Source organism: Rhamphochromis sp. 'chilingali' (genome assembly GCF_963969265.1).
Source record: "Rhamphochromis sp. 'chilingali' genome assembly, chromosome: 4".
Taxonomy (NCBI): Eukaryota; Metazoa; Chordata; class Actinopteri; order Cichliformes; family Cichlidae; genus Rhamphochromis; species Rhamphochromis sp. 'chilingali'.
The window spans coordinates 34473383-34761740 of record NC_137948.1 but is presented as its reverse complement, the minus strand read 5'-3'; the positions used below and the strand labels follow the sequence as shown (position 1 = coordinate 34761740).

The 288358-nt window shown below is 38.4% G+C and overlaps 6 protein-coding genes, 1 long non-coding RNA gene and 4 pseudogenes across 11 annotated transcripts in view; 5 read left to right on the top strand and 6 right to left on the bottom strand.

Annotated features, from left to right (window-relative positions):
* The window catches only part of LOC308395915 (F-BAR and double SH3 domains protein 2-like), a 52298-nt pseudogene extending 48058 nt beyond the window's left edge, over positions 1 to 4240 (top strand). Inside the window, exons 4-9 of the transcript in view lie at positions 113 to 211; positions 507 to 659; positions 756 to 877; positions 2157 to 2240; positions 3733 to 3916; positions 4001 to 4240. The product of the transcript in view is annotated as an F-BAR and double SH3 domains protein 2-like (transcript). The remainder of the gene's footprint in view (positions 1 to 112; positions 212 to 506; positions 660 to 755; positions 878 to 2156; positions 2241 to 3732; positions 3917 to 4000) is intronic.
* A 752-nt stretch (positions 4241 to 4992) lies between these two features.
* Positions 4993 to 7053, bottom strand: LOC308395783. The gene is made up of 3 exons (XR_013971460.1): positions 6995 to 7053; positions 6579 to 6897; positions 4993 to 5183 (listed from the first exon to the last, which is right to left on the bottom strand). It is a non-coding gene; the product is annotated as an uncharacterized lncRNA (long non-coding RNA).
* A 5964-nt stretch (positions 7054 to 13017) lies between these two features.
* LOC308395914 (serine protease 1-like) lies at positions 13018 to 14965 on the top strand (the record flags this gene model as incomplete). Its single annotated transcript, XM_080880965.1, has 6 exons — positions 13018 to 13057; positions 13311 to 13506; positions 13602 to 13775; positions 14225 to 14286; positions 14584 to 14726; positions 14807 to 14965. 6 exons carry the CDS (start codon positions 13018 to 13020, stop codon positions 14963 to 14965), a joined length of 774 nt encoding a protein of 257 aa, XP_080737091.1.
* An 18420-nt stretch (positions 14966 to 33385) lies between these two features.
* Positions 33386 to 38909, bottom strand: LOC308395322 (kallikrein-8-like; annotated as a pseudogene). Its single transcript has 6 exons — positions 38861 to 38909; positions 37502 to 37678; positions 37163 to 37341; positions 34065 to 34117; positions 33641 to 33798; positions 33386 to 33541 (listed from the first exon to the last, which is right to left on the bottom strand). The product of its transcript is annotated as a kallikrein-8-like (transcript).
* Positions 38910 to 40740: 1831 nt separating this feature from the next.
* LOC308395330 (uncharacterized protein) lies at positions 40741 to 43804 on the top strand. The gene is made up of 5 exons (XM_080880124.1): positions 40741 to 41435; positions 42485 to 42602; positions 42744 to 42806; positions 43205 to 43364; positions 43671 to 43804. Exons 1-2 carry the CDS (start codon positions 41065 to 41067, stop codon positions 42591 to 42593), a joined length of 480 nt encoding a protein of 159 aa, XP_080736250.1. The 5' UTR covers positions 40741 to 41064; the 3' UTR covers positions 42594 to 42602; positions 42744 to 42806; positions 43205 to 43364; positions 43671 to 43804.
* A 20369-nt stretch (positions 43805 to 64173) lies between these two features.
* LOC308395321 (kallikrein-8-like) lies at positions 64174 to 181853 on the bottom strand (annotated as a pseudogene). The gene is made up of 6 exons: positions 181807 to 181853; positions 180450 to 180626; positions 180111 to 180289; positions 64851 to 64903; positions 64429 to 64586; positions 64174 to 64329 (listed from the first exon to the last, which is right to left on the bottom strand). The product of its transcript is annotated as a kallikrein-8-like (transcript).
* LOC308395913 (lysosomal alpha-mannosidase-like) lies at positions 67022 to 70165 on the bottom strand (the record flags this gene model as incomplete). The annotated part of the gene is made up of 5 exons (XM_080880964.1): positions 67022 to 67230; positions 67336 to 67468; positions 67905 to 68098; positions 68175 to 68348; positions 70087 to 70165. 5 exons carry the CDS (start codon positions 70163 to 70165, stop codon positions 67022 to 67024), a joined length of 789 nt encoding a protein of 262 aa, XP_080737090.1.
* Positions 156026 to 157972, top strand: LOC308395912 (serine protease 1-like; the record flags this gene model as incomplete). Its single annotated transcript, XM_080880963.1, has 6 exons — positions 156026 to 156065; positions 156319 to 156514; positions 156609 to 156782; positions 157232 to 157293; positions 157591 to 157733; positions 157814 to 157972. 6 exons carry the CDS (start codon positions 156026 to 156028, stop codon positions 157970 to 157972), a joined length of 774 nt encoding a protein of 257 aa, XP_080737089.1.
* A 3270-nt stretch (positions 181854 to 185123) lies between the features above and the next one.
* LOC308395520 (ras-related C3 botulinum toxin substrate 2-like) lies at positions 185124 to 187557 on the top strand (annotated as a pseudogene). Its single transcript has 5 exons — positions 185124 to 185521; positions 185653 to 185715; positions 186114 to 186273; positions 186580 to 186713; positions 187367 to 187557. The product of its transcript is annotated as a ras-related C3 botulinum toxin substrate 2-like (transcript).
* A 5674-nt stretch (positions 187558 to 193231) lies between these two features.
* LOC308395974 (serine protease 1-like) lies at positions 193232 to 195132 on the bottom strand (the record flags this gene model as incomplete). The annotated part of the gene is made up of 6 exons (XM_080881035.1): positions 193232 to 193387; positions 193469 to 193611; positions 193876 to 193937; positions 194256 to 194432; positions 194565 to 194757; positions 195084 to 195132. The coding sequence occupies 6 exons, from the start codon at positions 195130 to 195132 to the stop codon at positions 193232 to 193234; spliced, it is 780 nt and encodes a 259-aa protein (XP_080737161.1).
* A 20785-nt stretch (positions 195133 to 215917) lies between these two features.
* LOC308396041 (beta-fibrinogenase brevinase-like) lies at positions 215918 to 226802 on the bottom strand (the record flags this gene model as incomplete). Its single annotated transcript, XM_080881101.1, has 6 exons — positions 215918 to 216109; positions 216203 to 216342; positions 216635 to 216696; positions 225950 to 226150; positions 226268 to 226460; positions 226766 to 226802. The coding sequence occupies 6 exons, from the start codon at positions 226800 to 226802 to the stop codon at positions 215951 to 215953; spliced, it is 792 nt and encodes a 263-aa protein (XP_080737227.1). The 3' UTR covers positions 215918 to 215950.
* Between the last annotated feature and the right edge of the window lie 61556 nt (positions 226803 to 288358).

Genomic DNA, 288358 nt, shown 5'->3' with positions numbered 1-288358 from the left:
GTTTCCAGATGTCCCTGGTTATGTTGATCGCTTTATTGTTGGACCGTTTCCATCTATTCCATGTGTTCCTTTGTATACGTCACCACAATAGTTGTAATTGTTTTGTTTTCAGGCCCTGGAGGAGTACGGGACCCAGGAAGCTTCGGAGCCAAGCAACAGCGAGCTGGAGATCAAGATGGAGGTGGCCAGGCAGAGTCTCCGGAGGGCAGAGGTAACCTTTGAACTTCTAGATCAGCGATTTCTCCATCTTCTGAATCAGTTTCTCCTTATTTAAAGTTGCCCCAGTGCGGCACCTGCTGGTTTGAAAGGGGAAGTGACAGATTTAAAGGATTAATGTTCTGTTAGAAGAGAGCAGAGGTGTTTAAAACACATTAAGTATTTATTTTATTTTCATACTAATCTCATTGTGTTTTCTTTATTCTTTGGGGGGTGGGGGGCTTGTCAGTGGGTTGTGAAAGTCTGGTGGTCTTTAACTCACCTTTATTTTTTATTTTTTTTGCTGCTAGACGGTGAAAGCGAAAGCCGAGGCCCAGCTGGACCTGCTAAGGGAGGCGGGAGTCCCGGTTGAAACGTGGCTGAAGAGTGCGATGAACCAGGTGATGGAGGAGCTGGAGAACGAGCGCTGGAACAACCTCAGTACCCACGATCCTTCACTCTCCGTAAGACGAAAACTCCAATTCCACAGTGCTGTAGTTTTGAAGTATATGCGCTGTAGATTTGTGCCCTAAACGCAGATGTCGGTCTAACATCCGTAGGTAACAGCAGATTTGGAGCGAGAAGATGAAGAGGAGATGGAGTGTTGGATGACAGCAGCTCCAGCCCCTCCAGCACCTTGAAAAACTATCCACTCACCTGCAAAGTGCTCTACTCCTACAAGGTAACGACACACGCTTAAGCAGGGTCGTAGCCGATGAGTCGGTCAGCGCCCAGAGAAATGGTGACATCTACAAAGCCTCATGTGTTTGCAGCGAGTCGAGTCTGAGTTTAGTCTTCTAAACAATCAGTGTCGCTGCTCTGGAAAAAAACACTGTTTGATTGCTGTTGCAGCATCTCTGCGCTTTCTGTATTCACAACTCTTTAAAATACGTGTAGAGGCCGGCCTTGCCTCGAGCTCGAGGCACGGGGAGTGCGTGTTGGGAGTTACAGAAGCAGTCATTATTAGAAAATGCAGGAAGCTGGTGTAGCTGGATATTGATGGATGAAGATTCAGGAGCCACAAAAAATGTGTTTTTAGAAGAACAGTGACTTGCAGAGTTACACTTTCTGTCCTCCGTAAACCTCATTTTCATGCAGAATACATAAAACAGCTGGAAGTGAAAGGAAAAGTATTTTTAAGATTCTGTAGGTTTAACCATATTTTCTGGTAATTATATGATTAATATTTAAATCTTTTTAAGTGTCTTGTCATGCTCTCCTGTGCCTCTGTGGTTCTCTCCAGGTTCCTCCTTCATTAAAAGACAAACTTGTTAGATTAAAGCTTCTGTTACTGACGCAGACAGCTGGAGACTCATTCCTGTTATATTTTCTGAAAGTGTGGTTGAAGTCTGCCGTCTGTGTGGTGCATTATAATGTGGATGCTCTCTGTGTTAGCCTACAAAGCTGGCTGGGATTTCCTCCATCCCTGCTGGATGGATGTCGTCATAAAATCTATTAAGATGTAAATACGGTTAACCTCTCCACACATGATTTAAATATTTGGATTGGACGTGGATCTTTAACATGTCACCAATTATAATTCTGACTTTGAAGTGAAGCCACTTTTTGTTTTGGCTGTTTTTAATCAGTTCCAGTCGTGTTTAACCCCCATTTAGATTTACTTTCCCAAACTTTGTGGCACTAATGATTCTGTGTCCAGGTTTAAAACACCTGCTCTTTGAATTTGTACAGAAATTCTAGTGTAAGTCTGAGTTTTGTGCTGCTTTGGAGTATTAGTTGTTTTATATTACCTGAGTCCTGAGTAAAGTGTGGTATAAATGCAGGCATGGTCTCAGTGTTTTCTTCAGTGTTCTGGCTGATGTTATTGAAGCCACAGTGAGCATTTTTGTCCGTTCACCAGTGTGGCGGTATTTGAAAAATATACATCACGGGTGAAATGAAGATGGTTAAACTGTTACATCGCAGCTTTAATTTGAATGAACGTGTTTGTCTGTCTGCAGGCTTCTCAGCCAGACGAGCTGACCATCGAGGAGCAGGAAATCTTGGAGGGCATCGATGATGGCGACATGGAGGACTGGGTCAAGGTACAAAAATAACACAAACACAGTTATGTAGCAGATGCACTCTCATGTTTGAGGGTTGGTTGTTTTGTGTATTAGTTCACTCTCTGGCTCTTAGACTGTTTGACAAACATTTAGTTTCAGTTTTTATAAGACCTCGCACCGGTACAGACTATCTACTGGACGTTTTAGTGTTTCTCTGGGATCAGTTGAACTGATGTGGCTTCAGGAATTAGAATAATTCAACTAAAATGCGTGCGGTGCATTGAGGCAGGTCAGGTTGGCCTGGGTGGTAGAAGCTCTGCTGAACATAAAGACAAATCAAAAAATGTACAAATACACAGTTCTCTGCTTCGTTTTTTTGGCCCCGCAGCCGTAAAGGGCTGATGGGAGATTCTCGTCACGCAGCCGGGCAGGCAGGTGGGCGGGCATGGCACCCAAGTTTGTGAATGCAATAATTCATGAATGAGGCAGTTTTTAAATTCATACCTTAAGTGCAGCTACTGAAAATCTGGACCAAATCCTGATTGATGGTGATCCAATCCTGCCTCAGCAGCGCTCCGGTTTGATCACAGTTTGTCAGCTTCTGCTTTTTAACAGCGGTTCGTGGACTCTTGATCAGTTTGAGATCTGCGGAGTGACCTGGTCATGGATATAAAATGTTAATTTGATGATCTCCCAGCTACTTAGTTATCATTTTCACTTTGTTTGTCACAGACTGTTACAAAGTTGCTCCTGGACCTTTGGGAGAAAATTTGAGAAGTCTTTGAGGACATTTTTCGGGTGGTCAGTGGTGTCTACTTAAATGTAGAAATGTCAGCTGTGAATGCTCCCATCATTGTGTGAAGTCATTCTTTTATAAACGCCTCTGCAGAGCTGCTGGTGTGTAGTCATTGTGTACTTTGTGTGTGGTTGTTTTCAGATCATTTCCCTGAAGGAACATTGTGCATTGTTGCTGTTTTACTTTTGTTTATTGTGTAAGTCTGGCTTTCCTGTGAGCCATTGTGCAAATGTTCCACGTGTTGAGCCAATATTTTATGTGTATTTACTTAGGTGATTATCTTTTCATATACAGATATAGTGTTTTAATGGGGTATTTATTTTAATGAATATAATCATACATAAAAATGTGAGCAATATCATTTATATAGATCTGTTTTAGTGCTGTGATTCCCCACAGCATGCCCCAACAGAGATCCCAATACCTCTGAGTGTTTTCAATCTGAATGAAAATAAGTAAGCAGCGGAAGGGGAGGCCACCGGTGTTCATGAAATCAAGCTTCATGAATTCAGCAGAGGCTTGTTTAGGATTTTAGATTTCTCGTTAATTCAGGAAGAGCGAACAAAAGCTCTCCTATTATTCTCTTTGTGGCTGTTATTAAATTCTGGCGACAATGCAGTGATATTGTTACAGCCCTACTCTTTACATCTGACTTTATTTTTTCTCATTAGGAGTTTTCCTGTTGAAACATTTTTGGCTGTTGTCATCGTCTGTGTGCATTGTCTGTGTTTCCAGGCCAGAAACCGTAGCGGACAGGTGGGCTACGTCCCGGAGAAATACCTGCAGCTGCCCTCCTCCAACAGCCTGCTGAGCATGCTGCAGTCGCTGGCCGCGCTGGACGCCCGATCCCATTCCTCCAGCAACTCCACCGAACCTGAAACCGAACCCCCAACCGGCTCCGTCAACGGAGACTCGAGGAGTGAGATCCGCCTCCACCAGATAATATCGGAGTTTTGATTTCCTGCTTTGTTTAATACCCTCGTTGCCACTGTCTGTGTTGCAGTTTCATTCGCAAAGGCTTTGTACGACTACGCGGGACAAACGGAAGATGAGCTGTCGTTCCCAGAAGGCGCCATCATCCCCATCCTGAGCAGAGAGACCCACGAGGACGATGGCTTCTGGGAGGGCGAGTTTAACGGCGTTGTTGGTGTAAGAGTTCAAATAATAGTTTGCAAAAGCTTGTGACTGCAAAATTGTGTCTGCCTAAGGGACAGTTTGTTCCAGGAGATAAGCGAGAGTTAGAAGATTAATAGGAAGCACCTGGCCTCCAGACGGAGAAGATGTCCTTTTAAATGTGTCCAAAGTCGTCAACAGAACATTTGTGGTTTTGAAACTTATGCCTGTGTTGTATCTGCTTGACGCATGAGGGTGCGTCATAAAAGTAAACCCTGATGGTATAAAACAACTGCTTGTGTATCATTGGGCGGAGATCGATGCTGTCTGTGGGCAGTGTTCATCTCCCCACGCGCGTGTTCATTAAAAACATTGTTTGACCGAAGCTCTTCTGGACCATTATTGTTTTGTGCTCACCCTCAATATTTGAACTCGTAACAAACAGCAATAACGGCAAAACATGTAATGGACGTGCTGGTCCACTAGACAACATCATGTTGATGTAAAGCTTTGGGTCTCTTATGCAAAGTAAAGAGGCTGAAATAAGGTGTCCATGAGTATCAGTTTTCAACATTCAGTATTAAGAGACAAAGACTGTACGGGTTGGGCCAGTCGTCAAGTCCTGGAGCAAAGTGAGCCTGCAAATCAATAAGATGCAAATCAGTTTATACCTTTCATATAATGTTTGAATTTGTTTATTCTGAGTTTTATTGTTCAGTTAGTTTCCACAGTTCATATATCATGTGTAATTTTTCATTAGTTTCAGTGTTTGTTTGTATTTTATTCTATTCATGATGGTTGTGTTGACAGATTTGTCCAAATTTAAAGCTATAGATGTGAACTTTTGGTTCCTTTATTATTACCTGTATAATTAGTTTCAGTCTTTGTGAAGTGGGGAAGGAGGACCCAAAAGCAGGACTCGTGCGATGGAGAGTGCTCTTTATTTACAGTGGAGTAAATAAGACAACACAATAATCTCTTGAGCTCCCTCGACTCCTGTGTCATGTCTTCACCCAAAACTCCGTGCTCTCTGCTCCGTGGCTGCTGTCCACCTGTGCTCCACTCTCCTCCTCCTGGGAAAAAAAACAACAGAGGCAGCCGTCAGGACACCATGCCGCCTAATCAACAAAAAACAGTCCCAGTCTAAATAATCTAAAAGACCAACCACGGCTCCAGTGATGGCAACACACAGTTCTAGTGACCAACCCAGTGGGCAGCACTCGAGACGAAGCAGTTCAGGTGGCCTGCATACATTTAGTATCAGGCTTTACAAAAAAAAGTATCAACTATGTTAGGATCCATGTTCATCATGTGTGATGTGTGTTTACATTTGAAGGTGTTTGTGGATTTGTCACCTCTCTTCAAGGTGTGGTTTGTGTTTGATGCTGAAAGAGATAAAGACTGCTGATTGGCTGAAGTAGGGTTCAATAAAAATTGTTTGGTTGTTGGTTTGGGCACTGCTCAGGTCCACATTAAATAAACTGCTGCTCATGTGTGTTTGTAGGTTCTCAGTCATCCAGGTCATGGTTGTCTAAGGAGCCTGGAAAGAAAGCGACTTTACTTCTTTAAGGTTCTGGATGATGTTTAACTTCTGATCCAAGAAGCTTCTTCAGTTGATGTGCTTCCTTTGCTCATTTTCCACCTCTGCACAGTTTCGTTTGATGACAATGCAGTGCAGTTCTCCCAAACATACAACAGAGGGCGCTATGCACATTCACTGAAGTGCAGAAAAATACAAGTGGAGGAGGAAACAAACAGCAGCATCAAGAGAGAAAACTGAAGTGTTCAAAGCGAGTTACTTTAGTCTCTTATTGTAATATTAATCGACATCTAAACATCACGTTGATGCTTCATGTTTGACTTCCGTGTCCTTTTACTGCTCAGTTGGAAAATATTGATGCAATTTAAAAGAAGAGGAGAAGAGTAATTTCTCTGTACTACTTCAAAAGTAATTTGAAAGCACTGCCTCATATGGAAAATGAATCATGATGAAATCCTGAAACAAATAGTGTTTGTGAATATGAAGAGTTTAGTTTTCAGTTTGGTCTTAGAAGTATAAAAATGCAGGACTGAAGACAAGATGGAAATGATGTGTTATGAGAAATAAAACACATATGTCGCTATGTACTATAATTTTATTTTGTTTATTTTTTGTTCTTGTAGGTTTTTTGCTTTAGTGTAAATTTTGAAAGCACTGCTTTTAGTTTGAAAATTGGATTCAGTGTTCAGAGTTCGGACAAAACAATGGACGGTTTCAAGAAATGTATTTTATCAACAAAACTTATTTTCATGGTTACTGTATTTATTTTAATGCCCTCAGTGCAGTGATTGAAAAAAAGTTCATCTGACACCAATGAGCCAACAGCCTCCACGTAAACATTTCTTTTTTTCTTTCTTTTTTTTTAAACAGGGTTTAATCAGCGCTGACATACAGACATTTATGCGCTGGGTATAACAGACATGCTTACCGTGTGAAAGGACCGCGGATGTCTTGGAGCAGAGAAACATGCTGTATTGTTGTTTTTCTTTATTGCATAAGCAGCGCCCGACTGTCAGAAACGCTCTGTGCGGGTAGCAAAGTCGGCTCCAACGCACCTGCAGGCATCCATTTGAAAGAAAGGTGTCGCTGCGGCTAGGCTCTCGGGATAATCAGACTTTTATTTATATTTGCGGCATTCTGGTGCGTTAAAACTAGCAGCCTCTGTGTCCCGCTTGGATCACCATTCTGAAAATTCAGATATTTAAATAAAATGATGAATCGGCGAGTGATGAGGAGCCACGTAGATCCTGAAATGAGGTTTGATTAAATTAAACTCTTATGAACAGTGATGACGCGTTCCAAACAAACGATGCTTTCTACATGGCCAAATTGTGTGCTAACTACCTCACAGCGCTGTGTCCGGGGTCCGAAAAAAAAAGTTAAAACGATATACCTTGCGAAAGTTGTGAAGTGCTGAGGAAAATACTGTGTGTCTGATGGGGTGTTTTTATATAGGTGGACTTGGTTTCAGTTGACCTCTGACATGGAGAGATGAAAAGAGCAGTTTGTAAAGAAAAAAGGTGGAAACTATGGAACTACAGTTGGGATGTGTGTGCTGGGATGCTCTTGATAAGTATGCAGCTTTTATTGTTTTATGACTTGTTTTGCTGACTGTTGGGGCCCTACCTGTAACCCCCTCTGTCTAATCATCAAGTCTTACTGTTGCAGTGCGTTTGTGTGGCTACTAGACAATTATAGGTTGTATTAAAGCAGGGGTGTCAAACTCAAATACACAGTGGGCCAAAATTCAAAACTGGAACAAAGTCGTGGGCTAACATTAATATTTATTGAAAAAAAAATCTTCCTCCAGATATAAGAATGAATATTTTCTTATGGACTCAAATAAGTTTTGCTGGAAACCTGAATATGGAACAAGCAAAGCTTAATACTAAACAATATATATATTAGCTGTATAATACCAGTAGGCCAGCTCTAATAGTAATTTGGTATGGCTTCGCGGGCCAAATGTAATTAGGCTGCGGGCCAGAGTTTGACACCTGTGTATTAAAGGAACATTGGGGGGTCGATACAGTGCTATTGTGGCTAGTTAAGAATGTGGTTTTTAGAAGTATCACAAGAAAAGTTTATTTCTAAAGGGATACATGTTGTTTGTGGTACTCTGTTTTAAAAACTATTAGCCTCTGTGTCTTTCAGAGCACAAAAGAAAAGTGAAATGCTCCTAAACTAGTTATATTACTACTGAGGTTGAGGCAGTAACAAAGTTCTTTAAATCATCAGGCAAGAAAATCCAGAAACCTTGGGTTAGCCGTGGCTATCCGGGTCATCTGAGCCCGAATAGCCTCCTTCTCCTCCTCCTGCACAGGAAATAATCCAAAGTCCGTTAAATTCAAAAGAGTCACTGAAATAAATGTCTGCTGGGTAAAACACGGTCAGGTTAAAAGCGAGCCGTTTAATGTGGCTGATAAACGAGTACAAAAACAAAAGGCAGATGCACACAAGAAAGAACCTAACTAGAAGTAAACTGGGAAAACTAAATGCAAAGAACAAAACCTTGAACGTTGCAAAAACATAAACATGGACACTCCTGGAGACATGGAACAACAGACAACCTGACAAAGAATGAACAGAAACACACAGAATAAATACACACAAGGGTGATTAGGGGGAAGTGGAAACACATGGGGAAACAGCTGACACTACTCTGACATAAGGAGACAAAGGAAGCAAAGCTGACTACACTGAAATAGGACACAGACCTTCAAAATAAAACAGGAAACATGAGAAGCAGACAAGACAATATAAACTTGATAACATAAGAGGGCAAAGGGAGACTAAAACACAGGGGTAGAAGACACAAGAGGAATCTAAATAAACAAATGAGCTTAGATAACCTGATGAACTTAAAAATAAACCATAAACATCAAAAATAAACTAAAGCTTAAAACGCTGGGTCAAAAGACCCAGGATCGTGACAGTGGGAGGTTGAAGCTGCCACAGGGCAAAAGCAGGACAGGCTGCCAGTTTATCACAGGGCTAACACAATATATGTGATAGAAAATCAACTGAAATGTTTGATATTTATTTATAATAATAAGAAAATAGATACTATTTATAATAATATTATAGTTGTTATTATAAATATGTGTATATTTTTTATAACACCCAACATAAAAGGCTTCTTTCCAAACCTGAGCTGTTTCAGACGCTTCTTGAAATTCTGACTTCTCTGAACTCAAATTCAAATACAAATACAAATTCAAAATACAAATACAAATTCAAATTTTATTTGTCACGTACACAGTCATACACAGTACGATATGTAGTGAAATGCTTGGACAACTGCTCGTGACCTAAAGAAAACAAAAAAAGGAAAAGGCTATGAATAAGATAGGAAATAAATATGAAAAATTAAAAAGGGTAAATTTAACTAGGAAGGAATAGAATATAAATTAAGGTTAAAAATGAAATAACTGTACAACACAAATTAGAATGAAGGGTAAATTTAACTGGGAAGAATAAGATAAAGATAAATATATAAATTAAAGTTGAAAATAAAATAACTGTACAACAAAATACACAATACACAATATAGAACTATATAAGAATGTATGAAGAAATCTAAATATAAATAAATATATACACAATAACAGCAGCTGTACAAGTATTAACCGGAAATGAAGAATATAGTGACCAGTGTTGTGCAAAACCAAAGTCCAGAAAGTCCAGTGTGTGTGTAAGAACTGTATGTGTGGGTCAGTACTGTGTGGTGGTGTGATTGAGAGACCGTATCGCCTGCGGGAAGAAGCTCCTCCTCAGTCTCTCTGTGTTGGTCTTCAGGGAGCGGAATCGCTTTCCTGACCTCAACAGAGAGAACAGTCTGTTGTTGGGATGGCTGAGGTCCTTCACGATCTTCCTGGCCTTGGTCCAGCACCGAACTCAGTGTAAGGTGTCTGCTCCCTCACTGTGGCTGTGCCTGGAAGTACTTCTGCTTCTTGTCTTCCCCTAATGCAGCTTTAAAGTATTAAGTATGAAGCAACAGTGCTTCTCTTTGCGCCTCTGAAATCTGTGTTCTCTCTACTGATAAACAAAAGAAACAATGTAAAATGTATTAATAAATCAGTAACAAAAATATAGCGTAGAAGGTAAGTAGAGATTTTCATACCATCTTCAAGCCTAATGCTTTTAAGTCCCACACTCAATGCAGCCTGACTCAAAACCTGATTCTAAATGGTTCAGCACAGACACAGACTCGCTGACTTTTTATAGTCACTCTATAAATGCTGTCCATTTAAATCATCTCACTTGTAAACACTGCCGTATCCACCGGAGATCAGTGAGAATGGATTCTGGAGTCTTCCCATCCTCCTGTTAGTGATCCTCCATCTGAATGGATGATAACAACCTTCTGAACTGACTAGCAGGTGTAGAAAGCCCGACTAGCCCATATCTATGGGACTGATCACTGCTGATAAACCCACTAAATGGATGGATAAGAGCTCTGGTCACATTTGGAGTTGGGCCACAGCTCTGCACAGTGGCTGCCAAATGGTCGTCTTCTATTGTGAAATTCAGCACAGCAGAGAAGAAATAGCACATTATGACACAGTATGATGGAAAGGCAAATAAGAAAAGTGTGTAAATTAATAGATTCAACTCATGTTTTACTTTACATTTTGACAGCATGACTGCTCTTCCCTTCCATCAAGTACATTTTTCCACTTCTAGAATCCCTAGAAGCCAGAAACACAAAACAAGGCTACGTCCACACGTACACGGGTGTTTTTGAAAACGGAGATTTTCCGTTTTCGTTTTTTTTAAAAATCCCGTCCACACGTAAAAGCCAAAGACGAAGGAAAACGCTGCTAGGAACATGCCAAAGCAGCAGATGGCGCTATATTCCTATCCGTGTAGAAATGTTGGCCAATCAGAAGTCAGCCTGGGTGGGAAAGAGTAAACAAAGATGGCGCATAGAAGCAGAACTGAGTCCTATGTGTGGAGGGACAGTAACTGTGTAAGCATTTAAACACTGCAGAGAGTAAAATGAACAGTAATGGTATTTTGTGTAAGTCCGCCATTGTAGAAATTCATTTCACCGAAACAATAACCTGGCGCACAGTGTGACGTCAAAAAATGCGCACACCTTTGACGCTGCGTTTTCTCCATTTTTCTCGTCCACACGTAAACGCAAAAACTGAGTTTTCAAAAATATCCACCCTGGCTGGAGTTTTTAAAAATCTCCGTTTTCAGTGACCGAAAACGCCGTTTACGTGTGGACGAAAGGTGCAAACGCATAGAAAAATCTGCGTTTTCAAAAGTACCCGGGTACGTGTGGACGTAGCCCAAGATACTGCTGTTATTATTAAATAGTTTCAATTTGTTTCTTAGTTTATTTGTGATTTAAATTTTCACCTTTCATCTTTATGCTTAGTTTGTTCTGGTTACTTTGAATTTTGTAGCCTCGAGCTTATTTCTCAGACTATCTCCTTTTGTAATTTGTAAAAATAGTTCAGTGAGTTTATTTTCCTCCATTGTCCTGCGTTCTGTGTCACGTCTGTGTTTCTGTTCTTGCACACCAAGTTACTTATTGTGTTAGTCTGTTGTCTCTTGTGGTTTTTATTTAGTTTTACGTCGCTTGTCTCGTTTTCTTATTTAGGTTCAGCTGCCCTCCCAGGTGTCTCCTGTTTGTCCTGAGCTCCTTGTGTATTTACTCCCTCAGTTTGTCTTAATTGGTTGCTGTGTCCTCCCTCTCTGTATTGTTTCCTTCCTCAGTGTTTCCCTGGTTTTGCTAGTATCCAGTTTCCCTGCTGCTGCCCTGCCACTGTGTTTTTGTATTTTTTGCTACTGCATTGAAGCTGATCTTTGAGTTCATCCTTTGTCTCCTGAGTTCTGCATTTGGGTCCATATTTGAAATATATTCGAAAAACTAACTCTGTAGGTGCTCACACGCCACTGCACGCTCATGCATGTGTGGGAAAGAAAGAGAAAGAGAGAAATACTGCTACAAGCTAGTTCAGAAATCAGAAATCAGAAAGGGTTTTATTGCCAAATGTTGAGCAGGTTTACAACATTAGGAAATTGCTGCGGTGCTTCAGTGCAAACATACTGTTATAAATTACGTTTAAATAGACATGAAAATAAAAATAAGAGTAAGAATTAAAAGTGCTAAGTAGATAGATATATACATGATATATACATGAGTGCAGGTGGTGATCAGTGCCAAACATGGAATGATGCAGTGAACACAGCGTAGGGTCATGTGTTAGTGGTGGGAACAGTCATACGGTTATTGTTCATGTGTCCGACAGCAGAGGGGAAGAAACTGTTCTTATGGCGAGAGGTTTTGGTGCGAATGGACCGGAGCCTCCTGCCTGAGGGGAGCAGGTCAAACAGACTGTGTCCAGGGTGAGAAGGGTCAGCTGTGATCCGAGCTGCACGCCCCAGTGTCCTGGAGGTGTACAGGTCCTGCAGAGATGGGAGTCTGCAGCCAATCACCTTCTCAGCAGAGCGCACAACACGCTGCAGTCTCTGTTTGTCCCTGATAGTGGCTCCAGCGTACCACACAGTGATGGAGGAGGTGAGGATGGACTCGATGATTGCAGTGTAGAATTGCGTCATCGTCCGTGTTGGCAGGTTGAATTTCTTCAGCTGCCTCAGGAAGTACATCCTCTGCTGGGCTTTCTTAATGACGGAGGTGATGGTGGGCTCCCACTTCAGGTCCTGGGTGATGGTGGTGGTAGTTGTGATAAATGGTAGTTTAAATTGTGTCCAGGTAATGAACCATTAAATCTCCTCTTGCACCATCTGAATCTCTCTGCAATCACATCACATAGTATGCATATTTTAATTTATACAGCCAAATATCACAAATCTGACCTTAAGGTCTTTGCCACCTGGACACACACACACCAACCGCTCTGAAGAAGCTTAGAGTGGATTTGGAAATAGACACCTGAGGTGAAAGAATTCAATTGATTAAAGTTGTGCTATTATTAAAAAGGTAACAATATCAAGATATGATTCAGGAGGATGTGAAACAACTTCTTAGGTTATGTACTTATTGATTATCAATAATTAACAATGAATATGTTTATTTTACAACCATGCAAACATGACTGATTAACCTGCATGGGGAAAAACTGAATATTGAGTATTAACAACTAAGAGTGCAATAAGTGACCACTGAAAGAGGCCCACACAAAAAGTTTTAAGGCTGTAAGACAGCTGTATGTCACAGAACAATGAACTTCATTTTGAGCTTACTCATAATCAAATAGCATTTCATATCTTTGTTCACTAAGGCAGGAAAACAGCCTCAAGGTTTTGTACTGAGTGAATGAGACATTGTGGATTCGTTTCTGTCAAACATCAGTGTTCAATGTTGTCACTTATGGAAGTGCAATAACGATATGTACAAGACAAATAAAAGAAAAGAAATTGTTATATCAAGTGAGCCAATATCACATTAACTGAACAACTGATGTTTCATGCTTTTTTTATACTGCTTTTATAAAAAGTTTGAGACAGACCCTAATGAGCTACTGAAGCAAATAAATAACTGTCACTGAGCTTTGCATCTATATCACTGAAAAAGGCAAAGAGTTTGTGAAACAGAACAATTGGGACTGCGAGTATAGTTGCTGCACAATATGTTGTTCAGGTGGTAAGCCAACCATCTGTAAGTATATTACTCTTCTCTCAGGTTTCACGGTGTGCACAGAGGTGGATTTGCACAAGAGAATCTTTCACGACCATAGCTGTGAGAAAAATGATCGTCTGTATCACGTGCACATAACTCTGACCCATGGAACACATTACCATCATCTATGTGGCGGCTCTCTGATCCACAGCCAGTGGGTTCTAACTGCAGCTCACTGCTGGAAAGATCAACCTGGATGGTGAGAAATGACTGTTTCACATATTTAAAAAAAAACCAGTCCAGAGACAAAAATCATTACTGGTATTTTGTTCTTTTACCATTTCCATTGTTTAGGACTATGTCTGCATATGTAGGAATTCATCCAGGTCCAGGAAGAATGGTGACAATTATTGATCACAAAATCTTTGAGGACCAAACAGGAAAACATGACATCATGCTTCTGAAAATCGACCCACCAGAGAATAAGATTAAGCCTGTTGTCTTCCCTAAATGTACACGTCGCAAAAAGTGAGTTTTGAGTAACCTTTTAAGTGTAAAGTTTGAATTCTGGAATATGTTGACATAATATGTATTTTTCTTGTTTAGTTGGTTGGTTTTTTAAACTTCCAGGAAGAGCAAAAAAATGTAGCAACATCTGTAGTCTATGAACAAAATGACATCATGCTTTTGAAGTTACAAACCCCCATTAGTGACTGCAGAGCTTCTTTATTAACAATAATGTAACTGAGACTTGAATATTGAGCAGAGGGTTCTGGTTTTGATTTTAGGTACCTGCTTAGGAGCTACATCCATGATCTATAATAACTGACAATAAAACACGAGCATGAGGAAATGGAAGGAAATGTAATGTTTTAATAAAATGTTTGAATCTGAAAAGATTAGCTGACTTAGAGTGAACTGGAAATACTCAGCCTGCAGACATGGAGATGGAATTTTATTTATTTTTTAATTTGTAGGATGGATGTCATTCAGATTGCAGGCCATGGTGGCTATACGGTTGATGTAAACTACAACAAACGTAAGACCAGTATTGTTTTGATTATTTCACAATTTTTTAGTTTATATTATACTTTGATTTTGTCTTGTGTGCCTGTTATAGTTACTTTTTCATTTTATTTGAAAACTGTGATGACATAAAGTATTTATTTCATTTTTTTGTGGATATACTGTCAATTTCCCTCCTTTTTAAATGCTGCTCAGCTTCTTTTAAAGAACACATTTTGTTCCAGAAATGAGGCAAATCATGTTTCTTTCAATATCTGATTTCCTTGCATGAAACATGCAGTAGCATTTGTTATTTTCCTTTTTTCTCTAGTCCCTGATGAACCGCCTCATCTCCAGTGTGCAAAGATGCATGTTGTTGAGTGTGAGCTTAACCTCCATCCATGTAATTCAGCATTCTTATGGCCAAATGGAAACACGATGTGTTACAAAGAACCTCGAGTGGACATATGTAAGGTGAGTTACCATGCTGCCAACATTTTATCTGTATCATTATCAGATGTTTTGGTACAAAATATTTATGTTTTCTCTCTCAGGGTGATTCTGGTGGTGGAGTGATGGCCAAAAACAACAAGATTCATGGTGTGCATGTTGGTGGTTGTGAACCTGCCTGTACCGGACCAACTATTTCTCTGAAGGTCTGCTCTTACATTGGTTGGATAAATCAAGTCATTACACGGAGTAATGGAAAATAATAAAATTAAAATAACATTCAAAATAAACAGTCCGCTCTGCAAGAAGCTGCTTCGGTGTGAATTGTTTCTACATGTGAACTTTCGATTGTTAAAATATAAATATGTCATGTGTGTTTTCAATGTAGTTTCAGGCATCAAGTAGATCATTCAGTTGTTCAGAAACTGTGAAGTTTGCATGAAGGTTGTTGGGTCCTTTTTGCCAGATGATATTAAGTACAATTACTACAGTAAAGTACAAATGTAAGGAATTTGTACTTTATTTTATTTTATTTGGTCTTTCCATCACATTTGTGGCTTCTTCTCCGCTGCTTCTAAGTGGAAATTGGTACATTTAACTTCACTACAAATATCTGACATCTTTAGTTGTTATTTTACAGATGAAGATTTGTGCTCATGAAACACATGAAGTACAATTTTGTTTCTGTAGTTGATCAATCAGTTATTTGACTTGCATGAATTTAGCAACTATTATTATATGTTTAATCTTTAAAAGTACTTACTGTTGATATTATTTACTGTAAATTGTTCAAAATCATAAATGTGTGAGAAGCACTCAATCAGGGGCGACTCCAGCATCAAACCTTTAGGAGGGCTCAGCTCAGTCTTAATGTCATGCTTTTAGTGTTGCCTTCAAAAGAAATGTAATTTTTGGATGACCTACAGCAGTGTCTAAGAATAACAGATTTTAATATAATACATCAGCTTTACGGTGGTCACTTTAGTTTAAAACCCGATGCAATGGCACAGTCATGTTGACCAGTAAATTTCAAAAACAGTTTAAGAAAAAGCAGATCAGAGGAGAAACCTGCACGGCATTGTTTCAGTCTCTTAACCACATAGAGGCCAGTCCACCAAATCATCAAGTATTTAAAGTACCATTATACAATACAGACAGTTCAAAATCCCCCTGCGACTCCACCTGCACAAGAAGCAAACTGGTAATAGAGCTGGTTTTAAATGACAGCTTTTGAATTCATGCAAACCCAAACACTTTGTTGAGCAGACTCAGCACAGAGACTCGTGTACACCAATTCAGAGAGTGGAGAACAGATTTGTAGTCTGTCACATCAGTATAGTAGCATTCATCCTGTTCAAGTTTACAGTGATGTGAATGCTGCTAAATGCTATTATTCACATTAATAGCAGAGTGCTACTGAAAAGCACACAACGCATCCATTTAATGCATGTAGATTGTGTGAAAAATCCACCTGATCTCTGTTAGTTCCAGTCTCTCTGTCCGCGCTTCCTCTTTGTACTGACAATCACACACAAACATTTTATATTCAACTAAAACAATAACGAAAAATATATTCTTGTAATAATTATTTTAAAGGCGTCGTTTGATAAGAGCATAGCACCCTGCTTAGTTATGAGCGATCACCATAGATGAATGTGGGCAAAGCAGAAGTGACATATATGTAGCCAGGTGGAAGGTCTTTATTATCGGACATGTCCCTGACTTTGACTTCATGTCCACTCTTACCTGTTTCTTATATGTGCTGAGTTCCTCCATCTGTCTCCCTCTCTGTCATCCCCTCTCAGTCTTTGTGCAGTCACCCAAAGGTTAATTATAAAAGTATATCAGAGTTTACAACCGAATAAAAGGCATAAACTGGTCCATATCAGTTTGCTGCTGCTGGCGAGGGTGTTGCTAGGATCTTGAAGCATACAGGGCTTACAACAGCCCTGAAGTCTTTTGAGTTGAAAAGAGTTTGCCTCTATAATTTCTGGATCTACTGATTTGTTTCTGATGTATCGCTTCTTTTATTTAGCCTGTATTTGTATAGCGCTTTACTAGTCCCTAAGGTCCCCAAAGCGCTTTACACAACCAGTCATCCACCCATTCACACACTGGTGATGGCAAGCTACATTGTAGCCACAGCCACCCAGGGGCGCACTGACAGAGGCGAGGCTGCCGGACACTGGCGCCACCAGTAGGCAACGGGGGAAGTGTCTTGCCCAAGGACACAACGACCGAGACTGTACAAGCCGGGGCTCGAACCAGCAACTTTCCAGTTACAAGGCGAACTCCCAACTCTTGAGCCACAATCGCCCCATTATGTACAGAAAGATGATGAAATCCTCTTTATTTGAGAAAGTGTCCTTAAACTATTTTTCCTCCTTCTTACTGAGTTTCCGAGCTACCTCTTTGTTAAGTGAATAAACTATTTGAACAAGAAAGATATCATGGCATTTATGATGATACTCTGTGTGTGTGTGTGTGTGTGTGTGTGTGTGTGCGCGTGCGTGCGTGCGTGCGTGTGTGTGTGTGTGTGTGTGTGTGTGCGTGCGTGCGTGTGTACACGCTCGGCAGAGGGGAGGTCAAGACAGGAGCTCGCTGAGTTGACCTGGTACATCAAGTTTGGATTTGCCCAGTTGTTGATAAACAAAAAAGATTTAAAACTTAAAAGATTTTGAGTTCATGCACACTGGAAAAAAATTCTCTTCATCACAATCATTTGTTTAAAAATATGGCTGTTTTACTGATCTATGGTTATTATTAAAGAGGAAGGAAAGAAGAAGAGGAAGCCTGAGCCCAGGTTCTGTCCATTTTCATAACAAGTGACAGCACAGACATCTGAGCTTTTTCGTCATAAAGATTGTGATGTGAAGCATCAGCAGGTAAAGTGTCGTTAAAGTGTCACTTCAATAATGCTGCTGGCAGAAAGAAGTGTTGACACATACTAGCTTTGAATAAAAGGCTTAAAACACAAACAGTCTAATCCTGGGTGTTGCTTTTAAGCTTAAAGAATATAATAAGTTCTAAGACAATTCAGTTTACTTCTTACTGTCCATGTTGTGTTGTGGTATTTACTTTATCATGAATGTACGCTACTTTGTTCGAGCGACTGTAAAAAATAATTGTATTCATGAAATAAACTAGACTTTCACAGTCTGCATCTTCCACAGTTTTTATGCTTTTGTTCACTCCAAGTTTGACACAAACCCACAGACAACCAGAGTTAACTATGTGAAGCAATCACAGACACTGTAATGGCTGATTTTTCTAATAAACACAATCAGGTTAACATTAAGGTTTAACATTGAAGGAGATTTGTTCCATAGTCACAGTTATACTTGTATTTCCTTTACTTACATCCAACACTACTATGTTCTGTTTCAGTCCAGGTGCTGGCAGTTTATCCTTTGTTGTTTGGACAAATAAGCTTAAAGCTAAACCTTCATGTTTTTGATGGGAAAGTTTGTTAAACCATTGCTCAACTTATGTCTGCACAGAGCAGATAATTATGATGTACTTGTAAAAAGACTTGATAAGCAGGTCACAGCTGAATCAAGGGGTAATAAAAGTAAGACCACGCGGTCTCAGCACGACTACACATGCAGTGGGTTATCGCACACATTTGAAAGACTCATTGTGTAACTCAGGATGTGACCCCTTATAAAGGAGACAGAGAAGTTCTGTTGTTCAGTCAAGTAAAACCTGGTGAAAGCGCAATTCTAAGACTCTGGTCGTTGCTTAAGTGTATAGATAAAAAATCTTTTTTTCATGCATTATTTTCTTACTATATTAGTATAATCACCAAATCGATTATTTCGTATTTATCCCCTGAAACGATCTACATTAACTTTTCTATCCCTAGAAATGTGTTTCCAGAGTCCCAGGTTTAGTGACTTCCTGTCCACCATCACATTAGCTGAGTAGTTGTCAAATTTGAGGGGAGCAGAGAAGATCAGACACCAGTCAGCAGGTCAGAGGCCATCTCTCATTTTACAAATCAATCGCTTGATTTATAAATGGAACAAACACCCCATCAGACCAGGTAATGACCCATTATGAGACAACAGCCGTCTGAGAGGAGATGTTCTGTATCACAAAACATGGGAAACAAACAAACTCTAGGCATTCTGAAATAAATAAAGCTCAACAAAAAAACAAAACCATATCAGATCCTGATGTAATTCATTTTGTTGTTGTCTTTATTAGTCATTTAAAAAGGTCTAGAAAAAGTGTCCAGGAAGAGATTCTACTATTTATGCAGCACTGCCCCCGTGTGGCCACAAAGACACACAACAGCTTCATTTCTCAGCCTGTTGCCTTCTTTTTCCTTCATGATGTAAACAGTGAATGAACTGAAAGAAGTCAACCCATAAACTGTTAAACTGATACAACAGTCATGATGATTATGTAACAAGTTGTAGTTGACTTTCTGGTGGTGGTTTTGGTATACAATTTAAAAGCCATTTTCTTTTATAAATACACCATACACTTTGTTCTTGACCATTTCTTTTCCTCATATCCTTAATGGACAGTGGAGGAACACTACATCTAGCTTCTGTTTAACATTTATCCAGGCGCCCCCACACTGTACCTCTACAGAAACCAAGGGAGAGAGACAGACACACAAAGATTTCCACTTGAATCTTGATCTCAAAATAGAAAAAGTTTTATCACAAAATAATTACAAGAGCTCAGCCAGGTGAGATATAGCAGAACCATCAATTCAGAGTCTGACAGTAAGGGTGAAGACGAGCCTGACTGTTGGTCTGCTCCAAAACGAGCCCATAAGCAAGCTTTGAAATAATATGTTACAAAATTGTGAAACTGCGACATGAAATTTGATTTGAAAATGAAATTCATCCTGATCAGGAGCTGTTATGATCTAAATGGTGTTCTAGATCCAGTAAGCATTCATTCAACTTGTATGCAGCAAAATTAAAAATAAGTTACCACAAGTTGTTTTTTAATTTGGTAAATAATTGATAAAGTGTTAAAAGTACTGTTTGTGTTTGACCTCATCACCAGGATGAGTTGGAAATACTTCAAATTCCCTCAGGTGGCCTTTTGCTGGTTGGATTGCCACTACAGTCTGTAAACTGTGGAGGTAATTTTGTGAGCTCATTGGATGAGCAGTTTCTGAAATACTCAGACCAGCCCATCTGGCACCAACAACCACGCAATCTCTTTCCCCCATTCTGATACTTGCTTTGACCTTCAGCAGGTCATCATGAACATGTCTGTATGCTTAAATACTTTAATTTGCTGACGTCTGATTGGTTCACTAGACATTTGTGTTTAACGAGCAGGTGAACAGGTGTACCTGGCAAAGTGTGTGTAACCCTCAGTGTTACTGACATGTTCCACACTGATGCACAACAATACTCTGTGCCCCACACAGTTTTATTAAGTATGTCTAATCACTGTGGACATTACATGTACCTTCTTAGAGGAGAGGTCAAAGGTCAGTTACCTTTATAGGTTCCTGCTATATGTTGTGACATATACACAGCACAGTTGTAGGAATGATAGTTTCTAAGTTCTAAAGCTTTTTGTCAATTTTCAACCAATAAATCATAAAGTTGACCTTGAAGACCACAAGTTTGAATGGATTGTTAACATGACCCCACTCTACAGCACTGCAACATTTTAACATGAGTTATTTAAGACTTTCCAGGTATCCTGGTTACAGAAAAAGATTGATGAGCAGAAAAAAAGAAACAAACTTTAATTGTTTCTGATTAGAAGCTGTACAATCCGGACTGACTTTAACAAATGTGCTATAGGCTCAGCTGGAAAATAGTGAGCTTTACAAGACTGATTTTGTTCCAAAGGCTTTCACAGACCTCAACCAATCCTAAGGCTAATTAGCACGGCTAGAATTTTAAAAACATTTGTTAAATGTTGTCATTGCTAACATATACCTGTTTTAGAGCATGGTGAGTAGCGAGAATGCAAAGTTATTGTTACCTCTAAAAAAAAATGTGAAGATGTGATATTAGCATGTACGGAGCCCCTCTGATGACATGGTCCAAAAAATAAATAAATTGTGGCCACAAAATACTACTTCGTGGCCACGAAATGGGTATAACGTGCGCACGAAATGCTTATTTGTGAGCACGAAACACTTGACCAATAACCGTGATCCTTCCCAGGCCCTTGCAGTTGGTTGACAATAGAATCTATCCCAACGTCCGGGTCGTACTTACGTCTGCAATGCAACTGGGCTCTTAATATCCTGTTTAACTGTCTCTCCATAATAATGGTTCCTTTCAGTGCCAGGCTTTTCAAAATGCATGTGTAGCTCATTCCCAGCCTAAAATTGTCAGGGATCTGGGTCTGAGGGACCTAGACCTATTATTGTGTATTGTTTACTCCACTGTAAATAAACGCATTTTGGGTCCTCCTTCCCCACACACCCAAGGTCTGCCACGCAGACCATGACAAAAATAAAACTCAATCATACTGTCTCTGGCCATGTTGTACAGGTTTAGCCTACTCTTATGCTTATGTCTCTACACAGCTGTCCAATGTATCAATATGATGTGCGCACGTCATCTATTTGTTGCCACAAATGCGTAATTCGTTGCCACGTTATACCCAATTCGTGCCCACAAATTAGCATTTCGTGCGCACGTTATTTCGTGCCCTCGAAATAGTATTTTGTGGCCACAAATAAGTATTTCGTGGGCACTTATACTATTTCGAGGGCAGGAAGTAGTATTTTGTCACCACAATCTATTAATTTTTTGGAGGATGTCATCAGAGGGGCTCCGTAAGCATGAGCTATATAGTATCTCCAAGAGAAAAGCGATCAGCTGATCATTGATCAGTTTCATGATTTAAGTAGCAACAGGAGAGAGAGGGAGAGAGAATGGGAGAAGAAGAGGCAGCTGGCCACGTAAAGACACAGAAGAACTCCAGCTTTGTGTATTTGTTTTTCATTCAAGCTGAAGTCCGGGACAAATCGGGTTCCTTTTCAATACGAGACGCGGCCGGTCCGCGGGTCTCTCCTCCTCCTTCCTCCCCTTTCCCTCATCCACCTGCTGTACTCAAAATTTGTACTCAAGTACAAGTACTGTTACACTGGTTAAATTGTACTCAATTACAAGTAAAAGTACTGGTGTTAAAAAAATACTTGAGTAAAAGTACAAAGTACTCTTCTCAAAAACTACTCAGAGTATTAATTACTTTTTAACAGACTGATGTTTTATTCTGTCGTCAATAGCAGGCATTCAACTCGATTCACCAGTATAAATATTTATGTTCAAAGCACATTTCTCAGATGAACAAGGTATAGAAAGGTAACTTGTTTTGTAAATAAATGTAGATATAAAAGAAGGAATTTTGTTTGTTAAAACAATGACAAATATGTTTCTGAACATGCGTAGAACCGTTTAAACTTTTCCCCATACAATGAACAACAGGCAGGTGAGTGTCTTAAACTCTTAGCATTTCTGTCACACTTGAACCTTTTGTTCAGTTTCAGCAAGAGCTGGTTTTCTAAATTAACAGAGGCAATCCGACTTGGTTTGGCTGTGAAGAGTAGACCAGCACAGCTAAAAAGTCGTTCACACACAGCAGAAGCAGGCAGAGCTGTGTTCAGTTTAAGAGAGAGGTTTTTGATACCTGAGAAGGAGTGCAGCAGCTCCATGGTGTCTGTGGCACAAGCAAGGTAACCATCAAGCTCAACTGCACTTTGCAGCCTTCTGGAGATTGGTCTGGAGAAGAATTCATCTTCATCAGATGACTCTCTTTGCTGATCCTCACTCTCATGCTCTGTCGTTTCAAGATGTTGTTTGATGTATGTCAAGGCTGTAATTGCAAGTAGATAACACAATTTTGTTATTTACATTTCAGTGATTATTCCTGAACACAAATTTAAAAACGGCAAATTCTCAAAAAGGATTGTTTAGTATTCAGGACAGACCATCAATAGCTTACAATGTATTAGGTGAAATACTCACTTAAGCATGTGTTCAAATGTAAAAATACACAAAAATGGGATCACATGAATCCTTACCAGCCTCTGTTACATCTGCTCTGTCAGTCCAGGAAGTCTTGAACTTGGGTAAGAGGACTGCAGCTGCAGCCAACTCTGGATCCTCCATCATCGCTCCAAAACGCTTTTGAAGGCCATTTTGCAGGGCTCTGATAAGATAAGATAAGATAAGATAAGATAAGATAAGATAAGATAAGATAACCTTTATTAGTCCCACATGTGGGAAATTTGTTTTGTCACAGCAGGAAGTGGACAGTGCAAAAGTTATGAAGCAAAAATTAGAATACAATAAGAATAAATACAGTACACAACTGTACAGAATAGAATAAAATAATATACTATATACAGTAGAATAAAATAGAATAAAAATATACAATAAGATAAAAATAGAATACGAATGCTATATACAACTGAGTAAAATACAACGATGCCAGAAAAGATTATTGCACTTAGTGTTATTGCACATGTGTGGATGTGTGTGTTTGTTCAGTTAAAGTCTTTGTTGTGGAGTCTGACAGCAGTGGGGAGGAAAGACCTGCGAAATCTCTCCGTCCCACACCGTGGGTGCCGCAGTCTCCCACTGAAGGAGCTGCTCAGTGCTGTCACAGTCTGCTGCATGGGGTGGGAGACGTTGTCCAACAGGGATGACAGCTTAGCCGCCATTCTCCTGTCACTCACCACCTCCACTGGGTCCAGAGGGCATCCTAGAACAGAGCTGGCCCTTCGGATCACCCTGATGAGTGGCACACATGTCTTGCTTGATGTCTCCAGCCTGCTAAGTTTGGACAGTAGTTGTTGGATTACTGGCAGGAGCCATCCCATAAAGGAAGTGGACTCAGACTGAAGAATGTTTGAAGCTTTCACCAGTGGCTTCATGGTGGTACAGTACTCCCTAAGGAATGCAACTTCTGCAGGACTCAACCTGTAAGACACAACAACAAAACCCACCATGACTATAATAGGGATCTTCTGATTTAATATTAAGAGTCTGCTCACGTTTTTAACCATCCATTAAGGAAAATTCACAAAATTTGCAACCATATTGGTAGGTGTCCAATTTTACTCACATTTTCACCTTGAACTCCTCACAAATGCTCCTGATGGCATTTTCCCCCTTCTCATCAATGATGCGTATTATCCTTTCAATGGCAAGGTAGGTTGAATTCCATTGTGTTGCATTGGGACGAATGATCTGTAGTTCACACTTGTCCTCTACCACTTCATTAGCCAAATGAGTTTTGTTCCAAATGGCCTGGCATTTTGCAAAGCTTGCACGGGAGAGCCTCTTGTAGGTTTCATTCATGCTCTCTGCTAGGGCAGCATCAGATGTTGCCACAAGGTTTAGCAGGTGACATGCACATCGCTGATGAGGCGGGAGTTGATACTCCAAACCAGAGTCTTCATCAAGAATTGCACTTGCCTCATGGTAGTCAATATGGTCAGTCAGGTCAATAGTTTCTGGGTCTGCTTCATCTTCAGCTTCATCTGCATCATTTTGTGCCCCAAACATGTGGAAGGCCTTGACAAAGTTGGATCCACTATCAGTTGTGGTTCTTACAACTTTGCCTCTAATCTTGTATTGGCAATGGATATCATCAAGCGCACCAGCAAGCATGTCAAATGTGTGAGACCCTCTCAATCTTTTGCATGCTGGTGCTGCAGATCTTCTTTCCAGGGACTCTTCCTCCAATGGCATGTGACTCCAAGGTAATTTTTCTGATGAGCTGACCAACAATCAGTAGTGGTAGCAACCAATTTGACTTTATCCAATGCTGCAACCAAAGTCATCTTCATGTGATCAGCAGCTTCACAGATTCTGGCACGGACAGTGGGTCTGGAGATGACTTTGGCTTGAGGTTGTAATGTGGTAACCAATTCTTTGAAAGATGGCTGTTCTACCACTGCAAATGGCTGTAGACCCTCACATGTGAAATTGATGACAAGCATGTCAACAGTTGCTTGTGGAACATGTTTGTTTGCAGCTCTCAACATCAGGTCTGGTAACTTGGCTTGTGTATTTGCTGAGAGCTTGTTTGGTGTGGCTGTGGTCTTTCGCTGACGAGATGTTGATGCCACAGTGATATTGTACTGCTCAATCTTCGATGGATGTTTCCTCTGTAGAGATAAATATTATCATACGTCAGGTTCATACATTACTTCATAACATCACTGTGATTAACACTACAGGAAAACACATTTTTAAAACATCATTCAACTAGACATGAGCTAATCTTTGATTGTTTAGCATAGTATAAAAGAGTGGTGAATTTGGTCAAATCTTGCAGATATATTGCTGTATTTATTTACAAATGTAAACCAATTTTGAACGATCATTGCAAAAAACATGAATTTCTGTATACATTCTAAGTTCTGTAATCTGTATACTATCTGTAAAAAGAGTATCGACCAATGTATCAGTATCTAAATTTTTAACTCCTTTTTATCAGTATCACCCTAAAGTTTTCAGTATTAGTCAGGTTCTAAAAATACTAAGAGAGCAAAATATGTGTATATAGCAAATGTAATTTAAGAAAAGGGATCACATACACAAAAATGCTGCCCATACAGCTAACAAATAAAAACAATCCACATTATGTTCTTTAAAAAAAAAAATCATATTGGGAAACATATAACCCTACCGATTAAGAGCCATGTCACTATGATAGACCTATATCAGGCCAATGATCCTGATCAACTGATCCATCGGGCTCTGATACATGTCAGCTGAGAGCTGGAAGATTAATTTGAGATGCAGCTCAGCACTGTGTTCAAATTTTGTTTTTGTTTTTTATATAGGCCAGCTGATTGTAGGCCCGTGAGTTTTAAATGACTACAAATTTAATTTATTGTAATGACGGTGGTTATCCAAATAATAAGCTAAAACATTCCTACGAATTTAGCTCAATTATGCACACACGCACATTAGCTAGCTCAGTCTTATTTTAATATCAGGCTAACCAATGGCGGTGACAATATCTTAGCCAAACTAATAACCTTAACACACATGAAAAATAAGAAGGCAATATTGTACACGTATAGTTGTAAAACCTCTTACCTCAATGTGTTTTTTTAAGATTAGACGCTGAAGTCTTGTAAGCTGAAATGACTGTAGAGGTCAAACAAAGTTTGCACTGCATCTGGACGCTGTCTCCTTTTCTCCCTCTGCACATGAAAAATTCCTCCAGGTATGGCCACGGGCACGCGTCCTCCGTCTTTTCTACGTCGTTTTCATGGTTGACAGTGTTGTCCTCTGTCTCCATTTTGGCTTCTTTGTCTCCAAATCTTCCGTCTATAAAGTAGTTTGTACTCCACCATGTAGCACCTCCAGACACCTGTGCCTGCTGCTGCAGCAGAGTTTATCTTTGCTTATGTCTTAAATTGGCCGGTCGGGATTGCACGGCCTTATTGGCTGCAAAAATGCAGACGAAAGGTTTGAATATTAATTCAAATTGTGGGCGTACTCAGTAGTACTCAGTAGATTACATGGTGTAAGTTGTACTCAAGTATGAGTAAAATTACACACTTGAAAAATTACTCATAAAAGTACAAGTACCCAAAAAAATCTACGTAATTACAGTAACGTGAGTATTTGTAATTCATTACTTCCACCCTGACAGTAAATGACCATAAATTAACTGTAATTACACTGTGGTGAGCTCCATTCCTATAGTTCTATCACGTGCACCTGTACACGTTGACAACCGTAACCATGGCCGCCGAGGGTATATAAATGCTTCACAAGGTTCCAAACGTCCGTTTACACTTGCTCGTGGACTTGTTTCGACCTGCTCCAACCTCAGCCTGTGGAAAGCTAAGTTTTGCAAACCATTTTACTAAAAGCGGATATAACTTGAACGCATAACAAGTACTTCATCTGTGGATCGTTTGTACTTGTTTTTGTTTTTCAAGTTTGAAGATGGCTCGCCGTGGACCCGGACTCCCCGACTGTCACCTGGACTTCGCTGCAGGTACGTTTGAAAATTTCTTTAAATGTAAATTACTGTAATAATTTAACAAGTTCCAGTGTGAATATCAAGTTTTAACGTGATCAAATATGTGTATTCAAGATTGTTTCCCGTAAATTGTTTGTATGTTTTAAATTTTCCGGGAGAGGTGTAGAAATTATTAACGACTGGTGTATGAATATGAAAAAAAGGTGTTACTTTGATTTGAAGGCTTCAAATTTGACACTTTTCTTTAAAATGAAATGGTTAAAAATAGCTTAATGGACTAAAATTTGTAAAATGCCCAAAAATCAGTTTCTGTGGTAACGGCATCTTCAAGATGTCATGGCCTCAGAACACGCAGGCGTAAACACACAGATCCAGGTCCCCTCCTGACATCATTCTCTTCTCCGGATCAAAGACTTTATTGACATAAACTATATTTTTTCTCTGCTGCAAAACACAAAGATAAAAAAAATACAAATAAAATAATATCAAAAGAATATGAAAACAGTAGTAATAATGGCATTAAGACCTATCTTCTGTTACGGTAATGCTTTTAACCTTATTAGATAGCAGAGAGAGATATTGTACACAGGGATATTTACACAGGGATAGCATGTTTACCACAGATTAGATGTATCTGTCCTTATGGCAGATACAGTCCTTGTGCACATTTCTAAAAATGTGGATTCTGAGTTAAGAGTTTCTGTTTGTTTGTTTGTTTGTTTGCTTGTTTGTTTGTTTGTTTTTCACTTGACCATCATTTTCAGACATACCTGCAGAGCTTTGTGTGTGCAATTCTTGCCAACTCTTGCCAAGAAGGTTGTGTTTTTATTTAAAATATATATATATATATATATATATATATATATATATATATATATATATATATATATATATATATATATATATATATATATTTAGGACATGCAATTGGTACATGTGGTCTAAATGTTACATTATGGTTTGCATCCACATATTTAACCTATGAGCTTTTTTCAAAATGTGTGACATCGTGAATTGTAAATAAAACAGGAGAATGAGCTGCATGGTTAGTTATAAATGTACTGTAGTATATTTATATAATAAGTTACTCATGTCCGGCTATTTACAAATCAATACCTATTATCCATTACCTATTCCAACATAGTGTTTGCATAAAGGCTTACAAGGAACAAATAAAACAAATTGAATGTACACAAAATACAGTGTCATATATAGTGTCAATATAGTGTCACCTTAAAAGTACACAGAGTGAGCTGCCTTGGTGGAGGTTTGGTGGTCTTCTATTAAAAAACTTGACTTAAAGATTGAACAAGTAGAAGTGTCATTCAGTCTGACATAAAATGCTTTTCTCTCATCCTCTGCTCAAACTAACAGATGTAGGTCTGTTGCTTTAACACTGGGTGTCTATTACATTCCTAATGTTATTTTAAAAATTGTTTCCTCACAGGGCGTCTTGACTATGTGGTTGAACGCCCTGCAGAAGAAGGCCTTCCTGAAGTCATCAGGATCCTGGATGACAGTCTCCAGAGCACCACCTCTTCTGGTGAAGCTCAGGACACTGATACCCAGCGTATCAGCGAAGGTGAGTATGGTGAGTATTTTATCCCTCTCTCACCCTCACCCTCTTCTGATGAAGCACCAGATGCTGATGACGGTGAACAGCAAGGTGAGTATGGTAGGTATTTTATCCCTCTCTCACCCTCACCCTCTTCTGATGAAGCACCAGATGCTGATGTCGGTGAACAGCAAGGTGAGTATGGTGAGTACCCCCCCTACCTACCTGTAGACGATGAAGAGTTTAGTGAACAGACTGACAATTCATCTGACTGGAACGACTCAGAAGAGTGGGGGGATTGGCTTAGCGATGACTCTGGGTATGACACCATGGATGAGAGAGATGATTCCCCTCTCATCCGGGAGCACCCTCCAGAGCCGTTTTGGCACGATTGGCAACGTCCTATCGCTCCAGGTGCTGCCCCCATCGCCATGCCGCCTTTCGGCCAGGCCAATGCCCCATTCTTCCCTCGAGTTGTTGCCCCAGTTGGTGATCCGCCAGCTGCTCCTCCCTCAGCTGCTCCCTCAGCTGCTCCCTCTGCTGCTCCCTCTGCTGCTCCCTCTGCTGCTCCTCCCTCAGCTGCTCCCTCTGCTGCTCCTTCCTCAGCTGCTCCCTCTGCTGCTTCTTCCTCAGCTGCTCCTTCCTCAGTTGCTCTCTCTGCTGCTCCCTCTGCTGCTCCTTCCTCAGCTGCTCCCTCTGCTGCTCCTTCTTCAGCTGCTCCCTCTGCTGCTCCTTCCTCAGCTGCTCCCTCTGCTGCTCCTTCTTCAGCTGCTCCCTCTGCTGCTTCTTCCTCAGCTGCTCCCTCTGCTGCTTCTTCCTCAGCTGCTCTCTCTGCTGCTTCTTCCTCAGCTGCTCCTCCCTTAGCTGCTCCCTCTGCTGCTTCTTCCTCAGCTGATCTCTCTGCTGCTCCTTCCTCAGAAAAGAGAAGCAGAGAAGACATCTGCACCGAAGAGGTAAGTGCAAAGAGGTGCAAGGTGAGTGACCAGTTTGATGCCCCTTCAACATCCTCAGGTAGTTTTGGAGTCAGACGTTTCTGGGAGAGGCCTTTTAGCCTTTCCATGGATGACAGTGACTCTGATTAGTTTATGTTAGAATGTGTTTTTAAACTTTGTTTTTACAGATATAAGAACATGTGACTCGCACATGTGAAATGTATTGCTTTTTTTGTTGATATGTGACATTAATATTAATATTACATTGTGAATTAAAGGTAGTTTTTTAGTTGTTATTACTTCCAGTTACGTCCAAGATGGAGCAAACACCCCACCCAGAAGACAGCCTTACCCCAACCAACCCGATGAGAAGGATGGATGACCAAGTGAAAAACGGGAGAGTGGTGCTGTGTTCCAACTATGTAAGTTATCACCTCACATTGACAACAAACTGTATTGAAGACAAAATTCTTCCAATAGTTGGTATAAATCATCATCCTATGTCAGCAGCACTGTAGGTTTAGCTTTATTTATATTTTTCATGTGTATACGTTGGGTTTAAAATTGCTTTTTAACAACATACTGCAGCTACCAACAATGAAAATGCTGTTTTGTGTTAAAATGACGTCTTTCTTGTGTTATTACTTTGCAGGGCAGCTGAGAGTGGACAGAGCTGCACAGAGGACCAAAGATCCACTCTCAGCACTTCATACCTGACTGGCCACAGCACCAACCCTCCTCACCCTAGGTGAGGAGGGTCCTGACCCCGCCTGCACAGAGGGAGTTGTGAACATGCACTTCTGTGTTGGTGGGTTTAGGATCCTCCTCACACTCACACTGATGAAGACTGTCACTGGAAGATGTCTCCATTGCATCAGCAGGACGTAAGCATTTGTAAAATATTACAGTTTGTGATGTTTTATACATATTTTTATTGCATCATTTAAAACTATGAGATATAAAATAAACCAATTTTCATAACATTTTCTGTGTATTTAGTTGTTTTCTTAATAGGTTCTTTGGAACATCATTGCAACCTGTCAGCTTTTTATTGAGGATTTAGAAAGTTGCTGGTGGCCCGAGTGTGTAGAGTGGGGTGTTGTTTTTGTCACATGGTGAAAGTGACCTCATGGGGAGCAAAGAGAACAACTGAACAATTTGGGGATTCACAGACTTTCGTAATCGCTAAAAACAATTAATAAAAATTGTTCTGTGTGAACTAAAAGCTCAAATATAAACCATCCTGACACACTGACACAAATGATCTGCTGTTTATAAGCAGGACAGTGTTTTCATGAGCCTGGATGAAGCTAATTTGCATGAGTTTAACCTGCTGGTCAAAAACTTGCATGACTCTGATATCACTCCAACTTTCTTCTGTTTATTTATTCATTTTTGCTAATTGTAGTAGATTAATATGTTCACCAACTGATTGTTGGCCTGAATGTTTGAATGTTTGCAGTTTCAGGTCCTACTGATCAGTTTTAAGTACTGTAGAAAGTGAGCAGCAATTTAATCAAGTCCTGGGATGAAATGGGACAAAAGGGTAATGTGACAGCCACATTAGTTCCCTTCCCTCGTTTAACAATGTGTAAGCAGACTGCTTTAACCTGCAATTTACTGCATGTTGTTAGGCTGCATGGTACAACCACAGTCTGCTAACCACCCGTGGTGATCGAAGGTTTTGAGGTCTTGCTTGAGCTACTGATGAAGTTTTATCAAAGCTTGTTAAGTTTCCCAACCACATTTTATCCTGATGGTCCAAGGCTTACATCTTTATGCTCACAGACGTACTTCTGTAATTAATCAGTGACCGATTTATTACTTTAAGTTACAGTGTGATGGGCATTAATGAACATAAATCAGATTTAACTGGATTATGTGTTTAGGTCAAGAGACACAGACCTTCATCTTTAAGAGGCTCTTCTTGAATATCTAATCACGATGTTTGCCATGCAAGTACACTGGGCGGTTGTTTTTAACACAATCATTTGAAGATTCTGATGAAATGAAGTATTGTTTCAATGAGTTGTGGCACCATTCTTGCTTTAGCAGTGAAAGGAGTCAGGTAGGGCTCCATCAGGAAGAGGGCCCCAGAGGTCCTATCCCCCCGCCCACTTCCCTGGGGCTTGAACATCAGTGGATTTCCACTTAAGCAAAGCCTCATCAAGTTCCTGCAAACAGCACCACACACACACTATCATGTACAGAGTGTGGATGCTGTGTCTAAGACCACGATCAATGTGTTTCCACCATCTGGTGCAAGCTTCATCTGTCTCACTGTGTTCTCCTAAAGGCCAAGACAGCAGGACAGTGAAATCAATCTCACTTATAGGTGCCAGAAATCAGAGGATGTGAGATGGTGGTAATCAGGTTATGCATTTGTTGTCTTCTCAGCAGGTGGGAAACATCTCTCTTTATTTGTTTATGTACATGTGTATCAGAAATCTATTTTCCTGTACAGCTCAGGATTAAGGAACAATGTTGATCTAATCTAATGAAGATCAGTGAAAATACTGACATTAGTGACGTTAACCCTTGACTAAGAGTTTCTTAGTCAATTGTTAATGGGAAACACATTTCCACACCACCATCTTCTAAGCTGTGATGCTACATGTGCAGCAGCAAACGTCCAATTAGTACCGATCAGAAGGTTGGAGGTTCGATCGCAGCCTGATCTGATCTGTATCTCAAAGTATCCTTGGACACGATACTGAACCCCAAACTGCTCTTTCATGTGTCCATCAGAGTATGAATGTTAGATAGAAAGAACTTAGGTACAGAAAAGTGCTTGTATGAATGGGTGAATGAGGTGTATAAAGTACTTTGAGTGCTTGAGTAGAAAAGTGCTATTTAAGAACAAGGATGTGCAAGAATTTGCTAGACACGCTCTTCTTTTTCCAAAACTAAAAATGTTATTTCAAATTTGGCAGCCTGTGTGTCAAAGAGACTGAAGAGTAACTAAAGGGCAAAGTCCAGGAATACAGCCAAACTCAGGAGACCAGTTAGGAGCACAACTGAGCAAAGGTGATTCAAAAAAATGGAGAGAAACTCTGCCATGCAGTGCCATGCTGAGCAGACTGGTTTACAGCCACAAGAGAGACTCAGCGTTCACAGATCATAAAATCTTCAGGGAGCAAAGCTCTCAGAGAAGCTATAATGCAATCCACAGATAGAATACAGTCAATAAGCTCCAAGTGAAATGTTAAACAGTGCATGGATAGCTTTTTGTTCAGCTTTTTCTTCGTATCCTTTTTCCCCCTTTCTAAAGTCTCTTCAGAGGCTTTGCAGTTTGTCAAACAGCAGCTGGTAAAAAGGCTTTTGCAGTGAGGCAGGGAGCCTGTTCAAACCAGATTATGCTTGATTTGATGACTGCAGAGAACTTGGGGCTGACAGCTCAGATTAGGATCGGTTCTCCCTTGAAAAGGCATTAGTGTGTTCTGTCATGGCAGGATTTCTGTTCAATGTGCAGGTAGATTGAAATCAAAGGGCACCAAAGACACCCAAACCTGAGGGATCATTACGTGACACCCAAAGCATCTGAGCAGTCTTATTCCTTCATCTGTACCAAATTACTCAGATTCACAGACGTCGTGCACAGCAGACCTGCAATACAACAATGAATAACAGGAGTTACGCCTGCGTTTGACAGGTCAAAATGTCACAGGGAGCAGTTCAGTTAAGTTTCATTCCCCTCCAGAAATCACTTCATGCATGATTATCAGGAACCTTTGAGTAATGACAGCACTTAAATGAGTGTTTCCTTACCATATTCCACTTTGTCACCAAGTTTTAGGATGAGAATGTTTTTTTTCTACTTTATTTTTTTTTATATCGTTGTTATTATTTCTGTTGTAATTTGTGTTTGTTTTTTGTTTGTTTGTTCAGTTTTTCAGCCCTGTTGCATTTTTTTCTATTTCCGTTGTGTTTTATTCAACTTCTGTTACATTTTGCAGGATTTTGCAGCTTTTTCTATTGACGGGTGTTTTCTTCAGGGCCACCATATTATCATTATCTTTAAAACTGCATTTGAAACTTAATGCTGAGTTTTTACTTTCTGCAGTTGAAGTTATCTAAAGAAACTGTGTGTGGGTGCAGCTGAAAAAACGTCTTTTGGCAAATAACACAGAAATTCTGAAATCCTCTACTGCTTATATCAAAGAGAATAAAAGAAACCAAAGCTAAACTCTAAAAGATTATTTATTTCAGCTTGTTTACAGTTATCCACACCTCACAGCTTTTTATGGGTTGATAGTTTTCCTGATCCAATCTGCATACTCAGGATCACAGAGGTCCATGAAGGCAGCCGGTGCTCTGCATACAAAGTCTGGATCTCCCACAAAAGAAGAGACCCCATAAATCCTGCCATTATGAACCACTCCTCCACCAGAGTCTCCCTGCAAGACAGAAATACAGTTTCCCAGTTTTATAAAATCTTTCTGTATTTTGAATGTTTAATAAATGCAGCTGTGAGCTGAGGGATCATGCAAACTCACTCGACATATATCTTTCCCAGGACTTTGTCCACAGAACCAGTGCTGATAGCTCCTGACTCGGTGGACCTCGGGGAATTATTTCTGTAAAATATCATTGAGCTCTGTACAGCTGACAACCTCAGTCTCTGCACAGTGAAGAGAGGGTGATTCACCAGGTTCTAGAAATAAAGGGACAATTAGTTCAGCTTAAAGCACTTTTTTAGAAAATGATGCAGATTTGTATTTTATGCAGAAATGCAGCAGAAAGAAATAAAATGGTCTGAGCTCACAGGAAAAGCTTGTTTTTGCTTTGAACACATTAGAAATGAAGAAAAATACAATTTCAGTACAAATATCTGCAACATCTCTTTACTAATAAAGTAACAGTTTGGATGGTTTGTTTTCTTTTTTCTTAATACAACAAATTTGTTAAAAATCATCTTCCTTCTTTTCTCATTAGCTAGTCCAGTGGTGGCACCATAACCTGCGACCTCAACTCTGGAATGACACAAGAAGTGTTTGGACGCTTTTCTCTCCTTTTTTTTGTCAGTTACATACAAATACATATATTGATTGTTTTGCACGTTAACTTTGAAATGTTGCCCTGAGGCCTGTACTATGAAGCAGGATCTCATCTCTCCAGGTAACTTCAGAGTTCTATATGAAGGATTTTGACTTCTTACCAGAGAAAATTGTAAGAGTAACCCTGACCTGCTGTTATATTAGTTATGTCCTTTATAGAGTTTTAGTCACCACTTTATCATCACGCACCACACCTGGCTAGCATGCTTGCACTGTGCTTGCTCAGCGCATTGGGACACCATTCAAGCTCACTGCAGCACATGCTACTTCCTGTTTTAAAGGGCCTTGTAGCAGCCCTTGTTACATGCGTGGGCACGGAGCGTGAAGCAGAAAGCACAGCTTAAAAGAGAAGTTGATATACCCGGCGGCGTGACACTGACTGGTGTTTTACGTTTTCTCAAGCCAGCTAACGCAAAGTAAGCCAAGCCTTGTTGAATTTTCTTTGTACTATATCCCTCTGGTTAAGTTCAAGCTTAGAGATCATTTGTCCAGAAAAGCAGCATCACCATTCCTGGAAGATCCCTTGAAACTTTCAACTTTAGACCCTCCTACTGTACTACATGGACAGTGGGAGGGGCTAAAATTCTTCAATAGCATTTTTTCGTAGACATTTTTCAGTTTGCAGCCTATGTTTAAATTCTGTTGTTATATTAAGTTTTATTTTCTCTTAAACTAATAAACAGCAGAAAGTTTGCAGCTGACAGAATAAAAGCTGAAACTGTCTTTCAAACATTAATTAAATGAAATACTTGATTAATGATCCATCAGATTCTCCTGTGTAATGATAGGTCGTGATGTCAGTCAGGATTTTTGCTGTCTTTTTTTTTTTTCTGCCTGTCCCATTTGGTTCTTTAGCCATCAGAATTGTTGTCTGAAGACCAACAAGGATACCCAATGGATTTACTTTGCCAAATGGATCATCGTGGCATTGCCGTATTGGTCCATTTGGTCGATCTTTGTTTTTATTATTTATTATATTTTATTTTCAGTTTTTACAGACGGGACAGACATGAGTGAGGGATAGGAAAGGAAGAAAGAAAGAGGAAGGAAAGGAGAAACAGAAGGGGAGAGGGACAGTGAGAAAGGGGGGGGAGAAAAAAAATCTCCTGGATCACCTGTTGAGAGAAAAATAGAAAACAAGCAAAAAAAACAAAGCAACATACTAAACACAACACCATCGCATTAATCTAGCTAAGTGTAAACAGCAGTAAATACTAAATATTCAATGTTGTTGTGCAGCACGCAGGACAGATGTGCTTCGAAGTAGCGGCCAAGAAAGGTGTAATTTGGGTCTACGAGCAGTGAACACCCGTGTGCATACCTGTGTGGATCAGCGCGCTTGTATTCCAAAGGTTTCTCCATGTAACGATCTGCTAGGGAGTGTGTGGGGGGGCCACAGCCCCGTCCTCCAGGGTGTGAAGCGGGTATGGAGGAGGTCAAAACTCCAGACATCCAGAGGCCCCCAGAACACAAGAGACCATGGAAGACCAACAGAGGGGCAGCCGCGCCACTGTTCCAGTAAGAGCTGAGGAGAGTCCCAGATGAGGGTTCACTCAGCAGCCGCGGAGCAGAAGCCAGGGGGAGTTGCAGTGACGCGCCCATGAGCTCCGCCGGCCCCCAGCTGCGCCTGAGTGACCGAGCCCCAGGCCGAGAGGCCGGGGGCACCCCACCTCCGAAGGGGCCCGAGCGAGCCCCAGGCTCCAGGCCCCGATAAGCGGCCACCAAGGAGTGAGCCGGTGTGTACCTGGACACCCACCCCCAGACACAAAGAACCACCAACGCACCGACACCTGAGGGAGTCCGCCACCGGCAGGGGAAGTGGTGGTGGGTGGAGATAGGCCTCCAAATCTTGGAGGGCCTGAGGTGTCCCCAGAGAGGTGGCGTCTGATACCCAACCTGACATATAGACACAGACATACAGGCACACACAGACACAAACATCCATTCCCACCCTCATGCTCTCATGTGCACTTACTCCACACTCAACCAACGTGGAGACAGACATAAAGAGACGCTGTACACACGATCACACTCCCCAAGCGTACTCTACAAACCGGGTCTAGGTACCCTTGCCCCTGGAGGGGGGAATTGCACCCAGACCCAGGTGGTGTTACCCTTTTCCCTGCGGTGGGGAGAGGCAGACCACCCCGACTCCGTAGCAGCAGGGAGGCCCCACACCCCAGACCGCAGTCGGACGGCCAACTTCTCCTAGCCCTCCCGCTCCAGCAGGCCGCAGAGAACGGGGGTGGGAGAAGACTCCAAACCTCCCTCCACCCGCTCATTGTAGTGTTGATGCATGTGTGTTCTAAGGTGCAATTAAAACCCAGGAGGGCATGGAGCTACCTGCCAAGGATAAGCAGGTAAGCGCATAGTCCCTCCTGATAGTCTTATTGAACAAAGCATCTGAAGTTCTTGCACATTCATATAGTGCTTTTACTACTAAGCAATTTTCCACTCACACACACACACACACACACACACACACACACACACACACACACACACACACACACACACACACACACACACACAACACTGGTTTTTCTGCAGCAGCTGTTACTTTCAGTCTGTATTATGCATTTAAACCCTTCATATTTTTCTAATATTACAGTTTTATCTTCCTTTTTAAAACCTGCATTGCCAGTATAGTTTATCCACATCCATTAGGATTGAAAGCCCTGGTTAACTTGATAACCAGGGCTTTCAATTGATAAGCAGCTTCCTGTGAGTACTTATCCTGATTCCCACTGTTGGGATAAGATAAAGGAAATATATTCTACATATGCTGAACTCACTTCACAGCACAGAGCTCAGGTCAAGAAGAAACTTTAAGAAAAAAAACTTCAAAGCAAGAAACTTTGAGCCACAGGAACATAAATGTATCATTTGAATCTAAAACTGAAGTTAGCACGACGTATCAGTATCTGTCAGAACACATGAACCTGAAGCAGAAACATCCACAACTCACAGTCAGGTAGTTTTATAGGATGGACATCAGAGCTGCTAGTAGCTGCAGCAGCATGATGTCATGAACTCTGCCTGTGCTGGTGTCTTTGTCTGTATAGATCTCAGCTTCTGCTGTTATCTGCACTTCTTGTTCCGGACCCCCTTGATGCACACTTAGATTTGCAAACATGGTCCTGCATGTGCACAGCAAACATAAAACATGATTACTGATGGTCACCATATTTTATTTCTCATCTTGTCTGAATGTATTTTACTTTTTACTGAATAGCAAAAACACGGCTACTAGACATTCCTTGGGTTAACAAGTTTTAGTTGCTGCTCTGGTCTCCTCACCCTCCTGGCTTCAGACGGTGAGCTGCAGAATCCAGCGGTCGCTGATCAAAGAGCCTCCACACAAGCTGGAAGGTCCATGTGGATAAACTGCTCTGAGCTGTACATGATACTGTCGCTCACATTCATCACCTCCAATGACTCTCTTTTGCAGAGCGACCTCTGTGTTCGCCGTCACACCTGAAAGAGGAATCCCCCGCCCACCAGGTCACTGCCAGTTTTTCTTTGTACCTGTAAAATATCTGCTCTCAGAAGTAAGGCAGAAACACACAGTGAGGACCAGAGCCATTAAATATAGATACTGTAGCTGAACACTCGCTGATACACAGAGAAAAGAGAAGAGGCACCACACATAGTGTTGCTGCCATTCACTCTCTAATGACTGCATTTCAGTTTGAATATTGGACACTGCATAGTCACATAGTGTCATTATGAAGCTTTATGAACTGCAAAGCTGCAAAGCTCCACACATTTATGCAAAGTTACTTATCGTCTCTTTTTGCTTTTGGCTTTCATAAAGTTACAGAAGGGAAATGAAGGTAAAATATTTCTATAGAGAAAGTGCTTCACAATAATAATCAATAAAAATAAATACAAACATTAAAAGACAATAATAATATCCACTACCTAAAATTAAGCCTGTACAAATAAGTAGAGCTGCTCTTTCAAATGTTCAGACCGCAGAGATCAAATGTAATATTAGTGCATTCCATAGATTATCAGCCAACAGCCTTGAAGACACACTTAGTCTCTTTTGGTTTTCAGCCTAGAACGAGGAACCACCAGCAGGTTTCTGTCAGAAGACCTCAGTGACCTGCACCTTATAGATGGAAGCAAATGAAGTTTGATCTCAGCTTCATGCTCTTGTTCTGCTCGTGCTCTGATTTGAATTACATGTTCTACACGCTTCACTGTATCTCACTGTCAGTTTGTCAATTTGTGACATTAATTCAGAGGAATATGGTGTAAACCAATGATTTATAAACCTAAAACAGCTCATGATCACTAACCAATGCTAACTTTGAGAAGCAATGCAGAACATATTGTGCCCTCTGTGTGGCTAATGGAGCTCTTAAGAGTAGAAGAGCAAAACAAAAGAAAAAAAAAACCTCGCTCACGAGTCTGCGACTGCGTGCTGACAGAGAGCGAGTGGGTTACCTCTGTGTGACTTCAAGCTGCAGAGGGTAAGGCTCTGACTGTGGTCTGCATATATGTGCCGAGCAGCAATTCAGAATACCCACCGTGCACAGTTTCTGTGAGGTTTGGCATAACTCGATGCATTGAATCATTTTCATATTATACAGACAGAATTATGCAGTAAGAACCAGCAGTTAAATATAGAAACTGTTGTTGAATACTCACTGATACACAGAGGCAAGAGAAGAGGCAGCAGACACAGTGTTCCTGCCATTCACCCTCTAACAACTGCCTTTCAGTTGAGCAAACACTTTGGCGACAGTGGGAAGGAAAAACTCCCTTTTAACAGGAAGAAACCTCCAGCAGAACCAGGCTCAGGGAGGGGCGGGGCCATCTGCTGGGACCGGTTGGGGTGAGAGAAGGAAGACAGGATAAAGACATGCTGTGGAAGAGAGACAGATTAATAACAAGTATGATTCAGTGCAGAGAGGTCTATTAACACATAGTGAGTGAGAAAGGTGACTGAAGAAGAAATACTCAGTGCATCATGGGAATCCCCCAGCAGCCCACCGCATTGCAGCATAACTAAGGAAGGATTCAGGGTCACCTGGTCCAGCCCTAATTATATATTTTGGAAAGTTTTAAGCCTAATCTTAAAAGTAGAGATAGTGTCTGTCCAAACAGGAAGCTGGTTCCACAGAAGAGGGGCCTGAAAATTGAAGGCTGTCCCTCGTATTCTACTTCTAAATACTCTAGGAACAACAAGTAAGCCTGCAGTGTGAGAGTGAAGTGCTCTAATAGGGTGATATGGTACTACAAGGCTTTTCAGGGAGTTTTTAGGACATCCTGATAATAATGAATTACAGTAGTCCAACCTGGAAGTAATAACTGCAGCTTCACTCTGAGACAGGATATTTCTAATTTTAGAGATGTTGCTCAAATCGAGGAAAGCAGTCTTACATAGTTGTTTAATATGTGCATTGAAGGACATGTCCTCGTCAAAAATCACTCCAAGGTTCCTCACAGTGTTACTGGAGGCCAAGGTAACGCCATCCAGAGTAAGAATCTGGTTAGATGCCATATTTCTAAGATTTTAAGGGCCGAGTACAATAACCTCAGTTTTATCTGAATTTAAAAGCAGAAATTAGAGGTCATCCAGGTCTTTATGGCTTTGAGACATTCATGTAGTTTAACTAATTGGTCTGTGTTATTTGGCTTAGCTAAGCTAAGGTAGCAAATTCCTAAAAATACAGGGAGTGAATACAAGAGAGTGTGCTTCGGATGAAGCAAGTGAAGATTAAACTATGAAATAAGAAGTTATCTATAAGTTTTTAGTTATTTTGGCTATCCAGATAAGCTACACAAAAACACAACCATGTGTTGGAACAGGAAGTGATAGGAGGTGAGAAAAATAACCTTAGGACAGGTGAGATTGGTCAATGGTAGAGCTATTTTTCTGAAATTACACACGTTAGTAACGTGTGTAATTTCAGAAAAATAAAATAAAAATAAAAATAAATAAAATAAAAATAAAAAATAAATAAAAATAGGAAGAGACAGTGCTGGTTCAACAAGACAAAGTGGACAAGTTTACAACACCATTCAACGCAACACCACACAAAGTTGTAAGCAGAACTGGAAACCAAGTCATTATTGAATCACCAACAGGAGCTCGCTATCACCGGAATACCACACATGTGAAGAAATACGAGACAAATGAGACCAGAGAAGGACACTATGACACAATACCTGAAAGGGAGGAAGGTGAAACACCCACAAAGACTGACACCTTCACTCCAACACCACAAGAGGGCTCCCAGGGGCCAGAGAGACCAAGTAGATCACAGAGGGCTAAAAAGATACCCGAGAGGTTTCGTGATTTTGTGGTGAAATGAACTATAATATGTTAAGGTGAAGAGGTAACTTACATTTGGCAAGTTTCAAGTTCATATGTGTATTTCGACATGTATATATTGAAAAAAGAAAGGTACATGTGTGGTGAGACATTTAGATTATATAATTGTTAGAAAGTAAGACAAGAAGAATGTTCAATGTTGGGGGAAAAAAAGACATCAAAGTTATTACAACTAAAGTTTGAATCTAAGGAAAAGGGGGGTGTCATGTATTGATATGGCTATGTCTTAATGTGATGACCTTTGAACCGGATGTGGTTGTCCGAAGGAAGCCCCGTTAAGTGGCTAGTTGTAAGATGGACAGTGTTCAATAAAGCAACATAAAGACCGTGCTTTATGTCCTGATTCAATTCAGAGTGCTCTGCCTAATTTAGTAATAAGGTGGGCACACAACAAGTGGGCTTGACTTTTGCGCCTATTGGCTGATCGTTTACTATCGACTAGTTTTCCTGGATACCTGCTCCGCGGACGGCTGCCACAGGTAGCAAAAACGTGCTAGGTCAAAGGTCAGGGAGGATGGCGGACTGGTGTGAACTTCAGTCAATTCTGCTCATTTTAGCAGATCAGATAGAGAGGGATCATTTACCTGTAGATACTGTTTTGAGTCGTTTAGATGATGTTTCTGAAATGCTTGGGATGATAATTGCTCTTCAAGATGTTAGCATCGATGACAGCATTGTCGAAAGTTTAAGATCAATTCAGCACCGTGTTCGTTTGGAATACGCCGAGGAAGAACAGTCTTCAAATGTTGGTCGTCCACGTCTTGAAATCCCGGCTGCAGCACTCAGGACTTTAGTGCTGTCCTGGATAACCATCGGGGTAATTGCCGATATGTTTTCTGTGTCTCCGAGCACAATTAGGAGGAGAATGACGGAGGAAGGTCTAAGGTAAGTTTATGCTGTAATTTAACACCTGTGTGAGTCTGTACACAGCATTATTTAGATGTTGACCTTAATTATGACGTTTGATATTGAAATATTATCGCTTACTTTTTTATTGTGAATGTCTAAAATAAGCGGGGCAGCTACGGCTAGTATAATAACTATACTAACTATATTATATATGTCAAAAAATACACTCTGTTAATATCACTAATGGCACAGGAGGATGAGTGTACTTAAGTAGTATTTGCACAGACCTAATGGAAAAGCAGAGTGTGCCATGGTTAGCAGGTGTTTCTACATTTTGGGAGAAAAACAGCAATCAGACTGCGTGAATGTTGTTCTTCCAGCAATCTGAACTCTTAACTCTATAAATATGTTTAAACAACAAACAGAATCACGTATATCCTCCCTAACCACCAGCAGGATCTCAGATAGTGTTGACTGTTTGTCATAGTTGTTCTATGTTTGACAGTTAACGTTATTTCAGTGACTTTTCTATTTCAGGAAATCCATCCATCTTTTTAACTACTGGGTCATTAAGGAGGCTGAAGCCCATCCCAGCTGTCATTAGGCAAAGGGCGGGGTAGACCTCGGACAGGCCATAAAACAGGATTAATCTGGTACACTAGTCTCTTTCTTTCTGTAAAAAAAAACATCTGTGTCTGCAAACATTTGTGTTATCAGTTTCATTTGAGCCTGAATACATTTGAATATGAATATGAAATTTCTCAAGTTTTTAAAAATGAGAAATTAAACTGTTATTCTACTATGAGACCACACGGGGGCAGCCCTGCCTTATTATGTATTATTCTCTCTTACTAGACATGGTTAGGATGGCTTTTGTGTCAAACTAACCAAAGTAATGTTGTTGGTTAATGTTTTTGTGAACAGTGGTATTTCAAGTATGGTCCTGTTTTTTTCTCCATTACAGGAGTTTCACTGGTTAAACAATCAGTGAATTGAAAGATTGTTGAATGAATGAATAACCAATGAAATGAAAGGTTGCCTATGACTTGTTGGCTGATCGCTGACCTTCTCTACTCTCCCCACAGATTCGACAAATATTCAGCTAATGTGATGGTGGACAGCAAGCCGGTCAACCTGGGCCTCTGGGATACAGCTGGACAGGAAGATTATGACAGGCTCCGCCCACTGTCCTAGCCACAGACGGTACAGAATCACACATACTCACACAGGCACACACAGTAACTAATGGACATAAAGTTACACAGACAGAACTTATATAACATGTCAGCTAATTAAAACTGCAGCAGCTATTCTAATTCTTTGTCTCCTTGTCTCTCCATCCAGGATGTTTTCCTAATCTGCTTCTCCCTGGTTAGCCCGGCATCCTATGAGAACGTCAGAGCTAAGGTGAGTTTTGGCTGTTTTTTATGAGGCCTGTCTCTCAGCTGCCGAGGAACAAAATGTAAAAAAGAACAAACGGAACAAAAGCAGTAATTTATTATAGAGAAAAAAAATAGGTACTTGGATTACAAAATGGAGAAAAAGCCTAAACAGGTCTAATAATTGATGTGAATGAATGATTGATGCTGTGGGTGAAAGTTGGATGATGTATTTCTCTCATCTTTAATAGCTACAGCATATCATTTGTTTTTCATGCCTTCATCCACCTTTCTGTAACACCTGGCATCAGAGCTTCATCTCCCTCCACCTTTGATTCTGTTTTTTGCCTCTAACACGTTCCTTGATTTTGCGTGTTCCCCTTTCTTGCCTCTTATTTAGTTTTCCTTTACTCTGTATTCTGCCAGTGGTACCCTGAGGTCCGTCACCACTGCCCCTCCACGCCCATCATCCTGGTTGGCACTAAGCTGGATCTGAGGGATGAAAAGGATACCATTGAGAAACTGAAGGACAAGAAGCTGGCGCCTATCACCTATCCACAGGGCCTAGCTCTGGCTAAGGAGATAGGTCAGTCACTCTTACTTTATTTGCTTGAAAAGCACTTTAAGATTTGAAGCTCTCCTCACCAGTGAAGATATGAAACTAGCAGATGAAGATGCTAGAGAACTTTGTAGCCTGACTGCCTCTGCAAATTTTTGTTATTCCCCTCATTTCCTGGCATCACAGTAAAAGTATAGTAGCTGTAGTTGACTATAGTGTTCTTTGAAAGTTGAACTTATTCTTCTCCACTACCAGCAAACCTTTCTTCTCTTACTTTGTCTTTGTAGTTCTTTCTCTTCTTTTATTAACATATATGTGTCTTCGCATGTATAGATGCAGTCAAATACCTGGAGTGCTCAGCCTTGACCCAGCGTGGTCTGAAGACTGTGTTTGATGAGGCCATTCGTGCCGTCCTCTGCCCTCAGCCCGCCAAGGTCAAGAAGAAGCCCTGCTCGCTGCTGTAAACGGTACGACTGAATAAAACACAGAGGAAGAGGAGGAAGAGAGATTAGACGTTTGAGAGAAGAGAGAAACAAAGTGAACTCGCTCATTAAATCAACACATAAAGTAGAGTAGAGGTTTGAGGGCTTCTTTTCTTTTCTTTGAACATAAGTCTGAAGCTATTCAATCAAGCCTTTTATTTGTCACATGCAATGTTTACATCTGCAGTGAAATTGGACCCCCCGAACATACATACGTATCAGCTCCAGCCTTGAGACCACAGCTGACACCGATATGGTAGCTGCATGAAATGATGGTGGTTTTCCTTTAGTGCGAACAACTGCATGTCAATTTCACAGTTGGTCTAACAGTCCGTCACTGGTCTCTCAGTCTCCCATTGGAGAGCTTCTCTGAGATGTTATCAATCTTGTGCTCAGAGAGCAGAGACTGCCGTGAGCTTCTCCAAGATCTTATCCGTGCTGCGTTCAATGAGCCCATTTTGAGAAGTCACGACCCGTCCCATCATTTCCATCACAGCGGGCAGCCTTGTGGGGTTTTGGAAAGCCAATTCCGCCTTCCTTGATAAGCCAGGGCCAAGCCAACTCCGAACAGCAAGAACCCTGTTATCATGGTTCCGAAAAGGTAGATGTCTACAATGTCCTCGATTGACAGTCCCGCCAGGCACACGACCCTCCAGTTCCTCCACCCGTCCATTGTGTATCCAGAGGGGAACGTCCCTCTAGGACACTCGGACTTACTCAAGCCCAGGCTTCTCGTTGAGAAGAGCGTGTCAATTGCATTCAGGGACCAGTTGTTCAAATCCATAATTCCTCTTTTAGGTTGTAACAGACCGTGAGAGTCATCCAGGGCAAAAGTAGAAAAGTAGACGAGACTAGACAAGGACATTGAGAAGCCAAGCAGGAAAGAGAAGGAAGAGGGAGAGGAGAAAAGTGCGACTGCCTTCGTCCAGAGCCAAACGAGAAAGGAAACTGTAGACACTTATCACTAAGAGGTGATTCAGAAGTTTGTTCTTGCACATATAATGGACAGAAACATTAAAGAGAAAAGAAAAGACATAAATGAACACAACACAAGACAGAAAAGTTTCACATGCTTTGTACTCAATTTCATTTTTTTGCAGAGGAAAAATAAATTTGTCCTGAATATTGTTGGAGTAATTTTGTCCCACAGGCATCAATTTAACCCCATGATTTATGTGACCTTTGTTTTAGATTCTCACAGGAGCACAGAAGAAGAGAAAAGGACTGCAGACCCTGAAGAATATATGCAAATCTGCCATGTCTCTAATGTATATCTACAACTTTAAACAAAACAAAAAACCAAACAATGTATGGTGTGCAGGTTTGCTATTGTTTTAGAAATGCCAACGAGCTCTTCAGTCCAAATCCAGACGCTGCCCAGACAGGATTTCTTTGTAAAATATATCAGTTTAGAGATTATAGACCCTTTGAGTTTAAGTGTAAGTCTGAGAGCAGCATGCTGCCTTCATCTAAAGTACTGCCAACAATATATATGTGTTTCATGAAACCTAAAATAAAAATAACTTTTGTAACTGAAATAAACACAGTGTTTCAGTATGATTTGTTCACTGTGCTGTTTTCAGGGTGATGAATGTAAGGAGCAGAAATGGTCGTTTGTGAGGAAGCAAGCAACAAGCAAACTTGTGTCTGAATAAGATTTATTAACAAATGTATTATTTGTTGTGCTATTAAAATAAAAATAAAACATTTGATTGCACAAAAGATTCACATTATTTCTCCACAACATGTGACCTTTTGGATTGAATGCCTATACTCAACTATGGGGGATATAAAATTCTCATTTTGATCCAGCTGCTGATATCGCCTATACTCTATCCTTATTTACATATTGTGGAGAACAGCATCTTTTTCTGGTGGTGAGTTGAAAATGTTCAGACTCAAACAGCACTTTCAGTTTTGCAGTTTAATGTTTGACCAGCTTTTTTTGCCAAAACACCTTCATGTCTGTGAAGGTTCTCAGTCATCCAGGTCATTGTAGTCAAAGGAGCTTGCAAAGAAAAGCGTCTGGACTTCTTTACAGTTTTTTACAGACGCTAGGACACATGTCTCAATACTTAGGTCACTTTTGCAAAACTCTTCACACAATTCTCCTAACTGACCCTCAGCGTGGCAAAGCAGTTCATTTCACATTCAAAATGCACTACAACTACCAAAACACTTCATTCAGGTCTCAAATAAACTCATTCTTCCAGAACACTAGCAAAGGTTGACAGCCGACAAACACACTTTGTCACCCACAAAACAATGACCTAAAAAACACTAACAACATGTAGCATTACACAGTGTTTTCCTGTGTAAAACAAGGAAACATCTCTGTTTATAATTTCAATATATGTTACTGGAATGAATCAGACATCATGCAGAATTCATTAATATTTGTTTATGTATTTTTATTTTTCTGCACTAAGTAATCCCAAAATACAAGAATTTGTATACACACCATCCACTGATACTCATACAATAGTAATGCTAATCTACTCGGTCTTCTCCATTTGGCCACAGGTTCTCATCCACATCACATCTTATGTCATCTAGGGCAATACACCTAGGAAAGAATCTTCTGGCTGCCAGAATTGAAGGAGTTGAAAAATTGAAGGAGTAACACCTGTGTAGATGTTCATCTACAATGAGAATAAGCTGTGGCTGGTTAAACTGCATTTTTAGATTTAAAATATGTGTCAATAAAATATTGCTGTTGAATTTTGCTGTCTTTTCAAGTTTTGCATTGTGTTATTGTTTTGGCCATAAGTTTAACAGTTTTGAAAACAGTATGTAAGCACATGCAAAATGTCCTGCACGTACAAAGGTTTTTGGCAGTTGTTGTGTCTGAGTGAGAAGATAATTCATGAAATTTGAGAGATGTAGTCATTGAATGCATTTTGTGCCAAAACAATGATAACTGGTCCTCAGTTTAGCCCACATAGACTTCTGTTGTGCTCACTGTGTGAGGAGTTATTCAAATGTGACCTAAGTATTGAGAAATGTGTCCTAGGTCTGTAAAAAACTGTAAGTTACTTGAAGACGTTTCACCTCTCATCCGAGAAGCTTCTTCAGTTCTAAGGTCAAATGGTGGAGAGTCCCAGATATAAACCTAGTGGGAGTAACCCCCCACAGAGGGACAAAAGGACCCCCTGATGATCCTCTAATCGCCTGAGCCAAGGTGTGAAACTGGGTGTGGGTCCCAATCAGCCAGAGTTTCGGGTGAGTTCATTGTGAAACCTGGCCCCACCTTATCATGCGAATTCCTGAGATCAGATGGCCCAGGATGTGAGTGGGCGTTAAGGCGTCTGGGGAGGGAACTCGAAACTGGATTATAGATGGCAGAGAGTTGGTGTCGTAAACCCCCGCCTCTGTTCAAAGATTGTCGCTCACAGTGGACATAGATGGCTTCTTTCACTCCTCTTTCAAACCATCTGTCCTCTCTGTCCAAAATGTGAACATTGGCATCCTCGAAAGAGTGTCCTTTATCCTTAAGATGCAGATGGACTGCTGAGTCTTGTCCTGTGGAGGTGGCTCTTCTGTGTTGTGAAGTGGCTGTTTGGTCTCTCCAATGTAGAGGTCTGGGCATTCCTCGCTGCACTGTACAGCATACACCACATTGTTAAGTCTGTGTTTTGGCGTTTTATCTTTCGGGTGAACCAGTTTCACTGGGGGACAGAAACGCGTCTTACAGAAGACGTTACAGGTCTGTGAGAGCCAGAGATTTTCCATGTTTGAGGTGACCAAATACTTATTTTCCACCCTGATTTACGAATAAATTCTTTACAAATCCTACCATGTGAATTCATGGATTTTTTTTTCACATTCTGTCTCTCACAGTTGAAGTGTACCTCTGGTGCAAATTACTGACCTCTGTCATCATTTTAGGTGGGGGAACTTGCACAATCGGTGGCTGACTAAATACTTTTTTGCCCCACTGTATGTAGCCAGGTGGAAGGTCTTTATTATCGGACATGTCGCTGACTTTGACTTCATGTCCACTCTTACCTGTTTCTTATGTGTGCTGTGTTCCTCCATCTTTCTCCCTTTTCCTCCCCAGCCCTGAAGTCTTTTGAATTTTCACTCAATAACAGCACCTTTTAAAGTTATTTGTTTTTATTTATTTAAACATATAGTAAAATTAATATAAAGTGGTAAATGTTATGCACTACCTAAAGTGTGAAGTCACAGAATGATACTATTTAGTGCAGTTTTTAATCATTACCAGTCTTCATCTTAGAGCTTGTGCTCTTATTGTGCCATAATGTCTCCTTTTAAACTGTGTGGATGTTCACCTCTTCTTCATCCTTCCTGTTCCTTTCACCAAACTGCTCACTCTTGTTCTCCTCTGATCTCACTTCCTGTTCTGGTTATAAGAAGAATGCAGTCAGCATGTGTCAAAGACACTCCCTCCAAATATATGATTTTTGATATGATGATTAGATATTTAACATTTTATTTATCAACTATTTTATGCACTAAATCAATTATTAAACAAATATCATATTGTAGAAAAGCAAATAATAATGCACTAAGCAGTTTCATGCCACAAGAGCTAAATGGTCACGTCACTGTATTTATTTCCCACAAACTACTATACCTAGGATCTTCAGGTTTCCACTATATTTCATTAATCTGCAGCGACTGTAGAACATAAAGTATATTGACCTCTATTGTTTTCTTTATGACTTGGCCTGAATACACACACATACACATCTTTGAATAGCACAACAAATGAGGTAATTTTCCATGTGTTTTAATAGGTTTTAGTGATTTATGGGTTTTATGTATGTGTGTGTATTTTGGTCTTCAGTGTAAATTTATACAAACTGTAATTATTTCAGATGAAAGATCCGTTATTTAATGTTGCTTTATGTTGTGTGTGTGTGTGTGTGTGTGTGTGTGTGTGTGTGTGTGTGTGTGTGTGTGTGTGTGTGTGTGTGTGTGTGTACGCTCAGCAGAGGGGAGGTCAAGGCAGGAGCTGAGTTGACCTGGTACATCAAGTTTGGATTTGCCCAGTTGTTGGTAAACAAAAAAGATTTAAACTCAAAAGATTTTGAGTTCATGCACACTGGAAAAAAAATTCTCTTCATCACAATCATTTGTTTAAAAATATGGCTGTTTTACTGATCTATGGTTATTATTAAAGAGGAAGGAAAGAAGAAGAGGAAGCCTGAGCCCAGGTTCTGTCCATTTTCATAACAAGTGACAGCACAGACATCTGAGCTTTTTCGTCATAAAGATTGTGATGTGAAGCATCAGCAGGTAAAGTGTCGTTAAAGTGTCACTTCAATAATGCTGCTGGCAGAAAGAAGTGTTGACACATACTAGCTTTGAATAAAAGGCTTAAAACACAAACAGTCTAATACTGGGTGTTGCTTTTAAGCTTAAAGAATATAATAAGTTCTAAGACAATTCAGTTTACTTCTTACTGTCCATGTTGTGTTGTGGTATTTACTTTATCATGAATGTACGCTACTTTGTTCTAGCGACTGTAAAAAATAATTGTATTCATGAAATAAACTAGACTTTCACAGTCTGCATCTTCCACAGTTTTCATACTTTTGTTCACTCCAAGTTTGACACAAACCCACAGACAACCAGAGTTAACTATGTGAAGCAATCACAGACACTGTAATGGCTGATTTTTCTAATAAACACAATCAGGTTAACATTAAGGTTTAACATTGAAGGAGATTTGTTCCATAGTCACAGTTATACTTGTATTTCCTTTACTTACATCCAACACTACTATGTTCTGTTTCAGTCCAGGTGCTGGCAGTTTATCCTTTGTTGTTTGGACAAATAAGCTTAAAGCTAAACCTTCATGTTTTTGATGGGAAAGTTTGTTAAACCATTGCTCAACTTATGTCTGCACAGAGCAGATAATTATGATGTACTTGTAAAAAGACTTGATAAGCAGGTCACAGCTGAATCAAGGGGTAATAAAAGTAAGACCACGCGGTCTCAGCACGACTACACATGCAGTGGGTTATCGCACACATTTGAAAGACTCATTGTGTAACTCAGGATGTGACCCCTTATAAAGGAGACAGAGAAGTTCTGTTGTTCAGTCAAGTAAAACCTGGTGAAAGTGCAATTCTAAGACTCTGGTCGTTGCTTAAGTGTATAGATAAAAAATCTTTTTTTCATGCATTATTTTCTTACTATATTAGTATAATCACCAAATCGATCATTTCATATTTATCTCCTGAAACGATCTACATTAACTTTTTATCCCTAGAAATGTGTTTCCAGAGTCCCAGGTTTAGTGACTTCCTGTCCACCATCACATTAGCTGAGTAGTTGTCAAATTTGAGGGGAGCAGAGAAGATCAGACACCAGTCAGCAGGTCAGAGGCCATCTCTCATTTCACAAATCAATCACTTGATTTATAAATGGAACAAACACCCCATCAGACCAGGTAATGACCCATTATGAGACAACAGCCGTCTGAGAGGAGATGTTCTGTATCACAAAACATGGGAAACAAACAAACTCTAGGCATTCTGAAATATATAAAGCTCAACAAAAAAACAAAACCATATCAGATCCTGATGTAATTCATTTTGTTGTTGTCTTTATTAGTCATTTAAAAAGAGGTCTAGAAAAAGTGTCCAGGAAGAGATTCTACTATTTATGCAGCACTGCCCCCGTGTGGCCACAAAGACACACAACAGCTTCATTTCTCAGCCTGTTGCCTTCTTTTTCCTTCATGATGTAAACAGTGAATGAACTGAAAGAAGTCAACCCATAAACTGTTAAACTGATACAACAGTCATGATGATTATGTAACAAGTTGTAGTTGACTTTCTGGTGGTGGTTTTGGTATACAATTTAAAAGCCATTTTCTTTTATAAATACACCATACACTTTGTTCTTGACCATTTCTTTTCCTCATATCCTTAATGGACAGTGGAGGAACACTACATCTAGCTTCTGTTTAACATTTATCCAGGCGCCCCCACACTGTACCTCTACAGAAACCAAGGGAGAGAGACAGACACACAAAGATTTCCACTTGAATCTTCATCTCAAAATAGAAAAAGTTTTATCACAAAATAATTACAAGAGCACAAATAAAAACCAAAGACAAATGAAATAAAAGGCAAGGCCCTGCGACTGAACACAGCACATCTTGCACCTTTAAAATTCACAAATTTCACTTTTCTTTGTCAGTCTGTGGTATTAAAAAAATCTCAACATGATGACCAATGTTTGACCTTTCACCTCTAGCATGGTTTTCTCTGGATTTCAATCTGGCCACTCCTGAAATGACATTTATCAGTGTATGTACAGCATCCATTTTTGGTTTAGACAGTCTGACACAGACCGTCTCCATGGCAACCTCCAAGACTCTTCTTTTCCTAAAAAAAAAAAAAAAAGTCTCTATATGACCACCAACAAACCTGTTACACCATATTTTTTTCACCAGCTCACCTTTGCTGAAGGTTCTCATACAAATCTAAACATCTTTTGAGAAAGTCCACATCACTCTGATCTGTAATGAAAACAGAAAAACAATGACAACACCAGCAGAGGCCTCCGACATAAACCTGGCAACATAAATCCAGATAACTTTGCTTATTTATCTCTTAAAACATTCAACAAAGATTACATTTCTAACAAATATACCAATATCAATATATATTCCAGAAACAGGACATTCCAGTTAGATCCTCTCCAAACTTACACTGGGCAGCTCAGCCCATCATCCACTTTTACAAAACAGAAAGCCGCCTGATACAACAGCCCCAAAAGTGACAAAAATCCACCTCCAAAAAGCAAAACTTCTCATAATGGAAAAACAAAAAAGATTGTCAATCCTATCAAACACTTTCTCTTAATCTAAAGAAATTATTCCAACATCAAACTGTACAATTTACAAATAACTACCAAGTCTCTCATGAGAAAACTCTTGTTCACATTAGAGCTGTGTGGTACACAGTACGACTGATCTCTGTGAGTGATTCATTTCACAAAGTGTTTCGGCCTGGTGGCCAGTACCTTTGAAGGAAGTTAGTAATCTGTGCATAACAGAGCCACGTCTCCAGTTCTAAGCAGAGACAAATCTCTGTTTTTTAGGGAGAAGAGAGAGCCCCACATGATGACTCGATGCCAGTAACAGTCTTTTACAGAAGTCTGCAGGCAGCCCACCCTGTGCAGGAGCCAGCTGACCAGCAGCAGCACTAATCTCCTCCAAAGAAAAGTTAGCATCCAGGACAGCTCTGTCCTCAGAGCTCAGCTGAGGAAGCCCCTGCAGCAGCTTCTCCACGCAAGCTTTGTTACTTTACTCCATCCCTAACATGGTGGTGTAAAAGTCCACGGCATACTGACCTGCTCTGCATCCAGGAAAAACCACTAACGCCACATAAACTACACTAACAACACCATACACAATTACACTAACTCATCATCAGCCTCACAACACGCCACACATAAAAAAAACACAACTTTCAGCCAGACAAACCACACAGTCCACCAAACTTCCATCATTCACCAGAGAGAGGGAGAGATATAAAACGAGAGAGTTTAGTGGATGTGTGTTTGTGTGTGTGATACACACAATTTATGAATGTACTCTCCAATAAAGGTTATGTAGTTGATGAAAAGTGGGTTAGATTAAATGTTTACATTTCTTGTGCATGAAGTAAACTATAATATTTATATGTAAAATTCCACACCTACACCTGTGCGCCCTCACACTGCAGCACATTTTACTCCCCTGGTTGCAGAAACCGTTCTATATTTTGTCACAGCTGCAAAAGAAGCTCCACTCAAAGAAACTCAAAGATGATGGAGAGGAAGAGATTTCAGAACATGAGGCAGGAAGGTGGGGAGAGAGTGAGGCGGTATGGCACACAGGAAACGGTCGAGGGCAGACTCAAACCCAAGCTCCTGCAGTGGGAACTCTAACCTTTAGTACATGTGTCCCCACTCAGCCAGGTGAGATATAGCAGAACCATCAATTCAGAGTCTGACAGTAAGGGTGAAGACGAGCCTGACTGTTGGTCTGCTCCAAAACAAGCCCATAAGCAAGCTTTGAAATAATATGTTACAAAATTGTGAAACTGCGACATGAAATTTGATTTGAAAATGAAATTCATCCTGATCAGGAGCTGTTATGATCTAAATGGTGTTCTAGATCCAGTAAGCATTCATTCAACTTGTCTGCAGCAAAATTAAAAAATAAGTTACCACAAGTTGTTTTTTAATTTGGTAAATAATTGATAAAGTGTTAAAAGTACTGTTTGTGTTTGACCTCATCACCAGGATGAGTTGGAAATACTTCAAATTCCCTCAGGTGGCCTTTTGCTGGTTGGATTGCCACTACAGTCTGTAAACTGTAGAGGTAATTTTGTGAGCTCATTGGATGAGCAGTTTCTGAAATACTCAGACCAGCCCATCTGGCACCAACAACCACGCAATCTCTTTCCCCCATTCTGATACTTGCTTTGACCTTCAGCAGGTCATCATGAACATGTCTGTATGCTAAAATACTTTAATTTGCTGACGTCTGATTGGTTCACTAGACATTTGTGTTTAACGAGCAGGTGAACAGGTGTACCTGGCAAAGTGTGTGTAACCCTCAGTGTTACTGACATGTTCCACACTGATGCACAACAATACTCTGTGCCCCACACTGTTTTATTAAGTATGTCTAATCACTGTGGACATTACATGTACCTTCTTAAAGGAGAGGTCAAAGGTCAGTTACCTTTATAGGTTCCTGCTATATGTTGTGACATATACACAGCACAGTTGTAGGAATGATAGTTTCTAAGTTCTAAAGCTTTTTGTCAATTTTCAACCAATAAATCTTAAAGTTGACCTCGAAGACCACAAGTTTGAATGGATTGTTAACATGACCCCACTCTACAGCACTGCAACATTTTAACATGAGTTATTTAAGACTTTCCAGGTATCCTGTTTACAGAAAAAGATTGATGAGCAGAAAAAAAAGAAACAAACTTTAATTGTTTCTGATTAGAAGCTGTACAATCCGGACTGACTTTAACAAATGTGCTATAGGCTCAGCTGGAAAATAGTGAGCTTTACAAGACTGATTTTGTTCCAAAGGCTTTCACAGACCTCAACCAATCCTAAGGCTAATTAGCACGGCTAGAATTTTAAAAACATCTGTTAAATGTTGTCATTGCTAACATATACCTGTTTTAGAGCATGGTGAGTAGCGAGAATGCAAAGTTATTGTTACCTCTAAAAAGAAAAATGTGAAGATGTGATGTTAGCATGAGCTATATAGTATCTCCAAAAGTTGATTCTGTTCATCTGGACTTTACGTTTTGTGGGAAAAACGTTTCGTCACTCATCCAATTGACTTCTTCAGTCTCAGCTGACTGCAGGTTTCCCCAATCTTACAGGGAGTGCAGAATTATTAGGCAAATGAGTATTTTGTCCACATCATCCTCTTCATGCATGTTGTCTTACTCCAAGCTGTATAGGCTCGAAAGCCTACTACCAATTAAGCATATTAGGTGATGTGAATCTCTGTAATGAGAAGGGGTGTGGTCTAATGACATCAACACCCTATATCAGGTGTGCATAATTATTAGGCAACGTCCCTTCCTTTGGCAAAATGGGTCAAAAGAAGGACTTGACAGGCTCAGAAAAGTCAAAAATAGTGAGATATCTTGCAGAGGGATGCAGCAGTCTCAAAATTGCAAAGCTTCTGAAGCGTGATCATCGAACAATCAAGCATTTCATTCAAAATAGTCAACAGGGTCGCAAGAAGCGTGTGGAAAAACCAAGGCGCAAAATAACTGCCCATGAACTGAGAAAAGTCAAGCGTGCAGCTGCCAAGATGCCACTTGCCACCAGTTTGGCCATATTTCAGAGCTGCAACATCACTGGAGTGCCCAAAAGCACAAGGTGTGCAATACTCAGAGACATGGCCAAGGTAAGAAAGGCTGAAAGACGACCACCACTGAACAAGACACACAAGCTGAAACGTCAAGACTGGGCCAAGAAATATCTCAAGACTGATTTTTCTAAGGTTTTATGGACTGATGAAATGAGAGTGAGTCTTGATGGGCCAGATGGATGGGCCCGTGGCTGGATTGGTAAAGGGCAGAGAGCTCCAGTCCGACTCAAACGCCAGCAAGGTGGAGGTGGAGTACTGGTTTGGGCTGGTATCATCAAAGATGAGCTTGTGGGGCCTTTTCGGGTTGAGGATGGAGTCAAGCTCAACTCCCAGTCCTACTGCCAGTTTCTGGAAGACACCTTCTTCAAGCAGTGGTACAGGAAGAAGTCTGCATCCTTCAAGAAAAACATGATTTTCATGCAGGACAATGCTCCATCACACGCGTCCAAGTACTCCGCAGCGTGGCTGGCAAGAAAGGGTATAAAAGAAGAAAAACTAATGACATGGCCACCTTGTTCACCTGATCTGAACCCCATTGAGAACCTGTGGTCCATCATCAAATGTGAGATTTACAAGGAGGGAAAACAGTACACCTCTCTGAACAGTGTCTGGGAGGCTGTGGTTGCTGCTGCACGCAATGTTGATGGTGAACAGATCAAAACACTGACAGAATCCATGGATGGCAGGCTTTTGAGTGTCCTTGCAAAGAAAGGTGGCTATATTGGTCGCTGATTTGTTTTTGTTTTTGAATGTCAGAAATGTATATTTGTGAATGTGGAAATGTTATATTGGTGTCACTGGTAAAAATAAATAATTGAAATGGGTATATATTTGTTTTTTGTTAAGTTGCCTAATAATTATGCACAGTAATAGTCACCTGCACACACAGATATCCCCCTAAAATAGCTAAAACTAAAAACTACTTCCAAAAACATTCAGCTTTGATATTAATGAGTTTTTTGGGTTCATTGAGAACATGGTTGTTGTTCAATAATAAAATTATTCCTCAAAAATACAACTTGCCTAATAATTCTGCACTCCCTGTATGAACAGTGCATGTATATGGTTACCTGTCCCCTTGCAAAACTTTGCTAGACCCGTCCCTGCACAGTTACCAGCTGTCAGTAGAAAAGGATCCTGATGTTATTTGTCTCTTAGAAACAGTTCATAACTTCCCTTCAACTCATCCATGTCACCTAAAAGGTAAACCTGTTTCTCCATCACCTGTTCAGCTCTGATGATTCAGTAAGGACATCTGCTGGTTTCATCTTCACGTTTCCCTCTCACCACATATCCAAACCGATATCAATGACCAGCAGCTGTTACAGCTGTGGCTCCAGCCAACATCAGCTGATACTAGAAAGCAATATTAAATTAATTCTAACAGCAGCTGATCAAGCTTTAACCTGCTGTTGTTGTTTAGAGCGACCACCGCTGGTTTCCTCTTTCTGGCTCGAAATGTGTGATAAACAAACAAGAGAGAAGCAGGCAGAGCTGTGTTCAGTTTAAGAGAGAGGTTTTTGATACCTGAGAAGGAGTGCAGCAGCTCCATGGTGTCTGTGGCACAAGCAAGGTAACCATCAAGCTCAACTGCACTTTGGAGCCTTCTGGAGATTGGTCTGGAGAAGAATTCATCTTCATCAGATGACTCTCTTTGCTGATCCTCACTCTCATGCTCTGTCGTTTCAAGATGTTGTTTGATGTATGTCAAGGCTGTAATTGCAAGTAGATAACACAATTTTGTTATTTACATTTCAGTGATTATTCCTGAACACAAATTTAAAAACCAAAGTCATCTTCATGTGATCAGCAGCTTCACAGATTCTGGCACGGACAGTGGGTCTGGAGATGACTTTGGCTTGAGGTTGTAATGTGGTAACCAATTCTTTGAAAGATGGCTGTTCTACCACTGCAAATGGCTGTAGACCCTCACATATGAAATTGATGACAAGCATGTCAACAGTTGCTTGTGGAACATGTTTGTTTGCAGCTCTCAACATCAGGTCTGGTAACTTGGCTTGTGTATTTGCTGAGAGCTTGTTTGGTGTGGCTGTGGTCTTTCGCTGACGAGATGTTGATGCCACAGTGATATTGTACTGCTCAATCTTCGATGGATGTTTCCTCTGTAGAGATAAATATTATCATACGTCAGGTTCATACATTACTTCATAACATCACTGTGATTAACACTACAGGAAAACACATTTTTAAAACATCATTCAACTAGACATGAGCTAATCTTTGATTGTTTAGGATAGTATAAAAGAGTGGTGAATTTGGTCAAATCTTGCAGATATATTGCTGTATTTATTTACAAATGTAAACCAATTTTGAACGATCATTGCAAAAAACATGAATTTCTGTATACATTCTAAGTTCTGTAATCTGTATACTATTTATAAAAAGAGTATCGACCAATGTATCAGTATCTAAATTTTTAACTCCTTTTTATCAGTATCACCCTAAAGTTTTCAGTATTAGTCAGGTTCTAAAAATACTAAGAGAGCAAAATATGTGTATATAGCAAATGTAATTTAAGAAAAGGGATCACATACACAAAAATGCTGCCCATACAGCTAACAAATAAAAACAATCCACATTATGTTCTTTAAAAAAATATATCATATCGGGAAATATATAACCCTACTGATTAAGAGCCACGTCACTATGATAGACCTATATCAGGCCAATGATCCTGATCAACTGATCCATCAATCGGGCTCTGATACATGTCAGCTGAGAGCTGGAAGATTAATTTGAGATGCAGCTCAGCACTGTGTTCAAATTTTGTTTTTGTTTTTTATATAGGCCAGCTGATTGTAGGCCTGTGAGTTTTAAATGACTACAAATTTAATTTATTGTAATGACGGTGGTTATCCAAATAATAAGCTAAAACATTCCTACGAATTTAGCTGTTCAGTGGTGACGCACGAATCCTACTTCCGGGTCTAAAGTAGTCTGCGTTTAATATGGCTTTTGTATTGTTAACATGTTTAATGTTATGTATTTTCTTCTATTTGATCTCAAAAAGCTCCTAAAACAGTCAGTGATCACTGTTGACCTCCCTCGGCTTTTATTACCGCTAATCATTTATTTAAGCTCAGTTTTTAAAACCTTAGTATGTAACTACAGCCCAGCCCATGCAGCAGTATATGAATGACTAACCTCGTATTGTGGATGGATTATCTCAGCATCCTGCCATGCGATTACATTTGTTCCTGATCACCGAGAACACTCACATTAACGTTTATGGAGTGGAAAAAAGTTAGCTTGTTTATATTATGCTAACATAGCTGTGTCGCTAGCGGTCACGTAGCACATCATTATATACCAGCTAGCCAAACTTCAGTAACCCTACAAACGTCACTGCTGTTTAGTTTTCTGTCTTCATTTATGCTGGAAGTGATAGCAGAGCTGTACGTTTGAATTTGTTTCCAAAACCCTGCAGTCAGGACATGCTATATTGTATTTAGATAGAAGCTAGCGAGCTAACGCCCTGCTAACTTCTAACTCTGTTAAATGTCATAAATTCCGTTTTCATGGATGCCTGGATGTTAAACTCAATTGTTACACCTGGTAGAGCAGAACGCTGATCATTTTATTAAAAATGAAAGACTTTAGACAGTTTTTCAACTCTCAGTAATGCCATAGTGATCGTTTGATATATGGACCTGCAGCGGAGTTTAGACCCAGACACGGCTAGTGAGGTCAGACTGAACAACCGGATAGTTCTATCACGTGCACGTGTACACGTTGACAACCGTAACCATGGCCGCCGAGGGTATATAAATGCTTCACAAGGTTCCAAACGTCTGTTTACACTTGCTCGTGGACTTGTTTCGACCTGCTCCAACCTCAGCCTGTGGAAAGCTAAGTTTTGCAAAACATTTTACTGGAAGCGGATATAACTTGAACGCATAACAAGTACTTCATCTGTCGATCGTTTGTACTTGTTTTTGTTTTTCAAGTTTGAAGATGGCTCGCCGTGGACCCGGACTCCCCGACTGTCACCTGGACTTCGCTGCAGGTACGTTTGAAAATTTCTTTAAATGTAAATTACTGTAATAATTTAACAAGTTCCAGTGTGAATATCAAGTTTTAACGTGATCAAATATGTGTATTCAAGATTGTTTCCCGTAAATTGTTTGTATGTTTTAAATTTTCCGGGAGAGGTGTAGAAATTATTAACGACTGATGTATGAATATGAAAAAAAGGTGTTACTTTGACTTGAAGGCTTCAAATTTGACACTTTTCTTTAAAATGAAATGGTTAAAAATAGCTTAATGGACTAAAATTTGTAAAATGCCCAAAAATCAGTTTCTGTGGTAACGGCATCTTCAAGATGTCACGGGTCAGAACACGCAGGCGTAAACACACAGATCCAGGTCCCCTCCTGACATCCTTTTCTTCTCCGGATCAAAGGCTTTATTGACATAAACTATATTTTTTCTCTGCTGCAAAACACAAAGATAAAAAAATACAAATAAAATAATATCAAAAGAATATGAAAACAGTAGTAATAATGGCATTAAGACCCATCTTCTGTTACGGTAATGCTTTTAACCTTATTAGATAGCAGAGAGAGATATTGTACACGGGGATATTTACACAGGGATAGCATGTTTACCACAGATTAGATGTATCTGTCCTCACGGCACATTTCTAAATATGTGGATTCTGAGTTAAGAGTTTCTGTTTGTTTGTTTGTTTGTTTGTTTGTTTGTTTGTTTGTTTTTGACTTGACCATCATTTTCAGACATACCTGCAGAGCTTTGTGTGTGCAATTCTTACTCTTGCCAAGGAGGTTGTGTTTTTATTTTAAAAAATAAATAAATAAATAAATAAATAAATAAATAAATAAATATATATATATATATATATATATATATATATATATATATATTATAGCTTATGTATATATATATATATATATATGTGTGTGTGTATATATATATGTGTGTATATATATATTACATTCCTAATGTTATTTTAAAATTGTTTCCTCACAGGGCGTCTTGACTATGTGGTTGAACGCCCTGCAGAAGCTCAGGACACTGATACCCAGCGTATCAGCGAAGGTGAGTATGGTGAGTATTTTATCCCTCTCTCACCCTCACCTTCTTCTCATGAAGCATCAGATGCAGATGTCGGTGAACAGCAAGGTGAGTATGGTGAGTACCGCCCCTACTTACCTGTAGATGATGAAGAGGTGAGTGAACAGACTGACAGTTCATCTGACTGGAACGACTCAGAAGAGTGGGGGGATTGGCTTAGCGATGACTCTGGGTATGACACCATGGATGAGAGAGATGATTCCCCTCTCATCCGGGAGCACCCTCCAGAGCCGTTTTGGCACGATTGGCAACGTCCTATTGCTCCAGGTGCTGCCCCCATCGCCATGCCGCCTTTCGGCCAGGCCAATGCCCCACTCTTCCCTCGAGTTGTTGCCCCAGTTGGTGATCCGCCAGCTGCTCCTCCCTCAGCTGCTCCCTCTGCTGCTCCCTCTGCTGCTCCCTCTGCTGCTTCTTCCTCAGCTGCTCTCTCTGCTGCTCTCTCTGCTGCTCCCTCTGCTGCTTCTTCCTCTTCTGCTCCCTCTGCTGCTCCTTCCTCTTCTGCTCCCTCTGCTGCTTCTTCCTCAGCTGCTCCCTCTGCTGCTCCTTCCTCTTCTGCTCCCTCTGCTGCTCCTTCCTCAGAAAAGAGAAGCAGAGAAGACATCTGCACCGAAGAGGTAAGTGCAAAGAGGTGCAAGGTGAGTGACCAGTTTGATGCCCCTTCAACATCCTCAGGTAGTTTTGGAGTCAGATGTTTCTGGGAGAGGCTTTTTAACCTTTCCCTTGATGACAGTGACTCTGATTAGTTTATGTTAGAATGTGTTTTTAAACTTTGCCTTTGTGTTTTTACAGATATAAGAACATCTGACTTGCACATGTGAAATGTATTGTTTTTTTCTTGAATAATATATGTTTTTCCCAAGCCCTAATTCACCATGCAGGACAAAGGTAAGTCTGTACTTAATCTCAACACAAATAAGTAGAAAAGGTTTAAAAATGATGCAGTGAACTGACTGTAGTCTCTTGTTTTTACATAAGATATAGCCTGTGGCTAAGAATTCAACACTTCAGACACTCAACATCCAAGATGGAGCAAACACCCCACCCAGAAGACAGCCTTACCCCGACCAACCCGATGAGAAGGATGGATGACCAAGTGAAAAACGGGAGAGTGGTGCTGTGTTCCAACTATGTAAGTTATCACCTCACATTGACAACAAACTGTATTGAAGACAAAATTCTTCCAATAGTTGGTATAAATCATCATCCTATGTCAGCAGCACTGTAGGTTTAGCTTTATTTATATTTTTCATGTGTATACGTTGGGTTTAAAATTGCTTTTTAACAACATACTGCAGCTACCAACAATGAAAATGCTGTTTTGTGTTAAAATGACGTCTTTCTCGTGTTATTACTTTGCAGGGCAGCTGAGAGTGGACAGAGCTGCACAGAGGACCAAAGATCCACTCTCAGCACTTCATACCTGACTGGCCACAGCACCAACCCTCCTCACCCTGGGTGAGGAGGGTCCTGACCCCGCCTGCACAGAGGGAGTTGTGAACATGCACTTCTGTGTCGGTGGGTTTAGGATCCTCCTCACACTCACACTGATGAAGACTGTCACTGGAAGATGTCTCCATTGCATCAGCAGGACGTAAGCATTTGTAAAATATTACAGTTTGTGATGTTTTATACATATTTTTATTGCATCATTTAAAACTATGAGATATAAAATAAACCAAGTTTCATAACATTTTCTGTGTATTTAGTGGTTTTCTTAATAGGTTATTTGGAACATCATTGCAACCTGTCAGCTTTTTATTGAGGATTTAGAAAGTTGCTGGTGGCCCGAGTGTGTAGAGTGGGGTGTTGTTTTTGTCACATGGTGAAAGTGACCTCATGGGGAGCAAAGAGAACAACTGAACAATTTGGGGATTCACAGACTTTCGTAATCGCTAAAAACAATTAATAAAAATTGTTCTGTGTGAACTAAAAGCTCAAATATAAACCATCCTGACACTGACACAAATGATCTGCTGTTTATAAGCAGGACAGTGTTTTCATGAGCCTGGATGAAGCTAATTTGCATGAGTTTAACCTGCTGGTCAAAAACTTGCATGACTCTGATATCACTCTAACTTTCTTCTGTTTATTTATTCATTTTTGCTAATTGTAGTAGATTAATATGTTCACCAACTGATTGTTGGCCTGAATGTTTGAATGTTTGCAGTTTCAGGTCCTACTGATCAGTTTTAAGTACTGTAGAAAGTGAGCAGCAATTGAATCAAGTCCTGGGATGAAATGGGACAAAAGGGTAATGTGACAGCCACATTAGTTCCCTTCCCTCGTTTAACAATGTGTAAGCAGACTGCTTTAACCTGCAATTTACTGCATGTTGTTAGGCTGCATGGTACAACCACAGTCTGCTAACCACCCGTGGTGATCGAAGGTTTTGAGGTCTTGCTTGAGCTACTGATGAAGTTTTATCAAAGCTTGTTAAGTTTCCCAACCACATTTTATCCTGATGGTCCAAGGCTTAAATCTTTATGCTCACAGACGTACTTCTGTAATTAATCAGTGACCGATTTATTACTTTAAGTTACAGTGTGAGGGGCATTAATGAACATAAATCAGATTTAACTCAACTTTTGCCTCTGTCAGTGCGCCCCAGGGCAGCTGTGGCTACAATGTAGCTTGCCATCACCAGTGTGTGAATGGGTGAATGACTGAATGTAGTGTGAAGCGCTTTGGGGTCCTTAGGGACTGATCTGATCTGTATCTCAAAGTATCCTTGGACACGATACTGAACCCCAAACTGCTCTTTCATGTGTCCATCAGAGTATGAATGTTAGATAGAAAGAACTTAGGTACAGAAAAGTGCTTGTATGAATGGGTGAATAAGGTGTATAAAGTACTTTGAGTGCTTGAGTAGAAAAGTGCTATTTAAGAACAAGGATGTGCAAGAATTTGCTAGACACGCTCTTCTTTTTCCAAAACTAAAAATGTTATTTCAAATTTGGCAGCCTGTGTGTCAAAGAGACTGAAGAGTAACTAAAGGGCAAAGTCCAGGAATACAGCCAAACTCAGGAGATCAGTTAGGAGCACAACTGAGCAAAGGTGATTCAAAAAAATGGAGAGAAACTCTGCCATGCAGTGCCATGCTGAGCAGACTGGTTTACAGCCACAAGAGAGACTCAGTGTTCGCAGATCATAAAATCTTCAGGGAGCAAAGCTCTCAGAGAAGCTATAATGCAATCCACAGATAGAATACAGTCAATAAGCTCCAAGTGAAATGTTAAACAGTGCATGGATAGCTTTTTGTTCAGCTTTTTCTTCGTATCCTTTTTCCCCCTTTCTAAAGTCTCAGAATCAGAATCAGAATACTTTATTGATCCCTGGGGGAAATTATTTTTTGTTACAGTGCTCCATTTTAAACCAACAACCAACCTCTTCAGAGGCTTTGCAATTTGTCAAACAGCAGCTGGTAAAAAGGCTTTTGCAGTGAGGCAGGGAGCCTGTTCAAACCAGATTATGCTTGATTTGATGACTGCAGAGAACTTGGGGCTGACAGCTCCGATTCGGATCGGTTCTCCCTTGAAAAGGCATTAGTGTGTTCTGTCATGGCAGGATTTCTGTTCAATGTGCAGGTAGATTGAAATCAAAGGGCACCAAAGACACCCAAACCTGAGGGATCATTACGTGACACCCAAAGCATCTGAGCAGTCTTATTCCTTCATCTGTACCAAATTACTCAGATTCACAGACGTCGTGCACAGCAGACCTGCAATACAACGATGAATAACAGGAGTTACGCCTGTGTTTGACAGGTCAAAATGTCACAGGGAGCAGTTCAGTTAAGTTTCATTCCCCTCCAGAAATCACTTCATGCATGATTATCAGGAACCTTTGAGTAATGACAGCACTTAAATGAGTGTTTCCTTACCATATTCCACTTTGTCACCAAGTTTTAGGATGAGAACGTTTTTTTTCTACTTTATTTTTTTTTATATCGTTGTTATTATTTCTGTTGTAATTTGTGTTTGTTTTTTGTTTGTTTGTTCAGTTTTTCAGCCTTGTTGCATTTATTTTTTTCTATTTCCGTTGTGTTTTATTCAACTTCTGTTACATTTTGCAGGATTTTGCAGCTTTTTCTATTGACGGGTGTTTTCTTCAGGGCCACCATATTATCATTATCTTTAAAACTGCATTTGAAACTTAATGCTGAGTTTTTACTTTCTGCAGTTGAAGTTATCTAAAGAAACTGTGTGTGGGTGCAGCTGAAAAAACGTCTTTTGGCAAATAACACAGAAATTCTGAAATCCTCTACTGCTTATATCAAACAGAATAAAAGAAACCAAAGCTAAACTCTAAAAGATTATTTATTTCAGCTTGTTTACAGTTATCCACACCTCACAGCTTTTTATGGGTTGATAGTTTTCCTGATCCAATCTGCATACTCAGGATCACAGAGGTCCATGAAGGCAGCCGGTGCTCTGCATACAAAGTCCAGATCTCCCACAAAAGAAGAGACCCCATAAATCCTGCCATTATGAACCACTCCTCCACCAGAGTCTCCCTGCAAGACAGAAATACAGTTTCCCAGGTTTATAAAATCTTTCTGTATTTTGAATGTTTAATAAATGCAGCTGTGAGCTGAGGGATCATGCAAACTCACTCGACATATATCTTTCCCAGGACTTTGTCCACAGAACCAGTGCTGATAGCTCCTGACTCGGTGGACCTCGGGGAATTATTTCTGTAAAATATCATTGAGCTCTGTACAGCTGACAACCTCAGTCTCTGCACAGTGAAGAGAGGGTGATTCACCAGGTTCTAGAAAAAAGGGACAATTAGTTCAGCTTAAAGCACTTTTTAAAAAATGATGCAGATTTGTATTTTATGCAGAAATGCAGCAGAAAGAAATAAAATGGTCTGAGCTCACAGGAAAAGCTTGTTTTTACTTTGAACACATTAGAAATGAAGCAAAATACAATTTCAGTACAAATATCTGCAACATCTCTTTACTAATAAAGTAACAGTTTGGATGGTTTGTTTTCTTTTTTCTTAATACAACAAATTTGTTAAAAATCATCTTCCTTCTTTTCTCATTAGCTAGTCCAGTGGTGGCACCATAACCTGCGACCTCAACTCTGGAATGACACAAGAAGTGTTTGGACACTTTTCTCTCCTTTTTTTGTCAGTTACATACAAATACATATATTGATTGTTTTGCACGTTAACTTTGAAATGTTGCCCTGAGGCCTGTACTATGAAGCAGGATCTCATCTCTCCAGGTAACTTCAGAGTTCTATATGAAGGATTTTGACTTCTTACCAGAGAAAATTGTAAGAGTAACCCTGACCTGCTGTTATATTAGTTATGTCCTTTATAGAGTTTTAGTCACCACTTTATCATCACGCACCACACCTGGCTAGCATGCTTGCACTGTGCTTGCTCAGCGCATTGGGACACCATTCAAGCTCACTGCAGCACATGCTACTTCCTGTTTTAAAGGGCTTTGTAGCAGCCCTTGTTACATGCGTGGGCACGGAGCATGAAGCAGAAAGCACAGCTTAAAAGAGAAGTTGATATACCCGGCGGCGTGACACTGACTGGTGTTTTACACCCTTTTTGGCTCCTACCTCAAAGCACACTGTGCGCTGTCGATCTTATGTGCTGCACAGTAATGTTTAATATTTAGTATTTACAGTTATATTCCCATATATCATTGTGATGTTGTTTATTCTATTGCTCTCGTTTTCTTCTGCTTGTTTTCTTTTTTCATTCTCAGCAGGTGAAATTAAAAAAGTATCTATTGTTAGCTAGTTTATTGTTTATTGTTTATTTATTGTGTCATTCTTTCTCCCTGTCCTATCCCCCAGTCATGTCTGTCCCGTCTTTAAAAAACAAAAATAAAATAAATACATAATTATAATAAAGGTCAATCAAATGGACCAATATGGCAAGGCCATGATGATCCACTTGGTAAAGTAAATCCACTTGGCATCTTTCTTGGCCTTCAGACAACAATTCTGATTGCTAAAGATCCAAACCGGACAACAAAAAAACAAACAAAAACAAAACAAAACATTTCTATGAAAAAAAACAAAACAAAAAAACACAGAAAACCGTACATTTGCACTCAATGCTTGAACTTAACGCTGCTACTGTATTTGTTTTTGTCCCTGTTAGCCTTTATGAGCAGTGGCTCAGGAGGCACAGACCATCTCCACGTGTTGAGCCAATATTTTATGTGTATTTACTTAGGTGATTATCTTTTCATATACAGATATAGTGTTTTAATGGGGTATTTATTTTAATGAATATAATCATACATAAAAATGTGAGCAATATCATTTATATAGATCTGTTTTAGTGCTGTGATTCCCCACAGCATGCCCCAACAGAGATCCCAATACCTCTGAGTGTTTTCAATCTGAATGAAAATAAGTAAGCAGCGGAAGGGGAGGCCACCGGTGTTCATGAAATCAAGCTTCATGAATTCAGCAGAGGCTTGTTTAGGATTTTAGATTTCTCGTTAATTCAGGAAGAGAGAACAAAAGCTCTCCTATTATTCTCTTTGTGGCTGTTATTAAATTCTGGCGACGATGCAGTGATATTGTTACAGCCCTACTCTTTACATCTGATTTTATTTTTTCTCATTAGGAGTTTTCCTGTTGAAACATTTTTGGCTGTTGTCATCGTCTGTGTGCATTGTCTGTGTTTCCAGGCCAGAAACCGTAGCGGACAGGTGGGCTACGTCCCGGAGAAATACCTGCAGCTGCCCTCCTCCAACAGCCTGCTGAGCATGCTGCAGTCGCTGGCCGCGCTGGACGCCCGATCCCAGTCCTCCAGCAACTCCACCGAACCTGAAACCGAACTCCCAACCGGCTCCGTCACCTCACACTATTCAAAGCACATTTATATGATGGCTAAAGTGGTGAATGTGGATTATTAAAGGAGGACATTGCATTACACTATCTGTAGATGTCTTTATTATTGTGATCATGACAGGTTCATAAAATAAAACCAGACAGGTTGAGAAAAAAATTATGGGGACCTGCATGAAGATATGCTGACATTACTTGAAACAAGAGGTTCCTACTGAAATTTTACATGTCATGTTAGCTAGTCACAGCTGTATATGGGCTGGGATAAAAAGCACAGCATCCCTTCTGCTTCCTCTTTTTCTAAATCAGAAAGCGTTGTTTGATGTCTTTTGATTTAACATGAGCATTTTTTTCGTAGTGTTAGTTAAACATGCGGTGTTAAGAACACCACGTGACTGATAAATCAGTGTCTCTGTGCGCCAGTGTGGAGTTGTGTCCAACCTGACTGTTGGCGATGACGAGGAAGCGTCCCACCACATCATCAACATTATAGTCTTCAAGATCAGGATCGTCTCTGATAGGTGGGTCACTGCAGAGCTGGTCCCAGCAGAAGCCCTCAGGAGGGTTGTAGCCATTAGGAAGGATCCCTGTTGGTTAACGGGGGCAAGCGGTTAAAAAATAATGTGACACCGTCCTGTTGCTGAGTCCAGAAGTCATTAACATAAAGGGATGAAGAAAGAAACTTTGCATACCAGTAAAGAGGTCAGCCATTGGAGGAGTGAGGCTGTCGGAGGCTCTCCATAGAAGCTCCTGCTCCTTATTCCTCATCCTGCGAGCCCGGTCTTGATAGTCTAGACGACCAAAGAAGAAGCCATCGAATCCCATCTGCAGCAAAAGACAGACAGTTAATGGTTAAAGGAAAGTCAAATGGAAAGCCAGTGAACTAAATTGTGCCTTCATGTAATAATGCAGCATTCTGGAAATAAGCCCATTTGATTCATTGCAGAGCAGCAAATCTGATAATGACGATACAGCCAAAAATTTGTAATGAGAAAACGGAGAGTCTTTCTCGACGTGAGTGCTACCTTCTAACTCTAATTAGCCTCAACTCTCTTCTTTAACTGATAAATTCTCCCATTTTAAGTCTCACTAGAAATCAGGCCTTCCTTAAGGTGACCAATTATGCTCATCCTTCTATTCTGCCCTATACTGCTGATATTAAACATGGCCAACGTTTGAAAGTGTGACAGTGAATGAGCTGAGCAATTCTGAAGCGTGACTCGTGCAAAACTCGAAGAATAAACATAAAGAGCTATGCTACCTGTGCAAACATGGAGGCGTGTTCCCGGGCGTGGCCAAAGGGGTCGATGTGCCAGGCGACGCGGGGACGGCCACAGGCTCCAAAAGTCTCATTAAGGAACCTCAGACCAATGGTCATCTGGTCTATGACGGCGCTGTAGTGTGTGGCAGCCTCGTCGCTCATACACCAACCACCATTCACAAATTCCAGACGGCCTGCGGGAGGAGCAGCTTTTGGTAAGGATGCACTGAAACACTTAACGCAGCTGTATAGTACTGAATGGGTATTTACCTTCATTAACCAGCTGTTTGACTGTCTGCTGCATGCTGGAGCTCTGACTCTTCCACCAGTGGTAGAAAAAGGCCGTCTCCACATAGATGAACCTCCTATCTGGATTCTTCCACAACTGATCCACAACTGAGTCCAGGATGTACTGAACACCAGCGTGCTGGATGTCATTACGATCTACGCGCACAAATGTGCACAGATTTAGGACAAAAGAGACGTTATTTTGTCAATGCTTCAAGAAGTGGTCAGAATTTAGTTGCTGTGTGTCACAGTTTGAAAAATATTTATTTACACTAACGTATCTTAACAGCAAGAAAGTATATGTGCTCATCTGCATTCATGCATATGCCCAAACAAACCACCCTCATTGCAGATGAGTTCTGCTTACATATTAACCCAGACTGGAAATCAATATCAGATGACGGTCACCTGCACAACACCTGGCCTTACAACTTACTATAAACAACATGTGACATTAAAATATGCAAGCTCGACAATCAATTGCACTAAAAGCATAAAACTCTAAAGCAATGAAGAAGTAAACTGTTGCAGTAAACAGTACATTATGAGGCAGCGTGAAATACACGACAGAGTATAAAATTAAACGAAGGTGTTTTAATATCGTCTTCTGGTACATTTCGACAGTGGCTCGGGCCACTTCGGGGGTGGGGTGCCCTCGGCCTCTCGGCCTGGGGCTTGGTCACTCTGGCGCAGCTGGCTGCCGGCGGAGCTCACGGGCAGGTCACTGCAAACCCCCCTGGCTTCTGCTCCACAGCTGCTGAGTGACCCCTCATCTGGGGCTCTCCTCAGCTCTTTCTGGGACAGTGGCACAGCTGCCCCTCTGTTGGTCTTCCTTGGTCTCTTGTGCTCTGAGGGCCTCTGGATGTCTGGAGTCTTGATCTCCTCCATACCTGCTTCATGCCCTGGAGGAGGGGGCTGTGGCTCCCCACACCCTCTAGCAGATCATTACATGAAGGAACCTTTTAAAAACAAGCGCGCTCATGCTCACAGGTGTACACACGAGTGCTCACACACACAAACTACACCCTTTTTGGCTCCTACCTTAAAGCACACTGTGTGCTGTCGATCTTACGTGCTGCACAAAAATTGTTTAACATTTAGTATTTACTGTTATATTCCCATAGATCATCGTGATGTTGTTTATTCTATTGTTCTAGTCTTCTTCTGCTTGTTTTCTTTTTTCTTTCTCAACAGGTGATCCAGGAAAAGAAAAAGAGAAAAAAAAGGTGATGAAGCAGATTTTCATTGTCTTTTCTCTCTATCTCTTTTCTCCTTTTTCTTTCCCTCTCCTTCTGTTAACTTTCTTCTGAACTTTTCTTCTTGTTTTTCTTTCCCATCCCCGAGTCCAGTCTGGCCTGATTACAATATCTTAGAATAAAAATAACTAATAAAGATCAAATAAACTATGACAATCAAGTGGGCCAGTATAGCAAAAGGCCCACTTGGGAAAGTAAATCTGTTGGGCATTTTTCTTGGCCTTCAGACAATAATTCTGATTGCTACAGTGCCAGACAGGACACAAAAAAAAAAGAAAAAAAAAAGATACATTTCCACATTTCGCACAGCCCCAACAACAGACAGTAGTTCGAACATGAGTGATGGCTGTCACTCCAGTTCACATTCAAATCAAATCCAGAGATCATGTGAATGAACCACCATTAAAACACATCATAGGGCTTTAAAGCAGGAGGATAACGCTGCTGGTCACAAGACCCACAATCACTTGTAGCAGCAATCAGGAAGATATTTAGTACCAGTCAATAGAGCAGATTAACTTGCATCAGCAGAACTACTAGAGTAAATAGAAACATATGCAAACATTTGACAGAGTAAACACAGAGCAGGAGGTTGGCTAATAGCTTCACAGTGTTTTTTCTGTATGTGTCACACTGACCTCCATAGAAGTACTGGTCCACAGTCTTGAGCCAGCCAACGTCATCATGTGTGTGCGGGACCAGGTGGACATTCAACATGCCCGGCTTGGTGGCATGACATGACTGCACACAGACACACACTCTATGAATACAGCTGTACTGCTCTGTCGGAAGAGTCATAATGTCGACAAATATTCACTCCAAAAAGTGATCGTCTGCCAAAAATATTTTCTTTCTTTCTTTCTTTTTAAATTATAAATATGTATTTATTTGATTTGATTTTCGGTTGTTACAGACGGGACAGACATGACTGGGGGATAAGACAGGGAGAAAGAATGAAAGAAAGAGAGGGGGAGAAAGAAAAATAGAGGGGAGAAGAGATGGTGAGAAAGGTACGCAAGATCGACAGCGCACAATGTGCTTTGAGGTAGCAGCCAAGAAAGGTGTAGTTTGTGTCTGTGAAAACCCGTGTGTCCGCCTGTGTGCACACCTGTGTGCACACCTGTGTGGATCAGCATGCTTGTATTCAGTTCAGTTCAGTTCAGTTCATTTTTATTTCAAACATTTCAAACATGTGCCTTCACAATCATTACAAAATATCATTCCATTATTTGTTTGAAAAGGAGTAGGCTGAAGTATTTACTTATTTGTCCCTACCCCCTCAAGTTTTACCTGTCATTCATTTAATTTTTTTTTTGTCTTAAATTAAACAAACAACATATGAAACATATAAACATATGAAGTAAAACAAAACATAACATACATAAATCAAAAACAAGAAATTAGCAAGCCCCACCACAGTATAGTTTCTTTCATATGAAAAATACAGAATGTGTATATTTGCAGATACACAAGTTATGGAAAAACAACAAACCAAAACAAAACAAAAAAACAAAAAAACAACCAAAAAAGAACCGCAACACCATTACCAGCAACATTACCATCCTGGGTTAACCCCGTTTTCTTCATTCTTATACTTATTTAAAATTAGGTTTTTATATTTTACTTTAAACTGTTTTATGTTTTGACTGTCTTTTATTTCTTCTGTTAGACTGTTCCATAATTTAACTCCTGAAATTGAGATTGACATAGTTCTTAAAGTTGTTCTAGCACTTTGTATTTTTAAATTCCATTTCCCTCTTAAGTTATACCCACCTTCTCTTTCTATGAACAATTTACAGATTTCTTTGGGAAGCAATTTATTTCTGACTTTATACATTATTTGCGCTGTTTTAAGCTTCACCAAGTCTTGGAATTTAATAGCTTGCATTTTGACAAAGAGTGCATTTGTATGGTCCCTGTACCCTACATTATTTATTAATCTAATGGCCCTTTTCTGTATTATAGTTATTGTTTGTGTGTTACTTTTGTATGTGTTTCCCCAGACCTCTACACAGTAGCTCATATATGGCAGTAGTAAAGCACAGTATAAAATGTGCAGTGCTTTCTGATCCAACATATGCTTTGCTTTTCCCAGGACGGCAATGCCCCGTGCCAATTTCCCCCGAACATAAGTAATGTGTGGCTTCCAACAGAGCTTGTGGTCAATGATCACCCCAAGAAATTTTATTTCATTTACTCTTTCTAAATATACATTGTCAACACATATTTCTACTTCGATGTTTTTCTTTTGGTTTCCAAACAACATAAATTTGGTTTTATCGAGATTCAATGATAATTTATTTATATCAAACCACTTCTTTAATATCGTTAATTCCTGTGTGATCATTTCCAAAACCTGTGGCAATTCCCCACCTGCACACAGTATATTTGTGTCATCTGCAAATATTACAAACTTTAAAATCTCCGATACTCTGCAGATATCATTTAAGTACATAATAAACATTTTTGGACCCAGTACTGAACCTTGCGGTACTCCACAAGCTATATCCATCAAATTAGATTTATATTCATTTATTTGTACATATTGTTGCCTATTCCCTACATAGCTTTTTAACCATTCCAAAACCACTCCCCTAAACTTTTCCAGTTTTTTTAATAGAATTTCATGATTAACAGTATCAAACGCCTTCTTTAGATCTAAGAAAACTCCGAGCGCATACCTCTTATTATCCATACATTCCGTTATCTTTTCCATTAGATCTATCAGTGCCAAAGCTGTTGATCTGTTGTTTCTGAACCCATACTGACTATCTGTCATTAATTCATATTTTTCCACAAAACTGTCAAATCTTTTTATGAAGAGTTTTTCCAGTATCTTAGAGAACTGGGAGAGTATTGACACTGGTCTATAGTTTGTAAAATGATGTCTTTCACCGGTTTTGTAAATGGGAATAACTTTAGCAACTTTCATTTTTTGTGGAAAAACTCCTTTTTGAAACGACAAGTTGAATATATATTTTAATGGTTTTACGATACCATCAATAACTGTCTTTACCGTTACCATATCAATATCATTCCAGTCTGTACTGGTTTTGTTCTTAAGTCCTCTAACCATGTCATAAATCTCTTTCTCTTCCACTGCTCTTAAAAACATTGAGCTACTATTCCTTTCAATATTTTCACCAGTGTCCCTTTCTATTCCATCAACCTTTATTTCTTCTGCCAGTTTTGGCCCTATGTTTACGAAGAATTCATTAAAGCCATTTACTATCTCCTCCATGTTATTAATACTTCTTGTCCCTTCTATAAAGTACCCAGGGTAATCATTATTCCTTGTTTCATTTTTGATTATTCTGTTTAATACATTCCATATATCTCTTGTGTTATCTTTATTGTGTTCTAACCTTTTAATGTAATACTCTCTTTTACAGGATCTCATTATATTAGTTAATTTATTTTTGTAAGTTTTATACTTCATTTCAGTTTCTATTGTTCTCTTTTTTATGAATTCTCGATATAAGGTATTCTTTTTTTTGCTGGCATTTTGTAGTCCTTTTGTCATCCATGGTCTTCCTGCATAGTTGTGTTTCCTATTGATTTCAATTACTGGGCAGTTTTTATCAAGTAATGTGTTAAATGTTCTTAAAAATCCTTCGTAAGCTTTATTAACTTCTGTTTGTTCATATACAATATTCCAATCTTGCTTTAAAAGTTCATTTCTAAGACAATTTAAGGTCTTCTCTGTTCTTATTCTTTTGTAAATAATCTTATGTCCATCGTTGTTCACTTTATAATGGCAATTATACGATGCAAAGACTGGTAAATGGTCACTTATATCATTGATTAACAGCCCACTTGTTATCTTTCCTTCTATTATATTTGTAAATATATTATCTAATAGAGTTGCACAATGAGATGTTATTCTGGTCGGTCTTGTTATCAGTGGAAATAAACCGATGCTGTACATGGAATCAATAAATTCTTCTGTACTCTTATTATGATTTGGATTCAATAAGTCAATATTAAAGTCCCCACAAATAAACATTCTTTTCTGATTTATATTTGTAAATAAGTCCTCCATATTATCCTTAAATATCTCAATCTTAGATCCTGGTGTTCTATATATACAACTGACAATTAGGTTTTTCCTTTTTTCTATAATTATTTCCACTGATAAACATTCCATCACTCCATCAATAACAGTTGTCATTCTTCCCATTCTTTTGTACTTTAGGTTTTTATCAATGTAAAGTGCCACCCCACCTCCTTTCTTGTTGATCCTGTCTACATGAAGGAATTCATATCCATTTATTTTAAAGTCTTCTTCTTTTCCAGGAGTTATCCAGGTCTCCGATATGGCTATCACATTGAATGGCTGTTCAAACTGTGTTATGTAGTCTTTGATGGATTGAAATTTTGCATATAAGCTTCGACTATTAAAGTGAACCATTGTTATACCCTGTTCTACCTTGAATTCCTTTTTAAGTTGCTCATTTGTATAATAATTGCATTCATTTGTCTTATTGTTAAAGAAATTACAATCAGGATCTATGTTGCTGTCATACATCAATGTCTTATTTTCAATATCTATATGAGTTGTTAGTTGAAAATTGTCAGACATCTGCGTTGGTTGTGCACTTGGACGGTCACATCATATTTAGCACTGCTTTGCATTTATCAGTTATATTTTTCTAGTTCAGTCATCTCTTTGATGACTAGAACCTTAGCCTGCTCTGGTGTTCCATTTAACTTAATGAATATTTTACAGTCTATTCAAAAGGTTTCTCCATGTAACGATCTGCTAGGGAGTGTGGGGAGCCCCCAGACATTCAGAGGCCCCAGAATACGAGGACCCAAGGAGGACCACCAGGGGTGCAACCGTGCCACCCTCCTGGGAAGAGCTGAGGAGAGCCCTAAACGAGAGGTCACCCAGCAGCCACAGAGCAGAGGCCAGAGGGAGTTGCAGTGGCGTGCCCGCGGGATCTGCCGGCAGCCAGCTGTGCCAGAGAGAATTGGGCCTCAGGCCCAGAGGCTAGAGGCCTGAGTGCACCCCACCTCCCGGAAGGGGCCCAGCCGGGCCACGGGCACCAGGCCCTGCCAGTTGGCCACCAGGAGTGAGTCGGCACATACATGAGCGCTCAGCCCCAGACACCAAGAACCACCAACACACCAACGTCTGAGGGCATCAGCCACTGGCAGGGAGTGCAGTGAGGGGAGATAGGCCTCCAAACCTCGGAGAGCCTGAGATGTTCCCAGAGAGGTGGAGTCTAAGACCCAAGCTGACATATAAACACAGACGGTGCATTCCCACCCCCATATACACAAACTCACCCGACGTGGAGACAGACACAAAGAGTCTAACTCTATATCTCAGGTCCAGGTACCCCCGCCCTCAGAGGGGCAAACCGGACCCGGACCCAGGAGATGTAACCCTTCTCTCTGGGGTGGAGGAAAGCAAACCGCCTCCTTATCTGCAGCAGCAGGGAGGCCCCGCATCCCAGACCCCAATCTGACGGCCAGCACCTCCTCCCAGTCCCCCTGCCCAGACGGTTAACAGAACGGGGGTGAGTGAAGACCCCAAACCTCCCTCCACCCGCTCATATGTAGTGTTGCTGCGTCCTGTTCTTAAGTGCATTTAATTATTACTGTCTGTAATTTTAAAAAGCAAAGTTTTCAAGAAATCAACATCCAGGTTTGCAGTTAAAGCCACAAACTCAATCTTCTACCAGTTAATTGTATAACAAACAACCTCACCAGATCTAATAGTACAGGAACAGATCGCTCAGGATTTGACAGGACCAAAACAACATCATCTGCATATATATTCCACAATCACATAGGGATGGGGGTGGGGGGTGGGGCTCGTGTTTAGAATTAGAATTAGAATTAGAATTCAACTTTATTGTCATTGCACATGCACAGGTACAGGGCAACGAAATGCAGTTTGCATCCATCCAGAAGTGCTTTAGTGATATAGATATATTACAATATATAATAGCAATAATATAGATATGTGGCTACAATGTAGCTTGCCATCACCAGTGTGTGAATGTGTGTGTGAATGGGTAAAAAAAAAAAAGAGGCAGCACGGTGGCACGGTGGTTAGCACTGTTGCCGTACAGCAAGAAGGTCCTGAGTTCAATTCCAACATCAGGCTGGGGTCTTTCTGTGTGGAGTTTGCATGTTCTCCCCGTGTTTGCGTGGGTTCTCTCCGGGTACTCCGGCTTCCTCCCACTGTCCAAAGACATGCAGCTTGTGGGGATAGGTTAATTGGATAATTCAAATTGCCACTAGGTGTGAATGGTTGTCTGTCCCTGTGTGTTGGCCCTGCGACAGACTGGCGACCTGTCCAGGTTGTACCCCGCCTTTCGCCCTATGACAACTGGGATAGGCTCCAGCGCCTCCCGCGACCCTGAAAAGGATAAGCGAATGGATGGATGGATGGATAGATATGTAAGTATATTACAGAAATGGGTCTATTATGGTATGTTATAATGTACACGGTATGAAGTATGTTGTGAATATTCTATAACTATAAGTATGTACAGGCTGTAGTGAGTACAAGCTATGAACAGGATATAAATATGAAAAACTATACAGAATATGAAATAATGATACTGATGTTTGTTGCATTTGAAATTATCTGACAGTTAAAATGTTTTATTATTTGTATTGCTCAAAATGACAGCGTGTAATCTGTTATCAGACTCAACTGGCTTCTCTCAAAAAGTAAAATAAGCCCCCCCACCACTTTAATCACACTCTAGATCTTGTTTTAACATACGACATAGAAACGGAACATTTAACAGATAACTCGTAAGCTGGAGATGAAATGGTGTGCAAAAATGTAGTAGATCATCATTTAGCCTGCTTTATTAAAAAAGCCCTCCATAAAGCTAGAACATCTTACTATTCATTACTGATTGAAGAAAATAAGAACAGCTTCTTCCCATGTGCTGTCAGAACTCTTAATGCAAACTAAAAGTATGAACTGACTTCCCCAGTTCATCCACTGTGATGCTGCTATTGATTAGCTATGTGCAATATCTCAGTCTTTCCATGTTTTGTGCAATATTTTAGGCTCATGTGCCATATCTCTAGTGTGTGCAATATTTATGGTCCTGTGCAATATTTTGGTCTCAGTGGTATCTCAGTGGTATTACCACCCTAAACAACCATAGCCCCTCCATCCAGCCAGCGATCGTGGCTCAAGAGTTGGGAGGTCGCCTTGTAATCGGAAGGTTGCCGGTTCGAGACCTGGCTTAGACAGGCTCGGTCGTCGTGTCCTTGGGCAAGACACTTCACCTGTTGCCTACTGGTGGTGGTCAGAAGGCCCGGTGGCGCCAGTGTCCGGCAGCCTCGCCTCTGTCAGTGCGTCCCAGGGTGGCTGTGGCTACAATGTAGCTTGCCATCACCAGTGTGTGAATGGGTGGATGACTGGATGTACAGTGTTTTGGGGTCCTTAGGGACTAGAAAAGCGCTATACAAATACAGACCATTTACCATTTCACCCCTATTTATTTTATTATATAACTGCCCTTGTATACACCCACAATGTTTCTGTTTCAATGTTTCTTACGCATACACCATGTATATAGTTGGTTATTTTTTTCCCTCGTTGTACATTGTTTTCTCTTCTTTACTTTCATTGCATCTCCAGCCCAGTACAGCTTAAGGGAAGTTGGGACAATGTAAAAGACTTTCTTTAGGCAATTGCATTTGAATTACCTAAATTCATGACAGGCATTCAAGCAGTAATGCCTGGACTGAGAAACAAACACACCAAGCTTCTGTGTTGTTTGAGCCAGAGACTGCACTTGTGGATGAACAATACAAACATTTTATGTTTATTATGTCAGTAATGTAACTTGCAATAAAAAGTTATGGGAAGCTTAGACTTAGTTTCAGAATAATTACATCTGATACTTTGTTTTATTGAAAAGGTTATTAAAGTTTTAAATTGTATGACAAATAAAATAATAAATTACTAAAAAACACCAGCTACAATATTCGTAATATGTGTGTTGTTCAGCAGAACAGTGTCCAGTATGTTAGTTGATATACTTTATTTACATTTGAAAACAAAAGTTGGCATTACAAGGAGCGTTTTTAATTCTTAATTTTTAAATAAACATACAGTGTTTATATTAAGTGTTGAATTAGAAAAAGATTCAAGGATATTATGTCAGACAATGGCAGTAAGAAACATAGTGTTAAAATAGCTGTATATAGCATTATCTCTTTGACCTGAAGATTAATCTTGAGAAGAGGTCAAAGGTCAGTTATCGTTATGGGGTCTTGCTATATGCTATGACACAAACATAGCAGAGTTGTAAGTATCATAGTTTCTAGGCTCTAAGGCTTTTTGTCAGTTTAATAGTGAGCTTTACAAGATTGATGTTCGTGCTCAAGGTTGGCACAGGCCTAAGTTCGCTTATGACCACTAGAGCTGAAAACAAGACCTCAAGCAATCCTAAGGCTAATTAGCGCGGCTAGCATTTTAATATCTGTTAAATGTTGTCATTGCTAACATATACCTGTTTTACAGCATGGTGAGTAGCGAGAACGCTAAGTTATTGTTAGCTTCGATAAGAAAAATGTGAAGATGTAATATTACCATGAGCTATATGCTAATGTTATTCACTCAAGCAAACATCTCAGTTACGGATTTGCTGCTTTCTAATATCTATGTTTATTTCTGGATATACCTATACCTACGTGCTTATATTACATCCCACATAAAGGGTGAAAAGGCAGTAACTATAAATGACCATAAATTAACTGTAAATTACATTGCAGTGAGCTCCATTCTTATAGTTTTATTACGTGCACAGGCAGTTGGCAACCGTAACCAAGGCGAGTGTTTAAATGCACTTCCACAACGTTCCATTCGTTCTTTTGTGCTGGCTCGTGAACTTGTCTTGACCTGCTCCAAACTCAGCTTGTGGAAAGATAACTTTTGGAGAATATTTCTACAGAAAGCGGAATTTACTAGAAAGCGACAGTACAAACGACTTCTGAGTCGTTTGTACTTGTGTTTCGTCATAACAGCAAAGCTGGCTGGCTCATCATGGATCCGGACTCATTGAAAGTCACCTGGCTGGTACGTTTCAAAGATTCTTCAATTATTTTAAGAGTCACTAGACAACTATAATAATTTAACAAGTTCCAGTGTGAATATCAAATTTTTAATGTGATCAAAATATGTGTATTCCAAGATTTTTCCCGGTAAATAGTTTGTATGCTTTAAATTTTGCGGGACAGCTGTAGAATTTATTACCGACTGGCCTATGAATGTGAAAAAAGGTGTTACTTTGATTGAAGGCTTCAAATTTGACACTGCCCCCCAATAAAATGGTTAAACTAGCTTAATGGACAAAGATTAGTAAAATACTCCCCAAAAAAAGAATAAAAATAAAATCAGTTTCTATGGTAACAGCATTTTGTCACAATGATAGAACATGCAGGTGAACACACCAGATCCCCTGTAGCTCCTGACATCATTTTCTTCTCTGGATCAAAAGCTTCATTAGGTAAACTATAACGTTTTTTCCCAGCTACATAACGCAGTGATAAAAAAAATAATCAAAACAAAATAATATAAAAATAATATTGAAAACATTAAGCATAGTCAAAATAATCATGAAGTCAAACCTTTATGTGTGTGTTTTATTTTGTGTTTTATTTTAAAAAATATGTGCTTGGAGTTCCACTGCCTTTGTTTGTATTGGGAACATTTAGGACATGAAATTGGTACATTAAACCTCTGATGCTGTTTCAAAATGTGTTACATTGTTAATGAAAGAATCGTAATAAATAAATAAATAAATAAGAGAATGAGCTACCTAGTTAGTTATACATTTCCTGTAGTATATTTATGTAACAAGCTATTTATGTCCAGTTATTTACAAATGAGTACCTATTATCCATTACCTACTCCAACGTAGTGTTTGCATAAAGGTTTAAAAAGGACAAATAAAAAGAAATGAATGTATACAAAATAAAATAGTGTTACCATAAAAGTGTAGTGTGCACAGAGTGAGCTGCCTTGGTGGAGGTTTGGTGCTCTTCTATTAAAAATGGATGCTTCACTTAATGATGTGAACTTAGTTGACATCTTTTGATCTCACATGAAAAAGTCGAAGTGTCACTCAGTCTGACATAAATGTAGCCTAAAATGCTCTTCTGTCATCATCTGCTCAAACTAATAAATGTAGGTCTGTTGCTTTAGCACTGGCTGTTTATTACATTCCTAATGTTATTTTAAACTTGTTTCCTTACAGACTGTCTTGACTATGTGGTTGAGCGTCCTGCAGAAGAAGGCCTTCCTCAAGTCATCAGGATCCTGGATGACAGTCTCCCGAACGCCATCTCTTCTGATGAAGCACAGGAAACTGATGCCCAGCGTGTCGGTGACGGTGAGTATATCCCTCCCTCAGTCTTCCCCTTTTCTCATAAAGAACTGGATGCTGATGCGTGTCAGCGAAGTGCAAGATGAAAAAACCCTCCCTGAAAATGAGGAATCAATGCTGGAAAGTCATTTTATTGCTTTGAGGTCTGTTTATTGCAAATATCTTTGACTTGTTTTTATGCCTTGTAATGTTTATGTGTGTATTTATGTCTTATAATGTTTATATGTGTATTTATGTCTTGTACTGCTGGTAAGTAACTTTCTTGCACTGAGGTCTGTTTATTGCAAGTATCTTTGACTTGTTTTTATGTCTTATAATGTTTATATGTGTATTTATGTCTTGTATTGCTGTTAAATGTGTATGTATGTCTTCAATTGCTGGTAAGTAACTTTCTTGTACTGAGGTCTGTTTGTGGCAAATATCTTTGACTTGTTTTTATGTCTTGTAATGTTTATGTGTGTATTTATGTCTTGTATTGCTGGTAAGTAACTTTCTTGCACTGAGGTCTGTTTGTTGCAAATATCTTTGACTTGTTTTTATGTCTTGTAATGTTTATATGTGTATTTATGTCTTGTATTGCTGTTAAATGTGTATGTATGTCTTCAATTGCTGGTAAGTAACTTTCTTGTACTGAGGTCTGTTTGTGGCAAATATCTTTGACTTGTTTTTATGTCTTGTAATGTTTATGTCTGTATGTATGTCTTCAATTGCTGTTAAGTAACTTTCTTGCACTGAGGTCTGTTTGTTGCAAATATCTTTGACTTGTTTTTATGTCTTGTAATGTTTATGTGTGTATTTATGTCTTCAATTGCTGGTAAGTAACTTTCTTGCACTGAGGTCTGTTTGTTGCAAATATCTTTGACTTGTTTTTATGTCTTGTAATGTTTATGTGTGTATTTATGTCTTCAATTGCTGGTAAGTAACTTTCTTGCACTGAGGTCTGTTTGTCGCAAATATCTTTGCCTTGTTTTTATGTCTTATAATGTTTATGTCTGTATGTATTTCTTCAATTGCTGTTAAGTAACTTTGTTGCACTGAGGTCTGTTTGTTGCAAATATCTTTGACCTGTTTTTATGTCTTATAATGTTTATATTTGTACTTATGTGTTGCATTGCTCGTGAGTAACTTTCTTGCACTGAGGTCTGTTTATTGCAAATATCTTTGACCCTTTTTTTATGTCTTATAATGTTTATATTTGTACTTATGTCTTGTATTGCTGGTAAGTAACTTTCTTGCACTTAGGTCTGTTTATTGCAAATATCTTTGACCTGTTTTTATGTCTTATAATGTTTATATTTGTACTTATATCTTGTATTGCTGGTAAGTAACTTTCTTGCACTGAGGTCTGTTTGTTGCAAATATCTTTGACTTGTTTTTATGTCTTTTAATGTTTATGTGTGTATGTATGTCTTCAATTGCTCTTAAGTAACTTTCTTGCACTGAGGTCTGCTTGTTGCAAATATCTTTGACTTGTTTTTATGTCTTCTAATGTTTATGTGTGTATTTATGTCTTGTAATGATTATGTGTGTATGTATGTCTTGGATTGCTGGTAAGTAACTTTCTTGCACTGAGGTCTGTGTATTGCAAATATCTTTGACCTGTTTTTATGTCTTATAATGTTTATATTTGTACTTATGTCTTGTATTGCTGGTAAGTAACTTTCTTGCGCTGAGGTCTGTTTGTTGGAAATATCTTTGACTTGCTTTTATGTCTTATAATGTTTATGTGTGTATTTATGTCTTTTATTGCTGGTAAGTAACTTTCTTGCACTGAGGTCTGTTTATTGCGTATATCTTTGACTTGTTTTTATGTCTTTCAATGTTTATGTGTGTATGTATGTCTTCAATTGCTCTTAAGTAACTTTGTTGCACTGAGGTCTGTTTGTTGCAAATATCTTTGACTTGTTTTTATGTCTTATAATGTTTATATTTGTGTTTATGTCTTGTATTGCTGGTAAGTAACTTTCTTGCACTGAGGTCTGTTTATTGCAAATATCTTTGACCTGTTTTTATGTCTTATAATGTTTATATTTGTACTTTTGTCTTGTATTGCTGGTAAGTAACTTTCTTGCACTGAGGTCTGTTTGTTGCAAATATCTTTGACTTGTTTTTATGTCTTGTAATGTTTATATGTGTTTTTATGTCTTGTATTGCTGTTAAATGTGTATGTATGTCTTCAATTGCTGGTAAGTAACTTTCTTGTACTGAGGTCTGTTTGTGGCAAATATCTTTGACTTGTTTTTATGTCTTGTAATGTTTATGTCTGTATGTATGTCTTCAATTGCTGTTAAGTAACTTTCTTGCACTGAGGTCTGTTTGTTGCAAATATCTTTGACCTTTTTTTATGTCTTCTAATGTTTATTTGTGTATTTATGTCTTCTAATGATTATGTGTGTATTTATGTCTTGGATTGCTGGTAAGTAACTTTCTTGCACTGAGGTCTGTTTATTGCAAATATCTTTGACTTGTGTTTATGTCTTATAATGTTTATGTCTGTATGTATGTCTTCAATTGCTGTTAACTAACTTTCTTGCACTGAGGTCTGTTTGTTGCAAATATCTTTGACTTGTTTTTATGTTTTATAATGTTTATGTGTGTATTTATGTCTTGTATTGTTGGTAAGTAACTTTCTTGCACTGAGGTCTGTTTGTTGCAAATATCTTTGACCTTTTTTTTATGTCTTATAATGTTTATATTTGTACTTATGTCTTGTATTGCTGGTAAGTAACTTTCTTGCACTAAGGTCTGTTTATTGCAAATATCTTTGACCTGTTTTTATGTCTTATAATGTTTATGTCTGTATGTATGTCTTCAATTGCTGTTAAGTAACTTTCTTGCACTGAGGTCTGTTTGTTGCAAATATCTTTGACTTGCTTTTATGTCTTATAATGTTTATGTGTGTATTTATGTCTGGTATTGCTGTTAAATGTGTATTTATGTCTTGTATTGCTGTTAAGTAACTTTCTTGCACTGAGGTCTGTTTCTTGCAAATATCTTTGACCTGTTTTTATGTCTTATAATGTTTATATTTGTACTTATTTGTTGTATTGCTGGTAAGTAACTTTCTTGCACTGAGGTCTGTTTGTTGCAAATATCTTTGACTTGTTTTTATGTCTTATAATGTTTATGTCTGTATGTATGTCTTCAATTGCTGTTAAGTAACTTTCTTGCACTGAGGTCTGTTTCTTGCAAATATCTTTGACCTGTTTTTATGTCTTATAATGTTTATATTTGTACTTATGTGTTGTATTGCTGGTAAGTAACTTTCTTGCACTGAGGTCTGTTTGTTGCAAATATCTTTGACTTGTTTTTATGTCTTATAATGTTTATGTCTGTATGTATGTCTTCAATTGCTGTTAAGTAACTTTCTTGCACTGAGGTCTGTTTGTTGCAAATATCTTTGACTTGTTTTTATCTCTTATAATGTTTATGTCTGTATGTATGTCTTCAATTGCTGTTAAGTAACTTTCTTGCACTGAGGTCTGTTTGTTGCAAATATCTTTGACCTGTTTTTATGTCTTATAATGTTTATATTTGTACTTATGTGTTGTATTGCTGGTAAGTAACTTTCTTGCACTGAGGTCTGTTTGTTGCAAATATCTTTGACTTGTTTTTATGTCTTATAATGTTTATGTCTGTATGTATGTCTTCAATTGCTGTTAAGTAACTTTCTTGCACTGAAGTCTGTTTGTTGCAAATATCTTTGACTTGCTTTTATGTCTTATAATGTTTATGTGTGTATTTATGTCTGGTATTGCTGTTAAGTAACTTTCTTGCACTGAGGTCTGTTTGTTGCAAATATAATTGACCTGTTTTTATGTCTTATAATGTTTATATTTGTACTTATGTGTTGTATTGCTGGTAAGTAACTTTCTTGCACTGAGGTCTGTTTGTTGCAAATATCTTTGACTTGTTTTTATGTCTTATAATGTTTATGTCTGTATGTATGTCTTCAATTGCTGTTAAGTAACTTTCTTGCACTGAGGTCTGTTTGTTGCAAATATCTTTGACTTGTTTTTATGTCTTATAATGTTTATGTCTGTATGTATGTCTTCAATTGCTGATAAGTAACTTTCTTGCACTGAGGTCTGTTTGTTGCAAATATCTTTGACTTGTTTTTATGTCTTATAATGTTTATGTCTGTATGTATGTCTTCAATTGCTGTTAAGTAACTTTCTTGCACTGAGGTCTGTTTGTTGCAAATATCTTTGACTTGCTTTTATGTCTTATAATGTTTATGTCTGTATGTATGTCTTCAATTGCTGTTAAGTAACTTTCTTGCACTGAGGTCTGTTTGTTGCAAATATCTTTGACTTGTTTTTATGTCTTATAATGTTTATGTCTGTATGTATGTCTTCAATTGCTGTTAAGTAACTTTCTTGCACTGAAGTCTGTTTGTTGCAAATATCTTTGACTTGCTTTTATGTCTTATAATGTTTATGTGTGTATTTATGTCTGGTATTGCTGTTAAACGTGTATTTATGTCTTGTATTGCTGGTAAGTAACTTTCTTGCACTGAGGTCTGTTTATTGCGAATATCTTTGACTTGTTTTTATGTCTTTTAATGTTTATGTGTGTGTGTATGTATGTCTTCAATTGCTGTTAAGTAACTTTCTTGCACTGAGGTCTGTTTGTTGCAAATATCTTTGACCTGTTTTTATGTCTTATAATGTTTATATTTGTACTTATGTGTTGCATTGCTGGTAAGTAACTTTCTTGCACTGAGGTCTGTTTATTGCAAATATCTTTGACTTGCTTTTATGTCTTATAATGTTTATGTGTGTATTTATGTCTGGTATTGCTGTTAAATGTGTATTTATGTCTTGTATTGCTGGTAAGTAACTTTCTTGCACTGAGGTCTGTTTGTCGCAAATATCTTTGCCTTGTTTTTATGTCTTATAATGTTTATGTCTGTATGTATTTCTTCAATTGCTGTTAAGTAACTTTCTTGCACTGAGGTCTGTTTGTTGCAAATATCTTTGACTTGTTTTTATGTCTTTCAATGTTTATGTGTGTATGTATGTCTTCAATTGCTCTTAAGTAACTTTGTTGCACTGAGGTCTGTTTGTTGCAAATATCTTTGACTTGTTTTTATGTCTTATAATGTTTATATTTGTACTTATGTCTTGTATTGCTGGTAAGTAACTTTCTTGTACTTAGGTCTGTTTATTGCAAATATCTTTGACCTGTTTTTATGTCTTATAATGTTTATATTTGTACTTATGTCTTGTATTGCTGGTAAGTAACTTTCTTGCACTGAGGTCTGTTTGTTGCAAATATCTTTGACCTTTTTTTATGTCTTCTAATGTTTATGTGTGTATTTATGTCTTCTAATGATTATGTGTGTATTTATGTCTTGGATTGCTGGTAAGTAACTTTCTTGCACTGAGGTCTGTTTATTGCAAATATCTTTGACTTGTGTTTATGTCTTATAATGTTTATGTCTGTATGTATGTCTTCAATTGCTGTTAACTAACTTTCTTGCACTGAGGTCTGTTTGTTGCAAATATCTTTGACTTGTTTTTATGTTTTATAATGTTTATGTGTGTATTTATGTCTTGTATTGCTGGTAAGTAACTTTCTTGCACTGAGGTCTGTTTGTTGCAAATATCTTTGACCTGTTTTTATGTCTTATAATGTTTATATTTGTACTTATGTCTTGTATTGCTGGTAAGTAACTTTCTTGCACTAAGGTCTGTTTATTGCAAATATCTTTGACCTGTTTTTATGTCTTATAATGTTTATGTCTGTATGTATGTCTTCAATTGCTGTTAAGTAACTTTCTTGCACTGAGGTCTGTTTGTTGCAAACATCTTTGACTTGCTTTTATGTCTTATAATGTTTATGTGTGTATTTATGTCTGGTATTGCTGTTAAATGTGTACTTATGTCTTGTATTGCTGGTAAGTAACTTTCTTGCACTGAGGTCTGTTTGTTGCAAATATCTTTGACCTGTTTTTATGTCTTATAATGTTTATGTCTGTATGTATGTCTTCAATTGCTGTTAAGTAACTTTCTTGCACTGAGGTCTGTTTGTTGCAAACATCTTTGACTTGCTTTTATGTCTTATAATGTTTATGTGTGTATTTATGTCTGGTATTGCTGTTAAATGTGTACTTATGTCTTGTATTGCTGTTAAGTAACTTTCTTGCACTGAGGTCTGTTTGTTGCAAATATCTTTGACTTGCTTTTATGTCTTCTAATGTTTATGTGTCTATTTATGTCTTATAATGTTTATGTGTGTATGTATGTCTTGTATTGCTGGTAAGTAACTTTCTTGCACTGAGGTCTGTTTATTGCAAATATCTTTGACCTGTTTTTATGTCTTATAATGTTTATATTTGTACTTATGTGTTGTATTGCTGGTAAGTAACTTTCTTGCACTTAGGTCTGTTTATTGCAAATATCTTTGACCTGTTTTTATGTCTTATAATGTTTATGTGTGTATTTATGTCTTCAATTGCTGGTAAGTAACTTTCTTGCACTGAGGTCTGTTTGTCGCAAATATCTTTGCCTTGTTTTTATGTCTTATAATGTTTATGTCTGTATGTATTTCTTCAATTGCTGGTAAGTAACTTTCTTGCACTGAGGTCTGTTTGTTGCAAATATCTTTGACTTGCTTTTATGTCTTATAATGTTTATATTTGTACTTATGTGTTGCATTGCTCGTGAGTAACTTTCTTGCACTGAGGTCTGTTTATTGCAAATATCTTTGACCCTTTTTTTATGTCTTATAATGTTTATATTTGTACTTATGTCTTGTATTGCTGTTAAGTAACTTTCTTGCACTGAGGTCTGTTTATTGCAAATATCTTTGACCTGTTTTTATGTCTTATAATGTTTATATTTGTACTTATGTCTTCAATTGCTGTTAAGTAACTTTCTTGCACTGAGGTCTGTTTGTTGCAAATATCTTTGCCTTGCTTTTATGTCTTATAATGTTTATGTGTGTATTTATGTCTGGTATTGCTGTTAAATGTGTATTTATGTCTTGTATTGCTGGTAAGTAACTTTCTTGCACTGAGGTCTGTTTATTGCGAATATCTTTGACTTGTTTTTATGTCTTTCAATGTTTATGTGTGTATGTATGTCTTCAATTGCTGTTAAGTAACTTTCTTGCACTGAGGTCTGTTTATTGCAAATATCTTTGACCTGTTTTTATGTCTTATAATGTTTATATTTGTACTTATGTCTTCAATTGCTGTTAAGTAACTTTCTTGCACTGAGGTCTGTTTGTTGCAAATATCTTTGACTTGCTTTTATGTCTTATAATGTTTATGTGTGTATTTATGTCTGGTATTGCTGTTAAATGTGTATTTATGTCTTGTATTGCTGGTAAGTAACTTTCTTGCACTGAGGTCTGTTTATTGCAAATATCTTTGACTTGTTTTTATGTCTTTTAATGTTTATGTGTGTATGTATGTCTTCAATTGCTCTTAAGTAACTTTCTTGCACTTAGGTCTGTTTGTTGCAAATATCTTTGACCTGTTTTTATGTCTTATAATGTTTATATTTGTACTTATGTCTTGTATTGCTGGTAAGTAACTTTCTTGCACTGAGGTCTGTTTATTGCAAATATCTTTGACCTGTTTTTATGTCTTATAATGTTTATATTTGTACTTATGTCTTCAATTGCTGTTAAGTAACTTTCTTGCACTGAGGTCTGTTTGTTGCAAATATCTTTGACTTGCTTTTATGTCTTATAATGTTTATGTGTGTATTTATGTCTGGTATTGCTGTTAAATGTGTATTTATGTCTTGTATTGCTGGTAAGTAACTTTTTTGCACTTAGGTCTGTTTATTGCAAATATCTTTGACCTGTTTTTATGTCTTATAATGTTTATATTTGTACTTATATCTTGTATTGCTGGTAAGTAACTTTCTTGCACTGAGGTCTGTTTGTTGCAAATATCTTTGACTTGTTTTTATGTCTTTTAATGTTTATGTGTGTATGTATGTCTTCAATTGCTCTTAAGTAACTTTCTTGCATTGAGGTCTGCTTGTTGCAAATATCTTTGACTTGTTTTTATGTCTTCTAATGTTTATGTGTGTATTTATGTCTTGTAATGATTATGTGTGTATGTATGTCTTGGATTGCTGGTAAGTAACTTTCTTGCACTGAGGTCTGTGTATTGCAAATATCTTTGACCTGTTTTTATGTCTTATAATGTTTATGTGTGTATTTATGTCTTGTAATGATTATGTGTGTATGTATGTCTTGGATTGCTGGTAAGTAACTTTCTTGCGCTGAGGTCTGTTTGTTGGAAATATCTTTGACTTGCTTTTATGTCTTATAATGTTTATGTGTGTATTTATGTCTTTTATTGCTGGTAAGTAACTTTCTTGCACTGAGGTCTGTTTATTGCGTATATCTTTGACTTGTTTTTATGTCTTTCAATGTTTATGTGTGTATGTATGTCTTCAATTGCTCTTAAGTAACTTTGTTGCACTGAGGTCTGTTTGTTGCAAATATCTTTGACTTGTTTTTATGTCTTATAATGTTTATATTTGTACTTATGTCTTGTATTGCTGGTAAGTAACTTTCTTGCACTGAGGTCTGTTTATTGCAAATATCTTTGACCTGTTTTTATGTCTTATAATGTTTATATTTGTACTTTTGTCTTGTATTGCTGGTAAGTAACTTTCTTGCACTGAGGTCTGTTTATTGCAAATATCTTTGACCTGTTTTTATGTCTTATAATGTTTATATTTGTACTTATGTCTTGTATTGCTGGTAAGTAACTTTCTTTCACTGAGGTCTGTTTATTGCAAATATCTTTGACTTGTTTTTATGTCTTATAATGTTTATGTGTGTATTTATGTCTGGTATTGCTGTTAAATGTGTATTTATGTCTTGTATTGCTGGTAAGTAACTTTCTTGCACTGAGGTCTGTTTATTGCAAATATCTTTGACTTGTTTTTATGTCTTATAATGTTTATGTCTGTATGTATGTCTTCAATTGCTGTTAAGTAACTTTCTTGCACTGAGGTCTGTTTGTTGCAAATATCTTTGACTTGTTTTTATGTCTTATAATGTTTATGTCTGTATGTATGTCTTCAATTGCTGTTAAGTAACTTTCTTGCACTGAGGTCTGTCTGTTGCAAATATCTTTGACCTGTTTTTATGTCTTATAATGTTTATATTTGTACTTATGTGTTGCATTGCTGGTAAGTAACTTTCTTGCACTGAGGTCTGTTTGTTGCAAATATCTTTGACTTGCTTTTATGTCTTATAATGTTTATGTGTATTTATGTCTGGTATTGCTGTTAAATGTGTATTTATGTCTTGTATTGCTGGTAAGTAACTTTCTTGCACTGAGGTCTGTTCATTGCGAATATCTTTGACTTGTTTTTATGTCTTTTAATGTTTATGTGTGTATGTATGTCTTCAATTGCTGTTAAGTAACTTTCTTGCACTGAGGTCTGTTTGTTGCAAATATCTTTGACTTGTTTTTATGTCTTATAATGTTTATGTGTGTATTTATGTCTTGTATTGCTGGTAAGTAACTTTCTTGCACTGAGGTCTGTTTGTCGCAAATATCTTTGCCTTGTTTTTATGTCTTATAATGTTTATGTCTGTATGTATTTCTTCAATTGCTGTTAAGTAACTTTGTTGCACTGAGGTCTGTTTGTTGCAAATATCTTTGACTTGTTTTTATGTCTTTCAATGTTTATGTGTGTATGTATGTCTTCAATTGCTCTTAAGTAACTTTGTTGCACTGAGGTCTGTTTGTTGCAAATATCTTTGACTTGTTTTTATGTCTTATAATGTTTATATTTGTACTTATGTCTTGTATTGCTGGTAAGTAACTTTCTTGCACTTAGGTCTGTTTATTGCAAATATCTTTGACCTGTTTTTATGTCTTATAATGTTTATATTTGTACTTATGTCTTGTATTGCTGGTAAGTAACTTTCTTGCACTGAGGTCTGTTTGTTGCAAATATCTTTGACCTTTTTTTATGTCTTCTAATGTTTATGTGTGTATTTATGTCTTCAATTGCTGTTAACTAACTTTCTTGCACTGAGGTCTGTTTGTTGCAAATATCTTTGACTTGTTTTTATGTTTTATAATGTTTATGTGTGTATTTATGTCTTGTATTGCTGGTAAGTAACTTTCTTGCACTGAGGTCTGTTTGTTGCAAATATCTTTGACCTGTTTTTATGTCTTATAATGTTTATATTTGTACTTATGTGTTGCATTGCTGGTAAGTAACTTTCTTGCACTGAGGTCTGTTTGTTGCAAATATCTTTGACTTGTTTTTATGTTTTATAATGTTTATGTGTGTATTTATGTCTTGTATTGCTGGTAAGTAACTTTCTTGCACTGAGGTCTGTTTGTTGCAAATATCTTTGACCTGTTTTTATGTCTTATAATGTTTATATTTGTACTTATGTCTTGTATTGCTGGTAAGTAACTTTCTTGCACTAAGGTCTGTTTATTGCAAATATCTTTGACCTGTTTTTATGTCTTATAATGTTTATGTCTGTATGTATGTCTTCAATTGCTGTTAAGTAACTTTCTTGCACTGAGGTCTGTTTGTTGCAAACATCTTTGACTTGCTTTTATGTCTTATAATGTTTATATTTGTACTTATGTCTTCAATTGCTGTTAAGTAACTTTCTTGCACTGAGGTCTGTTTGTTGCAAATATCTTTGACTTGCTTTTATGTCTTATAATGTTTATGTGTGTATTTATGTCTGGTATTGCTGTTAAATGTGTATTTATGTCTTGTATTGCTGGTAAGTAACTTTCTTGCACTTAGGTCTGTTTATTGCAAATATCTTTGACCTGTTTTTATGTCTTATAATGTTTATATTTGTACTTATATCTTGTATTGCTGGTAAGTAACTTTCTTGCACTGAGGTCTGTTTGTTGCAAATATCTTTGACTTGTTTTTATGTCTTTTAATGTTTATGTGTGTATGTATGTCTTCAATTGCTCTTAAGTAACTTTCTTGCATTGAGGTCTGCTTGTTGCAAATATCTTTGACTTGTTTTTATGTCTTCTAATGTTTATGTGTGTATTTATGTCTTGTAATGATTATGTGTGTATGTATGTCTTGGATTGCTGGTAAGTAACTTTCTTGCACTGAGGTCTGTGTATTGCAAATATCTTTGACCTGTTTTTATGTCTTATAATGTTTATATTTGTACTTATGTCTTGTATTGCTGGTAAGTAACTTTCTTGCGCTGAGGTCTGTTTGTTGGAAATATCTTTGACTTGCTTTTATGTCTTATAATGTTTATGTGTGTATTTATGTCTTTTATTGCTGGTAAGTAACTTTCTTGCACTGAGGTCTGTTTATTGCGTATATCTTTGACTTGTTTTTATGTCTTTCAATGTTTATGTGTGTATGTATGTCTTCAATTGCTCTTAAGTAACTTTGTTGCACTGAGGTCTGTTTGTTGCAAATATCTTTGACTTGTTTTTATGTCTTATAATGTTTATATTTGTACTTATGTCTTGTATTGCTGGTAAGTAACTTTCTTGCACTGAGGTCTGTTTATTGCAAATATCTTTGACCTGTTTTTATGTCTTATAATGTTTATATTTGTACTTTTGTCTTGTATTGCTGGTAAGTAACTTTCTTGCACTGAGGTCTGTTTATTGCAAATATCTTTGACCTGTTTTTATGTCTTATAATGTTTATATTTGTACTTATGTCTTGTATTGCTGGTAAGTAACTTTCTTGCACTGAGGTCTGTTTATTGCAAATATCTTTGACCTGTTTTTATGTCTTATAATGTTTATATTTGTACTTTTGTCTTGTATTGCTGGTAAGTAACTTTCTTGCACTGAGGTCTGTTTATTGCAAATATCTTTGACCTGTTTTTATGTCTTATAATGTTTATGTCTGTATGTATGTCTTCAATTGCTGTTAACTAACTTTCTTGCACTGAGGTCTGTTTGTTGCAAATATCTTTGACCTTTTTTTATGTCTTCTAATGTTTATATTTGTACTTATGTCTTGTATTGCTGGTAAGTAACTTTCTTGCACTAAGGTCTGTTTATTGCAAATATCTTTGACCTGTTTTTATGTCTTATAATGTTTATGTCTGTATGTATGTCTTCAATTGCTGTTAAGTAACTTTCTTGCACTGAGGTCTGTTTGTTGCAAATATCTTTGACCTGTTTTTATGTCTTATAATGTTTATGTCTGTATGTATGTCTTCAATTGCTGTTAAGTAACTTTCTTGCACTGAGGTCTGTTTGTTGCAAATATCTTTGACCTGTTTTTATGTCTTATAATGTTTATATTTGTACTTATGTGTTGTATTGCTGGTAAGTAACTTTCTTGCACTGAGGTCTGTTTGTTGCAAATATCTTTGACTTGTTTTTATGTCTTATAATGTTTATGTCTGTATGTATGTCTTCAATTGCTGTTAAGTAACTTTCTTGCACTGAAGTCTGTTTGTTGCAAATATCTTTGACTTGTTTTTATGTCTTGTAATGTTTATGTGTGTATTTATGTCTTGTATTGCTGGTAAGTAACTTTCTTGTACTGAGGTCTGTTTGTTGCAAATATCTTTGACTTGTTTTTATGTCTTATAATGTTTATGTCTGTATGTATGTCTTCAATTGCTGTTAAGTAACTTTCTTGCACTGAGGTCTGTTTGTTGCAAATATCTTTGACCTGTTTTTATGTCTTATAATGTTTATATTTGTACTTATGTGTTGCATTGCTGGTAAGTAACTTTCTTTCACTGAGGTCTGTTTATTGCAAATATCTTTGACTTGTTTTTATGTCTTATAATGTTTATGTGTGTATTTATGTCTGGTATTGCTGTTAAATGTGTATTTATGTCTTGTATTGCTGGTAAGTAACTTTCTTGCACTGAGGTCTGTTTATTGCAAATATCTTTGACTTGTTTTTATGTCTTATAATGTTTATGTCTGTATGTATGTCTTCAATTGCTGTTAAGTAACTTTCTTGCACTGAGGTCTGTTTGTTGCAAATATCTTTGACTTGTTTTTATGTCTTATAATGTTTATGTCTGTATGTATGTCTTCAATTGCTGTTAAGTAACTTTCTTGCACTGAGGTCTGTCTGTTGCAAATATCTTTGACCTGTTTTTATGTCTTATAATGTTTATATTTGTACTTATGTGTTGCATTGCTGGTAAGTAACTTTCTTGCACTGAGGTCTGTTTGTTGCAAATATCTTTGACTTGCTTTTATGTCTTATAATGTTTATGTGTATTTATGTCTGGTATTGCTGTTAAATGTGTATTTATGTCTTGTATTGCTGGTAAGTAACTTTCTTGCACTGAGGTCTGTTCATTGCGAATATCTTTGACTTGTTTTTATGTCTTTTAATGTTTATGTGTGTATGTATGTCTTCAATTGCTGTTAAGTAACTTTCTTGCACTGAGGTCTGTTTGTTGCAAATATCTTTGACTTGTTTTTATGTCTTATAATGTTTATGTGTGTATTTATGTCTTGTATTGCTGGTAAGTAACTTTCTTGCACTGAGGTCTGTTTGTCGCAAATATCTTTGCCTTGTTTTTATGTCTTATAATGTTTATGTCTGTATGTATTTCTTCAATTGCTGTTAAGTAACTTTCTTGCACTGAGGTCTGTTTGTTGCAAATATCTTTGACTTGTTTTTATGTCTTATAATGTTTATATTTGTACTTATGTCTTGTATTGCTGGTAAGTAACTTTCTTGCACTTAGGTCTGTTTATTGCAAATATCTTTGACCTGTTTTTATGTCTTATAATGTTTATATTTGTACTTATGTCTTGTATTGCTGGTAAGTAACTTTCTTGCACTGAGGTCTGTTTGTTGCAAATATCTTTGACCTTTTTTTATGTCTTCTAATGTTTATGTGTGTATTTATGTCTTCTAATGATTATGTGTGTATTTATGTCTTGTATTGCTGGTAAGTAACTTTCTTGCACTGAGGTCTGTTTATTGCAAATATCTTTGACTTGTGTTTATGTCTTATAATGTTTATGTCTGTATGTATGTCTTCAATTGCTGTTAACTAACTTTCTTGCACTGAGGTCTGTTTGTTGCAAATATCTTTGACTTGTTTTTATGTTTTATAATGTTTATGTGTGTATTTATGTCTTGTATTGCTGGTAAGTAACTTTCTTGCACTGAGGTCTGTTTGTTGCAAATATCTTTGACCTGTTTTTATGTCTTATAATGTTTATATTTGTACTTATGTGTTGCATTGCTGGTAAGTAACTTTCTTGCACTGAGGTCTGTTTGTTGCAAATATCTTTGACTTGTTTTTATGTTTTATAATGTTTATGTGTGTATTTATGTCTTGTATTGCTGGTAAGTAACTTTCTTGCACTGAGGTCTGTTTGTTGCAAATATCTTTGACCTGTTTTTATGTCTTATAATGTTTATATTTGTACTTATGTCTTGTATTGCTGGTAAGTAACTTTCTTGCACTAAGGTCTGTTTATTGCAAATATCTTTGACCTGTTTTTATGTCTTATAATGTTTATGTCTGTATGTATGTCTTCAATTGCTGTTAAGTAACTTTCTTGCACTGAGGTCTGTTTGTTGCAAACATCTTTGACTTGCTTTTATGTCTTATAATGTTTATGTGTGTATTTATGTCTGGTATTGCTGTTAAATGTGTACTTATGTCTTGTATTGCTGGTAAGTAACTTTCTTGCACTGAGGTCTGTTTGTTGCAAATATCTTTGACCTGTTTTTATGTCTTATAATGTTTATGTCTGTATGTATGTCTTCAATTGCTGTTAAGTAACTTTCTTGCACTGAGGTCTGTTTGTTGCAAACATCTTTGACTTGCTTTTATGTCTTATAATGTTTATGTGTGTATTTATGTCTGGTATTGCTGTTAAATGTGTACTTATGTCTTGTATTGCTGGTAAGTAACTCTCTTGCACTGAGGTCTGTTTGTTGCAAATATCTTTGACTTGCTTTTATGTCTTCTAATGTTTATGTGTCTATTTATGTCTTATAATGTTTATGTGTGTATGTATGTCTTGTATTGCTGGTAAATAACTTTCTTGCACTGAGGTCTGTTTATTGCAAATATCTTTGACCTGTTTTTATGTCTTATAATGTTTATATTTGTACTTATGTGTTGTATTGCTGGTAAGTAACTTTCTTGCACTTAGGTCTGTTTATTGCAAATATCTTTGACCTGTTTTTATGTCTTATAATGTTTATATTTGTACTTATGTCTTCAATTGCTGTTAAGTAACTTTCTTGCACTGAGGTCTGTTTGTTGTAAATATCTTTGACTTGCTTTTATGTCTTATAATGTTTATGTGTGTATTTATGTCTGGTATTGCTGTTAAATGTGTATTTATGTCTTGTATTACTGGTAAGTAACTTTCTTTCACTGAGGTCTGTTTATTGCAAATATCTTTGACTTGTTTTTATGTCTTATAATGTTTATGTCTGTATTTATGTCTGGTATTGCTGTTAAATGTGTATTTATGTCTTGTATTGCTGGTAAGTAACTTTCTTGCACTGAGGTCTGTTTATTGCGAATATCTTTGACTTGTTTTTATGTCTTTCAATGTTTATGTGTGTATGTATGTCTTCAATTGCTGTTAAGTAACTTTCTTGCACTGAGGTCTGTTTGTTGCAAATATCTTTGACCTGTTTTTATGTCTTATAATGTTTATATTTGTACTTATGTCTTGTATTGCTGGTAAGTAACTTTCTTGCACTTAGGTCTGTTTATTGCAAATATCTTTGACCTGTTTTTATGTCTTATAATGTTTATATTTGTACTTATATCTTGTATTGCTGGTAAGTAACTTTCTTGCACTGAGGTCTGTTTGTTGCAAATATCTTTGACTTGTTTTTATGTCTTCTAATGTTTATGTGTGTATTTATGTCTTGTAATGATTATGTGTGTATGTATGTCTTGGATTGCTGGTAAGTAACTTTCTTGCACTGAGGTCTGTGTATTGCAAATATCTTTGACCTGTTTTTATGTCTTATAATGTTTATATTTGTACTTATGTCTTGTATTGCTGGTAAGTAACTTTCTTGCACTGAGGTCTGTTTGTTGGAAATATCTTTGACTTGCTTTTATGTCTTATAATGTTTATGTGTGTATGTATGTCTTTTATTGCTGGTAAGTAACTTTCTTGCACTGAGGTCTGTTTATTGCAAATATCTTTGACCTGTTTTTATGTCTTGTAATGTTTATGTGTGTATTTATGTCTTGTATTGCTGGTAAGTAACTTTCTTGCACTGAGGTCTGTTTATTGCGTATATCTTTGACTTGTTTTTATGTCTTTCAATGTTTATGTGTGTATGTATGTCTTCAATTGCTCTCAAGTAACTTTCTTGCACTGAGGTCTGTTTGTTGCAAATATCTTTGACTTGTTTTTATGTCTTATAATGTTTATATTTGTACTTATGTCTTGTATTGCTGGTAAGTAACTTTCTTGCACTTAGGTCTGTTTATTGCAAATATCTTTGACTTGCTTTTATGTCTTATAATGTTTATATTTGTACTTATATCTTGTATTGCTGGTAAGTAACTTTCTTGCACTGAGGTCTGTTTATTGCAAATATCTTTGACTTGTGTTTATGTCTTATAATGTTTATGTGTGTATTTATGTCTTCAATTGCTGTTAACTAACTTTCTTGCCCTGAGGTCTGTTTGTTGCAAACATCTTTGACTTGCTTTTATGTCTTATAATGTTTATATTTGTACTTATGTCTTCAATTGCTGTTAAGTAACTTTCTTGCACTGAGGTCTGTTTGTTGCAAATATCTTTGACTTGCTTTTATGTCTTATAATGTTTATGTGTGTATTTATGTCTGGTATTGCTGTTAAATGTGTATTTATGTCTTGTATTGCTGGTAAGTAACTTTCTTGCACTGAGGTCTGTTTATTGCAAATATCTTTGACTTGTTTTTATGTCTTATAATGTTTATGTCTGTATGTATGTCTTCAATTGCTGTTAAGTAACTTTCTTGCACTGAGGTCTGTTTGTTGCAAATATCTTTGACTTGTTTTTATGTCTTATAATGTTTATGTCTGTATGTATGTCTTCAATTGCTGTTAAGTAACTTTCTTGCACTGAGGTCTGTCTGTTGCAAATATCTTTGACCTGTTTTTATGTCTTATAATGTTTATATTTGTACTTATGTGTTGCATTGCTGGTAAGTAACTTTCTTGCACTGAGGTCTGTTTGTTGCAAATATCTTTGACTTGCTTTTATGTCTTATAATGTTTATGTGTATTTATGTCTGGTATTGCTGTTAAATGTGTATTTATGTCTTGTATTGCTGGTAAGTAACTTTCTTGCACTGAGGTCTGTTCATTGCGAATATCTTTGACTTGTTTTTATGTCTTTTAATGTTTATGTGTGTATGTATGTCTTCAATTGCTGTTAAGTAACTTTCTTGCACTGAGGTCTGTTTGTTGCAAATATCTTTGACTTGTTTTTATGTCTTATAATGTTTATGTGTGTATTTATGTCTTGTATTGCTGGTAAGTAACTTTCTTGCACTGAGGTCTGTTTGTCGCAAATATCTTTGCCTTGTTTTTATGTCTTATAATGTTTATGTCTGTATGTATTTCTTCAATTGCTGTTAAGTAACTTTCTTGCACTGAGGTCTGTTTGTTGCAAATATCTTTGACTTGTTTTTATGTCTTATAATGTTTATATTTGTACTTATGTCTTGTATTGCTGGTAAGTAACTTTCTTGCACTTAGGTCTGTTTATTGCAAATATCTTTGACCTGTTTTTATGTCTTATAATGTTTATATTTGTACTTATGTCTTGTATTGCTGGTAAGTAACTTTCTTGCACTGAGGTCTGTTTGTTGCAAATATCTTTGACCTTTTTTTATGTCTTCTAATGTTTATGTGTGTATTTATGTCTTCTAATGATTATGTGTGTATTTATGTCTTGTATTGCTGGTAAGTAACTTTCTTGCACTGAGGTCTGTTTATTGCAAATATCTTTGACTTGTGTTTATGTCTTATAATGTTTATGTCTGTATGTATGTCTTCAATTGCTGTTAACTAACTTTCTTGCACTGAGGTCTGTTTGTTGCAAATATCTTTGACTTGTTTTTATGTTTTATAATGTTTATGTGTGTATTTATGTCTTGTATTGCTGGTAAGTAACTTTCTTGCACTGAGGTCTGTTTGTTGCAAATATCTTTGACCTGTTTTTATGTCTTATAATGTTTATATTTGTACTTATGTGTTGCATTGCTGGTAAGTAACTTTCTTGCACTGAGGTCTGTTTGTTGCAAATATCTTTGACTTGTTTTTATGTTTTATAATGTTTATGTGTGTATTTATGTCTTGTATTGCTGGTAAGTAACTTTCTTGCACTGAGGTCTGTTTGTTGCAAATATCTTTGACCTGTTTTTATGTCTTATAATGTTTATATTTGTACTTATGTCTTGTATTGCTGGTAAGTAACTTTCTTGCACTAAGGTCTGTTTATTGCAAATATCTTTGACCTGTTTTTATGTCTTATAATGTTTATGTCTGTATGTATGTCTTCAATTGCTGTTAAGTAACTTTCTTGCACTGAGGTCTGTTTGTTGCAAACATCTTTGACTTGCTTTTATGTCTTATAATGTTTATGTGTGTATTTATGTCTGGTATTGCTGTTAAATGTGTACTTATGTCTTGTATTGCTGGTAAGTAACTTTCTTGCACTGAGGTCTGTTTGTTGCAAATATCTTTGACCTGTTTTTATGTCTTATAATGTTTATGTCTGTATGTATGTCTTCAATTGCTGTTAAGTAACTTTCTTGCACTGAGGTCTGTTTGTTGCAAACATCTTTGACTTGCTTTTATGTCTTATAATGTTTATGTGTGTATTTATGTCTGGTATTGCTGTTAAATGTGTACTTATGTCTTGTATTGCTGGTAAGTAACTCTCTTGCACTGAGGTCTGTTTGTTGCAAATATCTTTGACTTGCTTTTATGTCTTCTAATGTTTATGTGTCTATTTATGTCTTATAATGTTTATGTGTGTATGTATGTCTTGTATTGCTGGTAAATAACTTTCTTGCACTGAGGTCTGTTTATTGCAAATATCTTTGACCTGTTTTTATGTCTTATAATGTTTATATTTGTACTTATGTGTTGTATTGCTGGTAAGTAACTTTCTTGCACTTAGGTCTGTTTATTGCAAATATCTTTGACCTGTTTTTATGTCTTATAATGTTTATATTTGTACTTATGTCTTCAATTGCTGTTAAGTAACTTTCTTGCACTGAGGTCTGTTTGTTGTAAATATCTTTGACTTGCTTTTATGTCTTATAATGTTTATGTGTGTATTTATGTCTGGTATTGCTGTTAAATGTGTATTTATGTCTTGTATTACTGGTAAGTAACTTTCTTTCACTGAGGTCTGTTTATTGCAAATATCTTTGACTTGTTTTTATGTCTTATAATGTTTATGTCTGTATTTATGTCTGGTATTGCTGTTAAATGTGTATTTATGTCTTGTATTGCTGGTAAGTAACTTTCTTGCACTGAGGTCTGTTTATTGCGAATATCTTTGACTTGTTTTTATGTCTTTCAATGTTTATGTGTGTATGTATGTCTTCAATTGCTGTTAAGTAACTTTCTTGCACTGAGGTCTGTTTGTTGCAAATATCTTTGACCTGTTTTTATGTCTTATAATGTTTATATTTGTACTTATGTCTTGTATTGCTGGTAAGTAACTTTCTTGCACTTAGGTCTGTTTATTGCAAATATCTTTGACCTGTTTTTATGTCTTATAATGTTTATATTTGTACTTATATCTTGTATTGCTGGTAAGTAACTTTCTTGCACTGAGGTCTGTTTGTTGCAAATATCTTTGACTTGTTTTTATGTCTTCTAATGTTTATGTGTGTATTTATGTCTTGTAATGATTATGTGTGTATGTATGTCTTGGATTGCTGGTAAGTAACTTTCTTGCACTGAGGTCTGTGTATTGCAAATATCTTTGACCTGTTTTTATGTCTTATAATGTTTATATTTGTACTTATGTCTTGTATTGCTGGTAAGTAACTTTCTTGCACTGAGGTCTGTTTGTTGGAAATATCTTTGACTTGCTTTTATGTCTTATAATGTTTATGTGTGTATGTATGTCTTTTATTGCTGGTAAGTAACTTTCTTGCACTGAGGTCTGTTTATTGCAAATATCTTTGACCTGTTTTTATGTCTTGTAATGTTTATGTGTGTATTTATGTCTTGTATTGCTGGTAAGTAACTTTCTTGCACTGAGGTCTGTTTATTGCGTATATCTTTGACTTGTTTTTATGTCTTTCAATGTTTATGTGTGTATGTATGTCTTCAATTGCTCTCAAGTAACTTTCTTGCACTGAGGTCTGTTTGTTGCAAATATCTTTGACTTGTTTTTATGTCTTATAATGTTTATATTTGTACTTATGTCTTGTATTGCTGGTAAGTAACTTTCTTGCACTTAGGTCTGTTTATTGCAAATATCTTTGACTTGCTTTTATGTCTTATAATGTTTATATTTGTACTTATATCTTGTATTGCTGGTAAGTAACTTTCTTGCACTGAGGTCTGTTTATTGCAAATATCTTTGACTTGTGTTTATGTCTTATAATGTTTATGTGTGTATTTATGTCTTCAATTGCTGTTAACTAACTTTCTTGCCCTGAGGTCTGTTTGTTGCAAATATCTTTGACCTGTTTTTATGTCTTATAATGTTTATATTTGTACTTATGTGTTGCATTGCTGGTAAGTAACTTTCTTGCACTGAGGTCTGTTTGTTGCAAATATCTTTGACTTGTTTTTATGTTTTATAATGTTTATGTGTGTATTTATGTCTTGTATTGTTGGTAAGTAACTTTCTTGCACTGAGGTCTGTTTGTTGCAAATATCTTTGACCTGTTTTTATGTCTTATAATGTTTATGTCTGTATGTATGTCTTCAATTGCTGTTAAGTAACTTTCTTGCACTGAGGTCTGTTTGTTGCAAATATCTTTGACTTGCTTTTATGTCTTATAATGTTTATGTGTGTATTTATGTCTGGTATTGCTGTTAAATGTGTATTTATGTCTTGTATTGCTGTTAAGTAACTTTCTTGCACTGAGGTCTGTTTGTTGCAAATATCTTTGACCTGTTTTTATGTCTTATAATGTTTATATTTGTACTTATGTGTTGTATTGCTGGTAAGTAACTTTCTTGCACTGAGGTCTGTTTGTTGCAAATATCTTTGACTTGTTTTTATGTCTTATAATGTTTATGTCTGTATGTATGTCTTCAATTGCTGTTAAGTAACTTTCTTGCACTGAGGTCTGTTTGTTGCAAATATCTTTGACTTGTTTTTATCTCTTATAATGTTTATGTCTGTATGTATGTCTTCAATTGCTGTTAAATAACTTTCTTGCACTGAGGTCTGTTTGTTGCAAATATCTTTGACCTGTTTTTATGTCTTATAATGTTTATATTTGTACTTATGTGTTGTATTGCTGGTAAGTAACTTTCTTGCACTGAGGTCTGTTTGTTGCAAATATCTTTGACTTGTTTTTATGTCTTATAATGTTTATGTCTGTATGTATGTCTTCAATTGCTGTTAAGTAACTTTCTTGCACTGAGGTCTGTTTATTGCAAATATCTTTGACCTGTTTTTATGTCTTATAATGTTTATGTGTGTATTTATGTCTGGTATTGCTGTTAAATGTGTATTTATGTCTTGTATTGCTGGTAAGTAACTTTCTTGCACTGAGGTCTGTTTATTGCAAATATCTTTGACCTGTTTTTATGTCTTATAATGTTTATGTGTGTATTTATGTCTGGTATTGCTGTTAAATGTGTATTTATGTCTTGTATTGCTGGTAAGTAACTTTCTTGCACTGAGGTCTGTTTATTGCGAATATCTTTGACTTGTTTTTATGTCTTTCAATGTTTATGTGTGTATGTATGTCTTCAATTGCTGTTAAGTAACTTTCTTGCACTGAGGTCTGTTTGTTGCAAATATCTTTGACCTGTTTTTATGTCTTATAATGTTTATGTGTGTATTTATGTCTTCAATTGCTGTTAAGTAACTTTCTTGCACTGAGGTCTGTTTATTGCAAATATCTTTGACCTGTTTTTATGTCTTATAATGTTTATGTGTGTATTTATGTCTGGTATTGCTGTTAAATGTGTATTTATGTCTTGTATTGCTGGTAAGTAACTTTCTTGCACTGAGGTCTGTTTATTGCAAATATCTTTGACCTGTTTTTATGTCTTATAATGTTTATGTGTGTATTTATGTCTGGTATTGCTGTTAAATGTGTATTTATGTCTCGTATTGCTGGTAAGTAACTTTCTTGCACTGAGGTCTGTTTATTGCAAATATCTTTGACCTGTTTTTATGTCTTTCAATGTTTATGTGTGTATGTATGTCTTCAATTGCTGTTAAGTAACTTTCTTGCACTGAGGTCTGTTTGTTGCAAATATCTTTGACCTGTTTTTATGTCTTATAATGTTTATATTTGTACTTATGTGTTGTATTGCTGTTAAGTAACTTTCTTGCACTGAGGTCTGTTTATTGCAAATATCTTTGACTTGCTTTTATGTCTTATAATGTTTATGTGTGTATTTATGTCTGGTATTGCTGTTAAATGTGTATTTATGTCTTGTAATGATTATGTGTGTATGTATGTCTTGTATTGCTGGTAAGTAACTTTCTTGCACTGAGGTCTGTTTGTTGCAAATATCTTTGACCTGTTTTTATGTCTTATAATGTTTATATTTGTACTTATGTCTTCAATTGCTGTTAAGTAACTTTCTTGCACTGAGGTCTGTTTGTTGCAAATATCTTTGACTTGCTTTTATGTCTTATAATGTTTATGTGTGTATTTATGTCTGGTATTGCTGTTAAATGTGTATTTATGTCTTGTATTGCTGGTAAGTAACTTTCTTGCACTGAGGTCTGTTTATTGCGAATATCTTTGACTTGTTTTTATGTCTTTCAATGTTTATGTGTGTATGTATGTCTTCAATTGCTGTTAAGTAACTTTCTTGCACTGAGGTCTGTTTGTTGCAAATATCTTTGACCTGTTTTTATGTCTTATAATGTTTATATTTGTACTTATGTGTTGCATTGCTGGTAAGTAACTTTCTTTCACTGAGGTCTGTTTATTGCAAATATCTTTGACTTGTTTTTATGTCTTATAATGTTTATGTGTGTATTTATGTCTGGTATTGCTGTTAAATGTGTATTTATGTCTTGTATTGCTGGTAAGTAACTTTCTTGCACTGAGGTCTGTTTATTGCAAATATCTTTGACTTGTTTTTATGTCTTATAATGTTTATGTCTGTATGTATGTCTTCAATTGCTGTTAAGTAACTTTCTTGCACTGAGGTCTGTTTGTTGCAAATATCTTTGACTTGTTTTTATGTCTTATAATGTTTATGTCTGTATGTATGTCTTCAATTGCTGTTAAGTAACTTTCTTGCACTGAGGTCTGTCTGTTGCAAATATCTTTGACCTGTTTTTATGTCTTATAATGTTTATATTTGTACTTATGTGTTGCATTGCTGGTAAGTAACTTTCTTGCACTGAGGTCTGTTTGTTGCAAATATCTTTGACTTGCTTTTATGTCTTATAATGTTTATGTGTATTTATGTCTGGTATTGCTGTTAAATGTGTATTTATGTCTTGTATTGCTGGTAAGTAACTTTCTTGCACTGAGGTCTGTTCATTGCGAATATCTTTGACTTGTTTTTATGTCTTTTAATGTTTATGTGTGTATGTATGTCTTCAATTGCTGTTAAGTAACTTTCTTGCACTGAGGTCTGTTTGTTGCAAATATCTTTGACTTGTTTTTATGTCTTATAATGTTTATGTGTGTATTTATGTCTTGTATTGCTGGTAAGTAACTTTCTTGCACTGAGGTCTGTTTGTCGCAAATATCTTTGCCTTGTTTTTATGTCTTATAATGTTTATGTCTGTATGTATTTCTTCAATTGCTGTTAAGTAACTTTCTTGCACTGAGGTCTGTTTGTTGCAAATATCTTTGACTTGTTTTTATGTCTTATAATGTTTATATTTGTACTTATGTCTTGTATTGCTGGTAAGTAACTTTCTTGCACTTAGGTCTGTTTATTGCAAATATCTTTGACCTGTTTTTATGTCTTATAATGTTTATATTTGTACTTATGTCTTGTATTGCTGGTAAGTAACTTTCTTGCACTGAGGTCTGTTTGTTGCAAATATCTTTGACCTTTTTTTATGTCTTCTAATGTTTATGTGTGTATTTATGTCTTCTAATGATTATGTGTGTATTTATGTCTTGTATTGCTGGTAAGTAACTTTCTTGCACTGAGGTCTGTTTATTGCAAATATCTTTGACTTGTGTTTATGTCTTATAATGTTTATGTCTGTATGTATGTCTTCAATTGCTGTTAACTAACTTTCTTGCACTGAGGTCTGTTTGTTGCAAATATCTTTGACTTGTTTTTATGTTTTATAATGTTTATGTGTGTATTTATGTCTTGTATTGCTGGTAAGTAACTTTCTTGCACTGAGGTCTGTTTGTTGCAAATATCTTTGACCTGTTTTTATGTCTTATAATGTTTATATTTGTACTTATGTGTTGCATTGCTGGTAAGTAACTTTCTTGCACTGAGGTCTGTTTGTTGCAAATATCTTTGACTTGTTTTTATGTTTTATAATGTTTATGTGTGTATTTATGTCTTGTATTGCTGGTAAGTAACTTTCTTGCACTGAGGTCTGTTTGTTGCAAATATCTTTGACCTGTTTTTATGTCTTATAATGTTTATATTTGTACTTATGTCTTGTATTGCTGGTAAGTAACTTTCTTGCACTAAGGTCTGTTTATTGCAAATATCTTTGACCTGTTTTTATGTCTTATAATGTTTATGTCTGTATGTATGTCTTCAATTGCTGTTAAGTAACTTTCTTGCACTGAGGTCTGTTTGTTGCAAACATCTTTGACTTGCTTTTATGTCTTATAATGTTTATGTGTGTATTTATGTCTGGTATTGCTGTTAAATGTGTACTTATGTCTTGTATTGCTGGTAAGTAACTTTCTTGCACTGAGGTCTGTTTGTTGCAAATATCTTTGACCTGTTTTTATGTCTTATAATGTTTATGTCTGTATGTATGTCTTCAATTGCTGTTAAGTAACTTTCTTGCACTGAGGTCTGTTTGTTGCAAACATCTTTGACTTGCTTTTATGTCTTATAATGTTTATGTGTGTATTTATGTCTGGTATTGCTGTTAAATGTGTACTTATGTCTTGTATTGCTGGTAAGTAACTCTCTTGCACTGAGGTCTGTTTGTTGCAAATATCTTTGACTTGCTTTTATGTCTTCTAATGTTTATGTGTCTATTTATGTCTTATAATGTTTATGTGTGTATGTATGTCTTGTATTGCTGGTAAATAACTTTCTTGCACTGAGGTCTGTTTATTGCAAATATCTTTGACCTGTTTTTATGTCTTATAATGTTTATATTTGTACTTATGTGTTGTATTGCTGGTAAGTAACTTTCTTGCACTTAGGTCTGTTTATTGCAAATATCTTTGACCTGTTTTTATGTCTTATAATGTTTATATTTGTACTTATGTCTTCAATTGCTGTTAAGTAACTTTCTTGCACTGAGGTCTGTTTGTTGTAAATATCTTTGACTTGCTTTTATGTCTTATAATGTTTATGTGTGTATTTATGTCTGGTATTGCTGTTAAATGTGTATTTATGTCTTGTATTACTGGTAAGTAACTTTCTTTCACTGAGGTCTGTTTATTGCAAATATCTTTGACTTGTTTTTATGTCTTATAATGTTTATGTCTGTATTTATGTCTGGTATTGCTGTTAAATGTGTATTTATGTCTTGTATTGCTGGTAAGTAACTTTCTTGCACTGAGGTCTGTTTATTGCGAATATCTTTGACTTGTTTTTATGTCTTTCAATGTTTATGTGTGTATGTATGTCTTCAATTGCTGTTAAGTAACTTTCTTGCACTGAGGTCTGTTTGTTGCAAATATCTTTGACCTGTTTTTATGTCTTATAATGTTTATATTTGTACTTATGTCTTGTATTGCTGGTAAGTAACTTTCTTGCACTTAGGTCTGTTTATTGCAAATATCTTTGACCTGTTTTTATGTCTTATAATGTTTATATTTGTACTTATATCTTGTATTGCTGGTAAGTAACTTTCTTGCACTGAGGTCTGTTTGTTGCAAATATCTTTGACTTGTTTTTATGTCTTCTAATGTTTATGTGTGTATTTATGTCTTGTAATGATTATGTGTGTATGTATGTCTTGGATTGCTGGTAAGTAACTTTCTTGCACTGAGGTCTGTGTATTGCAAATATCTTTGACCTGTTTTTATGTCTTATAATGTTTATATTTGTACTTATGTCTTGTATTGCTGGTAAGTAACTTTCTTGCACTGAGGTCTGTTTGTTGGAAATATCTTTGACTTGCTTTTATGTCTTATAATGTTTATGTGTGTATGTATGTCTTTTATTGCTGGTAAGTAACTTTCTTGCACTGAGGTCTGTTTATTGCAAATATCTTTGACCTGTTTTTATGTCTTGTAATGTTTATGTGTGTATTTATGTCTTGTATTGCTGGTAAGTAACTTTCTTGCACTGAGGTCTGTTTATTGCGTATATCTTTGACTTGTTTTTATGTCTTTCAATGTTTATGTGTGTATGTATGTCTTCAATTGCTCTCAAGTAACTTTCTTGCACTGAGGTCTGTTTGTTGCAAATATCTTTGACTTGTTTTTATGTCTTATAATGTTTATATTTGTACTTATGTCTTGTATTGCTGGTAAGTAACTTTCTTGCACTTAGGTCTGTTTATTGCAAATATCTTTGACTTGCTTTTATGTCTTATAATGTTTATATTTGTACTTATATCTTGTATTGCTGGTAAGTAACTTTCTTGCACTGAGGTCTGTTTATTGCAAATATCTTTGACTTGTGTTTATGTCTTATAATGTTTATGTGTGTATTTATGTCTTCAATTGCTGTTAACTAACTTTCTTGCCCTGAGGTCTGTTTGTTGCAAATATCTTTGACCTGTTTTTATGTCTTATAATGTTTATATTTGTACTTATGTGTTGCATTGCTGGTAAGTAACTTTCTTGCACTGAGGTCTGTTTGTTGCAAATATCTTTGACTTGTTTTTATGTTTTATAATGTTTATGTGTGTATTTATGTCTTGTATTGTTGGTAAGTAACTTTCTTGCACTGAGGTCTGTTTGTTGCAAATATCTTTGACCTGTTTTTATGTCTTATAATGTTTATGTCTGTATGTATGTCTTCAATTGCTGTTAAGTAACTTTCTTGCACTGAGGTCTGTTTGTTGCAAATATCTTTGACTTGCTTTTATGTCTTATAATGTTTATGTGTGTATTTATGTCTGGTATTGCTGTTAAATGTGTATTTATGTCTTGTATTGCTGTTAAGTAACTTTCTTGCACTGAGGTCTGTTTGTTGCAAATATCTTTGACCTGTTTTTATGTCTTATAATGTTTATATTTGTACTTATGTGTTGTATTGCTGGTAAGTAACTTTCTTGCACTGAGGTCTGTTTGTTGCAAATATCTTTGACTTGTTTTTATGTCTTATAATGTTTATGTCTGTATGTATGTCTTCAATTGCTGTTAAGTAACTTTCTTGCACTGAGGTCTGTTTGTTGCAAATATCTTTGACTTGTTTTTATCTCTTATAATGTTTATGTCTGTATGTATGTCTTCAATTGCTGTTAAATAACTTTCTTGCACTGAGGTCTGTTTGTTGCAAATATCTTTGACCTGTTTTTATGTCTTATAATGTTTATATTTGTACTTATGTGTTGTATTGCTGGTAAGTAACTTTCTTGCACTGAGGTCTGTTTGTTGCAAATATCTTTGACTTGTTTTTATGTCTTATAATGTTTATGTCTGTATGTATGTCTTCAATTGCTGTTAAGTAACTTTCTTGCACTGAGGTCTGTTTATTGCAAATATCTTTGACCTGTTTTTATGTCTTATAATGTTTATGTGTGTATTTATGTCTGGTATTGCTGTTAAATGTGTATTTATGTCTTGTATTGCTGGTAAGTAACTTTCTTGCACTGAGGTCTGTTTATTGCAAATATCTTTGACCTGTTTTTATGTCTTATAATGTTTATGTGTGTATTTATGTCTGGTATTGCTGTTAAATGTGTATTTATGTCTTGTATTGCTGGTAAGTAACTTTCTTGCACTGAGGTCTGTTTATTGCGAATATCTTTGACTTGTTTTTATGTCTTTCAATGTTTATGTGTGTATGTATGTCTTCAATTGCTGTTAAGTAACTTTCTTGCACTGAGGTCTGTTTGTTGCAAATATCTTTGACCTGTTTTTATGTCTTATAATGTTTATGTGTGTATTTATGTCTTCAATTGCTGTTAAGTAACTTTCTTGCACTGAGGTCTGTTTATTGCAAATATCTTTGACCTGTTTTTATGTCTTATAATGTTTATGTGTGTATTTATGTCTGGTATTGCTGTTAAATGTGTATTTATGTCTTGTATTGCTGGTAAGTAACTTTCTTGCACTGAGGTCTGTTTATTGCAAATATCTTTGACCTGTTTTTATGTCTTATAATGTTTATGTGTGTATTTATGTCTGGTATTGCTGTTAAATGTGTATTTATGTCTCGTATTGCTGGTAAGTAACTTTCTTGCACTGAGGTCTGTTTATTGCAAATATCTTTGACCTGTTTTTATGTCTTTCAATGTTTATGTGTGTATGTATGTCTTCAATTGCTGTTAAGTAACTTTCTTGCACTGAGGTCTGTTTGTTGCAAATATCTTTGACCTGTTTTTATGTCTTATAATGTTTATATTTGTACTTATGTGTTGTATTGCTGTTAAGTAACTTTCTTGCACTGAGGTCTGTTTATTGCAAATATCTTTGACTTGCTTTTATGTCTTATAATGTTTATGTGTGTATTTATGTCTGGTATTGCTGTTAAATGTGTATTTATGTCTTGTAATGATTATGTGTGTATGTATGTCTTGTATTGCTGGTAAGTAACTTTCTTGCACTGAGGTCTGTTTGTTGCAAATATCTTTGACCTGTTTTTATGTCTTATAATGTTTATATTTGTACTTATGTCTTCAATTGCTGTTAAGTAACTTTCTTGCACTGAGGTCTGTTTGTTGCAAATATCTTTGACTTGCTTTTATGTCTTATAATGTTTATGTGTGTATTTATGTCTGGTATTGCTGTTAAATGTGTATTTATGTCTTGTATTGCTGGTAAGTAACTTTCTTGCACTGAGGTCTGTTTATTGCGAATATCTTTGACTTGTTTTTATGTCTTTCAATGTTTATGTGTGTATGTATGTCTTCAATTGCTGTTAAGTAACTTTCTTGCACTGAGGTCTGTTTGTTGCAAATATCTTTGACTTCTTTTTATGTCTTCTAATGTTTATGTGTGTATTTATGTCTTGTAATGATTATGTGTGTATGTATGTCTTGTATTGCTGGTAAGTAACTTTCTTGCACTGAGGTCTGTTTGTTGCAAATATCTTTGACCTGTTTTTATGTCTTATAATGTTTATATTTGTACTTATGTGTTCAATTGCTGTTAAGTAACTTTCTTGCACTGAGGTCTGTTTGTTGCAAATATCTTTGACTTGCTTTTATGTCTTATAATGTTTATGTGTGTATTTATGTCTAGTAATGATTATGTGTGTATGTATGTCTTGTATTGCTGGTAAGTAACTTTCTTGCACTGAGGTCTGTTTATTGCAAATATCTTTGACTTGTTTTTATGTCTTTTAATGTTTATGTGTGTATGTATGTCTTCAATTGCTCTTAAGTAACTTTCTTGCACTGAGGTCTGTTTGTTGCAAATATCTTTGACCTGTTTTTATGTCTTATAATGTTTATATTTGTACTTATGTCTTGTATTGCTGGTAAGTAACTTTCTTGCACTGAGGTCTGTTTATTGCAAATATCTTTGACTTGTTTTTATGTCTTTTAATGTTTATGTGTGTATGTATGTCTTCAATTGCTCTTAAGTAACTTTCTTGCACTGAGGTCTGTTTGTTGCAAATATCTTTGACCTGTTTTTATGTCTTATAATGTTTATATTTGTACTTATGTCTTCAATTGCTGTTAAGTAACTTTCTTGCACTGAGGTCTGTTTATTGCAAATATCTTTGACCTGTTTTTATGTCTTATAATGTTTATATTTGTACTTATGTCTTCAATTGCTGTTAAGTAACTTTCTTGCACTGAGGTCTGTTTGTTGCAAATATCTTTGACTTGCTTTTATGTCTTATAATGTTTATGTGTGTATTTATGTCTGGTATTGCTGTTAAATGTGTATTTATGTCTTGTATTGCTGGTAAGTAACTTTCTTGCACTGAGGTCTGTTTATTGCGAATATCTTTGACTTGTTTTTATGTCTTTCAATGTTTATGTGTGTATGTATGTCTTCAATTGCTCTTAAGTAACTTTCTTGCACTGAGGTCTGTTTGTTGCAAATATCTTTGACTTGTTTTTATGTCTTATAATGTTTATGTCTGTATGTATGTCTTCAATTGCTGTTAAGTAACTTTCTTGCACTGAGGTCTGTTTGTTGCAAATATCTTTGACCTGTTTTTATGTCTTATAATGTTTATATTTGTACTTATGTCTTGTATTGCTGGTAAGTAACTTTCTTGCACTTAGGTCTGTTTATTGCAAATATCTTTGACCTGTTTTTATGTCTTATAATGTTTATATTTGTACTTATATCTTGTATTGCTGGTAAGTAACTTTCTTGCACTGAGGTCTGTTTGTTGCAAATATCTTTGACTTGTTTTTATGTCTTTTAATGTTTATGTGTGTATGTATGTCTTCAATTGCTCTTAAGTAACTTTCTTGCACTGAGGTCTGCTTGTTGCAAATATCTTTGACTTGTTTTTATGTCTTCTAATGTTTATGTGTGTATTTATGTCTTGTAATGATTATGTGTGTATGTATGTCTTGGATTGCTGGTAAGTAACTTTCTTGCACTGAGGTCTGTGTATTGCAAATATCTTTGACCTGTTTTTATGTCTTATAATGTTTATATTTGTACTTATGTCTTGTATTGCTGGTAAGTAACTTTCTTGCGCTGAGGTCTGTTTGTTGGAAATATCTTTGACTTGCTTTTATGTCTTATAATGTTTATGTGTGTATTTATGTCTTTTATTGCTGGTAAGTAACTTTCTTGCACTGAGGTCTGTTTATTGCGTATATCTTTGACTTGTTTTTATGTCTTTCAATGTTTATGTGTGTATGTATGTCTTCAATTGCTCTTAAGTAACTTTCTTGCACTGAGGTCTGTTTATTGCGTATATCTTTGACTTGTTTTTATGTCTTTCAATGTTTATGTGTGTATGTATGTCTTCAATTGCTCTTAAGTAACTTTCTTGCACTGAGGTCTGTTTATTGCAAATATCTTTGACCTGTTTTTATGTCTTATAATTTTTATATTTGTACTTTTGTCTTGTATTGCTGTCAAGTAACTTTCTTGCACTGAGGTCTGTTTATTGCAAATATCTTTGACCTTTTTTTATGTCTTCTAATGTTTATTTGTGTATTTATGTCTTCTAATGATTATGTGTGTATTTATGTCTTGGATTGCTGGTAAGTAACTTTCTTGCACTGAGGTCTGTTTATTGCAAATATCTTTGACTTGTTTTTATGTTTTATAATGTTTATGTGTGTATTTATGTCTTGTATTGTTGGTAAGTAACTTTCTTGCACTGAGGTCTGTTTGTTGCAAATATCTTTGACCTTTTTTTATGTCTTATAATGTTTATATTTGTACTTATGTCTTGTATTGCTGGTAAGTAACTTTCTTGCACTAAGGTCTGTTTATTGCAAATATCTTTGACCTGTTTTTATGTCTTATAATGTTTATGTCTGTATGTATGTCTTCAATTGCTGTTAAGTAACTTTCTTGCACTGAGGTCTGTTTGTTGCAAATATCTTTGACTTGCTTTTATGTCTTATAATGTTTATGTGTGTATTTATGTCTGGTATTGCTGTTAAATGTGTATTTATGTCTTGTATTGCTGTTAAGTAACTTTCTTGCACTGAGGTCTGTTTGTTGCAAATATCTTTGACCTGTTTTTATGTCTTATAATGTTTATATTTGTACTTATGTGTTGTATTGCTGGTAAGTAACTTTCTTGCACTGAGGTCTGTTTGTTGCAAATATCTTTGACTTGTTTTTATGTCTTATAATGTTTATGTCTGTATGTATGTCTTCAATTGCTGTTAAGTAACTTTCTTGCACTGAGGTCTGTTTGTTGCAAATATCTTTGACTTGTTTTTATCTCTTATAATGTTTATGTCTGTATGTATGTCTTCAATTGCTGTTAAGTAACTTTCTTGCACTGAGGTCTGTTTGTTGCAAATATCTTTGACCTGTTTTTATGTCTTATAATGTTTATATTTGTACTTATGTGTTGTATTGCTGGTAAGTAACTTTCTTGCACTGAGGTCTGTTTGTTGCAAATATCTTTGACTTGTTTTTATGTCTTATAATGTTTATGTCTGTATGTATGTCTTCAATTGCTGTTAAGTAACTTTCTTGCACTGAAGTCTGTTTGTTGCAAATATCTTTGACTTGCTTTTATGTCTTATAATGTTTATGTCTGTTTGTATGTCTTCAATTGCTGTTAAGTAACTTTCTTGCACTGAGGTCTGTTTGTTGCAAATATCTTTGACCTGTTTTTATGTCTTATAATGTTTATATTTGTACTTATGTGTTGTATTGCTGGTAAGTAACTTTCTTGCACTGAGGTCTGTTTATTGCAAATATAATTGACCTGTTTTTATGTCTTATAATGTTTATATTTGTACTTATGTGTTGTATTGCTGGTAAGTAACTTTCTTGCACTGAGGTCTGTTTGTTGCAAATATCTTTGACTTGTTTTTATGTCTTATAATGTTTATGTCTGTATGTATGTCTTCAATTGCTGTTAAGTAACTTTCTTGCACTGAGGTCTGTTTGTTGCAAATATCTTTGACTTGTTTTTATGTCTTATAATGTTTATGTGTGTATTTATGTCTGGTATTGCTCTTAAACGTGTATTTATGTCTTGTATTGCTGGTAAGTAACTTTCTTGCACTGAGGTCTGTTTATTGCGAATATCTTTGACTTGTTTTTATGTCTTTCAATGTTTATGTGTGTATGTATGTCTTCAATTGCTCTTAAGTAACTTTCTTGCACTGAGGTCTGTTTGTTGCAAATATCTTTGACTTGTTTTTATGTCTTATAATGTTTATGTCTGTATGTATGTCTTCAATTGCTGTTAAGTAACTTTCTTGCACTGAGGTCTGTTTGTTGCAAATATCTTTGACCTGTTTTTATGTCTTATAATGTTTATATTTGTACTTATGTCTTGTATTGCTGGTAAGTAACTTTCTTGCACTTAGGTCTGTTTATTGCAAATATCTTTGACCTGTTTTTATGTCTTATAATGTTTATATTTGTACTTATATCTTGTATTGCTGGTAAGTAACTTTCTTGCACTGAGGTCTGTTTGTTGCAAATATCTTTGACTTGTTTTTATCTCTTATAATGTTTATGTCTGTATGTATGTCTTCAATTGCTGTTAAGTAACTTTCTTGCACTGAGGTCTGTTTGTTGCAAATATCTTTGACCTGTTTTTATGTCTTATAATGTTTATATTTGTACTTATGTGTTGTATTGCTGGTAAGTAACTTTCTTGCACTGAGGTCTGTTTGTTGCAAATATCTTTGACTTGTTTTTATGTCTTATAATGTTTATGTCTGTATGTATGTCTTCAATTGCTGTTAACTAACTTTCTTGCACTGAAGTCTGTTTGTTGCAAATATCTTTGACTTGCTTTTATGTCTTATAATGTTTATGTGTGTATTTATGTCTGGTATTGCTGTTAAGTAACTTTCTTGCACTGAGGTCTGTTTGTTGCAAATATCTTTGACCTGTTTTTATGTCTTATAATGTTTATATTTGTACTTATGTGTTGTATTGCTGGTAAGTAACTTTCTTGCACTGAGGTCTGTTTATTGCAAATATAATTGACCTGTTTTTATGTCTTATAATGTTTATATTTGTACTTATGTGTTGTATTGCTGGTAAGTAACTTTCTTGCACTGAGGTCTGTTTGTTGCAAATATCTTTGACTTGTTTTTATGTCTTATAATGTTTATGTCTGTATGTATGTCTTCAATTGCTGTTAAGTAACTTTCTTGCACTGAGGTCTGTTTGTTGCAAATATCTTTGACTTGTTTTTATGTCTTATAATGTTTATGTCTGTATGTATGTCTTCAATTGCTGTTAAGTAACTTTCTTGCACTGAGGTCTGTTTGTTGCAAATATCTTTGACTTGCTTTTATGTCTTATAATGTTTATGTCTGTATGTATGTCTTCAATTGCTGTTAAGTAACTTTCTTGCACTGAGGTCTGTTTGTTGCAAATATCTTTGACTTGTTTTTATGTCTTATAATGTTTATGTCTGTATGTATGTCTTCAATTGCTGTTGAGTAACTTTCTTGCACTGAAGTCTGTTTGTTGCAAATATCTTTGACTTGCTTTTATGTCTTATAATGTTTATGTGTGTATTTATGTCTGGTATTGCTGTTAAACGTGTATTTATGTCTTGTATTGCTGGTAAGTAACTTTCTTGCACTGAGGTCTGTTTATTGCGAATATCTTTGACTTGTTTTTATGTCTTTCAATGTTTATGTGTGTATGTATGTCTTCAATTGCTCTTAAGTAACTTTCTTGCACTGAGGTCTGTTTGTTGCAAATATCTTTGACTTGTTTTTATGTCTTATAATGTTTATGTCTGTATGTATGTCTTCAATTGCTGTTAAGTAACTTTCTTGCACTGAGGTCTGTTTATTGCAAATATCTTTGACCTGTTTTTATGTCTTATAATGTTTATATTTGTACTTATATCTTGTATTGCTGGTAAGTAACTTTCTTGCACTGAGGTCTGTTTGTTGCAAATATCTTTGACTTGTTTTTATGTCTTTTAATGTTTATGTGTGTATGTATGTCTTCAATTGCTCTTAAGTAACTTTCTTGCACTGAGGTCTGCTTGTTGCAAATATCTTTGACTTGTTTTTATGTCTTCTAATGTTTATGTGTGTATTTATGTCTTGTAATGATTATGTGTGTATGTATGTCTTGGATTGCTGGTAAGTAACTTTCTTGCACTGAGGTCTGTGTATTGCAAATATCTTTGACCTGTTTTTATGTCTTATAATGTTTATATTTCTACTTATGTCTTGTATTGCTGGTAAGTAACTTTCTTGCGCTGAGGTCTGTTTGTTGGAAATATCTTTGACTTGCTTTTATGTCTTATAATGTTTATGTGTGTATTTATGTCTTTTATTGCTGGTAAGTAACTTTCTTGCACTGAGGTCTGTTTATTGCGTATATCTTTGACTTGTTTTTATGTCTTTCAATGTTTATGTGTGTATGTATGTCTTCAATTGCTCTTAAGTAACTTTCTTGCACTGAGGTCTGTTTATTGCGTATATCTTTGACTTGTTTTTATGTCTTTCAATGTTTATGTGTGTATGTATGTCTTCAATTGCTCTTAAGTAACTTTGTTGCACTGAGGTCTGTTTATTGCAAATATCTTTGACCTGTTTTTATGTCTTATAATGTTTATATTTGTACTTTTGTCTTGTATTGCTGGTAAGTAACTTTCTTGCACTGAGGTCTGTTTATTGCAAATATCTTTGACCTGTTTTTATGTCTTATAATGTTTATATTTGTACTTATGTCTTGTATTGCTGGTAAGTAACTTTCTTGCACTGAGGTCTGTTTGTTGCAAATATCTTTGACCTTTTTTTATGTCTTCTAATGTTTATTTGTGTATTTATGTCTTCTAATGATTATGTGTGTATTTATGTCTTGGATTGCTGGTAAGTAACTTTCTTGCACTGAGGTCTGTTTATTGCAAATATCTTTGACTTGTTTTTATGTTTTATAATGTTTATGTGTGTATTTATGTCTTGTATTGTTGGTAAGTAACTTTCTTGCACTGAGGTCTGTTTGTTGCAAATATCTTTGACCTTTTTTTATGTCTTATAATGTTTATATTTGTACTTATGTGTTGTATTGCTGGTAAGTAACTTTCTTGCACTAAGGTCTGTTTATTGCAAATATCTTTGACCTGTTTTTATGTCTTATAATGTTTATGTCTGTATGTATGTCTTCAATTGCTGTTAAGTAACTTTCTTGCACTGAGGTCTGTTTGTTGCAAATATCTTTGACTTGCTTTTATGTCTTATAATGTTTATGTGTGTATTTATGTCTGGTATTGCTGTTAAATGTGTATTTATGTCTTGTATTGCTGTTAAGTAACTTTCTTGCACTGAGGTCTGTTTGTTGCAAATATCTTTGACCTGTTTTTATGTCTTATAATGTTTATATTTGTACTTATGTGTTGTATTGCTGGTAAGTAACTTTCTTGCACTGAGGTCTGTTTGTTGCAAATATCTTTGACTTGTTTTTATGTCTTATAATGTTTATGTCTGTATGTATGTCTTCAATTGCTGTTAAGTAACTTTCTTGCACTGAGGTCTGTTTGTTGCAAATATCTTTGACTTGTTTTTATGTCTTATAATGTTTATGTCTGTATGTATGTCTTCAATTGCTGTTAAGTAACTTTCTTGCACTGAAGTCTGTTTGTTGCAAATATCTTTGACTTGCTTTTATGTCTTATAATGTTTATGTGTGTATTTATGTCTGGTATTGCTGTTAAGTAACTTTCTTGCACTGAGGTCTGTTTGTTGCAAATATCTTTGACTTGCTTTTATGTCTTATAATGTTTATGTCTGTATGTATGTCTTCAATTGCTGTTAAGTAACTTTCTTGCACTGAAGTCTGTTTGTTGCAAATATCTTTGACTTGCTTTTATGTCTTATAATGTTTATGTGTGTATTTATGTCTGGTATTGCTGTTAAACGTGTATTTATGTCTTGTATTGCTGGTAAGTAACTTTCTTGCACTGAGGTCTGTTTATTGCGAATATCTTTGACTTGTTTTTATGTCTTTTAATGTTTTAGTGTGTGTGTATGTATGTCTTCAATTGCTGTTAAGTAACTTTCTTGCACTGAGGTCTGTTTGTTGCAAATATCTTTGACCTGTTTTTATGTCTTATAATGTTTATATTTGTACTTATGTCTTGTATTGCTGGTAAGTAACTTTCTTGCACTGAGGTCTGTTTGTTGCAAATATCTTTGACTTGTTTTTATGTCTTTTAATGTTTATGTGTGTATGTATGTCTTCAATTGCTGTTAAGTAACTTTCTTGCACTGAGGTCTGTTTGTTGCAAATATCTTTGACTTGTTTTTATGTCTTGTAATGTTTATGTGTGTATTTATGTCTTGTATTGCTGGTAAGTAACTTTCTTGCACTGAGGTCTGTTTGTTGCAAATATCTTTGACTTGTTTTTATGTCTTATAATGTTTATGTCTGTATGTATGTCTTCAATTGCTGTTAAGTAACTTTCTTGCACTGAGGTCTGTTTGTTGCAAATATCTTTGACCTGTTTTTATGTCTTATAATGTTTATATTTGTACTTATGTGTTGCATTGCTGGTAAGTAACTTTCTTTCACTGAGGTCTGTTTATTGCAAATATCTTTGACTTGTTTTTATGTCTTATAATGTTTATGTGTGTATTTATGTCTGGTATTGCTGTTAAATGTGTATTTATGTCTTGTATTGCTGGTAAGTAACTTTCTTGCACTGAGGTCTGTTTGTTGCAAATATCTTTGACTTGTTTTTATGTCTTATAATGTTTATGTCTGTATGTATGTCTTCAATTGCTGTTAAGTAACTTTCTTGCACTGAGGTCTGTCTGTTGCAAATATCTGTGACCTGTTTTTATGTCTTATAATGTTTATATTTGTACTTATGTGTTGCATTGCTGGTAAGTAACTTTCTTGCACTGAGGTCTGTTTGTTGCAAATATCTTTGACTTGCTTTTATGTCTTATAATGTTTATGTGTATTTATGTCTGGTATTGCTGTTAAATGTGTATTTATGTCTTGTATTGCTGGTAAGTAACTTTCTTGCACTGAGGTCTGTTCATTGCGAATATCTTTGACTTGTTTTTATGTCTTTTAATGTTTATGTGTGTATGTATGTCTTCAATTGCTGTTAAGTAACTTTCTTGCACTGAGGTCTGTTTGTTGCAAATATCTTTGACTTGTTTTTATGTCTTATAATGTTTATGTGTGTATTTATGTCTTGTATTGCTGGTAAGTAACTTTCTTGCACTGAGGTCTGTTTGTTGCAAATATCTTTGACTTGTTTTTATGTCTTTCAATGTTTATGTGTGTATGTATGTCTTCAATTGCTCTTAAGTAACTTTGTTGCACTGAGGTCTGTTTGTTGCAAATATCTTTGACTTGTTTTTATGTCTTATAATGTTTATGTGTGTATTTATGTCTTGTATTGCTGGTAAGTAACTTTCTTGCACTGAGGTCTGTTTGTTGCAAATATCTTTGACCTTTTTTTATGTCTTGTAATGTTTATGTGTGTATTTATGTCTTGTATTGCTGGTAAGTAACTTTCTTGCACTGAGGTCTGTTTGTTGCAAATATCTTTGACCTTTTTTTATGTCTTGTAATGTTTATGTGTGTATTTATGTCTTGTATTGCTGGTAAGTAACTTTCTTGCACTGAGGTCTGTTTGTTGCAAATATCTTTGACTTGTTTTTATGTTTTATAATGTTTATGTGTGTATTTATGTCTTGTATTGCTGGTAAGTAACTTTCTTGCACTGAGGTCTGTTTGTTGCAAATATCTTTGACCTGTTTTTATGTTTTATAATGTTTATGTGTGTATTTATGTCTTGTATTGCTGGTAAGTAACTTTCTTGCACTGAGGTCTGTTTGTTGCAAATATCTTTGACCTGTTTTTATGTCTTATAATGTTTATATTTGTACTTATGTGTTGCATTGCTGGTAAGTAACTTTCTTGCACTGAGGTCTGTTTGTTGCAAATATCTTTGACTTGTTTTTATGTTTTATAATGTTTATGTGTGTATTTATGTCTTGTATTGCTGGTAAGTAACTTTCTTGCACTGAGGTCTGTTTGTTGCAAATATCTTTGACCTGTTTTTATGTCTTATAATGTTTATATTTGTACTTATGTCTTGTATTGCTGGTAAGTAACTTTCTTGCACTAAGGTCTGTTTATTGCAAATATCTTTGACCTGTTTTTATGTCTTATAATGTTTATGTCTGTATGTATGTCTTCAATTGCTGTTAAGTAACTTTCTTGCACTGAGGTCTGTTTGTTGCAAACATCTTTGACTTGCTTTTATGTCTTATAATGTTTATGTGTGTATTTATGTCTGGTATTGCTGTTAAATGTGTACTTATGTCTTGTATTGCTGGTAAGTAACTTTCTTGCACTGAGGTCTGTTTGTTGCAAATATCTTTGACCTGTTTTTATGTCTTATAATGTTTATGTCTGTATGTATGTCTTCAATTGCTGTTAAGTAACTGTCTTGCACTGAGGTCTGTTTGTTGCAAATATCTTTGACTTGCTTTTATGTCTTCTAATGTTTATGTGTCTATTTATGTCTTATAATGTTTATGTGTGTATGTATGTCTTGTATTGCTGGTAAGTAACTTTCTTGCACTGAGGTCTGTTTATTGCAAATATCTTTGACCTGTTTTTATGTCTTATAATGTTTATATTTGTACTTATGTGTTGTATTGCTGGTAAGTAACTTTCTTGCACTTAGGTCTGTTTATTGCAAATATCTTTGACCTGTTTTTATGTCTTATAATGTTTATATTTGTACTTATGTCTTCAATTGCTGTTAAGTAACTTTCTTGCACTGAGGTCTGTTTGTTGCAAATATCTTTGACTTGCTTTTATGTCTTATAATGTTTATGTGTGTATTTATGTCTGGTATTGCTGTTAAATGTGTATTTATGTCTTGTATTACTGGTAAGTAACTTTCTTTCACTGAGGTCTGTTTATTGCAAATATCTTTGACTTGTTTTTATGTCTTATAATGTTTATGTGTGTATTTATGTCTTGTATTGCTGGTAAGTAACTTTCTTTCACTGAGGTCTGTTTATTGCAAATATCTTTGACCTGTTTTTATGTCTTATAATGTTTATGTGTGTATTTATGTCTTGTAATGATTATGTGTGTATGTATGTCTTGGATTGCTGGTAAGTAACTTTCTTGCACTGAGGTCTGTTTGTTGGAAATATCTTTGACTTGCTTTTATGTCTTATAATGTTTATGTGTGTATGTATGTCTTTTATTGCTGGTAAGTAACTTTCTTGCACTGAGGTCTGTTTATTGCAAATATCTTTGACCTGTTTTTATGTCTTATAATGTTTATGTGTGTATGTATGTCTTTTATTGCTGGTAAGTAACTTTCTTGCACTGAGGTCTGTTTATTGCAAATATCTTTGACTTGTTTTTATGTCTTTCAATGTTTATGTGTGTATGTATGTCTTCAATTGCTCTCAAGTAACTTTCTTGCACTGAGGTCTGTTTGTTGCAAATATCTTTGACTTGTTTTTATGTCTTATAATGTTTATATTTGTACTTATGTCTTGTATTGCTGGTAAGTAACTTTCTTGCACTTAGGTCTGTTTATTGCAAATATCTTTGACTTGCTTTTATGTCTTATAATGTTTATATTTGTACTTATGTGTTGCATTGCTGGTAAGTAACTTTCTTGCACTGAGGTCTGTTTGTTGCAAATATCTTTGACTTGTTTTTATGTTTTATAATGTTTATGTGTGTATTTATGTCTTGTATTGTTGGTAAGTAACTTTCTTGCACTGAGGTCTGTTTGTTGCAAATATCTTTGACCTGTTTTTATGTCTTATAATGTTTATATTTGTACTTATGTCTTGTATTGCTGGTAAGTAACTTTCTTGCACTAAGGTCTGTTTATTGCAAATATCTTTGACCTGTTTTTATGTCTTATAATGTTTATGTCTGTATGTATGTCTTCAATTGCTGTTAAGTAACTTTCTTGCACTGAGGTCTGTTTGTTGCAAATATCTTTGACCTGTTTTTATGTCTTATAATGTTTATATTTGTACTTATGTGTTGTATTGCTGGTAAGTAACTTTCTTGCACTGAGGTCTGTTTGTTGCAAATACCTTTGACTTGTTTTTATGTCTTATAATGTTTATATTTGTACTTATGTCTTGTATTGCTGGTAAGTAACTTTCTTGCACTAAGGTCTGTTTATTGCAAATATCTTTGACCTGTTTTTATGTCTTATAATGTTTATGTCTGTATGTATGTCTTCAATTGCTGTTAAGTAACTTTCTTGCACTGAGGTCTGTTTGTTGCAAATATCTTTGACTTGCTTTTATGTCTTATAATGTTTATGTGTGTATTTATGTCTGGCATTGCTGTTAAATGTGTATTTATGTCTTGTATTGCTGTTAAGTAACTTTCTTGCACTGAGGTCTGTTTGTTGCAAATATCTTTGACTTGTTTTTATCTCTTATAATGTTTATGTCTGTATGTATGTCTTCAATTGCTGTTAAGTAACTTTCTTGCACTGAGGTCTGTTTGTTGCAAATATCTTTGACCTGTTTTTATGTCTTATAATGTTTATATTTGTACTTATGTGTTGTATTGCTGGTAAGTAACTTTCTTGCACTGAGGTCTGTTTGTTGCAAATATCTTTGACTTGTTTTTATGTCTTATAATGTTTATGTCTGTATGTATGTATTCAATTGCTGTTAAGTAACTTTCTTGCACTGAAGTCTGTTTGTTGCAAATATCTTTGACTTGCTTTTATGTCTTATAATGTTTATGTGTGTATTTATGTCTGGTATTGCTGTTAAGTAACTTTCTTGCACTGAGGTCTGTTTATTGCAAATATAATTGACCTGTTTTTATGTCTTATAATGTTTATATTTGTACTTATATCTTGTATTGCTGGTAAGTAACTTTCTTGCACTGAGGTCTGTTTATTGCAAATATCTTTGACTTGTGTTTATGTCTTATAATGTTTATGTGTGTATTTATGTCTTCAATTGCTGTTAACTAACTTTCTTGCCCTGAGGTCTGTTTGTTGCAAATATCTTTGACCTGTTTTTATGTCTTATAATGTTTATATTTGTACTTATGTGTTGCATTGCTGGTAAGTAACTTTCTTGCACTGAGGTCTGTTTGTTGCAAATATCTTTGACTTGTTTTTATGTTTTATAATGTTTATGTGTGTATTTATGTCTTGTATTGTTGGTAAGTAACTTTCTTGCACTGAGGTCTGTTTGTTGCAAATATCTTTGACCTGTTTTTATGTCTTATAATGTTTATATTTGTACTTATGTCTTGTATTGCTGGTAAGTAACTTTCTTGCACTAAGGTCTGTTTATTGCAAATATCTTTGACCTGTATTTATGTCTTATAATGTTTATGTCTGTATGTATGTCTTCAATTGCTGTTAAGTAACTTTCTTGCACTGAGGTCTGTTTGTTGCAAATATCTTTGACTTGCTTTTATGTCTTATAATGTTTATGTGTGTATTTATGTCTGGTATTGCTGTTAAATGTGTATTTATGTCTTGTATTGCTGTTAAGTAACTTTCTTGCACTGAGGTCTGTTTGTTGCAAATATCTTTGACCTGTTTTTATGTCTTATAATGTTTATATTTGTACTTATGTGTTGTATTGCTGGTAAGTAACTTTCTTGCACTGAGGTCTGTTTGTTGCAAATATCTTTGACTTGTTTTTATCTCTTATAATGTTTATGTCTGTATGTATGTCTTCAATTGCTGTTAAGTAACTTTCTTGCACTGAGGTCTGTTTGTTGCAAATATCTTTGACCTGTTTTTATGTCTTATAATGTTTATATTTGTACTTATGTGTTGTATTGCTGGTAAGTAACTTTCTTGCACTGAGGTCTGTTTGTTGCAAATATCTTTGACTTGTTTTTATGTCTTATAATGTTTATGTCTGTATGTATGTCTTCAATTGCTGTTAAGTAACTTTCTTGCACTGAAGTCTGTTTGTTGCAAATATCTTTGACTTGCTTTTATGTCTTATAATGTTTATGTGTGTATTTATGTCTGGTATTGCTGTTAAGTAACTTTCTTGCACTGAGGTCTGTTTATTGCAAATATAATTGACCTGTTTTTATGTCTTATAATGTTTATATTTGTACTTATGTGTTGTATTGCTGGTAAGTAACTTTCTTGCACTGAGGTCTGTTTGTTGCAAATATCTTTGACTTGTTTTTATGTCTTATAATGTTTATGTCTGTATGTATGTCTTCAATTGCTGTTAAGTAACTTTCTTGCACTGAGGTCTGTTTGTTGCAAATATCTTTGACCTGTTTTTATATCTTATAATGTTTATATTTGTACTTATGTCTTGTATTGCTGGTAAGTAACTTTCTTGCACTGAGGTCTGTTTGTTGCAAATATCTTTGACCTGTTTTTATATCTTATAATGTTTATATTTGTACTTATGTCTTGTATTGCTGGTAAGTAACTTTCTTGCACTGAGGTCTGTTTGTTGCAAATATCTTTGACTTGTTTTTATGTCTTGTAATGTTTATGTGTGTATTTATGTCTTGTATTGCTGGTAAGTAACTTTCTTGCACTGAGGTCTGTTTGTTGCAAATATCTTTGACTTGTTTTTATGTCTTGTAATGTTTATGTGTGTATTTATGTCTTGTATTGCTGGTAAGTAACTTTCTTGCACTGAGGTCTGTTTGTTGCAAATATCTTTGACCTGTTTTTATGTCTTATAATGTTTATATTTGTACTTATGTGTTGCATTGCTGGTAAGTAACTTTCTTGCACTGAGGTCTGTTTGTTGCAAATATCTTTGACTTGTTTTTATGTCTTATAATGTTTATGTCTGTATGTATGTCTTCAATTGCTGTTAAGTAACTTTCTTGCACTGAGGTCTGTCTGTTGCAAATATCTTTGACCTGTTTTTATGTCTTATAATGTTTATATTTGTACTTATGTGTTGCATTGCTGGTAAGTAACTTTCTTGCACTGAGGTCTGTTTGTTGCAAATATCTTTGATTTGCTTTTATGTCTTATAATGTTTATGTGTGTATTTATGTCTGGTATTGCTGTTAAATGTGTATTTATGTCTTGTATTGCTGGTAAGTAACTTTCTTGCACTGAGGTCTGTTTATTGCAAATATCTTTGACTTGTTTTTATGTCTTATAATGTTTATGTGTGTATTTATGTCTTGTATTGCTGGTAAGTAACTTTCTTGCACTGAGGTCTGTTTGTCGCAAATATCTTTGCCTTGTTTTTATGTCTTATAATGTTTATGTCTGTATGTATTTCTTCAATTGCTGTTAAGTAACTTTCTTGCACTGAGGTCTGTTTGTTGCAAATATCTTTGACCTGTTTTTATGTCTTATAATGTTTATATTTGTACTTATGTGTTGCATTGCTGGTAAGTAACTTTCTTGCACTTAGGTCTGTTTATTGCAAATATAATTGAGCTGTTTTTATGTCTTATAATGTTTATATTTGTACTTATGTGTTGTATTGCTGGTAAGTAACTTTCTTGCACTGAGGTCTGTTTGTTGCAAATATCTTTGACTTGTTTTTATGTCTTATAATGTTTATGTCTGTATGTATGTCTTCAATTGCTGTTAAGTAACTTTCTTGCACTGAGGTCTGTTTGTTGCAAATATCTTTGACTTGTTTTTATGTCTTATAATGTTTATGTCTGTATGTATGTCTTCAATTGCTGTTAAGTAACTTTCTTGCACTGAGGTCTGTTTGTTGCAAATATCTTTGACCTGTTTTTATATCTTATAATGTTTATGTGTGTATTTATGTCTTGTATTGCTGGTAAGTAACTTTCTTGCACTGAGGTCTGTTTGTTGCAAATATCTTTGACTTGTTTTTATGTCTTGTAATGTTTATGTGTGTATTTATGTCTTGTATTGCTGGTAAGTAACTTTCTTGCACTGAGGTCTGTTTGTTGCAAATATCTTTGACTTGTTTTTATGTCTTGTAATGTTTATGTGTGTATTTATGTCTTGTATTGCTGGTAAGTAACTTTCTTGCACTTAGGTCTGTTTGTTGCAAATATCTTTGACCTGTTTTTATGTCTTATAATGTTTATATTTGTACTTATGTGTTGCATTGCTGGTAAGTAACTTTCTTGCACTGAGGTCTGTTTATTGCAAATATCTTTGACTTGTTTTTATGTCTTATAATGTTTATGTGTGTATTTATGTCTGGTATTGCTGTTAAATGTGTATTTATGTCTTGTATTGCTGGTAAGTAACTTTCTTGCACTGAGGTCTGTTTATTGCAAATATCTTTGACTTGTTTTTATGTCTTATAATGTTTATATTTGTACTTATGTGTTGCATTGCTGGTAAGTAACTTTCTTGCACTTAGGTCTGTTTATTGCAAATATCTTTGACCTGTTTTTATGTCTTATAATGTTTATATTTGTACTTATGTGTTGTATTGCTGGTAAGTAACTTTCTTGCACTGAGGTCTGTTTGTTGCAAATATCTTTGACTTGTTTTCATGTCTTATAATGTTTATGTCTGTATGTATGTCTTGTATTGCTGGTAAGTAACTTTCTTGCACTTAGGTCTGTTTGTTGCAAATATCTTTGACTTGTTTTTATGTCTTATAATGTTTATATTTGTACTTATGTGTTGCATTGCTGGTAAGTAACTTTCTTGCACTTAGGTCTGTTTATTGCAAATATCTTTGACCTGTTTTTATGTCTTATAATGTTTATATTTGTACTTATGTGTTGTATTGCTGGTAAGTAACTTTCTTGCACTGAGGTCTGTTTGTTGCAAATATCTTTGACTTGTTTTCATGTCTTATAATGTTTATGTCTGTATGTATGTCTTCAATTGCTGTTAACTAACTTTCTTGCACTGAGGTCTGTTTGTTGCAAATATCTTTGACTTGTTTTTATGTCTTATAATGTTTATGTCTGTATGTATGTCTTCAATTGCTGTTAACTAACTTTCTTGCACTGAGGTCTGTTTGTTGCAAATATCTTTGACTTGTTTTTATCTCTTATAATGTTTATGTCTGTATGTATGTCTTCAATTGCTGTTAAGTAACTTTCTTGCACTGAGGTCTGTTTGTTGCAAATATCTTTGACCTGTTTTTATGTCTTATAATGTTTATATTTGTACTTATGTGTTGTATTGCTGGTAAGTAACTTTCTTGCACTGAGGTCTGTTTGTTGCAAATATCTTTGACTTGTTTTTATGTCTTATATTGTTTATGTCTGTATGTATGTCTTGTATTGCTGGTAAGTAACTCTCTTGCACTGAGGTCTGTTTGTTGCAAATATCTTTGACTTGTTTTTATGTCTTATAATGTTTATATTTGTACTTATGTGTTGTATTGCTGGTAAGTAACTTTCTTGCACTGAGGTCTGTTTGTTGCAAATATCTTTGACTTGTTTTTATGTCTTATATTGTTTATGTCTGTATGTATGTCTTGTATTGCTGGTAAGTAACTCTCTTGCACTGAGGTCTGTTTGTTGCAAATATCTTTGACTTGTTTTTATGTCTTATAATGTTTATATTTGTACTTATGTGTTGCATTGCTGGTAAGTAACTTTCTTGCACTGAGGTCTGTTTGTTGCAAATATCTTTGACTTGTTTTTATGTCTTATAATGTTTATGTCTGTATGTATGTCTTCAATTGCTGTTAAGTAACTTTCTTGCACTGAGGTCTGTTTGTTGCAAATATCTTTGACCTGTTTTTATATCTTATAATGTTTATATTTGTACTTATGTCTTGTATTGCTGGTAAGTAACTTTCTTGCACTGAGGTCTGTTTGTTGCAAATATCTTTGACTTGTTTTTATGTCTTATAATGTTTATGTCTGTATGTATGTCTTCAATTGCTGTTAAGTAACTTTCTTGCACTGAGGTCTGTTTGTTGCAAATATCTTTGACCTGTTTTTATATCTTATAATGTTTATATTTGTACTTATGTCTTGTATTGCTGGTAAGTAACTTTCTTGCACTGAGGTCTGTTTGTTGCAAATATCTTTGACCTGTTTTTATGTCTTATAATGTTTATATTTGTACTTATGTCTTGTATTGCTGGTAAGTAACTTTCTTGCACTGAGGTCTGTTTGTTGCAAATATCTTTGACCTGTTTTTATATCTTATAATGTTTATATTTGTACTTATGTGTTGCATTGCTGGTAAGTAACTTTCTTGCACTGAGGTCTGTTTATTGCAAATATCTTTGACCTGTTTTTATGTCTTATAATGTTTATATTTGTACTTATGTGTTGTATTGCTGGTAAGTAACTTTCTTGCACTGAGGTCTGTTTGTTGCAAATATCTTTGACTATTTTTATGTCTCATAATGTTTATGTCTGTATGTATGTCTTGTATTGCTGGTAAGTAACTTTCTTGCACTTAGGTCTGTTTGTTGCAAATATCTTTGCCTCTTTTTTATGTCTTATAATGTTTATGTCTGTATGTATGTCTTCAATTGCTGTTAAGTAACTTTCTTGCACTGAGGTCTGTTTGTTGCAAATATCTTTGACTTGTTTTTATGTCTTATAATGTTTATGTCTGTATGTATGTCTTCAATTGCTGTTAACTAACTTTCTTGCACTGAGGTCTGTTTGTTGCAAATATCTTTGACTTGTTTTTATCTCTTATAATGTTTATGTCTGTATGTATGTCTTCAATTGCTGTTAAGTAACTTTCTTGCACTGAGGTCTGTTTGTTGCAAATATCTTTGACTTGTTTTTATGTCTTATAATGTTTATGTGTGTATGTATGTCTTCAATTGCTGTTAAGTAACTTTCTTGCACTGAGGTCTGTTTGTTGCAAATATCTTTGACTTGTTTTTATGTCTTATAATGTTTATGTATGTATGTATGTCTTCAATTGCTGTTAAGTAACTTTCTTGCACTGAGGTCTGTTTATTGCAAATATCTTTGACTTGTTTTTATGTCTTATAATGTTTATGTCTGTATGTATGTCTTCAATTGCTGTTAAGTAACTTTCTTGCACTGAGGTCTGTTTGTTGCAAATATCTTTGACTTGTTTTTATGTCTTATAATGTTTATGTGTGTATGTATGTCTTCAATTGCTGTTAAGTAACTTTCTTGCACTGAGGTCTGTTTATTGCAAATATCTTTGACTTGTTTTTATGTCTTATAATGTTTATGTCTGTATGTATGTCTTCAATTGCTGTTAAGTAACTTTCTTGCACTGAGGTCTGTTTGTTGCAAATATCTTTGACTTGTTTTTATGTCTTATAATGTTTATGTCTGTATGTATGTCTTCAATTGCTGTTAAGTAACTTTCTTGCACTGAGGTCTGTTTGTTGCAAATATCTTTGACTTGTTTTTATGTCTTATAATGTTTATGTGTGTATGTATGTCTTCAATTGCTGTTAAGTAACTTTCTTGCACTGAGGTCTGTTTGTTGCAAATATCTTTGACTTGTTTTTATGTCTTATAATGTTTATGTATGTATGTATGTCTTCAATTGCTGTTAAGTAACTTTCTTGCACTGAGGTCTGTTTGTTGCAAATATCTTTGACTTGTTTTTATGTCTTATAATGTTTATGTCTGTATGTATGTCTTCAATTGCTGGTAAGTAACTTTCTTGCACTTAGGTCTGTTTATTGCAAATATCTTTGACTTGTTTTTATGTCTTATAATGTTTATGTCTGTATGTATGTCTTCAATTGCTGGTAAGTAACTTTCTTGCACTGAGGTCTTTTTATTGCAAATATCTTTGACCTGTTTTTATGTCTTATAATGTTTATATTTGTACTTATGTGTTGCATTGCTGGTAAGTAACTTTCTTGCACTTAGGTCTGTTTATTGCAAATATCTTTGACTTGTTTTTATGTCTTATAATGTTTATGTCTGTATGTATGTCTTCAATTGCTGTTAAGTAACTTTCTTGCACTGAGGTCTGTTTGTTGCAAATATCTTTGACCTGTTTTTATGTCTTATAATGTTTATATTTGTACTTATGTGTTGTATTGCTGGTAAGTAACTTTCTTGCACTGAGGTCTGTTTATTGCAAATATAATTGACCTGTTTTTATGTCTTATAATGTTTATATTTGTACTTATGTGTTGTATTGCTGGTAAGTAACTTTCTTGCACTGAGGTCTGTTTGTTGCAAATATCTTTGACTTGTTTTTATGTCTTATAATGTTTATGTCTGTATGTATGTCTTCAATTGCTGTTAAGTAACTTTCTTGCACTGAGGTCTGTTTGTTGCAAATATCTTTGACTTGCTTTTATGTCTTATAATGTTTATGTCTGTATGTATGTCTTCAATTGCTGTTAAGTAACTTTCTTGCACTGAGGTCTGTTTGTTGCAAATATCTTTGACTTGTTTTTATGTCTTATAATGTTTATGTCTGTATGTATGTCTTCAATTGCTGTTAAGTAACTTTCTTGCACTGAAGTCTGTTTGTTGCAAATATCTTTGACTTGTTTTTATGTCTTATAATGTTTATGTCTGTATGTATGTCTTCAATTGCTGTTAAGTAACTTTCTTGCACTGAGGTCTGTTTGTTGCAAATATCTTTGACCTGTTTTTATGTCTTATAATGTTTATATTTGTACTTATGTCTTGTATTGCTGGTAAGTAACTTTCTTGCACTGAGGTCTGTTTGTTGCAAATATCTTTGACTTGTTTTTATGTCTTATAATGTTTATGTCTGTATGTATGTCTTCAATTGCTGTTAAGTAACTTTCTTGCACTGAGGTCTGTTTGTTGCAAATATCTTTGACCTGTTTTTATGTCTTATAATGTTTATATTTGTACTTATGTGTTGCATTGCTGGTAAGTAACTTTCTTTCACTGAGGTCTGTTTATTGCAAATATCTTTGACTTGTTTTTATGTCTTATAATGTTTATGTGTGTATTTATGTCTGGTATTGCTGTTAAATGTGTATTTATGTCTTGTATTGCTGGTAAGTAACTTTCTTGCACTGAGGTCTGTTTATTGCAAATATCTTTGACTTGTTTTTATGTCTTATAATGTTTATGTCTGTATGTATGTCTTCAATTGCTGTTAAGTAACTTTCTTGCACTGAGGTCTGTCTGTTGCAAATATCTTTGACCTGTTTTTATGTCTTATAATGTTTATATTTGTACTTATGTGTTGCATTGCTGGTAAGTAACTTTCTTGCACTGAGGTCTGTTTGTTGCAAATATCTTTGACTTGCTTTTATGTCTTATAATGTTTATGTGTATTTATGTCTGGTATTGCTGTTAAATGTGTATTTATGTCTTGTATTGCTGGTAAGTAACTTTCTTGCACTGAGGTCTGTTCATTGCGAATATCTTTGACTTGTTTTTATGTCTTTTAATGTTTATTTGTGTATGTATGTCTTCAATTGCTGTTAAGTAACTTTCTTGCACTGAGGTCTGTTTGTTGCAAATATCTTTGACTTGTTTTTATGTCTTATAATGTTTATGTGTGTATTTATGTCTTGTATTGCTGGTAAGTAACTTTCTTGCACTGAGGTCTGTTTGTCGCAAATATCTTTGCCTTGTTTTTATGTCTTATAATGTTTATGTCTGTATGTATTTCTTCAATTGCTGTTAAGTAACTTTCTTGCACTGAGGTCTGTTTGTTGCAAATATCTTTGACTTGTTTTTATGTCTTTCAATGTTTATGTGTGTATGTATGTCTTCAATTGCTCTTAAGTAACTTTGTTGCACTGAGGTCTGTTTGTTGCAAATATCTTTGACTTGTTTTTATGTCTTATAATGTTTATATTTGTACTTATGTCTTGTATTGCTGGTAAGTAACTTTCTTGCACTGAGGTCTGTTTGTTGCAAATATCTTTGACCTTTTTTTATGTCTTGTAATGTTTATGTGTGTATTTATGTCTTCTAATGATTATGTGTGTATTTATGTCTTCAATTGCTGTTAACTAACTTTCTTGCACTGAGGTCTGTTTGTTGCAAATATCTTTGACTTGTTTTTATGTTTTATAATGTTTATGTGTGTATTTATGTCTTGTATTGCTGGTAAGTAACTTTCTTGCACTGAGGTCTGTTTGTTGCAAATATCTTTGACCTGTTTTTATGTCTTATAATGTTTATATTTGTACTTATGTGTTGCATTGCTGGTAAGTAACTTTCTTGCACTGAGGTCTGTTTGTTGCAAATATCTTTGACTTGTTTTTATGTTTTATAATGTTTATGTGTGTATTTATGTCTTGTATTGCTGGTAAGTAACTTTCTTGCACTGAGGTCTGTTTGTTGCAAATATCTTTGACCTGTTTTTATGTCTTATAATGTTTATATTTGTACTTATGTCTTGTATTGCTAGTAAGTAACTTTCTTGCACTAAGGTCTGTTTATTGCAAATATCTTTGACCTGTTTTTATGTCTTATAATGTTTATGTCTGTATGTATGTCTTCAATTGCTGTTAAGTAACTTTCTTGCACTGAGGTCTGTTTGTTGCAAACATCTTTGACTTGCTTTTATGTCTTATAATGTTTATGTGTGTATTTATGTCTGGTATTGCTGTTAAATGTGTACTTATGTCTTGTATTGCTGGTAAGTAACTTTCTTGCACTGAGGTCTGTTTGTTGCAAATATCTTTGACCTGTTTTTATGTCTTATAATGTTTATATTTGTACTTATGTCTTCAATTGCTGTTAAGTAACTTTCTTGCACTGAGGTCTGTTTGTTGCAAATATCTTTGACTTGCTTTTATGTCTTATAATGTTTATGTGTGTATTTATGTCTGGTATTGCTGTTAAATGTGTATTTATGTCTTGTATTACTGGTAAGTAACTTTCTTTCACTGAGGTCTGTTTATTGCGAATATCTTTGACTTGTTTTTATGTCTTATAATGTTTATGTGTGTATTTATGTCTTGTATTGCTGGTAAGTAACTTTCTTGCACTGAGGTCTGTTTATTGCGAATATCTTTGACTTGTTTTTATGTCTTTCAATGTTTATGTGTGTATGTATGTCTTCAATTGCTGTTAAGTAACTTTCTTGCACTGAGGTCTGTTTATTGCAAATATCTTTGACCTGTTTTTATGTCTTATAATGTTTATATTTGTACTTATATCTTGTATTGCTGGTAAGTAACTTTCTTGCACTGAGGTCTGTTTGTTGCAAATATCTTTGACTTGTTTTTATGTCTTCTAATGTTTATGTGTGTATTTATGTCTTGTAATGATTATGTGTGTATGTATGTCTTGGATTGCTGGTAAGTAACTTTCTTGCACTGAGGTCTGTTTGTTGCAAATATCTTTGACTTGCTTTTATGTCTTATAATGTTTATGTGTGTATGTATGTCTTTTATTGCTGGTAAGTAACTTTCTTGCACTGAGGTCTGTTTATTGCAAATATCTTTGACCTGTTTTTATGTCTTGTAATGTTTATGTGTGTATTTATGTCTTGTATTGCTGGTAAGTAACTTTCTTGCACTGAGGTCTGTTTATTGCGTATATCTTTGACTTGTTTTTATGTCTTTCAATGTTTATGTGTGTATGTATGTCTTCAATTGCTCTCAAGTAACTTTCTTGCACTGAGGTCTGTTTGTTGCAAATATCTTTGACTTGTTTTTATGTCTTATAATGTTTATATTTGTACTTATGTCTTGTATTGCTGGTAAGTAACTTTCTTGCACTTAGGTCTGTTTATTGCAAATATCTTTGACTTGCTTTTATGTCTTATAATGTTTATATTTGTACTTATATCTTGTATTGCTGGTAAGTAACTTTCTTGCACTGAGGTCTGTTTGTTGCAAATATCTTTGACCTGTTTTTATGTCTTATAATGTTTATATTTGTACTTATGTGTTGCATTGCTGGTAAGTAACTTTCTTGCACTGAGGTCTGTTTGTTGCAAATATCTTTGACTTGTTTTTATGTTTTATAATGTTTATGTGTGTATTTATGTCTTGTATTGTTGGTAAGTAACTTTCTTGCACTGAGGTCTGTTTGTTGCAAATATCTTTGACCTGTTTTTATGTCTTATAATGTTTATATTTGTACTTATGTCTTGTATTGCTGGTAAGTAACTTTCTTGCACTAAGGTCTGTTTATTGCAAATATCTTTGACCTGTTTTTATGTCTTATAATGTTTATGTCTGTATGTATGTCTTCAATTGCTGTTAAGTAACTTTCTTGCACTGAGGTCTGTTTGTTGCAAATATCTTTGACTTGCTTTTATGTCTTATAATGTTTATGTGTGTATTTATGTCTGGTATTGCTGTTAAATGTGTATTTATGTCTTGTATTGCTGTTAAGTAACTTTCTTGCACTGAGGTCTGTTTGTTGCAAATATCTTTGACCTGTTTTTATGTCTTATAATGTTTATATTTGTACTTATGTGTTGTATTGCTGGTAAGTAACTTTCTTGCACTGAGGTCTGTTTGTTGCAAATATCTTTGACTTGTTTTTATCTCTTATAATGTTTATGTCTGTATGTATGTCTTCAATTGCTGTTAAGTAACTTTCTTGCACTGAGGTCTGTTTGTTGCAAATATCTTTGACCTGTTTTTATGTCTTATAATGTTTATATTTGTACTTATGTGTTGTATTGCTGGTAAGTAACTTTCTTGCACTGAGGTCTGTTTGTTGCAAATATCTTTGACTTGTTTTTATGTCTTATAATGTTTATGTCTGTATGTATGTCTTCAATTGCTGTTAAGTAACTTTCTTGCACTGAAGTCTGTTTGTTGCAAATATCTTTGACTTGCTTTTATGTCTTATAATGTTTATGTGTGTATTTATGTCTGGTATTGCTGTTAAGTAACTTTCTTGCACTGAGGTCTGTTTATTGCAAATATAATTGACCTGTTTTTATGTCTTATAATGTTTATATTTGTACTTATGTGTTGTATTGCTGGTAAGTAACTTTCTTGCACTGAGGTCTGTTTGTTGCAAATATCTTTGACTTGTTTTTATGTCTTATAATGTTTATGTCTGTATGTATGTCTTCAATTGCTGTTAAGTAACTTTCTTGCACTGAGGTCTGTTTGTTGCAAATATCTTTGACCTGTTTTTATGTCTTATAATGTTTATATTTGTACTTATGTCTTGTATTGCTGGTAAGTAACTTTCTTGCACTGAGGTCTGTTTGTTGCAAATATCTTTGACTTGTTTTTATGTCTTGTAATGTTTATGTGTGTATTTATGTCTTGTATTGCTGTTAAGTAACTTTCTTGCACTGAGGTCTGTTTGTTGCAAATATCTTTGACTTGTTTTTATGTCTTATAATGTTTATATTTGTACTTATGTCTTGTATTGCTGGTAAGTAACTTTCTTGCACTGAGGTCTGTTTGTTGCAAATATCTTTGACTTGTTTTTATGTCTTGTAATGTTTATGTGTGTATTTATGTCTTGTATTGCTGGTAAGTAACTTTCTTGCACTGAGGTCTGTTTGTTGCAAATATCTTTGACTTGTTTTTATGTCTTGTAATGTTTATGTGTGTATTTATGTCTTGTATTGCTGGTAAGTAACTTTCTTGCACTGAGGTCTGTTTGTTGCAAATATCTTTGACCTGTTTTTATGTCTTATAATGTTTATATTTGTACTTATGTGTTGCATTGCTGGTAAGTAACTTTCTTGCACTGAGGTCTGTTTGTTGCAAATATCTTTGACTTGTTTTTATGTCTTTTAATGTTTATGTGTGTATGTATGTCTTCAATTGCTGTTAAGTAACTTTCTTGCACTGAGGTCTGTCTGTTGCAAATATCTTTGACCTGTTTTTATGTCTTATAATGTTTATATTTGTACTTATGTGTTGCATTGCTGGTAAGTAACTTTCTTGCACTGAGGTCTGTTTATTGCAAATATCTTTGACTTGTTTTTATGTCTTATAATGTTTATGTGTGTATTTATGTCTTGTATTGCTGGTAAGTAACTTTCTTGCACTGAGGTCTGTTTGTCGCAAATATCTTTGCCTTGTTTTTATGTCTTATAATGTTTATGTGTGTATTTATGTCTTGTATTGCTGGTAAGTAACTTTCTTGCACTGAGGTCTGTTTGTTGCAAATATCTTTGACCTGTTTTTATGTCTTATAATGTTTATATTTGTACTTATGTGTTGCATTGCTGGTAAGTAACTTTCTTGCACTGAGGTCTGTTTGTTGCAAATATAATTGAGCTGTTTTTATGTCTTATAATGTTTATATTTGTACTTATGTGTTGTATTGCTGGTAAGTAACTTTCTTGCACTGAGGTCTGTTTGTTGCAAATATCTTTGACTTGTTTTTATGTCTTATAATGTTTATGTCTGTATGTATGTCTTCAATTGCTGTTAAGTAACTTTCTTGCACTGAGGTCTGTTTGTTGCAAATATCTTTGACTTGTTTTTATGTCTTATAATGTTTATGTCTGTATGTATGTCTTCAATTGCTGTTAAGTAACTTTCTTGCACTGAGGTCTGTTTGTTGCAAATATCTTTGACTTGTTTTTATGTCTTTCAATGTTTATGTCTGTATGTATGTCTTCAATTGCTGTTAAGTAACTTTCTTGCACTGAGGTCTGTTTGTTGCAAATATCTTTGACCTGTTTTTATATCTTATAATGTTTATGTGTGTATTTATGTCTTGTATTGCTGGTAAGTAACTTTCTTGCACTGAGGTCTGTTTGTTGCAAATATCTTTGACTTGTTTTTATGTCTTGTAATGTTTATGTGTGTATTTATGTCTTGTATTGCTGGTAAGTAACTTTCTTGCACTGAGGTCTGTTTGTTGCAAATATCTTTGACTTGTTTTTATGTCTTGTAATGTTTATGTGTGTATTTATGTGTTGCATTGCTGGTAAGTAACTTTCTTGCACTGAGGTCTGTTTATTGCAAATATCTTTGACTTGTTTTTATGTCTTATAATGTTTATGTGTGTATTTATGTCTGGTATTGCTGTTAAATGTGTATTTATGTCTTGTATTGCTGGTAAGTAACTTTCTTGCACTGAGGTCTGTTTATTGCAAATATCTTTGACTTGTTTTTATGTCTTATAATGTTTATATTTGTACTTATGTGTTGCATTGCTGGTAAGTAACTTTCTTGCACTGAGGTCTGTTCATTGCGAATATCTTTGACTTGTTTTTATGTCTTTTAATGTTTATGTCTGTATGTATGTCTTCAATTGCTGTTAAGTAACTTTCTTGCACTGAGGTCTGTCTGTTGCAAATATCTTTGACTTGTTTTTATGTCTTATAATGTTTATATTTGTACTTATGTGTTGCATTGCTGGTAAGTAACTTTCTTGCACTTAGGTCTGTTTATTGCAAATATCTTTGACCTGTTTTTATGTCTTATAATGTTTATATTTGTATTTATGTCTTGTATTGCTGGTAAGTAACTTTCTTGCACTGAGGTCTGTTTGTTGCAAATATCTTTGACTTGTTTTTATGTCTTATATTGTTTATGTCTGTATGTATGTCTTGTATTGCTGGTAAGTAACTCTCTTGCACTGAGGTCTGTTTGTTGCAAATATCTTTGACTTGTTTTTATGTCTTATAATGTTTATATTTGTACTTATGTGTTGTATTGCTGGTAAGTAACTTTCTTGCACTGAGGTCTGTCTGTTGCAAATATCTTTGACTTGTTTTTATGTCTTATAATGTTTATATTTGTACTTATGTCTTGTATTGCTGGTAAGTAACTCTCTTGCACTGAGGTCTGTTTGTTGCAAATATCTTTGACTTGTTTTTATGTCTTATAATGTTTATATTTGTACTTATGTGTTGCATTGCTGGTAAGTAACTTTCTTGCACTGAGGTCTGTTTGTTGCAAATATCTTTGACTTGTTTTTATGTCTTATAATGTTTATGTGTGTATGTATGTCTTCAATTGCTGTTAAGTAACTTTCTTGCACTGAGGTCTGTTTGTTGCAAATATCTTTGACTTGTTTTTATGTCTTATAATGTTTATGTCTGTATGTATGTCTTCAATTGCTGGTAAGTAACTTTCTTGCACTTAGGTCTGTTTATTGCAAATATCTTTGACTTGTTTTTATGTCTTATAATGTTTATGTCTGTATGTATGTCTTCAATTGCTGGTAAGTAACTTTCTTGCACTTAGGTCTTTTTATTGCAAATATCTTTGACCTGTTTTTATGTCTTATAATGTTTATATTTGTACTTATGTGTTGCATTGCTGGTAAGTAACTCTCTTGCACTAAGGTCTGTTTGTTGCAAATATCTTTGACTTGTTTTTATGTCTTATAATGTTTATGTCTGTATGTATGTCTTCAATTGCTGTTAAGTAACTTTCTTGCACTGAGGTCTGTTTGTTGCAAATATCTTTGACCTGTTTTTATGTCTTATAATGTTTATATTTGTACTTATGTGTTGTATTGCTGGTAAGTAACTTTCTTGCACTGAGGTCTGTTTGTTGCAAATATCTTTGACTATTTTTATGTCTTATAATGTTTATGTCTGTATGTATGTCTTGTATTGCTGGTAAGTAACTTTCTTGCACTGAGGTCTGTTTGTTGCAAATATCTTTGACCTGTTTTTATGTCTTATAATGTTTATGTCTGTATGTATGTCTTCAATTGCTGGTAAGTAACTCTCTTGCACTGAGGTCTGTTTGTTGCAAATATCTTTGACTTGCTTTTATGTCTTATAATGTTTATGTGTGTATTTATGTCTGGTATTGCTGTTAAATGTGTATTTATGTCTTGTATTGCTGTTAAGTAACTTTCTTGCACTGAGGTCTGTTTGTTGCAAATATCTTTGACTATTTTTATGTCTTATAATGTTTATGTCTGTATGTATGTCTTGTATTGCTGGTAAGTAACTTTCTTGCACTGAGGTCTGTTTGTTGCAAATATCTTTGACCTGTTTTTATGTCTTATAATGTTTATGTCTGTATGTATGTCTTCAATTGCTGGTAAGTAACTCTCTTGCACTGAGGTCTGTTTGTTGCAAATATCTTTGACTTGCTTTTATGTCTTATAATGTTTATGTGTGTATTTATGTCTGGTATTGCTGTTAAATGTGTATTTATGTCTTGTATTGCTGTTAAGTAACTTTCTTGCACTGAGGTCTGTTTTTTGCAAATATCTTTGACTTGCTTTTATGTCTTATAATGTTTATGTGTGTATTTATGTCTGGTATTGCTGTTAAATGTGTATTTATGTCTTGTATTGCTGTTAAGTAACTTTCTTGCACTGAGGTCTGTTTGTTGCAAATATCTTTCACTTGTTTTTTTGTCTTGTAATGTTTATGTGTGTATGTATGTCTTGTATTGCTAATTGTTAGGAACCCTAACTTTATTTATTTTTTTAATAGTAAGATGTATGTATGTATGTGTGTGTGTGTGTGTGTGTGTGTGTGTGTGTGTGTGTGTATGTATGTATGTGTGTGTGTGTGTATATGTCTGTCTGTGTGTGTGTGTGTGTGTGTGTGTGTGTATATATGTGTGTCTGTCTGTGTGTGTGTGTGTGTGTGTGTGTGTCTGTTTATTGTCCACAGATCAGGTTTGAAGTGTCTGTGTGGTGCAGCTGGTCTGGTCTGTCTCTGTACAGTCGAGGCTGCACCCACCCATAAAACGGTGGAGGCTCACCAGGACATGCACACCTCACAAGTTCCCGGCTCTCTCGGCTCGGTTGAAGACGGGTTTCTTGGAGAAGGGGAGGGCAGTGAGGCACAGTCCCCCGTCCCCCGACGCCCCTCGCGATGCCCCTCCTTCTTCGACTAACCCTCTGCAGAGGAGCCGTGAGAGCCAGGAACTTGTGAGTTTTGTATGTCCACTCAGGCATCCTTCATACCTGGTCTGTAGGAAGTTCCTGTCAGAAGGAGGATGGACAGTGAACATTTTAAGCCCACTCGGCAGCGACAGATGGCCACCCCTTCCTGAGCCTGGTTCTGTCGGAGGTTTCTCCCTGTTAAAAGGGAGTTTTTCCTCCCCACCGTCGCCAAGTGCTTGCTCATAGGGGATTTTTTGGGCTTTTTTTCTTAAAACCAACCGCTGATAAGTTCACTGGCATCAAGTTTAGGACTCTGCAAATATTTAAATGGATAATTCGTCATCAAGTGAGGAATGATCCATTTAAATCATATTTGAGAGTCACATATATTTGTATATAAATATGATTTGTTGGACAATAAGGCAAATCACAGACTAATTTGGACAATTGGGAAAAATTAAATAAATAAAAAAAATTGGATAAAATGCATGTGTCATTGTTTCATATTGATTTCAAATAACATACCATTTGATTTCAACATATTTTTGTTACACTTGCAGTGGTGTTATTTTGTTATGATCCTGTTCCTTTTAAATATAAATATAAATCATCTAAATAGAAATGGAAAACTAGAAAGATTAAAAATATAGCTTTACTAATCTGAAAGTTATTTGTCATTGGATCCATCATTCCCACAGTGGAAACACATTATTTCATATTATGTTCAATTCAGTAGTTAAAAGCATAAAATTTAATAATGTCTATTTTTAGTTTACTTTGTTAATAAACACATTTTTTAGTATTTTAGAAACACTAACATCATACATATCCAAATATGAAGCAATGTTTTAACTCCCATTTACATACAGACCTGTGGCCAACTTTACAAACCATTTTGAATTTTTCCAGCTGAGGCGTTCAAAATAGATATACTTTTGATTGTCACAGTGTTATTTGGGCAGCTGCCTGCCTAATATAACATAACATCACCACAATATTTTACATTAAATGAGGAAATGTATCTTTGTTTCCTCAGCTAAGACTGCTTGGCTGCTGTAGCTTGTGTTTATGTTGAGAGTGACATCTGATTTAAAAGCAAGAAGCAAAAGCCACTGAGCACCATCAGTCAGCACAGAGGCAATGCTACAAATTTAAGGAACGAAGGTCAATTCTTTGTGTGTGTACATGCACAGAGCACATGTGCACACGGTTGTGCAGATTAACTCACAGATGTATATGACAACTCACGTTTGTGGCATTAACATTGTTTTCCAATCTTAAATGTAATACATACATTTCCGTCATTGGCCATAATTCTTGCAAGGAAGGGACTCAAAGGTCACAAGTTATTAAATAAAATTAATTAAACACACCATTAAAAGAAGTTCACTATTCACTCCTTAAACGTCATAGCTAGCAGCAGTTATTTATATCTATGAAAGAGAGAGCTTAATTGTTTGATTAAGCTTGATTGGAATGTCAGCTCCACACTGTGGCTGGTTGATTAAATAAGTTGGGGGAGCAAAAGTAAAATGAGCTACTTGTGGGATACTATTTAACTTGGCTTGGCTTGGGTAAGCTGCTCATTTTATGCTCATTTTACTTTTCAGATGGTGTCAAGCCTGGCAGTTTGGTGTAATTGTTAGCCTAGTAATTCATAGTAATATATTTCTCACACACAACCTCAACCTCTGCCTCTCCATGTGAGCAGAGACGCAGCAGCATCTTGTTTCTACAGGAAGCCTGATTAAAATGTTAGGCATTTATACGGTGTACAAGATTAAAGAATATAAAACTGATATTACTAAACCTGACTTCCTTCCATCTATTTTCTGCTGCTTATCTGAGTCCGGTCATGATGCCCAGACGTCCCCCTCCCCAGCCACCTACTCCTGCTCTTCCTGGAGAACAGTGAGCCGCCACTCTGGTGCCTTTCGGTGTAAACGAGTAGCTTTCCAAATAACTCAGCTCTTCATCGTGTTTCTAAGGCAGAGGTCAGACATCCTTCAGAAGATGCTCATTTGTGTCAGATTTTAGTCATAGGTAAAGGTATGACTGTAGACTGACGGGTAAATCAACAGGGATCAATACCCTGCTCCTCTTTTTTCCAATACAAGTTCCTCTATCAAATCATTTTTTGACACTTGAGTCAGCAGTCCAAGCAGAGATGTCCAGAAGTTCCTTTTCCCACTTAAGTGGTATTTATGGTCACACAAATGCGTCTGACAACAGACAGGCAGCGAATACTGGGATACCACGGCGAGCCGGCCGAGATACATAATGTGTCCAGTGTGTGTTTGGTCTGCCCTTACCAGCTCGTCTAGGAGACATTCTGGAGGCCTCCTATTTCAGATGCCAGTCAAACCACCTACACTGGCTCCTTTCCTTTCTGTGAATGATCGCAGTTGAGGAGGAGAAGCTATGCTGTCCCCTGGTATGGTCTCCCCAAGGCAACTGGTTCTTGATGAGGGGCCAAACTTAAGTACAATTCAAAAGACCAAAGTTACTAGCCTGGGACCAGTACTGGGGAGGTTTCTTTGTTTTCCAGAACAGCTAATAGCTGTGCCCCATGAGTTCAGCTTAAAATATCCACACAGGTACTTCGTCCTCCCTCGGGTGGGCAGAGAGCTTTGTGGTCCAGGTTGTGGTCCAGTCCCCGGCTGCTTTAGCTGGCTTTAGAAAAAACCTGAAATTAGAATTAAAACTGTTTGTACCTTCACCTGTGTTACTTACAGTGATATGTTATGTAATTTGTTAACTGTCTCTTTAAGCTTTCAGCAGCTGGAGAGTTAAAAATAGTCTGTGTGAAAATAGGCAGGCGGTGAACTCGAGCCTGTGATACGTTTTTAATGTCAGGCTGTGACCACAAACACCAGCGTGGTCATCAGCATTCAGATCAGCTGATAGTAACCAGAAACGGCTTTATGGTCATTCTCTTAATTGTTATTGGCGTTTTCTTTTATTTGACTTGTTTAAAATAATAAAAAGCTGATTTGGGTTCATTTTATAAGCAAATCACATAACTTAATACAACAGAAATAAACTGACAGAGTAATGGAAAATAAAAAATTATAAATGTGGCCCAAAGCTACACGGATCACTGGCCACAATTCATTCAGCTGGAGGTCTTTTTTTTTTTCAAAGTTAATTTTAAATAGAAATAAATGTGGGCAAGAAATTTAAACTAAATAGGGAGCAAGCCTGAACCCTAAAGGCTTTACTAAGTGTTAATTATGCAGGTTTAGACATGGGCTGATTTGTAAGCTTGTGATAAACCTTAAATAAGTATATATGTATATTTTTGTCTGTTCCCTTGAAACGCATGCAGGTTCTGCAGGAGTTTCAACAGCAGCTGTTTGTGCAGAAGAACATGGCGTTCCAGCAAGCACCAGACTTCATGTTCCAGCCTGTCGACTCAGATACGGTAAATACTGATGTTTTTCTCTTTTTATTCATTATTAAATGCATAAAATATCACATGCGATTGCTTTTAGTGATTATTGGGGAAAATAAACTCGTATTTATTATGCATGGAATGAAATCCCCAACCTTAAAAATTTTGAACTTAACATGATTTCTCTAAAATGTTCAAGTAAAACTTGAAGAATAATTTTTGAAACTATTAAAATCCAAATCTCAAAGTGTTTGGGTTGCTTTTAATACAAATTTTGTAGCATAAAATAAGGTTCGTGTTTGACTAATTTAGTTGGCAGGAGGTGTTAATCAGTTTACCGGAAAATCAATTTCTACAGAAAAGTGAAGTGAAATGTGGATCCTTCAGGTTTGAACTGCACAGGTTGGAAACCACAGGTAAAATGCTGTAATGAACACAGATCAGAGGAGATTGTTGAGAAGTGGAACAAAGCTCAACAGATGACAGATTAATTTGTTTAGACAACAATCAATACAAAATCAGACGAGTGGAACAAGCAGCTCACGGGCATCCTGAAAGCTGAGCTGGCCGTGGCCACAAAAGCCCGGACTGGACTCGGCTCAGGACCTTGATGCTCAAAGCGGCTTTAGGCAGAGCAGATCCACCTTTTTGGTCCAGAGTTAAACATCTCAACAATACCAGATGCAGAAAAGATTTTTTTTTTTTTAGACATTCATGATCACTGGAGTATGAAGCTTGAGAAGCTGGGTGATGACCTTTCCTCTAAATTGATACACAAGCAGGAAAAAATGTTCTAATTTTCTAAAAAATTGTAAGTAACAGACAAAGTAGCTCCATTGTTTGAGTGTCAATAATCTGTCTGCACTGAAATAAACAACTAATTTAAATAGATTTTAATCACAAAAGTGCTGCACACACATTATGGAACAGTCTGGGTAAGAAGTCAAAGCAGGAAACATAATAAGTCCTGCGTGATTGGTCTTTATCTTTGTTAGTCTGAACTATGAGCCTGAAGGCAGAACAGTGAACTTTGTACTGTACTCCTTTCCCTGCACAGGAACTTAGATTATTTCCCATTTTTAGTTTTTATTTACAGATGTGTCGTCCTGCTTCAAGTCCTCCACCATAATCCCTGTCCCCAAGAAACCTAGGATCACTGGACTAAATGACTACAGACCCGTGGCTCTGACATCTGTGGTCATGAAGTCATTTGAGCACCTAGTTCTCTCCCATCTCAAGACCCTCACGGCCCCCCTCCTGGACCCCCTGCAGTTTGCATACAGAGCCAACAGGTCTGTAGACGACGCCATCAACATGGCCCTACACTTCATCCTGCAGCATCTGGACTCCCCAGGAACCTACGCCAGGATCCTGTTTGTGGACTTCAGCTCTGCCTTCAACACCATCCTTCCAGACCATCTCCGAGACAAGCTTTCCCAGATGAATGTGCCTGATCCCATCTGCCGGTGGATCACTGACTTCCTGACGGACAGGAAGCAGCATGTGAGGCTGGGAAAGAATGTCTCGGACTCCCGGACCATCAGCACCGGCTCCCCTCAGGGCTGTGTTCTTTCTCCTCTGCTCTTCTCCCTGTACACCAACTGCTGCACCTCCACCCACCAATCTGTCAAGCTAATCAAGTTTGCAGATGACACCACCGTTATCGGACTCATCTCGGACGGGGATGAGTCTGCCTACAGGAGGGAGGTTGAACGTCTGGTGTCCTGGTGCAGCCACAACAACCTGGTGCTGAATGCCCAGAAGACAGTGGAGATTATTGTGGACTTCAGGAAGCACACAGCTCCACTCCCCCCCATCATCCTGACTGACACCCCCATCACCTCTGTGGACTCGTTCCGCTTCCTGGGTACCACCATCACCCAGGACCTGAAGTGGGAGCCCACCATCACTTCCGTCATTAAGAAAGCCCAGCAGAGGATGTACTTCCTGAGGCAGCTGAAGAAATTCAACCTGCCAACACGGACGATGATGCAATTCTACACTGCAATCATCGAGTCCATCCTCACCTCCTCCATCACCGTGTGGTACGCTGGAGCCACTATCAGGGACAAACAGAGACTGCAGCGTGTTGTGCGCTCTGCTGAGAAGGTGATTGGCTGCAGACTCCCATCTCTGCAGGACCTGTACACCTCCAGGACACTGCGGCGTGCAGCTCGGATCTCAGCTGACCCTTCTCACCCTGGACACAGTCTGTTTGACCTGCTCCCCTCAGGCAGGAGGCTCCGGTCCATTCGCACCAAAACCTCTCGCCATAAGAACAGTTTCTTCCCCTCTGCTGTCGGACACATGAACAATAACCGTATGACTGTTCCCACCACTAACACATGACCCTACGCTGTGTTCACTGCATCATTCCATGTTTGGCACTGATCACCACCTGCACTCATGTATATATCATGTATATATCTATCCACTTAGCACTTTTAATTCTTATTCTTATTTTTATATTTTTATGACAGTATGTTTGCACTGAAGCACCGCAGCAATTTCCTAATGTTGTAAACCTGCTCAACATTTGGCAATAAAACCCTTTCTGATTCTGATTCTGATTCTGATTCTCATTTCCTCACCGTGGGACTATTTCCAGCTCGTGTTTGTTCCGACTTTATCAGACTGTTTATCTTCCTAAATAAATGCACAACCTCCACTTTTAATTAAATATTTGGATTGGACGTGGATCTTTAACATGTCACCAGGTGAAGGACTGGTGACATCCTTCAGAAGATGCTCATTTGTGTCAGATTTTAGTCATAGGTAAAGTTATGACTGTAGACTGACGGGTAAATCAACAGGGATCAATACCCTGCTCCTCTTTTTTCCAATACAAGTTCCTCTATCAAATCATTTTTTGACACTTGAGTCAGCAGTCCAAGCAGAGATGACCAGAAGTTCCTTTTCCCACTTAAGTGGTATTTATGGTCACACAAATGCGTCTGACAACAGACAGGCAGCGAATACTGGGATACCAGTTATAATTCTGACTTTGAAGTGAAGCCACTTTTTGTTTTGGCTGTTTTTAATCAGTTCCAGTCGTGTTTAACCCCCATTTAGATTTACTTTCCCAAACTTTGTGGCACTAATGATTCTGTGTCCAGGTTTAAAACACCTGCTCTTTGAATTTGTACAGAAATTCTAGTTTAAGTCTGAGTTTTGTGCTGCTTTGGAGTATTAGTTGTTTTATATTACCTGAGTCCTGAGTAAAGTGTGGTATAAATGCAGGCATGGTCTCAGTGTTTTCTTCAGTGTTCTGGCTGATGTTATTGAAGCCACAGTGAGCATTTTTGTCCGTTCACCAGTGTGGCGGTATTTGAAAAATATACATCACGGGTGAAATGAAGATGGTTAAACTGTTACATCGCAGCTTTAATTTGAATGAACGTGTTTGTCTGTCTGCAGGCTTCTCAGCCAGACGAGCTGACCATCGAGGAGCAGGAAATCTTGGAGGTCATCGATGATGGCGACATGGAGGACTGGGTCAAGGTACAAAAATAACACAAACACAGTTATGTAGCAGATGCACTCTCATGTTTGAGGGTTGGTTGTTTTGTGTATTAGTTCACTCTCTGGCTCTTAGACTGTTTGACAAACATTTAGTTTCAGTTTTTATAAGACCTCGCACCGGTACAGACTATCTACTGGACGTTTTAGTGTTTCTCTGGGATCAGTTGAACTGATGTGGCTTCAGGAATTAGAATAATTCAACTAAAATGCGTGCGGTGCATTGAGGCAGGTCAGGTTGGCCTGGGTGGTAGAAGCTCTGCTGAACATAAAGACAAATCAAAAAATGTACAAATACACAGTTCTCTGCTTCGTTTTTTTGGCCCCGCAGCCGTAAAGGGCTGATGGGAGATTCTCATCACGCAGCCGGGCAGGCAGGTGGGCGGGCATGGCACCCAAGTTTGTGAATGCAATAATTCATGAATGAGGCAGTTTTTAAATTCATACCTTAAGTGCAGCTACTGAAAATCTGGACCAAATCCTGATTGATGGTGATCCAATCCTGCCTCAGCAGCGCTCCGGTTTGATCACAGTTTGTCAGCTTCTGCTTTTTAACAGCGGTTCGTGGACTCTTGATCAGTTTGAGATCTGCGGAGTGACCTGGTCATGGATATAAAATGTTAATTTGATGATCTCCCAGCTACTTAGTTGTCATTTTCACTTTGTTTGTCACAGACTGTTACAAAGTTGCTCCTGGACCTTTGGGAGAAAATTTGAGAAGTCTTTGAGGACATTTTTCGGGTGGTCAGTGGTGTCTACTTAAATGTAGAAATGTCAGCTGTGGATGCTCCCATCATTGTGTGAAGTCATTCTTTTATAAACGCCTCTGCAGAGCTGCTGGTGTGTAGTCATTGTGTACTTTGTGTGTGGTTGTTTTCAGATCATTTCCCTGAAGGAACATTGTGCATTGTTGCTGTTTTACTTTTGTTTATTGTGTAAGTCTGGCTTTCCTGTGAGCCATTGTGCAAATGTTCCACGTGTTGAGCCAATATTTTATGTGTATTTACTTAGGTGATTATCTTTTCATATACAGATATAGTGTTTTAATGGGGTATTTATTTTAATGAATATAATCATACATAAAAATGTGAGCAATATCATTTATATAGATCTGTTTTAGTGCTGTGATTCCCCACAGCATGCCCCAACAGAGATCCCAATACCTCTGAGTGTTTTCAATCTGAATGAAAATAAGTAAGCAGCGGAAGGGGAGGCCACCGGTGTTCATGAAATCAAGCTTCATGAATTCAGCAGAGGCTTGTTTAGGATTTTAGATTTCTCGTTAATTCAGGAAGAGCGAACAAAAGCTCTCCTATTATTCTCTTTGTGGCTGTTATTAAATTCTGGCGACGATGCAGTGATATTGTTACAGCCCTACTCTTTACATCTGACTTTATTTTTTCTCATTAGGAGTTTTCCTGTTGAAACATTTTTGGCTGTTGTCATCGTCTGTGTGCATTGTCTGTGTTTCCAGGCCAGAAACTGTAGCGGACAGGTGGGCTACGTCCCGGAGAAATACCTGCAGCTGCCCTCCTTCAATAGCCTGCTGAGCATGCTGCAGTCGCTGGCCGCGCTGGACGCCCGATCCCATTCCTCCAGCAACTCCACCGAACCTGAAACCGAACTCCCAACCGGCTCCGTCAACGGAGACTCGAGGAGTGAGATCCGCCTCCACCAGATAATATCGGAGTTTTGATTTCCTGCTTTGTTTAATACCCTCGTTGCCACTGTCTGTGTTGCAGTTTCATTCGCAAAGGCTTTGTACGACTACGCGGGACAAACGGAAGATGAGCTGTCGTTCCCAGAAGGCGCCATCATCCCCATCCTGAGCAGAGAGACCCACGAGGACGATGGCTTCTGGGAGGGCGAGTTTAACGGCGTTGTTGGTGTAAGAGTTCAAATAATAGTTTGCAAAAGCTTGTGACTGCAAAATTGTGTCTGCCTAAGGGACAGTTTGTTCCAGGAGATAAGCGAGAGTTAGAAGATTAATAGGAAGCACCTGGCCTCCAGACGGAGAAGATGTCCTTTTAAATGTGTCCAAAGTCGTCAACAGAACATTTGTGGTTTTGAAACTTATGCCTGTGTTGTATCTGCTTGACGCATGAGGGGGCGTCATAAAAGTAAACCCTGATGGTATAAAACAACTGCTTGTGTATCATTGGGCGGAGATCGATGCTGTCTGTGGGCAGTGTTCATCTCCCCACGCACGTGTTTATTAAAATCATTGTTTGACCGAAGCTCTTCTGGACCATTATTGTTTTGTGCTCACCCTCAATATTTGAACTCGTAACAAACAGCAATAACGGCAAAACATGTAATGGACGTGCTGGTCCACTAGACAACATCATGTTGATGTAAAGCTTTGGGTCTCTTATGCAAAGTAAAGAGGCTGAAATAAGGTGTCCATGAGTATCAGTTTTCAACATTCAGTATTAAGAGACAAAGACTGTACGGGTTGGGCCAGTCGTCAAGTCCTGGAGCAAAGTGAGCCTGCAAATCAATAAGATGCAAATCAGTTTATACCTTTCATATAATGTTTGAATTTGTTTATTCTGAGTTTTATTGTTCAGTTAGTTTCCACAGTTCATATATCATGTGTAATTTTTCATTAGTTTCAGTGTTTGTTTGTATTTTATTCTATTCTTGATGGTTGTGTTGACAGATTTGTCCAAATTTAAAGCTATAGATGTGAACTTTTGGTTCCTTTATTATTACCTGTATAATTAGTTTCAGTCTTTGTGAAGTGGGGAAGGAGGACCCAAAAGCAGGACTCGTGCGATGGAGAGTGCTCTTTATTTACAGTGGAGTAAATAAGACAACACAATAATCTCTTGAGCTCCCTCGACTCCTGTGTCATGTCTTCACCCAAAACTCTGTGCTCTCTGCTCCGTGGCTGCTGTCCACCTGTGCTCCACTCTCCTCCTCCTGGGAAAAAAAACAACAGAGGCAGCCGTCAGGACACCATGCCGCCTAATCAACAAAAAACAGTCCCAGTCTAAATAATCTAAAAGACCAACCACGGCTCCAGTGATGGCAACACACAGTTCTAGTGACCAACCCAGTGGGCGGCACTCGAGACAAAGCAGTTCAGGTGGCCTGCATACATTTAGTATCAGGCTTTACAAAAAAAAGTATCAACTATGTTAGGATCCATGTTCATCATGTGTGATGTGTGTTTACATTTGAAGGTGTTTGTGGATTTGTCACCTCTCTTCAAGGTGTGGTTTGTGTTTGATGCTGAAAGAGATAAAGACTGCTGATTGGCTGAAGTAGGGTTCAATAAAAATTGTTTGGTTGTTGTTTTGGGCACTGCTCAGGTCCACATTAAATAAACTGCTGCTCATGTGTGTTTGTAGGTTCTCAGTCATCCAGGTCATGGTTGTCTAAGGAGCCTGGAAAGAAAGCGACTTTACTTCTTTAAGGTTCTGGATGATGTTTAACTTCTGATCCAAGAAGCTTCTTCAGTTGATGTGCTTCCTTTGCTCATTTTCCACCTCTGCACAGTTTCGTTTGATGACAATGCAGTGCAGTTCTCCCAAACATACAACAGAGGGCGCTATGCACATTCACTGAAGTGCAGAAAAATACAAGTGGAGGAGGAAACAAACAGCAGCATCAAGAGAGAAAACTGAAGTGTTCAAAGCGAGTTACTTTAGTCTCTTATTGTAATATTAATCGACATCTAAACATCACGTTGATGCTTCATGTTTGACTTCCGTGTCCTTTTACTGCTCAGTTGGAAAATATTGATGCAATTTAAAAGAAGAGGAGAAGAGTAATTTCTGTGTACTACTTCAAAAGTAATTTGAAAGCACTGCCTCATATGGAAAATGAATCATGATGAAATCCTGAAACAAATAGTGTTTGTGAATATGAAGAGTTTAGTTTTCATTTTGGTCTTAGAAGTATAAAAATGCAGGACTGAAGACAAGATGGAAATGATGTGTTATGAGAAATAAAACACATATGTCACTATGTACTATAATTTTATTTTGTTTATTTTTTGTTCTTGTAGGTTTTTTGCTTTAGTGTAAATTTTGAAAGCACTGCTTTTAGTTTGAAAATTGGATTCAGTGTTCAGAGTTCGGACAAAACAATGGACGGTTTCAAGAAATGTATTTTATCAACAAAACTTATTTTGATGGTTACTGTATTTATTTTAATGCCCTCAGTGCAGTGATTGAAAAAAAGTTCATCTGACACCAATGAGCCAACAGCCTCCACGTAAACATTTCTTTTTTTTTTAAACAGGGTTTAATCAGCGCTGACATACAGACATTTATGCGCTGGGTATAACAGACATGCTTACCGTGTGAAAGGACCGCGGATGTCTTGGAGCAGAGAAACATGCTGTATTGTTGTTTTTCTTTATTGCATAAGCAGCGCCCGACTGTCAGAAACGCTCTGTGCGGGTAGCAAAGTCGGCTCCAACGCACCTGCAGGCATCCATTTGAAAGAAAGGTGTCGCTGCGGCTAGGCTCTCGGGATAATCAGACTTTTATTTATATTTGCGGCATTCTGGTGCGTTAAAACTAGCAGCCTCTGTGTCCCGCTTGGATCACCATTCTGAAAATTCAGATATTTAAATAAAATGATGAATCGGCGAGTGATGAGGAGCCACGTAGATCCTGAAATGAGGTTTGATTAAATTAAACTCTTATGAACAGTGATGACGCGTTCCAAACAAACGATGCTTTCTACATGGCCAAATTGTGTGCTAACTACCTCACAGCGCTGTGTCCGGGGTCCGAAAAAAAAAGTTAAAACGATATACCTTGCGAAAGTTGTGAAGTGCTGAGGAAAATACTGTGTGTCTGATGGGGTGTTTTTATATAGGTGGACTTGGTTTCAGTTGACCTCTGACATGGAGAGATGAAAAGAGCAGTTTGTAAAGAAAAAAGGTGGAAACTATGGAACTACAGTTGGGATGTGTGTGCTGGGATGCTCTTGATAAGTATGCAGCTTTTATTGTTTTATGACTTGTTTTGCTGACTGTTGGGGCCCTACCTGTAACCCCCTCTGTCTAATCATCAAGTCTTACTGTTGCAGTGCGTTTGTGTGGCTACTAGACAATTATAGGTTGTATTAAAGCAGGGGTGTCAAACTCAAATACACAGTGGGCCAAAATTCAAAACTGGAACAAAGTCGTGGGCTAACATTAATATTTATTGAAAAAAAAATCTTCCTCCAGATATAAGAATGAATATTTTCTTATGGACTCAAATAAGTTTTGCTGGAAACCTGAATATGGAACAAGCAAAGCTTAATACTAAACAATATATATATTAGCTGTATAATACCAGTAGGCCAGCTCTAATAGTAATTTGGTATGGCTTCGCGGGCCAAATGTAATTAGGCTGCAGGCCAGAGTTTGACACCTGTGTATTAAAGGAACATTGGGGGGTCGATACAGTGCTATTGTGGCTAGTTAAGAATGTGGTTTTTAGAAGTATCACAAGAAAAGTTTATTTCTAAAGGGATACATGTTGTTTGTGGTACTCTGTTTTAAAAACTATTAGCCTCTGTGTCTTTCAGAGCACAAAAGAAAAGTGAAATGCTCCTAAACTAGTTATATTACTACTGAGGTTGAGGCAGTAACAAAGTTCTTTAAATCATCAGGCAAGAAAATCCAGAAACCTTGGGTTAGCCGTGGCTATCCGGGTCATCTGAGCCCGAATAGCCTCCTTCTCCTCCTCCTGCACAGGAAATAATCCAAAGTCCGTTAAATTCAAAAGAGTCACTGAAATAAATGTCTGCTGGGTAAAACACGGTCAGGTTAAAAGCGAGCCGTTTAATGTGGCTGATAAACGAGTACAAAAACAAAAGGCAGATGCACACAAGAAAGAACCTAACTAGAAGTAAACTGGGAAAACTAAATGCAAAGAACAAAACCTTGAACGTTGCAAAAACATAAACATGGACACTCCTGGAGACATGGAACAACAGACAACCTGACAAAGAATACACAGAATAAATACACACAAGGGTGATTAGGGGGAAGTGGAAACAGCTGACACTACTCTGACATAAGGAGACAAAGGAAGCAAAGCTGACTACACTGAAATAGGACACAGACCTTCAAAATAAAACAGGAAACATGAGACGCAGACAAGACAATATAAACTTGATAACATAAGAGGGCAAAGGGAGACTAAAACACAGGGGTAGAAGACACAAGAGGAATCTAAATAAACAAATGAGCTTAGATAACCTGATGAACTTAAAAATAAACCATAAACATCAAAAATAAACTAAAACTTAAAACGCTGGGTCAAAAGACCCAGGATCGTGACAGTGGGAGGTTGAAGCTGCCACAGGGCAAAAGCAGGACAGGCTGCCAGTTTATCACAGGGCTAACACAATATATGTGATAGAAAATCAACTGAAATGTTTGATATTTATTTATAATAATAAGAGAATAACTACTATTTATAATAATATTACAGTTGTTATTATAAATATGTGTATATTTTTTATAACACCCAACATAAAAGGCTTCTTTCCAAACCTGAGCTGTTTCAGACGCTTCTTGAAATTCTGACTTCTCTGAACTCAAATTCAAATACAAATACAAATTCAAAATACAAATACAAATTCAAATTTTATTTGTCACGTACACAGTCATACACAGTACGATATGTAGTGAAATGCTTGGACAACTGCTCGTGACCTAAAGAAAACAAAAAAAGGAAAAGGCTATGAATAAGATAGGAAATAAATATGAAAAATTAAAAAGGGTAAATTTAACTAGGAAGGAATAGAATATAAATTAAGGTTAAAAATGAAATAACTGTACAACACAAATTAGAATGAAGGGTAAATTTAACTGGGAAGAATAAGATAAAGATAAATATATAAATTAAAGTTGAAAATAAAATAACTGTACAACAAAATACACAATATAGAACTATATAAGAATGTATGAAGAAATCTAAATATAAATAAATATATACACAATAACAGCAGCTGTACAAGTATTAACCGGAAATGAAGAATATAGTGACCAGTGTTGTGCAAAACCAAAGTCCAGAAAGTCCAGTGTGTGTGTAAGAACTGTATGTGTGGGTCAGTACTGTGTGGTGGTGTGATTGAGAGACCGTATCGCCTGCGGGAAGAAGCTCCTCCTCAGTCTCTCTGTGTTGGTCTTCAGGGAGCGGAATCGCTTTCCTGACCTCAACAGAGAGAACAGTCTGTTGTTGGGATGGCTGAGGTCCTTCACGATCTTCCTGGCCTTGGTCCAGCACCGAACTCAGTGTAAGGTGTCTGCTCCCTCACTGTGGCTGTGCCTGGAAGTACTTCTGCTTCTTGTCTTCCCCTAATGCAGCTTTAAAGTATTAAGTATGAAGCAACAGTGCTTCTCTTTGCGCCTCTGAAATCTGTGTTCTCTCTACTGATAAACAAAAGAAACAATGTAAAATGTATTAATAAATCAGTAACAAAAATATAGCGTAGAAGGTAAGTAGAGATTTTCATACCATCTTCAAGCCTAATGCTTTTAAGTCCCACACTCAATGCAGCCTGACTCAAAACCTGATTCTAAATGGTTCAGCACAGACACAGACTCGCTGACTTTTTATAGTCACTCTATAAATGCTGTCCATTTAAATCATCTCACTTGTAAACACTGCCGTATCCACCGGAGATCAGTGAGAATGGATTCTGGAGTCTTCCCATCCTCCTGTTAGTGATCCTCCATCTGAATGGATGATAACAACCTTCTGAACTGACTAGCAGGTGTAGAAAGCCCGACTAGCCCATATCTATGGGACTGATCACTGCTGATAAACCCACTAAATGGATGGATAAGAGCTCTGGTCACATTTGGAGTTGGGCCACAGCTCTGCACAGTGGCTGCCAAATGGTCGTCTTCTATTGTGAAATTCAGCACAGCAGAGAAGAAATAGCACATTATGACACAGTATGATGGAAAGGCAAATAAGAAAAGTGTGTAAATTAATAGATTCAACTCATGTTTTACTTTACATTTTGACAGCATGACTGCTCTTCCCTTCCATCAAGTACATTTTTCCACTTCTAGAATCCCTAGAAGCCAGAAACACAAAACAAGGCTACGTCCACACGTACACGGGTGTTTTTGAAAACGGAGATTTTCCGTTTTCATTTTTTTTTTAATCCCGTCCACACGTAAAAGCCAAAGACGAAGGAAAACGCTGCTAGGAACATGCCAAAGCAGCAGATGGCGCTATATTCCTATCCATGTAGAAATGTTGGCCAATCAGAAGTCAGCCTGGGTGGGAAAGAGTAAACAAAGATGGCGCATAGAAGCAGAACTGAGTCCTATGTGTGGAGGGACAGTAACTGTGTAAGCATTTAAACACTGCAGAGAGTAAAATGAACAGTAATGGTATTTTGTGTAAGTCCGCCATTGTAGAAATTCATTTCACCGAAACAATAACCTGGCGCACAGTGTGACGTCAAAAAATGCGCACACCTTTGACGCTGCGTTTTCTCCGTTTTTCTCGTCCACACGTAAACGCAAAAACTGAGTTTTCAAAAATATCCACCCTGGCCGGAGTTTTTAAAAATCTCCGTTTTCAGTGACCGAAAACGCCGTTTACGTGTGGACGAAAGGTGCAAACGCATAGAAAAATCTGCGTTTTCAAAAATACCCGGGTACGTGTGGACGTAGCCCAAGATACTGCTGTTATTATTAAATAGTTTCAATTTGTTTCTTAGTTTATTTGTGATTTAAATTTTCACCTTTCATCTTTATGCTTAGTTTGTTCTGGTTACTTTGAATTTTGTAGCCTCGAGCTTATTTCTCAGACTATCTCCTTTTGTAATTTGTAAAAATAGTTCAGTGAGTTTATTTTCCTCCATTGTCCTGCGTTCTGTGTCACGTCTGTGTTTCTGTTCTTGCACACCAAGTTACTTATTGTGTTAGTCTGTTGTCTCTTGTGGTTTTTATTTAGTTTTACGTCGCTTGTCTCGTTTTCTTATTTAGGTTCAGCTGCCCTCCCAGGTGTCTCCTGTTTGTCCTGAGCTCCTTGTGTATTTACTCCCTCAGTTTGTCTTAATTGGTTGCTGTGTCCTCCCTCTCTGTATTGTTTCCTTCCTCAGTGTTTCCCTGCTTTTGCTAGTATCCAGTTTCCCTGCTGCTGCCCTGCCACTGTGTTTTTGTATTTTTTGCTACTGCATTGAAGCTGATCTTTGAGTTCATCCTTTGTCTCCTGAGTTCTGCATTTGGGTCCATATTTGAAATATATTCGAAAAACTAACTCTGTAGGTGCTCACACGCCACTGCACGCTCATGCATGTGTGGGAAAGAAAGAGAAAGAGAGAAATACTGCTACAAGCTAGTTCAGAAATCAGAAAGGGTTTTATTGCCAAATGTTGAGCAGGTTTACAACATTAGGAAATTGCTGCGGTGCTTCAGTTCAAACATACTGTTATAAATTACGTTTAAATAGACATGAAAATAAAAATAAGAGTAAGAATTAAAAGTGCTAAGTAGATAGATATATACATGATATATACATGAGTGCAGGTGGTGATCAGTGCCAAACATGGAATGATGCAGTGAACACAGCGTAGGGTCATGTGTTAGTGGTGGGAACAGTCATACGGTTATTGTTCATGTGTCCGACAGCAGAGGGGAAGAAACTGTTCTTATGGCGAGAGGTTTTGGTGCGAATGGACCGGAGCCTCCTGCCTGAGGGGAGCAGGTCAAACAGACTGTGTCCAGGGTGAGAAGGGTCAGCTGTGATCCGAGCTGCACGCCCCAGTGTCCTGGAGGTGTACAGGTCCTGCAGAGATGGGAGTCTGCAGCCAATCACCTTCTCAGCAGAGCGCACAACACGCTGCAGTCTCTGTTTGTCCCTGATAGTGGCTCCAGCGTACCACACAGTGATGGAGGAGGTGAGGATGGACTCGATGATTGCAGTGTAGAATTGCGTCATCGTCCGTGTTGGCAGGTTGAATTTCTTCAGCTGCCTCAGGAAGTACATCCTCTGCTGGGCTTTCTTAATGACGGAGGTGATGGTGGGCTCCCACTTCAGGTCCTGGGTGATGGTGGTGGTAGTTGTGATAAATGGTAGTTTAAATTGTGTCCAGGTAATGAACCATTAAATCTCCTCTTGCACCATCTGAATCTCTCTGCAATCACATCACATAGTATGCATATTTTAATTTATACAGCCAAATATCACAAATCTGACCTTAAGGTCTTTGCCACCTGGACACACACACACCAACCGCTCTGAAGAAGCTTAGAGTGGATTTGGAAATAGACACCTGAGGTGAAAGAATTCAATTGATTAAAGTTGTGCTATTATTAAAAAGGTAACAATATCAAGATATGATTCAGGAGGATGTGAAACAACTTCTTAGGTTATGTACTTATTGATTATCAATAATTAACAATGAATATGTTTATTTTACAACCATGCAAACATGACTGATTAACCTGCATGGGGAAAAACTGAATATTGAGTATTAACAACTAAGAGTGCAATAAGTGACCACTGAAAGAGGCCCACACAAAAAGTTTTAAGGCTGTAAGACAGCTGTATGTCACAGAACAATGAACTTCATTTTGAGCTTACTCATAATCAAATAGCATTTCATATCTTTGTTCACTAAGGCAGGAAAACAGCCTCAAGGTTTTGTACTGAGTGAATGAGACATTGTGGATTCGTTTCTGTCAAACATCGGTGTTCAATGTTGTCACTTATGGAAGTGCAATAACGATATGTACAAGACAAATAAAAGAAAAGAAATTGTTATATCAAGTGAGCCAATATCACATTAACTGAACAACTGATGTTTCATGCTTTTTTTATACTGCTTTTATAAAAAGTTTGAGACAGACCCTAATGAGCTACTGAAGCAAATAAATAACTGTCACTGAGCTTTGCATCTATATCACTGAAAAAGGCAAAGAGTTTGTGAAACAGAACAATTGGGACTGCGAGTATAGTTGCTGCACAATATGTTGTTCAGGTGGTAAGCCAACCATCTGTAAGTATATTACTCTTCTCTCAGGTTTCACGGTGTGCACAGAGGTGGATTTGCACAAGAGAATCTTTCACGACCATAGCTGTGAGAAAAATGATCGTCTGTATCACGTGCACATAACTCTGACCCATGGAACACATTACCATCATCTATGTGGCGGCTCTCTGATCCACAGCCAGTGGGTTCTAACTGCAGCTCACTGCTGGAAAGATCAACCTGGATGGTGAGAAATGACTGTTTCACATATTTAAAAAAAACCAGTCCAGAGACAAAAATCATTACTGGTATTTTGTTCTTTTACCATTTCCATTGTTTAGGACTATGTCTGCATATGTAGGAATTCATCCAGGTCCAGGAAGAATGGTGACAATTATTGATCACAAAATCTTTGAGGACCAAACAGGAAAACATGACATCATGCTTCTGAAAATCGACCCACCAGAGAATAAGATTAAGCCTGTTGTCTTCCCTAAATGTACACGTCGCAAAAAGTGAGTTTTGAGTAACCTTTTAAGTGTAAAGTTTGAATTCTGGAATATGTTGACATAATATGTATTTTTCTTGTTTAGTTGGTTGGTTTTTTAAACTTCCAGGAAGAGCAAAAAAATGTAGCAACATCTGTAGTCTATGAACAAAATGACATCATGCTTCTGAAGTTACAAACCCCCATTAGTGACTGCAGAGCTTCTTTATTAACAATAATGTAACTGAGACTTGAATATTGAGCAGAGGGTTCTGGTTTTGATTTTAGGTACCTGCTTAGGAGCTACATCCATGATCTATAATAACTGACAATAAAACACGAGCATGAGGAAATGGAAGGAAATGTAATGTTTTAATAAAATGTTTGAATCTGAAAAGATTAGCTGACTTAGAGTGAACTGGAAATACTCAGCCTGCAGACATGGAGATGGAATTTTATTTATTTTTTAATTTGTAGGATGGATGTCATTCAGATTGCAGGCCATGGTGGCTATACGGTTGATGTAAACTACAACAAACGTAAGACCAGTATTGTTTTGATTATTTCACAATTTTTTAGTTTATATTATACCTTGATTTTGTCTTGTGTGCCTGTTATAGTTACTTTTTCATTTTATTTGAAAACTGTGATGACATAAAGTATTTATTTCATTTTTTTGTGGATATACTGTCAATTTCCCTCCTTTTTAAATGCTGCTCAGCTTCTTTTAAAGAACACATTTTGTTCCAGAAATGAGGCAAAGCATGTTTCTTTCAATATCTGATTTCCTTGCATGAAACATGCAGTAGCATTTGTTATTTTCCTTTTTTCTCTAGTCCCTGATGAACCGCCTCATCTCCAGTGTGCAAAGATGCATGTTGTTGAGTGTGAGCTTAACCTCCATCCATGTAATTCAGCATTCTTATGGCCAAATGGAAACACGATGTGTTACAAAGAACCTCGAGTGGACATATGTAAGGTGAGTTACCATGCTGCCAACATTTTATCTGTATCATTATCAGATGTTTTGGTACAAAATATTTATGTTTTCTCTCTCAGGGTGATTCTGGTGGTGGAGTGATGGCCAAAAACAACAAGATTCATGGTGTGCATGTTGGTGGTTGTGAACCTGCCTGTACCGGACCAACTATTTCTCTGAAGGTCTGCTCTTACATTGGTTGGATAAATCAAGTCATTACACGGAGTAATGGAAAATAATCAAATTAAAATAACATTCAAAATAAACAGTCCGCTCTGCAAGAAGCTGCTTCGGTGTGAATTGTTTCTACATGTGAACTTTCGATTGTTAAAATATAAATATGTCATGTGTGTTTTCAATGTAGTTTCAGGCATCAAGTAGATCATTCAGTTGTTCAGAAACTGTGAAGTTTGCATGAAGGTTGTTGGGTCCTTTTTGCCAGATGATATTAAGTACAATTACTACAGTAAAGTACAAATGTAAGGAATTTGTACTTTATTTTATTTTATTTGGTCTTTCCATCACATTTGTGGCTTCTTCTCCGCTGCTTCTAAGTGGAAATTGGTACATTTAACTTCACTACAAATATCTGACATCTTTAGTTGTTATTTTACAGATGAAGATTTGTGCTCATGAAACACATGAAGTACAATTTTGTTTCTGTAGTTGATCAATCAGTTATTTGACTTGCATGAATTTAGCAACTATTATTATATGTTTAATCTTTAAAAGTACTTACTGTTGATATTATTTTCTGTAAATTGTTCAAAATCATAAATGTGTGAGAAGCACTCAATCAGGGGCGACTCCAGCATCAAACCTTTAGGAGGGCTCAGCTCAGTCTTAATGTCATGCTTTTAGTGTTGCCTTCAAAAGAAATGTAATTTTTGGATGACCTACAGCAGTGTCTAAGAATAACAGATTTTAATATAATACATCAGCTTTACGGTGGTCACTTTAGTTTAAAACCCGATGCAATGGCACAGTCATGTTGACCAGTAAATTTCAAAAACAGTTTAAGAAAAAGCAGATCAGAGGAGAAACCTGCACGGCATTGTTTCAGTCTCTTAACCACATAGAGGCCAGTCCACCAAATCATCAAGTATTTAAAGTACCATTATACAATACAGACAGTTCAAAATCCCCCTGCGACTCCACCTGCACAAGAAGCAAACTGGTAATAGAGCTGGTTTTAAATGACAGCTTTTGAATTCATGCAAACCCAAACACTTTGTTGAGCAGACTCAGCACAGAGACTCGTGTACACCAATTCAGAGAGTGGAGAACAGATTTGTAGTCTGTCACATCAGTATAGTAGCATTCATCCTGTTCAAGTTTACAGTGATGTGAATGCTGCTAAATGCTATTATTCACATTAATAGCAGAGTGCTACTGAAAAGCACACAACGCATCCATTTAATGCATGTAGATTTTGTGAAAAATCCACCTGATCTCTGTTAGTTCCAGTCTCTCTGTCCGCGCTTCCTCTTTGTACTGACAATCACACACAAACATTTTATATTCAACTAAAACAATAACGAAAAATATATTCTTGTAATAATTATTTTAAAGGCGTCGTTTGATAAGAGCATAGCACCCTGCTTAGTTATGAGCGATCACCATAGATGAATGTGGGCAAAGCAGAAGTGACATATATGTAGCCAGGTGGAAGGTCTTTATTATCGGACATGTCCCTGACTTTGACTTCATGTCCACTCTTACCTGTTTCTTTCTCCCTCTCTGTCATCCCCTCTCAGTCTTTGTGCAGTCACCCAAAGGTTAATTATAAAAGTATATCAGAGTTTACAACCGAATAAAAGGCATAAACTGGTCCATATCAGTTTGCTGCTGCTGGCGAGGGTGTTGCTAGGATCTTGAAGCATACAGGGCTTACAACAGCCCTGAAGTCTTTTGAGTTTTCACTCAATAACAGCACCTTTTAAAGTTATTTGTTTTTATTTATTTAAACATATAGTAAAATTAATATAAAGTGGTAAATGTTTGCACTACCTAAAGTGTGAAGTCACAGAATGATACTATTTAGTGCAGTTTTTAATCATTACCAGTCTTCATCTTAGAGCTTGTGCTCTTATTGTGCCATGATGTCTCCTTTTAAACTGTGTGGATGTTCACCTCTTCTTCATCCTTCCTGTTCCTTTCACCAAACTGCTCACTCTTGTTCTCCTCTGATCTCACTTCCTGTTCTGGTTATAAGAAGAATGCAGTCAGCATGTGTCAAAGACACTCCCTCCAAATATATGATTTTTGATATGATGATTAGATATTTAACATTTTATTTATCAACTATTTTATGCACTAAATCAATCAATTATTAAACAAATATCATATTGTAGAAAAGCAAATAATAATGCACTAAGCAGTTTCATGCCACAAGAGCTAAATGGTCACTTCACTGTATTTATTTCCCACAAACTACTATACCTAGGATCTTCAGGTTTCCACTATATTTCATTAATCTGCAGCGACTGTAGAACATAAAGTATATTGACCTCTATTGTTTTCTTTATGACTTGGCCTGAATACACACACATACACATCTTTGAATAGCACAACAAATGAGGTAATTTTCCATGTGTTTTAATAGGTTTAAGTGATTTATGGGTTTTATGTATGTGTGTGTATTTTGGTCTTCGGTGTAAATTTATACAAACTGTAATTTTTTCAGATGAAAGATCCGTTATTTAATGTTGCTTTATGTTGACTCTATGGAGAATAAAGCCTTACATGAGTGTTGCTATTTTTAATTGTGGAGTGGAAGACCTACTGTACTTGTTGTTTAGTCTGTGATCTGAATGATGAATTTAACCAAACTAATAATTATCATGTAACTGCAAGAAGACTTAATGAAACTGAAACAATGCACCCTAACACAGGCATTTGAACTGTAGGCTAATGAGTGCATGAAGTGTACCTCTACAGCTGAAAAGAGTTTGCCTCTATAATTTCTGGATCTACTGATTTGTTTCTGATGTATCTCTTCTTTTATTTAGCCTGTATTTGTATAGCGCTTTACTAGTCCCTAAGGTCCCCAAAGCGCTTTACACAACCAGTCATCCACCCATTCACACACTGGTGATGGCAAGCTACATTGTAGCCACAGCCATCCAGGGGCGCACTGACAGAGGCGAGGCTGCCGGACACTGGCGCCACCAGTAGGCAACGGGGGAAGTGTCTTGCCCAAGGACACAACGACCGAGACTGTACAAGCCGGGGCTCGAACCAGCAACTTTCCAGTTACAAGGCGAACTCCCAACTCTTGAGCCACAATCACCCCATTATGTACAGAAAGATGATGAAATCCTCTTTATTTGAGAAAGTGTCCTTAAACTATTTTTCCTCCTTCTTACTGAGTTTCCGAGCTACCTCTTTGTTAAGTGAATAAACTATTTGAACAAGAAAGATATCATGGCATTTATGATGATACTCTGTGTGTGTGTGTGTGTGTGTGTGTGTGTGTGTGTGCGTGTGTGCGTGTGTGCGTGTGTGTGTGCGTGTGTGTGTGTGTGTGTGTACGCTCGGCAGAGGGGAGGTCAAGACAGGAACTCGCTGAGTTGACCTGGTACATCAAGTTTGGATTTCCCCAGTTGTTGGTAAACAAAAAAGATTTAAACTTAAAAGATTTTGAGTTGATGCACACTGGAAAAAAAAATTCTCTTCATCACAATCATTTGTTTAAAAATATGGCTATTTTACTGATCTATGGTTATTATTAAAGAGGAAGGAAAGAAGAAGAGGAAGCCTGAGCCCAGGTTCTGTCCATTTTCATAACAAGTGACAGCACAGACATCTGAGCTTTTTCGTCATAAAGATTGTGATGTGAAGCATCAGCAGGTAAAGTGTCGTTAAAGTGTCACTTCAATAATGCTGCTGGCAGAAAGAAGTGTTGACACATACTAGCTTTGAATAAAAGGCTTAAAACACAAACAGTCTAATCCTGGGTGTTGCTTTTAAGCTTAAAGAATATAATAAGTTCTAAGACAATTCAGTTTACTTCTTACTGTCCATGTTGTGTTGTGGTATTTACTTTATCATGAATGTACGCTACTTTGTTCGAGCGACTGTAAAAAATAATTGTATTCATGAAATAAACTAGACTTTCACAGTCTGCATCTTCCACAGTTTTTATGCTTTTGTTCACTCCAAGTTTGACACAAACCCACAGACAACCAGAGTTAACTATGTGAAGCAATCACAGACACTGTAATGGCTGATTTTTCTAATAAACACAATCAGGTTAACATTAAGGTTTAACATTGAAGGAGATTTGTTCCATAGTCACAGTTATACTTGTATTTCCTTTACTTACATCCAACACTACTATGTTCTGTTTCAGTCCAGGTGCTGGCAGTTTATCCTTTGTTGTTTGGACAAATAAGCTTAAAGCTAAACCTTCATGTTTTTGATGGGAAAGTTTGTTAAACCATTGCTCAACTTATGTCTGCACAGAGCAGATAATTATGATGTACTTGTAAAAAGACTTGATAAGCAGGTCACAGCTGAATCAAGGGGTAATAAAAATAAGACCACGCGGTCTCAGCACGACTACACATGCAGTGGGTTATCGCACACATTTGAAAGACTCATTGTGTAACTCAGGATGTGACCCCTTATAAAGGAGACAGAGAAGTTCTGTTGTTCAGTCAAGTAAAACCTGGTGAAAGTGCAATTCTAAGACTCTGGTCGTTGCTTAAGTGTATAGATAAAAAATCTTTTTTTCATGCATTATTTTCTTACTATATTAGTATAATCACCAAATCGATTATTTCGTATTTATCTCCTGAAACGATCTACATTAACTTTTCTATCCCTAGAAATGTGTTTCCAGAGTCCCAGGTTTAGTGACTTCCTGTCCACCATCACATTAGCTGAGTAGTTGTCAAATTTGAGGGGAGCAGAGAAGATCAGACACCAGTCAGCAGGTCAGAGGCCATCTCTCATTTTACAAATCAATCGCTTGATTTATAAATGGAACAAACACCCCATCAGACCAGGTAATGACCCATTATGAGACAACAGCCGTCTGAGAGGAGATGTTCTGTATCACAAAACATGGGAAACAAACAAACTCTAGGCATTCTGAAATATATAAAGCTCAACAAAAAAAGACAACCATATCAGATCCTGATGTAATTCATTTTGTTGTTGTCTTTATTAGTCATTTAAAAAGGTCTAGAAAAAGTGTCCAGGAAGAGATTCTACTATTTATGCAGCACTGCCCCCGTGTGGCCACAAAGACACACAACAGCTTCATTTCTCAGCCTGTTGCCTTCTTTTTCCTTCATGATGTAAACAGTGAATGAACTGAAAGAAGTCAACCCATAAACTGTTAAACTGATACAACAGTCATGATGATTATGTAACAAGTTGTAGTTGACTTTCTGGTGGTGGTTTTGGTATACAATTTAAAAGCCATTTTCTTTTATAAATACACCATACACTTTGTTCTTGACCATTTCTTTTCCTCATATCCTTAATGGACAGTGGAGGAACACTACATCTAGCTTCTGTTTAACATTTATCCAGGCGCCCCCACACTGTACCTCTACAGAAACCAAGGGAGAGAGACAGACACACAAAGATTTCCACTTGAATCTTGATCTCAAAATAGAAAAAGTTTTATCACAAAATAATTACAAGAGCTCAGCCAGGTGAGATATAGCAGAACCATCAATTCAGAGTCTGACAGTAAGGGTGAAGACGAGCCTGACTGTTGGTCTGCTCCAAAACGAGCCCATAAGCAAGCTTTGAAATAATATGTTACAAAATTGTGAAACTGCGACATGAAATTTGATTTGAAAATGAAATTCATCCTGATCAGGAGCTGTTATGATCTAAATGGTGTTCTAGATCCAGTAAGCATTCATTCAACTTGTCTGCAGCAAAATTAAAAATAAGTTACCACAAGTTGTTTTTTAATTTGGTAAATAATTGATAAAATGTTAAAAGTACTGGTTGTGTTTGACCTCATCACCAGGATGAGTTGGAAATACTTCAAATTCCCTCAGGTGGCCTTTTGCTGGTTGGATTGCCACTACAGTCTGTAAACTGTGGAGGTAATTTTGTGAGCTCATTGGATGAGCAGTTTCTGAAATACTCAGACCAGCCCATCTGGCACCAACAACCACGCAATCTCTTTCCCCCATTCTGATACTTGCTTTGACCTTCAGCAGGTCATCATGAACATGTCTGTATGCTTAAATACTTTAATTTGCTGACGTCTGATTGGTTCACTAGACATTTGTGTTTAACGAGCAGGTGAACAGGTGTACCTGGCAAAGTGTGTGTAACCCTCAGTGTTACTGACATGTTCCACACTGATGCACAACAATACTCTGTGCCCCACACAGTTTTATTAAGTATGTCTAATCACTGTAGACATTACATGTACCTTCTTAGAGGAGAGGTCAAAGGTCAGTTACCTTTATAGGTTCCTGCTATATGTTGTGACATATACACAGCACAGTTGTAGGAATGATAGTTTCTAAGTTCTAAAGCTTTTTGTCAATTTCCAACCAATAAATCATAAAGTTGACCTTGAAGACCACAAGTTTGAATGGATTGTTAACATGACCCCACTCTACAGCACTGCAACATTTTAACATGAGTTATTTAAGACTTTCCAGGTATCCTGGTTACAGAAAAAGATTGATGAGCAGAAAAAAAGAAACAAACTTTAATTGTTTCTGATTAGAAGCTGTACAATCCGGACTGACTTTAACAAATGTGCTATAGGCTCAGCTGGAAAATAGTGAGCTTTACAAGACTGATTTTGTTCCAAAGGCTTTCACAGACCTCAACCAATCCTAAGGCTAATTAGCACGGCTAGAATTTTAAAAACATTTGTTAAATGTTGTCATTGCTAACATATACCTGTTTTAGAGCATGGTGAGTAGCGAGAATGCAAAGTTATTGTTACCTCTAAAAAAAAATGTGAAGATGTGATATTAGCATGTACGGAGCCCCTCTGATGACATGGTCCAAAAAATAAATAAATTGTGGCCACAAAATACTACTTCGTGGCCACGAAATGGGTATAACGTGCGCACGAAATGCTTATTTGTGAGCACGAAACACTTGACCAATAACCGTGATCCTTCCCAGGCCCTTGCAGTTGGTTGACAATAGAATCTATCCCAACGTCCGGGTCGTACTTACATCTGCAATGCAACTGGGCTCTTAATATCCTGTTTAACTGTCTCTCCATAATAATGGTTCCTTTCAGTGCCAGGCTTTTCAAAATGCATGTGTAGCTCATTCCCAGCCTAAAATTGTCAGGGATCTGGGTCTGAGGGACATAGACCTATTATTGTGTATTGTTTACTCCACTGTAAATAAACGCATTTTGGGTCCTCCTTCCCCACACACCCAAGGTCTGCCACGCAGACCATGACAAAAATAAAACTCAATCATACTGTCTCTGGCCATGTTGTACAGGTTTAGCCTACTCTTATGCTTATGTCTCTACACAGCTGTCCAATGTATCAATATGATGTGCGCACGTCATCTATTTGTTGCCACAAATGCGTAATTCGTTGCCACGTTATACCCAATTCGTGCCCACAAATTAGCATTTCGTGCGCACGTTATTTCGTGCCCTCGAAATAGTATTTTGTGGCCACAAATAAGTATTTCGTGGGCACTTATACTATTTCGAGGGCAGGAAGTAGTATTTTGTCACCACAATCTATTTATTTTTTGGAGGATGTCATCAGAGGGGCTCCGTAAGCATGAGCTATATAGTATCTCCAAGAGAAAAGCGATCAGCTGATCATTGATCAGTTTCATGATTTAAGTAGCAACAGGAGAGAGAGGGAGAGAGAATGGGAGAAGAAGAGGCAGCTGGCCACGTAAAGACACAGAAGAACTCCAGCTTTGTGTATTTGTTTTTCATTCAAGCTGAAGTCCGGGACAAATCGGGTTCCTTTTCAATACGAAGCGCGGCCGGTCCGGCGGCCACCACGGGTCTCTCCTCCTCCTTCCTCCTCTTTCCCTCATCCACCTGCTGTGACTCAAAATTTGTACTCAAGTACAAGTACTGTTACACTGCTTAAATTGTACTCAATTACAAGCAAAAGTACTGGTGTTAAAAAAAATACTTGAGTAAAAGTACAAAGTACTCTTCTCAAAAACTACTCAGAGTATTAATTACTTTTTAACAGACTGATGTTTTATTCTGTCGTCAATAGCAGGCATTCAACTCGATTCACCAGTATAAATATTTATGTTCAAAGCACATTTCTCAGATGAACAAGGTATAGAAAGGTAACTTGTTTTGTAAATAAATGTAGATATAAAAGAAGGAATTTTGTTTGTTAAAACAATGACAAATATGTTTCTGAACATGCGTAGAACCGTTTAAACTTTTCCCCATACACTGAACAACAGGCAGGTGAGTGTCTTAAACTCTTAGCATTTCTGTCACACTTGAACCTTTTGTTCAGTTTCAGCAAGAGCTGGTTTTCTAAATTAACAGAGGCAATCCGACTTGGTTTGGCTGTGAAGAGTAGACCAGCACAGCTAAAAAGTCGTTCACACGCAGCAGAAGCAGGCAGAGCTGTGTTCAGTTTAAGAGAGAGGTTTTTGATACCTGAGAAGGAGTGCAGCAGCTCCATGGTGTCTGTGGCACAAGCAAGGTAACCATCAAGCTCAACTGCACTTTGCAGCCTTCTGGAGATTGGTCTGGAGAAGAATTCATCTTCATCAGATGACTCTCTTTGCTGATCCTCACTCTCATGCTCTGTTGTTTAGTATTCAGGACAGACCATCAATAACTTACAATGTATTAGGTGAAATACTCACTTAAGCATGTGTTCAAATGTAAAAATACACAAAAATGGGATCACATGAATCCTTACCAGCCTCTGTTACATCTGCTCTGTCAGTCCAGGAAGTCTTGAACTTGGGTAAGAGGACTGCAGCTGCAGCCAACTCTGGATCCTCCATCATCGCTCCAAAACGCTTTTGAAGGCCATTTTGCAGGGCTCTGATGAGTGGCACGCATGTCTTGCTTGATGTCTCCAGCCTGCTAAGTTTGGACAGTAGTTGTTGGATTACTGGCAGGAGCCATCCCATAAAGGAAGTGGACTCAGACTGAAGAATGTTTGAAGCTTTCACCAGTGGCTTCATGGTGGTACAGTACTCCCTAAGGAATGCAACTTCTGCAGGACTCAACCTGTAAGACACAACAACAAAACCCACCATGACTATAATAGGGATCTTCTGATTTAATATTAAGAGTCTGCTCACGTTTTTAACCATCCATTAAGGAAAATTCACAAAATTTGCAACCATATTGGTAGGTGTCCAAGTTTACTCACATTTTCACCTTGAACTCCTCACAAATGCTCCTGATGTCATTTTCCCCCTTCTCATCAATGATGCGTATTATCCTTTCAATGGCAAGGTAGGTTGAATTCCATTGTGTTGCATTGTGACGAATGATCTGTAGTTCACACTTGTCCTCTACCACTTCATTAGCCAAATGAGACCGGCCAGTTTTGTTCCAAATGGCCTGGTATTTTGCAAAGCTTGCACGGGAGAGCCTCTTGTAGGTTTCATTCATGCTCTCTGCTAGGGCAGCATCAGATGTTGCCACAAGGTTTAGCAGGTGACATGCACATCGCTGATGAGGCGGGAGTTGATACTCCAAACCAGAGTCTTCATCAAGAATTGCACTTGCCTCATGGTAGTCAATATGGTCAGTCAGGTCAATAGTTTCTGGGTCTGCTTCATCTTCAGCTTCATCTGCATCATTTTGTGCCCCAAACATGTGGAAGGCCTTGACAAAGTTGGATCCACTATCAGTTGTGGTTCTTACAACTTTGCCTCTAATCTTGTATTGGCAATGGATATCATCAAGCGCACCAGCAAGCATGTCAAATGTGTGAGACCCTCTCAATCTTTTGCATGCTGGTGCTGCAGATCTTCTTTCCAGGGACTCTTCCTCTATCCAATGGCATGTGACTCCAAGGTAACTTTTCTGATGAGCTGACCAACAATCAGTAGTGGTAGCAACAAATTTGACTTTATCCAATGCTGCAACCAAAGTCATCTTCATGTGATCAGCAGCTTCACAGATTCTGGCACAGACAGTGGGTCTGGAGATGACTTTGGCTTGAGGTTGTAATGTGGTAACCAATTCTTTGAAAGATGGCTGTTCTACCACTGCAAATGGCTGTAGACCCTCACTTATGAAATTGATGACAAGCATGTCAACAGTTGCTTGTGGAACATGTTTGTTTGCAGCTCTCAACATCAGGTCTGGTAACTTGGCTTGTGTATTTGCTGAGAGCTTGTTTGGTGTGGCTGTGGTCTTTCGCTGACGAGATGTTGATGCCACAGTGATATTGTACTGCTCAATCTTCGATGGATGTTTCCTCTGTAGAGATAAATATTATCATACGTCAGGTTCATACATTACTTCATAACATCACTGTGATTAACACTACAGGAAAACACATTTTTAAAACATCATTCAACTAGACATGAGCTAATCTTTGATTGTTTAGCATAGTATAAAAGAGTGGTGAATTTGGTCAAATCTTGCAGATATATTGCTGTATTTATTTATAAACCAATTTTGAACGATCATTGCAAAAAACATGAATTTCTGTATACATTCTAAGTTCTGTAATCTGTATACTATTTATAAAAAGAGTATCGACCAATGTATCAGTATCTAAAATTTTAACTCCTTTTTATCAGTATCACCCTAAAGTTTTCAGTATTAGTCAGGTTCTAAAAATACTAAGAGAGCAAAATATGTGTATATAGCAAATGTAATTTAAGAAAAGGGATCACATACACAAAAATGCTGCCCATACAGCTAACAAATAAAAACAATCCACATTATGTTCTTTGAAAAATATATCATATCGGGAAATATATAACCCTACTGATTAAGAGCCACGTCACTATGATAGACCTATATCAGGCCAATGATCCTGATCAACTGATCCATCAATTGGGCTCTGGTACATGTCAGCTGAGAGCTGGAAGATTAATTTGAGATGCAGCTCAGCACTGTGTTCAAGTTTTGTTTTTGTTTTTTATATAGGCCAGCTGATTGTAGGCCTGTGAGTTTTAAATGACTACAAATTTAATTTATTGTAATGACGGTCGTTATCCAAATAATAAGCTAAAACATTCCTACGAATTTAGCTGTTCAGTGATGACACACGAATCGTACTTCCGGGTCTAAAGTAGTCTGCGTTTAATATGGCTTTTGTATTGTTAACATGTTTAATGTTATGTATTTTCTTCTATTTGATCTCAAAAAGCTCCTAAAACAGTCAGTGATCACTGTTGACCTCCCTCGGCTTTTATTACCGCTAATCATTTATTTAAGCTCAGTTTTTAAAACCTTAGGATGTAACTACAGCCCAGCCCATGCAGCAGTATATGAATGACTAACCTCGTATTGTGGATGGATTATCTCAGTTGTCCTCCTGGCTGAAGTTTGGTCCTTTTACAGCATCCTGCCATGCGATTACATTTGTTCCTGACCACCGAGAACACTCACATTAACTTTTATCGAGTGGAAAAAAGTTAGCTTGTTTATATTATGCTAACATAGCTGTGTCGCTAGCGGTCACGTAGCACATCATTATATACCAGCTAGCCCAACTTCAGTAACCCTACAAACGTCACTGCTGTTTAGTTTTCTGTCTTCATTTATGCTGGAAGTGATAGCAGAGCTGTACGTTTTAATTTGTTTCCAAAACCTGCAGTAAGGACATGCTATATTGTATTTAGATAGAAGCTAACGAGCTAACTCCCTGCTAACTTCTAACTCTGTTAAATGTCATAAATTCCGTTTTCATGGATGCCTGGATGTTAAACTCAATTGTTACACCTGGTAGAGCAGAACGCTGATCATTTTATTAAAAATGAAAGACTTTAGACAGTTTTTCAACTCTCAGTAATGCCATAGTGATCGTTTGATATATGGACCTGCAGCGGAGTTTAGACCCAGACACGGCTAGTGAGGTCAGACTGGACAACCGGATAGTTCTATCCCGTGCACGTGTACACGTTGACAACCGTAACCATGGCCGCCGAGGGTATATAAATGCTGCACAAGGTTCCAAACGTCTGTTTACACTTGCTCGTGGACTTGTTTCGACCTGCTCCAACCTCAGCCTGTGGAAAGCTAAGTTTTGCAAACTATTTCACTAAAAGCGGATATAACTTGAGAGCAGAACAAGTACTTCATCGTTTGTACTTGTTTTTGTTTTTCAAGTTTGAAGATGGCTCGCCGTGGACCCGGACTCCCTGACTGTCACCTGGACTTCGCTGCAGGTAAGTGTGAAAATTTCTTTAAATGTAAATTACTGTAATAATTTAACAAGTTCCAGTGTGAATATCAAGTTTTAACGTGATCAAATATGTGTATTTCAAGTCTGTTTCCCGTAAATTGTTTGTATGTTTTAAATTTTCCGGGAGAGGTGTAGAAATTATTAACGACTGGTGTATGAATATGAAAAAAAGGTGTTACTTTGACTTGAAGGCTTCAAATTTGACACTTTTCTTTAAAATGAAATGGTTAAAAATAGCTTAATGGACTAAAATTTGTAAAATGCCCAAAAATCAGTTTCTGTGGTAACGGCATCTTCAAGATGTCATGGCGGGGTCAGAACACGCAGGCGTAAACACACAGATCCAGGTCCCCTCCTGACATCCTTTTCTTCTCCGGATCAAAGGCTTTATTGACATAAACTATATTTTTTCTCTGCTGCAAAACACAAAGATAAAAAAATGCAAATAAAATAATATCAAAAGAATATGAAAACAGTAGTAATAATGGCATTAAGACCTATCTTCTGTTACGGTAATGCTTTTAACCTTATTAGATAGCAGAGAGAGATATTGTACACAGGGATATTTACACAGTGATAGCATGTTTACCACAGATTAGATGTACCTGTCCTTATGGCAGATACAGTCTTTGTGCACATTTCTAAAAATGTGGATTCTGGGTTAAGAGTTTCTGTTTGTTTGTTTTTCACTTGACCATCATTTTCAGACATACCTGCAGAGCTTTGTGTGTGCAATTTTTACTCTTGCCAAGGAGGTTGTGTTTTTATTTAAAAAAAACCCAAATAAAAAAAACAAATATATATGTGTGTGTGTATATATATATATATATATATATATATATATATATATATATATATATATATATATATATATATATATATATATATATACACACAGTACATATATTGGTCAGACTGCAAGACCAGACTGACCAACCTGTGCACTGCCTGGATTGATTACAAGAAGGCCTATGACTCAATGCCCCACAGCTGGATACTGGAATGCCTAGAATTGTACAAGATCAATGGGACCCTAAGAGCCTTCATCAGGAACTCAATGGGGATGTGGCGTACAACACTAGAGGCCAACTCCAAGCCCATAGCACAAGTCACCATCAAGTGCGGGATCTACCAAGGAGATGCTCTGTCCCCACTGCTGTTCTGCATAGGCCTGAACCCCCTCAGTGAGATCATTAACAAGACTGGCTACGGATACCGACTACGGAACGGAGCAGTTGTCAGCCACCTCCTGTACATGGATGACATCAAGCTGTATGCCAAGAGTGAACGAGACATCGATTCACTGATCCACACTACCAGGCTATACAGCAATGACATTGGAATGTCGTTCGGACTGGAGAAGTGTAGTCGGATGGTAACAAAGAGAGGGAAGGTAGTCAGAACTGAGGGGATTGAACTACCAGAAGGCAACATTGCAGACATAGAGGACAGTTACAAGTACCTGGGGATCCCGCAGGCGAATGGGAACCATGAAGAGGCCGCTAGAAAAGCTGCAACCACCAAGTACCTGCAGAGGGTCAGGCAAGTCCTGAGGAGTCAGCTGAATGGTAAGAACAAGATCCGGGCCATCAACACCTATGCCCTGCCTGTGATCAGGTACCCTGCTGGGGTAATAGGCTGGCCAAAGGAGGAGATAGAAGCCACTGACATAAAGACAAGAAAGCTCCTTACCATGCATGGAGGGTTTCACCCCAAGTCCAGCACCCTGAGGCTGTACGCTAAGCGGAAGGAAGGGGGCCGGGGACTGGTGAGTGTCAGCACCACAGTCCAGGATGAGACAACGAACATCCAAGAATACATTGGGAAGATGGCCCCAACTGACCGAGTGCTCAGTGAATACCTCAGGCAGCAGAAACCCAAGAAAGAGGAGGGAGACGAGGAACCATCATGGAAGGACAGGCCCCTGCACGGTATGTACCACCGGCAGATAGAGGGGGTGGCTGATATCCAGAAATCCTACCAGTGGCTGGACAAAGCTGGACTGAAAGACAGCACAGAGGCACTAATCATGGCAGCACAAGAACAAGCTCTGAGCACAAGATCCATAGAGGCTGGGGTCTATCACACCAGGCAAGACCCCAGGTGCAGGCTGTGTAAAGATGCCCCAGAGACAATCCAGCACATAACAGCAGGGTGCAAGATGCTAGCAGGCAAGGCATACATGGAACGCCATAACCAAGTGGCCGGCATAGTGTACAGGAACATCTGTGCCGAGTATAACCTGGAAGTCCCGAGGTCAAAATGGGAGATGCCCCCAAGGGTGGTGGAGAATGACCGAGCTAAGATCCTGTGGGACTTCCAGATACAGACGGACAAAATGGTGGTGGCTAACCAACCGGACATAGTGGTGGTAGATAAACAGAAGAAGACGGCCGTAGTGATCGATGTAGCGGTTCCGAATGACAGCAATATCAGGAAGAAGGAACACGAGAAGCTGGAGAAATACCAAGGGCTCAGAGAAGAGCTCGAGAGGATGTGGAGGGTGAAGGTAACGGTGGTCCCCGTGGTAATCGGAGCACTAGGTGCGGTGACTCCCAAGCTAGGCGAGTGGCTCCAGCAGATCCCGGGAACAACATCGGAGATCTCTGTCCAGAAGAGCGCAGTCCTGGGAACAGCTAAGATACTGCGCAGGACCCTCAAGCTCCCAGGCCTCTGGTAGAGGACCCGAGCTTGAAGGATAAACCGCCCGCAGGGGCGTGCTGGGTGTTTATATATATATACATATATATATATGTATATATATGTATATGTGTGTGTATATATATATATATATATATGTGTATATATATATGTTTGTTTGTTTTTTATATTTAGGACATGCAATTGGTACATGTGGTCTAAATGTTACATTATGGTTTGCATCCACATATTTAACCTATGAGCTTTTTTCAAAATGTGTGACATCGTGAATTGTAAATAAAACAGGAGAATGAGCTGCATGGTTAGTTATAAATGTACTGTAGTATATTTATATAATAAGTTACTCATGTCCGGCTATTTACAAATCAATACCTATTATCCATTACCTATTCCAACATAGTGTTTGCATAAAGGCTTACAAAGAACAAATAAAACAAATTGAATGTACACAAAATACAGTGTCATATATAGTGTCAATATAGTGTCACCTTAAAAGTACACAGAGTGAGCTGCCTTGGTGGAGGTTTGGTGGTCTTCTATTAAAAAACTTGACTTAAAGATTGAACAAGTAGAAGTGTCATTCAGTCTGACATAAAATGCTTTTCTCTCATCCTCTGCTCAAACTAACAGATGTAGGTCTGTTGCTTTAACACTGGGTGTCTATTACATTCCTAATGTTATTTTAAAAATTGTTTCCTCACAGGGCGTCTTGACTATGTGGTTGAACGCCCTGCAGAAGAAGGCCTTCCTGAAGTCATCAGGATCCTGGATGACAGTCTCCAGAGCACCACCTCTTCTGGTGAAGCTCAGGACACTGATACCCAGCGTATCAGCGAAGGTGAGTATGGTGAGTATTTTATCCCTCTCTCATCCTCACCCTTATCTCACGAAGCACCAGATGCTGATGACAGTGAACAGCAAGGTGAGTATGGTAGGTATTTTATCCCTTTCTCACCCTCACCCTCTTCTCATGAAGCACCAGATGCTGATGACGGTGAACAGCAAGGTGAGTATGGTGAGTACCCCCCCTACCTACCTATAGACGATGAAGAGGTGAGTGAACAGACTGACAATTCATCTGACTGGAGCGACTCAGAAGAGTGGGGGGATTGGCTTAGCGATGACTCTGGGTATGACACCATGGATGAGAGAGATGATTCCCCTCTCATCCGGGAGCACCCTCCAGAGCCGTTTTGGCACGATTGGCAACGTCCTATTGCTCCAGGTGCTGCCCCCATCCCCATGCCGCCTTTCGGCCAGGCCAATGCCCCATTCTTCCCTCGAGTTGTTGCCCAGGTTGGTGATCCGCCAGCTGCTCCTCCCCCAGCTGCTCCTCCCCCAGCTGCTCCTCCCCCTGCTGCTTCTTCCTCAGCTGCTCCCCCTGCTGCTTCTTCCTCAGCTGCTCCCTCTGCTGCTCCTTCCTCAGCTGCTCTCTCTGCTGCTCCCTCCTCAGCTGCTCCCTCTGCTGCTTCTTCCTCAGCTGCTCCCTCTGCTGCTCCTTCCTCAGCTGCTCCCTCTGCTGCTCCTTCCTCAGCTGCTCTGTCATCTGCTTCCTCAGCTGATCTCTCTGCTGCTCCTTCCTCAGAAAAGAGAAGCAGAGAAGACATCTGCACCGAAGAGGTAAGTGCAAAGAGGTGCAAGGTGAGTGACCAGTTTGATGCCCCTTCAACATCCTCAGGTAGTTTTGGAGTCAGACGTTTCTGGGAGAGGCCTTTTAGCCTTTCCATGGATGACAGTGACTCTGATTAGTTTATGTTAGAACGTGTTTTTAAACTTTGCCTTTGTGTTTTTGTTTTTACAGATATATGAACATGTGACTCGCACATGTGAAATGTATTTCTTTTTTTCTTGATATGTGACATTAATATTAATATTACATTGTGAATTAAAGGTAGTTTTTTAGTTGTTATTACTTCCAGTTACGTCCAAGATGGAGCAAACACCCCACCCAGAAGACAGCCTTACCCCGACCAACCTGATGAGAAGGATGGATGACCAAGTGAAAAACGGGAGAGTGGTGCTGTGTTCCAACTATGTAAGTTATCACCTCACATTGACAACAAACTGTATTGAAGACAAAATTCTTCCAATAGTTGGTATAAATCATCATCCTATGTCAGCAGCACTATAGGTTTAGCTTTATTTATATTTTTCATGTGTATACGTTGGGTTTAAAATAGTTTTTTAACAACATACTGCAGCTACCAACAATGAAAATGCTGTTTTGTGTTAAAATGACGTCTTTCTTGTGTTATTGCTTTGCAGGGCAGCTGAGAGTGGACAGAGCTGCACAGAGGACCAAAGATCCACTCTCAGCACTTCATATCTGACTGGCCACAGCACCAACCCTCCTCACCCAGGGTGAGGAGGGTCCTGACCCCGCCTGCACAGAGGGAGTTGTGAACATGCACTTCTGTGTCGGTGGGTTTAGGATCCTCCTCACACTCACACTGATGAAGACTGTCACTGGAAGATGTCTCCATTGCATCAGCAGGACGTAAGCATTTGTAAAATATTACAGTTTGTGATGTTTTGTACATATTTTTATTGCATCATTTAAAACTATGAGATATAAAATAAACCAATTTTCATAACATTTTCTGTGTATTTAGTTGTTTTCTTAATAAGTTATTTGGAACATCATTGCAACCTGTCAGCTTTTTATTGAGGATTTAGAAAGTTGCTGGTGGCCCGAGTGTGTAGAGTGGGGTGTTGTTTTTGTCACATGGTGAAAGTGACCTCATGGGGAGCAAAGAGAACAACTGAACAATTTGGGGATTCACAGACTTTCGTAATCGCTAAAAACAATTAATAAAAATTGTTCTGTGTGAACTAAAAGCTCAAATATAAACCATCCTGACACTGACACAAATGATCTGCTGTTTATAAGCAGGAAAGTGTTTTCATGAGCCTGGATGAAGCTAATTTGCATGAGTTTAACCTGCTGGTCAAAAACTTGCATGACTCTGATATCACTCCAACTTTCTTCTGTTTATTTATTCATTTTTGCTAATTGTAGTAGATTAATATGTTCACCAACTGATTGTTGGCCTGAATGTTTGAATGTTTGCAGTTTCAGGTCCTACTGATCAGTTTTAAATACTGTAGAAAGTGAGCAGCAATTGAATCAAGTCCTGGGATGAAATGGGACAAAAGGGTAATGTGATGGCCACATTAGTTCCCTTCCCTCGTTTAACAATGTGTAAGCAGACTGCTTTAACCTGCAATTTACTGCATGTTGTTAGGCTGCATGGTACAACCACAGTCTGCTAACCACCCGTGGTGATCGAAGGTTTTGAGGTCTTGCTTGAGCTACTGATGAAGTTTTATCAAAGCTTGTTAAGTTTCCCAACCACATTTTATCCTGATGGTCCAAGGCTTACATCTTTATGCTCACAGACGTACTTCTGTAATTAATCAGTGACCGATTTATTACTTTAAGTTACAGTGTGAGGGGCATTAATGAACATAAATCAGATTTAACTGGATTATGTGTTTAGGTCAAGAGACACAGACCTTCATCTTTAAGAGGCTCTTCTTGAATATCTAATCACGATGTTTGCCATGCAAGTACACTGGGCGGTTGTTTTTAACACAATCATTTGATGATTCTGATGAAATGAAGTATTGTTTCAATGAGCTGTGGCACCATTCTTGCTTTAGCAGTGAAAGGAGTCAGGTAGGGCTCCATCAGGAAGAGGGCCCCAGAGGTCCTATCCCCCCCGCCCACTTCCCTGGGGCTTGAACATCAGTGGATTTCCACTTAAGCAAAGCCTCATCAAGTTCCTGCAAACAGCACCACACACACACTATCATGTACAGAGTGTGGATGCTGTGTCTAAGACCACGATCATTGTGTTTCCACCATCTGGTGCAAGCTTCATCTGTCTCACTGTGTTCTCCTAAAGGCCAAGACAGCAGGACAGTGAACTCAATCTCACTTATAGGTGCCAGAAATCAGTTGATGTGAGATTAATGGTGGTAATCAGGTTATGCATTTGTTGTCTTCTCAGCAGGTGGGAAACATCTCTCTTTATTTGTTTATGTACATGTGTATCAGAAATCTATTTTCCTGTACAGCTCAGGTTTAAGGCACAATGTTGATCTAATCTAATGAAGATCAGTGCCTTTTTAGAGTCAGTGAAAATACTGACATTAGTGACGTTAACCCTTGACTAAGAGTTTCTTAGTCAATTGTTAATGGGAAACACATTTCCACACCACCATCTTCTAAGCTGTGATGCTACATGTGCAGCAGCAAACGTCCAATTAGTACCGATCAGAAGGTTGGAGGTTCGATCGCTGCCTGATCTGATCTGTATCTCAAAGTATCCTTGGACACGATACTGAACCCCAAACTGCTCTTTCATGTGTCCATCAGAGTATGAATGTTAGATAGAAAGAACTTAGGTACAGAAAAGTGCTTGTATGAATGGGTGAATGAGGTGTATAAAGTACTTTGAGTGCTTGAGTAGAAAAGTGCTATTTAAGAACAAGGATGTGCAAGAATTTGCTAGACACGCTCTTCTTTTTCCAAAACTAAAAATGTTATTTCAAATTTGGCAGCCTGTGTGTCAAAGAGACTGAAGAGTAACGAAAGGGCAAAGTCCAGGAATACAGCCAAACTCAGGAGATCAGTTAGGAGCACAACTGAGCAAAGGTGATTCAAAAAAATGGAGAGAAACTCTGCCATGCAGTGCCATGCTGAGCAGACTGGTTTACAGCCACAAGAGAGACTCAGCGTTCACAGATCATAAAATCTTCAGGGAGCAAAGCTCTCAGAGAAGCTATAATGCAATCCACAGATAGAATACAGTCAATAAACTCCAAGTGAAATGTTAAACAGTGCATGGATAGCTTTTTGTTCAGCTTTTTCTTCGTATCCTTTTTCCCCCTTTCTAAAGTCTCTTCAGAGGCTTTGCAATTTGTCAAACAGCAGCTGGTAAAAAGGCTTTTGCAGTGAGGCAGGGAGCCTGTTCAAACCAGATTATGCTTGATTTGATGACTGCAGAGAACTTGGGGCTGACAGCTCAGATTAGGATCGGTTCTCCCTTGAAAAGGCATTAGTGTGTTCTGTCATGGCAGGATTTCTGTTCAATGTGCAGGTAGATTGAAATCAAAGGGCACCAAAGACACCCAAACCTGAGGGATCATTACGTGACACCCAAAGCATCTGAGCAGTCTTATTCCTTCATCTGTACCAAATTACTCAGATTCACAGACGTCGTGCACAGCAGACCTGCAATACAACAATGAATAACAGGAGTTACGCCTGCGTTTGACAGGTCAAAATGTCACAGGGAGCAGTTCAGTTAAGTTTCATTCCCCTCCAGAAATCACTTCATGCATGATTATCAGGAACCTTTGAGTAATGACAGCACTTAAGTGAGTGTTTCCTTACCATATTCCACTTTGTCACCAAGTTTTAGGATGAGAATGTTTTTTTTCTACTTTATTTTATTTTTTTTATATCGTTGTTATTATTTCTGTTGTAATTTGTGTTTGTTTTTTGTTTGTTTGTTCAGTTTTTCAGCCTTGTTGCATTTATTTTTTTCTATTTCCGTTGTGTTTTATTCAACTTCTGTTACATTTTGCAGGATTTTGCAGCTTTTTCTATTGACGGGTGTTTTCTTCAGGGACTCCATATTATCATTATCTTTAAAACTGCATTTGAAACTTAATGCTGAGTTTTTACTTTCTGCAGTTGAAGTTATCTAAAGAAACTGTGTGTGGGTGCAGCTGAAAAAACGTCTTTTGGCAAATAACACAGAAATTCTGAAATCCTCTACTGCTTATATCAAACAGAATAAAAGAAACCAAAGCTAAACTCTAAAAGATTATTTATTTCAGCTTGTTTACAGTTATCCACACCTCACAGCTTTTTATGGGTTGATAGTTTTCCTGATCCAATCTGCATACTCAGGATCACAGAGGTCCATGAAGGCAGCCGGTGCTCTGCATACAAAGTCCAGATCTCCCACAAAAGAAGAGACCCCATAAATCCTGCCATTATGAACCACTCCTCCACCAGAGTCTCCCTGCAAGACAGAAATACAGTTTCCCAGGTTTATAAAATCTTTCTGTATTTTGAATGTTTAATAAATGCAGCTGTGAGCTGAGGGATCATGCAAACTCACTCGACATATATCTTGCACTGTGCTTGCTCAGCGCATTGGGACACCATTCAAGCTCACTGCAGCACATGCTACTTCCTGTTTTAAAGGGCCTTGTAGCAGCCCTTGTTACATGCGTGGGCACGGAGCATGAAGCAGAAAGCACAGCTTAAAAGAGAAGTTGATATACCCGGCGGCGTGACACTGACTGGTGTTTTACGTTTTCTCAAGCCAGCTAACACAAAGTAAGCCAAGCCTTGTTGAATTTTCTTTGTACTATATCCCTCTGGTTAAGTTCAAGTTTAGAGATCATTTGTCCAGAAAAGCAGCATCACCATTCCTGGAAGATCCCTTGAAACTTTCAACTTTAGACCCTCCTACTGTACTACATGGACAGTGGGAGGGGCTAAAATTCTTCAATAGCATTTTTTCATAGACATTTTTCAGTTTGCAGCCTATGTTTAAATTCTGTTGTTATATTAAGTTTTATTTTCTCTTAAACTAATAAACAGCAGAAAGTTTGTAGCTGACAGAATAAAAGCTGAAACTGTCTTTCAAACATTAATTAAATGAAATACTTGATTAATGATCCATCAGATTCTCCTGTGTAATGATAGGCCGTGATGTCAGTCAGGATTTTTGCTGTCTTTCTTGCTTGTCTCCAAATGGGCTAGACTTTATTGATATAGATTTCATCCAGTCTTATTGAACAAAGCATCTGAAGTGCTTGCGCTTTTACTACTAAGCTACCCTACAGCAATTTTACACACACACACACACACACACACACACACACACACACACACACACACACACACACACACACACACACACACACACAACACTGGTTTTTCTGCAGCAGCTGTTACCTTCAGTCTGTATTATGCATTTAAACCCTTCATATTTTTCTAATATTACAGTTTTATCTTCCTTTTTAAAACCTGCACTGCCAGTATAGTTTATCCACATCCGTTAGGATTGAAAGCCCTGGTTAACTTGATAACCAGGGCTTTCAATTGATAAGCAGCTTCCTGTGAGTATTTGATTCCCACTGTTGGGATAAGATAAAGGAAATATATTCTACATATGCTGAACTCACTTCACAGCACAGAGCTCAGGTCAAGAAGAAACTTTAAGAAAAAAAACTTCAAAGCAAGAAACTTTGAGCCACAGGAACATCAAAGTATCATTTGAATCTAAAACTGAAGTTAGCACGACGTGTCAGTATCTGTCAGAACACATGAACCTGAAGCAGAAACATCCACAACTCACAGTCAGGTAGTTTTATAGGATGGACATCAGAGCTGCTAGTAGCTGCAGCAGCATGATGTCATGAACTCTGCCTGTGCTGGTGTCTTTGTCTGTATAGATCTCAGCTTCTGCTGTTATCTGCACTTCTTGTTCCGGACCCCCTTGATGCACACTTAGATTTGCAAACATGGTCCTGCATGTGCACAGCAAACATAAAACATGATTACTGATGGTCACCATATTTTATTTCTCATCTTGTCTGAATGTATTTTACTTTTTACTGAATAGCAAAAACATGGCTACTAGACATTCCTTGGGTTAACAAGTTTTAGTTGCTGCTCTGATCTCCTCACCCTCCTGGCTTCAGACGGTGAGCTGCAGAATCCAGCGGTCGCTGATCAAAGAGCCTCCACACAAGCTGGAAGGTCCATGTGGATAAACTGCTCTGAGCTGTACATGATACTGTCGCTCACATTCATCACCTCCAATGACTCTCTTTTGCAGAGCGACCTCTGTGTTCGCCGTCACACCTGAAAGAGGAATCCCCCGCCCCACCAGGTCACTGCCAGTTTTTCTTTGTACCTGTAAAATATCTGCTCTCAGAAGTAAGGCAGAAACACACAGTGAGGACCAGAGCCATTAAATATAGATACTGTAGCTGAGCACTCGCTGATACAGAGAAAAGAGAAAAGGGCACCACACATAGTGTTGCTGCCATTCACTCTCTAATGACTGCATTTCAGTTTGAATATTGGACACTGCATAGTCACATAGTGTCATTATGAAGCTTTATGAACTGCAAAGCTGCAAAGCTCCACACATTTATGCAAAGTTACTTATCGTCTTTTTGCTTTTGGCTTTCATAAAGTTACAGAAGGGAAATGAAGGTAAAATATTTCTATAGAGAAAGTGCTTCACAATAATAATCAATAAAAATAAATACAAACATTAAAAGACAATAATAATATCCACTACCTAAAATTAAGCCTGTACAAATAAGTAGAGCTGCTCTTTCAAATGTTCAGACCGCAGAGATCAAATGTAATATTAGTGCATTCCATAGATTATCAGCCAACAGCCTTGAAGACACACTTAGTCTCTTTTGGTTTTCAGCCTAGAACGAGGAACCACCAGCAGGTTTCTGTCAGAAGACCTCAGTGACCTGCACCTTATAGATGGAAGCAAATGAAGTTTGATCTCAGCTTCATGCTCTTGTTCTGCTCGTGCTCTGATTTGAATTACATGTTCTACACGCTTCACTGTATCTCACTGTCAGTTTGTCAATTTGTGACATTAATTCAGAGGAATATGGTGTAAACCAATGATTTATAAACCTAAAACAGCTCATGATCACTAACCAATGCTAACTTTGAGAAGCAATGCAGAACATATTGTGCCCTCTGTGTGGCTAATGGAGCTCTTAAGAGTAGAAGAGCAAAACAAAAGAAAAAAAAAACCTCGCTCACGAGTCTGCGACTGCGTGCTGACAGAGAGCGAGTGGGTTACCTCTGTGTGACTTCAAGCAGCAGAGGGTAAGGCTCTGACTGTGGTCTGCATATATGTGCTGAGCAGCAATTCAGAATACCCACCATGCACAGTTTCTGTGAGGTTTGGCATAACTCGATGCATTGAATCATTTTCATATTATACAGACAGAATTATGCAGTAAGAACCTGCAGTTAAATATAGAAACTGTTGTTGAATACTCACTGATACAGAGGCAAGAGAAGAGGCAGCAGACACAGTGTTCCTGCCATTCACCCTCTAACAACTGCCTTTCAGTTGAGCAAACACTTTGGCGACAGTGGGAAGGAAAAACTCCCTTTTAACAGGAAGAAACCTCCAGCAGAACCAGGCTCAGGGAGGGGCGGGGCCATCTGCTGGGACCGGTTGGGGTGAGAGAAGGAAGACAGGATAAAGACATGCTGTGGAAGAGAGACAGATTAATAACAAGTATGATTCAGTGCAGAGAGGTCTGTTAACACATAGTGAGTGAGAAAGGTGACTGAAGAAGAAATACTCAGTGCACCATGGGAATCCCCCAGCAGCCCACCGCATTGCAGCATAACTAAGGGAGGATTCAGGTTCACCTGGTCCAGCCCTAATTATATATTTTGGAAAGTTTTAAGCCTAATCTTAAAAGTAGAGATAGTGTCTGTCCAAACAGGAAGCTGGTTCCACAGAAGAGGGGCCTGAAAATTGAAGGCTGTCCCTCGTATTCTACTTCTAAATACTCTAGGAACAACAAGTAAGCCTGCAGTGTGAGAGTGAAGTGCTCTAATAGGGTGATATGGTACTACAAGGCTTTTCAGGGAGTTTTTAGGACATCCTGATAATAATGAATTACAGTAGTCCAACCTGGAAGTAATAACTGCAGCTTCACTCTGAGACAGGATATTTCTAATTTTAGAGATGTTGCTCAAATCGAGGAAAGCAGTCTTACATAGTTGTTTAATATGTGCAATGAAGGACATGTCCTCGTCAAAAATCACTCCAAGGTTCCTCACAGCGTTATTGGAGGCCAAGGTAAGAATCTGGTTAGATGCCATATTTCTAAGATTTTAAGGGCCGAGTACAATAACCTCAGTTTTATCTGAATTTAAAAGCAGAAATTAGAGGTCATCCAGGTCTTTATGGCTTTGAGACATTCATGTAGTTTAACTAATTGGTGTGTGTTATTTGGCTTAGCTAAGCTAAGGTAGCGAATTCCTAAAAATACAGGGAGTGAATACAAGAGAGTGTGCTTCGGATGAAAAAAGTGAAGATTAAACTATGAAATAAGAAGTTATCTATAAGTTTTTAGTTATTTCGGCTATCCAGATAAGCTACACAAAAACACAACCATGTGTTGGAACAGGAAGTGATAGGAGGTGAGAAAAATAACCTTAGGACAGGTGAGATTGTTATTTTTCTGGAATTACACACGTTACGGTTGCTAACGTGTGTAATTTCAGAAAAATAAAATAAAAATAAAAATAAAAATAAATAAAATAAAAATAAATAAAAATAGGAAGACACAGTGCTGGTTCAACAAGACAAAGTGGACAAGTTTACAACACCATTCAACACAACACCACACAAAGTTGTAAGCAGAACTGGAAACCAAGTCATTATTGAATCACCAACAGGAGCTCGCTATCACCGGAATACCACACATGTGAAGAAATACGAGACAAATGAGACCAGAGAAGGACACTATGACACAATACCTGAAAGGGAGGAAGGTGAAACACCCACAAAGACTGACACCTTCACTCCAACACCACAAGAGGGCTCCCAGGGGCCAGAGAGACCAAGTAGATCACAGAGGGCTAAAAAGATACCCGAGAGGTTTCGTGATTTTGTGGTGAAATGAACTATAATATGTTAAGGTGAAGAGGTAACTTACATTTGGCAAGTTTCAAGTTCATATGTGTATTTCGACATGTATATATTGAAAAAAGAAAGGTACATGTGTGGTGAGACATTTAGATTATATAATTGTTAGAAAGTAAGACAAGAAGAATGTTCAATGTTGGGGAAAAAAAGACATAAAAGTTATTACAACTAAAGTTTGAATCTAAGGAAAAGGGGGATGTCATGTATTGATATGGCTATGTCTTAATGTGATGACCTTTGAACCGGATGTGGTTGTCCGAAGGAAGCCCCGTTAAGTGGCTAGTTGTAAGATGGACAGTGTTCAATAAAGCAACATAAAGACCGTGCTTTATGTCCTGATTCAATTCAGAGTGCTCTGCCTAATTTAGTAATAAGGTGGGCACACAACAAGTGGGCTTGACTTTTGCGCCTATTGGCTGATCGTTTACTATCGACTAGTTTTCCTGGATACCTGCTCCGCGGACGGCTGCCACAGGTAGCAAAAACGTGCTAGGTCAAAGGTCAGGGAGGATGGCGGACTGGTGTGAACTTCAGTCAATTCTGCTCATTTTAGCAGATCAGATAGAGAGGGATCATTTACCTGTAGATACTGTTTTGAGTCGTTTAGATGATGTTTCTGAAATGCTTGGGATGATAATTGCTCTTCAAGATGTTAGCATCGATGACAGCATTGTCGAAAGTTTAAGATCAATTCAGCACCGTGTTCGTTTGGAATACGCCGAGGAAGAACAGTCTTCAAATGTTGGTCGTCCACGTCTTGAAATCCCGGCTGCAGCACTCAGGACTTTAGTGCTGTCCTGGATAACCATCGGGGTAATTGCCGATATGTTTTCTGTGTCTCCGAGCACAATTAGGAGGAGAATGACGGAGGAAGGTCTAAGGCAAGTTTATGCTGTAATTTAACACCTGTGTGAGTCTGTACACAGCATTATTTAGATGTTGACCTTAATTATGACGTTTGATATTGAAATATTATCGCTTACTTTTTTATTGTGAATGTCTAAAATAAGCGGGGCAGCTACGGCTAGTATAATAACTATACTAACTATATTATATATGTCAAAAAATACACTCTGTTAATATCACTAATGGCACAGGAGGATGAGTGTACTTAAGTAGTATTTGCACAGACCTAATGGAAAAGCAGAGTGTGCCATGGTTAGCAGGTGTTTCTACATTTTGGGAGAAAAACAGCAATCAGACTGCGTGAATGTTGTTCTTCCAGCAATCTGAACTCTTAACTCTATAAATATGTTTAAACAACAAACAGAATCACGTATATCCTCCCTAACCACCAGCAGGATCTCAGATAGTGTTGACTGTTTGTCATAGTTGTTCTATGTTTGACAGTTAACGTTATTTCAGTGACTTTTCTATTTCAGGAAATCCATCCATCTTTTTAACTACTGGGTCATTAAGGAGGCTGAAGCCCATCCCAGCTGTCATTAGGCAAAGGGCGGGGTAGACCTCGGACAGGCCATAAAACAGGATTAATCTGGTACACTAGTCTCTTTCTTTCTGTAAAAAAAACATCTGTGTCTGCAAACATTTGTGTTATCAGTTTCATTTGAGCCTGAATACATTTGAATACGAATATGAAATTTCTCAAGTTTTTAAAAATGAGAAATTAAACTGTTATTCTACTATGAGACCACACGGGGGCAGCCCTGCCTTATTATGTATTATTCTCTCTTACTAGACATGGTTAGGATGGCTTTTGTGTCAAACTAACCAAAGTAATGTTGTTGGTTAATGTTTTTGTGAACAGTGGTATTTCAAGTATGGTCCTGTTTTTTTCTCCATTACAGGAGTTTCACTGGTTAAACAATCAGTGAATTGAAAGATTGTTGAATGAATGAATAACCAATGAAATGAAAGGTTGCCTATGACTTGTTGGCTGATCGCTGACCTTCTCTACTCTCCCCACAGATTCGACAAATATTCAGCTAATGTGATGGTGGACAGCAAGCCGGTCAACCTGGGCCTCTGGGATACAGCTGGACAGGAAGATTATGACAGGCTCCGCCCACTGTCCTAGCCACAGACGGTACAGAATCACACAGGCACACACAGTAACTAATGGACATAAAGTTACAGAGACAGAACTTATATAACATGTCAGCTAATTAAAACTGCAGCAGCTATTCTAATTCTTTGTCTCCTTGTCTCTCCATCCAGGATGTTTTCCTAATCTGCTTCTCCCTGGTTAGCCCGGCATCCTATGAGAACGTCAGAGCTAAGGTGAGTTTTGGCTGTTTTTTATGAGGCCTGTCTCTCAGCTGCCGAGGAACAAAATGTAAAAAAGAACAAACGGAACAAAAGCAGTAATTTATTATAGAGAAAAAAAATAGGTACTTGGATTACAAAATGGAGAAAAAGCCTAAACAGGTCTAATAATTGATGTGGATGAATGATTGATGCTGTGGGTGAAAGTTGGATGATGTATTTCTCTCATCTTTAATAGCTACAGCATATCATTTGTTTTTCATGCCTTCATCCACCTTTCTGTAACACCTGGCATCAGAGCTTCATCTCCCTCCACCTTTGATTCTGTTTTTTGCCTCTAACACGTTCCTTGATTTTGCGTGTTCCCCTTTCTTGCCTCTTATTTAGTTTTCCTTTACTCTGTATTCTGCCAGTGGTACCCTGAGGTCCGTCACCACTGCCCCTCCACGCCCATCATCCTGGTTGGCACTAAGCTGGATCTGAGGGATGAAAAGGATACCATTGAGAAACTGAAGGACAAGAAGCTGGCGCCTATCACCTATCCACAGGGCCTAGCTCTGGCTAAGGAGATAGGTCAGTCACTCTTACTTTATTTGCTTGAAAAGCACTTTAAGATTTGAAGCTCTCCTCACCAGTGAAGATATGAAACTAGCAGATGAAGATGCTAGAGAACTTTGTAGCCTGACTGCCTCTGCAAATTTTTGTTATTCCCCTCATTTCCTGGCATCACAGTAAAAGTATAGTAGCTGTAGTTGACTATAGTGTTCTTTGAAAGTTGAACTTATTCTTCTCCACTACCAGCAAACCTTTCTTCTCTTACTTTGTCTTTGTAGTTCTTTCTCTTCTTTTATTAACATATATGTGTCTTCGCATGTATAGATGCAGTCAAATACCTGGAGTGCTCAGCCTTGACCCAGCGTGGTCTGAAGACTGTGTTTGATGAGGCCATTCGTGCCGTCCTCTGCCCTCAGCCCGCCAAGGTCAAGAAGAAGCCCTGCTCGCTGCTGTAAACGGTACGACTGAATAAAACACAGAGGAAGAGGAGGAAGAGAGATTAGACGTTTGAGAGAAGAGAGAAACAAAGTGAACTCGCTCATTAAATCAACACATAAAGTAGAGCAGAGGTTTGAGGGCTTCTTTTCTTTTCTTTGAACATAAGTCTGAAGCTATTCAATCAAGCCTTTTATTTGTCACATGCAATGTTTACATCTGCAGTGAAATTGGACTCAGTTGCAATCAGACCAGTTGTTCAAATCCATAATTCCTCTTTTAGGTTGTAACAGACCGTGAGAGTCATCTAGGGCAAAAGTAGAAAAGTAGACGAGATTAAACAAGGACATTGAGAAGCCAAGCAGGAAAGAGAAGGAAGAGGGAGAGGAGAAAAGTGCGACTGCCTTCGTCCAGAGCCAAACGAGAAAGGAAACTGTAGACACTTATCACTAAGAGGTGATTCAGAAGTTTGTTCTTGCACATATAATGGACAGAAACATTAAAGAGAAAAGAAAAGACATAAATGAACACAACACAAGACAGAAAAGTTTCACATGCTTTGTACTCAATTTCATTTTTTTGCAGAGGAAAAATAAATTTGTCCTGAATATTGTTGGAGTAATTTTGTCCCACAGGCATCAATTTAACCCCATGATTTATGTGACCTTTGTTTTAGATTCTCACAGGAGCACAGAAGAAGAGAAAAGGACTGCAGACCCTGAAGAATATATGCAAATCTGCCATGTCTCTAATGTATATCTACAACTTTAAACAAAACAAAAAACAAAACAATGTATGGTGTGCAGGTTTGCTATTGTTTTAGAAATGCCAACGAGCTCTTAAGTCCAAATCCAGACGCTGCCCAGACAGGATTTCTTTGTAGCATATATATGTTTAGAGATTATAGACCCTTTGAGTTTAAGTGTAAGTCTGAGAGCAGCATGCTACCTTCATCTAAAGTACTGCCAACAATATATATGTGTTTCATGAAACCTAAAATAAAAATAACTTTTGTAACTGAAATAAACACAGTGTTTCAGTATGATTTGTTCACTGTGCTGTTTTCAGGGTGATGAATGTAAGGAGCAGAAATGGTCGTTTGTGAGGAAGCAAGCAACAAGCAAACTTGTGTCTGAATAAGATTTATTAACAAATGTATTATTTGTTGTGCTATTAAAATAAAAATAAAACATTTGATTGCACAAAAGATTCACATTATTTCTCCACAACATGTGACGTTTTGGAGTGAATGCCTATACTCAACTATGGGGGATATAAAATTCTCATTTTGATCCAGCTGCTGATATCGCCTATACTCTATCCTTATTTACATATTGTGGAGAACAGCATCTTTTTCTGGTGGTGAGTTGAAAATGTTCAGACTCAAGCAGCACTTTCAGTTTTGCAGTTTAATGTTTGACCAGCTTTTTTGCCAAAACACCTTCATGTTTCAATCATTTTAGTAATCCTGCGAACAGTTAATCATGTCACATGGTGCTCAAGTCTTCAGCTGTGATTTTATTTGTTATTTAATTAATACAGTTTAATGTCTTATAATATAGATAGCTACACAGGCATACAGAGAGATTGTTTACTTTATTAATCCCCAGTGCGACTGAAGATTAAACTGAATATAAAGCATTTAAAAGAAGCTCAATCTTAAACTCATAACAGAACAGTAATGTTAGTCCATATAAAACTGATGTGGAATATTTTCCTCTTAAATTATTAGGTTAACTTTGATATTTTGTGGTTAGTTTGCCAGGATGATGACTGTCACCTCTCTGCCTTTCTGCAAGAGGCTCCATATGCCGCTGTTCTAGTGGATACTGTAAAAATAAATAAGCAATAATATATGATAATACATTATCATTAAACTCTTAACTATACAGTAGTAGTAAAAAATATTTTACTACTTTCCAAATATCAATGAAAGTATAGGCATTCATGTAATAATAATAATAATAATAATTATTATTATTATTGTTATAATAATAATAATAATAACAATAATAATGAACATGAATTATGTTTCATTCACAAAATATTTTCTCTTGCCAGTTAGTATTGTATTGTAGTGGTATTGTAATTTTCAGGAGACTGACAGTAACAGAAATTAATTCCATAGACAAGAAATCAACATGGACGTGGACCGCCACACTGCAAAACATTTGGTCATTTTTTCTGAATGGTTTATAGTTATGACCCTATTAAGGATACACAGAAGACAATGGACGAATGGACAAAATAAAACATGTAGAGTACTTTTCAAATTCTTTTTGGTGTTTGCTCAAATATGGGACCTTAAATACGTTTTTTTTTAATAATATAATTTAACTAGACCATACCTAGAATTTTTTGTGGTACATTTCCCTGATGACAGATCCTGATTTAATTTCATGGTTGGAAGGACCAGGAAAAATTCTAAAAATTGTTTGAGTTGAGACAAAATGACCCTATTAGCAAATCACCATCGGTTTAAGAAAGGACACAAAAAAATTCAGTTAACATACAAAATCTGATATGAAAGAGGCAATATAGATAAACTACTGTCAAACAATAACATTTTTTGAGATTGAGCCCATTTGAATATAACAGTTTAATTTGACAGACAAGCACATCTATGTAATACCATAAAAGTATATGTTGGTGTACGTGTGTGTGTGTGTTCAAGACATGTTTGCAGTTGGAAGTGTAGATTCCTTTTGTGAACAGAAGACAGTTCTTAGATAACTCAGTGCTTGTTACCCCGGGCTCACGCTTCTCCATGTCGCAATCTGATAGATGAGTCTGCTTTTGGCAGTTAGCAGGAAAATCGTACTTGTTTGACTGCATTGTGCAAAGTGTAAAGTTTGGTGGAGCGGGGCTCATGACGTGGGGTTGTTTTTGTGGAGTTGGGCTCCACCCTGAGTCCTGACCTCTGCCCGTCAGAACACCTTTGGGATGAATTAGAGCAGAGACTTTAAGCTCATCCATCATCAGTGTCTGACCTCAAAAATATGTTTCTGGAACGGTGTTCTGCATGCGGTGTTCCTGAGTTCACTGATGTTATGGTGTGTAAAATTTTCACCACTGGATGTCAGTAGATTGCAGATTGCGGTTAACTTAGTTCTGTTTTTTTATACCCATCCCAATCATCCTAGCTATGTTGTTAGGATGTTAGATAGGAAGCACTTAAGCACAGAAAGAAATTGCTTATCTTGTATAGAGTGCTTTGAATAGAAAAGTGCAATATCGGAAGAAGGCCATTTACCACAATGTCTCAGAACCCTACTGTGTTTACAAATCAAGTAATTCTGTGAAATGATTGATTGATGACTGTCCTTCTCTGATCCCCACAATGCCTCACAACTACTTAACTAATGGGATGGTGCATAGGCAGCCAGTCAGCCTGGGCCTCTGAACACACAGTTGCTCAAGAAAATTATAGCAGGGTCAACCCATTGTCCCTCCTACAGATGGTATACAAGCATACTTGCAGTTCCAAAAAGTTAAACTTTAACATTAGTCTGCAAGCCTAAAATTCTGTTTGTGACCTTGGAAATAGCTTAATAAAATAGAGCACTTATATCATATCACACACACACACACACACACACACACACACACACACACACACACACACACACACACACACACACACACACACACACACACACACACACAAAGGAATGAAATTCATCTCTTTGTGAATGAAATGTTTTTTTTATATGTTTTGTTAATAAGTGTTATGTTTTTTTAATTTTTTGAAATATGTATAGCTAAAAAAAATTTTGATCAGGTAACAAATTTACAGTTATTTCAAAGTGTCCTCCAGTTCTTGCAAACAGCAGCAGTTGTCCACATGATCTATATGTCCACTGTATTTTCAGTTTTGTTGTGTGCTGAAAGCTCATAAATGCTTATCATGTTTACTGTTTCTTTGCGATCATGAAGATGTGTGGCTTTCAGCAAAGATACAACTTTAGTTATTTTGTGAGGTTTTGCCAGAATGATCAGAGGTTTTTTTTAATCATGCGAAGGACAACATAATTTTCTTCATTATTGACCCAGATCCTAACCCCAAGTTGCTCTTCGATGTATCAATTGAAGCATGAATGTGTGTGTGAATGTTAAATACAATGCACTTCAGAATAGGAGAAAGTGCTTGTATGAATATGTGAATGGGGCATGTTATATAAAGCGCTTTGAGTGCTCTTGGAGAGTAGAAAAGCACTATATACCAATCAGACCATTTACCATTTATCATCTGAGTCTATGATGTTGACATCAGTGAAGAGATATCTATCCATCCATCTACAAATCATTTTTAGCCATCATACTGAAACCAGGGAGATGACACTGGGGTGAATCCAGAGTACTTTTTTACAATCTATCCCAGCAACTGGCATTGTGGTTTTAGTCAGTTAATCCTGAGCAGTCCATGTGTTTTTGAATGTTACTGTACTGCATGCATGCATCACTCTTTTCTGCAGGCTGTAGATTCATATACATGTTTGCTTGCGGCTTGTATCAGGATTCTTCTTTTCGGTCAGAAACCTTAGGCAGGGAAATACAAGAGAAAACAGGTCTAAATAGTCAGATGCCAGTCAGCCTAAACGAAGGGTTTTGAAGTGTAAGATTTGGCATTGTGTCATAATGAGGAAAATTGCAGTCTGTGTAAGTTTCAGACCACTACAAATCCTAGTGCAAAAACCATCTTTTTATTTCTACTCAAAAATCACTTTTATGCGATAAAAAATTTAAGAGTTTTTAGTATTTTCTGTGATTTAGAGATATTTGTAAATGATCACGGTAACCATAGCCCTTATTTGGGTGCTCATGTCATTGCCCACATGAGCACCCAAGTTTCTCAATAAGATATAAGAGGCCCCAGGTGGAGCAACCTCAAGCAGCCCACTCAGGGACTCCAAGACAGCCGGGTACTCTGAACTGTCATTCGGCACACAGACAACTGTCAGGACCCGTTTCTTGAACCAAAAGCACAGGACCTGTTCCTCTCTCCCATTGGGAAAAACTCCAACGCACAGACAGCAAGATACCCACCCCGGCCACTGTGCTTTGGCCTTCTCCATCACACTGTTTCAAGGCATGGAGTGAAATCACAACATTACATGCAATCCTGGCCTCCCTTATGAGAAACTGCACAAACTGGCTAAGCTTGGAAGTCTTCTCTTCTATCATCGAGACCTTTCTGTTCCACCTTGAAGTCAGCCCATCATGAAGCTTAGAGAGGATTTTTTTTGATTCTCATTATAGTCATTAAGGACCTGTAGACCCTTAATCTGGCTTTCAGCAGCTTCACAGCTACGCTGGAAGTCTACAAACACTTAAGTTCTAAACTGTCCTTGGAGCCAATTCTAGGCCATGCACTAAGTTTATCTCTAAAGGCTTTGACAATAAGAAAAGAGTTTTCAAATCTCTCATCTAAAACTTCCCATGGTGCTTTATAAGCAGCCTCAGTGCCTAACAGGAAATAGTTTTCAACAGCCTTCTTAGCTGGTCCACTAACGTACTTGCACAAATAGTAGATTTTCTCAGAGGCTGGTGTGTTTTTTTCTTTTGATCAAAGTTTGAAAGGCAGCTTTCCAGTTCTTATACTTTGGTGGGTCACAACTGAATGTAGTTGGCTTTGGCATAGGAAGATGACTAGCACTAATAGAATCTGCTATGGCAAGTGCTGCAATGCTACCGTCATGCTGTGGCTGTATAATAGCTTGTTGTGGTGAACATCTGTCACATATGTGAGTTACATATGTGACTTGTGTGATGACTTGAGTCTCCTTCCTTTTCCCTTTCAGATTTTCATGCAAGTAGTAACTGCTTAATTTCTTCTCCTGAATCTTCATCTTGCTCTTGCTTTTACACTTGCATGGATGCCTTAGCAGCCTTAACTGTTTGAGTGCTTCCAATCACTCCAGTTCCTTGCACTTCTCTTCCAAAACCTTTCGCCTGGCAGCATTTTCAACCTCAAGTTTTGCTTGCAACTGTGCTTCTTCTTCCTCCATCCTTAAACATCATCTACAGGCCTCAGCTGTTTATTCTGCAATCTGTCTTTTATTTTCAGCTTCCAGCTGCAGAAGCTCTGCTTGCTGACACTGTTGTTCATGTATGATTTTCAATGTTGCTTGAGCTGCAGCGATTTTAGCAGCAGTTTCTTGTCCGCTCACAGATGATGCGCTGGAGGACTTAGAGGTGACTCTTGATGACCTCCGAATTTTCCTTTCCGTCCAGTCCATCCTTTCCAAAATGTTATTCTGACTTATGAAGTGGTGTTTCATCATTAGGTGTCCTGCAGCTGATTGATGGCATGTCACGAACCCGGTTTCCATCTTCACAGTGTCAATTTCACAGTTTCTGAAGAACAAAATGATCTACTATCTGAAACTATATTCACACCACACATAAGGTGTGTGGTTTTATACACATAAATTTACATTTCTGAGAAAAAGTAGTTCTGGGATAGAAACAAATCACACCACACATATTTCTTGTAGAGCTGATTGTTTAATTTTTTTTCTTGAAATCTTATTTAATTGAATTATTTTCCATTATTTGGTGTAATGAAGTTTTTTATCCAACCAATGTAAGAGCAGACCTTCAGAGAAACAGCTGATCCGCTACAGACACATTCCTCACTTCCAACATGAACACCATAAATCGTGTTGTTGAATAACACTCCACCACCAGAATCACCCTGAGAAAGAAAATATAATCCATAGGTTTATTTTAAAACATCTGATAATGGAGAGTAAACGTTAGCAGCATGGCAGCTCACCGGACATGTGTCCACTCCAGCTTCTTCATAACACATCGTGTTTCCATTTGGCCATAATAATGGTAAATCACATGGAGTGAGATTAAGCTCACAGTTAACAACATGCATCTTTGCACACCTGAGATGAGGCGGTTCATCAGGGACTAAAAAAAAAGAGGAAAAGAACAAAAGCTACTCAGTGTTTCATGCAATGAAATCAGATCAGAAACACGCTTTCACTCATTTCTGGAACAAAATGTGTGAAGCTGAGCAGCATTTAAAAAGGAGGGAAACTGAGAGTATATCCACCATAAAATCAAATAAATACTGCATGTCATCACAGTTGTAAAATTAAAAAGGTTCACAAGCCAAAATCAAATTCTAAAGTAAGCTAGAAAAATGAAAAAATAAAATAAAATAGGTCTTACGTGCGATGTTCTGTAGATCTACTAGATAACCACCAAGGCCTGCAATTTTAATTTCATTTCCTCTACAAATTAAAGAATAATAATTAATTAGTCCATCCATGTGTTGTGAGTATTTCCAGTTCACTATGACTAAAGCTAAATTAACTTTGAGGATTCAAAAATTAAACATTAAATTTCTGATTATTCTCTGAATTTTATGCCACTCTCATATTTTATTGTCCTTTACTCTGGGTCATGAATGCATCTCCTAAAGTAAAGAGTCTTATTCTCATTCTAAAGCATACTTGCAGATTTGCTTTAAGCATGTAAGAAAATCTAAATAATTCAGGTTACAACGACAGTTTAAAAAGAAAACCTATCATGCTTGTGTTGGAACTCACATGTTCGGAGGAATGGAACAATCAGGTAACTGAACAGGGTCAGTCCTGATCGATGCCGGTGAGATTTTCAGTAGCATGATGTCATGTTTTCCTGTTTGGTCCTCAAAGATTTGGTGATCCTTAATTGCAACCATACTTCCTGGACCTGGATGAATTCCTACATATGCAGACATAGTCCTAAACAATGGAAATGGTTATAACAAAGTCTTTATTATGAAAATAAAGAACAAATATCAGTAATGATTTTTGCCTCTGGCCTTTTCGATTCTGTCTAATCTTAAGTTTTAAGTGAAATTCTCATTTTCTCACCATCCAGGTTGATCTATCCAACAGTGAGCTGCAGTTAGAACCCACTCTCTGTGGATCAGAGAGCCTCCACATCGAGAAACAGCTGTTCCTTTGGTTGCAGTTATTTTCACATGGTACAGATGCTTGGTGTTTTCACAGTCATAACCGTTGAAGATTCTTTTGTGTAAATCCAGGACTGCGCTCTCTGTGACACCTGAAATAAGCCCAGTAATTTACTTACAAATAGTTGGTTCACTGTCTGAACAACATTATCTTTCTCAGCCAGTTGTTTGGCTGAAAAGATTTATCATAAATAACTGATGAAATTCAAACATATTGTATGAGCGAGTGTTCCTGATACTGGGAAATTCTGACAAATGTACAAAACTGATATCAAAGGAGAAACAAAGAATTAGAAGGACATACATGATATTAACACAAAACAAGCCTTTATTAACATAGATGTGTCATAACCTAAGGAACAGTTCAAACAGACAAAGTTCAAACAAGCACAGGAAGTGAGTGCAGTAGTTCACTTACCAACCCACAGGAGGAGAAGGAGGAACTTCAGATGAGCCATTGCTGTCATTCAGCTTGCAGTGAATGCTGTGCTGGGACCCTTTTAAGCCTGTTCTCACTGTGTTAGTGATGGATCCACCAATCAAAGAGCCTAATGTTATCAACAAAACCCCATTGGTTCGTTGGGACAGTTTTCATGCAAATGTTGAACATCTCTTCATCTTAACAAAAAAGTGTCCTCATTATTTGTAGTCTTTGTCATCCACATACTCCAGGAAATGATACTGCATTTGTTAAAATAAGTTGTTTTTTAACAGAATAATTTCAAAGTTGAAGTTAATTTATACACACACAACTTTTTAGGGTGTGTGTATATCTTTTTCTAAGAGTAGCATAAAGGAAAAACTATAAAACATCTGTTCTTCAATTAGCAAGATATTGACTGACTTCATTTAACAATGTGTTTATTTTCTTTTTTGTTTGTATTTTGTATTGCACTTTCCTGTATTTTAATAAGTGATACTGCTGAACAACTACGTCTGGCTCACTGAGCACAAAACTCGGGGCCTTAGAATTTCCTGTTCAGTTCAATACTTGCTTATGAGAAGCAACATTTTCAAGAAGCAACACATATCAGTTGTGGTAACAGCCTTAAAACCTTTCTCTGTGCCTCTTTCAGTGGTCAGCTACTACTTTCTAAGTTTTTGTTGGTATTTCTTATTCTTTCAGCGCAGCTTAGTCATTCATGTTCGCATGGATAAATAATAATACTCATAATCAAATATAAATCAATTCTTGGATAAAAAGTTGTTTGACATCCTCCCTGATCATATTCCTAGCTTTTTAATAACAGCACAATTTTAATAATAATCAGTTTGTTTCTTTGATTTTTCATCATATTTTTCTGATATTCACTCTGTGCTGTTTCAGATCAGTTTGTGATGTGTCCAGGTGACAAAGCCTTTTGGGTCAAATTTGTGATATTTTGCTATGTAAATTAAAGTGGCCTTTGTCTTGACTGTTGTCACATATGATGATGTTTCAAAGGTTCTGCTATGGGCTCAGATGGTGCAACAGAAGATTAAATTTTTAGTTTTATTTTTTTCTTACCCGGACTAAAAACATATGCAGCAGTTTTTCTCAACTAGTCTGTAACACTTTCTGACACGTTCTTTAGACGGACTCAGGCGCACACCAGGAATTCCTTGTGAAAGAAGACAGTGCGTTTATTTACAGTGAGAAAACACCAGGTGAATATATGTACAGAGTGCCAGTGAAAAGGCGGTCCGGGGCTCCAGGGTCCAAAGGAAACAGGGAAAGGGTCCAACATGCTCCACTCTCTCACAGAAAAGTCCAATTCCTCTCCTCCGCTGCTCCTCTCGCTCACATACTCAAACTGTGACCACAAGTTTGCATCATGGCGCTGATCCAGAATCCTTCCCTTATTGTTAATTCCTAGTGCTATAATAAAAAAGCGATAAGAATAAAAAAATGAAGTAATAAATATACAATAATGTATGTATGATGATTCAATTTGTTTGACTATCCACTCGGTGCAGGCACAACGTTTATGTATTATTGTATAAAATACAATCATGTATTTTCTTTAAAATGTGTTTTTTGAATATCATAATTACAATAATCCAATCCATAATTGTGTTTTCTTGTCATTGTCTTTTCAAAGCAAATAGGAGTTTAAACCACAGCAGTGAAATATGAGCTGAGTCAACTGAAGGTGAACAAGAAAGAGCCTGACACAGCTGTTGTGTTGTGCAGTTTCACCTGCAGTATATAACATATCAGACTAGAGTTATGTCCTACAGCTTCGGTTCCTGAGAGTGTGAAACGTTAACATGGTCCTTGTGTGTGTGTGTGTGTGCACAATGTTTCTTTACAAGTGAAACTAGAACCACTAGATATGTGGTTCTAGTTTGGCTCTGTTGGCTCTGCTGCTGCTTTGTTTGCTTTACTTCCAAACTTTCTGCATTTAGCAGCATTTTGCTGTTAGCTAATCAAACAGAGGCAAGCAGAGAGAGTCTGTCACCTTCCTCCCTAAACTTGATTAAATATTACCACAGTGTAATAGTGTACATATAGTTGAGGACAGAGAGACAAAACAGGTGAGATGAGGAAGTGAAGAGAGAGCGTTATGCAGTTTTCCCACTCCCACCTGATAAAACCATCTGTTTTGTTTCTCATGACACTTCTTTCTCTCTGATTCTTTCACTGTCTGTGAAAACAGAAGACGTTATTCATAGAGTTGTTGTTTTTCAAGGTTTTTATTTTGTTCTGTTCCATTTTGGCATTTGGGGATTTTGTTTTGCACAGTATGAGTGCTGCACACTTTGGAGGAAGAATGAAATTGTTGCTAATAGTATTTTTGTCAGACTGTGCCATGTATGTCACCATAAATTCACTCAACAGTCGTGTTTACCGTTCTAAAAGTGCTCTACATGTACTATGGTCCAGTGGGTGCTGCACAGTCTCCTGTTCTAACATTTAATCAGTCTCTTGGTGCTACATGACTCGTGCACATGAGCAACTAACAGATGATCACTCGAAACAGGAAGTATCTGTGCTCAATTTTCAGTGTCATGGCAAACGCTGTGGAGGATATTTTATGATCACTGACCATAATTTCAAAATACTTATTTGAGAAGTCATTGTAATATTAACTTTGAGCCTTTTATTTTTGATGACAGATCATATTGACTGATTGTTCTGAGAGGCTGTGGCTGAGAATATTATAAGATGGAATCAGAAAAGGAAGATGAAAAAGGAATAGAGAAGGACACGGGGGAAAGAAAAGAAAAATATAAAGTGCGATGATGCAGAGTAGAGAGAGTAGATGTGAGATGAATCAGTAAAGAAGTAAGAAAAGAGCAGCCTGCAATAGTCCACTGTTAGTATAACGTACAGTGGGATGCAAAAGTTTGGGCAACATTGTTAATAGTCATTATTTTCCTGTATAAATCGTTGGTTGTTACAATAAAAAATGTCAGTTAAACAGACACACACAGTGATATTTGAGAAGTGAAATGAAGTTTACTGGATTTACAGAAAGTGTGCAATAATTGTTCAAACAAAATTTAACTCACTAACAACCTTGGAAGAGATTTTTATTTGTTTATTTTGCATAGGCTATTAGTATTAGGGACCCACTAATCCAATAGTTTGATTAGATATCAGTCCCATATTTACAAAAAAACCTTGGTCAGATATTGGTGACAATGAGCTGATCTATTATTCAATTCTTTTTTTTTTCTTTTTTTTTTCTGCCTGTCCCATTTGGTTCTTTAACCATCAGAATTGTTGTCTGAAGACCAACAAGGATACCCAATGGATTTACTTTGCCAAATGGATCATCGTGGCATTGCCGTATTGGTCCATTTGGTCGATCTTTGTTTTTATTATTTATTATATTTTATTTTCAGATGTTACAGACGGGACAGACATGAGTGAGGGATAGGAAAAGAAAGAGGAAGGAAAGGAAAAACAGAAGGGGAGAGGGACAGTGAGAAAGGGGGGGAGAAAAAAAAGTAAAAATCTCCTGGATCACCTGTTGAGAGAAGAATAGAAAACAAGCAAAAAAACAAAAAAAAAACAAAGCAACATACTAAACACAACACCATCGCATTAATCTAGCTAAGTGTAAACAGCAGTAAATACTAAATATTCAATGTTGTTGTGCAGCACGCAGGACAGATGTGCTTCGAAGTAGCAGCCAAGAAAGGTGTAATTTAAGTCTACGAGCAGTGAACACCCGTGTGCATACCTGTGTGGATCAGCGCGCTTGTATTCCAAAGGTTTCTCCATGTAACAATCTGCTAGGGAGTGTGTGGGGGGGCCACAGCCCCGTCCTCCAGGGTATGAAGCAGGTATGGAGGAGATCAAAACTCCAGACATCCAGAGGCCCCCAGAACACAAGAGACCATGGCAGACCAACAGAGGGGCAGCCGCGCCACTGTTCCAGTAAGAGCTGAGGAGAGTCCCAGATGAGGGTTCACTCAGCAGCCGCGGAGCAGAAGCCAGGGGGAGTTGCAGTGACGCGCCCGTGAGCTCCGCCGGCCCCCAGCTGCGCCTGAGTGACCGAGCCCCAGGCCGAGAGGCAGGTAAGCGCATAGTCCCTCCTGATAGCCCTCAATGTCTAAGTGTATATTAAAATTGAGAGGTGGGCAACGACGCCAGGGGTGAGGTGTACACCCTGATGGTAATTTGGACTCCGTGATTGTGCCCACCCCCAAGATCCTATATGTATGTGTAATGAGAGTGTGATCTATTATTCACTTCTGGTTTTACTTCAACATGCCACAGGAGGGCTAACGTAGCATGGAAGCAGCTAAGAGCACAGCAACAGTAGTGTGGGCGTGTTTTGCCCCACCCACAAGTTAATTATTGTAATTATTACTTGACTTGAAAAGAATCAGCCTTTTGGGATTTGCTTACCTGGATGACTGAGCATGCATCATCTGGACGTAGCGTTTTCAGTGAGAGAAACGTTTCGTCACTCATCCAAGTGACTTCTTCAGTCTCAGCTGACTGCAGGTTTCCCCAGTCTTATAAACAGTACATTTGCAAAATGACTGAAACTAGCACCACTGATCCCATTGATCAATGGCCTTTGATCAGTAGTTGTTCATCAATGGTCATGAGAATCTGTATATTAATTACCAAGGAACTGACCTCCCAGACCATTGTTCATTCAGTGGTGCTAGTTCAAATTTAAAGGTTCCTTGTTGATTGATATGAATTTTATTTCATGTGAATAATCAGTAATTACTTATTAAAAGCACTATGTCCAGGTCATTCACTGTCATACAGGTTCTGCTGTGTTGATATATATTGGGCAGCCAGATGTGCTTTCTTCACCTCCAGAAGTGTTTTTAATTTTGAGATGTTGCTTAACTGGTTAAAATTGGGAGCTGAATTGGAAACATGTGTTTCTTCAAAAGACCAAAGCTCAACCAGTAACAGCACGAGGTGGAGGAGAAGTGAGAGACAGACTTCTTTTCTTTGGCAGTTAATGTTGCTGTGCCCACAGTTCCTTATAGTGGTGAAAGATAAGTAAGTAAGCACTGAAAGTACTTTTTTTTAAAAAGAAAAGAAAAAAGAAACAGCTGCTACCCGACAGAACTCCTTAATGCCATTTGCAAGTCAAATTCACCTTTTAGGCTGGTAAGAGGACACAGGAGCATTTTCATCTTCATGGTGTTTTATTGCTGTTTTACTGCTCTTGGAAATATCAGTATCAGTTCTACAGTAAAAAAAAATTGCTCCTGTCATTATTTTATCAATGCAAACGTGGTCATGGTAAATGGCCTGTATTTGTATCGCGCTTTACTAGTCCCTAAGGACCCCAAAGCGCTTTACACAACCAGTCATCCACCCATTCACACACTGGTGATGGTAAGCTACATTGTAGCCACAGCCACCCTGGGGCGCAAGGACAGAGGGCGAGGCTGCCGGACACTGGCGCCACCAGGCCCTCTGACCACCACTAGTAGGCAACAGGTGAAGTGTCTTGGCCAAGGACACAACGACCGAGACTGTCTAAGCCGGGGCTCAAACCGACAACCTTCCGATTACAAGGCAAACTCCCAACTCTTGAGCCACGATCACCCCCACAATCGTAGTTTGCATCTGTACACAATGCAAACTACAGCCGAGGAAGGCAAATCAGAGACATCAATGTGTATTCATACACTTCCTTTCATAATACTCATTGTGTTGTCTATTGTCTATTCTCTGCTCTGCTGACTATATACAATTTTTGAAACAGAAGATACATCCATACATTTCACAATAACTACTGGAGCTGCTGCAATTTTGGCTTCCAGATGTAAGCCAGAGACATAATAACAGGAGAATTCTAGATGGAAAAGTGTGCACAGTATGTGTTTTGGGGTTTGAGGGTACTCACTGTTTCTGCACTCAAAGCTCACAGACTGACAAAAACAACATTTTATAAGTAAAATTTAGTCTCTTTAAATTTTTGTGCCACTTGTATAAAAAGGTAAAACAGTGGTAAGTTTTGAGTTTGCAGGAGATGTTTTACTTCCAGTCAGCCTGCAGATGGTTAGCAGGTGATACTCCTGCCGTTGGCTTATCAAACAGAGGAAAGCTGTTAACTTATTCTCCCTCAATGTGTGTTTGATAAAATTTACATTCTTATAGTTTTAAACACGTTATTATAAGCTGCTCTTTTTATGACTGTAATTTTGCACGCAAACACAATAATTTACTTTGGCCAAAGTGTCTTGCAAAATACTGCACAAAATATTTTGTAAGTTCTTCTTATATAAACTTTCAGGAATTTATTGGTGATGACAGATTATATTGACTGATTCTTCTGGAAGGACAGAAAAATAAAAACTGGAGGATGCTGAGTAGAGAGGGTGGATGTGAGATGAGGCAGTAAGAGAGTAGGTGGATAATAGAAACTAATAATAAGATCATCAAGAGTTAATAAATGTGATTAGTTTCATCATTTTTATTTTAGTTTGTTGTTTTTGGTGAAGGAATGATGAAATTATACCTTCAGCAACGACTAGTGAGGCGAAAATGAGAAGCTGTTGTGTTTCGGTGTGACCACACGGGGCAGTGCTGTATAAATGTTGTGTTTTCTTACCAGGCATGGTCTCTTTAAAAATGCCCAACAGAGCAACAAAATGACTTTAATTATATGCTCTGTGGTCAGTTGTCAGTTTGTGTTGTTTGTTAAGCTTTTTGTATGTCAGTATGTCCAGATAAACTTTGTTCCTCGTGGTTTACTTGATACAAACCGTCGTATTATGTGTCCTTGCATTAGTGTGATCAGGGCCGTGCAGAGAGGTTTAAAGGGGCGGGTGCTCAAAGTTAAAAAGGGGCACATTGAACCAGGTTGAATAACAACAACACACATTCATCAAGAATCTAATATGGGAAGGGCAGGGCTGTGTTGATCTGAGACTGTAGACATTAAAAAGTCCATAGGAGAGATGGTAGCTGATTAAACAAGTGTCATGAGATAATAACAAAATGCAAAGATTGGTGACAGCGCTTGGAACCATAAGGCAACAAAAAACTGTGAGAAATGAATTAGGCTCTGCCTGTGAATCACTCTTTGCTTCTCTTCTTCCTTCCATCCCATCATTTCATATATCACTCTCCACTTGCTGTCTATCTGAGAACAAGGCACAACTTGCTATAAACTACAATCTAATTATCCACACCTAACAACTCTTGCACTTAATCTATAATAAAATGATGACAGTTTAATGTTATAGCCCTGCCTTTAGTAGCCTCACACAGCTCCTACTGTTTCCTCCTCATGTCCTTACCAGCCATGTCTGGACAATGTTATATCATGAGTAATATTTTTTTTTTAAATCCATCTAAATAAAACAAACACATGCACACACACACAGTGACATTTTAGACCTTCTTCAGAATACTGTATATACTATGGGCATCATGGTGCTGATCCAGAATCCTTACATTATTATTTATTACTAGAGCTACAATAATAAAGCAATGAGGAGGGGGAAGTAATAAATATGAAATAATGTATTTATGATGATTCCATTTGTTTCACTATCCACTCTGTGCAGGGGCAAAGCTTATTACATTTTTAAACTGTAGAGATACAATCATTTTACTGCTGTAAAATCCAACTTTTGTCTTATTTAAAATATAAATCTAATATAATCTGCTTCTTAATGTATGTTCTTTAAAATACAGCGTGTGTTTTTTTAATATATTATAATTATAATAATGCATAATTATGTGGACATGCATATTAGATCGTTTTTTAGTGAAATATAATCCCTCCAGAAAGGCAGGAAAAGCTCTGTAACTTGCTTTAAAACTAAATATGTTTCTAAATACTTTAAAACTAAATATGTTCCCTAAAACGGTGACAGAGCTACAGACCCATGACAGCCTTACACAGGTAGCCAGCAGCTATGACCAGCACTACTTGTGCAGTTAATAAAAGGTCAGGTAATGTTTGTCGCGCTGTTGCACACACAGCACGCTCGTTTGTTTCAGTTCGTCAGTTGCAACAAGACAGCTTACCAACGTGTACGTAATAAGCTAATACTCCTTTGTGCTACACACTACAGTGTACGCTGTACACCTACTTACTGGTTTTGTCGCATCAGTCTGTGTCTCTGAGTTAACTTGTGTTTCTCCTACAGCTCCGGACCGTTAAAAATGCGCGTGCTCTTTGTGAGCTCGTTCCCGGCTCGTAACCAGCGCGTTCTGCCGTCAAGGGCGATCATTGGTTAAATGTGATCATGTGACTGATGCAAGCCAGATCCTTTTATTTAGCAAAACTGTGATTAATAGTTAAATATTATTGTTGAGGGGCACAGACAGGACTCCGCACGCACACACACATTTAAAAAAATTTAAAACTTGCCTCAACAAAAGGGCACTTTGGGCACCCATCAGGAAAGGGGCGGGTGCTCAAGCCCCTCTAGCCCCCCCCCCCCTCTGCACGTGCCTGAGTGTGATGGTGTCTGTGGCATGTCAAAATCAACTGAAAACAGAAACTTCTGACTTTCTGTTCCCCACAGATTTGCCAGCTACTCAGCTAATGTGATGGTGGACAGGAAACCTGTGTGTCTGGGACACAGCGGGACCCACTGATGCACATCTAGTAACACATACAGTATTTAATAATCTGTATTTAATCTTTTAATTAAAAAAAATAGGAACATAAATTTACTTAACAATGATACAGCGTGAGTGGAACATCCTGAGAAAATCATGACTTAGCTCTAATGTCAATTATATGTTTCAAATCATTTAATATATTCAAAACACTTAATAATAATAATGGATTGGATTTATATAGCGCTTTTCAAGGCACCCAAAGTGCTTTACAATACCACTATTCATTCACTCTCACATTCACACACTGGTGGAGGCAGCTACAGTTGTAGCCACAGCTGCCCTGGGGCAGACTAACAGAAGCGAGGCTGCCATATCACGCCATCGGCCCCTCTGGCCAACACCAGTAGGCAAGTAGGGTAAAGTGTCTTGCCCAAGGACACAACAACCAGGACAGAGAGCCCAGGGATTGAGCCGGTGACCTTCCGGTTACAGATGCGATTCCCAACCCCCTGAGCCACAGTCGCCCACTTGAAGATATTCTTTTCAACGAATGTCTAAGTTATTCCTAAGAGATTGAACTTAGAGGTAGTTCCATCTTTTTTCACATAACCACATCATAAACTTCATGTAAAATGCTGACTATAGCTCACACATATTCTCAGCACAGTCAGACATTTAAGACTAAACAGCAGGTGGGGGATAGTCATAGGTAGGGTTGCCAACTCCCTGAAAAATAAATAAGGGACACCTCATGGCCAAGGCCGGGCAACCCAGTTGTCTTCACCCTTCCCAGTGTGGTAGCTCTTTTTTTTTGTGTGTGAAATTATTTTTTAACCATTTGACTTGAATTTGATTTAAGGAGATGCATATTCTTTGTGATATGACCATATGGGAAACAAATGATCATTTAGCCATTTATTTTTAGCTCAAAATGACAACATTAACACAGTAAAACAGGTCTCCTTCTTAAACAGAAGCCTGTCATGCTTAACTTTTGAGAATATAAGTAAATCTTTCTTTAAAAGAACTCTGTCCTGCTTAACTTAAAATTATATAAATTAATAGAAAGCAATAGAACGAAAAATATTCTTGTAACAGTGCACATATAGTGCATTTAGTACAATTGGCTTCAGTTGAGGTATTATTTCAGCTTTTCTAATGCTAATCAGCTGCTCCTGTTTGTAAACCCACTTGTTCCCATGATTACGCATCTTAAGTCATCATCATTATTCATCTATGTATTACTTTTATGTATTAGTCATCTATTTGTTGTAATCATCTATCCTTGCAGTTGTTTATTACAAAAAATAAATTTTATTATCACACTTCTGGCCACATAGCGCTGATATTCACTGCACATGCCCATATTAACCTTAACCAGAGGGTTTAAAAAAACAAACCAGTGTTTACATACCATATCTGCTTCTGCCGTGGCCTGGTGGACAAAAAATTGGTTAAGGGTTCCCCGAGCTTTCACGCCCCTCATGTTCTTCATGTGCCCACCACTAGAAGCATGCCTATGGAAAAAGTGCGCCGGCACACAGTGCAGTGTGCGTTATAGGTGTTATCGTGCACTTTTCCAGCCAGGTGTTTTCCTTTTCCCATTCCTCCCTGTATTTTTGCAGCCTTTTTTCTCTTTCTCTGAGGGGAACAAACATTGCTGCTCTAATGCTGGGCTTACACTGTGCGATTTTTGGCCCATTTTGAGCCGATTTTTGAGTCGTGCGACCGATTTGGTGATCGGCTCGATTTTGGCCTTCATCGTGCATCGTGTAGTATACGTGGGGTAACGAGAAGCAATTAACACCTCATGACCAGCTCCCGATCATCAATCGCTCGTGAGGGTGTCACCACAGCCGCTCACACTGCTCACGCGCAAACACGGAAACGTCTGTGAAAAAGACGGAGCAGCACAGCTGTGCAGCGTGTGATCTGGACACAAGCGATGGAGGCACAACTTGTAGAACTTTGGAAACCTCACCCGAGCCTTTTCGATGTGGCATCACAAAATTATCACGACCACAATAACCATGAAAATAGTTGGATTTACATTGCTGCTTAATCACAACTGCCTGATCAGTGTTTTTCATTAGCAATTTAGCAAAGTTGATGGTGGTGGCATGTCTGTGTGAGTGAAAGACAGAGAGAGCGAGCGACAGATTTTCTGTTATAACCTTCATGTTATGGAGGCACAGTGTGAGCACTCAGGTCGCATCAGAGCATCGGGCGGTATAGTGTGAGACCTGCATCGTGACCTACCAACTTCTAACCCCTGCGAGTCAATCGTGCAGTTTGAGCAGGAGCTGAATGACGTGACTGAAAAAATCGCACAGTGTCTGCCCAGCTTTAGGTGTACTGACCTCCGAGACTTGCACCGCAGTGTCGGCGTTTGTTTCCCTGTTGGCCATGCTTCTTTTTGTGGTCATCTGTTGTCTTCCGGTATTTTCTCCGCAAGCGACTTTTCCTCGACCAATGAGATGAGCGGTAATCTGAATTGTCATACTCAAATTGTCATAAGTGTGCTGTCAGCTCATTGGTCACAAAGCAGGAGAGGGGCTGGGAATTATGTTTTCAAACAAAGCGTTAATTCCATAAACATTTATAGACTACTTTTGATTCTCACTGTATTACGGGACAAAGTGCGTCCCTTATTAGCTCAATACGGGACGTGTACTTTTGTTTCGAAATATGGGACGATTCCGTTTTTTAAGGGACGGTTGGCAACCCTAGTCATAGGAGAGGTGGAGAATAAACTTAACCTGGGCGTCTATTGTCTTGTGCAGTCTGGGAGATGATTGAATGTTAGGGTGGGTACAGTTTCCTCTGCGGTGGGGTCGGGTGGGCTGCCCCGGGTCCTGTGGGGCTGGGCGTTCCGGCTGCCGTAGGCCCTGGTCTGGATGGGCCTGGGCTCCCCTGCCTTGGTGGGTGCCAAAGGACGGGGGTGCCTACTGGGGTCAGCGGGGGAGCTGGCCCCAGGGAGGGGCATCTTGCTCCTCCCTTCTTTTCCTCCCCATCCTCGGCTGCCTCCCTCTTCCCGCTCCAACACACCCACCCACACAAGTAGTGCCTTCGGGTGCGGGTGTGTCACCAGGGTGCAGGGGAGGCATCCCCCCCCTCCTGTCCCCTTCTGGCCACCTGTGCCACAATTTTATTCCACAACTTAGACATCCACATTACTCACACTCTCATAACACATACATATAGGGCCTTGAGGGTGGGCACGTTAACGGCGTCCAGTGGACGGTCTGTGTATTCAACCCCACCTCTGGCGCCGGTGCCCACCTCTCAATTTTAAATCCATGTAGACATTGAGAGTTCTCGGGAGGGGCCGTGCTAACACCTGCTGCTCTCTGGCAGCAGCACCATGCTCTCCCGTGTTTTAAATGCACCTTAGAACAACACGCAGCAACACTACACATGAGCGAGAGGAGGGAGGTTTGGGGTCTTCACACACCCCCGTTTTCTGCTGGCCATCGGGGCAGGGGGGCTGCGAGGAGGTGTTGGCCGTCCGATTGGGATCTGGGATGCGGGGCCTCCCTGCTGCTGCGGAGCCTGGGGCGGTCTGCTTGCCTCCTGGGTCTAGGTGCCGTTTCCCCCTCCAGGGCGAGGGTACCTGGACCTGGGGTATAGAGTATGTTTGGGGAGTGTGATTGTGTGTACATGTCCATGTATGTCAATCCTTACGTTGGGTGAGTGCTGACTATTTGTATATGTGTGCATGAGGGTGGGAATGCATGTTTGTGTCTGTGTGTGCCTGTTTGTCTGTGTCTATATGTCAGGTCGGGTCTTACACTCCACCTCTCTGGGAACTCCCAGGCTCTCCAAAGTATGGAGGCCTATCTCCCCTCACCACACTCCCTGCCGGTAACTGATGCCCTCAGGGGTCAGTGCGTTGGTGGTTCTTGGTGTCCGGGGCTGGGTGCTTAGATATGTACCAGCTCACTCCCGGTGACTACTTGGCGGGGCCTGGCGCCTGTTGCTCGGTCAGGCCTTTTCCGGGGCAAAGGGAGCCCTCGGGCCTCCGGCCTCTGGGCCTGCGGCTCGGTTCACTCTGGCACAGCTGGCTGCCGGCAGAGCCGGTGGGCACGCCAGTGCAGCCCCCTCTGGCTTCTGCTCCGTGGCTACTGGGTGTGGGTGACCCCTCATCTGGGGCTCTCCTCAGCTCTTCCCAGGAGGGTGGCACGGATGCCCCTCCGGTGGTCCTCCTTGGGCTCTCGCACTCTGGGGCCTCTGGAGCCTGGATCTCCTCCATGCCTGCTTCATGCCCTGGGGGACAGGGCTATGGCTCTCTACATCCTGTTGCAGACCATTACATGCGGAAACCTTTTGAATACAAGCGCGCTGATCCACACAGGTGTGCACACAGGTGTTCACTGTTCATAGAAATAAACTACACCTTTTTTGGCTGCTATTTCCAAGCACATTGTGCGCTGTCGGTCTTGCTTGCTGCACAACAATATTCAATATTTAGTATTTACTGCTGTTTACACTTAGCTAGATTAACGTGATGGTGTTGTGTTTAGTATGTTGCTCTCTTTTTTTTGCTTGTTTTCTCTTCTTTTTCTCTCAACAGGTGATCCAGGAGATTTTTTTTCTCTTCTTTCTCTTTTTAAGTGCCCTTTCTCACTGTCCCTCTTCCCTTCTGTTTTTCTTTTCCTTCATCTTTCTTTCTCCCTTTCCTATCCCTAAGTCATGTCTGTCCCGTCTGTAACAACTGAAAATAAAATAAAATAAATTAAAACAAAAAAAAGACTAAACAGCACAAGATGGAGGAGAAGTGAGAGTAAAAAATCTGAGTAAAAGTATCTTATATTTGAAAATTTCCACCACCTCTACTCCTGTGTTTGCAGTGCTGTGTTTCCTTAGTGGATCTAGATCAGGGGTGTCCAACTCCAGTCCTCGAGGGCCGTTGTCCTGAAACTTTTTCATGTGTCCCTGCTGCAACAGATCTGAATAAAATTAATAGGTTATTAGCAAGACTGTACAGAACCTGGCTTCTTGCCAAGGTAACATCCCCTAACCCTACTCAAGTAAATTAAAGTGAAGTCAAGTGTTTGAAAAAATGTACCTTTATTGTCACCATGTTTATTCACTCATGAGCTGCTGTAACATGATTCAAATGGCTGAACACCTCAGCATGCAAGTTCTATAGTCTTGCTAATGACCTACTTATGTTATTTCAGGACACCAGCCTTCAAGTTTGATGCCTTTTTTTGTCACCTGTGATCTAGATGGTCAAATTCTGTGTTTTCAAATAAGTAGAGTGTCTCTGTTCTCTGTCACACTCTGGGATGAATCACAGCTTCCATTATTAGTTTACAGTTTGTGTTTCTCATTAAACTTTGCATTATTTAGCACCTTTTTCCTATTTCTAAGCTATATCACAATATCTGTTCATTTAACCATCTTTGCACTAAAATGCTGTTATACACGAATCCATTTCAAGTCTGGGAGACCTTAGAGAATATGACAAACATTGTTGTGTTTTTGTCTGCATCTTTTTGGAGCATCTCAAGATTTTGTGATCTTTTCCGATGCCATAATACTTGAAAGATGGTGTGCATGTTTCTTCAGGAAAAAAAAAGCTTTAACACAAACTGAATGTGCTGATGTTACAGTGATGATGTGTCCTCAGTCATATTGTTCAACAATGTCTCCCTCAGCTGGACTGGTGAAAATTAGCAGACAGGAAATAAGTGTCCCCTTCAGTCTGGGCAGAATGAAGTGTTTAAATGAACTGGTTAAATATTGATGTTGAATTTCTTATTGACTTTTCGTAGTGGTGTATCCATTTGTCTTTTTATCTCTGATTGTTCTGTTTAGGATCATAAGAATAAATCATTTGACCAATGATGTTGTGTGACATTGTGAGCTAAAAAGTTCAGCACTTTTTAAAGCACTCTTACTATTTTGTTAGTTATACTCCAAAACATTGTTTGAATTTATGAACTTATGATGTTTTCAGTGCTTTGGATCAGGTCAGCTGAGAAAAGTTCAGACAAGTCGATGACGATGTGAAATCATGTTTGAGATTTCAAATCAATATTTCAGGTCATGTATCAAGTAAAAAGTCACTAAAGGCAGTTCAAGTCTGTTTGGTGCTTCATCCCCAAGATTTTATCTTCAGTTATTTTCTTGAACTGAAACTCTTATTGTTGTAAACTGCTGTGTTGGTCTCTACTTTATGTTGCAGGTTTAGAACCTGATCGCAACTAGTCTGAAGTTTACTCTGTTCTCTGTTGTGATTAATGCCAATAAAAAGTAACAATTACAAGCCTGTGTTCACTAACAGTCTGTTCGATACTTCTAGAAGATATCATCTGTCATTTCCTCACTGAGGAAAATGAATGAAGAGAGAATAAAACAGGGTTGGTTGAGAGAGCAAGTGGATGAAGAGGAAAGGGAGTGAGAGAGAAAAATAGTTAATAGTTTGTGGTGGATTTTTGTATGATATGTATAACTATGTAACTATATACACTATATGCCTATCTGCACTGAACATATATACTCTCACTTTTCGTAGTGGTGTATCCATTTGTCTTTTTTTTTTTTTTTTTTATCTCTGATTGTTCTGTTTAGGATCATAAGAATAAATCATTTGACCAATGATGTTGTGTGACATTGTGAGCTAAAAAGTTCAGCACTTTTTTTAAGCACTCTTACTATTTTGTTAGTTATACTCCAAAACATTGTTTGAATTTATGAACTTATGATGTTTTCAGTGTTTTGGATCAGGTCAGCTGAGAAAAGTTCAGACAAGTCGATGACGATGTGAAATCATGTTTGAGATTTCAAATCAATATTTCAGGTCATGTATCAAGTAAAAAGTCACTAAAGGCAGTTCAAGTCTGTTTGGTGCTTCATCCCCAAGATTTTATCTTCAGTTATTTTCTTGAACTGAAAGTTTACTCTGTTATAACTTTTATATAATTTGTGAGTTTTTTTTATTCTGAATTTTAGTTTTCAGTTCGTTTCCACAGTTCATATATCATGTGTAAGCTCTCATTAGTTTCAGTCTTTGTTTGTATTTTATTCTATTCATGATGGTTGTGTTGACAGATTTGTCCAAATTTAAAGCTATAGATGTGAACTTTTGGTTCCTTTATTATTACCTGTATAAACGTTGTGGGATCAATAAAGTCTTATCTTATCTTATTTTATCTTAACACTAAGGTCCATCCATCCATCCATCCATCCTCATCCGCTTTATCCGAGGCCAGGTCGCGGGGGCAGCAGCCTAAGCAAAGAGGCCCAGACCTCCCTCTCCCCAGCCACCTCCTCCAGCTTATCCGGGGGAATACCGAGGCGTTCCCAGGCCAGCCGAGAGATATAATCTCTCCAGCGTGTCCTGGGTCTGCCCCGGGGCCTCCTCCCGGTGGGACATGCCTGGAACACCTCACCCAGGAGGCGCCCAGGGGGCATCCTTGTCAGATGCCCGAACCACCTCAGCTGGCTCCTTTCGATGTGGAGCAGCAGCTGCTCTACTCTGAGCCCCTCCCGGATGGCCGAACTTCTCACCCTATCTCTAAGGGAGAGGCCAGCCACCCTTCGGAGGAAGCTCATTTCTGCCGCTTGTATCCGCGATCTCGTTCTTTCGGTCACTACCCACAGTTCGTGGCCATAGGTGAGGGTAGGGACGTAGATCGACCGGTAAATTGAGAGCTTCGCTTTTACACTCAGCTCCCTCTTCACCACGACGGACCGGTGCAGCGTCCGTATTACTGCAGCTGCAGCCCCAATCCGTCTGTCGATCTCCGGCTCCCTTCTCCCATCACTCGCGAACAAGACCCCGAGATACTTGAACTCCTCCAGTTGGGGCAGGAACTCATCCCCGACCCGGAGTGGGCACTCCACCCTTTTCCGGCTGAGAACCATGGCCTCAGATTTGGAGGTGCTGATCCTCATTCCCGCTGCTTCACACTCGGCTGCGAACCGTTCCAGTGCGAGCTGGAGGCCATCACCTGATGAAGCCAACAGAACCACATCATCCGCAAAAATCAGAGATGAGATTCTGAGGCCAACAAAGAGAAAGCCCTCCGCCACTTGGCTGCGCCTAGAAATCCTGTCCATAAAAATTATGAACAGAACCGGAGACAAAGGGCAGCCCTGGCGGAGCCCATCACCCACCGGGAACGAGTCCGACTTATTGCCGGCAATGCGAACCAAGCTCTTGCAACGGTTGTATAGGGATCGAATGGCCCGTAGCAATGGGCCAGACACCCCATACTCCCGCAACACCTCCCACAGGACACCCCGAGGGACACGGTCGAATGCCTTCTCCAAGTCCACAAAACACATGTAGACTGGTTGGGCAAACTCCCATGCACCCTCAAGTATCCTGGAGAGGATAAAGAGCTGGTCCAGTGTTCCGCGACCAGGACGAAAACCGCATTGTTCCTCCTGTATCCGAGGTTCGACTAACGGACAAACTCTCCTTTCCAGCACCCTGGCATAGACTTTCCAAGGGAGGCTGAGGAGTGTGATCCCCCTGTAGTTGGAACACACCCTCCGGTCCCCCTTCTTAAAGATGGGGACCACCACCCCGGTCTGCCAGTCCACGGGTACTGCCCCTGATCTCCACGCAACATTGCAGAGGCGTGTCAACCAGGACAGCCCTACATTGTCCAGAGCCTTCAGGAACTCGGGGCGGACCTCATCAACACCAGGGGCTCTGCCACCAAGGAGTTGTTTAACTGCCTCAGTGACCTCGCCCCCGGAAATTGGCGGGTCATTCCCCTCATCCCCAGACTCTGCTTCCTCCTCGGAAGACGTGTCAGTGGGATTAAGGAGGTCCTCGAAGTATTCCTTCCACCGCCTGACAATTTTCTCAGTCGACGTCAGCAGCGCTCCGCCAGCACTATACACAGTGCAGGTAGAACACCGCTTTCCCCTCCTGAGACGCCTGACGGTTTGCCAGAATCTCTTCGAGGCAGTCCGAAAGTCTTTTTCCATGGCCTCTCCGAACTCCTCCCACACCCGAGTTTTTGCTTCAGCCACTGCCCGAGCCGCATTCCGCTTGGCCTGTCGATACCTGTCGGCTGCCTCCGGAGTCCCACAGGCTAACCAAGCCCGATAGGACTCCTTCTTCAGCCTGGTGGCTCCCTTCACCTCTGGTGTCCACCATTTGGTTCGGGGATTACCACCACGGCAGGCACCAACCACCTTGCAGAACATATGGTCGCAGGTCTGGTGATACGATTACAAAAGGTGTTTATAAATAATTCATATTTATGCATTTGTACAGTCCTGAAAGAGGCCCATACATTGAGCTACACTCGACATTAGTCCAACTGAAGATCATAATTTTATGTAGCAACTTATTTTCCCTTACCCCGCCTCCACAGACAGATGTGCACAGAGGTTCAAAGGCCTCGATCACTGAAGACAGGCTGCATCAAGAGTGTTACCACCAAAGTGCTTTATTTATTCACTTCAGCCAACCTCTTTTATGTCCCCATTTATTTAAAATCTGCTCTAAGAAATATTTCCTGTGATCAACTTATACAATTTGTAACATTTGTATTTTCCAAATACATTATCCAATTATTTAACCAGGAAGACCCCATTGAGATTAAAAACCTCTTTTTCAAGGGAGACCTGGCCACGATAGGCAGCAGCAAGTGTCTCACAGTTACAGAAATTACTCAATTAAACACAGGCAGCAACAACACACATGCAAAAATAAATGAAAAAATAAAATTCAATAAAATTCAGCAAAATTCAATAAAATTCAAATAAAAATAAAAATCAGTTAAAATGACAATCATTTTAATTGAAACAGTTGCATGTTATGGACTTCAAGGATTCGTAGTTTAGATTTAAAAGCACTTAATGAAATGAATTAAGTCATTTTCCATTCGTTCTGCAGTTTGTTCCAAGCCGAGGGTGCTTAATGGACAAAAGCTCTTTTACCAAATTCAGTTCGGGCAAATGGAACAGAAAGCAACAAAGCTGGCCATCCTACCTGAGAGTATAACTCACAGTGGTGAGTCTGAAATTTAGGGTTAGTGATGAACCTCAGAGACACAGTATCAACCATTCGAAGACATTGAGCAGAAGCAGAATTTCTCCATAATCCAGCACAGGCAAAAATATTGCTTTGTATTAAAAGAGAAACACAACTTATTTTGAAAATAAAATCTGTGAACCAACTCTATTTTATTACCTTCAAGAGTGGCTACTGATGGGATTGTTTGGGCCCATTTCCTTGATGAGCTATGTTTTGTCTGCGTCGAGAACAAGTTTAAGCTGAAGTAATGAGTACTGGACAGCTGATTCTTTTGAGGGGTTTTTTTTTAATTACATAATTAACTTTTTAAATGTTTTGTATTGGAGTCCCCTTCAGGCACAGTCTTGCTTTGAAACATCAATGCATAAATGAATGTGTATTTAAAATAAAATACTTATACAAGACATTTTCACTCTCACATTCACCAGTGTGTGAATGTGAGAGTGAAAGAATAGTGGCATTGTAAAGTGCTTTGGGTGCCTTGAAAAGCGCTATATAAATCTAATCCATTATTATTATTATTATTATTTTTAATTGTTAACAGCTTAATTATTGTGCTTTGTATATGTTATGTATATAAAGTAAATGCAGCATGACAGAAGTTTAGTGCCAGGCTTTACATAAATAGTCAAATATGTTATGATCCATGTTTATCATGTGTGATGTGTGTTTACATTTGACGGTGTGTGTGGGGGTGTGCAGATCTCTCACCTCTCTTCAAGGTGTGGTTGTGTTTTTGATGCTGAAACAGATGTAGACTGCTGATTGGCTTAAGTAGGGTACATTAAATATTGTTGGTTGTTGGTTTGGGCACTGCTCGGGTCCACATGAAATAAACTGCTGCTCATGTGTATTTGTAGGTTCTCAGTCATCCAGGTCATGGTTGTCTAAGGAGCCTGGAAAGAAAGCGACTTCACTTCTTTAAGGTTCTGGATGATGTTAAACTTCTGATCCAAGAAGCTTCTTCACTTCATGAGCTTCCTTTGCTCATGTTCCACCTTTGCACAGTTTCATGTCATGACAATGCAGTGCAGATGTGTCAAACATACAACAGAGGGCGCTATGCACATTCACTGAAGTCAAGAAAACTACAAGTGGAGGAGGAAACAAACAGAAGCATCAAGAGAGAAAACTGAAGTGTTCAAAAAAAGTTAGTCTCTTATTGTAATAACAAACAACATTTAAACTTCACGTTGATGCTTCATGCTAGAAGTCTTTGAGCTGTGCTTTTATTGCTCAGCAAGATAATATTTGATTCAATTTAAAAGAAATTGTTTACTTTAGGATTTAGTGATATCTACTTTGAAATGTCACTGTACAATTTCAAATTAAATTTGAAAGCACAGCCTCATATGAAAACTGAATCATGATGAAATCCTGAAACCTATTTTCAAATGATGAAAGTCGGCTCTTCTTCATATTAATTTGATAACAATCAATATATTAAAAAAACTAAATGTTTCAGAGCTTTGATGAGGTGGAACACATTCTCAGTTTATTGTTCATGAGAGTAGTTAGAACAGCATTTACAAAAGAGAAGCAGTAGAGTGAAATTGTTTTGTGTAGCAGCGACATCTGGTGGAGCAATAGTGTTTATGAGCTTTGTGAGTATGAAACGTCTATTATTCACTTTTTTCTTAGAAGTATAAAATGAAGATAAGATGGAAATGAATTTAGACGTTTTATGAGATATGAAATACATATGTCTCCATGAACTACAATTTAATTTAAATTATTTTAGTTTTTTTGTTTTGGGGTATTTTTTAAACACGGTTTTTAGTTTGAAAACTGGATTCATTGTTTAGATTTGGGACAAAACAATGGACAATTTCAAGAAATGTATTTTATCAACAAAACTTATTTTGATAGTTACTGTGTTTATTTTAATGCTCTCTATAGCTCAGTGATTAAAAGAAAAGTTTATCTGCCACCAATGAGCCAACAGCCTCCACGTAAACATTTTCAGCCTCAACAATCAGCTCTGATTCATGAAGTTTATCATGTTCAGGCCCTGCAGCTGATTGGTGGCATGTCTGATCAGAAAGCCTTTCTGCATCTTCACAGTGTGAGTCTGAGAGTTTCTGAACAACAGCATGAGCTGCTACACACCTGACACCACATTCAAACACACACAAGCTGCAAATCTGACACAATATTTTAGACCAAAGAAAAAGGTTCACAATTTGCAGTTAACATGAAGATATTCTAGAGCAGAAACAACACACAGCACACAAGTTTCATGTAGAGATGATTGTTTATTCTGAATGTTATTTTCATTCAGTTATTTTCCATTACTTTTTGGATAAATTGTCTGGTTTATCCATTTCATGTAAGAACAGACATTCACAGTAACAGCTGGTTCAGTACAGGCACGTACACCACTGCCTTTGATTACACCATAAATCATGTTGTTGTAAATCACTCCACCACCAGAATCACCCTGAGAGAGAAAAATATAGTTTGTGTTTAAGTTTCTTCCAAAAGATCTAAAACATACAGAGATGATATACAGTAATGTTAGCAGTCAACTTACGTGAAGTATATCTACATTAGGTTCTTCCAGACACAGCCTGTTGTCATACGGCACATCTGAATAACATGGATCGTTTCTGGTAGGCTCACAGTCAACAACATGCATGTTTGCACACTTTAGATGAGGTGGTTGGCCATCGACTAGAGAAAAGAACAAAAGTCATTCATAACCTTTCAAAAACTAAAATCTTAAGGAAAATGATCTTTTCCTTTATTTCTACAAACAATTCAAATATTTTTCAAGCAAAATGTTTTCTTAAAAAAAACTGCATCTAAAAAGGTGGGAACCTGGCATTTAAACATATACACTGTAAAAAAAAAAACAAAAAAAACAACAACTTTTTTTCATACAAATTAAATATAACTATAATAACACAGAAACCAAAATGAGATTTTAAAATAAACTGAGCTAATCAAGAAAAATTATTCTTACTTTCATTCTTGTTCTTATCTACCTGGTAATTCCCAAAGCCTGCCACCTGAACGATGTCATTTCTAGAAACAGAAAAAATTGTCACAAATTAATTCCACATCCACACGTGTCTTGTAAACACAGAATAAAATAATAAATCATAATGATGTACACTGCATGCTGGGGATTTCCAGTCCAGCTACAGCTACTAACTCTGAGTAACTGTGAGGGTTCAGATATCACACATCACTGTTTGCCACACGTGTTTCATTGTCATTCACTGCGTGTCATGGATGTAACTCCTAAAATCAAAACAAGGAATCTTAACTCTTGATCCAGGCTCAGTGATATTATCGTTGATGTCAGTCAGGTGGAGATGCAGGTATAATGTCAGTCATGGGTTTGAAACTTCACAAGTATGATGTCATCCTGTTGATGGACTACTGCCCTGACCTGCGTGATAACCATCTTCTCCTGCTGCATTAACTTGTTTGAACCTTTCTAAGTCCCGTTCTGAAAACCGTTCCATGGTTGGATACATTTTTTGTTTCACTGAGCCTCGTGTTATCAGTTAGAGCAACAAACACTGTAAGTGGCTTTCATGGTTTCATTTATAATATTATATCAAATTATATTTTCTTATTACCCTGCTTATTAGTTGTGGGTAATGGATTCCATGACTTCCCTACAAGATGATCTTACATACAATCTCAAAGCTTATTCACTGTTTTTTAAATTCACATTTGTTAAAGGACACCTCTATGAAGACAGATTAGAAGTTCAATATGTTGTATGATTTTCACTTTAGTCAAGCAGCCTTAACAGGAATCACATTTCTTTCAGTAATGACTTATTTACCCGTTACTCTCATAATGCACTGTGTGACAGGCAGATCCAATATTCAGGACTAAACTCAAAAGCAGCTTTAAATATAGAGTACTCGGCGATACTAGCTCGGCTATTGCAACAGACAAACAGGACACAGCCAGAAAGAGATCCAGACAAACAAAAGTACAAAACAAAGGACTTAAATGCACACAAAGTAATCAGGCAGATGGGACACATGAGGTAACACAGGTGAACTCAATCAGGCAAACAACAGGGGGAGCAAAACTGAACTCAACACCTTTTTTCTGGTATTCCACGTCACACACTGTGCCAAAAAAAAAAAAAAAAAAACGTGTACAAATACAACAAGCCACACTTTTGTTTCTCTCACACTGTTCAACAACATGATAACTGCTCACACAAGTGAAGGTCAAACAGTGATTTTGTCACATAACTCAGACATAGGTTACGATAACTAAACCATGTCGACACATAGATCTACCTTATACCTTATATTGGCTTTATACCTAATCACGCACAGCTCATGAAAAACAACAAGCCAGTATATGTCAAGCAATGTCCCATTTCCACCGAAAAAGCCGCAGCTCTAGATGTCATCATAGGAGATTTATTGACTACAGGAGTAGTGCCTGTGCATGAAGACACACAGCCGTTATTTGCATTCACACATAGAAATAAGAAGTACACTTGGACCCGTTTGCCCCAAGGCATGATAGACAGCTCTGCTGCTTTCTCAATGGTGGTCCGTGCTACCCTGGACAGCTTTACTCCTCCAGGGCTGCACCCTGATCCACACGTGGATGACCTCCTCCTCTGTGCTCCGAGTGAGGAACTATGTCAAACTGCTACACACATGCTTCTCCAGCACCTCCAACAGACTGGCCACAAAGCATCGGCAAAGAAAATGCAGTACTGTCAGACTTCTGTTCAATATTTGGGATTCACACTGTCTCACGGAAAACGTTCCATGACTGCAGACAGGGTCAAAGCTGTGACCTCCGTCCCTCGGCCTACTACACAGAAGGAAATGCTGTCCTTCTTAGGCATGGTGAACTATTGTAGACAGTGGATACCAGACTGTTCTTTTCATGACCACATTCTGCGTGACTGTTGTAAAAAAGACAAGCCTCCTCGAATACTGTGGTCCACAGAAATGACTGCCTCTTTCAATGCATTAAAGGGAGTGCTGACCTCCGCCACTCAAAGGTGCTGCCTGTGGGGATGCCGACCTGCCTGAGGGCAGTAGCAGCTTGCTCTATCATGATAAGGGACTGCGAGAAGCTCACACTCTCACATGACACTATTCTACACACCAATCACCAGGTCACGACCATTCTAGCAAACATAACTACACAACACATGACCGCACAACGTCGCTCAGGTTATGAAGCTACACTGACCTCCACAGCAAACCTCACCATAAAAGCGAGCAGCACACCCAATTCGCCAGCACATTTATTGATCCTATGCTGTGTTCTTCTGACCGACAGGATGGCTTTGACGATCATGACTGCATGACACGTATACAGGAATCCACAGCATCACGTCCAGATTTAGAACAAACGCCTATCCCAGACTCAGCCACGGTTTATGTGGACGGGTCCTGTTCAAGGCCGAATGACAACTCATTTCTTTGTGGCTATTCAGTGGTGACATTGCCTGACATAATACTAGAGGCTCACTCATTACCATTTCACTCAGCACAAAAAGCAGAGCTCATGGCTTTAATACGCGCCTGTGAGCTCCATGTGGATAGGCGTGTGACGATTTACACAGACAGCCGCTATGCATTTGGCGTCGTACATGACTTTGGCACATTGTGGAGACAAAGAGGATTTAGATCTGCTGATGGAAAACCGATTGCTAATTCTGATCTTGTGCAAAGACTTTTGCAGGCTATACAGCTGCCATCGGCCGTTGCAGTTGTAAAAACGAAAGGACACAGTACAGCTGACACAGACGAAGCAACGGGTAATGCTCTAGCAGACGTGACAGCCAAAGCTGCAGCTGCATCACAGCTCCCACCTCCACAGGAAGTATTATCTGTGCCCCTACAGCTGCCACTTGTTACACTCCCAGACTATTTAGAAACAAATGTTGATTTAAAATTCATACAAGAGCAAGCCTCTGCATCTGATTACACCTATTGGGAGAATAGTGACTGTACCTTAGATGACAGGGATGGCCTATATAAAAATCTTGAGGGTTTGATTGCCCTCCCATCTTCCCTGCTGCCAGTCCTTGTCCGACATTTTCACGGTGTGAGTCATGTCGGACAAAGAGGGGTAATAGGGGCAATAAAATCAAGATTTGTAATTGAAAAAACATCACATGCAGTAAAAAGCATATTAGCAACCTGTCTAACATGTGCACGAACTAATGTAGGAAAATCAAAAGCAAAACATCAGCATTTACCACAACCAGATTTTCCATTTCATACATTACAAATTGATTTTACACACATGCCAGCGCAAGGAAGCATCAAGTACTTACTGGTAATAGTGGATCAATTTAGTAAATGGGTAGAAGCTTATCCAACCTCAAAAGAAACTGCAGAAGTAGTCTGTCAAAAGTTGTGCAATGAAACAATACCCAGATTTGGAATACCTCACCAGATTAACAGTGATAGAGGACCTTCATTTACATCAGAAGTAATTCAAAAGTGTGCCAAAACCCTAGGAATAGACTGGAAATATCATGTGCCATACCACCCTTAGAGTTCAGGAGTTGTAGAAAGAATGAATAGGACCATAAAAAATCGCCTGACTAAAGCAATGATAGAAACAGGAATGACCTGGGTCAAATTACTTCCTCAAATCCTCTGCGAGATTAGAATGACTCCATCCGCAGCAACCAAATTATCTCCATTTGAAATAATCATGGGAAGACCGTTTCCAACACCATGGTCAGCCTTCAGAGGGGCACCACTATCAGAAGGTGATGTAGATATTGCATTGTCCGACTATGTCTACAATCTGGTAGAAACACTGAATAATAACTATCAGAAAGTTTGTCTCTCTCAGCCTTTCCCCTCCACAGTTCCACCAGTGGAGACAAGGAGATGCGTGTTGGTGAAGCCGCTAAAACCAAGGACACTCTGGGAGGCCGCGCGTGTTCCAGCCCCAGACTGTACTGGCAGTGACGAAGAACCAGCATCCTCACAGACGGACAACCTCAGTGGATTCATGCCAGCAGGGTTAAGACCAGCCCAATCGGACCATCTCAGGCGTCGGATCAAGCAGATGACATCTCCGGCGGGCCAACGCCCGGAACCAGAGCAAATAAACACACGGGTAGACGACATCTCCGGCGAGCCAGCGCAAGGATCCAATGTACATACACACACACAATCACTGATTAACACACAACGCCTGAAAGAACAACAACAAGGTACTCAAACATCCAGCAGGAACAGAAAGCCGGAAGTACCACATGATGTCTAACCTGATAAAGCTAGACTCATTACATCCTGATCATGGAGAAAATGAAATGCCCATTGTCATCATACGACATTTATTCTGTGTCTCTCGAACCTGGGACCAGGCCAGAAGACGACTGAAGAACTGTTTTTCTTATATATTTAGGTTATCTATCATATCTATCGCATTAACCTTAGGATTTTTCTTTGCTATTTTGTATTGTAGACTGCAACCATGTTCACATTTCTGCAGGTCATATTTTGCTGACGATACCTCATGCTCTATTTTGCAGGACACCTACTTAATGCACTCCTCACGCTCCCTAAAATCAGTAAATGACAACATAGACGCCACTAATAAACCCTTTTATGCGCCTTCTAGAGCAGGAGTCAACTCCTGGTATGAAAATGCCAGAATAGCCGCTCGTGATTTAGGAAACAGTAACTGTTATGTCTGTTCAAAGGCTAATCCAGAACAGGTAATAGTAGGATACCCCATATCCGGTTTCCCCCTCACTGAGGGACTAGAGAAAATCGGCGGAGATAATGCTCTCCTTAAAGACGCTTTACAGTTGACTCTGAGCCCTCTCGACTGCCTACTTAGACACGCACACACACGAACTAACCCTGAGACTCAATTAGGCGAATTATTGAAGTTATCTAATGACACCGCAGGGACCTGCGCCCCAATGAAACGCCCCAAGAATAGGTTAAAGCCCTCACTGCCCTTAGGACAGATCCCTCTCCATTTTAATACTAGTATGATATGTCTGCGCAGACTAAAGTTAACTGGCCCAGACACCCACATAGATTATACAAAGGATAACTATACATTCTTCTCTGACTCCCCAGGTGCACGCTGTAATGAGACATGGCTAGCTGTCTCTGTGGCTGAAGTTGTATCATATCTGGAGGAACACACACACACAGTTCAAGTTCGAGCGGAGAATCGATCATTGTTCCCCCAGAGGGTGTATTAAATGACACTGACTGGGGGGAGTTAGTTAAATCACACATGGTCACGCGCCTAACTAGACCAATCCCTAACGGTTATTGGATGTGCAATAATACTCTCAGATTAGCCTTACCTGTTAATTGGACCGGTACCTGTGGTCTAGTGACCGTTGATGTATGCTGTACTTTCATTCCCAATAATACCGCCCCTAACGGTCCATTCACACAAGCTATGAATAGACTTGAAGCATTGAAGATAGAACTAATTGCCAATACAGGCCACGGTCAGTGGCTAGATAAGTGGCTACAGGACACGTTTGGAAAATGGAAGGAACTACTTGTAGCCTTTGTAACCGTTGCAGCATGTTTTCGATGATTATTGTCTGTTGTGTGATACCATGTATACGCTCTCAGAATTTTTGATATTAAGCTTGCTCGAAGGACCAGTTACATTTATGATTTGTTTTATGTTTATGATTTGTCTTTATATTATGTTATTACATTCTGTCTTTATACTATGTTATCATTTCATGATAAAAGGAGGGAACTGTTGTGATATTTTGATACCACGGTAGCATTTACAGGATATTGCTTTGTAGTGAAAACTGTTACTCAATAAGGCCCATTTACTAGTTGTTTTTCTCTTTCTCTCTGACCCAAGAATTGATGTGTAAGACTCACAGGCTGGTACCCCAAGGTCGAAAATACCACAGAGACGAGACCACTTCCTTACTCCCATCCTCCCTTTTTCTTTATCTCTTAGAAAAAGGCTCGTTAAAGGCCAGGTGGTTTGTTTCAGAATTCACTAATGAAAGAACTCTGTATTCTATGTCTAGGAGTGTATTTTGCTGGGATGATCATAAATTGTAGCTGAACTGATAAACTACACAAAGGATACTTCTTTGCTCACAAGGCAGGAAGACGTTTCCTTATTTGGTCTGTACCGGTTTTGAACTGAGAACCTGCTGACACACGAACCTTTTTTTCCTCTATATAAGCTGTTTTGTACTGAATAAACCTTTGAGTTGGTTTGGGAAGGCAACCTGAAGCAGTCTGTGTTTCCTTGTTCTCCCAAGCTACTCCCGGCGCTGTAACTAACCCAGCTGAACGGCATACTTGAGTGTTACTTTGAATAATTAGGAATCTAATAAAGAAAGGACAGAACTCTGCTTATCGGTGCTCGTGCCTTGGAGGGAAACCGGGACGGAGATTTTCTCTTTAGAGGGAATGAATGAAAATGATAATCATTTATTTTAAACTGGTATTAGTATGTTTATTATTACTATATTATATTATTTTTCTTAAATGGTCCTATTTTATATTCATTCATGTTTCATATTCCACTTGCTGAATGAAATTCACTGTCTAAAAGACACAGAAATACTATTTTTAATGTTGTTAATGATGTTAATGTGTACAGTATAAGGTGTCACGGTTCTGGGTCATTTTGACCCAGCATTTGCAGTTTGTTATATTTTTATGTATTATGGTTTTTATGTCTTCTGATTGTCTTGTTTTAATTCCATGTTTCAGTTTATTCTGGTTTAGGGTTTTGTTCTTAGGTTTTATGTCTTGTGCCCTCGTACTTTGTGTAGGTTTAGTTCAGTGTCAAATCTGCGCCTTTGTGGATTGTTTCCTGTTTTACTTTGGAGGTCCATGTCTTATGTCAGTGTATTCAGTTTTGCTTCCCCCTGTCTCGTTACTAGGGATGGGTATCGAAAACTGGTTCTTGTTGAGAACTGGTTCCCACTGTTTCAATTCCTTGGACTTGTGTGCCATTTTTGCAAACAATTCCCTTATCGATTCCAGTCGCCCCGAATGACATCACCACGTTGCGGAGCATCATTTACCTGGCAGGAAACATGGCGGCTCAAACGCTCAAAAGTTTGGTTATACTTTACGAGAACGGATGACAACGGGGCAACTTGCAAAGTAGATATTTCATTTAAGGGAGGAAACACTACGAATATGCAAAAGCATTTGCTCACAAGACACACGATAACCTTAAATGAATGTCGCTTCTTTAATTCCGCTCCAGACTCGTGAATCTCAACCCAGCAGCAGCGGTAACGTTTGCACGTCCTCTCCCGTTAATGCGGCAGGTAAATAATCAACTAACAGCGCATATTATGTTAGCGCGATCTGCCTTATCACAAAACCTGCCATTACTGTGCATTTAGGTGACCATGATGAGAGAGACAGACAGAGTCTGGCTCAGATGCTGGCAGTTCTCGCTGAAGTCTACCGGTAGCGTCTCCTTTCAGGCCAGGATAGACGAATGTCACCGAGCAGTGACTAAGTTTGTGGTAAAAGGCTTGCACCCATTTGCCAGCAGATGCCCCGATTTTCGGTAAGTGAATGTGTTTAATTGTAGGCAGGGACATTACTGGATATTCTTGTGTAATTGCTACTGAATAATTTATGTTATACTTTGTTATTGCTACAGAAGAATATTTGTTTTATTATTTTACATTTACAATGTTTTTTCCTGGGGACCCTGTGACACCCCATTGAAGAGCCGTAGGCTGTGGATCTCTTAAGATCTCACTGTTGGGTTTGTAAGGCCATGTTACTCCTAAATTTCTATCTTGTTCAAAGAGAAGATATAAAACAAAGTTCTAAGCTATTCGACTTTAGTGTTCTCCTTTTTTAAAAAGAATCGATAAAGAATCGAATCGTTAAACAGAATCGAAAATGGAATCAGAATCGTGAAAATCTTATCAATACCCATCCCTACTCGTTACCCCTAATTTCTCCCAGCTGCGTCTCCCTCCTGTTTCCCATTCCCTGATTACGCCTCTGTGTATATAAGCCCTGTGTTTTCCTTTGCTCGCTGTTGTGTTGTATCCTCAGAATTGCCTATGTGTTCTTGTCATACCATTCTCAATTTGGTTTATGTTTTGTTTCATGCCAGCAATAAAGCTGAGGTTCTTTGAGTTTGCCGTTCATTCTCTATGAGTCCTGTATTTTGGGTCCTCATCCCTGCCTGAGGCACCTCAGGCCTGCCACAGAGCCCTGACATAAAGAAAAGTTGGAGGGATTGTACTTGTTATTGAATAGTGGTGCAATCCCACAAAAACATTATGCTTGCTGAGGGAGTTTGTCATTGCTGTTGTTTATGTTTAAACTCCTTCTTTAGTGTAATGTAAGTTTTTACTGTGATATTGTGTTGATTGAGCTGTCCCATATGGAAAAGCAATAGAGAAAACTTATAAAAGACTGGCAGATTTGGCCTACTTCATATAGTGAATCATATAAGGCTGATATGGTTTACTCATGAAAGTGGCCACTTTCATATATTGTTTTAGTAAGTATCCAAAACATACAAGTTTCATTTATATGATTTTCAAGGGATCTTATATCTCTTGTTTTCACTCTTGTATGCTTTTCATACAAGTTTCACACAAGACAGACACAAACTTTATAAGATTTATATATATCTTTTCCATATGGGGTGGTTTGTTTATTTGTGTGTTCTTGGTTGCAGTAATTTCCAAAATAAAGCATTATTTTGGAAATTACTTACTTATCTATTTTATTTTTTTATCTATTTTATTTACCATCAAAGTTTTGTTTTGATGATAAAGTCATAATTTTATCATAAAGTATTAGATAACTCTTTATATGCTGCAGATATTGCAAGTGGTGAGGTACTATGGGGATTTATTATATGATACTACACTTGTGCTTTGAGAGGCGTACTATAGACAGAGCACATTATTATTTTATGGTTCTTTCTACTTTGATTTTTTTCTTTATGTTTGTCTTATATTCTGTACCATACAGCTCTATAAAAAGTGTGCGCCCCTGTTTTTCCCTTCATTGTTTTTATGAATGGAAACACTGTGAGTATAATATGGTTTTCTGACAAAAACTTAAGGAAAATGTTAATAATGTTAATTAAATAATTTAATATATTTTGTAAATTAACATCATGACATACAAACATACAAATATATGGTCAGGGTTCAGTAAGCAGGTAACTAATATTCAACATTGTAAATAAATAAATATCATAATGTAAATAAATGTAAAATGTCAATACAAATAAATAAAAATAAAAAAGTGGAAAAGTCAGAAAGGATTCAGACTTATTAGGTAAGCGCACAACTTACATGTTGGGAGGATTTGCACAGTCTGGTAAGGCAACGGTTTTCCTGCCTGGTTGTGAAGGAATTTCCAGTAGCATGATGTCATCAATTGTATTTATGTCCACAAAAAATGATCCACCTGTGATTTCCACCTTTTTTTTTTTATCTGAAGATCGTTGAAACTTTATCCATGATGGATGAACTCCTAAAGTTGCATACATATCCCTGCACAAGGGGAAATGGGTGTAAGCGACTCTAATTACAGAACATGAGTATTTGAAATACTGTCCTAACTTTTAAATTCAATTAAAAACATTTATAAGTAAACTGTTGTTTTCTCACCATCCAGGTTCATTTTTCCAGCAGTGGGCTGCAGTCAGAATCCACCGTTCATGGATCAGTGAGCCACCACAGAGACTTTCATGTGTTGCACTGGTTGCCTTTAGTTTCACGTGATACTGACGCTCAGTGTCTGGACACTTTTGGCCTCCATAGATCCTTTTGTGCAAATCTACTCCTGTGCTGACTGTGATGCCTGAAAAAGAAAATAATTTACTCACAACTGGTTGTTTCTTCCATCTGAAGAACAACATATTCTTTCTAGCTATTATACTTGCAGAAATGTGTCTGCAAATTGATGAAAAGAAGAAAAAGTACAATCATACTGTAGAGACAGTGTTCCTGATACTGTAACATTCTGACAAATGTATAATAACTGATATCAAAGCAGAGACAAAGAAGAACAAAAACAGTATCTGGTGGTTTAGTGAAAACCTAAATAATCCTTTAGTAACACAGAATTTGTCACAACCTGAGAAATAAGTGCAATATTTCACTCACCAACACACAGAAGAAGAAGAAGCTTCAGATGAGCCATTGCTGTTGTTCAGCTTGCAGTGAATGCTGTGCTGGGACCTTTTTAAGCCTGTTCTCACTGTGCTGGTGGCCATAGAGCCACCAATCACAGAGCATAATTTTATCACAAAACCCCATTGGTTGGGACATTCTTCATGCAAATTTTAAATATGACTTTATCTTTTTTTTATGTGTTGCATGTCATTAATTAGTATTTTTCTCTCAAACACTCCAGGCATAAATAAGATAAGTTTCTTTTTTAATATATATATATATTAATATATATTTTTTCAACATATGTATCCAAATATGTGAATACATGGATAGTCTATCAAAGGCCTAACACAAAGAAACAACCATTCACACGTATGGGCAAGTGAGAATCATCAATTAAGCTAACCCCACTGCCTACATTCTTTAGATGCTGAGTACATGAAGAGAACCCACGCAAACACGGGGAGAGCATGCACACACAGATTCAAACTCAGGGCTTTCTTGCTGGCAACGGTGCTGACCACTGTGCCACCATGCTGCCAAACAAACATTCTCATTAAACTTGGATGCACCAGTGGAATCACTGTTAGGAAATTTAGGAGTAAAGTAATCGCTTTCTGTGCCCCACTCAGGCATTGACCCATGTGCCTGTTCATCTTAGCTGCTATGATTCCTAACAGGAGCTTCAATGTGGTGCTGAGGCAGGTTATTGGTCGGTAGTTGAATGGGGCCGGTCCCTTCTGGGGTTCCTTGAGGATCAGGACTGTCCGGCCTTCAGTTAGCCATTCCAGGTGTCTCTCATTGACTAGCAGCTGGTTCATTTGTGCTGCCAGACACTCATGGAGTGCAGTCAGCTTCTTCAGCCAGTAGGCATGAACTATATCGGGGCCTGGTGCTATCCAACTCTTCATACTGGAGACCCTTTCTTGCCACTGTAATGGTTATTGGACCGTGCTTAAGGAGGTTGCTGTGGTCTGCTCTCAGATCCACTAGCTACTGAGCATTGCTGTGTCTAGACTTACATCTGATTGCCTATCCTGCCCCATGTCATGCTAGCAGCAGAGTTTCACTGTTACAGTTCAGTGTATTTTCCCGGGCTGCAGATCCTGAAGAACACTGTGTAATGTAAATATACAGCATGTAGGACTACTCCAGGATGGAATATCAACACGTGCCACTGCCAGAAGACACGTGTTGATGCCTTCTATGGACAGGGTCATAAAAGGTCCTTAACCCATCAGGACCAGTACAGTCTCCTCCTTTGTGCAAGGAAGAACAGGAGTCCCAACAGAATCTTACAAAATGAACTCCAGCAGGTCACTGGTGTGAAGTTCTCTGACCAAACAATCAGAAACAGACTTCATGAGGGTGGCCTGAGGGCCCAGTCTTCTGATGTGCCCTGTGCTCACTGTCTGCCACCGTGGAGCCTGATTAGCATTTGTCATAGAATAGGAGAGTTGACAGGTCCAGTACTGGCATCCTCTGCTTTTTCACAGATAGAGCAGGTTCATCCTGAGCACATGTGACAGACATGAAAGAGTCTGGAGAATATGCTGCCTCTAACATCGTTCAGCATGACCGGTTTGGGCTCCACAGAAAGTGAAGAGATCCATTGAAAATTTACTGTAGTTTTGTTATGTCATGTGAAATTTGTTCCCCATAAATATTATAAACATTAGAAATGTTCAGATTTTAATTGTGAATTTTTTTTACATGTTACAAACATTAAACCATGAATCGTGCTCTACAAGCTAGATTTCAAATGGACATGAGTGCAGACATCAGTCAGATTTATATTATATTATATGATATGATATGATATGATATGATATTATATTATTATAGTCTATATATAGAGAGACTAGATTCAATAGGAGTAAAATAAATTTGATAGAACTGAACAGGTTTATTACAACTTTACAATGGTGTGATAAACCAATGTAAATAAGATCAGATCCAGGATCACAAAAATCCAGTCTACCCATACAGTACAGAGCAATGAACAAAATAGTTCTTACAGTTGTTTCTAAATAAAATGAAATCTCATAAAGTTTTCAAAATCAAGTCCACTGTTGTTTTAACATCTTTTCAGTTTCTATGAATTCGTATTGCTTTGCAGCATTACAATCAAATATATTTATAGATCCCTTTTTAGGGCATGTGTAATCAAATCATGAAATTTTTGTAACTTAATTAGTTTTAAACAACTTATTCATATGAAATAACTTATAACTGAAATGACAATGTCCCGAAAAGGCACTGAATAACAACTAAAAGAAAAGTGCATCTTGCATTATTTTGGTGCATTTGTGAAGGTGCTTAATCAAATAGACAATAAAATAAAACATAACACTCCATTTCACACACAGGTCAAGTACTCCAACTGGTTTTCGCTTCTTTTTTTTTTAGACATTACAGGGTTCACACTGTTGCAGTAGTTACCACGTGTAAAGTTAGCATAGGTTTTCCTGCTAGCTTATCAATTTTAGTAACTCACCATAGTTTCCAAGAAATAAACACACGCTCCATCTGGTTTGGTCAAGAGCAAAACACATAAAAAGCTTGCGTAGCTTGTTAATTGCTCTCTGTCTTGCTCTACCACTTTTAGGACTCCATAAGGGCTGCTGAAAGGCCAAAGGATGATGCAACTGTTCATCATTTTTTTAACATGGTGTTATATTGCTAACATGCTCTTAGAAACTAGTACAGGTTCCTAAGATCAGTGCAGTTTTACCTATAGTATAGTATACCTATACCTATAGTATAAACATATCAGACTTGTCTTGTCTTTCCACTTGGGTTCCTTGGGTTAGGGTTACAGGACAGGATGTGTGTTATGTTGAGGATAGAAAGGCAAGTATGTCTGTGCACAATGTTTCTTTACAAGTGTAACTAGAACCACTAAATAACATGTAAGGATACTGTGCCCCTTCAATAAACAGAAAGATGGTGTTAAGTGTATTTTTATGATGAAAATTGTGCTTGTTGGCTCTGCTGTGTTTTACTTGCAGGAGCTACTTTACTGTAAAACTTTCTGCATTTCATTAGTAAAATAGCCTCTACTGCTGTTGGCTTATCAAACAGAGGCAAGCAGAGACAGTTTGTCACCTTCCTCGCTAAAGTTGATTAAATTTACCTCATTGTAATAACGTTCATAAACAGTAGTCGACGACAGAGAGACAAAAACGAGGTGATGAGGGAGTGAACAGGGAGTGAACAGGTTGAACACCTGGTAACAAACCGTCTATTTCTCATGACACTTCTCTCTCTCTGATTCTTTCACTGCCTGTGAAAACAAAAATTATTAGAGTTGTTTGTTAGCTTTTAAAGATTTTTATTCACTTCTGTTTGCGGGACTATTTTGGGATATTTTATTCATTAATTTACTTATTTATTCATTTTGAACTTTAATGCTGCACACTTTGTAGGAAGAGAAGGAAATTGTTGCTAATATTCTTTGTGTCAGACTGTGGCATGTATGTCAGCATAAATTCATTCAAAAGTCATGTGTACTTTTCTAAAAGGACACTCTATATGTGCACTTTTGTACAGTGGGTGCTGCACATTCTCCTGTTGTTACATCTAATCGGTTTCTTGGTGCTACATGAGTCATGCACACGAGCACCCCATTGTACTGCATGTTTATCTGAATCTATGCATATGTGTGGCTTGGAAAAGACATTCTATGACCACATTTACCTCCTGTCAGTTTTATAATAGGAAATGTGGGTGAAGACAGCGATGTGGCCTGGATGCTAGCTGGATCCAAATCCTTGAATTATAGGAAGCAGATTCCCTGGAACGTTAACTAATTTTTGGTCCATTTGTAACCGTCAGGTATTTATCAGCTTGATAAAAAGTTGATACACAAAATGAATACTTTGTCCTCCTGCAAGGTTGTGACCTCTCGCTGTCGGCATTAATGTTATAATGTCTTTGTAAAAATGCATGCTGTGGATGTTGACTTGCGAGATCTATTCTATTTATCTATCTATATTTGTTAAAGAAACATCATAAGTTCAATAACTGCAAAAGTTTGTTAAATTATCCTGATAACGACACTATAATAATAATAATAATAATAATAATAATAATAATAATAATAATAATAATAATAAATACCCTATAAATAATACACCATATATGGTGTCATTCATCATTCATTCAACATGTACACATAAGCACCCCATTGTGCGATCGCATATGTGCAATCACATATCTGTGATCTGTGATTTGGGGAAAGCAGATTACATTCCAAACTGTTCTGTGAGCTTATTATTTTGCATGTCTTATTCTACAGACTTGGAAATTTTCTCACTGAGTTTTGATTGTGAGAGAAGTTTTGTAATAAAAGTCTGCAGTGTGGCTGTGACACAGACCAAATTTGAAAAGCCAGTTCTCTTTCTTTTTGCCAGTTTTAAAACTTTAAAGTTGCAGTTTGACTAAGACGTCCCAAAGGACCCACACCTGGAGGTGACAAAAACTTTATTTATCCCCAAGCATCAGACAGGGAAAGGCAAAGGGAGTAAAATCATTTAGCTTAACATACAGGGACAGCTAGATAGATAGATCTACATATTAAATTTTAGCTGTAGTTGTACACTGTTGTAGACACTATTGAAAGCAGTGTTCTGTCGTGTTGTGTTGCCTTGACCTCACACATGTGTGCCTCCATAAAAGTGTTTTCAGTGAGTAAAGTCAAGAAAAGAAATTGTGAACAAATCCCACACACAGTAGAGACTGTTGAGGAAGTGATATTTTATATATATATATATATATATATGTTTTTTTATTGTTTTATTTTTTTTTGGGGGGGGGGGGTTGGAGAAATGTGCTGATCCAGTTCTTGATCCCAAGCAGATCAAATTTTACACACACTGATCAGGATAATTAAGCTGGATAGCTAGTTAGCTAGCACTTTAGTGAAGATGACTTACAGAGAATGTGCTGTTTTGACTTTTCATCCTGACTTGCAGATTGAACAAACAGATTTCAGATGAAGAAAAAGAAGAACAAAGAACAAGGAGTCACTCTCACAGAAGAAGTTGGCATTGAGCAAATGTTTGTCCACATCATAAGTTTTGCTTAGTCATCACCCAAATGTACAAAAATATTTACACATGCCAACAAATAATGAGAAATGCAATAAAGGCTGTAAATAAGTTCACAAATTGTTTTGATAACTTCCGCTGCCATGTTATAACTAAGCCAGAGTGGACACTAGTATAGATCACCAGGTTCAGTATGTGATACATATGCTGTAAAGCTATTGCTATTGCAGAAGCTTGGTACTGAATCTGCCCTGGGCCCTTTGCTGTGTTTCTTCTTCCTGCTCTCTGTCCTGGCTGTCTTTCCACTTTCAACTGACAAAGGCCCCAAAAGATATATATAAAAAAGAATTAATCCAAAGAAACTGGAAAAAAGTCAAAATGATTTGTGTCAAACAAATATTATAAAACAAAGAAATTCAAACTCTTGGGACATTTGGGATAATTCATTTAGAAAAGTACCATTCCTCTGGCATCCACGAAACTCAGACTTATCCATCGGTTGTCAAACGGAGAAGCGTGACTCATTGCTCCAGACAATACATCTGCACTTCTTTAGAGTCCAGTGTCAGTGTGCTTAACACCACCGCATCCAACATTTTGTATTTCACTTGGTGATGTGAGTCGTGAATGCAGCTGCTCAGCCATGGAAGCCCACATTCAATGAAGCTCTCTGCAACTGTTCTTGAGCTAATCTGAAGGCCACATGAAGTTTGGAGGTCTATAGTGATTGTCTCTATTGAAAGTTGTTGACCTTTGCACACTATGCACACCAGCAGCATCCTCTGACCCCACTCTGTGATTTCATGTGTTCTACCACTTCGCGGTTGAGTTGCGTTCATTCTAAGTCACTTCCACTTTGTTATAATACCACTAACAGTTGACTGTGGAATATTTAGTAGTGAGTCAATATAATGGCATCTCAGTATCACGCTGGATTTCACTGAGCTCCTGAGAGCGACCCATTCTGTCACAGATGTTTGTAGAAGCAGTGTGAATGCTTAAGTGCTTGATGTTATTATTAGATTATTCTGTTATTATATGTTACCTTATATATGTAATCAAAGTAGTTGAATTAGAATACTGCTGTAGATCACATTATACCCTTTAATATAGAGTGTGTGAGCTGTATGTAGTTTAGTTCTCATTATACTTTTGAGTTAACAGAACATATTCACATATTAGTTCATTAGATAAATGTGCATCACTCTGTATCCTTGATCTGCTGGGAATGTGTTACACTGTTTTCTTGACATGCTTAAGTGTTGAATCATGAAGAGAAGGTTGTAAGCAGGAGACTCTGTGTCTAAAGACAGGGGAGATAGATAGACCACATTCCACACCCCCACCTTACAGAAAGCAGAGAAACAACTGCCGAGGTCATAACTTAGGCGCTGTAACAGAGAAAAAATGTGATGTTTTGGCTTTTACGACTAGCTGGGGGCCACTAGAGACTATAAAAAGCTGAGCAACCCGTCACCTTTTTGAGACATGTGCCTGACCCTCTGGTAGCATCTCTCCCGTCCGGACGTTGTAATGCTCTTATTGTTGAATTGTATGGAAATAAATGATTGTTGATTGAGCATTTATACACCGAGTATTGTCCTTCCTTCAGCCCAAAGATTCAAAGAATTGGGAGAATTCAACAACTTGGTGCCGTGTGACCCGGATCTTTGGTGTGCTGAGGAGGTGTAGATTTGGCCTTTGGTGAGATCGTGGGGCAAAGTGAACAGAGGACCGGTCCAAATATAAAAAGGTAAGCACAGCCTGTTGTATTATAAATACCAAATGTGCATATTGGGCTTTCCAAATTAATCTGTTCGCTGAGTCACATGTATTTTCACAGTAAATTTGTCGGTGTCTGGTTTTTGGCGCAAGATACTAACAACATAAGTTGAGGCTGAATTCCAGCGTGTTAAATAAACTGCTTCTACCGAGAAACTAATAAGACACTACGTTGAGCTAGTTGCAGTAAACTGCTTCTACCGAGAAACTAATAAGATACTACGTTGAGCTAGTTGCAGCCACTTTACCTTCCACATTTAATTTTGTCTAATACTGGCTTCTGTAGCAATAATACGTTAGAATTTCTTCTGAAGACGCGGCCATTAGTTCAGTACATTGAAGTCGAGGTTTGAAGTTTGTTTATGGTGTCGGTTACGTCCTGGCTCTTGCCGGCCATGAAATAGAAGTTGATTTAAGGAAAAGCAGATGCTGGCTTCACGGTGCGGTTGAACGCTGGCAACGCGAGAGCGAAACACGTCCGTAGGTTTGGTTTATGATACGGCCGTGTTCCGGTGGTGCGGCCGTGAAGTGCAGTAGTGGTTGGTGCTAATTTTAGTACATTGAACAGAGGTTTGACGGTGGTTTGTGGCGTCAGTCGAGTTTTTTTTTAAGGGCTGCGGTCATAAAACAAAGTAAAATTTTACTTGCCAAGAAGTACATAGAGCAAAACCTGGTTTATGATGTCGGGTATAACTTCGGGGATGCAAGCATCACTTTTATGATGCGACTTTGCCCCGTGGTGGCGGTCATAAGCGCAGAGAAAGGGGTATTTTGGTCTATGGTGCAGTGTGCTTTAAGAAAATCTAATAGTTGAGCTCAGAGGTTTCTGTGTAAAATTCCCGCTGAGGAAAAGTGTTGTGGGTGAGTGTGAAAGCGCGCTCTGGGTGAGAGAGTGTGTGTGAAGCTGCGAGGCGCGCTCTGGGTGCTGTCTTGTGGGTAAAGCGCGCACTGAGTGAGAGTGTGAGTGAGGCGCGCTCTGAGTGTGTTTTCTGTGTGGAGTGTGAAGCGTGAACACAGTGACAGTGACGGTTGATGTGTTTGATTAGGAGGACATTAGAGCAAATACACATTTTAGGATCAAAGGTTGATGCCTAGTGTACCTGTGGAACATTTTGCCCTAGGAGTGGCGACCCTCCTGTCCGTGGACGCGTGGCCAGGACCGGCGTCGTCCGGGTGCCGAGGTGGTGACTTGGGGAGGTGAGGGCCCCCGCATAGCTACGGAAATAACACTGGAACGGCCGTGTAATCACGGGTTCACATTTATTCCGGACTAGAACAAGACACATTTTGCGAACAAACGTTGAGTCTAGATTAGTAAAGAAATATAAAAAGGTTGAATTCCTCGTTTCAGTGGTTGAAATTGTTGTGTGCCTGTCCCCTGACGAGTGTGAAATTAAAATAAAGAGGGAATTTGGAGCCACATAGAGATAGACGGGCATAATTGGGTGTATTACTCTGTGGTGTAATAAAAATAAAAAGGAGAGATAGTAAGAGGTGTGCAGTGGAGAATTATGGAGGAGTACAGAGAGGAATGTGTTGGGAGACTGGCGTACAGTTTACGCTGTCAAGGTAGGCGGGTTGCCCGCTTATCTGTTTAACAGTGATGAAAATGAAATTAAATAAATCTCTTAGTGTGTTAATACAGGAAGCTGCGGACCTGGACCAACTGCCCCCACAAGCACAGCGGCCGAAGCAAAATTATAGGTAATGGGAACCACACCCAGCACGAATCAGCAGCTGTGAAAAAGACAGCAGCGAGGAGAGAATTAGAGGAGAAATTAAGAGAAGTTTTAACACATAAAATTGGGGCCAACGGACTTGTGGAGGTTGGGAAGGCGTCCGGAGCATCACAACAAAAAGGTGAAACAAAAACACACACAAGCAGAGAAATCTGAGAGAAAGGCTCCTTTTAAGGTAACGCCTAGTTTGAGAAAAGATAAAATTAACCTGCTTTTATACAAATGCACATACACGCAATGAAGAAACAGCTTACACTCATGAACACGTGAAGATTTTCCAGCAAGGTTAAAGAAAAATTAACATACTTAAATGATGAAGTCTATACATTACTGACAAAGAAACCCTCTGGGTTGCAGGACAACAATTTAACTAAAAAAAAAAAAAAAGGAACACTGGTCTAACCAACCAGGCAAGACGCAACAAATTTAGTGGTAAAAAGATTCAAATTGTGACATGTTTTCTGTTGATTGATTAATAAAAGTGATTACTGAATGAAAGAAAGTTCCTTTTTTGGGCTTTTAAACATGATCTTAAGAATTTTAACATATACCGGTGTTGTCCTGTCAACTTGGTGGGTTAGGAGTTGATTATATCGGGAGACAAAAAACAAAAAAAAGGGGGGAGAGAAGGCTAACACAGGGCCTGGCCCCATTGTCTCCCCTCTGAATAACACAGCCAACACAACAACATTTTCCTGTTCGTTTGTTTTTGTTTTTTGTTTTTTGTTTGTTTTTGTTTTGTTTTGTTTTGTTTTTGTTTTTTCTATACATATTTAATTACAGGCTGCTTTGCCGGCCCTGAAAGCCGAGGCTGACTGGACTCCTGCTCTCCCCCATACGTGACACTGACCAAATGCTGCAACAGCTGGACCCACAACAACGACCTGAGAATGTCAACAGACCTGCAGGAATGTGATCTCATGCAGCCGAGACGGAGAGCACTAAACCTAAGGCCCGTTTCACTACACGGGGGAAAATTCCCAGACTGCGTCAGCTGACAGAGCTGTAAAGAGACGCCCGCCAAGCCCGAATGAAAAGTAAGGCCGAGCGAAAGAATGCTGACCTTGATAACTTTGCATTCACACTGTGCAGGACAGTGATGGACCAACACGGATGATCGGGTGGCGAAAAAGGGCGTGACCGAGACAAGAGGAGTAACTGAGGACAGAAGGCACCTCAGAATGGACAAAAACACAGAAGAAGATGCAGGTTTCACCTGCGGTGAACATCGACACTGGAGAAAGGACTGCCCCAATTGGGGTCAGAACCAGGACGGACTGAATTTTGAGCAGCAGCAGCAGCAGCAATGGTCGCAAACAAACTGAAAAGGAGGGGGGCAGGACCCCAGGGCATGCTTCAGGCAGTGGTTTACCCAGAACACCAGAACAGGAAAGTGATGAACAAACACACACACACACACACACACACACACACACACACACACACACACACACACACACACACACACACACACACACGTCTCCAAACACACAGATTCAGAATGAAGTGAAATACACACATAAACACGTGCACTCGTTGAGTGAGAAATGACACACACACATACACACACACACACACATTGGAATGCTGATTCACTGAGAAGTGATGCACACATACACATGCACACGCTTGTGCAATGAAGAGTGATCCACACGCACACACACATACACGCTGATGCAATGAAGAATGCTTTGCTTATGCTGATATGCAAAATGCTGCACACAAACATCCCAATGCATAATTTTTATGAGGAGCCATTGATTACCATTAAATACTTAGAATGTGTTATATGTCACCCAGAGGGCATTTATGTAGATTTTAGGAATAAGGTCTAAAAAAGTTTGGTTATGAAAACAATGTCTGTGCGTGATGTCTGTTTATGGCTCAAGGCCTTGACTGAATTCTTTGCTGTGCTTCACACAGCCCTGATGAGGAACAGTGGCACAGAGTGAAAATGATGAATTAATAGTGTAAGTTTTAGGTCGGAGTACGGCATTTTCTGTGATTGAGTTTTGGTTCAAGGAGGAACAAAAGGTGTTACGGCACCTGAGGTTCTCATTCCCACACAATATTGTCCCGGCAGGAAGCAAAATGTTCCTGTGAATTTCTGGTTGATTGTTTGGTTTTGTTTAGCGCTAGCTTGATTTTATCAGTGAGCTTTGGCTTGTGTTCTTTCTCGTAAGCGAGAGAGGGATAGTTTTATGCTTGGACATGTCTGCAACGGGCCCTAGGTTGTGTTATTTTAGTAGTATTTTGTTGGTTATGTCTGTTTTCGTTTTGTTACAGTGCACTGAGATAAGAAAATCTGAGAGGTGTGAGCCACCGGTGGGGATATGTTGATATTTTGTGAGTTCATGATTTAACAATCAGCTCTTTAAACCAGGCCTGAAAGATTGAAATTTAAAGCGCTATAAAATATTATTACTGTAAACAGTTGCAAAGTGTGCTTCTCCATGATTGTAATTGGCTTGGGAGAAATTCACTTATAGGGAACACTGAGAAGTTCTGAGTCTAAAAGGATTGCACCGAGTCAATCCGGCCCAAAAAACAACAAGACATACTTTTCTTTCTTATTCTCATTTAAAATGTCTAGCTTTTAATAAATAATTATCTGACACCCAAAGTTTTAATTTGATGTAAAATGAATAGAAGTCAATTACTGTATATAGTAACTATTAAGTCTAATATATATACCCTAGTAAGCTATAGTACTTTTTCCCTTTGGGAAGGTACCATCTGTGCAGTCTGCAATTTTGTTGAAGATGTTGAATCTATTTAATATTTCTTGAAAAATAATTGATTTCTGTGCATTTTTTTTCACACTGCATCAAATTAAGGTTGATTACGTCGATTAAGCATCATGAGGTGGAGCGTGAGGGGTGGTTCCCTATTTTTTATTTATTTATTTTTGTTGTTGCTGGGAGTTGGAACCCTATTAGTTAGGTTGCTTAATATTTACGCTAAGTACTCTTTAAAATACCAGAATAGGGAGGATGGTGTAGGTTTAAGTTTATTAGATTGATCAGTATTGCTGAACTATGAAATATTTTTTTTTGCATACAGGTATAACAGAATAGCTTTAGTGTAGTTGTTGTTTTAAACTTGAGTATGAACTTATACAAAATGCAGCAAGATATTTAAAAAACAGTTTTGTTGATTAAAAAACACTATATCGGATTCATATCGGTATCGGCAGATATCCAAATTTATGATATCGGTATCGGACATAAAAAAGTGGTATCGTGCCATCTCTAGTAGCTTCCTGGATAAACCATACTCATCATTTGCAGATGCTCACTCACCTGGACACTGGTCATCTTTGGAAACAGTATTTGCTGGTTCATGCTCACAACTCCACACCTGCCTGTCTTCCTGCTGCTGCAATCCTGAATCACTGTATTATTCAGCTTGGACTGATGAATCAAACCCATCTGTCCGGACACTCACTCGGCCAAAACACTCTCCTCCTGGTCTTAAAGTAAGTCATAAAAGATCATAAAAGATCAGACTACCACATCTCATCTCGTCTCCATTCCCTGGTGCCCCTGCTAATCACTCTCTCCCTGTGTTTCAGAGACCCACGTTCGAGTTCCACACGCCATGCGCATTTCCCTCATGAACTGTTTATTTGCTGTTTTGGAAATAAAGTTTAGTTAAATCTGATTCCTGCTGTCCGTATCTGAATCTGTGTTTGGGTCCACGTTCACGTCCTGGCTTCCTGGCCCAGCTTGACAATTGTCATTTCCTACATGTTGCTAATATAAACAATGGCAGTTTAAGCACAATTTTAAAGATAAAAGATGTTTTATGAAAGTTTGACCTTATTTGACCTTGAAGAAGTGATCAGAAGTCCTAAGTCAGGGGTCGGCAACCCTGGGCATACATGCCACAGCTGGCATGCCAAGGGTTAACTGATGGCACAACCATAGCTGGACTGGCCATCAGGCATACCATTTGCCCGGTATGCCTGATGGTGATTTTTTGTTTTTATGGGCCGATGTGTTTTGGGGGGGTTTCGGTTTTTTGTAACGGTATAAACAATGAAAGGTGGTAGATTGGCCAGATGCTGGCTGATGTGTAAAAATAACTCAGTTGTTTGGTGGCAGCTATGGAGGACCTTCCTCAGAGGCCAGCAGGTGGATGAGGGAAAGAGGAGGAGAACAGTTTCCCATCTAAAAATCTCAGTTCTTTGCATTATTTGCTTGCTTATTTCACACGAGTCTACCATTGTGTACAATGCTGTCACTCTTTTTTTTTTCTTTTTTTTTTCAAAAATGACTTCTGACAAGAAAGCCTCATTTCTGCTGTTCAATACCAAAGAAATTTAAACTTGCCAAATTGAAAATCTCTTAGACATTTCTTCAATAAAACCTCTGTAACTTTGGTCTGGTTCACTTTAGCAGGATCAGGTAATGTTCATCTGTTAATTCATGGTTTTCTTCAGTTTTTGATCTACTGCAGAATATTTTTAAGATTATCTGCTATAAAAAGCCAGGCCAGGAAAATCTCCTTCATGTTTTTCTGTGTTTTATCTTCAGTTACTTTGACACAAAGGCATCTGCTGTGATCCTTATAATATTTCTGACTGAGTCAAAATTGAATCCAGTCGAATCAGAATCCAATTGATTTTAGAAATCAATGAGGATACCCAGCCATAGTGCCAAGATAGGTATCCCCGACAGAATTTGTTTCCCCTGCATCAGGAGCATGCGCTGGGTTGTCCAATTCACAGGCAAACAGTATCCTACAGGTTTTTAAACCCATTTTGCACAGAGAGGCATTTTTTGAAAAATGTATTGATAGTGATGTTGAATAGTCTTATGCAGTAAAACAAAAAAAAGCAACTCCCCCTACAATAATTACACCATAAAGATGGTTTATTTTTCTGTTATTTAAAAGAGGTAGTAGTTTATTTTATTGCAACCTGTTATTGCAGTTTACATTACTTGTTTTACTGTTTACAAAAGGTTTGAGGTGTGAAATTGTTGGAGAATGTTTTTGTGCTGTGGGGGCAAAGATTTTCTTGTAAAGTTTGGGAACCACTGATATAAGTGATCATTACATGATAAGAATATCAACAACCTTGTTTCTTCATCTTCATCAAATCACTCAGAGTCATAAACATTTCACACAGCAGACATTTTGATTTTTTCAGCTCTTGTTGAAATCCCTCACCTAAAAGACTAGACGGGCATGGACTGTAACAGGAAGGTAGCAGCAGACAAAACCACCCTTTAACCTTCAGTGACTCAATTGTTGTTGCTTATCAAATAAGGAAGGTGCAAAGTAAAGTAAAGTGTTTAGTCAGCATTGTGGCTGTGACACAGACTGATCTGGATTCCACTGGGCAAGTAAGACTAGTGGATCTCCAATTAGCTGATGATAGATCTCTCACATCAGAGAGTTCTAAATTAATATTATTATTGGAAAACAATAGTTTCCTATTATTTTTCTTTTCATCTTAAAGGTAAATACAGAAAATTTATTTACTGTCTTCTAGCAAAGAAGATCACAAGTTGTGTGTGTATGAATACACCTTTATTGTGCAACTTGTTTGGTTTTGTGAAAATACATATGATGGATCTTACAGCACTGTGACCTTTAATTATTCATCCTTATCCAACATTACAGAACAATTGTAACTCAGCTGTTTATTTGCACACTACCATTCTGATGATATTCTGATGTATAATGTGGAATTCTAAATTATCATCTAATCCTACAAATATTGCTCGGCAAGGTGAAGCCATAACATACCATAAATACATTCTAATTAATGCTAACATAAAATAATGCAAGTAACACATTTTGAAAGCATATGGATCACATGCTGAACCTGGTGATCCATACTAGTGTCCACTCTGGCTTAGTTATAAAACAGCAGTGGAAGTCATCAAAACAAATTGTGAACTTATTTACAACCTTTATTGCATTTCTCATTATTTGTTGGCATGTATAATATTTGAGTACATTTGGGTGATGACTCAGCAAAACCTTCTGCAATGAGAACAAACATCTGCTCAATGCCAACTTCTTCTGTGAGAGTGACTCTTTGTTCTTTGTTCTTCTTTTTCTTCATGTGAAATCTGTTTGTTCGATCTGCAAGTCAGGATGAAGAGTCAAAACAGCACATTCTCTGTAAATCATCTTCATTGAAATAAAACAGCGGTTATTGTGATTCACTGTAGAAAACTATAGATTGATTTTTCATTTTTGTAAGAAATTTTCTATATAACTTCAAGATGACTTAAGGTACACTGAAAATAAAAATCTTTAACTTAAAGGATAACCTGATTGAGATGATGATGTTAGCAGTAAATCCTACTGTTTTGAGAAACTGTTGGTTTTAGTAGTTCATGTAATTTTGTAAGTATGGATTCTCATCATTCAGTAAATCTTTTTATTGATTAAGGATGTTTACTATTTTGTTGTACCTTCCTTATTTGATAAGCTACAACAATTGAGTCATCAAAGATTAAAGGGTGGTTTTGCCTGCTGCTATCTTCCTGTTACAGTCCATGCCCGTCTAGTCTTTTTATTCCAACTTTGTTTTATTGATTTCAACCATGACATACAAAGTTAGCAACAGCAAAGTCGAACTACATATCAAAACAGTTGTATGTCCATTATACCCCCAAGCCCTCATCGCGAATTCTCCCTCTTCCACGTCCACACTAAACAAAACACTGCAGAGATCCAGTCTCCGCACATAAGAATCCGTCTAGTCTTTTAGGTGAGGGATTTCAACATGACCTGTGTGAGATTATTATATTATCTTATGCCACATTATACTCCTAATTAAAGATTGTGAAATCATTATGTAGTTTTAGTTTGCATTATTCTCCTAACTTAGAAGAAGGTGATAACTATTACAGTTATTAAACTGATTTGTATTACATTAGACTGCTGATTTATTGTGAATGAATGATATTGTTTTATGATGCATTATACTGCTGAGGTATAAGAAATACTGTTTACAGAGAGTCATCGCCTTATTTGTCTGATTAGAAAAGAACAGAACATACTGCACAGGAAGCCAAGGTCATAACTCAGGCTCACTGAGAGAGAGAATGTGGATAGGTTTAGGTTTTATGACTTTGGAGGGGGGCTGAGAGTATAAGAATGTGAGAAACGCTCAGACACGTCGAGATCAGGCGGACACTCTCCCGCGCTCATCTCCCCTCTGGATGGTTTATGCTCAAAAGTGTTGTATGGAATAATGAGAATTGTATTTAATAAAATGATTGTTTATTGAGCATTTATACACCAAGTATTGTCCTTCCTTCAGCCCAAAGATCAAAAGAACTGGAGAATTTAACACCTGGAAAAACAAAAATGATTGCTGTTTGAAATGTTTACGACTCTGAGTGATTTGGTGAAGATGAAGAAACAAGGTTGTTGATATTCTTATCATGTAATGATTGCTTATATCAAACTGACATGATGCCGTTTATAACCTCCACCAACAAGCTGATGTTTTTGGTAGCATTTGCGTCTGTGTCTTATAACTAAAAATAGGGATTTTTAAAGGTGTGGTGAGTATGGTCAACATAAAGAAAGTTCATATAAAGATTTATAATGTCATGTCACCTTTGACCTCCCCTTCAAGGTCAATAGATTGAGCTAAAGGTCAAAGTGCTAATAATACTATATAGAGCTTTTTAAAACTATGTTTCTTACTGTCAGTGTTTGTATTCACAGCATAAAGGCTTTACTTTGGACCTCTGACCCGCTTCTTCAAAGTCAAACTTCAAGGTCAAACATAAAACATCTTTGAAACTGTGCTTAAACTGCCATTGTTTGTATTAGCAACATGTTGGAAATGACAATTGTCAAAGCAGGCCTGGAAGCCAGGTTGTAAACGTGGACTCAAACATAGATTCAGACACGGACAGCAGGAATCAGATTTAACTAGACTTTATCTACAGTAAATGAGGCAAATGTGCATGGCATGTGGAACTCGAACTAGGTCTCTGAAACAGAGGGAGAGAGTGATAAGCAGGTACACCAGGGAATGGAGACGAGAGGAGATGTGGTACTCTGATCTTTTATGACTTACTTACAAGACTTACTTTTCTCCTCTCCTCCTCTCCCTTAGCTTCCCTGCTTAGCCTCTTATGTCCTTGTCTAGTCTTGTGATTTTTGTATTACTTTTCCCTGAAACATTCTCTCACAGTCTGTTCTCTAAAACCTAAAAGAGGAATTATGGATTGGATCAACTGGTCCCTAAATGCAATTGACCCCCCTTTCTCAACAAGAAGTCTGGGCTTGGGTGAGCCTGAGTGCTGAAGATATCTACCTATTCGGAACCATGGTAACAGGGTTCTGGCGGATCGGAGCTGGCTTGGCCCTGACTTATCGAAGAATTAAGAAAGCGTAACCGGCTGTTCAAACCTCTACAAGGCTGCCCACTGGGATTGGAACGATGGGAGAGGCATGAGTTTCTCAAAATGGGCTCATTGAGTGCAGCACGGATAAGATCTTGGAGAGGCTACGGCTGCTGTGAATACTCAGAGTAAGATCTCTGACTGCAGACTGGATACATCTCGGAAGGGCTCGCTCAGAATAACATCTCTGGGCGCAAATTGGATAACATCTCGGGGAGGCACACTGCCATGAGTTCTCAGAACTGGGTCCTTGAGCACAAGAAATGACAACATCACAGAACGCAAGTATGGCGAAGCTCGCGGCTCTCCAACGGGAGATTGAGAGACCAGTGTTGGACTGTAGAACTGCTTTGAAATTCATATGAGCTGTTCGCACTAAAGTAAAAACCAACATCACTTCATGCGGATACCCCTTTGGCGCCAGCTGCGGTCTCAAGGCTGGAGCTGAACAACAACACCCTGATAACGACTGTGTTTAGACTGTTCCTTCCCATTCCATGCAAGGCCACCTGGGTTGGCTGGAAGACTGTTTACTTAGCCTGGCAGGGCGAAGGACACTGTCTCAGCTGAACTCTGGACACGCACACACATACATATACACTGATATGCACACACTCACCCCCCTCCCTTTCCAAACGGCTTCGACGCTTATTCCGTTCCGATGCTGATGGTGGATCAAGGAGACCAGCGCACGCAGGCCCGGATGTACTGTCTAAATCGGCTGTCTCTCACCCTTTACCCACCCCTGTTGCTTGTCATGTGTTTCTTTGGTGTACTAAGAGTTTTTTCATGTGCTATGTGCAGAGGTGTTTTTCTCTGTTCTCAAACTGATCTCCCTGTTGGAGCTCAGACTGCGGGGAGTTATTTTTTTCTCCTTATCTTTCCTCATGTGGTGCATTTTCCATTGTTATACCTCTCTGACCTGTCTTCCCCATGTGATGTTTTGTGTAATGTATGTATGGTCGGAGGGTAAGATGGCACCGCCATTGCGTGCAATAGGTCGGCAGCCTTATGAAATTTCGCCTTGTGGGACTAATACAGGTATATCAATTCAATTCAATTCAATTCAATTAAGAGCAGGTAGAGAGTGCCTAGGAGTGAGAAGTGTTGGCCGTCTGAGTGTCCGGACAGATGGGTTTGATTCATCAGTCCATTCATCAGTGAATCTGCTGGACATTTGACAGGAAGTCTGTCAGCAAAAGATTAGGAGCACGTTCCTACAGCCCACTGTCATTTTAACAAACTCTAGACCATTTTTCCTGATGTATATATTCTCCTCTGGATATCTTCAGACATCAGCTCCTGTTTACTTGATATCAACTTCTTCAATCTGTAAGTCAAACAGCAGATGTTCTCAAGCTCGCTGTAAACAAAAGGAACTAAATTGCAACATTAGAAGAGAAATCCAAATCACCATGTATGTATATATACTACACTGGCAAAACTATTCACCCACCCATCCACACAGTCAGTGTGCTGCCCTGACATTAGCATTAGCTCATCTATTTGACAAACTAAGCAAGGGTCTTCCTCAGTACCTTCATGCTGATTTACCTGTGTTTATTATGCTAAAAGGAAATTATACCAAGTTTGTTTGATTGCTAATGGGCAGTTGTATTGTATTAAACATATTTAAAATGTATAAACATCTAATCCTCCCCAGCCCCCTTTTAATGCCAATTCAAATCAGTGCTGGGAATTACAGTTTACAAATAAAGAAGACCTACTGTTATTAAGTTTTACTGATGTGTACACTTTCTATTATATCTTCCCATTAATATATCACTACGCTACACACACTTCTGTTTTATTTCTGCTTCATGTGGAAGGTTTAAAGAAATATTTTCCACAGCTTAAAGTAGATTTCATAGAAATACTTCATATAAATATTTGCACAATATGTAACAAATAAATTGAATTTGACATCCTTGCTGGTATTCACAGACATCACGTCCTCCAGGCTAAAGAGGGGGGAGACCTTCCAGCATGTTATCAGCGGTCAGTTCAAAAGCCAGCATCTCTGATGGTATGGGGATGCATAAGTGTCATGGTTCGGCTGTGTGGCAGGCAGGAGAAGGACCCAAACGCAAACTCACGGAGACGAAACGTAAACTCAAAAACACAGCTTTAATGCTGGCATAAAGTGAAACACAAAAAACAGTACTAAACTTAAACTGGGGAGACTAAAGCACGAGGAGCCACAGGGAAAAATCACACAGCTATGAGGGAGACTACGACACTGACAAAGAGAAACACAGGGCTTAAATGCACAGAGGGATAACGAGGGAATGAGACACAGAAGGAGGGCACAGCTGGGAGAAATCAGGACTGGACGAGACAGAGACGCAAAACTAGAAACACTCACATGAGGCATGGACCTTCAAAGTAAAACAGGAAGTATCACACAGAGACGCGAACTAGACACAGTGGAGACAGCAACTAAGAAACAGAGACAAACCATAAGGCAGAGGTCTAAGAACCAAAATACACAGAGGGAAATACTCAGCTTTGAACACAAGAGACTAGACTAGAGGGAGTAACAAAAGACCAACCATGAGAACATAATGCACAATGCAGGGTGACAGAAAACAAGAAACTCAAACATGCAAAGACACACAATAAACAGAACAGAGGGGGCACAGAGAGACATGAAGGGCAGGGGAGACTTAACATGGGTTGAAACACAAGGGGGAACTAATAAGCAAATGAACATAGGAGGCCTAATGAGCTAAACATACTATAAACATCAAAATGAACTAGAACTCAAAACACTGGGTCCTAAGACCCAGGATCGTGACAATAAGTGCATACGGTTTGGGCAGCTTACATTTTTTGTAAGGAACTATGAATGCTGAAAGATATGTAAAGGTTTTAGAGCAACATATGCTCCCCTCCAGATGATGTCTATTTCAGGGTAGGCCTGCATGACAATGCTGAACCACATACTACAGCAACAGCATGGCTTCATCGGAGAGGAGCCTGGGTGCTGAATCGTCCAGCCTTCAGTCCAGATCTTTCACCTGTAGAGAACATTTGGCGTATCATTAAATGAAAAATACATCAAAGATGAGCACAAACTCTTTAGGTCCTGGAAACTAACACTCCAGAAACTCATAACCTCGATGCCCAGATGTCTTCAAAATGTTTTGGAAAGAGGAGATGCTACACCATGGTAAAAATGGCCCTGTCCCAACTATTGTTAGAGATGTCTGACATTTACAAATCTTTTGGAGTGTGTAGTTAGTTTGTGTTTGCCTTGTGTAGTTAATGTGTAGTTTAGTGGTTTGTTCTGTTTTGTGTGTCAAAACAGTGAGGGAACTAGTGAATGTCACAGTTGTTAGCCAAAAAGCCACTAAAGACAGATTGCAATGCAAACGCTGAGTCCAGGTGGAAAACAGGAGTTGTGCACGGATCAAATTGCTCATAGCGACGGACCAGGTGGCTGAGGAGTGAGATCCCCCTCATAGTTGGAGCACACCCTCCAGACCAGCATTTTAAAAGACCTTCCTGATGCAGTCCTCAAAGGTGATTTGTGTTTCTGGCTGAGTGAAAATGTAAACCAGTACATTATGGAGGCACACAAGTACACGCAAGTATACTGAGTTTAAAATATTAAGAGTATTTATTTTTTGCTAGAATTAGGTTGGGATTGATGAGATTTATATTCCACCTGTGCATACAACACATTGAATATAAAATTCATTACATCTTATCTGCTTGGGATCAAGAACAGGATCAGCACATTTCTCCAAAAAAAAAGCAGGATCACTTCCTCAACAGTGTGGGATTCATTCACAATTTACTCACTGAAACCACTTTCTATGGAGCCACACGTGTGCATCACTGTCTAGGGACCCAGGACTCGTGTGTATTTTGTGTTTCATTGGACTGGCGATCCTCGCAGGTCGTCCAGCCCAGCAGTCTGGATAATGTACTATTTACTGTGTGCAGTGTTTGTTCTGTTCTCTCCTTCTCCCTCCATCTCTGCCTATGTTTATGTTCGCTCCCGGATGTTTTGGGTCGCCGGAGGGATCGTGACCCTGGAAGTGCTCCCTTACTGGATGCTGCCACACCTGCTGCTCATCACCCATAGCTGCAGCAGATGGCCTCGTTAGGAGCGCCCTACTGAAGAGCAGTGTTGGGGAGTAACGGAATACATGTACCGCCGTTACGTATTTACAATACAAAATATGAGTAACTGTATTCCATTACAGTTACCGTTTAAAAAGGTGGTATTCAGAATACATTTACTTTGCTAAAATAAAGGGATTACACGGCGGTATTTTCCTGTTTCATATGTTTGGCTATGCCCTCTCTATTTTTGACAAAACACGCATTAAGAGGCTCTAATGTCTGTGTCTCAATCTTGCAGTCCATGTCACCTCTACTTGCGGCCCGCATAATGGCGTGAAGAAATATTTTTAAAAATTATTCACAAAAATTATTTAATATGAAGGCAACAGGCAGAGTGTTACAGGCATAGGCCTAGAGAATGTAGCATCATGGGCAATGTAGTCCGTGCTGCAGGGAGAATGGACTGCCATTCCCGTTATGGTGTCTGTGAGTGAGGGAGGGAGAAAAAGGAGAGTCAAAAAGTACGAGTTGCCACCGAGCAGAAGCGGATGATGGAACCATGCAAATATAATAATAACCACTGCAACCAAAAAGAGTGCCTGACGAGCCCAGTTGTAAGTAAGCTATCAAGACTCGACTGTACACTTTTTTCGTGTTTTTCTCTCACAGTCTGTTCTCTAAAACCTAAAAGAGGAATTATGGATTGGATCAACTGGTCCCTAAATGCAATTGACCCCCCTTTCTCAACAAGAAGTCTGGGCTTGGGTGAGCCTGAGTGCTGAAGATATCTACCTATTCGGAACCATGGTAACAGGGTTCTGGCGGATCGGAGCTGGCTTGGCCCTGACTTATCGAAGAATTAAGAAAGCGTAACCGGCTGTTCAAACCTCTAACTAATTACTGATTACTTCCCCCCAAAAGTAATCCTGTTACTTTACTGATTACTTATTCTCAAAAGTAATTAATTACTTAGTTACTTTTTAAAAACACGATTTACAACCTGAATAGGTGATAAAGCGATAGATCTTTCAGCCCAATTCTACTTTTTCTGCATAATTCATCATACAAAATGTAATCAAATGGAAAAGTCTCTTTTTAAAACTTGTTTTATTAGTTTTAATCTTTTAAATTTATGCATCAAACAAAAATGTAATTATATGCAACATTCTCTGACTGGAAGAAATTAGTTTAACATTTAAACTTATTTTCTGCACATTCCAGCACATAAAATAATTTTTTGTGTGTGTTTACACTCAGTCTTTCAAATAGATGCAAGTAAAACACAGCAGAAAATAAATAAAATCAAAGACTTGCGGTCCTGTTGCTCTATTTTCACCTGTAAAGCAGGAGTGAGGTAGGCGGAGGTTTACCCTGGTGCAGGTGTGCCGCAGCGAGTCCAAAAACAAAACATGCGTAGAGTCCACCAATAATTCAGGGGGCCGACCGTGCAGATGTGCCCACTTTAACCACGTGCCCAGCGTTGATACGACTTGTTAGTATAATGACCTCTTCTTGGCTTAATGTATGATGGTGGATAAATGTAATGTACAAAGAAAATTTACTATATTACAAAAGAACATCTATCTTGGTAACATCAAATGACCGGAGTATAATTTGTCAACTAGTGTGAAAATAAGTTATACAGGAACAGTCAAAGACACGCTTTCTCATGTGTCACATTTCTATTCATTCAAAACACCATGAAGACATCATCATTTTTCTGAGAGTAGGTCGTGGAAGCACCGGTCGACGAAATCTTGGAGAGCGTCTAAACTCTCCTCATTGTCCTCCAGGGTGTTGGAGATAGTTGGACAAATGTGGTTAGTTAAATGACAATTGATTAGTGCATTAGTGTACCTGAAGTTTTAAAGCATTTTTTAAATTCTATGCTACCATTTACTTTTTTCCGCCAAATCTCCGGCGTCTGACGTCACCTACAGCATAATTCGCTTACCTTCTCCCGTCACTTCTGTCACTTACCTGTCACTCGCCTTCTCTTCCGTCACTCGCCTTCTTTTTAAAATATTAAGAGTACTTAATTTTTGCTAGAATTAGGTTTGGATTAGGGAGATTTATATGCCACCTGTGCGTACAACACATTGAATATGAAATGTTATCTGCTTGGGATCAAGAACAGGATCCAGCAGCACATTTCTCCCAAAAAATAAAAACAATACAAAAAAAAAACCAAAACAAAACTGTTAGATTTGTATTGTTGATTGTCATTTATGCTTAGAAACATTTACCCACATATGCTTAGAAGTGTATAATCATTTGTAGATTGAAAGAATGTCTCATCCTAGGAGGTCTGTAACAGCTCTGAGTAGCATGAAGGGGGAGGGTGTTCACTCCCTCTACAGAGTGTTCTGGCATAGATCACACACCTCCTAGGAGAGGTCGTATCTTCTCTTGCTGATATATGGTATAGCAAACACACGTATATCTGTTTAAGTATAAGAGTCTTTTGTTCAGATGGACCCGCTCCTGGCACCAGCGTTTGGGGAGTCTTCACAGGGTCACACCTTGACCACACACACACACACACACACACACACACACACACACACACACACACACACACACACACACACACACACACAAACACACACAGTATTCTTTGTTCACATGTATACCTATGTAAGATGTCATATGTTAATGACCCTATGCATATTCATGTAACCACAATAAAAGGAGTGCTATGGGGAGCCTGGCTGAGACTGACGGGGGCTAGGTGGTGGGACGACACTTGGCCCCAGCCAGGTTTCCCTCATGCAAGAGTAAACCAGCCTGCTTGTGTCTTGCTTTGCAGTGTAACTATATTGTCTTCAACGTTCCAGCGGATAGGTACAAGCTACAAACCTATCAAAAACAAAAAAAACCCTCACAGCAGCAGCTCAGGATCACTTCCTGAACAGTCTCTATGTGTGTGGGATTCATTCACAATTTCTTTTTACAACTTTACTCACTGAAAACACTTTAATGGAGCCACACGTGTGTGAGGTCAAGGCAACAGAACAAGACAGGACACTGTTTTCAATAGTGTCTACAACAGTGTACAAAATAGCATGTTTCCCCTCCTCTTCCCCCTGTTTTTATCTTAGCTCATCTCTGTCCTGACATCATCCCTCCTCCAACAGACTGATCAGAAACTGTCTGACTGAAACTTATCCATCCATCCATCCATCCATCCAACCAGCCAACCAAATAAATAAACTGGGTGGTTAGGAGCTGTCCCTGTATAGATGGATAAGCAGCATCGCACACAGTTCAACTTCATACATACTTAAATGATTGCATTCCCTTTTGCCTTTCTCTGTCTGATGCTTTGGTATAAATAAAGTTGCTATCACCATGTTTTTGGGTGTTCGTATGTCATGATGTTAATTTACATAATCATTTAAATGATTTAATTAACATTATATTACAAATTTTTATTTCTTACACACACTCTTGTCAAAAAAGCCATATTATACTCACAGTAACTCCATTCATAAAAATGATAAAAGAGCAAAACAAATTTACCATGAAAACAGGTTATAAATAAAGTAGATGTAAGATATCAAATAGGTCAATTTAATTACAATAGTTTATAAATTACTGCAACTAAAAACAAACAAATCAATCAGCTAACCAAGTGTGTTCATATTATTGTACAAACACCGCGTGTTACCCATGATCACTGCTGGAACATCTCCAGCTCCTAAACTCTGTTTCCTTCATAGCTCCTCTGGGATCACAGGCCTCGCTCCAGGCAGTAGATCTGTCAGAGTGAAAGTGTAAAGTATGGAAGGTGCAAGTAAATTACAGTATTACATTATAAACTACTTTTCCCATAAATATTAAATAAATACATTATAGATAAATACATAAATAATATGTATTTTATTTTTAAATGCACATTCATTTATGTGTTAATGTTTCACAGCAAGACTGTGACTGAAGGGGACTCCAATAAAAAATGAAACAAATAAATAAATAAAAACTCTAGAAAGAATCAGCTGTGCTGCACATTAGCTGCAAGGCAGAGTCTGCTGTTGTTATCAGACACAAATATAAATGTGCCAAACTCTAAATGTTGCACACAGGAAATATTTCTAAACCCACAGGACATTAGGAAAGAAAATGGGGCACTCAACATGTTGGCTGGACTAAATAAATAAAGTTGAAGTCTTTAGAAGTCCAAGGAGCTTGGAAAGAAAAGCAACTGGAATTTTCTTAGGACATCTCACGTCTCATCCGAGAAACTTCTTCAGTTCTAGACCAAATTGTCATGATCTGAGTGAGTGGTGGGTGTGCCTTCAAGGCTGGCTGTGTTTTCCCAGGATGCACCTGGAGGCAGATCCCAGGAGAATCTGTTTCACCTGTGTCTCATCAGCTGCAATCAGTAGGCTGCATATAAACCCAGGTGTTGTCTTCTCTCCTTTGAGAGTCTGTCAGCTACTAATGGTGGTATCAGGCCACATACCTCAGGTGTTTTCTTTGGGTTCATGTGCATTTGTCTTAACTCATCTCCTTGTGTTCACAGTCCTGGTTTTACCACTCGCCCCGACAGTAGTCTGCTGCCTCCAGCACAACACCACATCAACCGTCTAGCCTCGCTGTCTGAATTTAGGATTCTCTTCACCTCAGCTGCCTGCCCTCCTGCTCTCCAGTCAGCTCTGGAAGTTCTCCACCTCAGGACAGACAAACTCACTGCACAGCCAGCTACTCACTCTGTTTGCGATTCCCTCCTCTAGCCGGAGAACATCCTCCACTGCAAAGAAGCAACCTCTTACTCTCAAACATGTCCCAGACTCTGGGACTCCACCACTAATCCTGTTTTCCCTGCTTTCTAGCCATTCTCTGCTCCAGCTCCGTGACAAGTCAGTTACTTCTCTTCAGTCCCAGTGTTCAGTCTACCTCACCCCATTCATTTCCCACACATTCTTAGTGTTGTAAATAGTGTGTTCAGTAAGGATTTGTGAATCTGATCGCTGTTCCTGCATTGGTGTCTGCACTTCTCAAGGTGGCCTTCGGGCCGTATGACACAAATGGTGGAGAGTCCCAGATTTTAAGATGTGAAAAAGGGTGTGGTTCATTATCAGCAGAGAGGTTTTGGGTGAAACCATTATGAGACCTTGCCTCACCCTATCATGTGACTTGCTGAGGTCAACTGAGACAAGATGTGAGTGGGTGTTAAGGTGCCTGGGTAGGGATCTCAAAACTGGATTATAAGTGGCAGACAACTGGTGTTTTAGGCCACCCCCTCTGTTCTAAGATGGTCATTCACAGTGGACAAAAAAGGCTTGTTTCACTCCTTTTTTCAAACTATCTGCCTTCTCTGTCCAAAATGTGAACACTGGCACCCTTGAAAGAGTGACCCTCCTTCCGACACATCTTCACTCTAACATGGGCACACATTCAGTCGATTAGAAAAACTTTTTTTTCCCCTCAGGAAACATGCACACCACCAAAAGTTCTTGAAATACTCCTAAAATTGATGGATTTTGTGATATTGAAATATTGTTTTGCTGAAACTTTCCTGAAACATAGATGAGTTTAGACCTTTTGTGATATACAAAAACAAGATTTATGGTGTGCACATAGCTAATAATCACACCAGCTGCTTCTGTAAATGTGTCACGTGGTGAGAGGAGGACGACCCAAATGCAGACACTGAGGTGTGAGTGAGTTCGATCAGAAGGTGAGCCGTTTTTTTGGGCTGATAAAGAGTGATAAAGGTGTGGATACGAGGAAACCTGGAGACATGGCGTGAACATAAGAGATGACCTGACAATCACTGAATGATAGCTACACACAAATACACACGAGGGTGATGAGGGAAAAGGAAACACAGCTGGGATAAATGAGCGTAATGGGAAGGAGGAGGAAGCAAACTGGACACACTGAATATGGGACGCAAGACTGTCAAAATAAAACAGGAGACAATGGAACGCAAGACTGACACACGAGCTTGACACAGGAGTGGAGGAGAGGCAGACGAGAGGGAGCGAGGGGACACGAGAGAGAGAGGATGAAAGAGACAGGACGAGCTGGAGAAACATGGATGAAACCCACTGAGGGGAACACGGGAACAGAAGATGGAAAGCAAGACACAAGGAAATCCACAAGAACACACAGAGAGGGACGTAGAGGACAGAGACACAAGCAAACCCAATAAACAGGGAACTAAACAGAGAATAGAAACTCAGAAAGCTGGGTGAAAATGACCCAGAACCATGGCAAAATGTGTGTTCTTACATTGTTTGGATAAATAAAGAAATTAGCAAGTAAATGAAAAAAATAAACATTCATAATAAACAATCAGTTTACAGAAACAACAAGTGTGATATGTCCTGTTTAATGACCAACCAGGCACATTAGCCATTATATTCTGTTTGCAACCTCTGGCTTAGTGCGTCTTTTCTTTTTATTAAAAGTAACAGTGGAACAAACGAGTTCTGTACGAGAGCTCTGCTGCTGACAAACACCATGTGCACTAGCTGCATGTTAGCTGCATGCTGTGTGCTTTTGGTGCCCATAACAACAACTGTGGTTTTCTTGTTGTCCCTGCTAGCATATGTTGGAGCTTAAACTAATAACGCTCAATCAGTCATTTCATTTTATGTCCACAGCTGGACTTCACATGGAACAGTCTCTGAAAAACGTTGCTGCCTCACATTGGTGAACCGTCGTCCTCTCAAAGTTCTCATAGTTTGGTTTCATGGGAGGCTAAGTCAGCCTCTGATTGTTGCTGTTTGGTTTTACTGAAAACACGAGGCTGAGGAGTAGCAAAAGATTGGGAACACGTTCCTACAGCTCACCGTCATTTTAACAAACTCCTTTAACAAATTTCCTGATGTATTTATTCTGCTCTGGATATCTTCAGACATCAGCTCCTCTTTACTCTGTTCTGACATTCTTTTAGTGGTAAACTAGACATCTGTCCATTTGATGTAAATGACCTCTGAATAACTGCAGAATATTTCCTCTTTCTAAAAACGTCTTCTTACTTCTGCGTAATGTGTCTGGTACTTTAGTTCTTGGTATTCTTCCTCCCCTGATATCACCTTCTTCAATCTGCAAGTCAAACAGCACATGTTCTCAAGCTCGCTGTAAACAAAATGGCCCAGGGCAGATTCAATACCAAGCTTCTGCAATAGCAATAGCTTTACAGCATATGGATCACATGCTGAACCAGGTGATCTATACTAGTGTCCACTCTGGTTTAGTTATAACATGGCAGTGGAAGTCATCAATACAATTGGTGAACTTACTGACAACCTTTTATTGCATTTCTCATTATTTGTTGGCATGTGTAAATATTTGAGTACATTTGGGTGATGACTCAGCAAAATCTTCTGCAATGAGAACAAACATCTGCTCAATGCCAACTTCTTCTGTGAGAGTGACTCTTTGTTCTTTGTTCTTCTTTTTCTTCATGTGAAATCTGTTTGTTCGATCTGCAAGTCAGGATGAAGAGTCAAAACAGCACATTCTCTGTAAATCATCTTCACTGAAATAAAACAAAGGTTATTGTGATTCACTGTGACACACAAATACCTTGTTACTCATTAGGAGCAGCGGCAAAAAACAGAGCGAACGACCATTTTAGCTAACAGTAACAGTGCTTGCTAACTAGCTAGTGATTCACTGTAGAAAACTATAGATTTATTTTTCATTTTTTGGAAGAAATTTTCTATATAACTTCAAGATGACTGCAGGTACATTAAAAATGAAACTGGATCTTTAAGTTAAAGGATGCTCTTAATGAGATGATGATGTTAGCAGTAAATCCTGCTGTTTTGAGAAACCGTTGGTTTCAGTAATTCAGTGTGGATTCTCATCATTCAGTAAATCTGTTTATTGATTAAAGCTGTTTACTGTTTTGTTGTGCCTTCCTTATTTAATAAGCTACAACAACTGAGTCATTGAAGGTTAAAGGGTGGTTTTGTCTGCTGCTACCTTCCTGTTACAGTCCATGCCCGTCTAGTCTTTTAGGTGAGGGATTTCAGCAAGAGCTGAAAAAATCAAAATGTCTGCTGTGTGAAATGTTTACGACTCTGAGTGATTTGGTGAAGAAGATGATGAAGATGAAGAAACATGTAATGTAATCATGTAATGATCGCTTATATCAAGCTGACATCATGCCCTCTATAACCTCTGCCAATGAGGTGATGTTTTTGGTAGCATAGCATCTGTGTCATTCTGCCTATAAACACGATAGCTGGAAAAGTTTTGATTGAATTCTGATAAAACCTTGTAGGGATGTAGAGTGGGCTGATGTTTACAATGCATTAAAATTTTCTTTGCTTCCACTGAGATTGTCAAGATCTACATGATCATTTATTGGTCACAAATGGACAAAAGCATCATAACTAAAAAAAACAGTGATTCTTACAGGTGTGGTGAGTATTGTCAATATGTCAATAAAGGTCATACAAAGTTTTAAAATGTCATGTCATCATAACAAACTCCATGGCATTTTTCCTGATGTATTTATTCTCCTCTGGATATCTTCAGACATCAGCTCCTCTTTCCTCTGTTCTGACATTCTTTTAGTGGTAAACTAGACATCTGTCCATTTTATGTAAATGACCTCTGAATAACTGCAGAATATTTCCTCTTTCTAAAAACGTCTTCTTACTTCTGCGTAATGTGTCTGTACTTTAGTTCTTGGTATTCTTCCTCCCCTGATATCACCTTCTTCAATCTGCAAGTCAAACAGCACATGTTCTCAAGCTCGCTGTAAACAAAATGGCCCAGGGCAGATTCAATACCAAGCTTCTGCAATAGCAATAGCTTTAATATCTTTATTAAATGATCTGTGTTGCTGCTTAGGTGTAACAATTAAGTTTAACATTCAGGCATCCATGAAAACAGAATTTATGAAATTTAACGGAGTTAGAAGTTAGCAGGAAGTTAGCGTGCTAGTTTCTACCTAAACATGATATACCATGTTCTGACTGAGAGATTTCTGAAAAAAATAAAACGTACAGCTCTGCTATCACTTCCAACATAACCCATATGGAAAATATATGTATAAATCTTATAAATTTTGTATCTGTCTTGTGTGAAACTTGTATGAAAAGCACACAAGAGTGAAAATAGATATAAGATCCCTTGAAAAATTCTACAAATGAAACTGGTATGTTTTGGATACTTACTAAAACAATATATGAAAGTAATGAGAAAGTGGCCACTTTCATGAGTTAATCATATAAGCCTTATATGACTCACTATATAAAGTAGGCCAAATCTGATGCAAGTCTTTTATAAGTTTTTCCTATTTCTTTTCCATATGGGAAATGAAGACAGAACACTAAACAGCAGTGACTTTTGTAGGGTTACTGAAGTCTGACTAGCTGGTATATAATGATGTGCTACATGATTGCTAGCGACACAGCTTTGTTAGCATAGAAACAGTGAAGCTGTAAAAGTTAGCATGAGGGTTTCTGGTGGTCAGGGACAAATGCAATCGCATGGCAGGATGCTGTAAACAGATCAAACTTCAGTCAGGAGAATAACTGAGATAATCCATCCACAAAACGAGGTAAGTCATTAATATACTGCAACAACATGGGAATAGAGCAGCTGCGAGAGAATTCAGCATTACTTAATTAATTACAGTGTGATAATGGGGCCACATCCTGAGCATCAAATAAGTTTGTTTCTTATTTCGCTCCAATCCAATCTGTCTTTATTTATAAAGCACTTTAAAATACCCGGCACAGGATGAAAGTGCTGTACAGTAAATAAGTTAAGAACAATGGAATAAAACAAAACAGTAAAAAATAAAACATAATACATAAAAATTAAAACAGCCCTATATTTAAAAACAAGATAAAACAGCATTGAATCAACTAAAACAACTGAAGTAAAACTAAAACTAAAAACCAACATCTCACAAGGAGTGAAAGGCCAGGGTGAATAGATGGGTTTTCAGGAGTGATTTAAAAACAGGCAGAGAAGGGGCCTGTCTTATCTCTAAAGGCAGATCGTTCCACAGTTTCGGAGCTGCTACAGCAAAAGCACGATCTCCTCTAAGTTTACGCTCAGTCAGATGCATTTAGGAGCAGCTGATCAGCTGACCTGAGAGAGCGGGTGGGTGTATAAGGCTGCAGCAGCTCAGAGAGATAAGATGGGGCTAGGCCAGAGCTTCCCAAAGTGTGTGTGTGTGTGTGGGGGGGGGGGGGGGGTGCAGAGCCATTGCAGGCTGCGGGGGGGGGTATGAAAAAGGGAAAAAAACAAAATCCTTGGACACTGCTAGCACGGGGCGCCTACACAAACGCAAAGCAGGAGATGAAGCATCGCTGAATATGTTTCCAAACCAACTTTATTCTAAGCCAAAGATGAGAAAATATGGTGAAGCATATCTTCCCTTTGGTTTCACCTGCACAAGTGCTGAGGTAGGTCTCCCCTGCAGAATTGGTTTTCCCTTCGTCGGGAGCAGCGCTGGGCTGTTCAAATCACGGACAAACAGTGTCCCACATTCTTGATTTTTAGTTCACAAACACTTGTAATGACTAACTACTCCTGACATTTTGGAGATGTTAGCTCTTTATACAGTAAAGTTAGAGTGCGATACAAAAAATATCAGGCTGATCCTGCCACGATTTGTTCCCCCGGTTCAAATCACGGAATAACACTATCCCACAGTTTATGTTTTTAATCCCATTTTGCACAGAGAAGCATTATTTGAATAATGTATTGATAGCAATGCTGAATATTATTACACAGTAAAAAAACAACTACATGTAAAATTACACCGTAGGGGTGTATGTCTAAGGAGCTCAATGAGGTAGCTTGGAGCTATATCGTTAATAATTCGGAAGGTGAGCAGCAGGATTTTGAATTGAATGCGATACTTAACGGGAAGCCAATGCAGGTCGGCAAGGACAGGGGTGATAGAGGCATTACATCGGTCTTTCCATCACATTTGTGGCTTCTTCTCCGCTGCTTCTAAGTGGAAATTGGTACATTTAACTTCCCACGTGTGGGACTAATAAAGGTTATCTTATCTTACTACAATTATCTGACATCTTTAGTTGTTTTTTTACAGATGAAGATTTGTGCTCATGAAACACATGAAATAAAATTTTGTTTCTGTAGTTGATCAATCAGTTATTTGACTTGCATGAATTTAGCAACTATTATTATATGTTTAATCTTTAAAAGTACTTACTGTTGATATTATTTACTGTAAATTGTTCAAAATCATAAATGTGTGAGAAGCACTCAATCAGGGGCGACTCCAGCATCAAACCTTTAGGAGGGCTCAGCTCAGTCTTAATGTCATGCTTTTAGTGTTGCCTTCAAAAGAAATGTAATTTTTGGATGACCTACAGCAGTGTCTAAGAATAACAGATTTTAATATAATACATCAGCTTTACGGTGGTCACTTTAGTTTAAAACCCGATGCAATGGCACAGTCATGTTGACCAGTAAATTTCAAAAACAGTTTAAGAAAAAGCAGATCAGAGGAGAAACCTGCACGGCATTGTTTCAGTCTCTTAACCACATAGAGGCCAGTCCACCAAATCATCAAGTATTTAAAGTACCATTATACAATACAGACAGTTCAAAATCCCCCTGCGACTCCACCTGCACAAGAAGCAAACTGGTAATAGAGCTGGTTTTAAATGACAGCTTTTGAATTCATGCAAACCCAAACACTTTGTTGAGCAGACTCAGCACAGAGACTCGTGTACACCAATTCAGAGAGTGGAGAACAGATTTGTAGTCTGTCACATCAGTATAGTAGCATTCATCCTGTTCAAGTTTACAGTGATGTGAATGCTGCTAAATGCTATTATTCACATTAATAGCAGAGTGCTACTGAAAAGCACACAACGCATCCATTTAATGCATGTAGATTGTGTGAAAAATCCACCTGATCTCTGTTAGTTCCAGTCTCTCTGTCCGCGCTTCCTCTTTGTACTGACAATCACACACAAACATTTTATATTCAACTAAAACAATAACGAAAAATATATTCTTGTAATAATTATTTTAAGAGCATCGTTTGATAAGAGCATAGCACCCTGCTTAGTTATGAGCGATCACCATAGATGAATGTGGGCATATGTAATATCAGTTTGCTGCTGCTGGCGAGGGTGTTGCTAGGATCTTGAAGCATACAGGGCTTACAACAGCCCTGAAGTCTTTTGAATTTTCACTCAATAACAGCACCTTTTAAAGTTATTTGTTTTTATTCATTTAAACATATAGTAAAATTAATATAAAGTGGTAAATGTTATGCACTACCTAAAGTGTGAAGTCACAGAATGATACTATTTAGTGCAGTTTTTAATCATTACCAGTCTTCATCTTAGAGCTTGTGCTCTTATTGTGCCATGATGTCTCCTTTTAAACTGTGTGGATGTTCACCTCTTCTTCATCCTTCCTGTTCCTTTCACCAAACTGCTCACTCTTGTTCTCCTCTGATCTCACTTCCTGTTCTGGTTATAAGAAGAATGCAGTCAGCATGTGTCAAAGACACTCCCTCCAAATATATGATTTTTGATATGATGATTAGATATTTAACATTTTATTTATCAACTATTTTATGCACTAAATCAATTATTAAACAAATATCATATTGTAGAAAAGCAAATAATAATGCACTAAGCAGTTTCATGCCACAAGAGCTAAATGGTCACTTCACTGTATTTATTTCCCACAAACTACTATACCTAGGATCTTCAGGTTTCCACTATATTTCATTAATCTTTATGACTTGGCCTGAATACACACACATACACATCTTTGAATAGCACAACAAATGAGGTAATTTTCCATGTGTTTTAATAGGTTTAAGTGATTTATGGGTTTTATGTATGTGTGTGTATTTTGGTCTTCGGTGTAAATTTATACAAACTGTAATTTTTTCAGATGAAAGATCCGTTATTTAATGTTGCTTTATGTTGACTCTATGGAGAATAAAGCCTTACATGAGTGTTGCTATTTTTAATTGCGGAGTGGAAGACCTACTGTACTTGTTGTTTAGTCTGTGATCTGAATGATGAATTTAACCAAACTGAAAGCAAAGGTTACAGCTGGGATATTCCACACATTTGAAAGACTCATTGTGTAACTCAGATGTTTATGAGCTTTGATCACTCCAGCATAATAATTATCATGTAACTGCAAGAAGACTTAATGAAACTGAAACAATGCACCCTAACACAGGCATTTGAACTGTAGGCTAATGAGTGCATGAAGTGTACCTCTACAGCTGAAAAGAGTTTGCCTCTATAATTTCTGGATCTACTGATTTGTTTCTGATGTATCTCTTCTTTTATTTAGCCTGTATTTGTATAGCGCTTTACTAGTCCCTAAGGTCCCCAAAGCGCTTTACACAACCAGTCATCCACCCATTCACACACTGGTGATGGCAAGCTACATTGTAGCCACAGCCATCCAGGGGCGCACTGACAGAGGCGAGGCTGCCGGACACTGGCGCCACCAGTAGGCAACGGGGGAAGTGTCTTGCCCAAGGACACAACGACCGAGACTGTACAAGCCGGGGCTCGAACCAGCAACTTTCCAGTTACAAGGCGAACTCCCAACTCTTGAGCCACAATCGCCCCATTATGTACAGAAAGATGATGAAATCCTCTTTATTTGAGAAAGTGTCCTTAAACTATTTTTCCTCCTTCTTACTGAGTTTCCGAGCTACCTCTTTGTTAAGTGAATAAACTATTTGAACAAGAAAGATATCATGGCATTTATGATGATACTCTCTCTGTGTGTGTGTGTGTGTGTGTGTGTGCGTGTGCGTGTGCGTGTGTGTGTGTGTGTGTGTGTGTGTGTGTGTGTGTGCGTGTGTGTGTGTGTGTGTGTGTGTGTGCGTGTGTGTGTGTGTACGCTCGGCAGAGGGGAGGTCAAGACAGGAGCTCGCTGAGTTGACCTGGTACATCAAGTTTGGATTTGCCCAGTTGTTGGTAAACAAAAAAGATTTAAACTTAAAAGATTTTGAGTTGATGCACACTGGAAAAAAAAATTCTCTTCATCACAATCATTTGTTTAAAAATATGGCTGTTTTACTGATCTATGGTTATTATTAAAGAGGAAGGAAAGAAGAAGAGGAAGCCTGAGCCCAGGTTCTGTCCATTTTCATAACAAGTGACAGCACAGACATCTGAGCTTTTTCGTCATAAAGATTGTGATGTGAAGCATCAGCAGGTAAAGTGTCGTTAAAGTGTCACTTCAATAATGCTGCTGGCAGAAAGAAGTGTTGACACATACTAGCTTTGAATAAAAGGCTTAAAACACAAACAGTCTAATACTGGGTGTTGCTTTTAAGCTTAAAGAATATAATAAGTTCTAAGACAATTCAGTTTACTTCTTACTGTCCATGTTGTGTTGTGGTATTTACTTTATCATGAATGTACGCTACTTTGTTCGAGCGACTGTAAAAAATAATTGTATTCATGAAATAAACTAGACTTTCACAGTCTGCATCTTCCACAGTTTTTATGCTTTTGTTCACTCCAAGTTTGACACAAACCCACAGACAACCAGAGTTAACTATGTGAAGCAATCACAGACACTGTAATGGCTGATTTTTCTAATAAACACAATCAGGTTAACATTAAGGTTTAACATTGAAGGAGATTTGTTCCATAGTCACAGTTATACTTGTATTTCCTTTACTTACATCCAACACTACTATGTTCTGTTTCAGTCCAGGTGCTGGCAGTTTATCCTTTGTTGTTTGGACAAATAAGCTTAAAGCTAAACCTTCATGTTTTTGATGGGAAAGTTTGTTAAACCATTGCTCAACTTATGTCTGCACAGAGCAGATAATTATGATGTACTTGTAAAAAGACTTGATAAGCAGGTCACAGCTGAATCAAGGGGTAATAAAAATAAGACCACGCGGTCTCAGCACGACTACACATGCAGTGGGTTATCGCACACATTTGAAAGACTCATTGTGTAACTCAGGATGTGACCCCTTATAAAGGAGACAGAGAAGTTCTGTTGTTCAGTCAAGTAAAACCTGGTGAAAGTGCAATTCTAAGACTCTGGTCGTTGCTTAAGTGTATAGATAAAAAATCTTTTTTTCATGCATTATTTTCTTACTATATTAGTATAATCACCAAATCGATTATTTCGTATTTATCTCCTGAAACGATCTACATTAACTTTTTATCCCTAGAAATGTGTTTCCAGAGTCCCAGGTTTAGTGACTTCCTGTCCACCATCACATTAGCTGAGTAGTTGTCAAATTTGAGGGGAGCAGAGAAGATCAGACACCAGTCAGCAGGTCAGAGGCCATCTCTCATTTCACAAATCAATCACTTGATTTATAAATGGAACAAACACCCCATCAGACCAGGTAATGACCCATTATGAGACAACAGCCGTCTGAGAGGAGATGTTCTGTATCACAAAACATGGGAAACAAACAAACTCTAGGCATTCTGAAATATATAAAGCTCAACAAAAAAACAAAACCATATCAGATCCTGATGTAATTCATTTTGTTGTTGTCTTTATTAGTCATTTAAAAAGGTCTAGAAAAAGTGTCCAGGAAGAGATTCTACTATTTATGCAGCACTGCCCCCGTGTGGCCACAAAGACACACAACAGCTTCATTTCTCAGCCTGTTGCCTTCTTTTCCCTTCATGATGTAAACAGTGAATGAACTGAAAGAAGTCAACCCATAAACTGTTAAACTGATACAACAGTCATGATGATTATGTAACAAGTTGTAGTTGACTTTCTGGTGGTGGTTTTGGTATACAATTTAAAAGCCATTTTCTTTTATAAATACACCATACACTTTGTTCTTGACCATTTCTTTTCCTCATATCCTTAATGGACAGTGGAGGAACACTACATCTAGCTTCTGTTTAACATTTATCCAGGCGCCCCCACACTGTACCTCTACAGAAACCAAGGGAGAGAGACAGACACACAAAGATTTCCACTTGAATCTTGATCTCAAAATAGAAAAAGTTTTATCACAAAATAATTACAAGAGCACAAATAAAAACCAAAGACAAATGAAATAAAAGGCAAGGCCCTGCGACTGAACACAGCACATCTTGCACCTTTAAAATTCACAAATTTCAGTTTTCTTTCTCAGTCTGTGGTATTAAAAAAATCTCAACATGATGACCAACGTTTGACCTTTCACCTCTAGCATAGTTTTCTCTGGATTTCAATCTGGCCACTCCAGAAATGACATTTATCAGTGTATGTACAGCATCCATTTTTGGTTTAGACAGTCTGACACAGACCGTCTCCATGGCAACCTCCGAGACTCTTCTTTTCCTAAAAAAAAAAAAAAAGTCTCTATATGACCACCAACAAACCTGTTACACCATATTTTTTCACCAGCTCACCTTTGCTGAAGGTTCTCATACAAATCTAAACATCTTTTGAGAAAGTCCACATCACTCTGATCTGTAATGAAAACAGAAAAACAATGACAACACCAGCAGAGGCCTCCGACATAAACCTGGCAACATAAATCCAGATAACTTTGCTTATTTATCTCTTAAAACATTCAACAAAGATTACATTTCTAACAAATATACCAATATCAATATATATTCCAGAAACAGGACATTCCAGTTAGATCCTCTCCAAACTTACACTGGGCAGCTCAGCCCATCATCCACTTTTACAAAACAGAAAGCCGCCTGATACAACAGCCCCAAAAGTGACAAAAATCCACCTCCAAAAAGCAAAACTTCTCATAATGGAAAAACAAAAAAGATTGTCAATCCTATCAAACACTTTCTCTTAATCTAAAGAAATTATTCCAACATCAAACTGTACAATTTACAAATAACTACCAAGTCTCTCATGAGAAAACTCTTGTTCACATTAGAGCTGTGTGGTACACAGTACGACTGATCTCTGTGAGTGATTCATTTCACAAAGTGTTTCGGCCTGGTGGCCAGTACCTTTGAAGGAAGTTAGTAATCTGTGCATAACAGAGCCACGTCTCCATTTCTAAGCAGAGACAAATCTCTGTTTTTTAGGGAGAAGAGAGAGCCCCACACGATGACTCGATGCCAGTAACAGTCTTTTACAGAAGTCTGCAGGCAGCCCACCCTGTGCAGGAGCCAGCTGACCAGCAGCAGCACTAATCTCCTCCAAAGAAAAGTTAGCATCCAGGACAGCTCTGTCCTCAGAGCTCAGCTGAGGAAGCCCCTGCAGCAGCTTCTCCACGCAAGCTTTGTTACTTTACTCCATCCCTAACATGGTGGTGTAAAAGTCCACGGCATACTGACCTGCTCTGCATCCAGGAAAAACCACTAACGCCACATAAACTACACTAACAACACCATACACAATTACACTAACTCATCATCAGCCTCACAACACGCCACACATAAAAAAAACACAACTTTCAGCCAGACAAACCACACAGTCCACCAAACTTCCATCATTCACCAGAGAGAGGGAGAGATATAGAACGAGAGAGTTTAGTGGATGTGTGTTTGTGTGTGTGATACACACAATTTATGAATGTACTCTCCAATAAAGGTTATGTAGTTGATGAAAAGTGGGTTAGATTAAATGTTTACATTTCTTGTGCATGAAGTAAACTATAATATTTATATGTAAAATTCCACACCTACACCTGTGCGCCCTCACACTGCAGCACATTTTACTCCCCTGGTTGCAGAAACCGTTCTATATTTTGTCACAGCTGCAAAAGAAGCTCCACTCAAAGAAACTCAAAGATGATGGAGAGGAAGAGATTTCAGAACATGAGGCAGGAAGGTGGGGAGAGAGTGAGGCGGTATGGCACACAGGAAACGGTCGAGGGCAGACTCAAACCCAAGCTCCTGCAGTGGGAACTCTAACCTTTAGTACATGTGTCCCCACTCAGCCAGGTGAGATATAGCAGAACCATCAATTCAGAGTCTGACAGTAAGGGTGAAGACGAGCCTGACTGTTGGTCTGCTCCAAAACAAGCCCATAAGCAAGCTTTGAAATAATATGTTACAAAATTGTGAAACTGCGACATGAAATTTGATTTGAAAATGAAATTCATCCTGATCAGGAGCTGTTATGATCTAAATGGTGTTCTAGATCCAGTAAGCATTCATTCAACTTGTCTGCAGCAAAATTAAAAAATAAGTTACCACAAGTTGTTTTTTAATTTGGTAAATAATTGATAAAGTGTTAAAAGTACTGTTTGTGTTTGACCTCATCACCAGGATGAGTTGGAAATACTTCAAATTCCCTCAGGTGGCCTTTTGCTGGTTGGATTGCCACTACAGTCTGTAAACTGTGGAGGTAATTTTGTGAGCTCATTGGATGAGCAGTTTCTGAAATACTCAGACCAGCCCATCTGGCACCAACAACCACGCAATCTCTTTCCCCCATTCTGATACTTGCTTTGACCTTCAGCAGGTCATCATGAACATGTCTGTATGCTTAAATACTTTAATTTGCTGACGTCTGATTGGTTCACTAGACATTTGTGTTTAACGAGCAGGTGAACAGGTGTACCTGGCAAAGTGTGTGTAACCCTCAGTGTTACTGACATGTTCCACACTGATGCACAACAATACTCTGTGCCCCACACTGTTTTATTAAGTATGTCTAATCACTGTGGACATTACATGTACCTTCTTGGAGGAGAGGTCAAAGGTCAGTTACCTTTATAGGTTCCTGCTATATGTTGTGACATATACACAGCACAGTTGTAGGAATGATAGTTTCTAAGTTCTAAAGCTTTTTGTCAATTTTCAACCAATAAATCATAAAGTTGACCTTGAAGACCACAAGTTTGAATGGATTGTTAACATGACCCCACTCTACAGCACTGCAACATTTTAACATGAGTTATTTAAGACTTTCCAGGTATCCTGGTTACAGAAAAAGATTGATGAGCAGAAAAAAAGAAACAAACTTTAATTGTTTCTGATTAGAAGCTGTACAATCCGGACTGACTTTAACAAATGTGCTATAGGCTCAGCTGGAAAATAGTGAGCTTTACAAGACTGATTTTGTTCCAAAGGCTTTCACAGACCTCAACCAATCCTAAGGCTAATTAGCACGGCTAGAATTTTAAAAACATTTGTTAAATGTTGTCATTACTAACATATACCTGTTTTAGAGCATGGTGAGTAGCGAGAATGCAAAGTTATTGTTACCTCTAAAAAAAAAAGTGAAGATGTGATATTAGCATGTACGGAGCCCCTCTGATGACATGGTCCAAATATAAATAAATTGTGGCCACAAAATACTACTTCGTGGCCACGAAATGGGTATAACGTGCGCACGAAATGCTTATTTGTGAGCACGAAACACTTGACCAATAACCGTGATCCTTCCCAGGCCCTTGCAGTTGGTTGACAATAGAATCTATCCCAACGTCCGGGTCGTACTTACGTCTGCAATGCAACTGGGCTCTTAATATCCTGTTTAACTGTCTCTCCATAATAATGGTTCCTTTCAGTGCCAGGCTTTTCAAAATGCATGTGTAGCTCATTCCCAGCCTAAAATTGTCAGGGATCTGGGTCTGAGGGACCTAGACCTATTATTGTGTATTGTTTACTCCACTGTAAATAAACGCATTTTGGGTCCTCCTTCCCCACACACCCAAGGTCTGCCACGCAGACCATGACAAATATAAAACTCAATCATACTGTCTCTGGCCATGTTGTACAGGTTTAGCCTACTCTTATGCTTATGTCTCTACACAGCTGTCCAATGTATCAATATGATGTGCGCACGTCATCTATTTGTTGCCACAAATGCGTAATTCGTTGCCACGTTATACCCAATTCGTGCCCACAAATTAGCATTTCGTGCGCACGTTATTTCGTGCCCTTGAAATAGTATTTTGTGGCCACAAATAAGTATTTCGTGGGCACTTATACTATTTCGAGGGCAGGAAGTAGTATTTTGTCGCCACAATCTATTTATTTTTTGGAGGATGTCATCAGAGGGGCTCCGTAAGCATGAGCTATATAGTATCTCCAAGAGAAAAGCGATCAGCTGATCATTGATCAGTTTCATGATTTAAGTAGCAACAGGAGAGAGAGGGAGAGAGAATGGGAGAAGAAGAGGCAGCTGGCCACGTAAAGACACAGAAGAACTCCAGCTTTGTGTATTTGTTTTCCATTCAAGCTGAAGTCCGGGACAAATCGGGTTCCTTTTCAATACGAAGCGCGGCCGGTCCAGCGGCCACCACGGGTCTCTCCTCCTCCTTCCTCCCCTTTCCCTCATCCACCTGCTGTACTCAAAATTTGTACTCAAGTACAAGTACTGTTACACTGCTTAAATTGTACTCAATTACAAGTAAAAGGTACTGGTGTTAAAAAATATTTGAGTAAAAGTACAAAGTACTCTTCTCAAAAACTACTCAGAGTATTAATTACTTTTTAACAGACTGATGTTTTATTCTGTCGTCAATAGCAGGCATTCAACTCGATTCACCAGTATAAATATTTATGTTCAAAGCACATTTCTCAGATGAACAATGTATAGAAAGGTAACTTGTTTTGTAAATAAATGTAGATATAAAAGAAGGAATTTTGTTTGTTAAAACAATGACAAATATGTTTCTGAACATGCGTAGAACCGTTTAAACTTTTCCCCATACACTGAACAACAGGCAGGTGAGTGTCTTAAACTCTTAGCATTTCTGTCACACTTGAACCTTTTGTTCAGTTTCAGCAAGAGCTGGTTTTCTAAATTAACAGAGGCAATCCGACTTGGTTTGGCTGTGAAGAGTAGACCAGCACAGCTAAAAAGTCGTTCACACGCAGCAGAAGCAGGCAGAGCTGTGTTCAGTTTAAGAGAGAGGTTTTTGATACCTGAGAAGGAGTGCAGCAGCTCCATGGTGTCTGTGGCACAAGCAAGGTAACCATCAAGCTCAACTGCACTTTGCAGCCTTCTGGAGATTGGTCTGGAGAAGAATTCATCTTCATCAGATGACTCTCTTTGCTGATCCTCACTCTCATGCTCTGTCGTTTCAAGATGTTGTTTGATGTATGTCAAGGCTGTAATTGCAAGTAGATAACACAATTTTGTTATTTACATTTCAGTGATTATTCCTGAACACAAATTTAAAAATGGCAAATTCTCAAAAAGGATTGTTTAGTATTCAGGACAGACCATCAATAACTTACAATGTATTAGGTGAAATACTCACTTAAGCATGTGTTCAAATGTAAAAATACACAAAAATGGGATCACATGAATCCTTACCAGCCTCTGTTACATCTGCTCTGTCAGTCCAGGAAGTCTTGAACTTGGGTAAGAGGACTGCAGCTGCAGCCAACTCTGGATCCTCCATCATCGCTCCAAAACGCTTTTGAAGGCCATTTTGCAGGGCTCTGATGAGTGGCACGCATGTCTTGCTTGATGTCTCCAGCCTGCTAAGTTTGGACAGTAGTTGTTGGATTACTGGCAGGAGCCATCCCATAAAGGAAGTGGACTCAGACTGAAGAATGTTTGAAGCTTTCACCAGTGGCTTCATGGTGGTACAGTACTCCCTAAGGAATGCAACTTCTGCAGGACTCAACCTGTAAGACACAACAACAAAACCCACCATGACTATAATAGGGATCTTCTGATTTAATATTAAGAGTCTGCTCACGTTTTTAACCATCCATTAAGGAAAATTCACAAAATTTGCAACCATATTGGTAGGTGTCCAAGTTTACTCACATTTTCACCTTGAACTCCTCACAAATGCTCCTGATGTCATTTTCCCCCTTCTCATCAATGATGCGTATTATCCTTTCAATGGCAAGGTAGGTTGAATTCCATTGTGTTGCATTGTGACGAATGATCTGTAGTTCACACTTGTCCTCTACCACTTCATTAGCCAAATGAGACCGGCCAGTTTTGTTCCAAATGGCCTGGTATTTTGCAAAGCTTGCACGGGAGAGCCTCTTGTAGGTTTCATTCATGCTCTCTGCTAGGGCAGCATCAGATGTTGCCACAAGGTTTAGCAGGTGACATGCACATCGCTGATGAGGCGGGAGTTGATACTCCAAACCAGAGTCTTCATCAAGAATTGCACTTGCCTCATGGTAGTCAATATGGTCAGTCAGGTCAATAGTTTCTGGGTCTGCTTCATCTTCAGCTTCATCTGCATCATTTTGTGCCCCAAACATGTGGAAGGCCTTGACAAAGTTGGATCCACTATCAGTTGTGGTTCTTACAACTTTGCCTCTAATCTTGTATTGGCAATGGATATCATCAAGCGCACCAGCAAGCATGTCAAATGTGTGAGACCCTCTCAATCTTTTGCATGCTGGTGCTGCAGATCTTCTTTCCAGGGACTCTTCCTCTATCCAATGGCATGTGACTCCAAGGTAACTTTTCTGATGAGCTGACCAACAATCAGTAGTGGTAGCAACAAATTTGACTTTATCCAATGCTGCAACCAAAGTCATCTTCATGTGATCAGCAGCTTCACAGATTCTGGCACAGACAGTGGGTCTGGAGATGACTTTGGCTTGAGGTTGTAATGTGGTAACCAATTCTTTGAAAGATGGCTGTTCTACCACTGCAAATGGCTGTAGACCCTCACTTATGAAATTGATGACAAGCATGTCAACAGTTGCTTGTGGAACATGTTTGTTTGCAGCTCTCAACATCAGGTCTGGTAACTTGGCTTGTGTATTTGCTGAGAGCTTGTTTGGTGTGGCTGTGGTCTTTCGCTGACGAGATGTTGATGCCACAGTGATATTGTACTGCTCAATCTTCGATGGATGTTTCCTCTGTAGAGATAAATATTATCATACGTCAGGTTCATACATTACTTCATAACATCACTGTGATTAACACTACAGGAAAACACATTTTTAAAACATCATTCAACTAGACATGAGCTAATCTTTGATTGTTTAGCATAGTATAAAAGAGTGGTGAATTTGGTCAAATCTTGCAGATATATTGCTGTATTTATTTATAAACCAATTTTGAACGATCATTGCAAAAAACATGAATTTCTGTATACATTCTAAGTTCTGTAATCTGTATACTATTTATAAAAAGAGTATCGACCAATGTATCAGTATCTAAAATTTTAACTCCTTTTTATCAGTATCACCCTAAAGTTTTCAGTATTAGTCAGGTTCTAAAAATACTAAGAGAGCAAAATATGTGTATATAGCAAATGTAATTTAAGAAAAGGGATCACATACACAAAAATGCTGCCCATACAGCTAACAAATAAAAACAATCCACATTATGTTCTTTGAAAAATATATCATATCGGGAAATATATAACCCTACTGATTAAGAGCCACGTCACTATGATAGACCTATATCAGGCCAATGATCCTGATCAACTGATCCATCAATTGGGCTCTGGTACATGTCAGCTGAGAGCTGGAAGATTAATTTGAGATGCAGCTCAGCACTGTGTTCAAGTTTTGTTTTTGTTTTTTATATAGGCCAGCTGATTGTAGGCCTGTGAGTTTTAAATGACTACAAATTTAATTTATTGTAATGACGGTCGTTATCCAAATAATAAGCTAAAACATTCCTACGAATTTAGCTGTTCAGTGATGACACACGAATCGTACTTCCGGGTCTAAAGTAGTCTGCGTTTAATATGGCTTTTGTATTGTTAACATGTTTAATGTTATGTATTTTCTTCTATTTGATCTCAAAAAGCTCCTAAAACAGTCAGTGATCACTGTTGACCTCCCTCGGCTTTTATTACCGCTAATCATTTATTTAAGCTCAGTTTTTAAAACCTTAGGATGTAACTACAGCCCAGCCCATGCAGCAGTATATGAATGACTAACCTCGTATTGTGGATGGATTATCTCAGTTGTCCTCCTGGCTGAAGTTTGGTCCTTTTACAGCATCCTGCCATGCGATTACATTTGTTCCTGACCACCGAGAACACTCACATTAACTTTTATCGAGTGGAAAAAAGTTAGCTTGTTTATATTATGCTAACATAGCTGTGTCGCTAGCGGTCACGTAGCACATCATTATATACCAGCTAGCCCAACTTCAGTAACCCTACAAACGTCACTGCTGTTTAGTTTTCTGTCTTCATTTATGCTGGAAGTGATAGCAGAGCTGTACGTTTTAATTTGTTTCCAAAACCCGCAGTCAGGACATGCTATATTGTATTTAGATAGAAGCTAACGAGCTAACTCCCTGCTAACTTCTAACTCTGTTAAATGTCATAAATTCCGTTTTCATGGATGCCTGGATGTTAAACTCAATTGTTACACCTGGTAGAGCAGAACGCTGATCATTTTATTAAAAATGAAAGACTTTAGACAGTTTTTCAACTCTCAGTAATGCCATAGTGATCGTTTGATATATGGACCTGCAGCGGAGTTTAGATCCAGACACGGCTAGTGAGGTCAGACTGGACAACCGGATAGTTCTATCCCGTGCACGTGTACACGTTGACAACCGTAACCATGGCCGCCGAGGGTATATAAATGCTGCACAAGGTTCCAAACGTCTGTTTACACTTGCTCGTGGACTTGTTTCGACCTGCTCCAACCTCAGCCTGTGGAAAGCTAAGTTTTGCAAACTATTTCACTAAAAGCGGATATAACTTGAGAGCAGAACAAGTACTTCATCGTTTGTACTTGTTTTTGTTTTTCAAGTTTGAAGATGGCTCGCCGTGGACCCGGACTCCCCGACTGTCACCTGGACTTCGCTGCAGGTAAGTGTGAAAATTTCTTTAAATGTAAATTACTGTAATAATTTAACAAGTTCCAGTGTGAATATCAAGTTTTAACGTGATCAAATATGTGTATTTCAAGTCTGTTTCCCGTAAATTGTTTGTATGTTTTAAATTTTCCGGGAGAGGTGTAGAAATTATTAAGGACTGGTGTATGAATATGAAAAAAAGGTGTTACTTTGACTTGAAGGCTTCAAATTTGACACTTTTCTTTAAAATGAAATGGTTAAAAATAGCTTAATGGACTAAAATTTGTAAAATGCCCAAAAATCAGTTTCTGTGGTAACGGCATCTTCAAGATGTCATGGCGGGGTCAGAACACGCAGGCGTAAACACACAGATCCAGGTCCCCTCCTGACATCCTTTTCTTCTCCGGATCAAAGGCTTTATTGACATAAACTATATTTTTTCTCTGCTGCAAAACACAAAGATAAAAAAAATGCAAATAAAATAATATCAAAAGAATATGAAAACAGTAGTAATAATGGCATTAAGACCTATCTTCTGTTACGGTAATGCTTTTAACCTTATTAGATAGCAGAGAGAGATATTGTACACAGGGATATTTACACAGTGATAGCATGTTTACCACAGATTAGATGTACCTGTCCTTATGGCAGATACAGTCTTTGTGCACATTTCTAAAAATGTGGATTCTGGGTTAAGAGTTTCTGTTTGTTTGTTTTTCACTTGACCATCATTTTCAGACATACCTGCAGAGCTTTGTGTGTGCAATTTTTACTCTTGCCAAGGAGGTTGTGTTTTTATTTAAAAAAAAAACAAATAAAAAAAACAAATATATATATATATATATATATATATATATATATATATATATATATATATATATATATTATATGTATATAAAAAAAAAAAAACACCCAGCACGCCCCTGCGGGCGGTTTATCCTTCAAGCTCGGGTCCTCTACCAGAGGCCTGGGAGCTTGAGGGTCCTGCGCAGTATCTTAGCTGTTCCCAGGACTGCGCTCTTCTGGACAGAGATCTCCGATGTTATTCCCGGGATCTGCTGGAGCCACTCGCCTAGCTTGGGAGTCACCGCACCTAGTGCTCCGATTACCACGGGGACCACCGTTACCTTCACCCTCCACATCCTCTCGAGCTCTTCTCTGAGCCCTTGGTATTTCTCCAGCTTCTCGTGTTCCTTCTTCCTGATATTGCTGTCATTCGGAACCGCTACATCGATCACTACGGCCGTCTTCTTCTGTTTGTCTACCACCACTATGTCCGGTTGGTTAGCCACCACCATTTTGTCCGTCTGTATCTGGAAGTCCCACAGGATCTTAGCTCGGTCATTCTCCACCACCCTTGGGGGCATCTCCCATTTTGACCTCGGGACTTCTAGGTTATACTCGGCACAGATGTTCCTGTACACTATGCCGGCCACTTGGTTATGGCGTTCCATGTATGCCTTGCCTGCTAGCATCTTGCACCCTGCTGTTATGTGCTGGATTGTCTCTGGGGCATCTTTACACAGCCTGCACCTGGGGTCTTGCCTGGTGTGATAGACCCCAGCCTCTATGGATCTTGTACTCAGAGCTTGTTCTTGTGCTGCCATGATTAGTGCCTCTGTGCTGTCTTTCAGTCCAGCTTTGTCCAGCCACTGGTAGGATTTCTGGATATCAGCCACCTCCTCTATCTGCCGGTGGTACATACCGTGCAGGGGCCTGTCCTTCCATGATGGTTCCTCGTCTCCCTCCTCTTTCTTGGGTTTCTGCTGCCTGAGGTATTCACTGAGCACTCGGTCAGTTGGGGCCATCTTCCCAATGTATTCTTGGATGTTCCTTGTCTCATCCTGGACTGTGGTGCTGACACTCACCAGTCCCCGGCCCCCTTCCTTCCGCTTAGCGTACAGCCTCAGGGTGCTGGACTTGGGGTGAAACCCTCCATGCATGGTCAGGAGCTTTCTTGTCTTTATGTCAGTGGCTTCTATCTCCTCCTTTGGCCAGCCTATTACCCCAGCAGGGTACCTGATCACGGGCAGGGCGTATGTGTTGATGGCCCGGATCTTGTTCTTACCATTCAGCTGACTCCTCAGGACTTGCCTGACCCTCTGCAGGTACTTGGTGGTTGCAGCCTTTCTAGCGGCCTCTTCATGGTTCCCATTTGCCTGCGGGATCCCCAGGTACTTGTAACTGTCCTCTATGTCTGCAATGTTGCCTTCTGGTAGTTCAATCCCCTCAGTTCTGACTACCTTCCCTCTCTTTGTTACCATCCGACTACACTTCTCCAGCCCGAACGACATTCCAATGTCATTGCTGTATAGCCTGGTAGTGTGGATCAGTGAATCGATGTCTCGTTCACTCTTGGCATACAGCTTGATGTCATCCATGTACAGGAGGTGGCTGACAACTGCTCCGTTCCGTAGTTGGTATCCGTAGCCAGTCTTGTTAATGATCTCACTGAGGGGGTTCAGGCCTATGCAGAACAGCAGTGGGGACAGAGCATCTCCTTGGTAGATCCCGCACTTGATGGTAACTTGTGCTATGGGCTTGGAGTTGGCCTCTAGTGTTGTACGCCACATCCCCATTGAGTTCCTGATGAAGGCTCTTAGGGTCCCATTGATCTTGTACAATTCTAGGCATTCCAGTATCCAGCTGTGGGGCATTGAGTCATAGGCCTTCTTGTAATCAATCCAGGCAGTGCACAGGTTGGTCAGTCTGGTCTTGCAGTCTCGGCTGATTGTTCTGTCTACCAGTAGCTGGTGTTTTGCACCTCTGGTATTCTTGCCAATTCCTTTCTGTGTCCCGCTCATGTATTGACCCATGTGCCTGTTCATCTTAGCCGATATGATGCCTGACAGGAGCTTCCATGTAGTACTGAGGCAGGTTATTGGTCGGTAGTTGGAAGGGACCGGTCCCTTCTTGGGGTCCTTGGGGATCAGGACCGTCCGGCCTTCAGTTAGCCATTCCGGGTGTCTCTCGTTAACTAGCAGCTGGTTCATTTGTGCTGCCAGACGCTCGTGGAGTGCAGTCAGCTTCTTCAGCCAGTAGGCGTGAACCATGTCGGGCCCTGGTGCTGTCCAGCTCTTCATACTGGAGACCCTTTCTTGGATATCTGCCACTGTGATGGTTACTGGACCCTGTTCAGGGAGGTCGCTGTGGTCTGCCCTCAGATCCACTAGCCACTGAGCATTGCCGTTATGGGTTGCATCCTTCTCCCATATGCTCTTCCAGTATTGCTCCGTCTCCAGCCTTGGTGGTGCTGTTCTCTTATTGTTCCCTTGCCACTGAGAGTACACCTTTGCTGGTTCTGTGGAGAACAGCTGGTTTATTCTCCTGCCTTCTATCTCTCTGGTGTACCTCCTCAAGCGGCTGGCCAAGGCTGTGAGTCTTTGCTTGGCAGTTTCCAAGGCCTCAGGTATGGACAGCTTGCTGTATTTCTTAGGCACCTTATTTGTCGCACCTTTCTGCAACTCCGTTAGTTGGCTAACCTCCCTCCGTGCTACTTTGATCTTGCCCTCTAGCCTCCTTCTCCATGGAGGGTATTGCCCCTTGTGGCTGTTCAACTTGTAGCCAAGCATCTCACTGATCACTGCTGCCGTATTGTAGATCAGCTTGTTAGTGTCGGTAATCGTGGTTGTAGGTATTGCCCGTAGTGCTGCATTAACATCATCTAGCAGACCTTCTGAGGGTACTTCACGTAATCTTGGTAACCGGCTACGCGGGATCCAGGTTTCAAGCTTGGCCATGATCCTATTTTTCAGGTCAGTTCCTCTCGCACTCAACGATCCTTCTCCTATCGCACTTGGGGCTATGTACCCAATCTCGGGTGGGGGTGATGATATCTCCCCCCTGACCTGGCGTCCTGACTCCTCCTTGCCGTAGCATTTGTGTTGTACCTCGTCAATCTCTAGCTGTGAGAGCAGTCCCTTCTTTCGAATGTTGGAACACTGAGCTACTAGTTGTTTCGCCGTCATTGTGGATGTTGGGTATCGAAGAATCCATAGGTCCCTCATCCTATTCATGTAGCCCCTTCCGCCGGGGTTACTTGCGTAGTAGCATTCCAACAACGCCCTGTTTTCGTCCCTTGCCCACCGATGCCTTCTTGTTCCAGTAGCCCACTTTTCGTCAGGGTGCCCTGGTTCCTCAACACCTGACGCGGACCTTGTTGATCCGGGCGACGTCCGAGCCGGCATGCCTTCATATTTATCTGTCTCGCTCATGTCTGCGGTAGGCTTGCTTAGCATAGGGGGTCTAGCCTTAGGACCCTTACTGGATACAGACGCCCCAGGCAGGAATCGAACTTGCGATCCTCTGTTCCAAAGGCGTGTAGTTTAACCACTACGCTATCCAGCTGCTATATATATATATATATATATATATATATATATATACACACACACACACACACATATATATATATATATATATATATATATATATATATGTGTGTGTGTGTGTGTGTGTGTGTATATATATATATATGTGTGTGTGTGTGTGTGTGTGTATATATATATATATATATATGTGTGTGTGTGTGTATATATATATATATATATATATATATATATATGTGTGTGTGTGTGTGTGTGTGTGTGTATATATATATATATATATATATATATGTGTGTGTGTGTGTGTGTGTGTATATATATATATATACACACACACACACACACACACATATATATATATATATATATATATATATATATATATATATGTGTGTGTGTGTGTGTATATATATATATATGTGTGTATATATATGTATATGTATATGTATATGTATGTGTATATATATGTGTGTGTGTGTGTGTGTGTGTATATATATATATATATATATATATATATATATATGTATATATACATATATATATATATATATATATATATATGTATGTATGTATGTATGTATGTATGTATATATATGTTTGTTTGTTTGCTTTTTATATTTAGGACATGCGATTGGTACATGTGGTCTAAATGTTACATTATGGTTTGCATCCACATATTTAACCTATGAGCTTTTTTCAAAATGTGTGACATCGTGAATTGTAAATAAAACAGGAGAATGAGCTGCATGGTTAGTTATAAATGTACTGTAGTATATTTATATAATAAGTTACTCATGTCCGGCTATTTACAAATCAATACCTATTATCCATTACCTATTCCAACATAGTGTTTGCATAAAGGCTTACAAAGAACAAATAAAACAAATTGAATGTACACAAAATACAGTGACATATATAGTGTCAATATAGTGTCACCTTAAAAGTACACAGAGTGAGCTGCCTTGGTGGAGGTTTGGTGGTCTTCTATTAAAAAACTTGACTTAAAGATTGAACAAGTAGAAGTGTCATTCAGTCTGACATAAAATGCTTTTCTCTCATCCTCTGCTCAAACTAACAGATGTAGGTCTGTTGCTTTAACACTGGGTGTCTATTACATTCCTAATGTTATTTTAAAAATTGTTTCCTCACAGGGCGTCTTGACTATGTGGTTGAACGCCCTGCAGAAGAAGGCCTTCCTGAAGTCATCAGGATCCTGGATGACATTCTCCAGAGCACCACCTCTTCTGGTGAAGCTCAGGACACTGATACCCAGCGTATCAGCGAAGGTGAGTATGGTGAGTATTTTATCCCTCTCTCATCCTCACCCTTATCTCACGAAGCACCAGATGCTGATGACAGTGAACAGCAAGGTGAGTATGGTAGGTATTTTATCCCTTTCTCACCCTCACCCTCTTCTCATGAAGCACCAGATGCTGATGACGGTGAACAGCAAGGTGAGTATGGTGAGTACCCCCCCTACCTACCTATAGACGATGAAGAGGTGAGTGAACAGACTGACAATTCATCTGACTGGAGCGACTCAGAAGAGTGGGGGGATTGGCTTAGCGATGACTCTGGGTATGACACCATGGATGAGAGAGATGATTCCCCTCTCATCCGGGAGCACCCTCCAGAGCCGTTTTGGCACGATTGGCAACGTCCTATTGCTCCAGGTGCTGCCCCCATCCCCATGCCGCCTTTCGGCCAGGCCAATGCCCCATTCTTCCCTCGAGTTGTTGCCCAGGTTGGTGATCCGCCAGCTGCTCCTCCCCCAGCTGCTCCTCCCCCTGCTGCTTCTTCCTCAGCTGCTCCCCCTGCTGCTTCTTCCTCAGCTGCTCCCTCTGCTGCTCCTTCCTCAGCTGCTCTCTCTGCTGCTCCCTCCTCAGCTGCTCCCTCTGCTGCTTCTTCCTCAGCTGCTCCCTCTGCTGCTCCTTCCTCAGCTGCTCCCTCTGCTGCTCCTTCCTCAGCTGCTCTGTCATCTGCTTCCTCAGCTGATCTCTCTGCTGCTCCTTCCTCAGAAAAGAGAAGCAGAGAAGACATCTGCACCGAAGAGGTAAGTGCAAAGAGGTGCAAGGTGAGTGACCAGTTTGATGCCCCTTCAACATCCTCAGGTAGTTTTGGAGTCAGACGTTTCTGGGAGAGGCCTTTTAACCTTTCCATGGATGACAGTGACTCTGATTAGTTTATGTTAGAACGTGTTTTTAAACGTTGCCTTTGTGTTTTTGTTTTTACAGATATATGAACATGTGACTCGCACATGTGAAATGTATTTCTTTTTTTCTTGATATGTGACATTAATATTAATATTACATTGTGAATTAAAGGTAGTTTTTTAGTTGTTATTACTTCCAGTTACGTCCAAGATGGAGCAAACACCCCACCCAGAAGACAGCCTTACCCCGACCAACCTGATGAGAAGGATGGATGACCAAGTGAAAAACGGGAGAGTGGTGCTGTGTTCCAACTATGTAAGTTATCACCTCACATTGACAACAAACTGTATTGAAGACAAAATTCTTCCAATAGTTGGTATAAATCATCATCCTATGTCAGCAGCACTATAGGTTTAGCTTTATTTATATTTTTCATGTGTATACGTTGGGTTTAAAATAGTTTTTTAACAACATACTGCAGCTACCAACAATGAAAATGCTGTTTTGTGTTAAAATGACGTCTTTCTTGTGTTATTGCTTTGCAGGGCAGCTGAGAGTGGACAGAGCTGCACAGAGGACCAAAGATCCACTCTCAGCACTTCATATCTGACTGGCCACAGCACCAACCCTCCTCACCCAGGGTGAGGAGGGTCCTGACCCCGCCTGCACAGAGGGAGTTGTGAACATGCACTTCTGTGTCGGTGGGTTTAGGATCCTCCTCACACTCACACTGATGAAGACTGTCACTGGAAGATGTCTCCATTGCATCAGCAGGACGTAAGCATTTGTAAAATATTACAGTTTGTGATGTTTTGTACATATTTTTATTGCATCATTTAAAACTATGAGATATAAAATAAACCAATTTTCATAAAATTTTCTGTGTATTTAGTTGTTTTCTTAATAAGTTCTTTGGAACATCATTGCAACCTGTCAGCTTTTTATTGAGGATTTAGAAAGTTGCTGGTGGCCCGAGTGTGTAGAGTGGGGTGTTGTTTTTGTCACATGGTGAAAGTGACCTCATGGGGAGCAAAGAGAACAACTGAACAATTTGGGGATTCACAGACTTTCGTAATCGCTAAAAACAATTAATAAAAATTGTTCTGTGTGAACTAAAAGCTCAAATATAAACCATCCTGACACTGACACAAATGATCTGCTGTTTATAAGCAGGACAGTGTTTTCATGAGCCTGGATGAAGCTAATTTGCATGAGTTTAACCTGCTGGTCAAAAACTTGCATGACTCTGATATCACTCCAACTTTCTTCTGTTTATTTATTCATTTTTGCTAATTGTAGTAGATTAATATGTTCACCAACTGATTGTTGGCCTGAATGTTTGAATGTTTGCAGTTTCAGGTCCTACTGATCAGTTTTAAGTATTGTAGAAAGTGAGCAGCAATTGAATCAAGTCCTGGGATGAAATGGGACAAAAGGGTAATGTGACAGCCACATTAGTTCCCTTCCCTCGTTTAACAATGTGTAAGCAGACTGCTTTAACCTGCAATTTACTGCATGTTGTTAGGCTGCATGGTACAACCACAGTCTGCTAACCACCCGTGGTGATCGAAGGTTTTGAGGTCTTGCTTGAGCTACTGATGAAGTTTTATCAAAGCTTGTTAAGTTTCCCAACCACATTTTATCCTGATGGTCCAAGGCTTACATCTTTATGCTCACAGACGTACTTCTGTAATTAATCAGTGACCGATTTATTACTTTAAGTTACAGTGTGAGGGGCATTAATGAACATAAATCAGATTTAACTGGATTATGTGTTTAGGTCAAGAGACACAGACCTTCATCTTTAAGAGGCTCTTCTTGAATATCTAATCACGATGTTTGCCATGCAAGTACACTGGGCGGTTGTTTTTAACAGAATCATTTGATGATTCTGATGAAATGAAGTATTGTTTCAATGAGCTGTGGCACCATTCTTGCTTTAGCAGTGAAAGGAGTCAGGTAGGGCTCCATCAGGAAGAGGGCCCCAGAGGTCCTATCCCCCCCGCCCACTTCCCTGGGGCTTGAACATCAGTGGATTTCCACTTAAGCAAAGCCTCATCAAGTTCCTGCAAACAGCACCACACACACACTATCATGTACAGAGTGTGGATGCTGTGTCTAAGACCACGATCATTGTGTTCCCACCATCTGGTGCAAGCTTCATCTGTCTCACTGTGTTCTCCTAAAGGCCAAGACAGCAGGACAGTGAAATCAATCTCACTTATAGGTGCCAGAAATCAGAGGATGTGAGATTAATGGTGGTAATCAGGTTATGCATTTGTTGTCTTCTCAGCAGGTGGGAAACATCTCTCTTTATTTGTTTATGTACATGTGTATCAGAAATCTATTTTCCTGTACAGCTCAGGTTTAAGGCACAATGTTTATCTAATCTAATGAAGATCAGTGAAAATACTGACATTAGTGACGTTAACCCTTGACTAAGAGTTTCTTAGTCAATTGTTAATGGGAAACACATTTCCACACCACCATCTTCTAAGCTGTGATGCTACATGTGCAGCAGCAAACGTCCAATTAGTACCGATCAGAAGGTTGGAGGTTCGATCGCTGCCTGATCTGATCTGTATCTCAAAGTATCCTTGGACACGATACTGAACCCCAAACTGCTCTTTCATGTGTCCATCAGAGTATGAATGTTAGATAGAATGAACTTAGGTACAGAAAAGTGCTTGTATGAATGGGTGAATGAGGTGTATAAAGTACTTTGAGTGCTTGAGTAGAAAAGTGCTATTTAAGAACAAGGATGTGCAAGAATTTGCTAGACACGCTCTTCTTTTTCCAAAACTAAAAATGTTATTTCAAATTTGGCAGCCTGTGTGTCAAAGAGACTGAAGAGTAACTAAAGGGCAAAGTCCAGGAATACAGCCAAACTCAGGAGATCAGTTAGGAGCACAACTGAGCAAAGGTGATTCAAAAAAATGGAGAGAAACTCTGCCATGCAGTGCCATGCTGAGCAGACTGGTTTACAGCCACAAGAGAGACTCAGCGTTCACAGATCATAAAATCTTCAGGGAGCAAAGCTCTCAGAGAAGCTATAATGCAATCCACAGATAGAATACAGTCAATAAACTCCAAGTGAAATGTTAAACAGTGCATGGATAGCTTTTTGTTCAGCTTTTTCTTCGTATCCTTTTTCCCCCTTTCTAAAGTCTCTTCAGAGGCTTTGCAATTTGTCAAACAGCAGCTGGTAAAAAGGCTTTTGCAGTGAGGCAGGGAGCCTGTTCAAACCAGATTATGCTTGATTTGATGACTGCAGAGAACTTGGGGCTGACAGCTCAGATTAGGATCGGTTCTCCCTTGAAAAGGCATTAGTGTGTTCTGTCATGGCAGGATTTCTGTTCAATGTGCAGGTAGATTGAAATCAAAGGGCACCAAAGACACCCAAACCTGAGGGATCATTACGTGACACCCAAAGCATCTGAGCAGTCTTATTCCTTCATCTGTACCAAATTACTCAGATTCACAGACGTCGTGCACAGCAGACCTGCAATACAACGATGAATAACAGGAGTTACGCCTGCGTTTGACAGGTCAAAATGTCACAGGGAGCAGTTCAGTTAAGTTTCATTCCCCTCCAGAAATCACTTCATGCATGATTATCAGGAACCTTTGAGTAATGACAGCACTTAAGTGAGTGTTTCCTTACCATATTCCACTTTGTCACCAAGTTTTAGGATGAGAATGTTTTTTTTCTACTTTATTTTTTTTTTTATATCGTTGTTATTATTTCTGTTGTAATTTGTGTTTGTTTTTTGTTTGTTTGTTCAGTTTTTCAGCCTTGTTGCATTTTTTTCTATTTCCGAGAGATCCCATAAATCCTGCCATTATGAACCACTCCTCCACCAGAGTCTCCCTGCAAGACAGAAATACAGTTTCCCAGTTTTATAAAATCTTTCTGTATTTTGAATGTTTAATAAATGCAGCTGTGAGCTGAGGGATCATGCAAACTCACTCGACATATATCTTTCCCAGGACTTTGTCCACAGAACCAGTGCTGATAGCTCTTGACTCGGTGGACCTCGGGGAATTATTTCTGTAAAATATCATTGAGCTCTGTACAGCTGACAACCTCAGTCTCTGCACAGTGAAGAGAGGGTGATTCACCAGGTTCTAGAAAAAAGGGACAATTAGTTCAGCTTAAAGCACTTTTTAAAAAATGATGCAGATTTGTATTTTATGCAGAAATGCAGCAGAAAGAAATAAAATGGTCTGAGCTCACAGGAAAAGCTTGTTTTTGCTTTGAACACATTAGAAATGAAGAAAAATACAATTTCAGTACAAATATCTGCAACATCTCTTTACTAATAAAGTAACAGTTTGGATGGTTTGTTTTCTTTTTTCTTAATACAACAAATTTGTTAAAAATCATCTTCCTTCTTTTCTCATTAGCTAGTCCAGTGGTGGCACCATAACCTGCGACCTCAACTCTGGAATGACACAAGAAGTGTTTGGACACTTTTCTCTCCTTTTTTTGTCAGTTACATACAAATACATATATTGATTGTTTTGCACGTTAACTTTGAAATGTTGCCCTGAGGCCTGTACTATGAAGCAGGATCTCATCTCTCCAGGTAACTTCAGAGTTCTATATGAAGGATTTTGACTTCTTACCAGAGAAAATTGTAAGAGTAACCCTGACCTGCTGTTATATTAGTTATGTCCTTTATAGAGTTTTAGTCACCACTTTATCATCACGCACCACACCTGGCTAGCATGCTTGCACTGTGCTTGCTCAGCGCATTGGGAAACCATTCAAGCTCACTGCAGCACATGCTACTTCCTGTTTTAAAGGGCTTTGTAGCAGCCCTTGTTACATGCGTGGGCACGGAGCATGAAGCAGAAAGCACAGCTTAAAAGAGAAGTTGATATACCCGGCGGCGTGACACTGACTGGTGTTTTACACCCTTTTTGGCTCCTACCTCAAAGCACACTGTGCGCTGTCGATCTTATGTGCTGCACAGTAATGTTTAATATTTAGTATTTACAGTTATATTCCCATATATCATTGTGATGTTGTTTATTCTATTGCTCTCGTTTTCTTCTGCTTGTTTTCTTTTTTCATTCTCAGCAGGTGAAATTAAAAAAGTATCTATTGTTAGCTAGTTTATTGTTTATTTATTGTGTCATTCTTTCTCCCTGTCCTATCCCCCAGTCATGTCTGTCCCGTCTTTAAAAAACAAAAATAAAATAAATACATAATTATAATAAAGGTCAATCAAATGGACCAATATGGCAAGGCCATGATGATCCACTTGGTAAAGTAAATCCACTTGGCATCTTTCTTGGCCTTCAGACAACAATTCTGATTGCTAAAGATCCAAACCGGACAACAAAAAAACAAACAAAAACAAAACAAAACATTTCTATGAAAAAAAACAAAACAAAAAAACACAGAAAACCGTACATTTGCACTCAATGCTTGAACTTAACACTGCTACTGTATTTGTTTTTGTCCCTGTTAGCCTTTATGAGCAGTGGCTCAGGAGGCACAGACCATCTCCACGTGTTGAGCCAATATTTTATGTATATTTACTTAGGTGATTATCTTTTCATATACAGATATAGTGTTTTAATGGGGTATTTATTTTAATGAATATAATCATACATAAAAATGTGAGCAATATCATTTATATAGATCTGTTTTAGTGCTGTAATTCCCCACAGCATGCCCCAACAGAGATCCCAATACCTCTGAGTGTTTTCAATCTGAATGAAAATAAGTAAGCAGCGGAAGGGGAGGCCACCGGTGTTCATGAAATCAAGCTTCATGAATTCAGCAGAGGCTTGTTTAGGATTTTAGATTTCTCGTTAATTCAGGAAGAGCGAACAAAAGCTCTCCTATTATTCTCTTTGTGGCTGTTATTAAATTCTGGCGACAATGCAGTGATATTGTTACAGCCCTACTCTTTACATCTGATTTTATTTTTTCTCATTAGGAGTTTTCCTGTTGAAACATTTTTGGCTGTTGTCATCGTCTGTGTGCATTGTCTGTGTTTCCAGGCCAGAAACCGTAGCGGACAGGTGGGCTACGTCCCGGAGAAATACCTGCAGCTGCCCTCCTCCAACAGCCTGCTGAGCATGCTGCAGTCGCTGGCCGCGCTGGACGCCCGATCCCATTCCTCCAGCAACTCCACCGAACCTGAAACCGAACTCCCAACCGGCTCCGTCACCTCACACTATTCAAAGCACATTTATATGATGGCTAAAGTGGTGAATGTGGATTATTAAAGGAGGACATTGCATTACACTATCTGTAGATGTCTTTATTATTGTGATCATGACAGGTTCATAAAATAAAACCAGACAGGTTGAGAAAAAAATTATGGGGACCTGCATGAAGATATGCTGACATTACTTGAAACAAGAGGTTCCTACTGAAATTTTACATGTCATGTTAGCTAGTCACAGCTGTATATGGGCTGGGATAAAAAGCACAGCATCCCTTCTGCTTCCTCTTTTTCTAAATCAGAAAGCGTTGTTTGATGTCTTTTGATTTAACATGAGCATTTTTTTCGTAGTGTTAGTTAAACATGCGGTGTTAAGAACACCACGTGACTGATAAATCAGTGTCTCTGTGCGCCAGTGTGGAGTTGTGTCCAACCTGACTGTTGGCGATGACGAGGAAGCGTCCCACCACATCATCAACATTATAGTCTTCAAGATCAGGATCGTCTCTGATAGGTGGGTCACTGCAGAGCTGGTCCCAGCAGAAGCCCTCAGGAGGGTTGTAGCCATTAGGAAGGATCCCTGTTGGTTAACGGGGGCAAGCGGTTAAAAAATAATGTGACACCGTCCTGTTGCTGAGACCAGAAGTCATTAACATAAAGGGATGAAGAAAGAAACTTTGCATACCAGTAAAGAGGTCAGCCATTGGAGGAGTAAGGCTGTCGGAGGCTCTCCATAGAAGCTCCTGCTCCTTATTCCTCATCCTGCGAGCCCGGTCTTGATAGTCTAGACGACCAAAGAAGAAGCCATCGAATCCCATCTGCAGCAAAAGACAGACAGTTAATGGTTAAAGGAAAGTCAAATGGAAAGCCAGTGAACTAAATTGTGCCTTCATGTAATAATGCAGCATTCTGGAAATAAGCCCATTTGATTCATTGCAGAGCAGCAAATCTGATAATGACGATACAGCCAAAAATTTGTAATGAGAAAACGGAGAGTCTTTCTCGACGTGAGTGCTACCTTCTAACTCTAATTAGCCTCAACTCTCTTCTTTAACTGATAAATTCTCCCATTTTAAGTCTCACTAGAAATCAGGCCTTCCTTAAGGTGACCAATTATGCTCATCCTTCTATTCTGCCCTATACTGCTGATATTAAACATGGCCAACGTTTGAAAGTGTGACAGTGAATGAGCTGAGCAATTCTGAAGCGTGACTCGTGCAAAACTCGAAGAATAAACATAAAGAGCTATGCTACCTGTGCAAACATGGAGGCGTGTTCCCGGGCGTGGCCAAAGGGGTCGATGTGCCAGGCGACGCGGGGACGGCCACAGGCTCCAAAAGTCTCATTAAGGAACCTCAGACCAATGGTCATCTGGTCTATGACGGCGCTGTAGTGTGTGGCAGCCTCGTCGCTCATACACCAACCACCATTCACAAATTCCAGACGGCCTGCGGGAGGAGCAGCTTTTGGTAAGGATGCACTGAAACACTTAACGCAGCTGTATAGTACTGAATGGGTATTTACCTTCATTAACCAGCTGTTTGACTGTCTGCTGCATGCTGGAGCTCTGACTCTTCCACCAGTGGTAGAAAAAGGCCGTCTCCACATAGATGAACCTCCTATCTGGATTCTTCCACAACTGATCCACAACTGAGTCCAGGATGTACTGAACACCAGCGTGCTGGATGTCATTACGATCTACGCGCACAAATGTGCACAGATTTAGGACAAAAGAGACGTTATTTTGTCAATGCTTCAAGAAGTGGTCAGAATTTAGTTGCTGTGTGTCACAGTTTGAAAAATATTTATTTACACTAACGTATCTTAACAGCAAGAAAGTATATGTGCTCATCTGCATTCATGCATATGCCCAAACAAACCACCCTCAGTGCAGATGAGTTCTGCTTACATATTAACCCAGACTGGAAATCAATATCAGATGACGGTCACCTGCACAACACCTGGCCTTACAACTTACTATAAACAACATGTGACATTAAAATATGCAAGCTCGACAATCAATTGCACTAAAAGCATAAAACTCTAAAGCAATGAAGAAGTAAACTGTTGCAGTAAACAGTACATTATGAGGCAGCGTGAAATACACGACAGAGTATAAAATGAAACGAAGGTGTTTTAATATCGTCTTCTGGTACATTTCGACAGTGGCTCGGGCCACTTCGGGGGTGGGGTGCCCTCGGCCTCTCGGCCTGGGGCTCGGTCACTCTGGCGCAGCTGGCTGCCGGCGGAGCTCACGGGCAGGTCACTGCAAACCCCCCTGGCTTCTGCTCCACAGCTGCTGAGTGACCCCTCATCTGGGGCTCTCCTCAGCTCTTTCTGGGATAGTGGCACAGCTGCCCCTCTGTTGGTCTTCCTTGGTCTCTTGTGCTCTGAGGGCCTCTGGATGTCTGGAGTCTTGATCTCCTCCATACCTGCTTCATGCCCTGGAGGACGGGGCTGTGGCTCCCCACACCCTCTAGCAGATCATTACATGAAGGAACCTTTTAAAAACAAGCGCGCTCATGCTCACAGGTGTACACACGAGTGCTCACACACACAAACTACACCCTTTTTGGCTCCTACCTTAAAGCACACTGTGTGCTGTCGATCTTACGTGCTGCACAAAAATTGTTTAACATTTAGTATTTACTGTTATATTCCCATAGATCATCGTGATGTTGTTTATTCTATTGTTCTAGTCTTCTTCTGCTTGTTTTCTTTTTTCTTTCTCAACAGGTGATCCAGGAAAAGAAAAAGAGAAAAAAAAGGTGATGCAGCAGATTTTCATTGTCTTTTCTCTCTATCTCTTTTCTCCTTTTTCTTTCCCTCTCCTTCTGTTAACTTTCTTCTGAACTTTTCTTCTTGTTTTTCTTTCCCATCCCCGAGTCCAGTCTGGCCTGATTACAATATCTTAGAATAAAAATAACTAATAAAGATCAAATAAACTATGACAATCAAGTGGGCCAGTATAGCAAAAGGCCCACTTGGGAAAGTAAATCTGTTGGGCATTTTTCTTGGCCTTCAGACAATAATTCTGATTGCTACAGTGCCAGACAGGACACAAAAAAAAAGAAAAAAAAAGATACATTTCCACATTTCGCACAGCCCCAACAACAGAGAGTAGTTCGAACATGAGTGATGGCTGTCACTCCAGTTCACATTCAAATCAAATCCAGAGATCATGTGAATGAACCACCATTAAAACACATCATAGGGCTTTAAAGCAGGAGGATAACGCTGCTGGTCACAAGACCCACAATCACTTGTAGCAGCAATCAGGAA

Coding starts and splice junctions, on each gene's coding strand:
- LOC308395330 (XM_080880124.1), top strand. CDS start 41,065: ATGGCGGACTGGTGTGAACTTCAGTCAATTCTGCTCATTTTAGCAGAT. Junction 41,436..42,484: donor ATGACGGAGGAAGGTCTAAG/GTAAGTTTATGC, acceptor CTCTCCCCACAG/ATTCGACAAATATTCAGCTA.